The 288358-nt window shown below is 39.0% G+C and overlaps 2 protein-coding genes across 2 annotated transcripts; both read left to right on the top strand.

The window, feature by feature from the left end:
* Window positions 1-53801: 53801 nt before the first annotated feature.
* On the top strand, window positions 53802-226590 carry LOC149201412 (U2 small nuclear ribonucleoprotein A'-like). The gene is made up of 8 exons (XM_089402943.1): window positions 53802-54203; window positions 71406-71446; window positions 170269-170398; window positions 170528-170733; window positions 171607-171780; window positions 172572-172622; window positions 172883-173218; window positions 226081-226590. The coding sequence occupies exons 1-8, from the start codon at window positions 54122-54124 to the stop codon at window positions 226081-226083; spliced, it is 1023 nt and encodes a 340-aa protein (XP_089259069.1). The 5' UTR covers window positions 53802-54121; the 3' UTR covers window positions 226084-226590.
* On the top strand, window positions 185592-189137 carry LOC149201413 (uncharacterized). Its single transcript, XM_089399713.1, has 2 exons — window positions 185592-187308; window positions 187423-189137. Exons 1-2 carry the CDS (start codon window positions 186057-186059, stop codon window positions 187611-187613), a joined length of 1443 nt encoding a protein of 480 aa, XP_089255839.1. The 5' UTR covers window positions 185592-186056; the 3' UTR covers window positions 187614-189137.
* Window positions 226591-288358: the final 61768 nt, after the last annotated feature.

Below are 288358 nucleotides of genomic sequence, written 5' to 3'. Positions count from 1 at the left end.
ATGTAAATATTTACCCTCGAATTATTACCTTTCTTCTAGTAACTTCTAATTCATTTATTACATGATGTCCAATTCAAATAATTAGGCCAAATTCTAACGAGGGTAAATAATAATTTATTTCCCCCTTATAGACTTCATTTACCATAAACTTTATTATTCATTATTTATGTCGAAGTCAAACTATTCAAACCATTTTCCAAAACAAAATATTTATTTTGATATTTCTTTTCGGCTCCACCTTATGCGTAGTATGGGAAATTTCGTTACCTTCACACTTTTTCATCATTTAAATTGCACTCTAAGTTCCACACCCTCAAAATTGCACTACCCATATTTAGTTTAATTTAAATCATATTTAGTCTATTTCAAGACTTGCGCGAAAAACACCCTTCTTCTCTAGACATCATACTCTCATGCTCTCTTTTCATTTAGTTGATTTTTCCATTCTTCTCCATAAGATTTTCCATTCTTTTGTGGAATATTTTCCAACCCATTATCCCTACAATTCACTCTACCATAAAGACTTACTCTTTAGACTTTGTCAAATTTTCATATCAAAGAAACTTGTCGCACAAACTTATAAACACAAACACAGACACACAAAACACACATTTTTTGTTAATGATATTAATAATTCTTATTTCCAAGGAAGAAAAATTAAAAGTTTCCCGTGTAACTCTACCAAGTCAAAACAAGAAATGTAGACATATATTGCCTTATTTCACACAATTAATAACTCTAGCCTACCAAAAATCTAGGAGAAAAGGCAATATTTGCACCAAATGAGGAAGAATGTCCTTGTTGATGGTAAGTACCATTTAAAAATGTTTCCACGAGGAATACATCAAATTTAATACATTCTTTTAGTTAGATAATTAATGTGAATTTAAGCCTAATTATCTACTTTAGCCTCTAGATTTGTCTTGTATGTATTAAAGTGGCTTTTTTCTCTCCACTTAGCCAAGAAAGGAATTTATAGTGAGAGAAATCATATGACCATGGTAATTATTGATTCCTTATCATAACCATATCATATTATGCCTTAACTTCTCCCATTATTTTGACAGGTCTTCAGCCAACCCAATGATATTTTGGATTTTCATTTTTTTGGTTTATTTCTTGTAACTAGGTGGAGCCTAGGCCGGGGCCACCCACTATATTTGATGAAAGAACTATCTACCCACTAGTGCGGTGCTTAATAATACTAATACTAATAATTTGGATTTTATCTAGGTGAAAGAGAATACAAAATAAATCATTCAAGTTGTCGAAGGACATTTACATGCATATTACATGTTTGTAAACAATGGTTGCGGTGGGTATCTCTCTCTTTATGATGATAGCTCTGGTAGCTTCTATGGTGGTTTATATCGCCGTGGTAGCTTCTCTTTTCATTACTTCTCTCTTAGTTTATCCACGACATTGATTTGTACATTATGTATCGAGGTTACAAGCTCTTCCATCGGGCATCACATAAGGGGTATCTATAAGGCTAAGACTCGAGGACACGTTGGGAGGATCTATAGAACCTATACTAACTTGAAGGTCACTTTTAGGGAGTGTCTTGATCAAACCAAGCCTTGAAGAACAAACTCACTCTTCGGGCCATGTATTTAAAATAGGGAAAGTAAATACTATATATGATAATTCCCAAATTCATGAAAGCCTAAAAGGCTCTTAAACTTTATGACATATGAAAATCTATTTAAGCTTCCTAACTAGAACATGTGTTATGTTGCACAATTGTCCAATAATTATTCACCAAAATTCATATAACTTGCTCTAAAGGCCCTAATTTAATTTTATGATACAATATCATTTCATTAACAAAAGATAATTATACACTTGTTTGGTTCACAATAGCTTGATGCTCGAGAATTAAACACTTATTTGGTTCACAATAGCTTCATGGCTGAGGATTATACACTTATTTGGTCCACAATAGTTTGATTGACTTCACAATAGTGAATATGAAGGCCACTTTCCTTCACTTGAAATGTTTAGGAATCACACTTCAATGGCTTAGTTGGCCCTCTTACCACAACAAATTTGGCCATTCAAGACCAACACATCACAAAAGGGAGCCCTTCACTGATCGAACAGTCCTTTAGTGCTTCCCTTCCCTAGGTACTTACATGCCTCAATCAAACAATTATTATGAATTATTTTAGCCCCCTAAACTTAGGCGAAGGTTTCTCACTGATTCCATATCCAACTCACTTTAGAAATCTCCTTTACACCAAGTGGTCGTGACTCAAAAGGCTTCTAGTCACCTATTCAAAGTCACTTCTTTGTACTCGCTTGTGCAAAAGTTATGTTCCCCCCAAATTCACAATTCACAGGGTTTCTTTGGTATGAAATTTTCTCTAGTTCTCCTCTCTCATTCTATCTGCTTCCTCCTCTCCCCCCTTATTCCTCTTTTCTACTTATTCTTACCATATATATATATATGGCGATTTGGGGACCCTCCTTGGGTTGTGTGATCCCTTAAGATTTTCAAAATGGGTACTTGGTCCATACTCCTGAAGCAGCTTAGTACCACTCCAATTCCTCGTTGTAATTTCTTTGCAATTAGGTGGTTCAAATATAAAATCAGAGTTTAAAGTTCAGATCATTTAATCCAGATAAGGTAGGAAGCTTCATTAATCACCCTTACAACTTCCCCTTGGTGAATCTTCTCTACTAGGCATCAGGGTTAGTGTAGGTTGTCAACAATATTAGAGTTTAAATTTCGAAACATTTAATCCAGGTAAGGTAGGAAGCTTCATTAATGCCCCTTACAACTTTCCCCTTGGTGAATCTTCTCTCCCAAGCATCAGGGTTAGTGTAGGTTGTCAACTATACACACACACACACACACACACACATCCTAATCATCCAACATTAACAACCTTAATTACATTTACAAAAATCAAGGATTAAAAAATGATACCACATACTAATTGCGCTGAGAGGCACTCTCCAGCCCAGTATAGTAAAGATGTTGTAATGTTTAACATTTTGACTCAGTCAAGGTAAAATAAAATAAAATAACATTTTTGGTCTCCAACCCATGATTTTTCCCATGCTATTCTTGTCTAATGTGCTCGATTTAAAGGTTAATAATTAAACCAACTTAAATCCATCTTAACTGTGAATCTGCCAAGCATTGAGAGGAATCAAATCTCATTTCACTCTAAAATATGTTTACACCTCAACAAAGAGATTTGGTCCTGCTCAACTCTAGGTAGATCTAAAGTTAAAATGGATTTAGGCTCGTTATATGTTTTGAAATATCATGGTATTCTTTTCTAATGTGGTTTATTTAACAACTAATAATTAAACTAATCTAGATCCATCTTAATCATGAATCAACTAAGCGTCGAGAAGGATTAAATCTATTTTCACTCTAAAATATGTTTACACCTCAAGAAAGAGATTTGACCCCTCTCAACGCTTGGTAGATGCATAATTAAAATGGAAATAGGTTGGTTATATGTTTCGAAACATCATAGTTATGAATATGAGTCATTATTATTATTAAAGAAACAATTATGTATCGCATTAAAACATTGTGGTTTGAAGGTCGTAACCTTGTACATCATGAACCAAAATTTCTTCTACTGATGTATGAAAGCTCAAAAAATGGACACAATTTACACCTAAACTACAAACAATTCTTCTTAGCTGATTTTCTTCATACAATCTCCAAAACACATTTACAAACATTATATGTTTGCATAACATAACAAAAAAAGACTAACATATAATTAAACCACTACATATCCTTCATGGCAGAAGTGACCTAAACTTCATTTACTTTTGGATCGAGCTGAGAAGGAGCGGAGTCCTAGCCAACGATGAAGCCAAAGCCACTCTCTTCATGTTGCACTGAATTCCCATATTATTGCAACAAAATATCCTCAACTGCACTGTTACGAGCCTCATCAACATTGGTGTCCTCTACTTGAGCCAAATTATCCACATGAAAACTCAACATTTCAGTTGCAAGTTGCAGTTTGTCCAACTTAACCTCCAATATTCCCATTTTCTAGTTAAAAAGTTCAAAATGGACCCACGATTTAGAAAAAATCATCTCAACATGCTTAGAGACCAGAGCAATGAGGAATCTTAGGGCACCTGCCATTTTTACTAAGGAAATGTCGATCTCTTCCTTTCCAGCTCTAGGAATGTGCTCCATGAACTTGAACCTGCACCAGACCTGCTGATGAACTTAGCAAATTATGGCTCTAACTATGTACTTTATGTTTTCAAAGTCACTCCAACATTATATATATACCATTGAGCTAACTCTCCTTGATTTGAAACCTTTGTCTCCACCATTAATGCCTCCTCAATCCACAAGAACCAAACAAACAAGGAAACTAGAAGCTATAATGGAAGTATTGCAGTTTGAAGCAAAATCCAATAAGGGAAAGGTGTTGAAAAGTGTAACTAGGTTTGGTCTTCATAATTACATGTAATTATGACTTCATGTAATGAGATGTAAATAAATAAAATAAAATTATTATATTGACTTGCTTCATGGATTTCATGAGCAAGGTATTTTTGAATTAAGACTCCCATTGAGAGTCTTTAGGATTTATTTGTCATATGGTCATGATATGTTAGAGTCATTGTCATGTAAATGAAGTCATGTTAAACTTTGTAAAAGGTCATCTTGTCTATGTAAAAGTATCCTCCAAGAACTTGTCACCTAACCCCTTCAAGTCGGCCTACAAACGATGAAGGAACTCTCTAGATGATGTCAACCTAACTCCAGCTATCAAGTCGTCCTCAAGACCCAGTGAAGAGGTGTATAAATAGCCTAACTCGACCTCCATTTGAAGCAAGAAACTCAATTTGAATTCGGTCTGGAAAGAAGTGTGAAGAAAAGATGAAAAGAAGTGTGAAGAAGGAGGTGTGAAAGGGAAGTACGACATTTCTTCTGAGTATAATGAAGTTTCTTCAGGGCAGTGCGAAGTTAGGGCAGGGAAGTTTCTTATGGGAAGTGTGAAGTTAGGGCAACAAAGTTTCTTCTGGGAGGAGGTTTCTTCTAGGGTAGCAAGAGAAGGATTCTTCTGAGGGGTCAAAGTAAAGATCTAGAGACCCAGTTTCTCTATAGAATTCTAGTGAAGATCTAGAGACAGAGATTCTCTAGGAAAAGTCGAGAAGAAGCAGTAAGAAGAATAAAGAATGAGTTTCTTTAGAAGTGACTGAGGAGAGCAGTTCTAGATAAATAAGAAAGGCAAAGGAAGGAAGAGGAAGAGCATCAAGGTTAGTGACAAGATTCTTGGGAGGATACTAGAGTCAAGGGTCTGTGTCGTGGTCTTGGTACTTATCAATTGAAGATATAGAAGATGAATTTTGATCAGGTTTTCCTCTCAAGAGGTGAGAGGTTTTGGCCCTGGCTAAAGAAGCCTACATACTGTGTCACTTGTCTTTATTTATTTTTGTAATTGTCTTGTCGAAGAGAACACACTAATAAGCTAATGAACAAAATATCATAAGATAAGAAGTAAAAACATATCACAAGCAATTATCAAGTAGAGAAATTGTTATCTTTGAATGCCCTATATTTCTCAACATGGTATCAGAGCTTAGGTGTTGAAGATAAGAAGGGTAAATAAAAGCAAGATGACACACAAGAATCGATCTTCAAATAATATCTCAAAGCAAGTCGAAGGCGATCAACAAGATCAAGATCTACATCACAGAAACCCTAGAACAAAGAAGGCAGGAAGAAAAACCAAAACGCTAAAAGCACTTCAGATATCAAAGGAAGTGGAAGATCTTCAAATCTAAGAAAGATTGAATCAAAAGTCAATCCTTTCTTTATTGAAGCAGATATCTCATAGAAGGCAGTACTCCCTCACCAAAAGATTTGAAGTAAGAAACAACAAGTTTATCATCAAGTTGAAGATTTGATCTTCTCAAGTAAGTACCTCTTATTATAATACAATTTAGTAAAAATGACTTCATGTTTCAAGGAAGACCAAAAGTTGGTTGGGATATCAAACTTCCTTGTATGGAAAAGAAGGATAGACATTGTCCTCGAAGTAATGAAGTCATTGATCATGTCCATGGGAAGGTCTCCAATCCATCTGAAGAACACACATTTTTTGAATATATGGAAAGGGATTGCAAGGCTCAAAATATTCTTAAGGATTCCATCAAAGGTCCACTCATTTCCTATGTAGCCAAGCTGGAGCCATCTAAAGAAATATATGATAAGCTAGGAGAAATTTTCTCTAGAAGCACAATAGAAAATATCTTATCACTTAGATCTGATATTCATAAATTAAAGGTGTCAAAGGATGAAGGGATATCGTCATGTCTCTCTAAGGCACCTTAAAGAAAAGGTCAATTGAAAGATCTAGGAGAGATAATATCTAATAACAAAATAATATTTGCTATTCTAAATGCATTAATTGATGAACAAGGTAACCTCATTTCTACTAGGGAAGAGGAAGCCATCCCATTCATCATATTATGGTCCCTCTGCAAGGCAGAGGAAGATAGGATGGAGAATGAAAGTAATGAAAGATCAGATAAAAGGGAACAAATAGCGTCAAGACGAAAGCGAAATTTTGGGAAGTTTAGTAATCCAAAGAAGAAAAGGAAGAACATGGCTAAGGAAAGATGTTATGGTTGTCATAATCTTGGGCACTACATGAAAGATTATCCTAAATGTAAGAGGGACAGGGAAGAAGACTATTCTACTGATGAAGTAAAAGAACCAAAGACAAAGAATGAAGAAGTAAAAGATATCTACTATGATTGAGATGATATTATTCTCGAGAAGGTACTTTCCACTTGTAAATTATGTATAGAGTGTAGTTTAAATAAGAAAGGATGCGTCAGATTAGAAAATAACATGATAGAAGCATTAGAAGTAAGAGCTCGTGACATGGGAAGCAAAAAGTATGCCTCGTACAAATCCTACCAATTACAAAGAATAGGAAGCTCTTAGGAAACCTCATTGATACTTATAAAAGGAAGCAAAGGTCATCATCAACTGGGACCATCATAGAAGAAAACATCTGCCGGGTGTGGATATGAAACATCCTCAAGTTTCTCTGATGGAATCCTTATCAAAGGATTCACCAATTTAGAAAGAAAAGAATGGTTTTCATCAGGAATTCCAATTTGTGGGATTAAAGGGATGATAGTATGATGACATAACAGGAAAGCATGTATGAAAGATAAAGTCCTTTCAAATGAAACTGCTACAGGAAGTCTGGATGACCGAAAGTAAGATGAGGTATGTATGTTCACATAGATAATTATGAAAGTCATAATGTTGTAGATAATATGGATCACTATTTCCATTCTGTGAAATATGACCAAGAAAAGAAAGGATCTCCTCCTCCGAAGGATTGCAGCAAAAGCATAAGTCACACTAGATGAAATCAACATAATATGATCTCATATCAATCATGAGGAAGTTGAATACAATCAAGGAACTCTGATTGGAAGCTCCTGGGAATAAAATGTGTGATAAAAGAAAGAGAAGATATCATGATAATATGCAACGATGGTAGAGGGCATTCAACATCCGAAGTCTAAGAAGATGTGACTAGAATATCTCCCAAAAAGATGTGAAGACTTTGATGGCAGTCATAAAAAGATAGAGACCCTTGATAATGGACATTAATGGGAGATGTGTCAATCTGCATGCAGGATGTTGATACTTACAGGAAGTTGTCATGGTGAAAGATAATCACAAAGGTAATTTTGATTTGAAGTGTTAATTGATTATTTTTGAACTAACATCTGGTTGGGCTTATATAGGACTTTTAAAGGGAAGTGATCCGAATTGGATCCTTAAACTCTCTTAAAGTTTCCCGAACTCTGTAAAAACTCATGTCGAAGTTTCAAAGTCTTATGGATGTCAAGCTTATTAGAAATAACCTTTGAATGATGGTAATTTGTGGTTAGCACAAAGCAACGAGGACCCTCGGTCAAAGCGCGCAGACCATTGGCCCATGGTAACCGCGCGCTGGCACAAATTGACAAACGGGAGGTCAAATCCAGAAACAGAACTGGTTTCTGATACACAATTAGCACTAAAGTGCTAATTGCATATCGCATGGCATCCCCCTCAGTGAAGGAAATCCCCCAAGTGCTCGGTCACGAGGAAAGCATAAAACCGTACGGAAATCGTTGATTCCGTCAGAAGGCGGGTCTCGCGCTAAAACCAACAGGATATCGGAGGGGCTACAAGCGGTAAGCAGGTTCAACCGAGTCTCGCCCTATGCCATACACTGGGTGACACACGTTTAGTAGATGACAGAGAAAATCGCTCACGTCGGGCGGGTAAAGGTCATGCTACTTACCCACCCGATATGAACGGAGACCATAGGATTTGGAGGCTGCAGATCAACGACAGAGAAATGATCCGATGGATGACCGGATTCGACGGGGAAATAGACTGAGTCACATGAGATTTGAGGTCTGGTATGACCGATGAGTTGGCAGAGGAATCAGTTTCACGAGCATTCTTGGAGCAACGGAAATAACGACCGTTCAAAGAGAACTGACACTCAGTTTGTGAGGAAACAGGTGGCCACCTCTCTGTGAAGTTTTACACAAGCGATGATGACGCAAAGCAGGGGAATTCAAGCAGACAAAGGCAGGAGATCCACGAAGTCGAGAAGCGGAAACGAACAGTCAGGGAGCATATTGGCTTTAAGCCACGAACAGACAAAGAGTAAGAGAAGCAGGCAGAAAGAGAGAGAAGAAAATTGCAGAAGACAGAGAAGCCGAGCTGACCTGCAAACAAAGGCAGCATCGAGCAGACAGAGACAGAGAGAGTCTGAGAGTTTGTGAACTCTAGAGAAGGCTTGAGAGGTTCAAGCAACTATTCTGTGTATACTTGTCAAGTATTGAGTACCAGATTGGACTCATACCACTGAGACCAGTTGAGGTCGAGATTCAGTAAGGGGAGTTTGTGTACTCTAGAGACTTGGGGGATCCAAGTACAATCCTACTGATCATCATCTGTTCCGTGAGACTCAATTTGAGCTCACTATTCTAAAAACTCTGCTTTTAAGACACAATTGAAAGGCCACCACTGAAGGCTGGACCAGGAGACGTAGCCCAGGAGGATTGGGTGAACTCCTTATTAAGCTTGTTGTGTTTTATGTGTTTTGCTTATTGTGTTTCTCTTACTGTTTCAGTGTCTGTGTATTTCGCAATCTTATCGATCCGTTGCATAAAATAACATTGGCACACCCCAGCACATGAGTCTGTAATACCTTCATTAATTCACTGAGGTCATTTATGGGTGATTTCATATCAAATGGTATCAGAGCTCCTAGGTTAATAAGGTTAGACAAGCTTGTGCTGGATTTTGTTATTAAATGCTAACTAGATCAAAGCTTAAATTAGGAGAAGGAGAGTTGGTTGAAACTAACCCAGAAATTGGAAGAGTCTATTCCAAGAAGAAAATAACAAAAGAAAATCCCTTGGAATCAGATTCCCAGTTCATGGATAGTTTTATTGTAATAGCCCCGAAATAACAACACATAATTAATTAGATTAATCAAGCGATTTATAATCAATGAGCAATTTAACAACTAGTTAACATTAAATTTAAAAAGAAATGTGAGGAGAGACAACTTACCTGTGGAACGCTAGTTGAATGCTAGTTGAATTTTAGTACCTGCAACAAAGTCTTGGGGACGACTCTCCACCCAACTGTAGGCTCAGTTGCATAAAAATTTTCTACAACTGGCCACCCCCGAGCCCTCAATCAACGTACTATTGCCAGGGTATACTTTGTCGCACAACATTATTCTCCCAAGAGAATGGATGGTGGAATTATGGAATTATGGAATGCCTCTCATCTTCCTCACCATCTGAACCACATGCACACACTCCATGTGTCTACATGCAACTTTATTGCTTTCTTGTTTTATTTCTTTTGTTTTTACTTTTTTATAGCTTTACTGATTTTTACTGCTTTCTTGTTTTATTTCTTTTTATATTTATTTAGAGCTTTAGTATTGTTATTTATTATTTTATTATTATTTATTATTTTATTATTTATTTACTATTACTATTTTTTTAATTTATTGTTTATTATTTATTTTCTTGTATTTTAATATTATATTATATTATATGTTTTATTATTTGTTATTTATTATTAAGGGAAATTACATACTTCCCCACTTTAAGGAACTTCGTCCCGAAGTTAAGTTGAATTATTTAATATTTTATTTGTTAGTTATTTATTACTTCATGTTTGCCCTACACCCTCTGCTGAACTAGTATAACCAGCAGGCATCGAAAGTTTCACAACACCCAGGAAATCTCAAGGAATCTCTGTCATTTTTCCCACTTTCGGAACGAGGCATAAGCCTCCCCGGTCTATATCCTAGTCCAAGACTGGCCCCAAGGCTCGTGCCTGACTCAGACCTCATCTTCCCCAAGGCAGGCATCCGGTACGGTACTCAATGACTCTGGGCATCTCGCAAGGCTGGCCCACTTCCTCCACAACTACTAAGGCGCACAGCCCCAGGCATCGAAGTCCTTACACCCCCACTAGACTTCGACATCCCAATCCAATAACAGGCACCTAGCCTAGAACATCAGGCACTTTGCCTCCTCAAGATGGTCCCATAGCCCTTCAAGAGCTATCCATCAAGAGCTACATAAGACAAAGGAACCATTGGCATATGCAGTGTTGATTGAGTTTGTCCCCAACCCATATGGTGTTACTTATTCTCCCTCGTGCGTATGGGCTCGCACGAGATCATCAAATAAACCGGCCCTCTCGGCCCATTTATGGAGTCCTGTGAATCATCACACCTCAACATGCAACCAATGCATCAACTATACCATCATAGTATCATAGAAAATAATCCACATGGCAAGTCTTGCGTGTCATCATGTAACATTCTGCATTGTTAATCGCAACATTATGAATAATAACGAACTGCGTGCTCATGCATGTCATAAATTTGTACGCAACTATCACATGCTTCACCTCATGAAATACCATCGTAAGTGATAACATCAACATATTTGCATCAAATACATATCATGACTTCACACAATAAATGAACCACATGTCAATAAACCTCATATTATAGCATTATAATTCCTATGCCACGTTATGCATATCATAATCATCATAAGGATACATCATCAGTGTTGTAACAACTATATAAATATGAACCACATGTGCATGATCACCCTCATACCATCATAACATGAAACATGAGAATCATCTCAATACTTATCAAATATAGAATAATACTCTATAAGCATTCTTATCATGATTCATCAAAAAAATGAATTTCATTTACTTTACAAACATTCAACTATGAACTAATATTATTCAACATCCATCTAGAATCTATGTTATCTCATCAGTGTTATTAGTGTTATGTTTTCATCAAGATACCAATTAGCTTTTCAATAATCATTTCCACTTCTTTGAACTAGAAAGTTGACCATTTACACCATAGGTATAATCATATAAGTACATCGTTAAATTTCACATGAGCCTCATCATCTTGAGTCTTAATCTCTCATCATATATTCTTCCTTCCCCAAGGGAATTCTGGTGAAATTCATTGTTAAGATATTACTGGTTATACAATCATTATTTAAATCATCTATCTCAAAATTAAAATCCCTTGGTTTTACATCCATTTACCCTTTGGCTTACCGATTCCAATATCGCTATCTGCAATTGCATATAAATGTTAGGTCATCATGATTTAATTTTATATCGTGCTTAATTTACTTGCATGAGGGTTTGTTGATCCATGTTGACTTATACATACATCACTTAACAATTATCATTTTGATCCACAAAAAATATTTTCTTATCTCGTCAAGTTCCTATATCAATACCATTTGTTTGCTTTATCGTAAATTCACCCTTCTCCAATTTGGACAAGAGATTCTTGCTCATTAAATAGTATCTTTATTTTAGATTTTGAAATAGTTGGAAACACTACTACCATCATTGTCCATGAAAAATTTAAATGTGTGGTGTTCTATGGAAACAACCTCTTTTAACGCTATGGGAACAAAACTTGATAAGTTTCTCCATGTGAAGTCCTACTCATGAAACAATGAGTGCAAATGAAGTCCTACTCGTGAAACAATGAGTGCAAATCAGTGAAGTACAACCTCTATTAATTGACTCTCACTTCTTTTGTCAATATGTACACAATCCTTCTCAAGGTATCCTTATAAAATTTCTAGCAACATTTCTTTCCTATACTTCAACTATTATATATATATTTTTACCATTTAAACCTTTAAACATCTTCCTCGTTTATCATCACTAGTCATTATGAAAATTCTCAACTTCATATCTTCACACTTTTAAACTATGTAGATCATCACTATGACCATTACCAATCATGTTTCTTGGTCCACTCATCAATACCCTTAAAAGAACTTTCTTCTTGATAGAACATCCCTTCATTTCCTCCTACCCGATATTCATAGATATATTTTTATTTTTCTCCGAGTCTTAATTTCCTAATATTCCATGTCTACTAGCTTCAAAAATGGAAACTTCTTCACTTCATTCTATTTTATTAAATTGACTTTAATTTCTCACCTCCAGTCATTGTGGTTTCTTTTCCTCCTCTCTTAGAAGCATAGCATTGATACACTTTGGAAATGTTGTTACTATTCCCCAACTTGGGTAATACCCTATAAATAAATTCATTAAGATGGCTACCAAATGTAATCCACTTATCATTTCCTGTTTTAAGACATCAACATAATAAAATTGCCTGATCATACATCTTGTTATCCATAATTCATGCATGTAGTTAGTCACCTATGGAAAACTTTACAATGTGACCCTCCCATTAGAGGGAAAAACTATTATAGATGTTGTCATGCACACAACTTATCTCCTCCAATTAATCAATTTTATTACGTATTTACTTCTTTAATCTATGTCATCAAACTTTCGAGGTTCCTTCAAAATGACCTTCATTATTACCATGATTATTCAACTTCATTAGTTGATTGCCAATATTTTCTTCTTTATGTGCATCATCCTTAGATAGACCTTATAGTGATACCTTTAGAGTACCAAGTTATGATTATACCAAACTCTTCCATTATGTTCTAAAATAGGTTGCTCAGTGTACGATTTAGATGTATCATAAAGTTTAAACAATAAAATATGCTTTTAGATGCTCCATAAAAGTATCTGTCTTAGCTAAGTAAGCAATCAATCTACTCATTAAAATCCATCAATGGAAATTTTGGTAAATTTGATAAGAAATCATCATTTCGAACCTCAGAAATCATACTATTGCTGGACTATATACTTTCAGTGGTGTGTGCACTTTTAAATTTAATGCAAGGTGTATATCAGTTTTTCTCGAATATCTCTTTTATGTATGCTTAGTATTGTGCATGTTATTTTAATCATAATTTGGAAGAGAAACACCTACAATATATTGTCTACCAACTATTATAATACCACAATGAACCAACAAGTAAACTTAGATTTCTTTGTGGAAATTTCTAAGATATTCTAAGTGGGTATCTTTTGACTATGACTGATATAAATGAGTATTTTTGGGGCTGAACCATTTCTGGGCACAATATATGTTTCATGCTTGTGATTTAAATACTCTACGTTGTTCCTAAACTCTCATCTAAATAACTCGAGAAACAGGGATGCTTGCTCTAAAGAAGACTTTGCCCTTAATATTAAACCAATTATTCAACCAGAAAATGCAAGACTGAAATGCAATGAAAATGCTCTAATGAGACAATGTAGATCAAGAGTATTGAATAACCTGCTATCCAATTTGTGAAAGTAACACTTCAAATAAAAGATTACAAAAACCTCTTCCAATGAATCAATGAGTCACAACAAAAATATATACCTTTAATCATGTGACTCATTTAGAATTTCGCTTTGTTATATGGTTGTAATGGAATATAAAGTGTACAAGCACAAGTAGCTAGAGATAAACAAGCTGTCCACAGAGAACTATGTGAGCAACACCTTGAATTAATAAACTTTTAGATTAGTGAAGCACTGTCACACCTTTAACTGTTGTAGTTGATTATAACACTGTTCATTTTATGAAACAACGTTTAGAAAATGGTAAGAGGACACAAGCACAAACAACTCAAGAAAATGAGATTTCTATCAGTGGTTTTACCACGCAATGAGATTCTAATGAGAGCAGAGAACCACAGAGGAAAAGGTTGGTATCCAAACCAAAGAAGAAATAAGAAAGGAGGCTCATTCCAATACTAACGCAAATATCAATCTATTGTCTATAAAATGGCACAATGATGCATGAGAAAACCGATGAGGAACCAATGAATGCACCAAACTTTAAGTTATACCAACGTTAGTGTGCTGTCAAGAAATCCGATTGTTGTAGCTTATTGCCAAGAATATATCAGTCCTTAGATACCAAAATTCAATAACTAATTAAAGCAAAACTACAATGTGATGTGAGTCACTAGATGATCCAATCAGTCCAACAAATCACTTCTCAAATGATCACTAAATGCAAGATAAGGAGTACTAACGATCTAGATTCAAGCTTAGTGCCAAATGCAAAGGTAATATATCACTGTAATGTCAAGATCGGACCTATATCAGACCTCTGGAAAAAAATATCAAATTTCTAACAGCGAAATCAAGTCACCCGCATATGCATTCAATGATAGCCAAACACTTACAGTTGATCCTCCAAACCAAATGGTGATACCCCTGGAATTTCAGGTCTCACTTTCATAGTTTAATATCAGACTTTTGTAATGATTCTAAAGAAATAATCTGGTTGTAGCTAGTTTAACAAGTATATCAGTCTGCCAAAGCCAGATCAGTTATCAAAATGTGATGAGAAAGAAAGTTGATGAACTGTAAAAAAGAAAAGAAGGTTGATGTAGAGACCTTGTATGCTCAAAAAAAAAAACACCACTAGAATAATGCAACCAAACACTGTAATAATACTATTAGTCACTCAATATCAAGATTCATCACTAAAGAAGCATAAAATAAGAGCCAAGATACTTAGATTATTGTTGTGATAATTATGCAGTGAATTTTTAACCAGATATGTATTAACCATGCCAAATTTATTCAACAAAGTTTCAAGATTCTTGATTCATTTCAATCTATTGTTTTGTATATTTTTCCCCTATTGCACGGCATGCAATCAGACCATTGCAAAATTTGAAACTGTTTGTTTGATCATGCCAATTATCAATTCAGCAGTGTGATTTGACAATATTTATAGATTTCCCACTTTGGTCTTGTTATCTTCTTATCTTTTTGAGCTTGGACAGGATTTTTATTCACAATAATTCCTAGTCTCATTCAACCATGAGAAAAAAAATGAAAACAATCATGATTCCTTACTTCAAGACTCTAGAGTTAATTCACAAAACTGTAAGATGCTTCACAAGAATTATAGTGAGAATGTACACTTAATTGCATGACATAAATCCGTTCCAATATAACAACAGATTCTATCCAGACTTTGTGGAGCCAATCAAAGTGTGATATTGTACACGTGATGAATTACATACTACAAGACCTCATCAAAATAGATCTACTGATCCAAGCATAGTCCAACAAATTCATGGTTTCCAAACATGCTCTACATTGTTTAGCACCCATCCTCAATTTTTAGAGTATCGGTGTGTTGTTGATTTGCTTACTAGGGTCTGAAGTTCTTAAATAAAGTATAACATGTTGCTCATCTATCAGTGATGATAAAAAAAAAAAAAAAAAAAAAAAAACAAAGCAAACCTTGATTTCACAAAGACAAAAGAAGACACGAGACACGAATTATAGCAGACATACATAAAATTTTCCCTGAATTTTGTGCGAACTGTCTGATGCTCAAAATATTCTATTTAAATCGAGTCATTTTGTAGAGTTTAGTTGTTTGATGTTGAAAACATTCTATTCAAGAAACAAATTTGGGCGAAAAACACTCAAAACATGTCCAAAACTACAAAATTGTAGGCACTACACTGCCATTGTCGAGTTGAAAATAGAGGAACCGGATCGGTTTCATGGCAGAAAATTTGGCTTCCAGGGTGAATTTATCGAATTCTGTTAATTTAAAGAATTTTGTTACTGGCTTCCTTCCTATGGTGAATGATACATTAATTTACATTCTCCTGAATCATAAATTAGAAATGGGAAGCGGAAGCAGAATGCGAGAAAGAGAGTTTCGGAGATTAAAAAGCAGAACCTACCATTCGCTATATGAAATCGCCATTAGGCAAAAAAAATGAAAATGAAAACAGAGGAAGAGAGTATGTTACCTGTATTCTGTTACACATTGCCAATAGTAAGGATTGAAAATGGACACGATGGAAAAAATAGGTGGACCATCGATTGTAATGTAGAACAGCTCTTGACAATGGGGAATTCCCGGATCCCCTGAGTGATTTTTTTTTATCCTCAATTTGCGTGTTGCAAACATTACACTGCCTATGACTGTCCATAAAAGGGCAGGGTTCAATCAAAACAAATTACACAAACAGATCAATTTAAACTCTGTAATTCACTGGTGTAACTGTAATTAGGCGGAGATGGGGGAATTTGGAAATGGATAATCACTGTTAGCCAAGTCAAAATCCAACGAGGTGTATGGAATAACGGGGCCAATGACAAGCGTTTTTTACTTCACACATTTTTGTGATGAGGGGGAAGCATTGAGATTGAACTGCAGAAACAGAGGCTGGAGCATTAAGTGTGGATCTAATGAAACAATGCCACAATGAAGAACCAACCAAAGCCACATACACTCGATGAATAAAGTCACTCAAACTGAGTAAATATTAGTCGAGAGCCCAAATTACGTCTGTATACTGTAAATCTGACAGGAATTCGCGAAAACAAAACGCCATGGCTCTAGCAAAAGCAAATCAGCTATTCATCCAATAAGAATTAAGTCAAATATCCAAATATACACCTGGTCTGCAAAAAATTATAGAGATCACAAAGTAAAGCCACTAATCAACGACTGCAATGGCTCTTACAATACTACTCCATCAAAGATGTGTAAGTTGTGTAGTCTCCAACAACAAAGTCATGAGGCACAATAAAGAACCAACTATATTTGCACACTGTTGAGCCCTGAACTTGCATCTTTCCTATACACTTTCCTAGACTCTTTCCATTCACCTGGACCTCCTAAGCTATCAACATCATTGCATATTAATCATAAAAGATCATTTAAAGTGGTTTTTTTCACTATGTTTTGTGTCTGTTGTTTGAACTAGATTTTTGCTCATTGAGCTGTGGAATCCTATCACTTTCCACAGCTGCTTCAACTTTTTGCAGCTGTTTTTGTTAAAGTCTACATTGCAGGTGTCATCAGGCAAAGTGAGCCACATGGGCAAGTTGGAAATGACTTGGACATGGACCGAGTCCTATTGGCTCAGTCGGATTCATCAGGGGAGGCTGTGGTCAACGATGGTCAAACAGAAGAGTCCTACGGCAACAGGACTTCGTTTCCAAGCACGTAAAAGATTTTCGTGGCCGTTTCTAGATCTCTAGAGGCATGCTGACACCTGTAGGCTGCCCACGATGTGAATCCAGCAAGCCATTTTCAATAGATTGCATAATCTCGGAAGCCATGATGCTAAATCCATGGACGCTTTCGTTTACGTGTCCTCTGTCAGCATAGTTTACAGGAAAACAGTTATGTAACCTTTTGTGTAAATAATGCATTTCTATACGCATAGGAGTTAGTCTTTTGAATATAATTTTGCTGATAAAAAGCCCACTGTGCCGTGACACTAGTTTCATTGTTGTGGCTGCGTTTTGAAATATATGAGAAGACTCTGTTTCTACATGATTACGTGAAGTGTAATTCTTGATTGATAGTTGTTGCCCGAGGTTGTGTAGAGGGCCCCTGCACACGCCGAGGTTTCGTTTCTTATTGTTGTACAGTTTCAGGTTGTGTTTCATTATGTTTATTGCAAATATGCCATAGTTATTCACTTATGTATATTTCATTTACTATGGTACTAACACTTCATTCTTGTTCATAATTTTACATGCTTTGTACATTGCTGTTAACGTTGATCAGTGTGCATGTTCCAGATTACAGTAGGCCTAGGCATCTTCATACATTTCCTTTTGCAAAAACTAGTGACATGGAATCAGTCTTTCTGCTGACTTGCTTTTCTTAGCTTTTAATTCCAGTTCTGTTTTGTTGATTTCAGTTTAGTTCATTTGCTTCATTAGACAATTTAGATATCAGATTGCTCAAGTTGATGATGATTACCTCTGAAAGCCATAGCTTAGACTACCTGGCGAGGGGTCAGACTATGAATTGATGTGATTTGATTTTAGTTTACTTTTCTGCAATTAGATATCAGATTGCTCAAGTTGTTGATGATTACCTCCGAAAGCCATAGCTGGACTAACTGGCGAGGGGTCAGACTATGAATTGATGTGATTTGATTTTAGTTTTACTTTTCTGCAATTAAATATCAGATTGCTCAAGTTGTTGATGATTACCTCCGAAAGCCATAGCTGGACTAACTGGCGAGGGGTCAGACTATGAATTGATGTAATTTGATTTTAGTTTTACTTTACTTGCAATTTTTGGATTTCTTTGAGTGCAGTAGCTTAATTCATTTCTTTTGTATTTAGACAGCAGCAGGGATAATGGTTTCATGATCAATAGTTCACTGTTTGTTTGATTAGAATAGTGGCACATTTTCATTTTCTTTTAGGAATTAATTTCATCATTAGTGTGTTCTAAGACCCTTTGAAGTTTGAAGTTTTGGAAATCATTATAAAGGACATAATTGCCTTGAAAATTTATATCCATACTTGTCTTTTAGAGTAATCTTAAAACTCAAGGATAGAATTCCATTTCACATTGGGAGATAAACGAAGATAAAAACCCCCAAAACAAAATAAAAAATCAAAAACGACAAAAAAGTAAGAAATAGGTTATCTTGCACATATAGTGCGCCACACTTCAATAGTTTACGACTCCCAGATTGAAAATTAATATAGCAATTTAGGACACTCTAAATTGACCAAACACACACCCTTAGTGAAGAAGGTTAGATTTCAAACCCTCATTGCCAATCGACTGTTCCAACTACATATCTAACAGAAAAAATTGCTTTACAACCAAAAATAGCCCAACCTGTAAAGAAAACGGTCTTATGCATCTAGACATTGTGAATTGAGTGAAATTTAGAGGGAACTCTGTCGTATGTTCCAATTTTGAGTGAAATTTAGAGGGATTGCAACAGTACACTGCAATTGAGTCCATATTTTCTCAGCTGGGCTAAAAGTCTACGTGACTTCCTACATAGCAAAATCCCTATAGGCCCTCAGAGTTGAACCTATGCTCTGATATTCTCCCAAGAGAATGGATGGTGGAACCATGGAATGATGGAATGCCTCTCATCTTCCTCACCATCTATTAAATAGAGAAAACATTGGAAGGGGAACCACACGCACACTCTCCATGTGTCCTCATGTAATTTTATTGCTTTCTTGTTTTATTTCTTTTGTTTTTACTTTTTGATAGCTTCACTGATTTTTATTGCTTTTTTTTCTTTTCTTTTCTTTTCTTTTTTTTAGAGCTTTAGTATTGTTATTTATTATTTTATTATTATTTATTTACTATTACTATTTTTTATTTATTGTTTATTATTATTATTATTATTATTATTATTTATTATTATTAAGGGACATTACATTTATGACCCTGAAGTCAATGGTGGAGGAAATGTATAGGGACTTTAGGAAACATAAAGATGAAGATTCATCAAGCTCCAAACAAGACAAAGGAGTAGAAGAATCTCTCGTCCATGACAACTCTAAAGGTAAAGGGAAAGAAGAAAAATTTCTCACATCTCCTAATAGCCCTGAAAGTAAAAAAGAAGACATCTTTGATTAAATTAGATGTTAAATTTGATTTACCGATATATGATGGAGAGTTGAACGCAGAGAAGCTGGATAATTGGATCAGACAAATTGATGTTTATTGCAGAGTGCAAAGCATTGACTCAGACAAAAGTAAGATTCAACTGGCCAGCCTACGCCTTGGAGGCACTGCCTTGGTATGGTGGGAAGGCAGGACGCAAGCTGACATGAAGAAACATGGTAAGATTCTTTCTGTCTAGAGTGAATTTGTTTCTGCAATCAAAAAGCAGTTCTATCCACTAGCTTACATGCAGCAGGCCATGATGAGCTGGCAAACTCTTCGCCAATTGAAAGGGCAAAGTGTACAAGGTTACACCAAAGAATTTAGGAAACAAGCTTTGATAATAGGAATTTCATTAGACTCACCTAAGACTCTGTTGAATTACATAGGTGGTCTACACAGCTACATGAGGCACACTATCCTCATGTTTAATCCCACTAGTATAGATGAGGTGTCAGTTCAGGCTACACATCTAGAAGCTAGAGGTAAGAATGGGAACCTAGAAGTTGGGGAATCATCCCAACCCACTGCAAGTAAAAACAAGGAGAAAAGAAGAAATAAATGGAAAGAGAGGAAGACAAACACTGCACAGAAAAAGCAAGTCTTCATGCACTTACTGTAAGAAGGATGGGCATGATGATGAGCACTGCTGGATTCTGCATCCGGAGCTGAGACCTAAGAAGTTTGAGGGCAAGAAGAAGAAGATTGTTGTAGCTATTCAAAAGGATTTGGGGTCAGACTCAGGAGATGAAGCAACAATCGCAACCACAGGTATAAAAGGTAAAAATTCTGAAGAATCTACTAGTAATTCTGCACAATCTAATAATAATGAAGAAAATGAGAGAAAAATACGTGAGCTTTTTCATATTTGAGTTATTTCCAAGCATCAAAAGATTGATACTTTGTTATATAGTGCCTCACAAGTAAATTTAATTTCTGAAGCAACTGTAAAGAAGTTGGGATTACTGACTACACCTCACAAGAAGCCATACCCATTAGGTTGGTTATGTGATAAAGCACAACTATAAGTGACTAGACAATGTAAACTTAAATTTCCTTTTGGGTCTGCATTTGTAGATGAGGTTGAGTTAGATATAGTTCCTTTGGATATATGTGGAATTGTTTTATGAAGTCATTACTTGTATGATAGAAAATTTATTTTCTATAGAGCTGAGAACAAGTATCTACTCGTTAAAGATGGAATCAAATATATTGTAAGGGCTCATAAGCTCAAGAATAATTATACTCTCATAAACTCGGGGCAGATGAAATGAATTGTAAATTCATGCAAACAATTTTCACTGATGGTTGTAAAGGAAAACAAACCTGATAAAACCAATGTATTTGAGCATTGTGATGCTAAACGACAAGCTGATTTAGAAAAAGTTGTTTCAGAATATGATATCTTATTTTAAGAACCTAAAGGTCTGCCACCCAAAAATGAAATAGTGCATGATATTAATTTGCAACAAGATGCTCCATTGCCTAACATTGGAATGTACAGGTTGTCCGCTTTAGAGAATGCAGAAATCAAGAAGTAGGTGCAGGAGTTGCTCGAGAAGGGGTTCATCAGACCTCGCACATCACCATGTGGGTCTCCAATTGTCTTAGTGAGAAAGAAAGATGGCTCGTGGAGAATGTGCATTGATTACCGAGCACTGAATAAGATAATGATAAAAAATCGTTATCCCCTTCCTCGTATAGATGATCTATTAGATCAATTAAAAGAAGTTGTTTATTTTTCCAAGTTAGACTTTCATAGTGGATATTATCAGGTCAGAGTTGCAGAGCAAGATGCATGGAAGACTGCTTTCAAAACAAAGCAAGGATTGTATGAGTGGCTGGTTATGCCTTTTGGCTTAACTAATGCTCCTGCTACTTTCATGAGAGTAATGGATGATGTACTTAGACCTTTTCTTGATGATTTTGTTATTGTATATTTGGATGACATTCTTATATTCAGCAAAACGTGGGAAGAACATTTAAAGCATGTTAAGCAGACCCTAGATGTAAACAACAGAAAGCCTTCAACACCTTGAAAGAAAATATTAGTATAGCACCAGTACTAGCACTACCCGATCTTCAAAGACCATTTGAGATTCAAACGGATGCCAGTCACTATGCCATGGGAGCAGTGTTAATACAGCACGATAAACCCATATGTTATCATTCTAAGACATTTAATTCCGCAATAGTTAACTATCCCACATAAGATAAATAATTGTATGCATTAGTACAGAGTGTGAAAAAGTGGAAACATTATTTAATGGGCAAAGAGACAGTTATACATATTGATCATCAACCACTTCAATATCTACACTCCCAAACTAAGTTGCAGCAATCAAGACATTATAGATGGATGGGTTTTCTACAACAGTTTCATTTAGTCATCAGATATAAAAAGGGCATACACAATAAAGTCGCAGACATGTTGTCTAGACCAATTATAAATGCATGTACTATACTTAAGCATAATTCAGTATTGCATGAGAGCTACATTGAATAATATGCTCAAGATATAGATTTTAAAGATGTATATGCAACTTTAAGTCAAGGCAAACGAGTAGAAGAATTGGATTATCATGTTAAGGACCGACTCTTGTATCATTTTGGGAAACTATGCATTCCTCAAACTGAAAGAGTAAAGATAATTCGAGAAGCACACACTTCTCTAATATCAGGTCACTTTGGTGTAAGTAAAACGGTTGCACAGCTGCAAAGATTTTGTTATTGGCCAAAAATGAATGAGACAGTTTTTAGATATGTAAGAGGATGTACCATGTGTGCTAAAAGAAAGCCTAGCAAGAGAAAACTAGGCTTGTACACTCCACTACCAGTTCCTTCGCATCCTTGGGAAAGTGTTTCCATGGATTTTGTTGGAGGACTGCCTAAATCTAGAAAAGGTCATGACTATTTATATGTTGTTGTGGATAGGTTCAACAAAATATGTATTTTGATCCCTTGTAACAAACAGATTACAGTTGAACAAACTACAAAGTTGTTCTTCTAGCATGTATGGGTTCATTTCGGATTACCCGCTTCCATTATATCTGATCGAGACACCCGATTTGTTGGGAAATTTTGGTCGAGTCTCTAGGAACTGATGGACACCAAACTAAAGAAGAGCACAACCTTTCATCCACAGACAGATGGCCAAACAAAAGTGGTCAACAGGACAGTGATCCAGTTGCTCAGAGGCTATTGTAGCAAGCATCCCCAACTTTGGGATGAACATTTATGTTATGTGCAGCATGCTTACAACCGAGCTAAACATTCTTCTACACAGAGATCTCCTTTTGAGACCTGTTTTGGTTTCACACCAAGGTCTCCCTTGGATTTTGTCTTTGGTAAGGACATAGCAGTTGATGGATGTTGAGCCTCAAACCTGCACCTTCCTATACACCATCTCAGCCTTCCTTTTCCACTTATTTCATCCACCCAGCTGTTAAATCATTGCATTGTAGTTTAAAAAGAGTTTTTTACATGGTTTTCTGACTATGCTTATGACTGTTGTTTGGTTTAGTTTTTTTGTTCATGCAGCTGCGGAAACTGACACAGGATTCCGCAGCTATTTTGTTAAAAGTTGTGCTACAGGTGTCCTATGAAGAAACGAGCCACATGGGCAAGCTCCAGGTGACGGATACATGGAACGTGTCCCTTCAAATCAGCCAAATCATCCATGGAAGGTCACGGTCAACAAGGGTCAAAGGAAAAGCCAACTAAGGAGTTCAGCGGTGGCACGTCTTTGTTTTGGGCATGTGAGCATTTACGTGGCACAGTCCTCAGCTCACGAAGACACTGGCACACCTGGAGATCATTCCCGTAACCTGAATCCAACAGCTACCACTTCGGAGATTTAATAGACATGATGACAGTTACGCTAGATCTCGGCTGAAGGGATCTACGCGTCTTTGGCAACGTAGTTAATAGTGTAGGATTCAGTTAGTTAGTTCAGCACTTTTTCATTATAAATAACGCGTCGATGAACGTTGTAGAGAAGCTTTTTGGATATGTAATTTCTGAACTGTTGTTGTTATCACCCCACTGTTTTATATATGTTGCTGCTTTAATACATGAGAAGACTTTTCTGAGTTCATTCATGTGATTACTCGTTGACTGGCTGAAGTGGCAGAGGGCCCCTGCACGCTGAAGCCTTGTAAAGTTTCCATTTGGTTTTTATTATGTTTCTGCTTTCATAATCTTTGGCTTGTACATAACATGCTGTTTTAATGTTTCTTAACTCACTGCTGTTTATATTTTCACCTCTATTTTCTTATAGCTGTCAGCTGATCAGTGCTTTTCTGCAGGTTTTCTTAGGCAACCCGGGCAAATTTTCATCTTTTTGATAACTATTGACACATGAGATCATCTTGTCCTTCCTGCTAACTTTCATTTTCTGAAGTTTAATTTCAGTACTGTCTTTTTCAAGTTGTGATTTGCTTATTTTTATTTTTTTTTGTTATTTAGATATCATATTGCTCATCAATTTATGGTTTCTTTCTATAGTGAAGTGACTCTATTAGCAAGAAATCAGAATATTACTAACTGTAGTGTGATTTAGTTATCATATTGCTTAAACTTATTCATGATTGCTTCCCACAAGGTAGATTGAGCTGAAGGGTGAAGGATCTGAAGAGTGGAAGTAGTGTGATTAGTTTCCTTTCTGCAATTTAATTTCTTGCAATTTAGTTATCATATTGCTTAAACTTATTCATGGTTGCTTCCCACAAGGTAGATTGAGCTGAAGGGTAAAGGACCAGAAGAGTTAAAGTAGTGTGACTAGTTTCTTTTATGCAATTTAATTTCTTGCCATTTAGATAGCATATTGCTTGACTTATTCATGATTGCTTCCCACAAGGTAGATTGAGCTGAAGGGTAAAGGATCTGAAGAGTTTAAGTAGTGTGAATTAGTTGCTTTGTTTTTGGTTTGAGTTGCTTTAAGTTCAGTTTTTACTTTCTTTTCATTCAGCAGCAAGGATACTGGGCCATTGTCATTAGTTCATTGTTTGATGCATTTATTTCTTCTTAAGAATTGATTTTAGTTTAGTTGTTTTAAAGCTTTCTTCTTGAGCACTTTCAAATTTGAGAAAATCACTATAGAAACCACCATCACCATCCATACTTCATACTTCACTTTCATTTTCACCATCACACATTAGGGAAAGATAAATCCAAAAATAAACTAAAAACGACAAAAGATTAAGGAAATGGTTATCTCGTACATATAGTACACTTCACTTCGTCAGCTTACGAATCTCGGATTGACATTTTAAATAGCAATTTAGATCACACTAAATTGATCAAACATTTTGGCGTCGTCGCTGGGGAAGTGAAACTAGGTAGCCAATTTCTTAAAAAAAAAACAACAAGAAAATTTCAAGGAAGGAAAATTGATAACCTCTCAAGTATGCTCTCCTCTTGCACTTAGTGTGATCTGGAGGACCAGAAAAGAGAAATTTATTGGTTTAATAGTTCTTGAGTATGCTCTCTTCTTGCACCTAGAGTGACCTGGAAGATCAGAAAGAGAATTATTAGCCCGACTTGAAGAAAAATAAAAAAAATGACATGCATAGAGCAAGAGATTCTAGGGGAAGGTTTTTAGCTAGATCCAAGAATTCGATTTTTACAACTCCATCTACTTCAAGGAATAGACAAGAGACACCTCCATCATCTCCAACCTACACTCCTAGCCCTAGGATCCCTGGAATTCAAGAGGCAGTAGTTGACTCTCCCACACCATCCATCGAATCTGAATTAGGAAGAGATCCTTTCCTTCCTTCTACAGGGAGAAAAATTGTAATTGAAGAAGTAGAATCACCTGAGGAAGAAGAGGGAGAAATTCCTCCTCATTTTCCATTAGTAGAAGAACCAGAGGACTCTGAAGTCTCCGGGAAAACTACCATGACAGAAGAAGGAGCAAATGGATTTGGTAGAGGTAGAGGAGGAGGAGGAGGAAATAATGGAGGAGGTAGAGGTGACATTGGGGGAAATAGGGATGGAGATAATTCATTCGGATTTCCTATAGTCGATGAGGACTCTCGAGCCACAATGAAGAACATCTCACCATCTGTCCTCCCAAACTTTCATGGGTTAAGAAATGAGGACCCTGAAACATTTCTATTTGAGTTTGAGGTCGTGTGTCGAACTTATGATTATCTGGAAGACTATCAAAAACTCAAACTGTTTCCTTCAACATTGAAAGGAGCATCTTTGAAATGGTTCATGGGGTTACTCACTCAATCCATTAGGACTTGGAATGATATGAAACAAACATTTTTGGATAGGTACCTGGACTATTGTATGCCCACCAATCATAAGGATGAGGTATTCAAAATGGTACAAAAAGAAGATGAAAACTTGGAAGATTTACTTGAAAGATTCCAATATTATCTGAAAAGAGCAAAAATGAGTAACTTAGATGAGGAGACCTTGAAAGCCCTTCTATTAAAAGCCATTAGAGATGAATGGATAGATATTTTGAACATGATGGGGAAAGGAGACATATCTCAACTTCCACTTCATGATATAGCAGAACTGTGTGTCCATCTCTCAAGGGGGAAATCTAAAACTCAAAAAGGGCCTAGAGATCCTTCTCTCATCAGAGCAAACAAATCTGCAACTGGATCAGTAAGTAGGGATGAGATTGGCAACATGCTTGATGAATTCAAGACTGACATCTTAGGGAGTCTTAGTGAGCAAATAGACACTCTTAAGATTCACAATAAGCAGAAAGCAGAAGCTGAGGCTTTGGCCATCTTTTGCCCAAACTGTAGAAAGAAACATGCTCTAAGGGAATGTCCCTTGGATACAAAAGTTGTAGAAACATGTGTAATTTGTTCAGAGAATCATGAGACCAAGGATTGTCCTTCAATTCGTAGGCTCAAAGCTGTCTTTCAAGAAGATCCAAATACAATCGAGTCTCTCTGTTTTGTTGCAAGGAGACCTTGGCAGGGGCAACAAAATCAAGGGTTTAACAACTCTATGAATTTTCAACCCCCACCAAATTGGAATCCTTGGCAACAACCTTGGTCCCAACCTCAAAATCCTTTTCAATCATGGGTACAAGGTATGCAAAATCCTTATGGGAGTTTGCTCAATTTTATCAATATCCTCCATCTTTTCAAAATCAACAAGCTCCACAACTTCCAAATCAAAATCCACAACTATCATTGCCATTTCAACAACAACAACCTTCTCAACCATTGCCAAACCCCAATAATAAAAACCCTCAAAATGCTTACATGATAGAAGGTCAACAATTTCCTGCCTATATGATTGTTCCTCTCAATGATGTACAACTTAGATCTGGTAGAGTTTTAGATAAACCTTCTATAGATGTCCAAAATCAAAGCATTTCTGAGGAATAATCTCTTGAAGCCAATAAGGGTTCTGAAGTATCTCTTCAAAACCCAAACACTCAGAAAGAAAAAGAAAAAGAGTTAACCCCCACAACTCCTATAGTTGAGCAACCTGCATCTTCATCCACACCTCCTTTTCCTGAAAGATTACAAATTGACAAAGGAGTGGAAAAACAAATCTTGTTACCTGACTATGATTTTCTAGATGAATTGAAGAATGTCTGTATCAAGATTCCCTTGTTACAAGCCATTAAAGAGATTCCTATTCTAGCGAAAACAATAAAGGAGTTGAGTCTTAAAAGACCAGGAAGGAAACCAAGAGATACAAGAAGAATCCACCTGGTAGGAAAAATTGCAGATATCATGATGGGAAAAATTACTATGCAGAAGTATGTAGATCCCGGTAGTCCAATTGTCAAAACACATATCAATGGGGTAGAAATTCCAAATACTTTGATTGATTTGGGGGCTGCTATCAACATCATGAGTAGACAGACTATGGAACAACTGAAACTTCCTAACCTTCTCTTTACACCTACTTTACTGCAACTTGCAGATCGATCAATTATCAAACCAGATGGTGTATTAGAAGACATTTCAGTCTCCTTAGAATCTTGGGAATATCCAGTGGATTTCATGATTTTAACTCCCAAGAGTAATCTAGGAGGACATCCTCTCATCTTAGGAAGACCTTGGCTAGCCACAGCTGATGCTTTTATCAGTTGTAGGTCTGGGGATATGTATATTTCTGATGGTAATTCGACAAAGAAATTCAATCTGTATCCTCCAGCAAAAGCAATTACAGAAATAGGAGATAATGAGTGGATTGATGATGAAGATACTATACAACCTGTCTTTACCATTTCTGAGATCAATGAAGATAGTCAAATTCTGAACACATTAGAAAACTTTGAAATATCTTCAGAATATGACCACCCACAATTTCAGTTGGATTCTGACATTGAGTATCTATCATCTAGACAAATGTCTCTTTTCTCTATGGAAGAGTTCGGTAGTTCCGCCATTGAGATCTTTCCAGGAAAAACATTGAATATCAACAAAAACTTGGAAAGATCACAACAGGAAGAGCTAACCAAAATCTTGCAAAAACATTCTACTGCATTTGCATGGGAGTATACCGATATGAAAGTTATTGACCCTAAGACTTGCATTCACCACATCTACATTGAGGAAAACAGTAGACCAATCAGACAACCTCAAAGAAGGATGAATCCAAACCTTAGGGAGATAGTGAAAGAAGAGCTCCAAAAGTTACTTAAAGTGAACTTCATTTATCCAATTTCAGATAGCCGATGGGTTTCTCCTTTGGTTATAGTACCTAAAAAGAATGGTAAATGGAGGGTTTGCATTGATTATAGGGAATTGAACAAAGCAACCTTGAAGGATCACTTTCCTTTACCCTTTATCGATCAGGTATTAGATACTTTAGCAGGCAAAAAGTATTTTTCATTTTTGGATGGTTTTAGTGGTTACAATCAGATTCAGGTAGCACCTGAAGATCAGGACAAGACCACATTTACCTGTCCATGGGGAACTTTTGCTTACCGAGTACTTCCTTTTGGATTATGTAATGCACCCGCAACATTTCAAAGGGCACTACTAGGAATCTTTTCCGATCTAATCCATGATTGTGTAGAGGTTTATATGGATGATTTTACAGTTTATGGTAATTCGTTTGAAGAGGCATTAGAGAATTTGGAAAAAGTCCTTATTAGATGTAAAGAAACAAACCTATCATTAAGTCATGAAAAGTGCTTTATGATGTTTACTGAAGGGATTGTTTTAGGACATCATATTTCAGGGGATGGGATTAAAGTTGATAGATCAAAAGTTGAAGTCATCTCCAAGTTGCCTATTCCAAATTGTCAAAAAGATGTTAGAAGTTTTCTTGGATTTACTGGATATTATAGAAGATTTATTGAAAACTTCACCAAAATAGCATCTCCACTCTTCAAATTACTTACAAAAAGACTGTGAATTCAAATGGGATCCTGATTGTCAATCTGCATTTGAAACTTTGAAAACAAGAATATCTGAAGCACCCATTTTGAGAGGACCAAATTGGAAACTTCCTTTCCATATTTCTACAGATGCTTCATATACAGCTCTAGGAGCTGTGTTGGGTCAAAAGGATTTAGTTCCTTTTGCCATTTACTACACCGGTAAAAATTTGACTCCCACTGAGTTAAACTATACTGTGACTGAGAAAGAGTTCTTAGCTGTTGTTCATGCAATCAACAAGTTTAGACATGATATAACAGGCTATGAAACTTTTGTCCATACTGATCATTCTGCAATTAGATATCTCATGAACAAACATGTTACTAATGGCAGAGTTACAAGATGGCTTTTACTTTTACAAGAATTCAATATTATTGTGTTAGATAGGCCAGGGAAACAAAATATAGTAGCTGATTTCTTGTCTAGAATCCAAAATACTAACGAAGATTCTCCTGTAGAGGATAAGTTTCCAGATGAATATTTGTTTGCAGTAACTACTAAGACTCATTGGTATGCAGATATTGCTAACTATTTGGTTACAGGGAAGCTACCTCCACACTTATTTCCTAATTAGAAAAGGAACTTTATTCAGGAGAGTTCAAATTATTCATGGATTTCTAATGAATTGTTTAAAACAGGGCTAGATTGTGTGATCAGAAGATGTGTTCGGGAAGATGAAATGCTTGACATCCTCAAGGCATGTCATGATGAACCATGCGGTGGGCACTTTGCTGACAAAAGGACGGCCTATAAAATCCTTTCTTTAGGATATTATTGGCCTTCTCTCTTCAAAGATGCAAAACAATATGTCAGAAGGTGTGACAGCTGTCAAAGAGTTGGGAGACCGACTCTCTCAAATGAAATGCCATTACAACCACAGGTACTCATCGAACCCTTTGAAAAATGGGCTTTAGATTTCATTGGACCCATTAATCCACCATCTAGACAAAAGAAGTATATATTGGTTTGTACTGATTATGTCACTAAATGGGTAGAAGCCAAAGCATTGCCTTCTGCCACTGAAAATTCAGTTATTCAATTTCTTTTTGAGGATATTTTTACTCGTTTTGGTGTCCCAAGAGAAATTGTGACAGATCAGGGAAGTCAATTTACATCTAAATTGATGGAGAAGCTGATGGAAGTATACAAAATCAAGCATAGAAAATCTACTCCTTACCATCCGCAAGCAAATGGCCAAGTGGAATCTACAAACAAAGTTCTTGAGAGCATCATCACCAAAACTGTTCATCTCCACAGAAGAGATTGGGCAGAAAGGCTCCCTGAAGCCTTATGGGCCTACAGAACTACATGGAGGAACACAATAGGACATTCTCCCTATGAACTTGTTTATGGGAAAGAAGTCCTGCTCCCCATTGAGTTTCAAGTCAAAACTTTCAAGATGGCAGTTCTGTTGGGGATGAATCTATCAGAAGCCCAAAAGCACAGAATGGAGCAGCTGAATGAGCTAGATGAGATCAGACAAGATGCAATTTTAAGGATTGATCTAGTTCAACATCAAAGAGCTAAGTGGCATGACAGATATATCAAAGAAAGAAAGTTTCAAGAGGGAGATTGGGCTTTACTGTTTGATTCCAAGTTTAAAGACTTCAAAGGGAAGTTTCAAACTCATTGGCTTGGGCCATATGAGATTGATAAAGTCTTTAACAATGGAGCGGTAAGAATCAAGACCATTGATGAATTTCAGACTCCTCTTATTGTAAATGGCCACCGATTGAAAATTTATCTTAAACCACTCTCAAAAGAGGAATTTGTCAAAATGTTTCAAGAGAATTCTGCAATAAGGCTGGTGGAGAAGAATTCTTCTCCCCCATCAACCTAATCTTTGTTTCCTTCAGTTTATAAAAAAAAAAAAATGTTTATAAGCCTGAAAACCAATCACAGATTGGCGGTCTTATGCAGAAAATGTAGAGTGAAAATCAGGGACACCTGACACTCTATATTTTCCAAAAATAAAAAATAAAAAAAATCTCCTCTCCTTCTCTTTCCATCTTCACTTCATCTCACTTTTCATTTCACTTCACCTCCATCTCATTTCCATTTTACTTCACTCCACTTCACTCCCACTTCATTTCACTCATTCCATTCCACTCCATCAATAAAAGTCCCCTTCATGACTATTTTCATTCAGTTGGTTTTCCTCTAACTACCTTTGTGCAGTTAAGGGGGTGTTGTCTCAGTTTCCGCAGCTGGGAACCGTTTCCGCAGCCAGAAGCAGTTTCCGCAGCCAGAAACGATTTCCGCAGCCAACATCACTCTGTTTTCAAAATTTACAGTCAATTTTTAGTGCAATCATCATGAAATGCAGGTGTAATTGAGATAAAGACATGGGGCATCTCCAAGATAACAAAGAATAGCAATTGGTTAGAAGCCTTGAGCAAGAAATGACAAAGGTATGATCAAAAATCTTTATCAAATAACAATTCAAGTCATAATTACGCATAGTCATTAAACCATAACAAGTTCTACTATGAGCAATGATTTGATACGATAGCTCCACTACCACTCTTATTCCACTAATCCTCGTTAATGGCTTGTTAATCCACACACCTCGCATTCATTGCCCTAACGGTCTCATGATTATCCCGAGTTTAAACTCAAGACTGACTGCACTTCCATTTATTACCCGTACTCTTGAGACGTGACCTATTGTGTTACGACTCTTCTTAGCCGTAATTTCCGCAGCCGTCTGTTGAGACGTGTAAAATTTCATATGCAGTCATTTGATTCGAAAGAGTTCCGCCGTTACTCCACTTACACTCCACTTATACCATACTCCTCGCATGCATCCGCATTTCATTTCATGAACTCGTTTACTACTACTCACCCACTGTTCCTCCTGTAATTCAGGTATTTCCATTCATTGTTCTCCATTTCTAACTGCAGCCACTACAGTTCGTTCTAAACCCTGACTGCAGTCACTACAGTCTATCCTAAACCCTATACCAGAGTTATTTTTTTCCCTTAAACCCTCACACACAGAAGAACTCTCAGTGGAATTTAAAACAGAGGATGGGAAAATTACTGAGAGCTGAGCCGGAATGACCGAAATACTTGGAGGGTTATCCTCAAGTTAAGGAATTGCTGAAGAAAGTCAGATGGCTACGATTTATCCAGAAGTTTAAAGGCTATAACAAGGAGGTGACCAAAGATTTTACACGGTCTTTTAATGGACAAACAGTGGAGGTTGGAGATTTAAAATTCACAGTGACTGAGGCCACAGTAGCAGCTGCCACGGGCCTACCTCAAGAAGGTGAAAGGTGGTTTAAAAATAGAAGTGTGGACGATCAAATATGGAGAACCATGCTACAAAACCAAGGTATGGATACCACCGTATTTACAAGAGGCATCCCTGTTTATGTACTAAAAGAGGAATGGTCTAGTCTACTGTTAGTCATCCTGAAATTTATCACGTGTGAAGGTCGTTTTGGCTCTATGTACATGTATCATGTTAGATTGATGATGAATTTCATAGACGGCCACACTCTTAATTTGCCTCATTTTCTGCTATCAAGTTTGAAAAAGATGAGTTTTACAGTTCAAAAACACGTAGGCAACATTGAACCTCATCTCTACCATCATGGGCTCATAAAAATTCTTATTGAGGATCAGTTGAAGAAAACTAAGGATACTTGGGAGCAATTCTTGACAAGAAACTACTTCCAAGAGCCGTCTGAGGCCTCTGGAAGCAGTCCACCAAAGATTCCAAGGAAAAGTAGGAGGAAAGAAAAGAACATTACAATCCAAGACTCCCCTACAATAGAAATTCAAGAAACAGTCCAAAAAGAAGAAGAAGATAGAGCTAAAAGTAAGAAACAGAGAAAAGAAAAAGGCAAAAGAACCATCCAAGAAGTTTATCCATCCCCTGAGCAATCCATAGAAGAGGATTATCAACCTCTGTCAGAAAGATTAATAGATCTTCAAGCTACTGCCATAGCCAAGAAAAAGAAAAAAGGAAAACAGAGTGCACCAGAGAAGAGTACTAGTTCATACTTAAGAAGGAGCACTAGGCTAAAAGGGAAGGGGAATAAAACCAAAGAAAAACAGTCTCACTTTATTGATTTAGATGAAGAGACACTTGAGAAATCTCCAACTCAGCCAAGCATTGAGTCAAGTCCTCCACGTGAGGAAAGCCCTTTTCGGCCGGAAAGAGAGAGCAGTCTTCCTCCTCCACCAGATTTCGAGCCTAGTCCGAGAAAGACACCTGAGGTAGATCCTAATCAGCAAGAGGCATACAATTACCTGGAAACCTTAGAACAATCAGTTGCAGGACCAAATACCTCTCTGCCACTTGATGCACAAGTTCAGTCTTTGAAACAGGAAATATTTGAGTTAGAAGTCCTAAATAGACATATCATACAGGAAAATGAAGCACTCAAAGAGCAGAGTAAAGTAGACAAGATTGTCCATGATAACACTATGCTCCATTTAGGACTGTGGCAAAAGAAAAACAGAAAACTGAAGAAGAAGTGCAAAAAGTTAAGCAGAGCATTGATTAACCTCAAGTTCAAATGTCTAGTCAGGAAGCCAAGGATGATGTTAGCATCAAAGAAGAAGAAAAGAGGGCTAGATGTCCTTGCAGAAGCCTCAGAACATGTGGATTAGAGGGAAATAACTCAATTTTGGTTGCATGAGAACATGCAACACCTTCACAGTGGGGGTATGTTGAGCCTCAAACCTGCACCTTCCTATACACCCTCTCAGCCTTCCTTTTCCACTTATTTCATCCACCCAGCTGTTAAATCATTGCATTGTAGTTTAAAAAGAGCTTTTTACATGGTTTTCTGACTATGCTTATGACTGTTGTTTGGTTTAGTTTTTTTGTTCATGCAGCTGCGGAAACTTGTCAGTTTCCGCAGCCAGCACAGGATTCCGCAGCTATTTTGTTAAAAGTTGTGCTACAGGTGTCCTATGAAGAAACGAGCCACATGGGCAAGCTCCAGGTGACGGATACATGGAACATGTCCCTTCAAATCAGCCAAATCATCCTTGGAAGGTCACGGCCAACGAGGGTCAAAGGCAAAGCCAACTAAGGAGTTCAGCGGTGGCACGTCTCTGTTTTGAGCATGTGAGCGTTTACGTGGCACAGTCCTCAGCTCACGAAGACACCGACACACCTGGAGATCATTCCCGTAACCTGAATCCAACAGCTACCACTCCGGAGATTTAATAGACATGATGACAGTTACGCTAGATCTCGGTTGAAGGGATCTACGCGTCTTTGGCAACATAGTTAATAGCGTAGGATTCATTAGTTAGTTCAACACTTTTTCATTATAAATAACACGTCGATGAACGTTGTAGAGAAGCTTTTTGGATATGTAATTTCTAAACTGTTGTTGTTATCACCCCACTGTTTTATATATGTTGCTGCTTTAATACATGAGAAGACTTTTCTGAGTTCATTCGTGTGATTACTCGTTGACTGGCTGAAGTGGCAGAGGGCCCCTGCACGCTGAAGCCTTGTAAAGTTTCCATTTGGTTTTTATTATGTTTCTGCTTTCATAATCTTTGGCTTGTACATAACATGTTGTTTTAATGTTTCTTAACTCACTGCTGTTTATATTTTCACCTCTGTTTTCTTATAGCTGTCAGCTGATCAGCGCTTTTCTGCAGGTTTTCTTAGACAGCCCGGGCAAATTTTCATCTTTTTGATAACTATTGACACATGAGATCATCTTGTCCTTCCTGCTAACTTTCATTTTCTGAAGTTTAATTTCAGTACTGTCTTTTTCAAGTTGTGATTTGCTTATTTTATTTTTTTTTGTTATTTAGATATCATACTGCTCATCAATTTATGGTTTCTTTCTATAGTGAAGTGACTCTATTAGCAAGAAATCAGAATATTACTAACTGTAGTGTGATTTAGTTATCATATTGCTTAAACTTATTCATGATTGCTTCCCACAATGTAGATTGAGCTGAAGGGTAAAGGATCTGAAGAGTTGAAGTAGTGTGATTAGTTTCCTTTCTGCAATTTAATTTCTTGCAATTTAGTTATCATATTGCTTAAACTTATTCATGGTTGCTTCCCACAAGGTAGATTGAGCTGAAGGGTAAAGGACCAGAAGAGTTAAAGTAGTGTGACTAGTTTCTTTTATGCAATTTAATTTCTTGCCATTTAGATAGCATATTGCTTGACTTATTCATGATTGCTTCCCACAAGGTAGATTGAGCTGAAGGGTAAAGGATCTGAAGAGTTTAAGTAGTGTGAATTAGTTGCTTTGTTTTTTGTTTGAGTTGCTTTAAGTTCAGTTTTTACTTTCTTTTCATTCAGCAGCAAGGATACTGGGCCATTGTCATTAGTTCACTGTTTGATGCATTTATTTCTTCTTAAGAATTGATTTCAGTTTAGTTGTTTTAAAGCTTTCTTCTTGAGCACTTTCAAGTTTGAGAAAATCACTGTAGAAACCACCATCACCATCCATACTTCATACTTCACTTTCATTTTCACCATCACACATTAGGGAAAGATAAATCCAAAAATAAACTAAAAACTCAAAAACGACAAAAGATTAAGGAAATGGTTATCTAGTACATATAGTACACTTCACTTCGTCAGCTTACGAATCCCGGATTGACATTTTAAATACCCATTTAGATCACACTAAATTGACCAAACAATGGACACAATGATGTGGACAAGGCAACCAAGTTCATTGAACAAATCCAAGAGATTCACCAGGCAGTATAGGAACAACTGAAAAAGAGCTAAGCCAAATACAAAGCAAGGCATGACAAGCATCGGATGGAGCATAGTTTCCAAGTTGGTAATCAAGTCTGGCTGTATATTAGCGAAGACAGAATGCAAGGTGAAGATAAAAAGCTAAAGCCAATAAGGTATGGACCTTTCAAGATACTTGAGAAAATTTGTGAGAAAGATTTTCGCCTTGATTACATGCACATCTACTCAGTCGTTAATGCAGACAACTTGAGACTATTTGAACCTTCATTAATTGAAGATCTCGAAGAGCAGATTCAGTTTCCTTCTATCAATGATCTGTTACCTGAATATCTCAATGAATTGCAGGAAGACACAGTTCTGGACAGGAAGGTGATGACGACGCGCAGGGGAGATGTTGAGTACCTCAGGATTGGACTCAAGGGTTTAAAGCCAAGCAGTGCAAAGTGGATAGAGATTGGACAAGTGAGACAACTATACCCTCACTTAGTTGATGCTTGAAAACCAACTTTTGGTGGTCCAAAAGCTTTTTCAGTGGGAAGGCCGTGATCTGAATTGGATCCTTAAACTCTCTTAAAGTTTCCCGAACTCTGCAAAAACTCATGCCAAAGTTTCAAAGTTTATGGATGTCAAACTTATCAAAAATAACCTCTAAACAATGGCAATTTAGGGTCAGCTCAGAGCAACGAGGACCCTCAGTCAAAGCGCGCAGACCGTTGGCCCATGGTAATTGCGCGTTGACACAAATTGACAAACGAGAGGTCAAATCCAGAAACAAAGGTGGTTTCTGATATGCAATTAGTGCATCGTAGGGCGTCCCCTCAGTGAAGGAAAGCCCCCAAGCACTCGGTCACGAGGAAAGCATAAAACTGTACGGAAATCGCCGATTCCGTCAGAAGGCGGGTCCCGCGCTAAAATCGACAAGATATCAGAAGCGCTACAAGCGGTAAGCGGGTTCGACCGAGTCCCGCCCTATGCCATACACTGGGTGACACGTGTCCGACGGATGAGAGAGAAAACCTCTCACATCGGACGGGTAAAGGTCATGCTACTTACCCGCCTGATATAAACGGAGACTATAGGATCTGGAGGCTCCAGATCAACGACGGAGAAATGATCTGATGGATGACTGGATTCGACGAGGAAATAGAGTGAGTCACATGAGATTTTAGGTCTGGTATGACCGATGAGTTGGAAGAGAATCAGTTTCGCGGGCAATCTTGGAGAAATGGAAATAACGACTGTACAAAGAGAACTGACACTCAGTTCGTGAGGAAACAGGTGGCCACCTCTCTGTGAAGCGTTACACAAGCAATGATGACGCAGAGCAGGGGAATTCAAGCGGACAGAGGTAGGAGATCCAGGGAGCTGGAAAGCGGAAACGAACAGTCAGGGAGCAGATTGGCTTTAAGCCATGAACAGATAGAGAGTAAGATAAGCAAGTAGAAAGAGAGAGAAGTAAATTGCAGAGGACAGAGAAGCCGAGCTGACCTTCAGAGAAAGGCAACATCGAGAAAACAGAGACAGAGCGAGTCCAAGAGTATGTGAACTCCAGAGAAGGCTTGAGAGATTCAAGCAACTCTTCTGTGTATACCTATCAGGTATTGAGTACCAGATTGGACTCATACCAATGAGACCAGTTGAGGTCGAGATTTAGTAAGGGGAGTCTGTGTACTCTAGAGACTTGGGGGATCCAAGTAAAATCCTACTAATCATCATTTGTTCCATGAGACTCAATTTGACCTCACTATTGTAAAAACTCTGTTTTTAAGACACAATTGAAAGGCCACCACTGAAGGTTGGACCAAGAGACGTAGCCCAGGAGGATTGGGTGAACTCCTTATTAAGCTTGTTGTGTTTTATGTGTTTTGCTTACTCTGTTTCTCTTACTGTTTCAGTGTCTGTGTATTTCGCAATCTTATCGATTCGTTGCATAAAATAACATAGGCACGCCCCAGCACATGAGTCTGTAATACCTTCATTAATTCACTGAGGTCATTTACAGGTGATTTCAGATCAGGAAGATCTGTGAATTACTTCCAAGCATACCATATAGAAGGATGTAATGTCCTTCCGAAAATATGGCATGAAGGCAGAATAACATGAAGCAAAGCCAGATGGAAAATATGAGGGATCACTTTTTGATGAGTTGAGGACATGACTGACTCATGAACAAAAGTGATGGATGATCCGTACCCTATATAGAGGTTCCCAAAGTTGAAGACTCCTTAGCAAAGAAGAAATTAATGACATCGAAAGAAGGAGCTCTTCAAGCAGTTGTAGTTACATGATCTCCATATGAAGGAGCTGCGATAGGTCCCTAGTTAAGAGGGAACCTGAGAAGAAGTTTCTTACTTGGAAGAAACTTGGGAAATTCCTAAGTAGGAAGATTAGGTACATCCCTCTGTGATAGGAATGAGTACATTCCTTTAATGGAATATAACCTCCTAGTTTGCAAAGGAGAGATAGACACGTCGTTTTGTTCTTCACCTGGGAAAACAGAATGGAGGGTTGTGTAATCATTTGGCATCCGATGCTCTTTGAGGATGAGATAGGGCATCCAACAGCAAGAGTAGTCGCGGAGGACTGATATTCTTTGTGGGATCGGGGAGTCCAAGAAAAGAATAGTCCTTATGGATCATATCTTGAGTGAACCTGAGTGGGGTATGTTCCTAAAGAGACAATTGTTAATTTTAGGTATGTTCTATGCTAGAGCAATTTATTTCAATTTTCACAGTTAGCTCATTATCTTTTCCATATTAGCAATCACATTAGCATTAAAGTAAATTGCAGATAGAACATAAATATAAATCGCAGAAGACAAGCCAAGACAAGAGGACAAAAGATGTGGCGCTAGCCAGGGACAAACCCCACAATGTGGGGAAACCCTTGATCAATTCTTCTTTTATGTTCTCCAAAGTTCAGTAGAGAAAGTGAGAGAGATAGTACATTTACAATAGAAGTCAATGATTTGACTTTTGATATCTACAGAGATGAGTTGAAGACATATGCTTCAACTGATTCTCTAAGGTGACTTCTTCACCTATCATAGTGCTGCATCTCGTCCATTTGCTACACCTTACCGTGTAGCACCATCATGCTGCATCGTGCATCATCATGCTGCTCATGATCTAATCACTGTGCTGCCCATACATCATGCTGCTCATGATCTCATCACTATGTTTCCCATACATCATATTGCTCATGATCTCATCACTATGCTGCCCATACATCATGCTACCCATGATCTACATCATGTTGCTCATGATCTCATCACTATGCTGCTCATACATCACGCTGCCCATGATCTACATCATGATGTTGCCCATGCCATATATGTTGTCTACCATATTATACATAGTGTGTCTTCCATGCCATGCCATGCCATGTCAATGAATATGCTGACTCAATTCCACTGAAGATTGTTACAATCATACCATTGACTATTATATGCATCAACATTACTACCCATCAAGTCTTCAAGGTCATTAGTCTTGACCGAGACTTGATTGTCCTGATTGCAATTGCGGTTTGTCATGACTGTGGCACCCTTATATTGACTGCGGCTCCTACTGCGGGTTTCACTCTTGACTGTGGCTCCCTTAACTAAGTGAACATATCTCCAAGAGTCCCTTATACCAGCGTATAAGTGTCTCTACAACTGTGTTATATATTACATCGTGTATATCATTAACAACGTGTATATATCATGCTGCATTCTTGCTGCGTTGTATTGGCTGTATGTATCATGGCCTGTATATATATTGCTGCGTTGGTGAGCAGTCTATTTCAGCATATATACATATCTCTTTTATAGCGGGTAGGGTTTCTCCATTTGCCTGCGTATGTATGTCATGGTCTGCATTTAAATGTCTTCGTACATATCCTCATCATGAACTATAACCAATGTAATATGTTCAATGTATAAACACTGTATCACTTCCATTATGAACTGCGTATTGATTTATTGTGGTTCCATATGCTTTGACAACGGTTCCTTTTCATGACTGCGTATAGCTGCATCCAGGCCATCACATTGAAGTGCGTATAGTTGCTTCCCATTGCTAACAGATTAGGGCATCGTATGGTAGCTAGGGCACCATACTCTTTAGTATCTCTCTTTCTCCAAAAACCCAAGACGTGGAGAGGAGATCACCTAAAGACTGTGTGTTAAAATGACTTCAATTCCTTGCTAATTTTTACTAAAACGTAGATGATGAATAGGCATGTCTATTGGGCTTCTGAGACTACTCAAATTGCTGATTGGCTTGATAATAATTCCATAATAAAAATAAATTCATGTCTCCATAAATACTTATCGGAATCGGATGATCTTTAGATCAATCCTACACCTCTCAACGAGAGGGATCCAATAAAAATATCAACTGCCATAAATAAGCTGACCCACATGGACTTTGGCCCTAGCTGCCAATTTTAACACTCCCTCTCAACTAGGGAGAACTCCATCCGCTGATCCATATGTCCAACTGTATTATCTCTGCCATTAGTGCCCTGCACTGCTCTGCTCAGCTCTACTCAGCTCTGCCCAGCTCTGCTAAGCTCTGCCTAACTCTGCTCTGCTCAGCTCTGCTGGCTCTACTATGCTCTGCTAGCTTTGGTCTACTTTGCTCAACTTAGCTCTGCTGAACCATGAAGAAGAAGAATTGATCGAGAATATCTCATACCATTCTCCACTGACCCGAAGTCAGTCTCAAAGTGCGTACCAGTGGTCCCAGACCAGTCTCAACCGACCAAAAGTCAGCGTCATAGTGGGTACCACTCCTACTACTGGTCCCAGACCAGTATCATCAGTCTCAGAGAGTGTACCATTGGTCCTAGACCAGTCTCAACTGACCCAAAGTCAGCGTCATAGCATGTACCACTCTCATTGGTCCCAGACCAGTCTTCTAATGACCCTAAGTCAGTCTCGGAGTATGTATCACTGGTCCCAGACTAGTCTCAACCGACCCGAAGTCAGTGTCATAGTAGGTACAACTCCTACCACTGGTCCCAGATCAGTATCATTGATCCCAGATCAATGAAGGTCATCCTAGCATAGGGAGTACGGTAGATACAATGGTGCGTCCATCGATACTACTATGGTCCCTATCCTCATTTCCCTGCTCATTGATCAGATGAGAGGTACTTCCCATGAGTCCCAAACTGCATGGGTAGGATGCCTCGACAGGAGAACTTAATAAATCCTATCCTCACAAAAGAACTTATCATCCTACTGCACAATCGCCATGGAGAACACATCATCTAGGCCTCACAGGAGAGCTAATCATCTTGCTACATAATTGTCATGGAGAACACATCGTCCATACCTCACAGGAGAACTAATCATCCTGCTACATAAACTTCATGGAGAACACATCATCCAGACCTCACAGGAGAACTAATCATCCTGCTACACAAGAGAGCGAATCATCCTGTCCCACAAGAAAGCGAATCACCTTGTCCCACAAGAGAGCGAATCATCTTGTTCCATAAGAGAGTGAATCATCTTGTTCCAGTGCACACCACCAGGGGAGGGTGAGTCACCCTATGGTCGTATGTTGCTCCAGTAAGAACTGCAGGCCCCCAGAGCTCCTAGAGCTCAATGTATGCAACATGTAGGACCCTTTTACAAGGGTCACTCGACGACTCCAAGTCATTCGGTAAAATCACAAATTTGATCTTTCCCCGGGGCTCTGACAAAGTGTAGCGACCTGTACATCATCTTAGTGCGATGGATCCTCCTTGCTCATCGACTTACCGTATCCCAGATAAGGCAGTATCTGATGTTTATCTGCTGGAGCAATCATTGAATACGGGATTCCTCAATAATCGAATCCCACCTCTGGTTGTCACAGAGAATCACAGTGGTATTCATCATGTGTACTCACTGAAGATTTTCCACAACTAGGCAACTTCATATGAGTTCATACTCGTAGTTATGTATCTGGTCTCAGCAGTACTTATAACAACCGACTTCTGCTTCCTGCTCATCCATGATATCGAAGCAGAATCCAAAGAGAACTAGCACTGAAAAGTGCTCTAGTGATCCTCCACATTGCCTGCCCAGTCAGCATTCAAATAATCATGCGGTTTTCATATTTCTAGTAGTGTATCTCAATCCATGAGAGATTGTGCCCCGAAGATATCTCAGAAGATTCTTAGCACCAATCCAGTGAGGCTCAACCAAATATGAGCTCACCATGCTAACTGAAAAACATATGTCCGGAATCCAACTCCCGCTTACTTCTGCAAATGAGAGGGTCTGCACCAGTCAGAAATAGTTCGTCCGCATAAGGTGCCGGTATGAGAGGTCTATCATCCACAACCTTCAGGTAGTGGTTTGGATTGGTTTCACTCCTAGTTAATCTCAACTTCATCAGATAGTTATCAATCCTCTCATATCTCAAACTGCACATGCTGTTCCAACCCTGTGGACCTGTTATATGAGAGGAATGGTCCCCTTGAGACATTTTCCTTCGATACATCTCAGACATGTACCTTCATGCTCCTTTTGAATTCAGGCATCCCGGACACCATCTGACTCATAGACCTCCAGTGCTGAGTCAATGGTCATGGTCCCCAGTAGACTTAATATGACCCTAAACTCAAAGATATCTTTGAAAAAATCTATTTTCAAACACGTACCTTTGCATCGATGAGTGCCACCCTGAAACCTTTGACTTCCATTTCCGAGATGGACACTAGGTTCTCCTTGCGATCAGGTACATAAAAGAGATTATGGGGTTCCTTGCTCTCTTTGAAGAGTCGACCATTTCTCCTTGATGAACTATATTACCTGTCATTCCCTTAACCCTGGAATGATTTGTTTATCTTCATCAAGAGAAGTGTCTCTGCCATTCAGACACTCCTTCACATAATGACCGAACTTATTGTAACCAAGGCATCTGTCTTTCCTTCCCTCCTTAGATCCGGACTTCCCAATGAAGTGATCTTTAGGTAGGCCATCAGAAATTTCTGCTACGCCATTCTGATAATACTCTCTGCTTCGACTTCACCCTGGGTGAATTATGAGGAACCCATTGATCCTTTTGTCCCTATTGTCTTTGGTGGTTGCTCTTTCACTCTTTCTTGAGCATTGTCTTCACCTCACTCTGATTCCATGTTAATTTTAGGTATGTTCTACGCTAGAGCAATTTATTTCAATTTTCACAGTTAGCTCATTCTCTTTTCCAGATTAGCAATCACATCAGCATTAAAGTAAACTGCAGATAGAACATAAATATAAATCATAGAAGACAAGCCAAGACAAGAGGACACAAGATGTGGCGCTAGCCAGGGACAAACCCCACAATGTGGGGAAACCCTTGATCAATTCTTCTTTTATGTTCTTCAAAGTTCAACAGAGAAAGTGAGAGAGATAGTACATTTACAATAGAAGTCAATGCTTTGACTTTTGATATCTACAGAGATGAGTTGAAGACATATGCTTCAACTGATTCTCTAAGGTGACTTCTTCACCTATCATAGTGTTGCATCTCGTCCGTTTGCTGCACCTTACGGTGTAGCACTATCATGCTTCTCATGATCTCATCACTATGTTGCCCATACATCATGTTGCCCATGATCTACATCATGTTGCTCATGATCTCATCACTATGCTGCCCATACATCATGTTGCTCATGATCTCATCACTATGCTGGCCATACATCATGCTTCCCATGATCTACATCATGTTGCTGCCCATGCCATATATGTTGTCTACCATATTATACATAGTGTGTCTTCCATGCCATGCCATGCCATGTCAATGAATATGCTGACTCAATTCCACTGAAGATTGTTACAGTCATACCATTGACTGTTATATGCATCAACATTACTACCTGTCAAGTCTTCAAGGTCATTAGTCTTGATCGAGACTTGATTGTCTTGATTGCAATTGCAGTTTGTCATGATTGTGGCACCCTTATATTGACTGCGGCTCCTACTGCGGATTTCACCCTTGACTGTGGCTCCCTTAACTACGTGAACATATCTCCAAGAGTCCCTTATACTAGCGTATAAATGTCTCTACAACTACATTATATATTACAACGTGTATATCATTAACAGCATGTATATATCATGCTGTGTTCTTGCTGCGTTGTAATGCTTGTATGTATCATGGCCTGTATATATCTTGCTATGTTGGTGAGCAGTCTATTTCAGCGTATATACATATCTCTTTTACAACGGGTAGGGTTTCTCCATTTGCATGCGTATGTGTGTCATGGCTTGCATTTAAATGTCTTTGTATATATCCTCATAATGAACTATGAACAACGTAATATGTCCAACATATAAACATTGTATCACTTCCATTATGAACTGCGTATTGATTTACTATGGTTCCATATGCTTTGATAGCGGTTCCTTTTCATGACTGCATATAACTGCATCTAGGGCATCACATTGCTGTGCGTATAGTTGCTTCCCATTGCTAACGGATTAGGGCATCGTATGGTAGCTATGGCATCATACTCTTTAGTATCTCTCCTTCTCAAAAAACCCAAGACGTGGAGAGGAGATCACCTAAAGAGTGTGTGTTAAAATAACTTCAAGTCCTTGCCAATTTATACTAAAACGTAGATGATGAATAGGCATGTCTATTCGGCTTCTGAGCCTACTCAAATTGCTAGTCGACTTGATAATAATTCCATAATCAAAATAAATTCATATCTCCATAAATACTTATCGGAATTGGATGATCTTTAGATCAATCCTACACCTTTCGACGAGAGGGATCCAATAAAAATATCAACTGCCATAAATAAGCTGACCCACATGGAGTTTGGCCCTAGTTGCCAATTTTAACAACAATGATGAGTATGTCTATAAATCATTGGTCTCGCTAGCATTGTGTTGAAATTTGGTACCGGAGGACAGGTGGTTCCCTTAGGCTTTGATCTTTAGCCTAGGGAAAAGTGTCCAAAAGAATTTAATTTTTCTCCTAAAGTAACTTTATAATTTTTATAAAGTTAAATCTAATTTAAAAGTGACTTTAAGTGATAAAGTTACTAAGTCTAATTTTAAAGTGACTTTTATAAAGTCAATGAAAAATTAGAAAGGAAAAGTGACTTTGGAAATAAATGACTAAGTGGGTCTTTATTTAAGTGGGGTGAATTAAAAAATAAAAAGTGAGATTTAAATGAGCATTTAATCTCAGCCTTAGATCTCAATCTGTTTCAGCCATTGGATTTAGGGATCACCCAAAGGTCACTTGGATCACCCAAAAGTCACTTAGGGTTAGATTAAAGGAGGAAAAGGTCATTCAATTCTTTCATGAGCAGATTGAGAGAAGAAGAGCAAGGGAGATTTCTGGACAGTGAGCTGCGGAGTTTCAGCTGCGGAGTTTCAGCAGAGCGGAGTATCAGCAGCGGAGTTTCAGTAGCGGAGTATCAGCAACGGAGTTTCAGCAGGGCGGAGTTTCAGCAAGTCTGTACAGCGGAGTTTCAGCAAGGCGGAGTTTCAGCAAGGCTTAGTTTCAGCAAGGCTGAGATAAGTTGTAAAAGTTTGCTTGCTGATTTTTGCTGAATATTTCTCTTATTGTAAAAAGGCATTTTCCAGAAATAAAGAAGAGCTCTCAAACTGGTTTTCCCCAAGAGTTGTAGGGGGTTTTTCCAGGGTCACATTGACCAAAAATCTCAGTGTTTAAATGTGTTTTAATGGCTGTTTATTACTGCTGATTTTTATTTCTACAATTTCCAACATTCTGTAAAATTTACAGAATTTGTGTTTTCAGCAAATTTATTTTTTCCAGCTTGTTAAATGTATGGTTATGAGAAAGGGCATTTAACTATATGGGAGAAACAAGGAGAAACTGAAAACTGGGGTGGGAAATGATAAATTTCTACATGGTATCAGAGCTTGAGTGCTGAAGGACAGTTTGGGACAACAAAAGGAAAAATTACAGCTGCTGATTTTTCACTCAGAAAATTCCAGCAAGCTGATTTTTTCATAAACAACAATTTTATCTTTACTACAGCAGTGTTATTTTTCAGTTTTAGGACAGCAGGATGTCATTTGGATTGATGGTGGAGGATAGGCTGGATGGGCATACAAATTACAACGTTTGGAAGGAGAGAATGCAGAGTATCTTTGAGGAGGCAGAAGTCTGGGATATCATGGTGCATACCACACAGAACTCTGTTGTTGTGCCTACTGATGCTACTTAGTTGACAGCTTATAATAAAAAGAACAACAAGGGTAAGAAGCTGATTCTAGACGGAATCAAAGACCATTGCATTCCTCATGTGAGAGGAAAGAACAATGCCCATGAGATGTGGAAAACATTGTACAATCTCTACCAGAGTACCAATGAGAACCAGAAGATGGTCCTAAAGGAGAAGTTGAAGAACATTAAGATGGGTAATGATAGTGCAGCTGTATATCTCACAAAGATTACTAATGTGAGAGATGAGTTGGCAGCGATTGGAGAGGCCATTCCACCCACTGAGTTGGTGCGGATTGCAGTGAATGGCCTCCCCCGTTCATGGTTGAACTTTGCTGATGGGGTTTGTGCACGTGAGACCCTTCCCACATGGGAGAGGTTTTGGGATGATTGCATTCAAAAGGAGATCAGGAAAGGTCAGCTTGGGGCAGCCAAGCCAGTTGAGCAGGATGAGGATGTAGCACTGGTGGTAGGAGGAAAGAAAGGCAAAGGGAAGAAGCAGGCTTCCACAAGCAGTGGTGGGGGCAAAGGCAAAGGTAAACAGGGGAACACACAAAAGGACTATTCCAAGGTGAAGTGTTGGAATTGTCAAAAGATGGGACACTATGCAGTTGTGTGTCCGGAGAAGAAGAAGAAGAAGGGGAAGAACCAGGACGTGGCAGCTTCAGCAGAGATTGAGGACTTTGCAGGTCGTTTTGACCGGGAGTTTACGTTCACTACGTGTGAGTCCTCTAGTGCAAGATCACCTGCCACACAGGTTCAGAGGGAGCATGCTTTTCCCTCGATTAGCGGAGCATCTTCAAGTATCTCGTATGTGGACATTGGGGCTTCACGTCACATGACATGAGTCTATGAGTACTTCTCAGAGCTTTCAGAGAGTGGCACTGATATAGAGGTAGTACTCGGTGATGATAGAGTTGTTAGAGCAGTCGGGGTGGGGACACTGACATTTCAGAGGGAGTCCAAACCTCCCTTGAAAGTGTCAGATGTTCTTTATGTGCCAGGGATGAGGAAGAACCTCATATCCATCTCAGCCTTGGAGGACAGAGGATATGAGGTACTGTTCAGGGGAGGACAGGTGTTGATGTATCCTAGGGGCACTCCAGTTGATTCAGCTAGAGTGATAGGTGTACGCCATGCAAAGGTGTACAAGTTTGCATTCCAACCCCTTTTGGCATTGAGCAGTAGTACCGACAGCAGAGCTAGCAGTTCTGAGCTGTGTGAGATTTGGCACCGCAGGATGGGACATATGTATCATGGAGCCTTGAGGACATTGCGGGAGATCACTACAGGTGTGCCAGATTTCAGTACTGATCAATTTGATACTTGCAGAGGTTGTGCAATGGGCAAGTTTGCCAAATCCCCTTTTCCCAGCAGTGACAGCAGAGCGACTGGGATACTTGATTTGATTCATTCCGATGTGAGCGGTCGGATGTCTCATGTTTCCTTGAGTGGATATGAGTACTATGTTTTATTCATTGATGATCACTCCAGGAGGATCTGGATTTATTTTTTGAAGACCAAGAGTGAGGTCTTCAAGCGGTTTCAGGAGTTCAGAGTTCTTGTGGAGACACAGACAAGTCGAAAGATCAAGTCCCTGAGGTCGGACAATGGAGGAGAGTATACCCTTGGATAGTTTGTTGACTATTGTGCGGAGGCAAGCATTAGGAGGGAGTTCACTGTTCCTTACAACCCCCAACAGAACAGGGTTGTAGAGAGGAAGAATAGATCCATCATAGGGGCTGCCAAAGCCATGTTACATGATCAGGGGTTGCCATTGTTCTTGTGGGCAGAGGCCTGCAACACAGTTGTTTACTTGCAAAACATGAGTCCGCATCGTGCCTTGGGGCACATGACTCCGGAGGAGGCTTTCTCTGGGAAGAAGCCTGATATTGGTCATCTTCACATCTTTGGATGCATTACATACTCCTATATACCCAAGGAGAAGAGGACCAAACTAGAGCCCACCGCAGAGAAGGGTATCTTTGTGGGCTACAGTGAGACCTCAAAGGCCTTTCGGATTTACATTCCTGCACAGAGGAGAGTTGTTGTCAGACGGGATGTGAAGTTCGAGGAGGACAGGGCCTTTAGGAGGTCAGGGAGTTAAGAGTATCTGGATCAGCCAGACCCTCAGCAACAGTTGAGTCAGTCGCAGGGATCCAGTGGGCAGGGATCAAGAGGTACATCTATGAGGATGTCAGGTCCGTCAGTGAGCAGTGGCTCAACGAGCCAGAGGGGTGGTGCTCCGGGCAGCATGCAGAGCAGTTCACATAGCAGTTCACTAGGGAGTCCACTGATGGACAGTTCACACGGTACCTTAGCTTCTACAGGTTCAGGTGCAGGCAGGAGGACAACAGACAGACAGTCAGGAGTTCAAGCTCATGATGATGATGAGGAGGAGTAGTTTCATTCTCCGGTGGGAGAAGTACGCTCAGGGAAGAGGAAGCCCAAGTGGCTTCAGGACACCTTGAGAGATGCCTCATCTGTTGTTGAGCCGAAGAGGCCGATCAGAGAGAGTAGACCACCTGAGAGTTTTTGTAGCTATATGGCGATGGTTACGACTCTGAGCCTTCTAGCTATGAGGAGGCAGCTAGCCAGCAGGTTTGGAGAGAGGCCATGCAGGAGGAGTATTCTTCTATCATGAAGAATGATGTTTGGGAGGTGGTGCCGAGGCCTGAGGGCAAATCCGTGGTTACTTCCAAATGGTTTTACAAAGTAAAGCATGTTGCAGATGGCAGCATTGAGAAATTCAAAGCAAGGTTTGTGGCTAGAGGGTTCTCCCAGGTAGAGGGAGTTGATTATGAGGATACCTTCGCTCTCGTGGCTCGATATACTTCGATCCGCTCCATTATATCGATAGCAACAAAGATGGGTTGGAAGATCCACCAGATGGATGTGAAGACTGCATTTCTCAATGGCTTCATACAGGAGGAGGTGTACATTGAGCAGCCACAGGGCTTTGAGGTGCATGGGAAGGAGTCCCATGTGTGTAGACTGAAGAAGGCCCTTTATGGCCTGAAGCAAGCTCCCAAAGCTTGGTACTCCAGGATAGATACATATTTGCAAGGGATGGGTTTCACAAAGAGTGAGGCAAACCCGAACCTTTACTTTATTGTGATTGGTGAGGAGCCTCTCATTTTGGTGCTGTATGTGGATGACTTGGTCATTACAGGTGCAGAGAGACTCATAGAGCACTACAAGAGAGATCTTGTGACAGAGTTTGAGATGAAGGACATCGACTTGTTGCATTACTTTTTGGGCTTGGAGGTGTGGTAGGAGGAGGGGCATTTCTTCCTGGGGCAGGGGAAGTATACATCCTTAGTAGATTCCACATGGAGGATTGTAGACCCATGTCAACACCGATGATCACCAACTGGAAGAAGCTTCATGTTTCGGATTCCGAGTTGGTGGATCCCACATTGTACAGGTAGCTGATTGGTTCCTTGATGTATTTGGTCAACACTAGACCAGATATCTGTTTTGCAGTCAACACGATGAGTCAGTTTATGTGTGAGCCTAGGAAGGTTCACTGGGTGGCTGCAAAACACATTTTGCGGTACTTGCAGGGGACAGTGGATTATGGTCTGGACTACAAGCAGGGAGATGGAGTGAGATTGGCAGGATACATTGATTCTGATTGGGCAGGTTGTGCTTCTGATAGGAAGAGCACTTCAGGGTGCTGTTTTGGGTTGGGTTCAGCAGTAGTGTCATGGTTCAGCCGAAAGCAGCAGTCAGTAGCACTGAGTTCAGCGGAAGCAGAGTATATGGCAACCAGTCTAGCTAGTTGTGAGGCTATCTAGCTTCGCAAGATGTTGTTTGGCTTATTTGGTCAACTGTTGAGACCTTCAGTGATTTACTGTGATAATCAGAGTTGCATTAAACTCACGGAGAATCTAGAATTTCATGACAGGTCAAAGCATATCGGGATCAGATATCATTTCATCAGAGACTATGTTCAGAAGGGAGCTGTGAAGCTTGAGTATATTTCCACTGATGAGCAGGTTGCAGATATTCTTACCAAAGCCTTACCACGGGGCAAGCATGTCTACTTCAGAGACAAGATGGGTGTGGTGAGGAACACCTTCCTCGGTAAGAGGGAGTGTTGAAATTTGGTACCGGAGGACAGGTGGTTCCCTTAGGCTTTGATCTTTGGCCTAGGGAAAAGTGTCCAAAAGAATTTAATTTTTCTCCTAAAGTAACTTTATAATTTTTATAAAGTTAAATCTAATTTAAAAGTGACTTTAAGTGATAAAGTTACTAAGTCTAATTTTAAAGTGACTTTTATAAAGTCAATGAAAAATTAGAAAGGAAAAGTGACTTTGGAAATAAATGACTAAGTGGGTCTTCATTAAAGTGGGGTGAATTAAAAAATAAAAAGTGAGATTTAAATGAGCATTTAATCTCAGCCTTAGATCTCAATCTATTTCAGCAATTGGATTTAAGGATCACCCAAAAGTCACTTGGGGTTAGATTAAAGGAGGAAAAGGAGGAAAAGGTCATTCAATTCTTTCATGAGCAGATTGAGAGAAGGAGAGCAAGAGAACAAGAGAGATTTCTGGACAGTGAGCTGCGGAGTTTCAACAACGGAGTTTCAGCAGAGCGGAGTATCAGCAACGGAGTTTCAGCAGCGGAGTATCAGCGGCGGAGTTTCAGCAGCGGAGTATCAGCAACGGAGTTTCAGCAGCGGAGTATCAGCAGCGGAGTATTAGCAGCGGAGTATCAACAGCGGAGTTTCAATAACGGAGTTTCAACAGGGCGGAGTTTCAACAAGTCTGTACAGCGGAGTTTCAGCAGGGCGGAGTTTTAGCAAGGCGGAGTTTCAACAAGGCTGAGTTTCAGCAAGGCTGAGATAAGTTGTAAAAGTTTGCTTGCTGATTTTTGCTGAATATTTCTCTTACTGTAAAAAGGCATTTTCCATAAATAAAGAAGAGCTCTCAAACTGGTTTTCCCCAAGAGTTGTAGGGGGTTTTTCCAGGGTCACATTGACAAAAAATCTCAGTGTTTAAATGTGTTTTAATGGCTGTTTATTACTGTTGATTTTTATTTCTACAATTTCCAGCATTCTGTAAAATTTCCAGAATTTGTGTTTTCAGCAAATTTATTTTTTCCAGCTTGTTAAATGTATGGTTATGGGAAAGGGCATTTAACTATATGGGAGAAATAAGGAGAAACTGAAAACCGGGGTGGGAAATGAGAAATTTCTACACATTGTTCTATGATCTTGTGGAGAGATAGAGCTTTTAGTCAAGGCCTTGCTATATAACAATGTTGGTTGATATGATGCTATACAAATGAGTTACAAATCCAAATTCTTCTTATGAGAGATTCTTCGGATTGAGAAAGTCCAAGTAGCATTATGAATACCTCCCTAGTTAAGAGGGAGTGTTGAAAAGTGTAACTAGGTTCGATCTCGATAATGACATGTAATTATGATTTTATGTAATGAGATGTAAATAAATAAAATAAAATTATTATATTGACTTGCTTCATGGGTTTCATGAGCAAGGGATTTTTGAGTCAAGACTCCCATTGAGAGTCTTTAGGATTTATTTGTCATCTAGTCATAAAATGTTAGAGTCATTGTCATGTAAATGAAGTCATGTTACACTTTGTAAAAGGTCATATTGTCTATGTAAAAGTATCCTCCAAGAACTTGTCACCTAACCCCTTCAAGTCAGCGTACAAACGATGAAGGAACTCTCTATATGATGTCGGCCTAACTCCAACTATCAAGTCGGCCTCAAGACCTAGTTAAGAGGTGTATAAATAACCTAAATCAACCTCCATTTGAAGCGAGAAACTCGATCTAAATTCAGTCTAGAAAGAAGTGTGAAGAAAAGATGAATTTTCTTCTAGGAGGACGTTTCTTTTGGGGAAACAAGAGAAGGATTGTTCTGAGGGTCGAAGTAAAGATCTAGACACAAAGTTTCTCTAGAGAAATCTAGTGAAGACCTAGAGATTGAGATTCTCTAGGAAAAGCCGAGAAGAAGCAGTAAGAAGAATAGAGACTGGGTTTCTCTAGAAGGGATCGAGGAGAGTAGTTCTATACCAAGAAGAAAGGCAAAGGAAGGAAGAGAAAGAGCATCAAGGTTAGTGACAAGATTCTTGGGAGGATACTAGAGTCAAGGGTCTGTGTCATGGTCTTGATACTTATCAATTGAAGATCTAGAAGAAGAATTTTGATCAGGTTTTCCTCTCAAAAGGTGAGAGGTTTTGGCCCTGGCTAAAGAAGCCTACATACTATGTCACTTGTATTTATTTATTTTCGTAATTGTCTTGATGAAGAGAACACACTAATAAGCTAACGAAGAAAATATCATAAACTAAGAATTAAAAACATATCACAAGCAATTATCAAGTAGAGAAATTGTTATCTTTGAATGCCCTAGATTTCTCAACAAAAGGTTCTCACACATGCAATCTGCATCTTGAATGTAGGAATAAAGGCCTCCCACAATCTAACGAATTTATTGACCACTAATTCGCTTCTCCATCTGTCCTTTAGTCAACGAAACATAACGAACACTGCCCAGGTGGCCGCACGAACTCGTCGCTCCATGTTAGATAATGGCTGCCATAGAGATGAGGGATTTATAACAATTAATATCGGTTCGAAATAATACGTGACCGAGAGATTTGATGAGACCCATTGCCTTATCCCAAATTTAATTTCGAAGAATGTCTGAGGCAAAAAAATTCCAAATCTATTCCTCATGGAATTGCCTTATTAAGCGAATCCCCTTCATCAATCTTTAATGCACCTTGTTCTAATAGAGCTCCTTGGTTGGCCAAAGAGTCTGCAACCGTCTTGAGGTTCCTCTTGACATGGAAGAGCTCAATCAATTTAAATTGATCCAATAATAACTTAATTCGATGCAAAAATAGGAGCTAAGATTTGTTCAATGATCTCTTTTACTTTATTCAATCGCTGAATCACAATCGTTGAATCGCAAAAGACCATCAATTTAAGAATTCCTTTAGAGTAAGGTAGATACTGCCTTGTCACAAAGCTAGATATTCAATATGTTTATTTGTAGAAATCTCTAAACCCTAGGAAATTGAATCTCCCTTTCTTTGTGAAGGCGAAAAATGACTCCCCACACTTGCCTCCCTAATTATTTAAATTTATTTTAATATGATGTATATTATGTATTATTTTAAAACAAAATTATAATTCTATTAATAAAATTAAAATATAATATAATTTTTTGATCTGTTATTATTATTTTTTTTAATTGAGTTTACTTTATATTTTATTATTATCATTTTTAATTTAATGTTTCATCTAAAATATTGGTGTGACATGAATAACATTATAAATATATTAGTCAATAAAATGTTTTGATTTTAAGAAATTTAATTCTAAATAAAATACAACATTTATATAAAAAATTAAAATAAATTTATAATTAGATTATTAAATCAAATTCTAAATAAAATGCAACAATTGTAATTTAATTTTAAATAAAATATTTGCATTTTGAGAAATTTAGTTCCTCTATACACGATGTAAAGAATTAAAATAAATTTAGAATTAGATTATTCATATTAAATCCTTCGAAAAAAAGACATTTTCTTCCTCCATGTGGGGTCTTCCTCCTAGACTAAACCGTCCATTAAAATTAGCAAATTAAAGGACCCCAAACAAAATAGTTAGGGTTGGGCTTCACACAAAGAATTACCGTGGATGGACTGATTATCGTTAACCTAGAGGACATCTAGAATTTTTAATAATAATAACACACTGGTTTGGCTGTTATTTTTGCTGTTGGGCTTGAAGTTGCCATTTCTACTGAAAATCCGCAGCTGTTGAATGTTTTTTTTCTCTTCTGGTGGCAAAGGCCATGTACGGTTATTTTCAGTGGATTGGCTGAGAATGGGCCATTAATGAAGTCGCAGTGCTGGTAAAATTAGTTCGAAGGTTTTTCGTGGACAGTAAGGGAGTAGGAAAGGATGGTGAGGATAACGGCAGACTTAATTTATCGCTGTCCGCAATATTTCAATCCAGTACGCGAGCGGGAGCTTGACCTTCGTGGTACGTTCTTTTTTAATTTGTTTGAAAGCATGAGTAGGAAAATACGGAGCAATTTCAGAGTGTGCTAAAGAGAAAAGGCATTTGAACAGAGGAGCTGCTATGCAGAACATGGTCTCTAGACCACATTTTAGGGCTCTTTATAGAATAAATTAGGGCACCATTTATTGTCTAACTGACGACAAAATGCCACTTTTAGCGTTTGTTTTTTTCTTCTTTCGTTGGAATAAAATAAATACTTATTTATCTTATAAAACCTTTCATTTCGAGAGTTACAGGCACATTACATGTATTGCATCTGCAAACCAAACCAGGGCCTGTACAAATTGCCCTACTTATACGGATATTGCCATTCTTATTCACACCGTTATATTTAACGAAGTCAGGGCACGTGCGGTACTCCCTTTCCATCATAATTACAATAGCATAAACCAGAATTTGAATTAGTATCCCCTAAATATCACTGTATTTTAAACTGATATTTGAAACAGTATCCCCTTAACAAGGACACAGAACCAGACTCAACAGAAACCCAGAACCAGCAAAGACACATTTCAGAAATTTAAAACAGAGGATAGCTGGCATAAAATGATGCACCATGGTGGTGCCTTCTTGATCTTGTTGGGCCTTGTTCTTCCCCCGTGTAAGCTGGTGATTGCTGCTTTGCAGTAAAGTCTGTCAGGTACTCCAGTCTGTGAGAGATGTCTTGCTTGGAGAGCTTCTCCTCTTGTTTCTCTTCTTCCATAACAGGGTACAGAGCAACCAGCTTCTCCAGCAACCTGTCCTTTGTCAGCTAGTCTTGGGTTTACTCTAGATGCATTGTCACAGTCAATGTTCAATTTATCCATCTATGCTGTAGTGGAGCATAGTTTTGAAAACCAGCCAGTCTGAACTGGTAATTGGTTGAAGTGGTTGGTCAGATTTCACAAGTGTGGGGGGAGTACACGACCCATGATGGCAGTTTTTCAGCTGGTTTTGGAAGTGTTAAGTTATGGTATGTTCTATGCTTATAACAGTTTACTTCTTTTTCTTATTATATTCCACCGATTAGCAATCACATGTACATAAAGTAAAGTGCAGATAGAACATTAAACGATCAACAGAAAACAAGCCAAGACAAGAGACACAAGATGTGGCGGCTAGCCAGGGACAAACCCCACAATGTGTGGGGAAACCCTTTGATCAAATCTTCTTTTATCTTCAATAATTCAGCAGAGAGAAATAGTACAATAAATCTGATTCATATCAGCAGTAGCAAACCCTAGATCAGTAGCATCAGCATTAGCGGCTTCATTATCAAACTAGGGCAGACCATATCTCACAAACCGACAGTTGGATTGACTTCATTCCACCACCAAAAGTTTCAGCTTCCAGAGGAGGTTCAGATGAACCTACAGCGCAGTTCAGATGAGGAGATCTTCTAGGCCACACAAGTCAATCTTTACTTCTGCAGTTGCAGCTTCAAATTCAACAGCTTCTGGCTTCACATGTGTGAGAGAGAGAGACCCATTTCAGCGTAGTAGAGAAGAGACTCATATCTGCGCAATAGAGAGAGAGAGATGTGATGAGATGAGTGAGTCCAAATGAGGAAAAGTCCTCTTATATTTATACACAATGTTGGTGGGTGAATAGATGTGACTGTTGGGCTTCTGAGCCTACATGAGTTGTAGGTCGGCTTGATAATAATTCCATAATCAAAATAAATTCATATCTCCATGAATACTTATCGGAATTGGATGATCTTTATATCAATCCTACACCTCTCGACGAGAGGAATCTAATAAAAATATTATTAGCCATGAATAAGATGACCCACATGAAGTTTTGACCTGGTTGCCAATTTTAACAGGAAGAAACCAGGGGCTATTTCCCTCCCAAAACAACCCCCCATTGGCTATAAAACTAACCTCCCCCCTCCTAAACTCTGAACATAAAAAAGAAACCTAACTCAACCATATAAATGTTGGCAATCAATGGTAATGTTAAAGTATTTAAACAACAATTGACATTTCCTTTAGATGTTTGAAAGTGGTTCCAACCTTACTGGACTTATATGGAGGAAGACAAAATCCATATCTCACTCAAAATTCAGTAGGCTTAGTAGTTTTCAAGATTGTGGGATTGGTAGGATTGCAACATTTTCATTGAATATCATTTATTCTTTTTCCTTAGAAAAAAACCCGTAATTTTATTCATCCAAATAGAGAACATAATTACATTTTGTATGTGCATATAGTGTTCATAAAAAACCGCCTTTGTGACATCAAGCGCTGGGACAAAAACAACCTAGGATCACCCTTAGGGAAACCCCAAAACCAAACATACTAACAAAAAACAGGGCTGAAACTTGCAAGAGGACTGGCCAAGAACAGTCTCGATACATGTAAACAATAAACAGGGCGCAGTGGCCCACTGCCAAAACCCAGAGGGTTACAAATAATTCAAGGGTTGAAAGACCTTGAAAAGGATAGTAGAGCCCATGAAACCAGCTAGACAAATGCAGGGGAAAATAAGGCCCTCGGAGCTAGGAGCGACACCACACTAGAATCCATTGAGGCCAACAAAACTGCGACGAACTAGGGGTGGTGATAGAAGGAAGAGGAAAGTAGGGAAGACGACGCCAGAGAAGCCCAGGCAAGAGGATAGAAGCCACCCCAAGCATCGACACTAGAGCACACAAAGAAAATTGTCGATGAGAACAACACCAACGAAGAAAGTGGCACCGACAGCAACAAAGCCTGTGTTCATACGCCACACATAATGCCAAATGAAGCCACCAACAGATAATGTTCGACGACCACATAAAACTAAAACTCAGAGGATGAATGAAGGCGACACGAACCAAAGGGCACACGAACCAAAGGGCACCAATGACTAGGGTTCCAGTCACCGAGTCCTCTGCTCCTTGAATGCTCCTTCACTGAATATATCATTTATGAGTGTAAGGGATTGACATTTATTCAAGAGCATGAAACCCTTTATGTACCTTGATGTTCATTGTATTGATTGTTGAACTCGCTTGCCACAACTTTAAAAAAATGTAACCTTCACTCAAACCAAAATAATATGTTAAGCTTTTTCTACCATATTATAAGGTCGAGGAGATGAGCCGTTCACTCAAACCAAAATCATTGGTTAGGCATGTTAAGATTTTTCACTTTCTACCACATTATAAGGTTGAGGAATCTGAGTTTTTAAGACTTTGAGCTAGATGTGTTGAATTTTCCATAGTCCTCTTGTTAAATTTGGCAACTAGGGCCAAACATCACTTTAGAGTCTAGACAACTCTTATGAGGCAGCTGATATTTTTCTTGGATTCCTCTTTCCGAAAGGTGTAGGATTGATCTAAATATCATCCCATTCTGACATGTACAAATGAAGTTATGAATTTATTTTGATTATGGACAAATTGTCAAGGTCGACCAACCATCAAATTAGCCTCCTCCAGCCTTCAACGTTGCATATAAATACAAGGTGCCTCCTCCTCATTTTGGCATCTCATCTCATTCATCTTTCTCTCTCTCTTTGATTGGGTACAAATTTCTAGGCCTCTCTCTCTCCACACGTGCGAAAGGAACACTGCCTTTTTGTAAAGTTTTGTAGATGTTCTATGCTAAGAGCAATTTCACTTTTCTCACAGCAATCATATAAGCAAAATGCAGATAGAACATATAAGCAGATCTTACAGAAGACAAATCTGAAACAAGAAAAATGTATGTGTTCGTTTTGGCGGTCAACAGGATGCTTCAACCAGCAAAGTCTCCTTTGGTCAGCCAGCCCAGCATATGTCACAACAACCCTCCAACCAGTAGATGAGTCAACCCAAGTCAGTTCTACAAAAGTCAACGCTGTCCTGAAAAGTCAACGCAGGAGCAGCAAGCTAAAAGTCAACGCAGCAGCAAAATGGTCAACCCTTTGACCTCGATTTTTGTGCCAGATAGTACGGCCTTCAAAAATCGAACCTCCCACAAGTTTTCAGCTTGTTTGGACCAAGCGTTGACCAAAGTCAACGCTGGTCAAACTTCTGCGAAACCCTAGCAGCAGAAACCCTAACAGCAGAAAAATCCTCTTCGTCCTTCCCACGTGTGGCTGAAATTCGTCCTCCAGGTAGCTCGTACTTTAGGATGAGAGAGGAAGATGTGAGTTTTTTTTGTTGTGTTTAAATTCTCTCCAACTTTTCCTGTATATATATCCATCAATGAGGGTGTGTGACACATCTGTTGGGCATGAGAGCCTACATTACAAAACTGGCTGACCTTGCACATATAATTTATTAAGAATAATAAATTCAAAATATAAGTTCTGCTCATCGGATTAAGACTATTTTTATATGGATTTTACACCTCTCAGAAAGAGGAATCCAACAAAAATATTAGCCTCTTAATCTGAGCATCAGAACATGGAGTTTGGACCTAGTTGTCCAAATTTAACACTTTTCTAGCTGCTGCGTTGACTAGATTTAATCGAAATTTCAGGAGGCTGATTTTGACCGGCGTTGAACCTGTTTGACTTTGTTTTTGTGAGGGAGACTTCTGTTTGGGCAGGCCACTATCTTGGGCACAAAAATCGAGGCAGTTTGACCCTTGCATTAACCAGTGTTGACTGCCCTAATTCAAGTTGCTGCGTTGACTTTTGTTGACCAGATTTGACTGGTTATTTTTGGACTGTTTTGGGCTGCATTATCTTGTTGTTGGAGGCCGAGTTGACCAAGGTTGACCGAGCTGTTTTGGAGGTCAATTTTAGGCATGTTGACCGAGCTGTTTTGGAGGTCAATTTTAGGCCTGTTGACCAACGTTGACTTTCTGGTTAGTTCTTTCAAATTCTGCGGTTTTGACTAATCCAATTTTTGCAAGTGAATATTGTAAATTGTACTCTCTCACTACTGAACTTTTGAATAATTGATCAAGGGTTTCCCCACATTGGGGTTTGTCCATGGCTAGTGCCATATCTTGTGTCCTCTTGTGTTGGCTTGTCTTCTATTGTTATTGTTTATGTTCGATCTGCATTTTACTATCATGTTGATGTGATTGCTATACTGGATATGATATTGGGCTAATAAAGAAAATTGAAGTAAAATTGCTCTAAGCATAGAACGTACCATTGTTATCCTAAAATTCACATGGTATCAGAGCTGAGGTGAAGACAAAGCCCAAGCAAGAGTGAAGAGCAATCACTAAGAGGAGCAATCACTGATCAAGAACAAGTCTCAATGGCCTCCACATCCTACTTCAAGTCTGATGATAAGCTTCATGAGAAGTCTGATTATCATGCATGGAAGATGTCTCTTGATTTGACTTTAAAAGAGCAAAATGTAATGGATTATGTGCAGGGAAAGATTTTGGAACCTCCTTCGAATGCACCGGCTGCTGCTAAGACAAAGTACAAGAAAGGTGAAGTCAAAGCCAAGAAGATCATCAGGGATTTTATTCATAAGCACTTAGTTGCTTATATCTCTGATTTGAATACATCAAAGGAGATATATGACAGGTTGGTTGGCATGTTCAAATCTAGCAATGCAAATCAAATTCTTTTCCTCAAGAACAAGTTGAAGGATATAATGAAGGGAAAAGGTGAGGATATTCAATCCTACTTCATGAGGATTCCCGAGATAAAATATGATCTTCTTTCGATTGGTGAAGCTATTGTTGATAGGGAGCTCACTCTCATTGCCTTTGGAGGTCTTCCTCTCGAATGGCATGTGTTCAACACTACTATTCTCAATAACAACAGAATTCTAGGTTCTGAAGAATTGCTGACTAGATGTTCTCAAGAAGAAACAAGGATGATGGAATTAGAGATGCCTTCGAATAGGAATAATCCTACCGCATTCTCCGCTCGTGCCAAGAGGAAGAACAATGCAGGTTCAAAGAAGCACAGTCAAGGAAGATCAGGATTCAAAAATGGAAGGAAAGGAAGATGCTTCGTTTGCAACAAGTTTGGTCACTATGCCAAGAAGTGTCCAAATAGAAGGGACACATCTCATGATGATGATCACAATCATTCCAGGGGCAACAACAACAATCAAAGGAATGGCAGGTTCAATAACAAAGGGAAAAGGAATGCTTCCGCTACTCAACTTGGAAATGATCGAGTTTCTAGAAGAACAAGAAACTCCAGGTATGATGAGTCTAATGTTGTAAATTCTAAGCAAAAGGAATTTTATCTTATATCTACCCTCTCTACTGCCTCTCCTCTGGATACTTTGGGAAATTGGTTGATTGATAGTGGTGCCTCAAGGCACTTCACCAGGTACAAGGAAGATCTTTCAAATCTGATAGAGAAGGATACAAATTTGGAAATTATCCTTGGAGACAATGGAACCTATCCCGTGAAGGGAGTTGGGAATGTTACCATTCAATTGAATCAAGGTAACACCGTTCATCTTCAAGAAGTACTATATGTACCTGATCTAAAGAAGAATCTAGTGTCTATCTCGGCGATGGAAGACAAAGGATTCAAGGTGGCATTCATCGATGGAAAGGTACGTGTGTGGAAAAGAAATTTCAAAGAAGCATTTACTCTTGGATTCATGGTTGACAATTTATATCAAGCTAGAGGAAGTCCATTGGGAGCCATGTCTTGCGACACATCTCTTCAATTCGAACTATGGCACCAAAGGTTTGCTCATCTTCACTATAAGGCTCTACCTGATGCAAGGAAGATGGTTACAGGTATGCCCGAATTCAAAATAGAGCATGAAGGTGTGTGTCAGGGGTGTGCCGAGGGAAAACATACAAGGGGACCATTCCTCTCAAGTGATAGCAAGACCACAAACATTTTGCAATTGGTTCATTCTGATCTATTTGGTATGTTGCCTGTGACATCATTAGGAGGATATTTATATTATGTTGTCTTTGTGGATGACTTCTCTCGCAAAACTTGGATATATTTCTTGAAGAAGAAGGACGAAATATTCTCATGGTTCCATGCCTTCAAAGCCTTGGTGGAAAATCAAATAGAGAAGAAGATCAAGATATTGAGGACCAATAATGGATCCGAGTATGAGTCAAATGAATTCAATGACTATTGTAGGGAAGCTGGCATTAAGAGGGAGACTACTGCATATACTCCTGAGCAAAATGGTGTTGCTGAAAGGAAGAATTGTTCCATTATAGAAGCCACTTGTGCCATGCTTCATGATCAAAGACTTCCAAAGTTCTTATGGGGAGAAGCTGCCAACACTGCTGTGTACGTTCAAAATCGATGCCCTCATCAAGCATTGGACTCCAAAACTCCCGAAGAAGTTTTCATTGGTAAGAAACCTGATGTTTCTCATTTTAGAATTTTTGGTAGTCCCATATACTTTCATGTGCCGAAAGAAAAGAGAAGTAAATTGGAGGCATTTGGGAAGAAAGGAACTTTTGTGGGCTACAATGAAACTTCTAAGGCATATAGAATCTATGTGCCTGGTCAAAGAGAAGTAGAGTTGAGTCATGCTATCTCCTTCAATGAGGATGTTGCCTTAAGGAAGATTAGCAACCTTCTTATTCCAAGGAAGGACAAAGAAGCAAATGCAGGAAATTAGGGAGATTTGCAGGATGAGCCGATGCCCGATGTTGAAGAACTAATGGATCCCATTGATCCTCCTCCTCCAAAAGGAGACCCTCATGGTTGAGGGAAACTCTCGAAGATGTCGAGAGACATGTTGCACCGAGGGGGACATTTCGTGAAAGCAAGAAGCCTAATAGGTACCAAGGGTACTTAACTGCTATGAGCACCATTATTCAGTCTGAACCTTGCTCATTCGAAGAAGCTGTGAAGCAACAAGTATGGAAGGATGCTATGAACGAAGAGTACGAGTCAATTATGAAGAATGATGTTTGGGATGTGGTCCCTAGACCCTAGGACAAATCTGTTGTCACCTCTAAATGGCTCTACAAGATCAAGCATGGTGCTGATGGAAGTGTTGAGAAGTTCAAGGCCAGATTTGTTGCTCGAGGCTTCTCTCAAAAGGAAGGTGTAGATTATGATGAGATATTTGCACCCATTGCTCGCTACACCACCATCCGTTCGATTATAGCCCTTGTTGCCTCGCAAGGATGGAATCTACACCAGATGGATGTCAAGACTGCCTTCTTGCATGGTTCACTTAAGGAGGAAGTCTATGTGGAACAACCTGAGGGGTTTGAAGTTCAAGATCGTCAGACACATGTATGCAGGTTGAAGAAAGCCCTCTATGGGTTGAAGCAAGCACCCCGGGCTTGGTATGAGAGGATTGATAGCTATCTGATGAAGCTGGGATTTACAAGAAGTGAAGCTGATTCGAACCTTTACTTTAAGGTTGAGAATGATAGACCTCTCATCTTGGTACTCTATGTGGATGATCTCTTTCTGGCAGGTTCAGGCCCTCTTATTCATTAATGTAAGAGAGTGTTGGCTTCTGAATTTGATATGAAGGACCTAGGACTGATGCATTTACTTCCTAGGGTTGGAGGTTTGGCAAAAGCTAGGGGAGATTTTTCTTTCTCAAGGAAAATATGTTGTGAAGCTACTTGAAATATTTGGGATGGTGGACTGCAAGTCCGTGACTGCTCCGATGGAACTTAACTTCAAGAAGTTATGCAGAAGTGCTGCTGGGCCTGATTTGGGAAATCTTTCTGGGTATCACCAACTCATAGGGCCCTTGATGAACTCCCGTCTGGACATATGTTTTGCAGTGAACACATTGAGTCAGTTTATGGTCGAGCCTCATCATATACATTGGATTGTTGCCAAGAATCTCTTGAGATATCTCTGGGGCACAATCACTTATGAATTGAGATACATTACCGGGAATGTGAGGCTCCATGGCTACTGTGATGCTGACTGGGCTAGGAGTGTGGTGGTTTGCAAAAGCACATCAAGATGTTGCTTCTCTCTAGGTTATGCTTCAATATCATGGATGAGCAGGAAGAAGAATTCGATTGCTTTAAGCACCACTGGGGCTGAATACATTGCTGCTAGTTTGGCCTCTTGTGAAGATGTGTGGTTGAGTAAGCTCTTTAGTGAGTTGCTTGGACATGTGCTGGATACCATCGTGATCTTCTGTGACAACCAGAGTGGGATTTGTCTTTCTGAGAATCCCATGTTTCATGATCGCTCCAAGCATATTGACATCAGGTACCACTTTATCTGGGATATGGTACAACAGATGAGCAGGTCATCGATATTCTTACGAAGTCCCTTGGGAAGGTCAAATTTTTTAACCTTCCATGAACGATTTAGAGTCTTGGAGTGACCCTCTTATGAGGGTCTTGTATGAGATGGATAGTGAGCTCTGGGAACTTCGGGGGGCTTGGCGTACTTCTTGGAGCGATGAGCGACCGTAGGGTGCCTCACCCTCCCCTAGTGCTGCATTGTGTACAGGGTGAATGGCTCACTTTGACCTGTGATACCCCATGGTGGCATATGCATAGGCTAAGTGGTTCACCCTCCCCTATGGCATATGAGCAGGATGAATGGTTCACCTTCTCCTGCCGACACATCCTACATATGAAGTCCAAGACTCATGGGAAGTACCTCTAATCTGGCCAATGAGTAGGGAAATGACGATAGGGACCATAGTACCACTATTGGACGCATCGTGTACTACTGTACTCCCTATGCTAGGATGTTGATATTGATCCTGGATCAATGGAAACTGATTACGGGTATGTTCTTTTCGCGGTACATATTCAACCTGTCGAAATACGTTAGGGCAACGTATTCTACCAACCAAATATGCGTATTCGAAATTTAGGACACGACGGAAAACGTAGAATACGTATTCAAGTTTTCATGACACGTTGAAAATCGTATTCGACACGTATTAGGGCCGTTTTCATGTCCAATACGTAAAATACGGGACACGGGACCCTGGGGGACGTGTCCTGTGACTTAGGTGGAAACCCTTCCACAAGAAAAACCATCGAACACTTTTCTAATATTTTGTGAGTACAAAAATGCTTCTACTCCAACTAAAAAGGAAGCCCCAACTCCCTAGTACTCTAGAAAAACATTCAAGCTTATCAGGTAGCTCCATGTCTTGAAAGGACGATCTTGCACCCTGGTTTTATCAGGTCCAAATGGAAAGATGCTCCATCGCCCTGGTTTTATCAATTGCAACTGATAGGATGCTTCAACACCCTGCAAGCTCCAACTTGCCCTAGCACGAACTTGCCAACCTGAAGTAGTTTCAGGCTACAACCTAAAGGCGACTTCACTCTCCTGCCTTGCAACACGCAAACACCCTGAAAATATATATAAAAATAGAGAAACTATTTGTTGGCTCTTGTACTAGGGACAATGTCCCACTTACAAAGTTATTCAATGAAACCCTTTCTGCTAATGTGCGCTTCAAATCAGACTTTTCAAACTTTAGAATTGCTTCTTGTCTTTTACTTCAATAGCAATTTCAACATAGCCAAACTCAAAACTTCTGACAAATACCTTAGATGAACAATCAACTATAGAATTGCCTTTTGCATATTGTCAAGATAATACATAAATAAGCTGAAGCATAAAATCTCACTGGTGTACCTGTTGATGTCTACTTCTAATTTATGTCAAGGATATGCTTGAAGATTTCTGCTTTTGATTTGACCTTGTTCTCAGATGTTTGCAAATTGATGCCAAGATGCCTTTTGAACAAAACCAAAAGAGAGACTGATTCACTGACAGACCAATCCTTAAATGCATAATGTCCTGCATAGATTTTTCCCTAGGGTTTACTTATAACTAGGGTTTCAATAAACTTCGTTCTTCTTGTATAGGAAATAACACAAATAACTTGCTCAAGAAATGATATAGGACTTCAGTAAACAATACTATCTTTTCAATATCACAATACCCAAACAATGCAGTGTTGCCAACTAGTTAATCCAAGTAAATTTGTTTAGTCAAACTCAATAGTTGCAAACAATCTTGAATGAATGAATTGATTGACCAGCTACAACATGAAACCAAACTCAACTAGGATTTACCAATTGTAAAGTTATGCTAACCTTCTATAACAGAAGTGTGGATTGTCCCACTGTCTTGTGTTGAGCTATAGATAGGGAAATAATTTTAATAAATTGGGTTACTTCCCTGAAGATTTCCGTAGAGATAGATGGACTTTGGATCGTGAGTAGGCTGTCTTATGATGATTCACGAATGGGAAAAGAAATGCCAATAAGACCGATTGTTCTCTAGTAGATACGTGTAGCTTATTATGCATCTTTGGTTTGATTGAATCAATCTGCCAAGGATCTATGCTCCTGTAGGCACTCGAGCATCTTCATGGGTTGACTCTGTCCCAAAAGGAGGACGAAGACTAGTCTGTTGTGTTCAATAGTTACAATACTGGGAAGGGTTTGACTTGAGTGGTTCGCATTTATGCATATCAGGGAATGTGAGGGCTTAGAAAACCCAATCATATCTACCAAAGTGGCTGATCTAGGTTTAATTGTTGAAAATTGATAGCTAAGGGATGAATTTCCTTGCATAAAATCTCGTTTCTAACAATTCGAGAGTGACTTTCCGAAAGTAGAAAGTCATGTATATCATTTCAACCATGACTTTCCAAATATAGTAACTTACCTTGCTTCTATTAGTAATCATGTATAGATGATGGAAAATCACTTAACTTATCGTTGATCAATCTATATTGTTTAATTTTTAACTTGATCATCAATATTATTAAAATTATTATTATTGCACGTATGATACAATAATATTATCTAAAGCGGAATTACATGTCACTTCTCCTGCTTGGCACTCGATCATGCCACCTCACATCTCTCTCCTTGATGGCAAATCAAACTCTCTCATTCAATGATACATTACTCTCTCCCTCTCTCTCTTTAATGCTTTTACACACCTCTTACACTTCTTACGCACTTGAATGACCCGTCATAAAGATTCCTCTTACACCTCTTTAATGGATATGTTACACTTCTCCTTAATGGTGGCTTGAATTACTAGGACATGTGTTCTCCTCTTTTATGGAAGAAGTCACTAAGGCATGCATACTCCCTCTTGATTGCATGAGTTACTAAGGCAAGCATACCTCCTTTATGGCACAAGTTACACTCCTATTTTGGCTTATGTAACTTTTCCTCAAGGCATGGGAGTTACTCCTTCTTGAATTCGACCTCCTTGCTCTTCCTTTATATTGGTGCGTCACATTTCCTCTACAACTCACTTATGGATTGTCAAAGGAGAGTATGAACTTGAGAGAGAGAGAACTAGAGAGATTAGAGAAGAATTGAGAGAGAGAGAGTCTTGAAGAGTAAGAGCCGACTTGGTGAGCAAAAGTAATTCGATGTTAGTTACTGCTCTTTCTCTCATTGTATTTTGTATCTTTGCTGAAGTTTGAACATTTGATTTCTAATAGAAGAAAAATTGATTGGGTTTTCCCTTTGGGGGTTTCCCCCCGTTCTTTGGACCTAAACTCACTGTGTCTTATTGAGTTCTTGGCCGTTTTCTATTATGTATATGGTTTGTGTTCTATCTACAATTGCTTAACTAATATTGCATATTAAAAAGTTATTGGATCAAATAACTGTTACGACATAGAACTTTAGAATTTCAACATGGTATCAGAGCTTTGGTGAAGACAAACTCAAGAAGGCAAGTGTTGTTCCAACCCATTTTCTGCTAAAATATCTCTTGCTGTCCACTTTATTTACAATCCATTTTCTGTTAAATATCAAGTGTTGTCCACTCCATTTGCAGCCCATTTTTTCTGCTAAAATATCTGTTGCTGTCCACTCTATTTACAACCCATTTTTAGCTGAAATATCAAGTGTTGTCCACTCTATTTGAAACCCAATTTTTGCTGAAATATCACACGCTGCTCATTTTCTGCTTAAATATTTATTCATTTCACTTATTGCTGAAATATCTCTTGCCATCCCTTTCTATTTGCTGCTGAAATTTTGAGCAGATCAAGATGTCTTCCTCTTACTTTAAGAATGAAGAGAAGCTGGTTGATGCTTCAAACTTTTTCCCTTGGAAGGGCAAATTGGATATTACTCTTGAAGAACATGATGTTCTTGAGTATTTTGAAGGAGAGGTAGCAGAACCAGCTGAAAACTCCAATGTTGCTATCAAGGCCAAATACAAGAAAGGAGAAGTCAAGGTTAAAAGGATTATCTTTGATTCTATGGGAGACCACCTCATCACTTTTGCCTCCAACTTGAAGAAAGCCAAAAAAAAATGTATGACAAGCTGATTGGAATGTATCAAGTGGACAACTTGAGTCAAATATTTACTCTGAAGAGTCAGCTCAAGGATATTAAGATGAACAAAGGAGTGACAATTCAAGCATACTTCATGAGAATGTCAAAAATCAAAGTTCAACTGTCAAATTTTGGTGCTGAAGTTATTTATGATAAAGAGCTGATGCTGATTACGCTTAGAGATCTTTTTTCTTCTTGGGAAACTTTTATTACTATCATCAATAATAATGACAAGTTTCTTACATTTGATGAGCTCCTGGGAAAGTGTAGTCAAGAAGAGGCTAGAATGATTTCCAAAGGAAGAATTCCCAAACATGAGGGAGAACTTACTGCCTTTGCTGTCCAAGGCAAGAAGAAGAAAGGAAGAAGAGGCCATTGCTATTCGAAAAAGCCTGCTTGCAACAGTTCCTCTAAATGGAAGAAAGACTTATCAAAAGTCCAATGCTACAACTGCCATAAGAATGGCCACTATGCCCATGATTGTCCAGAAAACAAAAGAGCACCAAGATCCAACTTCAACAATCGTTCCAACAAATCTGATTATAGAAGACGAAGAGAAGCTCCTTCTACTCATAAAGAGAGCTTATGTTCTCAAAGAACCCAATTTATGATAACAATGCAACTGAAACCCAATTATAATACTTTTTTGTTTTTGCTCTTTCTAGTTCCTTTCCTGCAGATTCTTGTGATCGCTGGTCGGTTGATAGTGGTGCCTCAAGGCACTTTACTGGCTATAAAGAAGTGCTCTCTAATCTGGTTGAGAGGGATACCAATTTGAAAATCATTCTTGGAGACAACACTACATATCCTCAGTTGCTATACTTAGGGCTTCCAGATCTGCTGTCTAAAACATTATGAACAGACCTTCACATTCCACTTTACGACAGCTCCTTCATATCAGCCCTAAAAACACATCACTGTCCATAGTAGGTGACAATCTTCAGTTCTTTATTTAGGGTCACAAGTACAATTCTCCAATCATCTCAAAAATCAGGACTGAATGTCACATGATTTTTTTAAGGCAGAACATAGGTGACTGTCTATATACTGAAGTAGCCCTAAACTATGGCATATAAGGACACCTACTAGCAGCCTCCTTGCTCCTGCAACCTTTTTTATTCCTCTTGTCCTCGGCCTCTGTGCCTCTTTTTTTGCTGCTAGGCTTTCCCCACAGTCCTTCTACATGCTTCATCCCTTCACTGTCTTCAGAAGCTCTTTCCTCACTACTGTATGCACTTCTGGCCAGCCCAAAAATACTGCTACAGGAGTTTGGATCTTCTTCCACAGGGATAGAGATATTTTGACCTGCAATACAGAGATTTAGCCTTCACAATGTGCCACGGATCTGCCCAGATTTCTTCGTCATGGCCTGGCGCAATTTCTTCTTTGGATTTCAGCCCAGGTTAGGGCTTGCTAATAGACCACGTCAGCCCTACCAGCGCTGGCCTAAGTCACCTCAGAAAGCTTCGCTTTCTTCTCTTGTAGGCTCCTCCCTGTCCTTGGCCATTGTGCAAACTCTGAGATCTGGTCAGGGTTACCTCAGACCTCCTAAACAACTCAATGACCTGTGTTCTTGGCTCTTTTCAGACCTTCTAATCCTGCGCTGTCCTCCTCTAAGATTGCGGCCTAGATTAAGATGCTTCCTAGGCCTTTCGTCCCTATCCAAAAGAGAAACAACCTGACTGCAATATCACAGTACTCCTCAAATCTGTGCACAGAACCAACCCAATTCATCTTCACAATCCGTGGCCTGCTTCACCAAGGAAACTAAAAACAGTCCCAAGTAGATGTAAAGACACCTCTTCCTTGACTTTGTCTAGGCTGCTTCAGATCTGTGCTATTTCAGAGAGAAACCTTGTGATGTTTCCACACTTGGATGTATAACTTTTCTTGTAGCCTCACTAGGCCTATTAGTCTGCCATAAGGCCTACACTTTTTCTTTGATCAAAATGATAACTTTTCCTCACTTAGCTGCTTCATTGTAAGAACAAATCCTCCATGAGCATAGCTAGATTTCAAAATCCGGCTTACTCTTTGAGAACTTGCTCCTTTATGACTAAAGTTTTTGTAAAAAAGTTGCATTTGACATTGTCACTGCAGATGTGTTGATGCTTCGTATGATTATTGTAATATGTCTTTGCAGACCTTGACCTAATATAAGTCTGGAATGGTCTGGACTGTTTTTTGGATAGCATATATATCTCAGCCTTATAATGATCAGAGAATGACATTTAGACTTCAAGATATAAAACTTAGTTTCATTCTCTAGGTATTGGCCTAGATTCACCTTCTAGACTTCAGTCCCTTTGTAATATATATATATATATATATCCCGGATTTTAGTAGACTTGTTGAATTCGTCAGACTTTCAGACCCTTCAGACTTGAGATCCTTTTGTGAAAAACACAGACCTCGGACCTCAGATTCCTTTCGGACCCCTGTAATGACTCACAAACTTTGGCTCTTTAGAAGTTTGGATGACAGATTTTCTTTCTTGGACGTAATAGATCTACAAGTTTCTTGGATAGCAGACGTTTGATTTTAAATAGAAAAGGAAGAATTACTTGCTTGATTGATGCCACAAACTTAGGAATAGAGATCTTATATTAGCTCACAGTCAGACTTGTATTAGAATCCTTTTCTTCTCTTCTCATAATGCCAACAACTTTGTGAACTTCTAGCCTCTTTTTGTCAACCTTGGCTCTGATACCATGTTGGCAAAGGAGATGTAGAGTATTGAGATTTTGCTTAGCTTGATAATTACTTGTGAACATTGTGGGTTTCTTATTAATTATTTTTGTGTTCTCTTTCATCAAGCAATTATCAAAATGTAAATATGAAGATCACAAGATACAATAGACACAAGATATAGGCTCCATGCCAGGGCAAAACCCCACAACTTGGGGAAAACCCAAACAATCCACTTCTTATAGAATCAGATCCAAAATGAGACTTCCAAGACCCAAAGACCTAGACCTAGACCTTCGTCAATCATCAAGTCAGCCCTTCCAAAATTATCTTCAATCAAGTTCAAGTCAAAGATGGTCAATCTGCTACAAGCCAATATTTCAGTCCTGCAATCATAGGTCTGAATTTCATTCTTCAATCTTTGGCCCTGCAACTACAAGTCTGCAACTCGTTTTCCATCTTTGGCCCTGCAATTATTTCAGTAACCCTAACCATTTCATCATGTGTGAGCAAATGAATTCAGGTCTCTTTCTTTTCCTCAAGTTTCACTTCCCGTCTAGTTCTTCGCTGTCTTTTCTTGTAATATCCCAGATCAAACTTGCTTGACTTCTCTCACAAATGAGGACGAAATCTGTCCTATATATAGTCATCCATGAAACATGCCCCAATGGAGCCGACTTATGGCGGAGCCGACTTGGTGATTGGAGGACACGATGACACAAAATTAAATTCTTTTGTATGGTACAATATACTCAAATGGGTCTTATACATAATAACACAGACCTTGACTTATGACAAAAACCTAGAAGCACTCAATGGGTGCTTTGACCTATTGACAAAAATCTTTGAGCATGAAACCCATGCTTAATAAATATTTTTCTTTTCTTCTTTTGACAAATACATAAGAATGACATGAGTACAAAGACAAATATGAAGACCAAACCTACTTACTTTTCCAACAGCCCCAACCAATTGGTACATAACATGTTTACTCTATGCCATAGAGATGTAAATTGTTAGTATTTTGATTTAACCTTGAGGTTTCATGAGACATTTTGATTCCTTTGTTCCATATTTTATGATAATTATTTTGTTGACTATTTGGGGTTTAATGTAGACTGATCTATTTAAATAAATAATATAATTAATGTGCTGATGGAACTCTATTAGGCATCTATTATACTATGGTGATTTAATATTTATAAATATTTTGTAAGCAACGCAAGTTGGTGTAAAGAATTCCTTTGAGGAGACCTTTATATCATTTATTATTGCATTGAACAAATGTCTGTCTTACAAATATTTTCTTACATATGCTCGCTATATAAATTTACAGGCAATAAAATTGCAGTTATCGAGAACATGGGAGCAACAGAGGTATGTTGTCTTGTTCTTTGCTTGATACTTGTACAATAAGAATGTGTAGATATCTATTTTTCTTGTATATTAAATTCTCTTTATTTGTCTTGAAGATTAGTTCCTTATGGTGCATAAGTGCATATCCTGTGTTGAAATCTAGCTATCAAGATATTTATATGAGTCATGTAGTATCGTGTTGTAGTCATGGCTGTCTCTCATGTAATTTTTTTGTCAGAATGACTAAGTTCTAAGAGATATCCCAATTTTTCATGCAATTTTATTGTCAGAATGACTAAGTTCTAAGAAATCTCTAAATTTTTATTTAAACTCTTTGCGCAAGGAACCTCCTAAGCAACAAAGCCTAGAGGCATACCAAAATAATGTGGTATAGATATCTATTTTTCTTGTATATTAAATTCTCTTTATTTGTCTTGAAGATTAGTTCCTTATGGTGCATAAGTGCATATCCTGTGTTGAAATCTAGCTATCAAGATATTTATATGAGTCATGTAGTATCGTGTTGTAGTCATGGCTGTCTCTCATGTAATTTTTTTGTCAGAATGACTAAGTTCTAAGAGATATCCCAATTTTTCATGCAATTTTATTGTCAGAATGACTAAGTTCTAAGAAATCTCTAAATTTTTATTTAAACTCTTTGCGCAAGGAACCTCCTAAGCAACAAAGCCTAGAGGCATACCAAAATAATGTGGAGGGTTGCATGATTGTTGAAGCCTTTCTCATGAATTTCTAGGAAAACATGGTTTCAGTCTTTTGGTGATGTGGATATCGATATAGCTTGATGTTGATGGGGTCTGATCCTGCGTTTACTTCTATTGTATGCTCAATTTCCCTGTTAGGAGGCATTTTCATAGGCAGGTCTTGAAATACCTTTTCATGCTTCTGAATTAGATCTTGTACTTCTGGTGACTCTTCGCTGATCATGTTTGCATATAACATTTCTAATTGGTGACATTGTACTACATAAGCTAGTGCTCCTTTTCGAATCATCTTCATCATCGGAGATGACGATACAATTTGATTCTTTGGTGCTAGGAATTCGTATAATTTGTACCTCTGCCCTCCCCAGTTAAATCTTATGAACTGTACTTGATGGTTGGCAGCATAAGTGCCTAGAGTTCGTAGCCATTGGATACCTAAGACCACATCTACTCCTCCTAATGGTACAGTGAAGAACAGGGATTCTAAATTAAAATCTTGTATCTGCAATTTAACCTTATGGCATTTCCCTACATTTTCAATATTCTTATCGTCAGCTACCATCACCTTCATGTTCAGTAAGGGAAATGAGAAAATGTTGAGTCTCTTTGCTACGGTTGCATCTAAAAAATTGTGGGTGCTACCAGAGTCGATGAGAACCACGTTGTTCTTCTTTATATGTCCTTTCAATTTTAGAGTCTGAGGTTGTGATATAACTGTCGTAGCTGATAGTGACACTTGTGGAATACTTCCGTCATCTAATTCTGGAGAGAATTCTTGGGCATCTTCTGTTTCTTCTATGTCGGAATCATCACTGTTTGAATCATTAGTTGCTTCACAGTTGTATAAGTTCTTTGATTCTTTTCCTTTTGCACACCTATACTTAGGGTCCCACTTCTCGCCATAGCATTTGCATTTGCCTTCTTTTATCCTTTGTATTTCCACATTAGATTTATCACCTTCATGACGATGTGGTGGAACATATCTTGTATTATTTGAATCCATAGACTGGGGCATTCTTCGTCTCGAATATACTTTTTTCTGGTTTTGACCACAATATCTGTTCAAATTTCTTTTCAACAATTTTTGCTTTTCGTCTTGCTACTTCTATTGACGTAATGTCATGAAGCTCAAGTACTACTTGTATATGAGTTTTTAAGTCCGGAGATGTATGATTGAATTAGACAAGATTTTGATAACCCAGGTACTCGTGTTACTAAGGTCTCCCATTTTTGAGTATACTCATCCACACTTCCTTTTTGTCGTAATCTAATGAGTGTTGAAAAGAACTCTTCTTCCCTTACACCTTGGAATCTTTTAAAGAATTATTCCTTAAATTTTCTCCAACTGATGGCGATTGTCGTCTTCTCCCACCACATATACCAATTATATGCTTCTCCTTCCATTTTCATGGAAGCGTGCCTAATCTTTTCGTCATCATTGTCGATGTCGTAAATCTCGAAGTATTCTTCTGCTTTATTCAACCACGCAACACTGCATTTTTCGTTCCCATAAAATTTGAGCATCTCGATTTTTGCCTTAAGTTGATACGTTGCTAACGGTGGAGCGAAAAGAGGGTATTGATTGGTGAATGTATCCCAGAGTTGCTTATTTGAAAAATTCGCGTTACTATTTCCTTGATGGGGCGTGGCTGATTTTTTTGGAGATTCCGCTTTTTTGTGAGAATCTGATGAATTTGTTGAATTTGATGAATTGTGCTGTTGATTACCTCCCTCATCTTGGAGTATTTGTTCGGGTGTAACCTTCGGCTTTCCACACAAGTTGTTCAACAATGCTGATGTCTAATTATGATTCATTTCAGATTGGATCTGGTTCTGCCCAAGCTATAGTTCTATCCCATTTATCGTATCCTGAAGCTTCTTGATATCGTCAGAATGCCTGATAAAATTACTCTCAAGATCGACTAATTTTTTGTTGAAATTATCGGAGTGGCTACTAATCCTATTCTCCAAGTCAATCAATCTTTCGCTGAAATTGGCCATTGACATTGACGACATTGAACGAGTGTGATGCTTCCAACTTCGGTATAGGTGTAGTGCAAGGTTGCACGAAACGGGGAAACGGGTACGAGTTTCCGAAACGGGAAGCGATACGAAACGCGACCTCCCCAAATTTTGGAAACGGGGAAACGCGAATATCTATATATATATATATATATATATATATATATATATATATATATATTAGGAATTTAAGAAATATGTGCAATCATAAAGCATATATGATACATTCTAATTTATTACATTATGATAAAATTGTCAATTGTCAATGCATAGACTATAAGTATCTAAATTTACATCACATTTACTCATGAATAATCACATAATGAAAATAGAAATATCCAAAATCAGCCACGAGAAATTTCTAATTTTTTGTCTCGTGGTTGATTGGGAGTCTCCTCCTACATAGTCGAATGACCTTAGTGCTCTTGATTAAATACAAGTTTCATACCCTAGTACCCTACATTCTCTTGATTATTGGGAGTCTCCCCTGCATAGAGGGCTTTGTTCTCTCGATTAAATACAAGTTCCATACCCTAGTACATGATAAAATCCAATGGAAACATTGAAATCCCCCCAATCCTGAAATCTTGAAAAACAGATAAGTCTGCTGGATTTTGAGTAAGATCTAAAATTCTACTTTCTCCATATGAAATCCAATGACGGCGAAACCACTCTCAAACATCCTGAGTCATTTCATGGTAATGTTAAAAATTTAAGTAAAAGGATGAAAATGAAAAATAAAGGAGAATATCACTTTTACTTTAAGAATTTAACATTACCATGAACTGCATATCAACACTAGGGCAAACAAATGTAAGAGATCTACATTAGAAAAAAAAAATTAAAAAACAAATGTTTTTTTGGGGGAAACGTGGCCCGTACGGCCTGGAAACGCGTTTCCGGCCGTACGGCCACGTTTCCGTTTCGGGAAACGTGGCCGTACGGCCGGAAACGCGTTTCGTTTCGTTTCCCCTGGCGAAACGCCCCCTAGGGCCACGTTTCCTGCAACTTAGGTGTAGTGTTAATGCAAGAAGGGCATCCAATAGCTTTTGAAAGTAGGAAATTCAATAAAAGAGAACGTCTCAAGTCCACATACAACAAATAAATGCTCGCTATTATGCACACACTGGCTAAGTGGAGACAATATCTTTTGGGAAGTAAGTTCTCCATTCGAACGGACCATAACAGTGTCCAACAACTCCTTCAACAAAAAGCACTTTCTGAAGAACAACAAAAATGTATTGAAAAAATTGTTGCCTTTGACATGGAGATACTACATAAAAGGGGAAAAGACAATGTAGTAGTAGATGCCCTATCTAGGAAGGGCGAAGAGCCAGCATTACTTGCAGTCTCAGTTGTGGATCCAAAAATAACTGCGATAATCAATAACCTTCCAAACAACTCAAAATTTGAATGGAAGAATGATATTCTATGGTACAAAGGAAGAATCTATCTGAATGCAAACTCCAAATTTAAATCCAAGATACTCAAGGAGTCACATGATTCACTGTCAGCCGGACATGTAGGATTCGTTAAACTTACTACAATGCACATCAATCATTCTTTTGGAAGGGGATGAGTCGCGATATTCAGAAGTATGTAGCAGAATGTGGCACATGTCAAAGAAATAAAAGTGAAAATATTATGACACCTAGGTTACTTCACCCCTTAAACATTCCGAATCAGAAATGGGAAGAAATATCAATGGACTTTATTGAGGGATTACCTGTATCTGAAAGTAAGGACAAGATTTTGTAGTGGTTGACAGACTCACCAAATGTGCTCAATTTTTGGCAATAAAGAAATCAAACTCACCTAAACAAATCGCTGAAATATTTTGCAAAAATATATATAAATTACACGGTTTTCTGAAAGTCATTCTGAGTGATAGAGATGCCAGATTCAAGAGTAATTTCTGGAAGGAATTGTTCAACCACATAGGAACCTATCTAAATATGAGTTTCGCTTATCACCCTCAAACAAATGGACAAACATAGGTTGTCAATAAATGTTTGGAAGCCTACCTACGTTGCTATGCTACAAAAAAACAAAATAAGCGGGCTCAATGGTTGCATCTCGCTGAGTGGTGGTATAATTCTACTTATCATATGTTAGCAAGAATGACGCCATTCCAAGCTTTGTATGGATATGAACCCCCAAAATGGAAGGATCTAGCTACTGTCCAGACAAATCTACATGCTATTAAAAACCAACTAGAAGAAACCCAAAAAATCATCCAAACCCTAAAAGAAAACTTGAATAATGCAAGGAACTGTATGAAGCAACAAGCAGACCGAAACAAAACTGAAAGAGAATTTGAAGTAGGAGAATGGGTATTTGTCAAGCTCCAGCCACAAACAATTGTCTTTGAAACAAAAAGGAAAAAATAATTTGGCACCGAAGTTCTATGGACCATATCAGATCAATAAAAAGATCAGCCAAGTTGCATATAGTTTAAGCCTTCCAGAGAAAAGTCGCGTTCACAACGTCTTCCATGTCTCCTACCTAAAAAGGGCACTGGGCGACCATCAATCAACGCAAACAACGCTTCCATCCCTAGATGATGAAGGAAGGGTCATTTTAGAACCAGGACGTATCTTATCTACTAGAGAAAGGAAGCTTCGATCTTGTACAATCAAGGAATAGTTAATCAAGTGGAAGGACTTACTAGAAGAAGAAGCATCTTGGGAAACTGAAGCATTTTGCCAGCAACATCCGTTGTTATGTATGCTTTGAGAACAAAGCATTCTTTTGAGAGGAAGGCAATGTTATGTAAAAAATTAGTTAGTTATAGTTTATTAGGCAAAGGGCATGATCTTTGATCATGCCCGTTCACCAAGAGGCACATAAGGCGGTATATAGCTAGGGCCTCTCACAAAAATGTAATCATCATCTATCAATTATTAATAAAATATTTTATCTTGGCTGTTATTAGTTAAATTGGTGCGCTTCATATTTTTTAACGACTTATGTGATTGGCCTCTTATAGCTTTAACAACAAGAAAGAGTTCTCTAAACATGTTTATTCACACAGAATGGTTTAAAAAGCAGGAGCTGGAAAGCTGAGTTAGGGTATTTGTCTTCTCGACTTTTCGATCACTATCACGGGATCATATTTAGGAGTCAAATTCAATAAAGGAAATGGGCAGCCTCATGCATGTATAAATAATCATGTTTTTGGGGTGAAATTTATTAAAGAAAGATTAGCTAGAAGCCAACCTCTCCTATAATTAGGATTAATGAGGAAACTGAAATAGACATTAACTCAACCCAACAAATGTGTTAAAATAGTAATTTACACATGGTCATTGTTGCCGAGCACATATATAACAGGTTGCAAAGTGCATCTGAGCTTAAAGCAATCCTCTCTATTGATATTGTTAGCTCTCAGACATTCCCTAAAGGAAAAGTCATAATCTTCCAAATAGGAATGCCTAAGGCAACTAGTAAGCAAGCCACCACCTGTGACCTAAGTGGCTTACCTTTCATTTTTGGATTCGCACAACCAAATGAAAGGGGGAATCCTTGACTTTTCCTGAATTCTGTTGTAGAGGTAATTGGTCTTGGACTAGGGTGCTAACTCAGAGGGAGATCTGTTGACCCACTGATTATCCAATGAGACAAATGATGCAGTAGAGAAAGAAATGGCATGGAGAAGGGAACCAAGATTTAAAATGTTCTAAGATCTTATTTGGTTGATTTATGGTTTGAGTGGTGCTTGTTGGGAAAATTATTACATATGATGTATTAATTGCTTTAAAATCTGATGTGGAGCATTAAAACATTGGGTGCTTGAAAGCATAAAAGTAGGAAATTGTAGTTTGTTGCCCCAAACTTAATGAAAGATAAAATATAAAAATGTGATTGCTGTCCAAGTACTTCCTAAGCCATGAATCAGATTTGCTGCTGATTGTAAAATGTTTAATAAAATTGGGTTGATAAACTAATAATTCTGAGCCAACATCTACTTGTTCCACTACGCAATATATGATTCTAGAATAAAAATGATTTTCTTCAATAACCCAGATTTAGAAAAAAATTATCTTGCTCCTATAGTCATTCTTTAGAGATGATTTAACAATTATTAAAAGTGTTTGACTATAGATGTTAAAATTGGCAACTAGGGCCAAACTCCATATGGGTCACCTTATTTGGAGCAGCTGATATTTTTCTTGGATTCCTCTCTTCGAGAGGTGTAGGATTGATCTAAAGATCATCCAATTCCGACATGTCTATATGGAGATATGAATTTATTTATATTTTTGATAATTTGTCAAGGTCGGCCAGCAAGCAAATTAGTTATTTTTCACCCCAAACTTAACCTCAAAAGTTGCTATAAAAGGAGGAGACCTTATGGCTTCATTTCACCATCTCATCTCATCCTTCTCTCTCTTGTTTTGGGTGCGCATTCACGTGTGGAAGGCCGAATCTGATTTTCTGCTAGGGCAGCGTTGACTAAGGTTGACCAAAGTTGCAGAAGGGTTTTGACTGCGTTTTTGGACAGCGTCTTCTCTCCTTGAGTGCGGATTGGGTTAGGCTGCCTCTCCTAGGCAGGCCGCAGTTCTGGGCAGCCTTCTGGACCCCTCCTTGACCCTGTGTTGACCAGCATTGACTGTGCTAGGGCTGGCCGCAGGGCTGACTGCAGTTGACTGAAGTTTGACAGTGATTTTCGGACTGTTTTGGGCTGCTTCTCCTTGCTGTTGGAGGCCGAGTTGTTTGGGTTGATGACCGCACTGATTGGAGGTCAAATCTGACCTGTTTGACCAGCTTTGACTTTGTTGGTTAGGGTTTGCTGTTGCTGTCATAAAATATCAGAATTGTATATTTGTACTATCTCTCTCTCTCTCTGTTGAATTATTGAAGAATATAAGAAGAATTGATCAAGGGTTCCCCACATTGGGGTTTGTCCTTCGCTGGTGCCACATCTTGTGTCCTCTTGTCTTGGCTTGTCTTCCACTGATTATGTTTATGTTCTATCTGCATTTTACTATCATGCTGATGTGATTGCTAATCTGGAAATTGATATTGGGCTAATAAGAAATTTGAAGTAAATTGCTCTTAAGCATAAAACATACCAAAATTTAACATTGTATCAGAGCTGAGGAGAAGACAAAGTCCAAGCAAGAGTGAAAGAGCAATCACTGAAGACAGTTGGAAAGGACAAAAGGCTCAATGGGTTCCTCATCCCACTTCCCGGCTGAAGACAAGCTCTGTGAAAAGCCTGACTATCACAGATGGAAGATGTCTTTTGATCTGACATTGGAAGAACAAGAAGTGTTGGACTATGTAAAGGTAAAATCCCTGAATCTCCATCAAATGCACCGACTGCTACAAGAACAAGTACACTAAGGGTGAAGTCAAAGCGAAGAAGATTATCAAAGATTCCATTGACAAGCGTCCGGTGGCTTACATCTCCGATTTGAACACCTCCAAGGAGATCTACGATAGATTGGTAAGCATGTTTCAGATTAGTGATGCAAATCAAGTTTTGTTTCTCAAAAATAAGTTGAAGGATATTATGAATGGCAAGGACGAAGATATTCAATCCTACTTTTTAAGGATCACTGAAATCAAGAATGATCTTCTATCGATTGGAGAAGTCACTCATGACAGGGAACTTACTATCATTACACTTGGAGTGCTCCCATCCGAGTGGTATATATTTAGAACCACTCTTCTCAATAATGATCGAATTCTGGGGTTTGAAGAAGTGATGTCGAGATGCATTCAAGAAGAGACAAGAATGGTGGAGCAAGAAATGCTTTCAAATAGAGCCAATCCCATTGCTTTCCCTCTCATGCCAAAAGGAGAAATAATTCTGGGTCTAAAGGTCATTTCAAAGGTAAAGCCCGGATCTAAGGGTGGAAGGAAGGGCAAATGCTTTGTTTGCAATAAATTTGGCCACTATGCGAGTGCGTGTCCAAATAGAAAGGGCACATCACATGATGATGATCACAATCACTCTAGGGGCAACTTCAACAACAACAATCAAAGGAATGGCAGATCCAATGGCAAAGGAAAAAGGAATGCGGGAAATCATGGAAATGGTCAAACCTCCAAGAAAACAAGGAACTCCAGGTATGAAGAATCAAATGTTGTTGACAATAAGCGAAATGAGTATTATCTTATATCGGCCCTCTCCTCTACCTCTCCTTCAGGCACTTTGGGAAATTGGCTTATTGATAGTGGTGCCTCAAGGCACTTCACTGGATACAAGGAAGCTCTCCCTAATTTGATAGAGAAGGAGACAAACTTGGAGATTATTCTTAGAGACAATGCCACCTATCCTATAAAGGGTGTAGGGAATGACACCCTTCAATTGAATCAGGGTAACACTATTCATTTACAAGAAGTTCTATATGTATCTGATCTCAAGAAGAACCTGGTGTCCATTTCGGCAATGGAAGACAAATGCTACAGGGTGGCATTCATCGATGGAAAAGGTACGTGTTTGGAAAAAGAAAATTAAAGATGCTTTTACTCTTGGGTTGCGGGTTGAATCTTTATATCAAGTTGGAAGAAGTCCATTGGGGGCAATGTCTTGCGACACATCTCTACAATCTGAACTATGGCACCAGAGGTTTGCCCACCTTCATTATAAAGCCCTACTCGATGTGAGACAAATGGTGACAGGGATGCTCAAGTTCAAAGTAGAGCATGAAGGTATATGTCTGAGATGTGCTGAAGGAAAACTCAAAAGGGGACCATTCCCCTCAAGTAATAGCAAGACCTCAGATATATTGCAGTTGGTCCACTCTGACATATCTAGTATGATGCCTGTAAACTCCTTCGGAGGATATCTATATTATCTCACTTTTACAGATGATTATTCTTGCAAGACTTGGATCTACTTCTTGAAAAAGAAGGATGAAGTGTTCACCTGGTTCCATCACTTCAAAGCCATGATCGAAAATCAATCTGAGAAGAGAATCAAGATATTGAGGATTGATAATGGGACCGAGAATGAATCCAATGAATTCCATGACTATTTCAAAGAAGCTAACATTAAGAGGGAGACTGCTATGCCATACACTCCTGAGTAGAATGGTGTGGCTGAAAGGAAGAACCAGACTATTAAGTTGTTCGTGCAATATTTCATGATCAAAGGCCTTCGAATTTTCTATGGGCCGAAGCTGCGAATACCACCGTGTATGTTCAAAATCGATGCCTTCATCAAACATTGGACTCCAAGACTCCCAAAGAAATGTTCACAGGTAAGAAACCCGATGTCTCTCATTTTAGAATTTTTGGAAGTCCCGTATACTTTCATCTTCTGAAAGAGAAAAGAAGCAAATTGGGTGCATTTGGAAAGAAAGGAATCTTTGTGGGCTATAGTGAAAATTCTAAGGGCTATAGAATTTATGTGGCTGGTCAAAGGGAAGTTGAGATAAGTCATGATGTCACATTTGATGAAGATATGGCTCTTAGCAAGGTTGACAATCTTCCTATACCAACGAAGGATAAAGAAGCTAACACCAGAAAGCTGGATGAAAGAGAAGATGAAACGATGCCAGATGTAGATGAACCTATGGATCCTATTGATCCCCCTCCTCAAGAGCCTTCCCCCTCTAAGAAGAGGCCCTTATGGCTTAGGGAGACTCTTGAAGATGCCGAGAGACATATTGCACCAAGGGGTCTTTCCGTGAAAGCAAGAAGCTGACCAGGTATCAGGGATTCTCGACCATTATGAGCACTATCATTCAAAATGAGCCTACATCATTCGAAGAAGCTGTGAAGCATCAAGTATGGAAGGATGTTATGAATGAAGAATACAAGTCCATTATGAAGAATGATGTCTGGGATGTGGTCCCTAGATCCCAGGACAAATCAATTGTCACCTCTAAATGGATTTACAAGATCAAGCATGGAGCTGATGGGAGTGCAGGAAAGTAGAAGGCTCGCTTTGTTGCTCGAGGCTTCTCTCAAGAGGAAGGTGTGGATTACGATGAGATATTTGCACCTGTTGCTCGATACACCACCATCTGCTCGATCATAGCCCTTGCTGCTTCGCAAGGATGGAACCTACATCAGATGGATGTCAAGGCCACTTTCTTGCATGGTTCGATTAAAGAGGAAGTCTATGTGGAACAACCCGAGGGGTTTGAGATTCATGATCGGGAATCTCATGTATGTAGGTTGAAGAAAGCTCTCTATGGGTTGAAGCAAGCACCCCGAGCTTGGTATGAGAGGATCGATAGCTATTTGATGAAGTTGGGATTCACTAGGAGTGAAGCTGATCCGAACCTTTAAGGTTGAAGATGATAGACCTCTCATACTGGTGCTTTATGTGGATGACCTCTTTCTGACTGGTGTAGACTCTCTCATTCAAAAATGTAAGAGGGAGTTGGCTTCTGAATTTGAGATGAAGGACCTAGGATTGATGCACTACTTCCTAGGGTTGGAGGTCTGGCAAAAGCCAGGAGAAATTTTCCTATCTCAAGGAAAATATGTGTTGAAGATATTGGAAAGATTTGGGATGGTGGACTGCAAGCCCGTGACTACCCTGATGGAGCTTAACTTTAAGAAGTTATGTGGTAGTGCTGCCGGACTTGAATTGGGAAATGCTTTCGAGTATCGTCAACTCATAAGAGTACTAATGTTCTTGGTGAACTCTCATCCGGATATATGTTTTGCAACACGTTGAGCCAATATATGGTTGAGCCTCATCACTCCCATTGGATTGGTGCCAAGAATCTTCTGAGATATCTTCGGGGCACAATCACTCATGGACTGAGATACACTGCCGGAGATTGTGAGGGTGCATGGTTATTCCGATGCTGATTGGGCAGACAGGGTGGTGGATCGCAAAAGTACTCCTGGGTTTTGTTTCTCTTTGGGTTTTGCCTTGATATCCTGGATGAGTAGGAAGCAGAAGTCAGTTGCTTTGAGCACTGCCGAGTCCAAATACATAGCTGCGAGTATGGCCTCTTGTGAAGCTGTCTAGTTGAGGAAGCTCTTCAGTGAGATGTTTGGACATGTGCTGGATACCACCATGATCCTTTGCGACAACCTGAGTGGGATCCGATTATTAGAGAATCTTGTATTTCATGATTGCTCCAAGCACATCGATATCAGGTACCACTTTATCCGGGATATGGTACGAGGAGCAATTAAGGCTCCATCACGTTGGGACTGATGAACAGGTCGCCGACATTCTGACGAAGCCCCTGGGAAATATCAAATTCTTGACTTTCTGAGATCGACTAGGAGTCATGGAGAGACCCTCTTATGAGGGTCCTGTATGATATGGACATTGAGATCTGGGAGCTCCGGGGGGCTTGGGGTACTTCTTGGAGCGATGAGCAAACATAGGGTGAGTGGTTTAGCCTTCCCCTAGTGGTTTTTAGTGTACAGGGTGAGTGGTTTAGCCTTCCCTTGTGTTACCCCGTGGCGACATGTAGGCAGGATGAGTGGCTCATCCTTTTCCTGCTGAGACATCCTACCCATGCAGTTTGGAACTCATGGGAAGTACCTCTCATCTAGGAAATGAGTAGGGAAATGAGGATAGGGACCATAGTACTACTGATGTATGCATCTTGTATTACCGTACTTCCTATGCTAGGATGATATGTTGATTTGGGGTAGCATCAGATGTGCTCAAGCCATGAAAATTGGTGGAGAGGCTAAAGCACATGAGATTTCCAATACATAGAAATGGTTTGGGCAGAATCAAACCAGTTTGGGAGATATTAAAATAATTCATATTTTTAATGAAGTCCCCAAGTCTAAACTTAGGGAAAATAAAATATTAATGTGAATTAATATAAAATTGAGTTAGAATGGTCCAAAAGTCATGGATCAAGCCAGATCTAATCTTAGCCGTTGATTAGGGACTTAATCTCGACCGTTGAATTGTCAACGAGAAAAGTATAAGAGGCTTGAGGGTCACTTGGAGAATACATCGAGTTGATCAAGAATTCGATTTTCTGGGGTAGGGCTTACTGAGGAAATCGAAGGAGTGATTAGAGTTGCAGCTGAGGGGCAGTGAATGTAGTAGCAGAGAGGTAGAGATAGTACCAGGAGCATCAGCGCAGAACCCGGGAGAGGGTTGATGCAGAGCCAGCTAGAGGCCACGTAGAGGCAACCAAGAGTTGTGTAAAGCCCGAGGAGGGCTAGCGTGGTTGACGTAGAGGCTCCAAAGGTTGACGCAAAGCCCCGAGAGGCTGGCACTGGGCCAGAAAGGCTGATGCTGGGCCAGAGAAGCTGACGCAGACCCTAGAGGTTGACGCTAGGAGATTTAGTGGGGTGGATTGGGGCTGATATCTTGTCTCTGACTGAGAGGTATTACTGTCGAGGGCATTCTCTGTTGGGTGAGCCATTTTTGGCACCCAGATTGTATTCTGAAACTTCTTAATAATAAAACTCTCAGATAGCTGTATCGATTTTCCCGCATTAGGTTTTTCCGGGGACATTAGTCCAAAAATAACGGTGTCACTTATGTGCTTGTTTTTCCTTCAGTTGATGATCTGTATGTGTTGAGACTGTACTTGTATTTATTTTCAATATTTACATGGTAAATAACTTGTTAATTAACAGAACAAGTAGGAAGAAATAAATCAGAAAGTACAGGAAGGATTTCTAACGGGTTAGAATTAGAAAGTCCAACATGGTATCAAAGCGTGGTTGCAGATCACAGGATAACTGAGGGCATCAGCCGAGCAGAGCAACAACAACATAAACAACTATCCCGAGTGACAGAAGCTGTTCTTAGCGGAAAAGCATCAAGGGGTGACGCAGTGCCTACGTCATCAATTCGAGTCGAGAAGAGAAGCAACGTAGTGGCAAAGAGGAGCAGACCTGACCTACGCAGTGCCCGATCATTTTTCTCAGTCAGGAAGGATTGACACCCATGGCCAGGAGGTGCGGATTTTGCTGGTGTCGGGATTGCGCAGAGCTTAGAGGGTCTAACCTTCAGTTTGCTGGGGCATAGGAGGCTGTGCGTAGGTTGCAGAGTGAAGCTGGTGGGGTACTGTGGTCAGAACAATACCTAACAGGACAAGACCAAGGAGGAGGGAGTTGTTGCCGAGGATTTCTAGCCAAGAAATCTGGATCAGTGGTGTAGCTGCACTAAAGATCGGAGTGAGGGCATCTTGACATTGGCAGAGGGGTTTCCAAGAGGAAAATCGAGGCTTAGAGGGAGTCACACCGAGAACTTCCAGGAGGGAAGTAGAGAGACTCAGAAGAGTCGAAAGAGGAGCAGCGAAATGGCAGTGAATGGAGTAAGAGATCATGACAGACTGGACGGAGCCTCAAACTTCGTAGTTTGGAAGGCTAGGATCTTGTCTGTTCTAGACAGGAATCGTCTCAAGCACTTCGCCTTGAACACGATAGTGATCCTAGTTGACCCGAGTGAGAACGAAAAGTACGAGGAGGCAATGGCGAGGGCTAAGAGGATCATCGTTGATGGGGTCAAGGACCATGTAGTACCACATATTGCCGAAAATGACACGACAAATTTGATGTGGGAGGCCCTGATGAAATTGTATTAGCATACATCTGTGTAGAGGAAGATGCTACTAGAAAATCAGCTGCGGTCATACCAGATGCAAAAGAGAGAACAGATAAACACCTTCCTCGGTCGATTGAAGGAGATCTGAGTTCAGCTGACTTCCATAGGGGCCACGCCAGATGAGGAGATGTTGGTGAGGACCGCATTGAACACAGTCTCAGAGGATTGGGAGGTATTTTCCCAGAGCATATTGGGCAGGTCGACCCTTCCAGATTGGGAGGAACTGTGGGTGGCTCTTCGTCAAGAAAAGATCAGAAGGCTAACCAAGGCGGGAAGCAACGACAAGGGGGTTAGAATCAAGAAGGAGGAAGAGGAGGATGCTGCCCTAACATCTGAGGGAAAGGAGGAGAAACAGAAGAAGAAGGACCTCTCCAAGGTCAAATGCTTCCATTGTGGGGAACTGGGTCACTATGCGAGCCAGTGTCTGAGGAAGAAGAGCAAGGGAGAGGCTTCTAAGACCAAGGCTGTGCCAGCAAGGGCGGAGAAAGAAGTGGAGACAAATGATGACAGTGCCATGAGTGCTCATGCGCCACTTGAGAGGAAGTGGGGAGACATCGAGCTATAGTTAGATAGACTACAGGCGATGAGGGGCAAGATCCTTGAGGTACCCAACTTCTTGGATTATACCTTGCTACGAGAGCCCCGAAGAGGAGTAGCAGCAGTGGCGGATGTCGGTAGAGACGGATGTGGATGGAGTGACAGAGGGAGCTACAGTGCAGGAGTCCCAGTACAATGTGAGGCAGCAGTGCGAGATGCATAGAGTTGTTGCAGCAGCGCAGAAATCAGAGAGGAAGCACTTGTCAGTGACAGAGGGAGCTTCAACATCGGGAGTGTTTGTAGCTTGACGGAGATGTCAGAGTTGGGAGATCAATTACTTACTTCTCAGTAACTGAGTTGTAGTGCAATAGTTAATAGTGGCAGTGCTATGGGCAACACGATGCAACATGATGAGAGGGGTTGCAGTGCAGATGCGACAGTGGCAGTGGCAGGGCCATGGGCAGCAACACAGATGTAGAGGGAGCTGTCGTACAACTGCAGCAGTGGCAAGGCCATGGGTAGTAGTACATGATGCAACAGTGCAGAAGATGTTGGGTAGCAGGCCTAGCATCAGCACAGGGACCGATGCTGGATGATCAGGTTGATGCTTAGTGAGGAGTATTACTAGAGCACAGTCCTCGCTAAGAGGGAATGTTGATGGGGTAGCATTGGATGTGCTCTAGCCATGAAAATTGGTGGAGAGGCTAAAGCACATGAGATCTCCAATACCCAGAAATGGTTTGGGCAGAATCTAACCCGTTTGGGAGATATTAAAATAATTAATATTTTTAATGAAGTCCCTAAGTCTAAACTTAGGGAAAATAAAATATTAATGTGAATTAATATAAAACTGAGTTAGAATGGTCCAAAAGTCATGGATCAAGCCAGATCTAATCTTACCCGTTGATTAGGGACTTAATCTCTGCCGTTGAATTGTCAATGGGAAAAATATAAGAGGAGGTTTGAGGGTTACTTGGAGAATACACCGAGTTGATCAAGAATTCGATTTTTTGGGGCAGGGCTTGCTAAGGAAATCGAAGGGGTGATCAGAGTTGCAACTAAGGGGCAGTGAATGCAGTAGCAGAGAGGGTAGAGATAGTACCGGGAGCATCAACGCAGAAGCCGGGAGAGGGTTGATGCAGAGCCAGCTAGAGGCCACGCAAAAGCAGCCAAAGGCCACACAGAGGTAGCCAGGAGTTGCACAAAGCCTGAGGAGGGCTAGCGTGGTTGATGCAGAGGCTCCAGACGTTGACGTAGAGCCCTGAGAGGCTGATGCTAGGCCAGAAAGGCTGACACTAGGCCAGAAAGGCTGACACTAGGCCAGAAAGGCTAACGCTGGGTTGACGTTGGGCTAGACAGGCTGATGCAGACCCTAAAGGTTGATGCTGCGAGATTTCGTGGAGCAAATTGGGGCTAATATCTGTCTCTGACTGAGAGGTACTACTGTCGAGGGCATTCTTTGTTGGGTGAGCCATTTTTGGTACCCAGATTGTATTCTGAAACTGCTTAATAATAAAACCCTCAGATAGTTGCACCGGTTTCCCGCATTGGGTTTTTCCGGGGACATTTATTCAAAATTAACGATGTCACTTGTGTGCTTGTTTTTCCTTCAGTTGATGATTTGTATGTGTTCAGACTGTACTTGTATCTATTTTCAGTATTTACATGGTAAATAACTTGTTAATTTTTTTGTATACATTGGAATCGGCAACAGGGGCAGCCTCGCAATTCGCGTTACACGGGGTCGATTCTGACCGCTACCTCTATAACCACTGGAAGCTGCGCCCGCCCCTCTCCACAGCGCCGGGTTAGTCCGTGGGAATTGAACTCGTGACCTTCAGTACGAAGCCCGCCTTTCTAATGAACTTCACCGCAGTGTGATTACCAACTCATCTACCCCCATGGGGTTGGTAAATAACTTGTTAATCAACAGAACAAGTAGGAAGAAATAAATCAGAAAGTACAGGAAGGATTTCTAACGGGTTAGAATTAGAAATTCCAACATGATATTGATTTGGGATCAATTGGAACTGACTTCGTGTCAGTAAGAGTGGTATGACACACTCTCTTTATTGGAACTGACTTCGGGTCAGTAAGAGTGGTATGAGACTCTCTTTTATCTGGGACTGACTTTGGGTCAGTAGAGAATGGTATGATACATTCTCGATCACTTCTTATTCTTCTTCACAGTTCAGCAGAGCAGTGCAGATTAGTGCATTGATGGCAGAGATAGTACCAACTGACAGATGGATTAGCAGATGGAGTTCTCCCTAGTTGAGAGGGAGTGTTAAAATTGGCAACTAGGGCCAAACTTCATATGGGTCACCTTATTTGGAGCAGCTAATATTTTTCTTGGATTCCTCTCTTTGAGAGGTGTGGGTTTGATCTAAAGATCATCCGATTCCGACATGTATACATGGAGATATGAATTTATTTATATTTTTGACAATTTGTCAAGGTCGGCCAACAAGCAAATTAGTTATTTTTCACCCCCTAATTAACCTCAACGTTGCCATAAAAGGAGAACTTATGGCTTCATTTCACCATCTCGTCTCATCCTTTTCTCTCTTGTTTTGGGTGCGCATTTATGGATGTCTCTCTCACATGTGTGGAAGGCCGAATCTGATTTTCTGTTAGGGCAGCGTTGACTATGGTTGACCGAAGTTGCAGAAGGGTTTTGATTGCGTTTTGGGACAATGTCTTCTCTCCTTAAGTGCGGATTGGGTTAGGTTGCCTCTCCTAGGCAGGCCACAGTTCTGGGCAGCCTTCTGGACCCCTCCTTGACCTTGCCTTGACCAGCGTTGACTGTGCTAGGGTTGGCCTCAGGGCTAACTGCAGTCGACTAAAGTTTGACAATGTTTTTGGGATTATTTTGGGCTGCTTCTCCTTGCTGTTGGAGGCCGAGTTGTTTGGGTTGATGACCGAGCTGATTGGAGGTCAAATTTGACCTATTTGACCATCTTTGCTTTGCTAGTTAGGGTTTGCTGTTGGTGTCATAAAATATCAAAATTGTATATTTGTACTATCTCTCTCTCTCTCTCTTGAATTATTGAAGAATATAAGCAGAATTGATCAAGGGTTTCCCCACATTGGGGTTTGTCCCTGGCTAGTGCCACAGCTTGTGTCCTCTTGTCTTGGCTTGTTTTCCACTGTTTATGTTTTCCTATCTGCATTTTACTATCATGCAGATGTGATTGCTAAGCTGGAAATTGATATTGGGCTAATAAGAAATTTGAAGTAAATTGCTCTTAAGCATAGAACATACCAAAATTTAACAATAGAGAAATTAATACCACAAAAATCTTCCTTTTTTAAATTTTCAAAGTCAAAAGCCTTAGCATAATAAAACCCAAGCGTGAACCTTAGATTAAATTTTTTTAATGTTTTCCTTAGGCAATTTGTTTTTATATGCTAATTTTTATGAGAGAATGTGGCAAATGTTTAATTTCAATTTTTAATGTGACCAAAGATAAAAATCAAAAGACCTTAATTAAATTTAAAATTTTAATGGGCCATAGGCCACATAAAAATTTAATTTTTTAAATGTGGAAGCTTAGATCTTCTTTTGATTTATTTCATTGGCAATTTCAAAGTCACAAAAATGATTTTTTTTTTTTTTTTGGAATTTTTTAGTTTTTTAAATGTTTTAAGCAAAACCAAAATAAAATAAAAGAAATGAAATCGAAACAAAAAAATCAAAATCATAAGTTAAGATAAAAAATGCAAAACAAAACTATTAAAATTAAATCAAAATAAAACAAATTGAAAAGTCAACCAAAACAAAAACAAAATCAAATTAATGTGAAGCCTAACCCTAATACATACCATAAAACAAATGAAACACAAAAATAAAAAAAGGTCGAGTTTGTGAGTGATGTGTAGGTTTGGCAGGGATCGACGACGGCAGGAGGAGCTCGACGGTAGTGAAGGGATGGTAACAATTAGGTATGGAAGGCGCTAGGGCAACGACCTGGAGACAGAGAAGACGCCAAAATGGAGGAGAAGAAAGGATGTGGTTTGAAGAGAGAAGGAGAGGGTGCAGATCGAGCGAGGAGGAGTTGCGGGTTTGTAGGTTGAGAGAAGAGGCGACGTAGGTACTGAAGACCGCAGGAGGAGCTACGGGTAAGGGAGATGGAGATAAAGAGCTATGTCAGGGAAACAAATAACTATGCAAGGATGAAGAGGAAAGGGGGCAGCAGGTCGAGCAACAAGGATATGGCAGTGTGGGAGAAATATAAAAAAACCCAAGCAAGAAAATGGATTTCAAAATTTTTCCAAAGTAAAAACGCAACAAAAAAGATGGAAACATGCAGCAAGAGACAACAACAGAATTTCAAGAGGATTCCAGGCAGAAAAATGGTAGCCCAAAAACAAAAAAAAACCTATAAAAATTTAAATTTCGAACCAATATATTTCTGCGTAAAAATTTTCTCCCAGAAGACCTTAGATCTGAATTTAAAACCCTTAGACTGAAAATAATGTCCCTACAAAATGATATTGAGGCTAAATCTTACCCTCCAGGGCCTAGATCTGGGTTCAAATAAATTTTTCCTTTCAGATTTGCACCTGCAATGACAAAAAAAAACACCCAAACGATATATACAATGATGAATTTAAAAAAACCTCCAAAAAAAACCAGTTAAATTACAATAATTGCAAGTTGAAGGCTTTAAGTTGCCAGATCTATCATTCTGCCGCACATAAATTAAAAAAAACTAAATTTTAAAAGGAGGTGCTAACTTGAAAATTTTCGTGCATCACAAAACAAAAATCTTATGATAAGCCCAGAGCTATTTAGCTGGGCTCTTCAGGAAACACAGATCGGGAGTTGGTTGGTCCAACTGAAAACTTCCCCTAACGCCCGAGGATCTGAATCAAGATTTTCCTGCAAAATTCGATCCAACCATTAAAAATAGAGCGAGAAAGTAATAATATAATTCAGACAAATAGAGATACCCACTATTACGTTCAAAATTTAGATTATTATTCAAACCCCAGCAACTGAGCAAGATACCTGTACTCAAATCACTCTTCAGAAGCTGTCATCAATGGCCTTAGAAAAGACTATGCATGAAAATAACACATATTACAGTATTCCCATGAAGAGTAACACCAGCATAATTTAACCCCAAAGTCTTTCTTTATTATCCAGAAAAGGATTACACAAGAGCTTCTTGCTAAGCACACGACTCAAAGATCGGATGGATCGATTGACAAATGACCTATTTAAAGATAAATCCTTCAACAACTAGTTCGAGTGATCCTCGTCAAAGTTATCTTGACCGTTGATGAAGATCAATTTTTTTTAATCTCATCCATCGAAATATTTAATTTTTGAGTTAATTTCCTCAAAATTTTGACTTTGACTTAACCCCAGGGATCAAAGGTTTAAAATTTATCAAAATAATTAATTTACTCTAGGCCCGGAACTTTTTAAAATTTATTTTTTTAGTACCGACGAAATTTGACTTTGGAGAATTTAAATTTACCTAGGATCTAGAATTAATTAAATTTCTGGTTTAAGATTTTAATTATTTTTTGGCCAGAAAATTTAATTAATTAACCTATGAGAGGATAAATTATTTTTCCAACCCTCATGACACTTTGAATCATGATTTTCATATTCTTTACATCATAAGGGGGAAAACCCATTTGTAATAGACCTTCACAGATTACCCATTTCCGCGACACAAATATAATCCAATAGACCAAGTGATTTTAAGAAAATAATCTAACCAAATACTTAGGATTATTCCCAAATTACTTTTACATAGACTCGATCTAGAACACTAAGACTCGCCTAAGATCCTAGCGGCAAATCCATTCCAACTTTTTTGGGGTAAGACTGGAGGTAAAAACTCTGCTGATTATTCGAAAATGAATCGGTGAGACAAAGAACCTCATAGAATGGAGATCGTCATTAGAAAGGTAGGTTTACCTAGGTCGTTACATACATGACACGGGTCTGTTGAGATTATTTACCTTATACACATGCATAATGGGTTTACATAACATCTTGGAAGTCAGGCTGATGATGGTAGCTGGACGACACAGACACATCGATTAGGCGCTATCCCTTTTGCGAAAAAAGGGGGTGTACTGCTATGGGTCGTTGACACGTAGTGGTCAGCACAATGGATGTGCCACCTAAAATCACGAAAATTGAGCCAATTTTCTCCTGCAAAACCCACCAATATTCAGTCCAAAAATGTAAGTGACCATCCAGAGATGGAGAAGAGGGAAACTAGGGCCAAGAGAGGCTAACGCTAGGCCTAATAGGGTTAGCATTGGGGTGGAAGAGGCCTAGAAGGCCTAGCGGCTGGGGAAAGATACCAAAGAGGCTGACATAGGGGCAAATGGAGGCTGAAACGAAGGGGCAAAGGGAGGAGGAGGCAACAAAGGTCTAGACGGAGGAGGTTGAGAGGGTAAAAGGGCTAGAAAATCCCACGCCAAGCCCTTAGGGATGTCGTCTAGGGTTTAGAAGGGAGGCTGAAGCCCTCTAGGCTTACAGACAAGCCAAAAATGGCCTTAAAAGCCCACGACAAGGGCTAGAGAGGAGGCTGAGGCCCTTAAGGGCTTATAACTAGTCTTTGAAAGGGATGAGGGAGGTGACGCATGGCCTCAAAGCGGTGACGCTGGGCCTGGAGGACGCTGGGCTAGGAGCCCTAAAAATTTGCAAACCCTCACTTGAGAAATTTACTTTGCTTCAGATTTTCAGTTTTTGCAAAATTTCTTCAGTAGCTGGTCTTTCAAAATTTTTTAAAGGCTAGATTTTACCCTCAAGGGCCTTGATTTAGCTCTAATCTAGTTATTTTCATTTGATCTCACCTTCACAAATGAATATACAATAGCCCCAAACCCCAATATATACAAAAATTAAAAATTTCAAAACCCTAAAAAACCCCAGCTGCAAAACAATGATCCAAAATGGATTTTGGATAGACTCCTAAGTCTAAGTGTTCCTCACAGAGGAAAATGAAAGTCCAAGGAAGTTACTGGACATAGCCCCATTGTAAAGATCTTTTCATTCTGAATCTACTGCAACTTGAATGGGCAAAAAAGGACTTAGGATGCAAAGTTATCACAGAAAGAAGATGCCCTATGTTCTGTAGAAAAAGAGGAAAAATCCTCTAAAATGGGCAAAAAAACCCTTATAAAGGGAAATCGCATCGGACCAGGGCAAAAGCGCAGACTTAAGCGGAAAGGGGAGGAAACCCCCGATCGTCGATTCCCAACATATTGGATTGGAGGCAGACACATATGTGATATTGGGACCCTGGATCTGGCGATTGCGATACGTCGATCGCCGATGATCGGATCGGCAAATCAGCATCGACAATGCATAGAACCCGGGCCGAGCGACACTGCGATTGCCGAAATCATCGATTGGTGATCGACGACCCCTGATGCCGATAAAAAGGTCGGACCCGATAAGTTTTCAAAGCCCGATTGTATAAAATTTTAGGTCTAGGAATTCAGATTTTCAGGTATTTCTCGTGTATTTGGGATTTTACCCAAAATACATATGCGATGCGATAAGCGATGAATCCGGACCCGAAAGGGTTTAAAAATGCAAATATATATTATTTGAAGTCCTCCATAAAGCCATTTGATGGTATTTTCAGTGTTTTAATATATTTTTATCAAGGAAATGCGAATGGGGGGATATAACGGACCCAAAAGGGTTTTATATGCAGCAAGATGTGTTTTGAGTTCCGTAAAGGCGGATTTCGGGCGGGCCTCAAGCGGAAAATGGTTTTGGGCTGGCTTTGCTTGATCCCACACAGTGAACGACGCGTGGCCTGGCGGAGGAACAGGAAAGCCGCCTTTTCGGGCGGGTAACCCCCGTACTCCTAAGCCGCCCGAAACTGCATGGTGACCGTTGGATCAGGGATCTCGTAGATCGATGGTGGAGAGCACGATAGCGGCCAAAGGCGGACCCTATGCAATATGAGGGTGGATACGATATAATTTGAAGCTCGATAGGCTGCATTTCGGTGGATTTTCCCGTGATTTATGGTGTTTCTCTGTGTAAACGAGGAACGACTGTTTTTGGGGGATTTCAAGTGCCGATGGTTCCTTCCGTTATAGAACAGGTGGCCACCATCCCTGAAGGTGTTTAGCAATGATTGGAAGAGGATTTGATCGGACAGAGGTCGGGAGCCAGAGAGCCTGAGAAGAGGAAATGAACAGACATTGCTGATTGGCTTTAAAGCAACAGAATGACAGAGACAGAGGGGGTTGTTGCTAAAACAGAGAATAAGTAGGCAGCGCAGAAGCAAAAAAAAAGAGCTAGAGAGAGCGAAAGCTAATGCACAAAGCAGCTAAGGGAGTCTTTGGAATCACTTGGAGGTCAACTGAAAAGCTAGAGAGCTGATGGCTGCAGAAAAGCAAGAGCCAGAGCGAAAATCCAGAAAGCCGAGAGCTTCAAGAGCCAGGGAGAGATGGTGTTCTGAGCCCATTGTTCCTGTGTAAAACAGTGGAGTGGAGCCAAAGAGCTTGTAAAAGGACTTTTCCATAATCCCAGAGAGCCTAGTCGAGTTGACTAGAGCTCAAGGAGATGTAGCCTAAGAGTTTCGGGTGAACTCCATATTAAGTTGCTGTCCTATGTGTTTATTATTTGCTACATTGTTACATGTATTCACATATCAGCACGAACAATAGATTTTAAAGCACATAAACAGTTAAAATAACCATAGGCATACACATTATTTTCAAGCACATATCTAATTTCGCATTGGTTAATCATAAAGACTTGGGAATATTTGAAGCTTTGGAAGTGGGAGAGGTTCTAGAAAGTTAGACAAGAAGCCTATGCGCCCCTTTTTCAGATAAGGTGGTATTAGAGCCTGAGATTGGTTAACCTCACCTTCAAAGAAGGTTATATCAGAATGCTTGATTGAAAGAGCAAAGATTTCTTGTCTGCAAGGTGTTTGGGTAGTCAAGGATTGATTTTCTAATTGGTTGTATGCTTGTTGCAGACTGACTATTTTCTGAGTTTGCAGAGGAAAAGGGAAAGCTGTTGATAGCTCAGTCCAGGAAGGACAAATAGGAAGAAGGGCTGAAGGCATTCTTCTATCCCAAAGGACCTCAAAGCAATCCCTGAATCACAAGAGGTTTGTTGCAAAAGATTGCTTAAATAAGCTCTTTATTAGTCTTGTTTGAAATTCTTGGTTCATTGGCATAATGACAACTTCTTCAAGTGTATCCTCAAATTCCTTCTTCATCACAAGACTCTTTGATGGAGACATGAAGCAAGACTTGTTCATCATGATGGACAAGGTGAGAGAAATGTATGAGGATGAAAGAAAGAGCAACATACTTAGAGAGCAGTTGAATTCCATGAAGGAAGAGAAGCAGTTGCTTTCTGACAGACTACAAGAAATGGAGAGGCAACTTCATATTGCAAATATGAACCCGAAGAGGATGCATGAGTTGGAGTCACAACTATTTGTTGCCAAAGAAGCCTTAGTCAAGTATCAACTTGAAAAAGAGGTAAACCATTCCAGTTTGTCTTCAAATTCTTATGAGAATGCTTATATTGGTTCTTTTGAAAAACATACTAGAGGCATAGGTTCCAAGCTAATGTCCAAGATGGGCTATGAAGGAAAGGGCTTGGGAAAGCATGCACAAGGTATTGTTGAACCAATAATGGTTGAGGAAAGGCCTAAGTATTTGGGTCTTGGTTATGGATAGTCTTATGGAGAGAGTTCCAAAGATGCCATGAAGGCAATTGAAAATTTGAAATAGCTCCAAGAAGGAGTTGCATTGCAGAGTGTGAAGATTGTGTTCAGGAGGAATGCAATAGCTTGAAACATCACTTGCAGGATGCAGGTGTTCAGGAATCAGAAGCACACACTTGAACCAGAGAGTTGTGGAAACTCTGAAAACATTGAAGAGATTGAGGTTGTTCGAAAGGGAGCCACTTCTTCAGTTGCTTCACCTCCTCATGAAGGCAATAAAGGTGAAAGAGGCAAGTATAAATCTGGTTCTAAATGTATTCCTTTTGATTTTGCAAAGCATGGTAAGATTCCACATAGATATGGGAAAAGAATTGCATGTTCCTTTTGTGGTTTGGATAACCATAATGTTTCTAGATGTTGGAAGAGAATGGCCACATACAAGTAACTTTTGAAGGAAAAGAAGCAAAAAGCCAAAGGTCCATTGGACAAGGCAAATCATGCTGTCAAGAGGATGCACATGTGTTGCACTTATTGCCATAAGCAAGGGCATCTTGTTGAAAGGCGTTGGATTTGAATTCAACAATGCTTCCACAAAAGCTGAAGAAAGTGGAAAGAGAAGATGGCAGAAATGGAAAGGAAGTTTCCATGAATGATGTGTCTTAGGATGATTCACATGTTGATGGTGATATGCAGACAAAGGAAAGACCTTTGAATTGGATTGGTAAGAAATGGTTAGAGTTTTTTTCCAATTAAGGATTGCATGCCTATTGATGCATCTATTTGCATTTCTTTGTTGATAAGATGCAAGTTGTAGGTTTCTACCAAGAAGGTGAATGGAAAAAGGGTTGAGTAGGAGACTCACTTTGTTTCTGCAACATTATATGTCATTGCAGTTTTGAAAGTACAGTGTACTTAAGTGAAAGTTGAAGGATGAAATGCATGCATGAGCATGATGTGCATGGACACAGGGATGTTGATGTTTTCCTTGTTTTGAACATGTATGTGTAATTAACTTGTAGGGTGATTGCTTTGACATGCATGTGATGCATTGTTGGCTTGGGGGAACTTAACTTGGTCTCTAAGATGGAGATAATAATGAAGTGTTTCATCTTTTGAAAAGAGTCCTAATGGTCTTTTTCTACATGCTTGACTTGAAGAGTCATTTGTTTAAAGGCATGTTTTGTGGGCTTGTTATCTAGTCCATCATTTGTATGCAGATGTAAGACATGGAGGTGTTCACAAGCTGTGAAATTTGTTTCTTTTGTTGAAGCAGGAGTTTAGGTCATCCAGTTGTTGTCTGTATTTATGTTGTTGTTAACAGTGATTGTTGACAGTTTGTCAGACAGATACAAATGAAAGTTTTGCGGAGCAGATGAACTTTACATTTGTTTGAGCCACCTTGGATCAATGATCAAGGCAAGGAAGTTCAAACCACCTTCTATGACCATTTCAGCAGAAGTTCTGTAGGAAGGCAAGGAGGAACACAATTCTTCCCAGGAAGACCAACCCATCCAGGAAGGGAAGTGGTTAGAGACTTTGGTTCAGAGGCACTATGCAAGGCAAGTGTATGGAGGGTGAAAGAAGAGGTTGCTGTTACTATCATTTACTATTCAGATTAATGTATCAGTCTTTTGGAGACCAAAAGTTCTTTTAGTGGGAAGGCGTGATCCAAAATGGATTTTGGATAGACTCCTAAGTCTAAGTGTTCCTCACAGAGGAAAATGAAAGTCCAAGGAAGTTCCTGGACATAGCCCCATTGCAGAGATCTTTTCATTTTGAATCTACTGCAACTTGAATGGGCAAAAATGGACTTAGGATGCAGAAGTTATCGCAGAAAGAAGATGCCCTATGTTTTTTAGAAAAAGAGGAAAAACCCTCTAAAATGGGCAGAAAAACCTTTATAAAGGGAAATCACATCGAACCAGGGCAAAAGAGCGGACTTAAGCGGAAAGGGGAGGAAACCCCTGCTCACCGATCCTCGACATATCGGATCGGAGGCAGACACATATGCGATATCAGGACCCTGGATCTGGTGATTGCGATCATGCGATACGTCGATTGCCGATGATCGGATCGGCGAATCGGCATTGGTGATGCATAGAACCCCGGGCCAAGCGACACTGCGATCGCCAAAATTGGCGATCAACGATCGACGAAATCAGCGATCGATGATCGACGACCCCCAATGCCAATAAAAACGCTGGACCTGATAAGTTTTCAAAGCCCAATTGTATAAAATTTCAGGTCCGGGAATTCATAATTTTACGTATTTTTCATGTATTTGGGATTTTACCCAAAACACATATGCAATGCGATAAGCGATGAATACGGACCTGAAAGGGTTTAAAAATGAAAATGTGTATTATTTGAAGTCCGCCATAAAGCCATTCGACGATATTTTCAGTGTTTTAATGTATTTTTATAAATACAAAGGAAATGGGAATGGGGCAATATAACAGACCCAAAAGGGTTTTATACGCAGCAATATTTGTTTTGAGTTCCGTAAAGGTGGATTTCGGGCGGGCCTCAAGCGGAAAATGGTTTTGGGCTGGCTCCGCCTGATCCCACACAGTGAACGACGCGTGGCCTGGCAGAGGAATAGGGAAACCGCTTTTTCGGGCGGGTAACCCCCGTACTCCTAAGCCGCCTGAAACTGCATGGTGACCATTGGATCAGGGATCCCGTAGATCGACGGTGGAGAGCACGATAGCGGCCAAAGGCGGACCCGATGCAATATTAGGGTGGATGCAATATAATTTGAAGTCCGATAGGCTGGGTTTCGACGGATTTTCCCGTGTTTTACAATGTTTCTCTGTGTGAACAGGGAACGACTGTTTCTGGGAGATTTCAAGCACCAATGGTTCCTTTCGTTATAGAACAGGTGGCCACCATCCCTAAAGGTGTTTAGCAATGATTTCTAACGCTTAGAGGGGGATTCGAACGGATAGAGGTCGGGAGCCAGAGAGCCCGAGAAGAGGAAATGAACAGACAATTCTGATTGGCTTTAAAGCCACAGAATGACAGAGACAAAGGGGGTTGTTGCTAAAACAGAGAATAAGCAGGCAGCGCAGAAGCAAAAGAAAGAGCCAGAGAGAGCGAAAGCTAATGCGCAGAGCAGTTGAAGGAGTCTTTGGAATCACTTGGAGGTCAAGTGAAAAGCTAGAAAGCTAAAGGTTGCAGAAAAGCAAGAGCCAGAGCCAAGAGCCAGAGCTGAAAGCCAGAAAGCCGAGAGCTTCAAGAGCCAGGGAGAGATGGTGTTCTGAGCCCATTGTTCCTGTGTAAAATAGTGGAGTGGAGCCAAAGTGCTTGTAAAAGGACTTTGCCATAATCCCACAGAGCCTAGTCGAGTTGACTAGAGCTCAAGGAGATATAGCCCAAGAGTTTTGGCTGAACTCCATACTAAGTTGCTGTCTTATGTGTTTATTGTTTACTACACTGTTTGCACTGTTACATGTATTTACATATCAACATAAACAATAGATTTTAAAGCACATAAACAGTTAAAATAACCATAAGCATACACCTTATTTTCAAGCACATATTTAATTCCGCATTGGTTAATCATAAAGACTTGGGAATATTTGAAGCTTTGGAAGTGGGAGAGGTTCTTGAAAGTTAGACAAGAAGCCTAAGCGCCCCATTTTCAGATCAAACAAGGATTAGAAAAATAAAATAATTTACAAGTATATTATACAAACTATATTTACAAAATATACATGTGTACAATGCTTGAAAGAATTTTGAGAAATTAATTTTTGTAAATCTTTGATAATGGCTAAATATATTTCGAAAGATAAATGAAAAAACCATAACCATAGCGAAGTTAGAAAATCATAAAAATATTTTAGGCTCCAAACATAGTCAGCCTTTGTCCACAGTTTATGAACTTGTAGTCCAAGGGCTAGGGAACCTGCAAACACTATATATTTTTTCTCAAAGATAAATCGTTAGAACACAAAGTGAATCTGATCGCCTAAGATAATTCCATGGCTTACCAATAGAATGCTCTTATAACCTACAATGAAATAACGATTAATATAAACTTTAAAGCACAATATATTAATGCAGGTACCCTACACATACCACAAATCAATAGATCAGAGACACCATGATCTGCACCCCAAAATCTTTATTATGATTATTCAAAACGTTCCCAGTGGGATAGTAGTGTTATATAGACTTTTGAGAGTTACGTTAGCCAAACGTCAGATACCTTTTGACACAAATGACTTCTAATTTATAGATAAATCCTCCAAGTGGAAAATAACTGCTAATTGGATTGACCCTTGTCAAAATAATCTTGGCCGTCAATAGACTTTTGATCAACTTTTAATCTCTTCCGTCGAAAAAATTTATTTTTGTGAAATTTTCGAATTTCTCATTAAACCCATTTTTTTTATTAGCTAAAAAATAATTAGTTTGAGCTAATTTCCTCAAAAAATTGACTTTGATTTAACCACCAAGGTGCTATGGTCCGATTTTTCTTGAAATTTTCAATATTCTTTTGGTGGGTGACCTCCGAAAATTAATTTCTTTGATACCCATGAATTTTTCCACTTGGAGAATTTAATTTCTTTAGCAATTTACTTTCGACTCTAATTAATTAATTTTCTGGCTTAGGATTAAATTTATTTTTAGTAGAAAAATTATTTTCAATTGACTTATGAGGGGATTAATTATTTTTTCCACGGTTTAATATTTTAGCCATGGTATCTAAGTATGAGGGACCATGCACTAAAATATTTTTTTTACATTAGATTTACAAATTCAACCCTTAAAGGGGAACACCTGTTTGTTATAGACCCTCAAATAACTTACCCAATTCTGCGACACAATATGATCTAGTAGACCAAGTGAATTGTAATAAAATAATTTAGCTAATTAGCTGAAATTATTCCCAAATCACCTTATAGAAGACTCAACTAAAACACGAGGACTCACCTAAGACTGTGACGAAAAATTCCACCCTAGCTTTGGGGTGAGGTTGGAGGGAAAATCTTTGCCGACCATCCGTGTTTAGAAACACAGATGAATTGGTGAGACGAAAAACCTTCTAGGATGAAATTCTCGCCAAAATAATAGGCTTACCTAGGTTGTTACATATATACACGATCTTAGTATCATCATTTACATTACAAATTTTGCAAAATGGATTTACAATGAATCAAAAGGCTGATGGCTGATGATGTTGATCTTCTGAAAAGTTTTGGTCCAACTCCTTCCTTGGAATTTTGACAAATTGAGTGCAACACATCCCTTTATTTAAATTTTTAACATTACCATGAGATGACTCAAGATGTTTGAGAGTGGTTCTGACCTTGTTGGATTTCATATGGAGAAACTAAAATTTTAGTTCTCACTCAAAATCTGGCGAACTTAATAATTTTCAGGATTTTAGGATTTAGATAATTGCAATGTTTCCATTTGATTTTGTTACGTGTGAGGGTATGGGATTGGCATTTAATCAAAAGTATGAAGCCCTTTATGTAACTTGATGTTGGTGGTATTTATTGTTGATCTTCGTTGATGTTGGTGGTATTGAATGTTGAACTCCTCTACCGTGGCCTTAACGAAAATTGTACCCTTCACTCAAAGCAAAATAATTGGTTAGGCATGCTAAGCTTTTTGGAGATGAACCCTTCTCTCAAACCAAAATCATTGGTTAATCAGGTTAAACTTTTACAATTTCTACCATATTATAAAGTTGAGCAATTCAAGTCTAAAGACTTTGAGCCAGGTGATGTTTATGTGTTGAGGATTGCATTTCAAGTAGTGGTGAATCAATGATGAGTTTGATGAGTGATCACGTTGATCACTAATTTATAGTAGGTTAGTGGCCTAATAACTTGTAGCATTATTTTTGGATTTTAGAGGCCACTTAGAGTCTCATTGATTATGTATTTTGTTCTTGATATGTATTGCACTCTATGCCATTTTGATATATTCACTCTTACATGGTTCATAGATGAACAAACTTTGGATATTTTGTCTCTAATGGGCTGGAATCTAAAAAAAAAATTATATTTTTGATTAAAAGTTAATTATTTTATGTATTTTTTTTAATATTCAGTTCATTGAATTTGGGTTGATTCGGTTTTAGTTTGAATCTTGGTTAGGTAGGTGGCTGGTTCAAAACCTGGTTCCAATTTTTAAAACTATGCTCCAATGGTACACATGCCAAGCTCCAAGGTGATGTCATCACATGCCAAGCTCCAAGGTGATGTCATCCATAAGCAAGTCTCCAAATATAAGGGCACTCTAGCTTGCAATGTCTCCAATAACTTTGCTATGCAATGTACACCAGTTGGTCTACTCCCCTCCCCCGCTTCCCACCAAAAAAGAAAAGAAATCCACATGAACATTGTCCTAACCTAGCCATTCTAGCCAACTCCAAGCCTCCATGGTAGTATCCAAGCTACACTCTGACTTCCTCTTGGTGCCCTAGTATGTGAGCTCTAGGAAGGAGGAGGTGATCATCTTTGTAGTGTTTGGAGGTGTGGGTGGTCTGAGCACTAACGATCAAAACAAGAAGATGGAGAGGGATACGTTGCTATGATATGATAATGAGGCCATTTCTAGTCTCCATGAATTGCTCCACATAAAAGGCCATCTTGGGCTTGAGCCTATGGGGTGTAGCTTCCTAGGTGACTTGAATATATTGTCTATAAATGTCTCATGCTAAGTTGCACGAAACGCCGAAACGTTTCGGAGTTTCCGAAACGGGTACGTTTAGAAACGTCACCTCCTAAAAGTGGAAACGTTGGCCGAAATGTCATATATATATATATATATAAGTGAATAACACATTATCTTGCAAGAAAAAAGGGAATAAGACCCATAGATGACAATTTAAAAGGAAAAGCAAGTTTATATTAACTCTTAATAGATGATTACGTGATGGTCGAGTTTCAGTCGAGTTTCGACCAAGTTTCGGAGTTTCGGGTATGGGTATGGCCCGAAACGTCGGGTTCTTTGAAGTTTCGTGCAACATAGGTCTCATGTAATGATCTTGTTTAGCTCTTGTTTATTTAATAGAAGATGGCTAGGTGCATTTAGGGAGTATCTAAAGTGGGGGGAGCTTGTCGATAGAGATGCTTCTTCTTTATAATTTGCATAACCTTAAGAAAGCAACAATGGAATTTTTGGGAGGACTTAGTAGAGGTAGAGGCCATGGTCTCTAAGGAGAAATTTGCCAACTAAGGGCACTGATCTCTACTGACAATTGAATTGGAAAATATTTTATCTCGCTAAAGTAGGTTAGTCAATGCGAAGATGACCTTGACCTAGAAAGGGTGCAATGCAAGCTCAACCTCAATGATGTGCTAGGGAACGATCCTTTAACGATTGATGATGCAGTGGAGCAATAGAATTGAATCCCCCCTCTTTCTCTCTCGACCTAGTCCTCCTCTAATAGAGTCAATCCCCATACCTCAAAGCTATATAGAATCATGGGTCTGATTATGCTGTCAAAAAGCCCCATCTTGCATTGAATGTCCTAAAAGTGGTGTTGAAAATAGTTGCTCCAAAAGGGATAATGAATCATACCCCATGTTGATCGAAGGATGGAGATACGATCTTAAACTAATTGGAGGCTCATAAAATTAAACATCCAAATACGTGTAATCTATGATGATTTCAATCTCCTCACCCTGAAGGTAGGAATGGAAATCAAAGATGACACTCCTTGGGCTAGATTCTATCTCCTTCCAATTTGTTTTCTGCTTTCATATAGGAACCCAATGTCATAGACAAGTAAATAGATCGTCGCTGAGGTCTTCTTCAATGCTCTTCCCTTTACCAAAGTTTTCCAAGACCAATAATCTCAATGCCCTATTCTTCACCAAAGCTTAGATACCATGTTGACTTTTCAAGTGCAATAAATACAAGCGCTAATTTTTGGAATACGGATAATTACTTCAAATGATATAGATCTTCTTAATAATTCCAGTTTATCATTAAGCAATTATACTTCATAAATTCAACCATAAAACCAAAAGGACAATATAGATCGCAATGCACAAATAGAACACAAGATTTGCCTTGCGAAAACCCACTTGGGGGAAAGCCCAACAACCTTTTTCTTTGAGAAATTATTCAATTCAACAAGAGATACATCTAATGTAGCTAGTCAACTATGACATCCAACAAGCTATGGTCAAACCTAGTCAAGCAACCCTCTAGTCAATCTTCAACCCTTCAAACTTTGGCCCTCTTAGATCTGGCCAAAATTTTGGCTTGCCCAGAATATGCTGCCCAAAAATTGCCTAGAATTTCGCCCTGTCCAGAAGATGCCCAAAATTTTGGCCTATCCAAAAATTGCTACCCAGAAAATGTAGATGATCTTCATCCTCCTTTTCATCCTTCTTGTCCTCCTTTTCCTTTGCTTGGATGCCCAAAAACTGTCTTTCTTGTGTGTGGTCGGATAAGGTTTTGTGGAGGAGGTTGAATGGATTTATATAAGGACCTGCCTGTCCAGAATGGGTGTGTCTCTTCATTGGGCCGACTTGACATAAGAGGGCTGATTTTTGGAGCCAAAAATTCAAATTTCAAATTGTGATTTTTTTTTAAAATTTTAAATCCAACATGGAGAACATGTCTTATATAAATTATTTATGCATTACGAGGGCTAAAATATAAATTATGAAGACCGAGCATAGCTACAAAATTCAACATGGGCCACACGCACTATGATGATTGTGTTGTATTTTTTTGCATTAAAAAGTGCTCATTGTTGAAAAGTGTAGCTAGGTTTGGTCTTCTTAATGACATGTAATTGTGATTTTATATGAAGAGATGTAAAGATGAAAAATAAAATTATTGTAATGCATCATGGGTTTCATGAGCAAGAGATTTTATTTTGAGTCAAGGCTCCCATTGAGAGCCTTTAGGAATTGCTATCTAGTCATAAAAGTATAAAAGAGTATTCTCGCACAGAATGTTTAGGCACTCCGACAATGACTCAGATCGGGGGCTATCATCTTGATCCCCAATCTCTCCATTTAAGCTGTCTCCCAATAACAGACTGGGGGCTAGACCCTACAAAAATGGAATGAAGGAGAAATAGTTGGGAACCAACCAGTTTGGGAGACACAGATAAGCAATCAAGTACTTGTTTTAGATTGAGCAAGACTTATAGGATTCGATTAGATTTAGACGATTGATACTAGTGCTTTATGGAGTCAACTATCTTGCTAGGAAATTCAAGACCAAGTAATTGATGAGTAACTGTTGCTTGGATGAATAACTATCTTATATGAAATGGAGATTTTAAAACTAATTTGAGATGCAGGAATCTTGGTTAATTTTAGTTAAATCCCTATCTAAGTTTTAACCCTTCGTTCCTTTCTATATCGAGTCTGATTTCGTAGTAAGTGGTAGAGATAAGATAAGGTGAAGCACACTAAGGTGTGATTAACGATACCTCTCCTGAAAATCTAACATACTTGGTGCCTCCGTGCTGCAAAGAGCTGTGGCTCTAATGACTGCAAGGTCACCGTTTTAAGTATTATTAAAACCAGACTTCTCAAGCAAAGATGGATGGGTACCTATCTTTCTATTGACCAAGCTTATGCTTGGAAGTAAATTTTGATTATGCAAGGCCAAATGCACTGGATGATTAGAAGATGGAACAAGATGAAGCTAGATCAAGGATTGAAAATGCTTATGTCACAATTTATTTATGAGTTATATGATAAAGCCCAATTTCAACTTGCAGAGATAAACATTCACTTTTATAATCAATATTGAAAGGGAAACTTCAGCTCAACAAGTATTCAGAAATATGCTTGGAACAGAAAGCTTGAGAAAATCACAATACAATGTAAATGAACCACAAATTTATCAATTCAGTTTATCCAGATTCTTTCCAATACAATTATCGCTCAAAGAGAACAAAAACTTCACAGCTATATCTAGATCTTTTAATGAAAAACAAGGCAGCTAGTTTAGAGAAAAATTCTGAAATGAAAAATCAATAGCACTTGCCAAAATGTAATTTTCAGATCATCAAATCAGCGTTATTATGAGAGAGATAAACCATAAAATTCCTGAATATCAGTCCTAGTGTTATCTTCAGTTTTATCAGTGATTTAAATAGTGAGGACAACAGAGTTTTAAACTTAAATCAGAACCTTTAAACTTCAGAAAAGTACTTTGAAACAACAGTGATTCCAATGCCTAAATAATGAAAGGTATTTATGAGTTAAGTTTCAAATCCAAGACGTATTCAGTGTTTGTTAAATTTATAGTTTACACCCAATGAAATTAATTAATATCACTGTTTAGGATTTAAGATTTCGTGTGATGAAATAGAGGGTTAGAGGTAGAACCTGAAGGCTTAAAGCCTTGAAGACAACTGCTGGAAATCACCTTCAAATTTTAATGCCCAAAAATCCTTCAAACTCAGAAAATTTCTTTCACAAAATTTTCTATGACAGTGACTGAAACTGATCCCAAGAATCCCTGCCTTTGACTGTTTGTGATGTCTCTTTTTGTTCTTTCCAAAATTTTTATCGAAGAACCAAAATTTGGAGACAAAACACTTGGACTGAAAATTTTCTGTAAATACTTTGTCCCTGTAAAATTTTATTGAGGCCAGATCTTGCCCTCTAGGGGCTAGATAATTCTTCAGATCAGTACTTCCACAAATAGAAAACAAAATACCCAAAACCGAATATGTACAAAATATAAATGAAACCCCAAGACCCAAATATTAATAATTTCAGATCTACAAAAACTAATTATAGATCTATACAAATAAGTTACAGATCTATACAAATGAGTTATAGATTTATCAGATCTAAGGAGTATGAGTCCAACTACGTTTCCAGATCTGTAGATCTATAAGGCTCTTCCTAGCCATATCTATCAATTTTGCACGAGTTATAAAATATATTTAAATTTTTTAATGAGGTACAATCCTAGAAACACCCTGCAGAAAAATAGATCATTAGATAAATCCTGAGGATTCGATCAAGTAGACTCTTAAAAAATTATGCTTTGAGAGTCGGCTGGTCCAACCGAGGACTATGCCCAAATGCTGAACTAAAATTCGAATGATCTTTTGCAAGCACTAGATCCAACTGTCAGATCAAATAGAGAAATAAAATAACAATATAATTTTCAAGAATTAGGGATACTTGTTAATTCAATCAAATTAAAATTGATACCCCAGATCCAATAAAATGAAGAAGATACCTGTGCATAGATTATTACATGAGAGCTATTGATTGACAATTTTCAAATAATATTTAGCAGAAAAATTTAAAACAATATTACCATAAATTCGAGAAGAGGAACACCACCATCAATCGAAACCCAATAGAATTTGCATTATATTTCAGAAATATTACGAGAGAGCTTCGAGAGCTTAGTACACGATTCAAAGATCAGATAGAATAGATTGACACCGACGTTTAATTTATAGATAAATTTTCTACCGACTAGTTCGCTTGATCCCTGTCAAAGTAATCTCGACTGTTAAAAAAGATTTAATTATTTTTTAATCTCTTCCATCAAAATTATTTTATTTTTTGAGGATTTCGAATTTTTCATCTAATTCCTTTTTAACTAACTAAAAAATAATTATTTTGAGTTAGTTTCCCTAAAAAATTGACTTTGACTTAATTACCAAGGCCTAAGTGTCCAAAATCTCTTGAAATTTTTAATACTCCTTTGGCCTGGAATCTCCCAAAATTAATTTCTTTAAAACCCACAAATTTTACCTTTGGAGAAATTAATTCGACTTAAAACACAAAATTAATTAAATTTTTGGTTTAGGATTTTAATTTAATTTTGTCAGAAAATTTAATTAATTGACTTATGAGGGTATAAGTTTTTTAATTAATTGACTTATGAGGGGATTAATAATTTTTTTAATTAATTGACTTATGAGGGGATTAATAAATTTTCCAACCCTCTAATATTTAGCCATGATGTCTAATTATGAGGGACCATTCACTAAATATTTTTTGCATGAAGATTTTACATTTTAATACATGAAGGGGGAAACCCGTTTTTTATATACCCTTAACATTTACTTATTTCTGCGGCACAAAACATATAATCTGGTAGACCAAGTGACTTGTAATAAAATAATTTAGCCAATTAGCTAAAATTATTCCCAAATCACTTCTATAAAGACTCAATCTAAAACACTAGGACTTGCCTAAGATCTTGACGACAAAATCCACCCTAGCTTTGGGGTGAGGGTGGAGGGAAAATCTTTGTCGATCATTTGTGTCTAGAGACACAGATGAATCAGTAAGACAAAAAACCTTCTAGAATGGAAATCGTCACCAAAACAATAGGTGTACCCAAGCTGTTACATACAAACGTGGTCATACTATGACTACATACATTATACATATGCAGGATGGGTTGACATCTTTACAAAACTGCCAACTGATGATGAATCTGAAAGGCGTGAACACTCGAATATGGTAGATTCCCTTTTGCGCAAAAAGGGGTGTATTGCTATCGGGTCGTTGACACAGAGTGGTTGACAGATTCATTGTCATGTAATGAAGACGTTACACATTGTAAAGAGTCATACTTGTCTATGTAAAGTCGTCCTCCAAGACCTTGTCACTAGCCCTCATCATGTCGGCCTACAACAAAGAGATGTATCTAGAAGATGACGTCGACTTCCCTCCAAGAGGTCATGTTAGCCTAGAGGTCATGAACAAACTTGTATATATATATCCATACTCGGCCTCAGACAACGAATTTGGTGAAGCAAGTCGAGAAAGAAGTGTGAAGTATACACCGGAAGAAGCCTCCATACTGTTGAAGAATCTGTGGCAGATTGAATTAATGAGATTCTTCTTATCATGATAACGACAATTTTTTGCTTATTATCATTAGTGTGTGTATTTCTTACTTCAACAAATAGCTATCAAAGCAAAGAGACAAGAGCACAAGACATGGCATTCTGCCAGGGCCAAAACCTCTCCCTCTTGGAGAGGAAAACCTGAACAAAATTCTTCTTATAGGGATTCTTATTGACAAACACCAAGACCACGACCACGAACCTTGACTTCCTAAGCCACTCCAAGACCAAGACACCAATCCTCTGCTTTGTCATTGTAGAGATCGTCATTGCTGCTATACTGCTGTTCCTTCAGTGAGATCTTTATAATGTCAGCTAATTCATTGTTGTTGCTCTATTGCCGAGATTCTCCTTATCTTCTTCAGAATCATGAAAATCATAATTGTAAGTGCAACAAAGATTTATTATAACTTCGTTTAGTGTGATTGCATTGAGTACAAGACTGCATTTTGTATGCCAAGGATATATCTCACATGACTGTGTTTGTATTCACAAGATTGTGTTTTGTATGTTATACAGCTACCCGAGACTATATTACGTGATCCTTCTTCGTCATAGGTGTGCAGAGAGTATGATACTTAGATGGTTGCCATTGAGACAAAGTATCCACCGAAACAGAGCATCCACTGAGATGGTGATGACAGGAGTGCCGAGGTAGTGTTTGCGTGGAGATTGTATAGGGATGCTGAGACAGAGTGTCCTTCTCTGTCACCAAAACAGAGTACCCTCCGAGGTCATATACCGAAATTCTGTCACTTGTTTTGTATCACCGAGATCATATGTCAAGTATGTCATTGTTTTGTATCACCGAGATCATATCCCGAAGTTTCAGAGTGATCCAAGGTTCCGTGTCTTCGTTGATCATTCTTAGCTGCGTATACATATAGTTATTTGACCATGTATGCAAGCCGACATGAGCCAGTGTACTGTTGCGTCCTTTTGTTGAGCCAACATGTCATCTATATATACATTGAAGCTGACTTGACTATCTTTCTCATCGTTTTCGCTGGCAGACTTCTTCTTTGGAGAATGGTGCTTGTCTTGGAGGGCTGCTTGACACTAGGTTGACCCATGTGCATTACATAAATGCTCAAGAAGAGCTCTTTAACATGATTTTGACTCTTTGACTTTCCTAGACCTATGGGATGTGCAAAAAACTCATTCATATAATTTACAAAGATAATATTTCTTTTTCTTGGCAAGTACAAAGATCAAAATTACATTTCTACAAATACTGAACCTAGTTACACTTTTCTTCAACACATATCAGCGTAGCAAAGAGGAAGGATAGTGAAGATAGTCAAGCATTGTTTTGGGTTAGTTTGTCCTCCCATGTGCGAAGGTGGTAGAACCAAAGGTATCTAGAAGAAGTCAAAGGAACTGCTATCACTTTGAGGTGATTATTGTTTGGGTATAGAGCCTCACTAGAAGAAGCAGAGTCAAGGTGCAAGGAGTCTCTCTCTTGTAGAGACTATAATGGAAGCAAAGATAATCTAGGGTTTCTGTGGTAGGGTGGCAAGCCTATAAGAAGAGACAGAGAATCAAAGGGAGCCGAGAACAAGAAGAGAAAGGAAGTCGAGAACAAGAATAGGAAAAACATCGTTGAAGAAAAGGTTAGTGACTTGGTCTTTGGAGGACACTAGAGTCAAGAGTCTTTGTCATGGTTTTGGTATTCGTCAATTGAAGATCTATAAGAAGAATTTATGATTGGCTTTTCCTCTCAAGGAGTGAGTGGTTTTGGCCCTGGCTAACAAGCCTGCATATTGGGTCTCTTGTCTTCTATTGTTTATTTAGTAATTGTCTTGATGAAAGAACACAATAATAAAATAACGGAGAGAAGATCATAATCCAAAAAGTAAAAGCATATCACAAGCAATTATCAAGAGGAATCAACATTTCTCAACATGGAATCAGAGCTTAGGTGCCGAAGTCAAGAAGGGGCATCTAATCAAGAAGAGACACGAGAATCGAGCTTCAAAGAAGGATCAAAGCAAGTCAAAGGACACCAAGCAAGAGATCAAGATCTTCATCATACCAAAACCCTAGATCGAAGAAACATACTCTAGCAAGAGTCTTGAAATCGTATTCAAGAAGGAAGCAGGAAGAAAGACCAAAACCCTAGAAGCATTTCCAAGATCATCATCTAAGGAAGGCCAGAACATTCAAGAAGGATCGTGAATCAAGCTCTCCCTCAATCTTTCAAGGAATAATCTTCTATCAACATCAAGATTAAGGAGGAAGCAAGCAACAAATACTTAAGTAAGTTTATGACTTCATTTGATACTATCAAAATGTCTTTTTGCAAGGAAAGAGAGAAATTGGTTAGGGCTTCAAATTTTCTTGCATGGAAGAAAAGAGCAGACCTAAATCTCATTGAGAATGAAGTCATGGACCACATCAAAGAGTCAATAACTCAACCTCCCAAAGAAGGTACTCAAGCACATGCTAGATTTATGAAGGGGAGAAGTGAGACCCCAGAGGATTCTCATAAAGTCCATCAAAGACTCTCTCATCCCATATATATCAAAATTAGACACTACGAAAGCTATATATGACAAATTGGTATAGTTTTTTTCCGTAAGTACTGTTGGAGAAGGAATCTCTCTGAGGCAAGAACTCTAGAAATTAAAGATCTCAAGGGTAGAAGGAATAGCCTCATATTTTATGAGGATTTCTAAAATAAGAGATGAACTTCAAGATTTGGGTGAAATAATGTGTAAAAAAGAAATGACCACTCTAGTTCTGAATGCACTAGTGGAGGAATGGGGCAACTTCACTTCAAGTATCTATGGGAAGAAAGAAGCTACTCCTTTTCAAGATCTATGGTCATTGTGTAAGATCGAAGAAACCAACCTGAAGGCAAAGTCTGATGTAGGAACAAATGAGCAGAATGAAGCATATGTTGCTATGTCAAGAAGAAAAGGAAAGTTTGGAAAATTTGGTCCTCAAAAGAAGAAGAACATGGCTAAAGTACAATGCTATGGATGTCAAGAATATGGGCACTATCGAAGAGATTGTCCTAAGCTTAAAAGGGACAATAACAAGAGGAGTAAGGAAGAAGCCCATATTACTGAAGAAGAAGAAGAGCCTGAGACAAGAAGCCTAAGAAGGAGGAAGTGAAAGATCTCTACTATGACTAAGAGAATCTCCTTCACTAAAAGGTGCTCTTCTGTTGTGTAAATAATAGATAGGAAGCATTGAAAATTAGATAGGATGCATCATATTAGAGAATGGCATCATGGTAGAAGCATTAGAAGTAAGAGTTCGTGACATATGTAACATGATGGATGTCTGGAACAAAACCTATGGAAGTCAATTACATAGGATATAGCTCTTGGAAACCTCATTTAAAGCTCAAGTGATACTTACGAAAAAGGAAGAAGTCATCTAGAACAAGGGTTATCATACATCTGTCAAAAGGTAACATCTGCATGATAGGATATGCAAGATCCTCAAGATTCTCTGATGGAATCTTCATTGTAAGATTGACCGATCAAGAGGAAAAGCAAGTGTTTCTTCAAGAGTTCCAATCTTGTGGAATTCATAGGATGATGATATGATGACATAACAATGAAGCAGATCAAGGGAATGAAGCTCCTTTATTCAAATAAAGCTGCTGCAGGAAGTCTGGATGACCCAAAAGAAAGAAGAAGTATGTATGTTCACACTTGATATCATGGAAGTCATGTCATATGGTTGCAAACAACATGGATCACTACTCTATCTTAAGAAGCATGATCAAAGAAAGAATCTCCTCCATCAAAAGAGATGCAAAAATGCATGAGTCACATATTTATTAGATGAAATCAACACAATATGTCCTCATATGGAATATGAGATGGTTGACTACAACTAAGGAACTCTGAAGCTCATGGGAATGAACTTTGTGAAGAAAGGAAGGAAGAGATCATGGGAATATGCAACAATGGTAAAGGCACTCAACATCTGAAAGACTAGTAAGATTTGACTCTGATGGAAGTCTGGAAAAAGATGGAGACCCTTGACAATACATATCTTTAGGAGATGTGCCAACATATATGCAGGATGTTGATACCTACAGGAAGATGTCATGATGAAAGACCATCAAGTAATTATGATTTAAGTGTTTATTATTTATGAAGTAGTATTTGGATGGGCGCAAGGATACCAAAGGGAAGAACTATGAATATCTTCCATGAAAAACCATATAAGAGGATGCAAGAACCTTCCGGGAAAGAAAGCATGATGAAAGTAGTATAACATGAAGCAATGCTAGATGAAGATTGATGGATCACTTTTTGATAAAAGGAATGATGGCATGATTGACTCATGAATGAAAGTGATGGATGGTCAGTGCCCTATGAAGAGGTACCAAAAGATGAAGACTCCATTTCGAAAGAAAAATTCATGACATCGAAGGAAGGAGTTCTTGAAGCAGCTAGTTGTCCCATCATCTCCACTTGAGGAGCTGCTGTAGGTCCCTATTTTTAGAGGGAACCTAGAAAGTTTCTTACTTGGAAGAAACTTGAAAATTCCTAAGCCAGAGGGAGCTTAGGTACATTCCTTGTGTAGGAATGAGTAAATTCCTTTACTGGAATAGATATGTCCTCCCTAATTGAGAGGAAGAGATAGGCACATCATTGTAGTCTTCACTTGGGAAGACAGAATGAGAGGATTGGGTAATGATTTGGCATTCAATACTCTTTGAGGATGAGATAGGGCATTGAAGATAACAGGAGTCGTGGAGGACCGATATTCTTTGAGGATTAGGAATCCAAGATGAGAATAGTCCTAATAGAGCACACCCTGAGAACCTAGGTGAGGTATGTTCCGAGAGAGACAATGATGAGAGTGTCTATAAATCATTGGTCTTGCCAGCATTGAGCTCAGATCTTGTGGAGAGATAGAGCTATTAGTCAAGGCCTTGCTATGTGTCAATGCTGGTTGATGTGATGCTAAACAAATCGGTTACCAATCCGATTCTTCTTATAAGAAATTTTTCAGATTGAGAATGACTGAGTACCATTATGAATACCTCCCTAGTTAAGGGGAAGTGTTGAAAGTGTAACTAGGTTTGGTCTTCATAATGACATGTAATTATGATTTTATGTAAAGAGATATAAAGAAGAAAAATAAAATTATTGTGATGCTTGCATCATGGGTTTCATTAGCAAGAGATTTTATTTTGACTCAAGGCTCCTATTAAGAGCCTTTAGGAATCTTGTCATCTAGTCATAAAAGTATAAAAGAGTCATTGTCATGTAATGAAGACATGTTAGACATTGTAAAGAGTCGTACTTGTCTATGTAAAGTCATCTTCCAAGACCTTGTCACTAGCCCTCATCATGTCGGCCTACAACAAAGGGATGTATCTAGAAGATGAAGTTGACTTCCCTCCAACAAATCATGTCGGCCTAGAGGTCATGAACAAACTTGTATATATACCCATACTCGGCCTCATTTGGAGATAGCGAATTTGGTGAAGCAAGTCGAGAAAGAAGTGTGAAGTATACACCAGAAGAAGCCTCCATATTAGCGATGCAAAGAGGAAGGATAGAGAAGATAGTCAAGCATTGTTTTGGGTTAGTTTGTCCTCCCACATGTGAAGGTAGCAAAACCGAAGATATCCAGAAGAAGTCAAAGGAGCTGCTATCACTTTGAGGTGATTATTGTTTGGGTATAGAGCCTCGCTAGGAGAAGCCGAGTCAAGGTGCAAGAAGTCTCTCTCTTGTAGAGACTATAAAGGAAGCGAAGATAATCTAGGGTTTTTGTGGTAGGGTGGCAAGCCTACAAGAAGAGACCGAGAATCAAAGGGAGCCGAGATCAAGAAGGGAAGAAGTTGAGAACAAGAAGAGAAAGGAAGCTGAGAACAATAAGAGGAAAAGCATCGTTAAAGAAGAGGTTAGTGACTTGGTCTTGGGAGGACACTAGAGTTAAGGGTCTTTGTCATGGTCTTGGTATTCGTCAATTGAAGATCTATAAGAAGAATTTCTGATTGGGTTTTCCTTTCAAAGAGTGAGAGGTTTTGGCCCTAGCTGACAAGCCTACATACTGTGTCTCTCATCTTCTATTGTTTATTTGGTAATTGTCTTGATGAAAAGAACACAATAATAACATAATGAAGAGAAGGTTAGAATCCAAGAAGTAAAAGTATATCAGAAGCAATTATCAAGAAGAGAAATCTCCTAATTTCTCAACACTCTCATATGGCTGATCCGTCCACCATTCTTGTCCCATCATTATCAAGGGAAAGGCTTGATAGTGGTCGCTGGTTACTTCTTCCCTCATTCTAGAAGCTAAGCACATGTTTCATATTTATAGATGCGCAGGTAGAAAGTTGGAGACATGTCAAGACAAGTCGATCTCATAAATGTCAAATCAAAGTGCCGTGTTTGATTGCAATGATACAAAAGAAATAGTAAAAGAAAAAAATGTCATTGACACTGTTTAGGAATGTCATCACGCTCTATCATTGAATTATTTTGTGCATTAATCCTTAATTAAACTTCCTCAAACTCTAAATTGATCATTGAATATTAGCCTAGTGGATTTGAGCTCATCACCAAATGTTCAAACATGCCGATAGACTTGTACGGATCGGGTTCCACTAAAACACTACAAGTCGGCTTCAAGTTGAGATTTATAGGTTGGCTCCATAATTTTTTTTAGGTCAACTCTCAATAATTATATACCTGTAGGTGTATAAATACGATGAGGGACTCGCCATTTCAACTCAGTCAAGATACTAGAGAAAGAATTTGGGTCCGAGGAAGGAAGAGAAAAGGTTCATATCTTATGAACTTAGAAGGCAATTGAAAGAATACTTGAAGAATATTTTTGTTTTCGATTAACGTTTTTTGGAAGGTTGCTTGATAAGATTTTGCAGTATCTTTGGAAGTTGTCTATTGTTTAGAATTTGACCTCTTAATGACACATATTTTAGCGCTCATCTAAAGCAAAAACTCGACCTTTCTATAGAGATAGACCTTGGCCTTGTGGAGCAGACATTGTCCCTGTGGAGTAGACATTGTCCCTGTAAAGGAGCAAGACTTGGACCCGTGGAGTGTAATACTTGACCCCTTGTGGCAAACTTTCGTCTTGTAACGACGAGCAAAGTTGCGCTCCCACCCTCTTGTGGAGAATTATTTAGCCTTGATTTGGAAGCAGACCTTGGACTAGTATTAACTTTGATTTCAACCTTCTATGACATAGAACTCAGCTCTGAGGCGACATAGAACTCAACTCTGAGGTGAGATAGAATTCAACCCCTTATGGGTAATTCAAACTTGTGAAAAAGGTAAGATTCGACCCTGTGGTGAGACAAAGCTCGACCCCTCCTAAAGACAAAACTCAGGCCTGTTCTTGGAGCATAACTTGGACTTGCAGTGACATTGTTCTCAACCTCTTATTGGCTTAGATTTTGGTCTGATGGGTAATTATTTTTGAGCTTGATTTGATCGAATTTGATGGAGATCTTAAGAACAATCTTTGGAGCAATCTTGAAGATATTTTGAAGCTCTCTTTGGAATAGACCTTGAAGCAGTCCTGGAAGTGATTTTGGAGCTGTTGGGTGTGGAGCCTGATTATCTTCTTTATTTAGAGGTATCGCCTCATTGGACCCCAGTTCGTAATGTGGCGGCAATGCCGCCCGTAAAATATATGCTGCAAGGGGGGTCCAGAGGGGGCAACTGCCCTCGAAGCGAAAAATAGATGTAAAATTGCCTTGTAAAATGTTGTAATTTCATAGTCAATCCGGGTCGTTCATTAGGTGGAGATCTGACGGTAGAAGTTATGTTTAATTTGGAGTTTTTTGCCCTAGAAGGCAACCCCTCGCTATATATGAGGGAATTGTATTTCATCTATGTAGATCTGTATTCTGAGTGAGAAAGAGTGAGGAGATTGTGTGGGAGCAAAGAGGGAATTACAACGGATCTGCTGTAGGTTGTATCTCTTCAGTTTGCTAGATAATATAAAAGGAAGGACTGACTGTTTCCCGTAGACGTAGCCCAAACTAGATGAACCACGTATATTTGTGTCTCTCTTGTTTTATGTGTTTATATTTCTGCAATATATTTTATGTGTTCCATTGCTCTGTAATATATAATTTTCTAATAGGAGCAACTTTTGAAGAAATTTTGAAGTAGCCTCTTGAAGCCATCTTGAAGCAATTCTTGGAAATACTTTGGAGAATTGTCTAATTAGTGGATTTGAAGTGTTTTGTAAAGATTGGAGCCTAAGAGGATTGGTGTCCTCATAAAGACAATGTTGGTGCCTGGATTGCATTAAGAAGATTGGTGTCCTCATATAGACCAGGTTGGAGCTTGGATTTTCTTGAAAGGATTGGTGTCCTTGTATAAGGTTGGTGCATTGTAGAATTAAAATATTTGAAAAGGGTTGGAGCCTAAATTTGTAAAAGAGGACTGGAGTCCTCACTATTGTTTTCAATAATAAAATTTATTTTTTGTTTTGATATAACTTGTGGTTCTAATTAAGATAAATCTTAACTGGCTAATAAACAATTGATAGAAATACTGATTCACCCTCCTCTCATTATTTCCAACAATTTGATAGTTTTTAATGGAGGACATTGGCATATAGCTTGGAGAAATGTGGCCCACCATGATAGGCCGATAGTTATTTGGATTAGTATTGGAGTCTGATTTGTGCATTAGGTTGGATAATATGGTGGGATCATGCATATGGAACTCTAGATAAGATAATACAAATGTATTAATGTTTGAGAAATGACCATCGAAGGAGGTCAATGGGGCTATTAGGTAGAATGATGTGTGTGCAAGAAAGAGCATTAAAGCGGCTCCTATATAAAACATGTAATAGAAAATATACAACTTGAGTGTGTCACAAATCTATGGCACCAGTGGTAGGAGGCCTCATCCTCTAGAACCATCTTTCCTATTTCTTGAGGCCGGATAAAGGAAACTCGAAATAGATGTATGAGTGACCCACATGGTTGAATAGATTAGTGATGTGAGGGACTAATGGTTGAATTCCATGCTTGAAAAACTTTCTTTGTAAACCTTCCTCATCTGTTGCTCTGCTGTGGCTCATGTCTCATATCTCTTCTCAAATATATGAGTCTAAGAACATGTGACAGGGAGTATGGGGGGAAGGTCACCTTGATGTTAGAAAATCAGAAAGGCAGAAATATTTTCTTATGTTGATAATTACTTGTGATATTCTTGTATTCTTATTAAATTTCTTTATGTTATTTTATCTTCTTCTCATCAAGCAACCATTAAATAAAAAACATGAAGATCAATGACACGAGATATAGGCATTTAGCCAAGGCCAAAACCCCTAAGTAGGGGAAGACCCAATCAAACTCTTCCACTAGTAGATTCAAATCAAATTGAGACAATCCAAGATCTTAAACTAGACCAAAAAACTTTTCTCTCTCCACCATGTCAGCCTTCCAAATTGATTAACCAAACTTCAGTAGTCACTTCTAGCCAAACAACTTCAACCCTACTGCAACTCAGAATTTGAGCCCTCCAACTTCTAGAATTTTGGCCCTACTGCAGATCTATGATTTCGGCCCCTCCTGTAGCAAACCATAAACTTACACGTGTGGCAGAAAAGAGAGAATTTCAGCTTCTTCTTGCTTGACAATTGTCTCATTCTTTGCCATGGTTTTCTCCTCCTTCCTTAGGTATTTTGCTCCCTTTTTCTTCTCTAGCAACTGCAGATCAAGCTTTCTTGAGTGAGTGTCCAAACGAGGTTGAGTAGCTGCTAATATATAGTGTTTTTTGGCTCCTTTTTAGGCCGACTTGTCCTGAATGAGGTTGACTTGTATTCTTTGAAGCCAACTTGGTGGCGACGGCCTACTTGACTCAATTTACATCAAAATAATTTTCTTTCTTGATATACAAAGCGCAAGAAGGGTCTATTAAATGATGACAAGGACTAGGACTTAAGACACAAACTCTAGAAGCCTACAATGGAGGTTTTGACTTCAAAATAAAATAATAAGAGCATAAAACCCATGCTAATAAATCACTTTTCTTTTATAATAAAAGTTCTTTTTCTTTCTTTTTGACAAACACATTACATCATGACTCAAATATAATTATGAAGACCGGCACTAGTTACATTTTTCAACACTCCCTCTTAACCTGGGAGGTATTCATAATGTTTTATATATATATATATATAGGTACAAGGATGAACTCAAAATGATATGTTCTATGAAGAGTCATAACGCACACAATGCTACAGATTAGATACTTAACTAAGGTATCTAACCGGGTGGGACTAAGGTGTGTTCCAAGCTTTAGTCACTATAGGTAACATCAAACTTTAACTCTAACACCAACTCAAGGATATAGGTATTGTATCCAAGGTCGAAGCTCCACAAGACCAACGATACCCTCCTTACTTCGAGATCTAGACACCATCACAGGCCGTCCAACTATCCTCCCATCTTGTCGCCCCAAGATGCTTTAGATCTCCCTATAAACTAAATTAGATATATCCACTTGTCCAAGCATGCTTCTAAGATGTTCAACTTTCTTATGGAGAGATCCTACACAATCACTACAATTAGTAATAAACTTTCAATATATATATATATATATATATATATAGCCCAAACCTTCGGTCTCCTCAATTATTCTGATGTTGTTTAGATCATCACCATATTATACAAACACATTTTCTCAGAAGCTTCTTTCTTCAATTTTCCAGTAACACCAAACTCAGCCATGGCACTTCTTCCAGATCACCTAAATCTTGTTTATAACTTCATTAATCATGAACAACCATCTGTAGAGATTTAGGTATTCTTTGATCACATTCTTTCTTCAAAGTCTTATAGTTGTCACTATATGCCTTCTCTCTTAACTGAAGAGATGTACCCTTTCTTTATCCAAACTTTTTATTTATAACAAGAACTTTTTACTTCCAGCGACACAGGTTCTTTTATTTGTATCATCATCATTCTTACAACAACCTCTTGCCATCATGCTCATGATTATTATCAAGTTATCTTTAATTATGAGGTAGGTGAACATCTTCAACATCTTGAAGATCATGTACCTGCAAGTCTTCAACAACAAGTACAATCGAGTGCAAATATACAAGAGCATGATGTTAATTTTAAAATAGAGTTAGCATGCTATTATAATAAAAACAATCAAGCTTTAGATATCAAAAACAATGTTGTAGGAAACGTCCCCCCCCCGCGGGATCTAACCCCCGAAACGCGGCCTGTACGGATGCGTGGGGGAAGTGCCTCCCGAAACGCGCTTCGGAAAAACCGAAACGCGTTTTGGACTGATAATGGCGCTTCCTAGAAATTCCGGAAGCATCCTTCCGAAGTGCGTTTCGTACAGTGCTTCGACCATACGAAGCACGACGCTTCGGAGATCGAATCGTACGGGTTGCGTACGATTCTGTAAAGTGCGCCATGCGGCCTAAAAAATCAGTTTTTATTTTTATTTTTTAATTTTTAATTTTTTAATTTTTTTGTGAGTTTGCTTGTTGGGGTTGGGTCCACCTTGGGTTAGGGTGAGGAATGAAGGGAATAAAGCCCCCATTCATCCCTCATTTACTCACTTTGAGTTTATGAGAGTTGGAGAAGAGAAGAGAGGAGAGGAGGAGAGAAGAAACGAGAGGAGAGGAGAAGAGAGGAGAGCTTGGAGGAGTAAAGGAGGAGGAGCTCGGAGGAGGAGGAGGAGCTTGGAGTAGGAGCTTGGAGGACTTCATCTACAAGAGCTAAAGAGGTAAGTGCAAACCCCAAACTCCCTTATTTTTTTGACATTTTTTTTTGTATTTTTCTCCTCCCTCTCCTACTCTTTCCCATTGTTTCTACTTGCTCCTTTACTTGCAGGTTGTCCACCACCTATATCCATATTCCATGATGGTGTTCTTTTGGCTTCTATGTATCATATTCATTCCACTTTTGGTTTTAATGATGGCAAGGGGGAGTAGGAATAGAAGGGAAGAAGCACAAGAGGACAGTGGTCCCAATATGCGTGACCCAATGTATGATGAGAAGGAAGGGTTTGAAAAGGAAGGGGATGAAGTTGAACCGGAAGGGGAAACTGAAACACTAGAGGGGAAAGCTGCATTAACACCCTTGTGGAACTATGCGACCAAACTTGAAGGGGGAAAGGGTGGTGGAAGCTACAAATTTTTGTGCCCTCATGGTTATCATGGAGGAAAACCATTTAGTGGTTCATATACCCGTGTGAGGAGGCATCTTTGTGGGGTGCTGGACAGTGATGATAAAAAGGGTCCTGTGGGGATACAAATTTGCCCAAACATTTCATCTGAACAAAGAAGAAAATACATCCAAATAGAGGAGGCTGCACAAAAAAAGCAAGAAACAAGAAACTCATTCTGAATCAAGTGCAACCTCTAGATTTGGTAGCTCATCTCCTCATGGTACTTCTGCAAGCTCTGGAGGTAAAAGAACAACAGGGGATTTCCTTAATGTTGCTGGGAGGGATGATGTGGATGGAAACATAGTCCGATTTCTTCGTGCTTGCGGTGTACCATTCAATGTGCTTCGCTCTCCCTATTAGCATGAAATGGTAAAGGCCATCAATGAAGCCCCAAAAGGATACAAGGCCCCCAACTATGAGAAAGCTAGAGCAGTGTTATTAGAAAGAGAAAAAGCTAAGGTTCAAAGAGCTTTGACATGTTTTACAAATGAGTGGGTAGATTCTGGGGTATCCATTGTATTAGATGGGTGGACAAATATTAGAAACCAACATTTGATAAATGTTCTTGGTGTTTCTGCTAGTGGTGCAGTATTTATTAGATGTCATGACTCCTCCATCAGTGCATCTGCACAAAACATTGCAAATCTCCTATTGCAATCAATCAAAGATGTTGGTCCGACTAATGTGGTTCAAGTGATCATAGATAATGCAGCAAATTGTAAGGCATCATGAAAAATTATTGAGTGTACTTATCCACACATATTTTGATCTGGGTGCCTGGTTCACACATTGAACCTTTTGATGCATGGTATTGTGAAGCATGAAGAATGTGGGTGGATTACTGAGCTTTATAGGAGAGGGAAGCAACTCATTAAATTTATCACAGGGCATACAAGGGTGAACTAGTTCTATGGCACTTACTCCAAGTTGCAGTTGCTTAAAATTGCAAAGACAAGATTTGTCAGTTATTACCTCACCTTTAGGCGGCTAGTGAAGGTGAGACAAGTTTAACTAATTTGGTGTGTGCTGAAACATGGGATGAAATTAACACTGATAGAGATGGTGCTAATGCAGCCAAGGACACTATTCTTGACATGTACTTTTGGTCACAGGTTAAATATGTTTTGCAATTCACCAAACCTATTTATTACATGATCAAGTTTGGAGATTCAGATCGACCAATAATTGGGGAGGTGTATGAGCAAATGGATAGCATGTTGGGGCAGATTAAAGACATTGTTGAGCCTAGAGATATCACCTTGTGCAATTATATTCCTGCAGAGGTGGAAAACTGATGGGAAATGCTAAATGTTCCATTGCATGCATTAGCATATGTTTTGACACTTAAATACTATCATCCATCATGGCTTTCAACACCGGCACCTGGGGGGGAAGCAGGAGAAAGCCACACCAAGATCAAGAGGTTCACAAAAAATATATGATTGCATTGAGTAAATTAATCCCTGATGAGGAGGAGGCTGCCATGGTACGGAGATAGTTGAGCAACTATACACTTAACACTGGTCCATTTGGGAGCATGCATGCAATTAGAGATCGAGAGACTTTTTCTTCTCTTGAGTGGTGGAACATGCATGGAGGGGCTACTCTACTTCTACAGACTTTGGCATTGCGGGTGCTATCACAGGTGGTAAACACTTTTTCTGCAGAGAGGTGTTGGAGCTCTTATTCTTTCATCCACAGTGTTAAAAGGAACAGGTTGAGTTTAGACTGGGCAGAGAGCTTGGTTTATGTTCATTACAACTTGCGATTGTTGTCCCATTACTGTGATGATGCAAAGACTAATAAAGTCCTGTTGATTTGGGACAAGAATCTAGAGGAGCCCAATTTGGAGGATGGAGTGTTGCGATTAGAGCAATTAGAGGATGCTCTTATCCAGGTATGTCCATTGTGGTATGAATTTTCCTTATAAATCATTTCTCTAATTCATGTTTTCAATTTTTTTGTTAACTAGTGTTTTTTTTGGCATGAATTTTTTGAGCGATTCCAGGATGATGATGATCGTGTTGAGATGCCACCCCCATTTGGTCCCTTGGTTCTTAGGTTCCATGGTTCAACACCAACAATAGGGGGTTCGTCTTCATCAGTTTCAGTTCCACTGCCACAACTTCCACAGGCATCATATTCTTCATTGCCACCACGTGGAGGCCCGCCGCCACGTTCTCTTCGTGTTGGAAGGAGCAGAGATTAGTAGATATATTCACAATTTACTACTTTTGTCATAGATTAATCATTAGACTTGTAGGCTTGTGAATTTGAACCTTTTTTGCCTTGGCGGTGACCAAGTGACATGTTTTGTAAACATTATTACTTGAATTTTGGACATGACAAATGTTGACAGTTGCTCACTTGCTAGATAAATCATAATATGCTCTATGTTTTATGATATGCTTAAACGTTTTATGTTTTATAATATGCTTAAAAATTTGATGTATGTTTGTAATTGCTAGAATATAGATGGTTGATGTACATACTAGTAACTACAATGGAATCATGGATGCCATATCTATCTTGATTTATGCAAAAATATGCATGTTTTCATGTCTTCTACAACTAATTTGGTGTTTGGGATGTTTGTTTTGAGTATAAATGCAAAAAAATATAAACCTAAACCTAGTTAGGTTCACAAATGAGTTACAACTCTTATATCCTAGACAACAACTTTGCTAGGGTTTTGTCACACACCCTAGATTCCATCATTGAGACTTAAAGCCTTAGATATTGTTGATTTTTAGTAGCATCAGATGTGCTCTAGCCATGAAAATTGGTCGAGAGATTAAGGCGCATGAGATCTCCAAGACCTAGAAATCATTTGGGGAAATTCCACCCGGATGGAGAGATATTAAAATAATTAATATTTTTAGTGGGGTTCCTAAGTATAAACTTAGGAAAATTAAAATATTAATGCGTATTAATATACTATGGGTGAGAAAGTTCTAAATGACGAGGATCAAGCCAGATCTAATTATAGTCCTTGATTAGGGACTTAATCTCGGCCATTGAATCGTCAACAGGAAAAGTATAAGAGGAGGCTTGAGGGTTAGTTGGAGATACACCAAGAGAGATCAGTTAGTTGGAGATACACCAAGAGAGATCGGTTAGTTCGATTTTCTGGGGCAAGATTTGCTCAAAAAATCGAGCAAGTGATCTGTTGCAGCGAGGGACGTTTCGGCAGGAGGCTGAGAATACATAGCAAAGAAGCAGTGAAAATGCTAGAGAGACAACGCAGTCCCTAGAGGGTGACACAGTTCTAGAAGATAGCTTGGAGCAACTTTCGCTGTCCAACTAAGGAACAATTGAAGTTACTGTTGGGCCAATCATTCGGCTGCTGATTAGCCGGAATATCTGTCTCCGGAGGGAGGTACTATTGTCGATGATAATCTTTGAAGAGTGAGCCATTTCTGGCACCCTAGTTGTATTTAAAAATCTGCATAATAATAAAACCCTCATATCTGTTGGGCCGGTTTTCCCGCATTGGGTTTTTCTGGGGACGATTGTCCAAAAATAACAGTGTCCCTTGTGTTGTCTCAGTTTATTTCAGTTGCTGATCTGTATGTTTTTGAACGCTGCAATTGTGCTTATTTAGATGTTTGTATTATTAAATAACTTGTTAATGTAAATAACAAGTAGGAGATAATAAACCAAATATTTCAGTAGGGGTTTATGATGTGTTAGATTCAAAATCCATTTTCACAAATATCAACTATATCAAGTTACTAATTAACCATGGCATTTTCAATATTATGCCCTAGAATTTCATGTCAAACTCTACTAGGGTTTTGTCACCAACCCTAGATTTCATTGATAAAACTAAATCATGGATATCAACAATCAAGATACCATTCTAGCATTTCATATCTAGGGTTTCATTATTATTTTCTTATATCTTACTAAGGGTTTTATCGTAAACCTTAGATACATACATCAAACTCCAAAAATAGATATACAACAATCAGGCTAGGGTTTGAATCATACAGAAACACGTACACCTAGGGTTTCATTCCTAGGACCTTACATCAATTATTACAAGGGTTTTGTTCATAAACCCTAATTCATCAAACCCTAAAGATCTAGGGTTTTATCATATAACGTAGACATTAGCAACAAACCCTAAAAGGTTAGGGTTCTATAGCATCAACAAACTCTAATCATCAATAGAGAAGGATTTAATTATATGTTTTAGACTTTTATTCACAAACCCTAAGTAGACTTAGGGCTTCATTGTTAATATCAATAAAAAAGCTAGGGTTTTACAGTGAATCCTAAAGGTTAGGTTTTCACCAAAATGAACAAATGGTAAGAGATAGTATGACAAGGGTAGATTCAATCTAGTGATCAATTACCCTAACGAGAATCTTTTTGATTCAAAACCCTAAGACATAAGAGAGTTAGTAATACAAAGCAAATTTTAAATGAAGAATAATCATACCTTCTTATAAGAAGATTTGCGCCAAATCAAACATACCTTGAGTTTCTTTTTGTTAAATTATGGTATGTTCTATGCTTAGAGCAATTTACTTATTTTTCTTCGTATTACCCACAGATTAGCAATCACATATGCATTAAGTAAAGTGCAGATAGAACATTAAATGATCAACAGAAAACAAGCCAAGACAAGAGACACAAGATGTGGCGGCTAGCCAGGGACAAACCCCAATGTAGGGAAATCCTTTGATCAAATCTTCTTTTATCTTCAATAGTTCAATAGATAGAAATTGTACAAAATCTGAATTTTGTAATTTTATATCAGCAGCAACAAACCCTAGATCAACAAAGTCAAACTTGGTCAAACTAGCTGAAATTGACCTCTAAAATGCTTGGTCAATTTCTGGTCAACTTGTCCTCGAACAGCCTGAAGAAACATCCCTTGAACAACCCCAAAAGTATAGTCAATTTGCATATTTCTGAAGTCAGCTTGCAGCCCTAAACTAGGGCAGTCAACACCGGTCAAACCAGAGGTTAGATCACCTCGATTTTCGTGCCAAAAATTGCTGCTTGCCTAGGAGAGGCAACCACACCCAATCCGCACTTCTGAATGGTCAACGCTGGTCAAAGAGATGACCCGTTGCCCTAGCGTCATATCTCGAATATAGTGGTACCTGATATCGATATGCTTGGAGCGATCATGAAACACGAGATTCTCTGAGAGACGGATCCCGCTTTGGTTGTCACACAGGATCACGGTGGTATCCAATGTAAATCCAAATAGCTTACTGAAGAGCTTTCGCAACCAGACTGGCTCACAGGAGGCCATGCTAGCAGCAATGTAATCTACCTCGACGGTGCTCAAAGCCACCGACTTCTGCTTCTTGCTCATCCAGGATATTGAGGCAGATCCCAAAGAGAAATAGCACCCAAAAGTGCTCTTTCGGTCCACCACACTGCCTGCCCAATCAGGATCAGTACACCCAAGTAGTCTCACATCTCTGACAGTGTATCTCAACCCATGAGTGATTGTGCCATGAAGATATCTCAACAGATTCTTGGCAGCAATCCAATGCGAGTGGTGAGGCTCAACCATATGTTGACTCAATGTGTTGATTGCAAAGCATATATCCGGACAGGAGTTCACTAAGAACATTAATGCTTCGACAAGTTGATGATACTCGGTAGCATTTCGTAAAACAGGTCCGACAGCACTACTGCTTAACTTCTTGAAGTCAAGCTCCATCGGGGTAGTTACGGGCTTGCAGTCCACCATGCCGAATCTCTCCAATATCTTCACCACATTTTTTCCTTGAGATAGAAAAATCTCCCCTGGTTTCTGCGAGACTTCCAGTCCTAGGAAATAGTGCATAAGTCCTAGGTATTTCATCTTGAACTTAGAAGCCAACTCCCTCTTACATTCATGAATGAGAGGGTCTGCACCTGTTAGAAAGAGGTCATCAACATATAGGACTAGTGTGAGAGGCTTTTCATCTATAACCTTAAAGTAAAGGTTAGGGTCGGCTTCACTCCTAGTGAATCCCAGCTTCATCAAGTAGTTATTGATCCTCTCATACCATGCTCGGGGTACTTGCTTTAGCCCATAGAGGGCCTTCTTCAACCTGCACACATGAGATTCTCGATCATAAATCTCAAATCCTTCGGGTTGCTCCACATAGACCTCCTCTTTGATCGAACCATGTAAGAATGCAGTCTTGACATTCATCTGATGTAGGTTCCATCCTTGCGAAGCAACAATGGCTATGATTGAGCAGATGGTGGTATGTCAGGCAACAGGTGCAAATATCTCGTCATAGTCTATACCTTCCTTTTGGGAGAAGCCACGAGCGACAAAACGAGCCTTATACTTTTCTGCACTTCCATCAACTGCATGCTTTATCTTGTAAAGCCATTTTGAAGTGACAATTGCTTTGTCCTGGGGTCTGGGGACCACATCCCAAACATCATTTTTCATAATGGACTCATATTCCTCGGTCATGGCATCCTTCCATACTTGATGCTTGACAACATCTGTGAATGACGAAGGCTCATTTTGGATGATTGTGCTCATGATCGTCAGGTATCCCTGATACCTATTCGGCTTCTTACTTTCACGGAAGGTTCCTCGGGGTGCAATGTGTCCTAGAAGAGGAAGGCTCTTGCAGAGGAGGATCAATAGGATCCATAGGTTCTTCCACATCGGGCATCGTCTCATCTTCCTTTTCCTTCGGTTCCCCGGTGTTAGCTTCTTTAGATCCCCTTAAAGTAGGAAGATTGTCTACCTTTCTAAGAGCCATATCTTCGTCAAAGGTGACATCATGACTAATCTCGACTTCCCTTTGATCAGCTAAATAGATTCTATAGCCCTTTGTATTTTCGTTATAGCCCACGAAGATTCCTTTCTTTCTAGATGCACCCAATTTATTCCTTTTTTCTTTAGGCACATGAAAATGTACAGGGCTTCCAAAAATTCTAAAATGAGATATGTCAGGTTTCTCACCGGTGAACATTTCTTCGGGAGTCTTGGAACCCAATGCTTGATGAGGGCATCCGTTTTGTACATATACGACAATACTTGCAGCTTCGGCCCATAGAAACTTTGGAAGTCTTTGATCATGGAGCATAGCACGGACAACTTCCAGAATCGTACGATTCTTCCTTTCCGCCGCACCATTTTGCTCAGGAGTATATGGTGTAGTAGTCTCCCTCTTAATGCCAGCCTCTTTGCAAAAGTCATCAAACTCATTGGATTCATATTCAGCCCCATTATCAGTCCTTAAGGTCTTGATCTTCTTTTCGGTTTGATTCTCGATAAAGGCTTTGAAGTTGCTGAAACCAGGAGAACACTTCATCCTTCTTTTTCAAGAAGTATATCCAAGTCTTGCGAGAATAATCATTTGTAAAAGTGAGGTAATATAAATATCATCCCAAGGAGTTCACAGGCATCATACCGGATTTGTCTGATTGAACCAACTACAATATATCGGAGGTCTTGCTTTGGCTTGAGGGGAATGGCCCCCTTTTGAGCTTTCCTTCGGCACATCCTGGACATTCACCTTCTTGCTCTAATTTGAACTCGAGCATCTCGGTCACCATTTCTCTTACATTGGGTAGAGATTTATAATGAAGGTGAGCAAACCTCCATGCCATAGTACACCCAGTGGACTTCCTTCGACCTGATATAATGAATCAACTCAAAACCCAAGATTTTTCCATACACGTACCTTCCCATCACTGAAGGCCTTTGTCTTCCATTGCCAAAATGGACACCAGGTTCTTTTTGAGATCAGGTACATATAATACATCTTGTAAGTGGATGGTATTACCCTGATTCAATTGAAGAGTGACATTTCCTATGCCTTTCATGGGATATTTTGAATTATCTCCAAGAACAATTTCCAGGTTGGTTTCCTTCTCTATTAGATTATAGAGAGCTTCTTTGTAACCAGTGAAATGCCTTGAGGCACCACTATCAATAAGCCAATTTCCCAGCGAGTCCAGGGGAGTAGTAGTAGATAGAGCTGCTGGTAGATAATATTCATCTTGCTTATTGTTAACAGTGTTAGATTCATACCTGGAATTTCTTTCCTTCTTGAATGGTTGCCCTCTTCCTTGATCACTGACACTTCTTTTGCCTCTACTATTTGACCTGCCATTCCTTTGATTGCCTTGAGAGGGATTTTGATCATCGTCCCACTGTGATTCCCTTTTATCAGGGCACTCCCTTGCATAGTGACGCATTTTATTGCAATTGTAACATCGTCCTTTTCTTCCACCCTTTGGTCCAGCCTTCCCTTTGAATTTAGCCCCGAAATTGTTTCTTCTTTTAGTATGAGAAGAAAAGGCAGAGGGATGACCTTTAAGTATGGGCATTTCTTGCTCTTCCATCCTCGTTTCTTCTTGAACGCATCTGGCCATTAATTCCTCAAATCCAGGAATTACGTTATTGTTGAGAAGAGTAGTCCTGAATATATACCATTCAGATGGCAGTCCTCCAAGAGTTGTGAGTGTCATTTCCCTGTTAGGAATAACTTCCCCACTAGATAAGAGATCGTTCTTGATCTCGGTGATCCTTAAGAAATATGCTTGCATACTCTCATCTTTGCCCTTCTTAATTTCCTTCAGCGTATTTCTAAGAAACAAGACTTGATTTGCATCATTAACTTAAATAAACTCACCAGTCTATCGTAGATTTCCTTGGAGGTGTTCAGCTTGGAAACATAGGCCACCAAGCGCTTGTTGATAGAGTCCCGGATGATCTTCCTTGCTTTGACTTCTCCCTTGGTCCATTTGCTCCTAGCAGCAGCAGATGGATTTGATGGAGGCTCAACAATTCCACCTCTCACATGGTCCAACACTTCTTGTTCTTCTAATGTTAGATCGAGAGACATCTTCCATCTGTGATAGTCAGACTTCTCACCGAGTTTGTCTTCAACAAGGAAGTGTGTTGAGGACCCCATGATTTCTTTAAGATAGCCTTGCCAACCTTCTCTTCGGTGATTGCTCTTGCTCTTGCTTGGGCTTTGTCTTCACCTCAACTCTGTTACTATGTTAAATTATGGTATGTTCTATGCTTAGAGCAGTTTACTTATTTTTCTTCTTACTACCCACAGATTAGCAATCACTTATACATTAAGTAAAGTGCAGATAGAACATTAAATGATCAACAGAAAACAAGCCAAGACAAGAGACACAAGATGTGGCAGTTAGCCAAGGACTAACCCCAATGCGGGGAAACCCTTCGATCAAATCTTCTTTTATCTTCAATAGTTCAACAAAGAGAAATAGTACAAAATCTGAATTCTGTAATTTTATATCAGCAGCAACAAACCCTAGATCAGCAAAGTCAAACTTGGTCAAACTCGTTGAAATGGACCTCTAAAATACTTGGTCAATTTCCGGTCAACTTGTCCTCCAATAGCTTGAAGAAACAACCCTTGAATAGCCCCAAAAGTACAATCAATTTACAGATTTTTGAAGTCAACTTGCAGCTCTAAACTAGGGCAGTCAACATCGGTCAAACCAGAGGTCAGATCACCTCGGTTTTCGTGCCAAAAATTGCGGCCTGCCTAGGAAAGGCAACCACACCCATTCCGCACTTTTGAATGGTCAACGCTTGGTCAACGCTGGTCAAAGAGATGACCTGCTGCCCTAGCGTCCTTCTTTCTGCGTCTTCCTTACGCTAGGACGTCTTCCTTTTAGTCACACGTGTGAGAGAGAGAGGCTCCTTTTATGCGTAGGGGAGAGAGAGAGAAGATGAGTGAATGAATTGTCCAAATGAGGAGAATGATCCTTGTATTTATATGCAAACTTTGAAGATGAATAGACATGATTGTTGGGCTTTTGAGCCTACATAAGTTTGCTGGCCGACCTTGACAATTTGTCCATAATCAAAATAAATTCATATTTCCATAAACACTTATCGGAATCGGATGATCTTTAGATCAATCCTACACCTCTCGATGAGAGGAATCTAGGAAAAATATCAGAAGCCATAAATTGATCCACATGGAGTTTGGCCCTAATTGCCAATTTTAACACTTTTTAAAAAACCTTGTAGAGTAAGCTTATTTAAGACATTTCTTTTGATGTCTCCCTCTGAGTCTAGCCATAATCCTTATGTATATTTGCAACCTTTCCTACCAAGGCAAATATAGAGAATGATTTATAAGTATGCAATACAAACAAAGCTAGATGTATGGAGGAACTCAATCATGAAAGAGAAAATAAATAACAAGATCCTTATCTTTTGTAAAATGGTGGAGGTTCCCTCGTAATCTTTCATCAATTCAATCCTTTTGAAGGATGCCTATACCTTATCAAAACAACTCAAGAATTTCTTACACGACATAATAGGTCTATAAACTCTAGAAATAAAAAAAATAAACACTAAAAAGGAAAAAACTTTCTAAAACAATAGTCTATGATATAAGTAGGAGGATATGTAAGAGACTTAATAATAAAGTCTTTGACTTCAGATTCTTAAGTCTTGTTCTTTGGTGGAGCTTCATCTGCCGCTGTAGCATGTTCTCTCTCTCTTATTACTCTTGGGATTTTTAGGACATTGATTCTTGTAGTGTCCCATCTTATGACAATGAAAGCATTCTATTTTGGATAGGTCAATCTTCTTCTTTGGTCCTGTAAACTTCTTGTTTCCTCCCTTTTTCTTGTAGCGAGCATAATATGAATTGGATGTGACATTCTCTTCATCTTACTTTTATTACTTGCTAATGAGATGGGAGCTTCTTCTTGACTGCATGCATTCCACATTTCTTCAAATGATGGAGTTCTTTCCAACTACTAATACTTGCCGCAAAGGCACTCCATGATTTAGGTAGACCTAGTAGTGCAACAATCACAAGTTCTTTATCTAGTATGACTTCATCAATCACTTGGAGCTCATCTCTTATTATGGAGATTCTTACAAAATAAGAAGACACAGTGTCATCTTTTGTCATCTTCAATGTTCTTAGTTCATTCTTTAGACTAGCAACTTGTCCAATGTTCTTGATAGTGAATAGTTTGGACAGAGCTTCATACATTCCTTTTGCAATATCTATATTGGATATGTAGTGGATTAAGTTATCTGTAACTCCATCTACAATTAGATTCATGGCTAAGATATCTGTCTCCTTGTATTTTTCCTTTCCCACATCATCGGTGGGTTCCTTAACCTTTCCAAGTACAAAATCCAACACTTTGTGCTTTGCGAGGATAAGATCTATCCTTCTATTCCATGCACTCTAGTTGGTAGCTCCTTCTAGTTTATTTTCTGACTTCATTGATGTGGCCATAGATTTAAGCCTTCCTTGCTAGATATAAATCCTTTTCTTTAATAGACCTTCTTCTTCAAGTCTTCTTAAGTGGAGTCTTTAGAAAAAGGTACTTCCCTTCTCCTTGTGAATTTTCTTTGATTGATCCAGGTGGATCTCGGTGGCCACCTGCCAAGTCCACCTGGACCCCCACCATTGTTTCTCTCAACATTTTCAGTTTCCTTAATTGTAGCACAACTTACTATTTTTAGCAGTTTTTCGGGTCCTGAACTTTCAGAGCCATTTTGAGGCCTTAAACGACGTTTTTTGGGAAATCTGGGGGCAACATGGGTCCATGGACCGATGTTGCCCTTCCCAAAGTGGTAGTGCTAGGATAGATCTTTCTAACGAGCTATTGTACGCGTCAAACGGAGATCGTATGCCAAAGTTACGACCTCGGGAAGTTGATGTACCAATTTACCCAAACGGGGCCCACAGTTTGGCGTTTCATCTTCTAGGGTTAGGTTTTGGAATGTTAAGGGTTTTCCATTGTTTCTCAATAATAAATAGGCCTTCGAGCCTCATTGTAACACAGTTCAGAGGCATGTAGCCACCACATCTCTTCTCAGAGATAAGCTACCATCACCCTAGCTGGTTTATTTCCATTACTATTTATAAGCATATTTCAGTATTTTACATTAATGAAATGAAGTATTATTTCCGCTGCATATCTGTGTTTATGGTTATCTCTGTAATTTGTTGCGTTCTTGTTTAAGTCCGGATCAGTGGTATCAGAGCGTTCTGCTTTTTTTCTTTGTTTTTCTTTGCATGTCCCCAACGAGGTCGGGGAGTTAGGGCTTGAACTGGTCAAACCTTTGCAAGACCAGCCTCGCAAATCCCGACAGCTTCCCATGGCGGATGAGAAGAAAGACGAGGGGGCAGGAGATCCTATCAAAATCTTGCTCGAAGAAGCCCTCGAGCGACAATGGAATGCGATGATGGACAGCTTTGCCCAGATCCTTCAGCGGCTACCCAGAGGCGATGCATCGGCTTCTAGCAGCTACTTTGGAAACGCCATGCCCTTTAAGGTACAAGTTAATTTTGAAATCCCCATATTCAATGGTCAGATAGACGTAGATGCCATATATAAATGGTTAAATCTGTTAGAGGGTTATTTTTCTATTCATGAATTTTCGAGTTGGGAAAAGATTGTTTTCGCTCTTCTCAAAGCAGCCCCCACGTCAAGGACTGGTGGGAAACCTACTGCGAGCAAAAGGATGAAAGTACCGACTCACTATTTTCAGCCGCACCCACCTGGAATTCATTCCGGGATGCCATCAAGGAGCAGTACTACCTTGTCGGAAGCTATGAGGATGAATACATAAAGTGGAGCATGTTGCGGCAGGGAAGGGACCAAGACGTGCCGAAGTTCACCAATATTTTCCATACCTTTCGCACAAAGTTGGGTATCAAGGATACGGAGCAGCATTTGATACTCAAATACCGCGGTTGCCTGCATAAGTACATCCAGGAAGAAATAGAATTCCTGAACATTTCCTCGCTCGGCACAACATACAGATATGCCGTCAATGTCGAGCAGAAGTTTAAACAAAAGAAGCGGGACTTTGGATCTGCGAATCTAATGCAAGGGAAAGGTGCCCCTAAACCACAGAACAAAGGACAAAGCCAAGGCGGTGTAGCCCAAAAAACTTGCCAAAGCTGCAAGCAAAGAACAGCGCCGCGAAGCCGAAAAAGGACACGAGAAAATGGTGTGAGTTCCATAAGAGCTCCACTCACAACACAAGTAAGTGTCGGGCCATGTAGTCACTGATGGCTGAGCTAAAGGTTTCAGAATCAGATGCATGTTTCGACTTTGAGTGAGAACCCGACAAGGGGAATGACAAAGGGAAGCAGATCATTGATGCAGATCCCAACGCCACTGTTGTTATCGCCAAGATCCAGAAAAATGAACCTAAAGATCTAGAGGAGGAGGAGCATCTCTTCCACTCTCAAATGTGGGTAAAGGGCTCCCCACTACAGTTCATTATCGATAGTGGGAGCCAAAAGAACCTCATTTCGGCAGAGGTCGTGAAGCGGTTGGGTTACCAACCACAGCACATACACAACTGCACACCATTGGGTGGCTTCACCAAGGACAGGGTCTTCGCGTGAGCCAGTTGTGTCGCCTTCCATACAACATCAAGCCCTTCACGGATGAGGTATTGTGTGACATTGCTCCCCTTGAACTTTGTGATGTATTATTAGGACAACCATACTTGTGGAAGCGACATGCTGTGTATGAATCAAGGCCCCGTGCTGTTATTATTACATTGGGAAATAAGCTGTACAAGATACCAGAGGTAGCACCGCCTACCGTCATCTCTTTTGTTACTACAAAACAATGCAGTAAGCTCATTTCCAAAATCGGGAAATTTGTTTTCCTGATGATACGCCTTTAAGGAAAGAAGAAGACGGTGGCCACGACCTTTAGCAGGGCTCCTCCGCACGACAACTACAGATGGACAAGGTCGTGGAGGAGTACGAGGACATCTTCACCTCCCTCGCAGGGGTTCCTCTGCACTGTCAGGTCAAGCACTCCATCGATCTGACCCCAGGTGCCCCGCTACCCAATGGACCAATTTATTGGCGCTCCGTTCTAGACAACGATGAAATCAAGAGGCAGATTCAGGAGCTACTGCAGAAAGGTCACATCCGTTCGAGTTCATCGCCTTGTGGGAGCCCGATCGTGTTGGTACAGAAGAAGGATGGGACTTGGAGACTCTGTATTGACTATCGGGCGCTGAGCAAGATCACTGTCCGTAATAGGTACCCGATCCCGCGGATCGATGACCTCTTGGACCAACTAAAGGGGGCGAAATATTTTAGCAAGATCGATCTGAAGTCAGGATATCACCAGGTACCAATTGAACCCTCTGATGTGTGGAAGACTGCCTTTAAAGCCAAGGAGGGCCTTTTCGAATGGTTGGTTATGCCTTTCGGATTGACGAATGCTCCTGCAACCTTCATGAGGCTAATGGATGACATCTTGCGGCCATTCACCAACTCATTTGTAGTGTTATACTTGGATGACATTGTGATCTTCAGCCAGAGTTGGGAAGAGCACTTCCACCACATCCGACAGGTTCTCCAAACACTGAGGCAACACAAGCTATGTGCCAATTTGGAGAAATGCACTTTCGTCATGACCCAGGTTCAGTATCTGGGATACATTATTGATGAACAGGGGGTGCATGTGGATCCAGCCAAGATCCAAGTCATTCGGGATTGGTCATCTCCAACCACTCTGATAGAGCTCCGCAGCTTTCTACGTCTTACCAACTTCTACCGCAGGTTCGTATTGGGGTTTTCTCATATCACTTGGCCCTTTAGTCAAGTCACCAAGGGAGGAGCGAAAGAAAAATTCTTTTGGCCTGAATCTCAACAGAAGGCATTCATAGAGTTGAAAGATCGCCTCTACATGGCACCAGTGCTCGCGTTACCAGATTTACAACAACCATTTGAGGTCGAGACAGATGCCTATGACTATGCTATTGGGGCAGTCCTTACTCAACACGGGCATCCAGTGGCATGTCACAGTGAAACACTTTCAGACACAGTCCAGAAGTATCCCACTTATGATAAAGAGATGTATTCCATTGTGCAGGCCTGTCGACAATGGAAGCATTACATTTTGGGGAAGGAAATGGTCATCCACACAGATCACCGACCCCTGCCGTTCATACAGACCCAAGGGAAATTGCAGAATGATCGCCATCAGAAGTGGTCAACATACCTACAACAGTTCCATTTGAATATCAAGTATAAGAAGGGCAGCACCAATAATGTTGCAGATTGCCTCAGTCGACCACTGATCTGTGGGCACGAGACTTCTGATTGGCCACTTCTCTACAAAAGCGACCCAAAATTTGGCCACACATACCAGACACTCTTGGAGGGTCGCCATGTTCAAGATTTTCACCTCCAGGATGCCCTATTATGCCACCTAGGTCACCTTTGTGTTCCTTCAAGCGAGCGTGCTAAGATGATTTGGAAAGCACACTACAGTCGGGCTGCTGGGCATTTCGGGGTCGAGAAAACGGTGGCAGTACTGCAAAATTATTTCTATTGGCTGAATCTTTGACAGGATGTTGGGAAGTATATCAGATCATGTATTGCCTGTGCCATTGCCAAACCGACCATCAAGAAGCAAGGCCTCTATGCCCCGCTACCTACCCCTAGTCGACCTTGGGAATCCATCTCCATGGATTACATGTTAGGCCTTCCTTCCAATAAGCATGGAAATCACTGTGTTTTTGTGGTCGTCGACAGGTTCTCGAAGATGGCCATTATGGCGGCTTGCAAAAAGAATATCACAGCAGAAGCCACTGCTAAACTCTTCTTTGAACGAGTGTGGGTGCACTTTGGGATCCCATAGTCTATCATCTCAGATCGGGACAGTCGGTTCCTTAGTACGTTTTGGTCCAGTGTCTGGTCAATGCTGGACACCAAACTCACTAAGTCCACAGCCTTTCATCCTCAAACTGATGGCCAGACAGAGGTTGTCAATAGGATGATTGTGCACATTTTGTGCATGTACAACTCAAAGCATCCACACACATGGGACGAGTGCCTCCCCTATGTTCAACACAACTACAACCCAACTCTTCACAGCTCGACTGGCCACATCCCTTTTTAGGTGGGCTTGGGATTCTAGCCACTATGCCCCATTGATGTGGCCATGCCACTTGCAGCTACTCACATAGATTCGGCTCATGTTCAGTCCGAAACAAACAAGGCAACCAACTTCATTGAGCACATCCAACATATTCGCCAGCAGGTCCATGACATTCTGGAGAAATCAAATGCCAAGTACAAGCAACGACATGATCAACATCGGGTGCCACACAAGTTTCAGGTGGGCGACAAAGTCTGGTTGCATTTGCAAAAGGAACGCCTTACTGGAGCCTATCGGAAACTGAGACCACTCCGATATGGTCCTTACACCATTACTAAGGCTATGGGAGACAATGCATTTGAGCTCAGCGTTCCCCCATTCCTTGACCTGCACCTAGTGTTCAATGTGGACCACTTTCGGCCATACTCTCCACCATTGCTAGACACATCCGACATTGCAGAACAGCTCACACCCATAGAATTAAATCGAGATTGCATGGAACAAGCTGCAACTGATCGGATCATGGACACACAGATCAAGAACACTCGCCAACAGAATATCCAACTGTATCGAGTTGTCAAAGCAGACCAACTCCTTCACCAGGGCAAGTGGCTCACCAGGGACCAAGTTCAGCAAAAGTTTCCTCATCTCATGGAGGAACTCAACGCAATGTGGACCATTGCTTCCTAAGGGGGGAGGAATTATCCAGGTGGATCTTGGTGGACACCTGCCAAGTCCACCTGGACCCCCACCATTGTTTCTCTCAACATTTTCAGTTTCCTTAATTGTAGCACAACTTACTATTTTTAGCAGTTTTTCGGGTCCTGAACTTCCAGAGCCATTTTGAGGCCCTAAACGATGTTTTTTGGGAAATTTGGGGGCAACATGGGTCCATGGACCGATGTTGCCCTTCCCAAAGTGGTAGTGCTCGGATAGATCTTTCTAACGAGCTATTGTACGTGTCAAACGAAGATCGTATGCCAAAGTTACGACCCCGGGAAGTTGATGTACCAATTTACCCAAACGGGGCCCACAATTTGGCGTTTCATCTTCTAGGGTTAGGTTTTGGAATGTTAAGGGTTTTCCATTGTTTCTCAACAATAAATAGGCCTTCGAGCCTCATTGTAACACAGTTCAGAGGCATGTAGCCACCACATCTTTTCCCAGAGATAAGCTACCATTGCCCTAGCTGGTTTATTTCCATCACTGTTTGTAAGCATATTTCAATGTTTTACATTAATGAAATGAAGTATTATTTCCGCTGCATATCTGTGTTTATGGTTATCTCTGTAATTTGTTGCGTTCCTGTTTAAGTCCGGATCATTGATCCTTACTTCTTAGATCCTTTCTTCAATAGATCTTTGAGTTGCCTTTTCCTTCTTATCCTTCACCTTAGCTTTGAAACCATGTTAGAAAATTAAAAAGGTAAAAAGATTCTATTATGTTGATAATTACTTGTGATATTCTCATATTCTTATTAAATTTCTTTATGTTCTTCTTTTATGTTCTTCTCATCAAGCAATCATCAAATCAAAAGCATGAAGATTAATGACACCAGAGGTACTCACCAGGGTTAAAACCCCTATGTAGGGGAAAACCCATCAAACTCTTCCACTAGTAGATTCAAATCAAATTGAGACAATCCAACACCTTAGGCCAGACAAAAATACCTTTCTCTCTCCAATAAATCAGCCTGCCAAATTGATTAACCAAACTTCAGAAGTCACTTTTAGTTAAACAACTTCAACCCTGCTACAACTTAGAATTTCGACCCTACAACTTTCAAATTTTTTTGGCCCTATTGCAGATCTGTGATTTCAGCCCTCTTGTAGCAACCCAGAAACTCACACGTGTGGCAGAAAAGAGAGAATTTCGGCTTCTTCTTGCTTGACAATTGTCTCCTTCTTCTCTAGGGTTTTCTCCTTCTTCCTTAGGTATTTTGCTCCCTTTTTCTTGTCTAGCAACTGCAGATTGAACTTTCTTGAGTGAATGTCCAAATGAGGTTGAGTAGCTGCCAATATATAGTGGTTTTTTGCTCCCTTTGAGGCTGACTTATCCTTAATGAGGCCGACTTGTCTTCTTTGAAGCTGACTTGGTGGAGGAGGCCTACTTGATTGAATTTACATCAAAATAATTTTCTTTCTTGATATACAAAGCCCAAGAAGGGTCTATTAAATGATGACAAGGACTAGGACTCATGACACAAACCCTAGAAGCCTACAATGGAGGCTTTGACCTAGAAATAAAATAATAAGAGCATGAAACCCATGCTAATAAATATTTTGTCTTTTATAATAATTTTTTTTTTCTTTCTTTCTTTCAAATACATTACATCATGACTCAAATATAATTATGAAAACCATCACTAGTTACGTTCTTTAACACTTGACAAGGGGCCATCTCGGGACATAGTAAAGGGTGGTTGTCAAGGCTGTCTGATACATTGCTTCTAGCATTAAGATTGGATATTGTGCATTTTTGTGGCATCTTGACTAGATAGTAGGTTGGTGGTTGTTTTGGCTCTTGTTCCTTGCCCTCTTGGCGTCTAAATCTTGTTAATTATAGACTGATATGCATTAGCTACAATAGATTGATTTCTCCTTGACAATGGTATTTTTGAAGTCTGGTGCATCTTTTAAAGTTGATATTGTGGCATTGGACAACTAGGAGGGCAATATATTGGCACTGTTGTTTTGGTTCTTTCTCCTGTGATCTTGTTAAGAACAACTTTTTTGGTCAGTAATCATTTCCGTTTCCTCTCTTGGCTAATTGCATGTCATTATTGTATTGCATAGTTGCTTCTCTTGTTAGCTAAGTTGCATTGCATGGTTTAGATTTTTTTGCATCCTCTCATTTAAAATCACTATTAGCATTCTCTTGTCTTTTAGTTAATTGTGTTGATATTATTTGAGTTTCACTTGTTCCTAGCCTCTATATCTCATAAAGTGAAAAACACTAATAAAATCTATAACTAAAGGCACTTGATATTGTCATTGTCTCTATCATTGTTTCATTGAGAATTTTAAGCTTGCTTCATTGATTTGATATTGGAATCTTGTAGCCTTCTGTTCTAATTAGATATCTCAATAAAGCTTGGTTATAAGTGGTTTACATCTTTACATTGAAGCACATTGTCAATATCTCATCTCTTGGAAACTATCTAATTTTGTCATCATCTTGCATTAGCGTCCTAATTTAGCTTGCATATCTAAAATTAACCTCCAAGCATAAGCTTGGTTGAATAGAAAGTTAGGCACACTTTCTCCATCATTCAATTTGAGAAGTTAGATCCCCATTCATAGTTATCACAGGTGACCTTGCAGTTCTCTTGTGGGCAATCCCTTGTAGGAACGGAGGCACTTGGGTGGTTAGAGGTCCTGGGGAGGTATCATTAATGAGACTGTAGCCTCCTTCCCTAACACTTCTCTCTACAACTTTGTTTGTGACTAGCTTCAAAACAATTGAGGAGAAGGTTTCATTTGGATTAAACATTTAATTAAAAATAACCAAGATCTTGCATTTCACATTAGTTTAGATCCTACATTCATTCCTTATTGATCTTTAATAATTGGAATTGTGAGCTTAATTTAATGCAAGTTTATTTTATTTGGAATAACATCTTTTCTCTTTCTTGCAATTGTCTTTCCTTAAAGTTTGCTGCTCATAACTCTGATTGTCTTGGTCTTTTTCTTGTGCTAACATTTCCTTGCAACATTGCTTACCTTATAGCTTGACGTATCCTTCATTATTGTGCATGTTCTTTAATTTATTTGGGCATTTGTTATTAAGGCATTGGTCTCTTATTGTTTCATCTAAAGTGCCTTTTTGATCTAATCGAACACGTTTATCTTGCATTGCTCAATTTAAAGCTTAGCTTGCCATCAAATATTAATTCAAGCTATTTAGGGAAGTGATTTCCTTGCCTCTTGATCTCCTAGACGTGTTGTTCCAACAAGTTTTATTAGATTTTTACCCTTAGGGACTATCCACCTTGACTTAGCTAGGAGAGAGTCTAGACTCTAAATCGAGTGAGTAGGGATCAGAGTGATAAGCCCTCCTTTGAGCATTGCACCTTAGGTGTACACTTTGGGTGACTACAAGTCCTCTACTTCGGACCTGAAATTTAGACCTACAACTTCACCCTCCTGTAATTGCAGAAACCCTAGATAAACTCGCACGTGTGAGTTGAAATAGGTAGAAAAGTCAAATTTTCTTTTTCTTGTTGATTTGCATCTTCTTTCTTGATTTTTGTTGAAATTCTGACGTTCTATGCTTTAACAGTCACTTATTACAAAACTTATTTATGCTACAATATTAGATAAACAATTGTACATAAAACATAAATCAAATGCACAATAAAAGATAGTCAAGAAAAGAACGAGACACAAAGAATTTAGGTTCAGTGACCAAGGCAAAACCCACAATGGGAAAACCCAACCAGATTGTTCTTCTATTAGAAACCAATTGTTCAGCAAAGATACAAACTACAATGAGAGATCAAGAGAATGAGTAAGTTCACCCAAATTTGAACAAGTTGTAGCATGAAGATTGCTGTTAGCAACAACAGATGCAAACACTGAATCAACCTTCCCTTCAACTGAAACACTTAATCAAACTTGGCTCACCATACTCTCCAAGTCTCTCTCTCACAATATTCTTCAACTCAATCCTAACTCTTTCTCAAGTTTGAATTCTTCTTTCACAATGCACAAGTAGTGAGGGGAGAAAGAATGAGGCACACATATATAGGAGCAATGAATCCATGTCATAAAGAAGAAGTAACTCACATGCCAAGAGGAGAGTAACTCATGCCCATTTAGGAAATGTAACTCATGCGAGGTATGCATGCCTTTGTAACTTATGCTTTTAAGAGAGAGTGTAACATATGCATTAAAGAGTGCATAAGAGAAATCTTTTATGACATGATTTTATTGAGTGTAAGAGAATCTTTTATGACGTGTTTTAATGAGTGTAAGAGAACCTTTTTTGACGTGCTTTAATGAGTGTAAGAGAGTGTAAGAGCATTAATGAGAGTAAGACGAATATGCCATGCCAATAATGAGAGTGTAAGAGAACATTATTGAGAGCCGTGATTGAGTGACTTTAATTTCTTTTTAATAGTAATATAATAGTATCATAAGAATAATAACATAATGTTAATGATAATATTGATGATTAAGTCGAAATTGAACTATTAGGATCAATTGATGATCATAAGAGATTTTCCATCAACAATACTTGATTACCAATTGATGCAAGGTGATTTAATTTTTGTGAAAGTCATACTTGAAACTTTCTATTTTTAGAAATTCTATTTAGAAATTCATCCTTGAGCTACCAAATTTTTAATACTCCCTCCTAGTCAGGGAGGAATTTCTTTTTGCAACAAAAGATCTTTGCTTTCTCTGCTCATCTTTGCTCTGTATCATCTAGAATAATGATGTCTCACTCTAATGAAAAAGAATCATCATAGGGGAGATTCATCCATCACCCTATATTCACTTGGGGGGATTGCTACTTGCAAACATATGATAAGGATCTCGCACAACCAAGTCACATCTCTGCTTGGGGAGATCCACTTGTCAACATATCACAAGGATCTCGCACAAGCAAGTCTCATCTTTGCTTGGGGGATCCACTTGTCAACACATGACAAGGATCTCACACATCCAAGTCTCATCTTTGCTTGGGGGGATCCACTTGTCAACAAATGACAAGGATCTCGCACAACCAAGTCTCATCTCTGCTTTGGGGGTTCCACTTGTTAACACATGACAAGGATCTTAAACATCCAAGGCTCATCTTTGCTTGGGGGGATCCACTTGTCAACACATGACAAGGATCTCGAACATCCAGGCTCATCACTGCTTGGGGGGATCCACTTGTCAACACATGACAAGGATCATACACATTCAAGTCTCATCTCTGCGTGGGGGGATCCACTTGTCAACACATGACAAGGATCTCGCACATCCAAGGTCATCACTACTTGGGGGGATCCATTTGTCAATACATGACAAGGATATCACACGTCCAAGGCTCATCACTGCTTGGGGGAGATCCACTTGTCAACACATGACAAGGATCTCACACATCCAAGTCTCATCTTTTCTTGGGGGGATCCACTTGTCAACACATGACAAGGATCTCACACATCCAAGGCTCATCATCCATGGCCACCCTCTCTAGGAAGGTTCACATATGTCAGTCCAAGCTGCTCTCTGAAATCCAAAAACTTAACTTTTGGTAAAGGCTTGGTAAGAATATCAGTGATCTGGTCATTAGTCGCTATATGGTGGAGTCTTACTGCTCCTCTCTACACCATATCCCAGATATAGTAATATTTGATCTCAATATACTTGGACTTCTCATGGAACACATAATTTTCTGCAAGTCGAATCCCATTCTTTTATCGCAATAAATTACTGTCGTATCTAGCACATGCTCAAACAACTCTCCAAAGAGATTCCTCAACGATATTGCGTCACAACTAGCCATGCTAGCAACAATGGACTCGACTTCAGTTGTGCTAAGGGCTACAAAATTTTGTTTTCAGCTCTTCCAAGATATCATGGCAAATCCCAGGCTAAAGCAACATCCAAATGTGCTTTTTCTATCAACAAAATTACCAACCTAATTAGCATCAGAGTACCCATTAGCCTTACATCTTCGGTAGTATATTTCAATCCAAGATTGATGGTCCCATGTAGGTATCTCAGCACATGCTTTGTAGTAATATAGTGTGCATGAGATGGTTTAATCAGATATTGGCTCATAGTATTGACCACAAAAGATACGTCTGGTCTAGTTGTTCACTAAGAACATCAATACCCCAATTAGTTGACAATACTCAGAAGCATTTTCGAAATCAGTACCTGTAGCTTCACCACATAGCTTCTTGAAGTTCATCTCCATTGGAGTATTCATGGATTTACATTTTGTCATACCAAATCTTTCAAGCAGCTTGACAACATATTTTCCTTGAGAAAGGAAAATCTCACTAGAATTTTTTTTTTCCATACTTCAAGACGCAAAAACTAGTGCATTAAGTGAAGATTTTTCATTTCAAATTCAGAAGCTAACTTACACTGGAGGATAAGAGGTTCACCACCGGTTAGAAATAAATCATCAACATATAATACCAAAATCAAAGGCATACCTTGGACTGTCTCAAAGTAATGATTTGGATTAACATTATTTTTGGTAAAACCAAACTTCATCAAGAAGTTATTAATGCGGGCATACCAAGCTCTTGGATCTTGCTTTAAACCATAGAGGGCTTTGTTCAATCTGCACACGAGTTTTCCGGTCATGTATTTCAAAGCCTTGTGGTTGCTCCACAAATGCTTCTTTCTTGAGGAAGCCATGCAAGAAAGCAGTCTTCACATCCATTTGGTGAAGGGACCATCCTTGCCTAGCATCTAGAGCCACAATACATCAGATGGTTGTATAATGGTTAACAAGTGCAAAGATTTCATCATAATCTATTTCCTCTTTATAAGAGAACACTCTGGTCACTAATCTAGCTTTATATCTTTCAATACTGCCATCAACATCATGTTTAATTTTATACAACCATTTAGAAGACAGAACAAATTTGCGTTGTGGTCTTGGAACTACTTCTCATACATCATTATGAATGATGGATTCATATTCTTTAGCCATGGTATCTTTCCACACTTGAGCCTTCAGAAATTTTTCAAAAGTGCATGGTTAAGCTTGAATAATGTTGCTCATGGCTACAATATATCCTCGGAACCGGCATGGTTTCTTGCTTTCTCTGAAGGTTCCTTGGGGAGCAACATGTTTATCAACATCTTGAAGGGTGTCACGAAGCCATAAAGGTCTCCTTTTAGCACATGGAGAATGATCCAGGGAGTCCATGGTTTCCATGGGTTCATCAACAAGATCAAGCTTAAGCTTGAGACCTTCTTGTGCATCCAAGGCATCATCCTGCCTTTCAACATTAGTAGGAGGAGTTTCTATGGCTATTCAAAGAGCTTTCTTACCTAAAGCTTCTAGCTTGGTACTCGTTTCGTTTGGCACATGAAAGTAGGCAGGGCAGTCAAAGATCCTTAACCGCCCAATATGACTTGGGTTATATGGTACGATGGTCTCTTTCTTGATTCCAACTTCCTTATAGAAGTCTTGAGCTCTTGTCCACTTCATGTCCACTCAAGTCATGGGATGACTCAACATCTTCCTCAATCTCGATATACAAAGGACTTGGTTCTCACATTTATCAAATGTACCCGTTGATCTCAAAATAAGAGCAAGAGCAATAGTAGCAAGGTAAATAAACACAATGAAAGTATACTTGGTGATGAGGCAGGGCTTTCTTTCTTTTCTAGATGTGAGAGTGACTCCTTCATTAACCTTGCAGTAACTTCCTCTTGGAATTTACTCTTCCTGCAATATTTTGCACCTTAATGATCTTCAAGATTTGCTTTTCTTGATCGCATCCTCATCAAGAAGTTAGTGAAAGAATCATTCAAATACTCATGCAGTAAGAATAACCAATGATCTATAAAGATAAATCTAAACAAGTGCAATGACACCAGGTAACAACATAAAACTTGAAAATACTTTTTTTTTAGTAGGGATTAAAGGAAGTTGTTAGCTCCCTTTTGATTCAGCTTCTATAAGTTACCCCTGTCCATAAGTCATATGTCATTGACAAAAGAAATGCACTTCTTGATCACCACTTGGAAAACTCCATCATGATCCACTCTAATCTCAGGCATTTAGGAAACCATCTTTCTCACATGCGGTAATGTTTTGTAGTGAAGATGAGTGAAATTTTGGTGCCACAATTTATATTGATGATTACTTATTATGAATCAATGCATGGATAGGTCTTCTATTGATTTGATAAAAATCTTCAAATTTTGGTCTGAGAGTGAAGACATGTAATAATAATTATACATATTGACTACATTGTCTGCAATGATATAAGTTATAATTCATCTTTGATCTTGATCGCTGCAAAAGATGTTAGTTTAGAAAACTATCATTCCATATTTTGCACAAGTCATGATTCTTACCTACAACTACTAAGTTAGTAAACTCTAATATCAAAATTACCAATACCCATAAAATTGTGACCTTTCTCATTTAATGTGAGAGTCAAAATCCCCTTGTCTTCAACATTCAATTTCTATCAATTATTTTTTCATAACCTTCTATGCATTATACTTCTTTTCAAGACAACACTTTCTTGCACATGCATAAACATAAGTAAAACTATCCTTTATTTTTGCATGCATCAACAAGTACCAAAACCACAACTATTGAACACATGCAACACCTTAATTACTATCTGCAAAATTATTATCATATCTTGTGTTCCTTAAATCTTGCAGTAAATTTCAGCAGCAAAATTTCAGCAATAAAATTTTAGCAGTAAATTCTAGTAGTAAATTTTAGTAGTAGATTTTTAGTTGTAAATTTCAACAACAAAATAGGAGATATTTCAGTAGAAAATGAACATCTAGTAGAAGGAACCAATGTAGCGAAATTCACGATTTCATTGCAATAATATCAAAAAATCATGATTTTTTCATTTTCCTGATAATATCGCATGATTAATTTAGTGATTTTTTCATTTTGAAAAAATCAGGACTTCTTGAAAAAATCACGATTTTTTGGGAAAATATCTTTTTTTTTTGGCCGATTTTTACCGATTTTATCCCGATTTTTCCCCTCGCCGATTTACTCTTGATAACGATTTTCGCAACATTAGAAGGAACAACAAGAGATATTTCAGCAGAAAGAGAGCTGAAAATGGAGCGGATAGCAAGAGATATTTCATTTGAAAAAATGCTGCAAATGGAGCAGACAACAAGAGATATTCCAGTAGAGAGAACGCTGCAAATGGGGTGGACAGTTAGAGATATTTCAACAGAAAGAGAGCTACAAATGGAGCTTGCCTTCTTAAGCTTGTCTTCACCAAAGCTCTGATACCATGTTGAAATTCTGGTGTTCTATGTTGTAACAATCACTTATTACAAAATTTATTTATGTTGCAATATTAGATAAGCAATTGTACAGAAAACATAAATCAAATGCACAATAAAACACAGTCAAGAATAGAATGAGACACAAATAATTTAGGTCCAATGACCAAGGAAAAACCCACAAGGGGAAAACCCAACCAGATTATTCATCTATTAGAAAGCAATTGTTTAGCAAAGATACAAAGTACAATGAGAGATCAAGAGAATGAGTAAGTTCACCCAAATCTGAACATGCTGTAGCATGAAGATCACTAGTAGCGACAGATGCACACATTGAATCAACCTTCCCTTCAACTGAATCAACACTGAAACACTAAATCAACCTTGGCTCTCCAAGTTCTGTTTTTACTCTCCAAGTCTCTCTTTCACAATCTTCTGCAACTCTCTCCTAACTCTCTCTCAAGTTTGAATTCTTCTTTCACAATGCACAAGTAGTGAGGGGAGAAAGAATGAGGCACATATCTATATATATATATAGGAGCAATGAATCCATGTCATAAAGTGATCCGAATTGGATCCTTAAAATCTTATGAATAATGAGTTTATCAGAGATGACCTCTAGATAATGGCAATTTGTGGCCAACACGGAACAACGAGGACCCTCGATCAAAGCGCTGATCCAGGTGGATATTGGTGGCCACCTGCCAAGTCCACCTGGACCCCCACCATTATTCCTCTCAACATTTTCAGTTTCCTTAATTATAGCGTAGTTTACTATTTTTAGCAGTTTTTCGGGTCCTAAACTTCCGGAGCCGTTTTGAGGCCCTAAACGACGTTTTTTTGGAAATCTTGCTCGCGATTTTTCAGGCAAAAAATCGTCTTTTCCGTTGTAGTCCTCATAGAGATCTTTCCAACGGGCTATCATGCGCGTAAAATGGAGATCGTATGCCAAAGTTACGACCCCGGGAAGTTGATGTACCAACTTACACAAAAACGGGGCCCACAATTTGGCGTTTCATCTTCTAGGGTTAGGTTTTGGAATGTGAAGGGTTTTCCATTGTTTCTCAACAATAAATAGGCCCTCGAGCCTCATTGTAATACAGTTCGAAATAGTTCAGAGGCATGTAGCCGACACATCTCTTCTCAGAGATAAGCTACCATCGCCCTAGCTGGGTTATTTCTATTTGTAAGCATATTTCAGTATTCTCCATTAATGAAATGAAGTATTATTTCCGCTGCATCTCTGTTTTTATGGTTATCGCATCTCTCTATTTATGGTTATCTCTGTAATCTATTGCGTTCCTGCTTAAATCCGGATCAGTGGTATCAGAGTGGTATGCTTTTTCTCTGTTTTTCTTTGCATGTCCCCAACGAGGTCGGGATATAAGGAGTTAGGGCTTGAATTGGTCGAACCTTTGCAAGACCAGCCTCGCAAATCTCGACGACCTCCCATGGCGGATGAGAAGAAAGACGAGGGGGCAGGAGATCCTATCAGAATCTTGCTCGAAGAAGCCCTCGAGCGGCAAAGGAACGCGATGATGGATAGCTTTGCGCAGATCCTTCAGCGGCTACCCAGAGGCGACGCATCGGCTTCCAACAGCTACTCTGGAAACGCCACACCATTTAAGGTACAAGTTAATTTCGAAATCCCCATCTTCGAGGGTCAAATAGACGCAGATGCCGTAGATAAATGGTTAAATCTGCTAGATGGGTATTTTTTTGTTCATGAATTTTCAAGTCGGGAAAAGATTGTTTTCGCTCTTCTCAAAGCAGCCCCCCACGTCAAGGACTGGTGGGAAACATACTGCGAGCAGAAGGATGAAAGTACATGCTCACTGTTTTCAGCCGCACCCACTTGGAATGACTTCCGGGATGCCATCAAGGAGCAGTACTACCGTGTCAAAAGCTATGAGGACAAATACATCAAATGGACCACACTGCGGCAGGGACGAGACCAAGATGTACCAGAGTTCACAAATATTTTTCATACCCTTCGCACACAGTTGGGTATCAAAGATTCTGAGCTGCATCTGGTACTCAAATACCGCGGCTGCCTACACAGATACATCCAGGAAGAGATGGAGTTCTTGAACATCTCCTCACTCGGCACAACATACCGATACGCTGTCAAAATCGAGCAAAAGTTCAAACAGAAGAAGCGAGACTTTGGATCTGCAAATCCGAAGCCCAAAGGACAAAGCCAAGGCGGGGTGACCCAAGACAACCCCTCTAAGCTGCAAGAAAAGAACAACACCATGAAGCCGAAGAAGGACACAGGAAAGTGGTGTGAGTTCCACAAGAGTCCCACTCATAACACAAGTGAGTGTCGGACCAAGCAGTCGCTGGTGGCCGAGTTGAAGGCTTCCGAATCAGATGCATGTTCCGACTCTGAGTCAGAACCCGACAAGGGGAATGACAAAGGGAAGCAGATCATTGATGCGGATCCCAGCGCCACTGTTGCTACTGCCAAGATCCAGAAAAATGAGCCCGAAGATCCAGAGGAGGGGGAATGTCTTTTCCACTCACAGATGTGGGTGAAGGGTTCGCCGCTGCAATTCATTGTCGACAGTGGCAGCCAAAAGAACCTCATTTCAGTAGAGGTCGTGAAGCGGTTGGGCGTACCAACTACACCACACCCACAGCCGTACAATATCGGTTGGCTTCACGAAGGACGAGATCTCAAAGTTCGCCAGCAGTGCTGCCTTCCCTACAGCATCAAGCCCTTCACAGACGAGGTATTGTGTGATGTTACACCTCTGGATGTTTGTGATGTACTATTAGGCCAGCCATACTTGTGGAGGCGACATGCTGTGTATGAGTCAAGGCCTCGCGCCGTCATCATTTCTTTGGATAATTCATTATACAGGATACCGGAGGTAGCCCCACCTACCGCCACCTCTTTGATCACTGCTAAGAAAGGCAGCAAGCTCATCTCACAGACTAGGAAATTTATTTTCTGTCTGGTTCGCTCCCAAAGTAAGGGGAAGATCGTTGCTACATCCATAACCCCCGCGAAGGGTTCCTCCACACAGCAGCAGCAACAGAGGGATATAGTCGTGACAGAACACATGAACAACTTCTCCTTACCCGGAGGGGTACCACACAAGTTTCAGGTGGGCGACAAAGTTTGGTTACATTTGCAGAGGGAGCGCCTTACCAGAACCCATCAGAAACTCAGACCACTTCGACATGGTCCTTACACCAGTAACAAGGCTACGGGAAACAATGCTTTGAAGCACAACATTCTGCCATTCCTTCGCTTGCACCGAGTGTTCAATGTGGACCGTCTCCGACCATGCTCCCCACCATTTCTGGACACATCAGAGATTGCAGAACAGCTCACCAGAGACCCAGCTCAGCAGAAGCTTCCTCATCTCAGGGAGGAACTCAACGCAATGGGGACCATTGCTTCCTAAGGGGGGAGGAATGATCCAGGTGGATATTGGTGGCCACCTGCCAAGTCCACCTGGACCCCCACCATTATTCCTCTCAACATTTTCAGTTTCCTTAATTATAGCGTAGTTTACTATTTTTAGCAGTTTTTCGGGTCCTAAACTTCCGGAGCCGTTTTGAGGCCCTAAACGACGTTTTTTGGGAAATCTTGCTCCACGATTTTTTAAATAAAAAATCGTCTTTTCCGTTGTAGTCCTCATAGAGATCTTTCCAACGGGCTATCATGCGCGTAAAACGGAGATCGTATGCCAAAGTTACGACCCCGGGAAGTTGATGTACCAACTTACCCAAAAACGGGGCCCACAATTTGGCGTTTCATCTTCTAGGGTTAGGTTTTGGAATGTGAAGGGTTTTCCATTGTTTCTCAACAATAAATAGGCCCTCGAGCCTCATTGTAATACAGTTCGAAATAGTTCAGAGGCATGTAGCCGACACATCTCTTCTCAGAGATAAGCTACCATCGCCCTAGCTGGGTTATTTCTATTTGTAAGCATATTTCAGTATTCTCCATTAATGAAATGAAGTATTATTTCCGCTGCATCTCTGTTTTTATGGTTATCGCATCTCTCTATTTATGGTTATCTCTGTAATCTATTGCGTTCCTGCTTAAATCCGGATCAAGCGCGCTGACTGTTGGCCCATGGAGACCACTCATGGACGCAAATTGGCAATTGGAAGCCCAGATCCAAAAACATAGGCAGTTTCTGATACACGATTAGCGTTAATTGTGTATCGCAGGGCGTCCCTCTTAGTGAAGGAAAGCCCCGAGCGCTCGGTCACGAGGAAAACAGGAAACTGTGTGGAAAACCGTCAAAAGGCGGGTCCCGCGCCCAAAACTGACAGCATATCGCGTGCACTTCGAACGGTAAGCGGGTTTGGCCGAGTTCAACACGATGCCACACATCGGACGACACACGTCCAGCGGATGAGAGAGAAAACTGCTTACATTGTGTGAGTAATGGTTGAGCGAGCAACTTACCTGCGTGATATAGACGGAGACCGTAGGATTTGGAGGCTCCAGATCAACGACGGAGAATCAACCCGATGGATGACTGGATTTGACGGGGAAATAGACTGAGGTACATGAGATTTGAGGTCTGGCATGACCGCTGAGCTGGCAGAAGAATCAGTTTTGCGGGCAACCTTGGAGTAACAGAAATAACGACTGTTCAAAGAGAATTGACACTTAGTTCATGAGGAAACAGATGGCCACCTCTCTGTGAAGCGTTACGTAGCGATGATGTGTTATGAAACCAGCTCACAAAAAGATAGAAAAGAGAGATCCACGCCTTAGAATTCAGCCTCTTCGAGGGGGCAACCTCCTTTACATTACATAAATGAACAATTCTTGGATGATACAAATGAAAAACCTCCTTTCTATATATAGGAGTCTAAGGGTCACAATATAATCAGAGCCTACATAACAATAATAATATAAAGCACAAAAATAACAATAGAGGGATTCTATGGGGCACAATAATAACAATATGGGCACTAATGGGCACAACAATATAAATAAGGGGTATAACTACAATAGTAATGGGGTAATCACTAGTATTATAGGGACCCAACATGCCCCTCTCCTTCAAAAAAGTGTTGTCCTCAACGCTTGAGTAGTTCTGGATACTTCTGCATAAAATTCTCATCCTCCCATGTGGAATCTTCAGCGGATAAGTTCTTCCACTTGATAAGATACTCTGAAATTGATCGATTTCGTAGCTGTCGAGTTCTTGTTTCTGTGACTGCTTCCGGTTCCAATATAATTTTTCCTTCCTCGTCAAGTTCTGGCAATATTGTTTGAACTGGGAGCTTGTCGCCTATAACCTTCTTTAAACATGAAACATGGAAAACTGGGTGCAATCGAGAAGCTGCAGGAAGCTCCAATTTGTATGCCATAGTACCAATCTTTTGCAACACCTTGTACGGACCATAATACTTTGGTGATAATTTATTATCCTTCTTAGCTTGCTTGAGGGACATTTGCTTATATGGTTGTAGCCGTAGGAATACCCAATCACCTACATCAAAACTTCTTTCACTGCGATGTTGATCTGCCTGTTGTTTCATTCTATTTTGTGCCAACACGAGGTTATCCTTTAAGAGTTGGAGGACTTGTTGTTGATGTTCGATGTGATGTTCCACTGCCTGAACCTTAGAATTTTCTCTTAAATATGATGTGATGGATGGTGGTTGATACCCATAAAGTGCCATAAATGGGGTCATTTTTGTTGCTGTATGGAAGGAAGTGTTATACCACCATTCAGCCAGAGGCAACCATTTGACCCATTGTGTCTGTTTATCAGATACAAAGCAACGAAGATATCCTTCCAAACATTTGTTTACTATCTCAGTTTGCCCATCAGATTGAGGATGATAAGATGAGCTATGAGCTAACTGAGTACCAAGACAAGAAAATAATTCTGTCCAAAAATTTCCAGTGAAAATGGGATCTCTGTCACTTACAATAATCTTTGGGTTTCCATGTAGCTTTTGAACTGTTTCCATAAATGCAGTAGAAACTGTACTGGCTTTAAATGGATGTGATAATGCACAAAAGTGTGCATACTTGGTAAGTCTGTCAACTACCACCATGATGACACTCTTTCCCTCAGACTTGGGTAAACCTGTGATAAAATCCATTGAAACCTCCTCCCAACGTTGGCTTGGAATGGATAAAGGTTGTAATAGACCCGGTGTCTTAATTGTTTCAACTTTATTTTGCTGGCAAACCAAACATTCCGCCACAAACTTTTGAATATCTGATTTAAGGCCATCCCAAAAAAATTCCTTCTTAACCCTGTGGTAAGTTTTTAAAAATCCTGAGTGCCCTCCTAAGGGAGAAGTGTGCAATTCCATAAGAATCTTTTGTTTTAGCTGGGAATTCTTACAGAGGTATAAGCGATCTTTGTACCATAACGAATCATTTTTCCAGCTAAATGTATCAGAAGTACTGGAATCTTGTTGTAGCTTTCGAATAAGTGCCCACACTTCTTCGTCATTCTTCCATTCCTCCCTTGCTTCGTTTATCCAATCTGGTTGGATAATAGAAATGGCACACAACAATGCTTCCACATCCTCATCCTTTCTTGAGAGTGCATCTGCCACCACATTTTGCTTCCCTTTTTTGTAGATGATTTCAAAGTCATAACCCAACATCTTTGTGACCCACTTTTGTTGCTCTTCAGAGGATAATCTTTGTTCTAAAAAGTATTTAAGGCTATCATGATCCGTTTTTACCTTGAAGTGTCTTCCCATTAGGTAGGGTCGCCATTTCTTAAGTGCATGGAGTATTGCCAACATTTCCTTCTCATAAATAGCTTTGCTTAAAAACTTTCCCTTGATTGGACGACTTTCAAAAGCAATGGGTCTTTCATCTTGCATTAGAACAGCACCAATTCCATTTCCTGAAGCATCACATTCCACAATAAAGGTTTTTGTGAAGTCCGGTGTAGCTAAGACCGGTGCTTGGCACATTGCCTCTTTAAGATGTTCAAAGGCCTTTGTTGCTTCCGAGTCCATGAAAATGAATCTTTCTTCAATAATGTTGTTAGAGGTGCTGCTATTCTCCCATAATTCTTAACAAACTTGCGATAATACCCTGTCAACCCAAGAAATCCTCGCAGATGCTTTATGGATGTGGGGATTTTCCATTCCTTAATGGCTTTAATTTTGCTAGGGTCTACCTTAACTCCTTCATGAGATACAATATGACCCAAATATTCCACCTCCTGGACTCCAAAGAAACATTTGGATCTTTTTGCATATAATTGTTTCTCCTCCAATAGTTGTAGCACCCTGTCAACATGTTCAACATGATCCTTCCAAGACTTGCTGTAGATTAGTATATCATCAAAAAATACTAACACAAATTTTCTAAGGAATGGTTTGAAAATTGAATTCATCAAACCTTGAAATGTTGAAGGTGCATTGGTAAGGCCAAAAGGCATGACCAAAAATTCATAATGACCCTCATGAGTTCTAAATGCTGTTTTCGGAATGTCTTCAATCTTCATTCTGATTTGATGATATCCCGAACGAAGATCCAACTTGGTGAAGTAAATTGATCCATGCAATTCATCCAGTAATTCATCAATAACAGGAATGGGGAACTTATCTTTAATAGTGAGCTTGTTGAGCTCCCTATAATCTGGACACATGCGCCATGATCCATCCTTCTTGTGCACCAATACTACTGGAGCTGAGAAAGAACTTTGACTCGGTTGAATTATACCAGCCTCTAGCATTTCTGCAACCATACGTTCAATTTCACTTTTTTGGACATATGGATATCTGTACGGCCTGATGTTTGGAGGAACACTTCCTGGAATCAGATGAATAGCATGATCATGATCACGCATAGGTGGGAGACCTTTGGGAGTCTCAAATACCTTGGAATGATTGTCCAGGACTTTTTGGAGATCTGGAGAAATAGATGATTCCAATGTGGAAACATCTAGCGAACATAATTGTGCAATTACACCTCTTTGCTCCTTTTTTAGAAGCTTTGTCATTCCATTAGAGCTGATTATCTTTCCTGGTTTCCCTGCAATACCCCTTAATTCAACTTCCTTTCCTTCCACAGAAAATTTCATGAAAAGTTCTTGAAAATTAAAAGCTATTGTACCCAAGGATTGTAGCCATTGGACTCCTAGTACAACATCAGCACCTCCCATTGGAATGGAAAGCATTGGGCTAGTCAATACATATTCTCCCATGGATAGCTTGATATTATGGCACTTTCCAGAACAATTTATTGTTCCTCCATTTGCAATCATCACTTGACACTCTGGTGCTGGATATAGGAAGCAATTCAATTCTTTTGCTACCCTACAATGAATAAAATTGTGGGTGCTTCCTGAATCAATCAACACTATTACCTTTTTCTTCTTGATTTGTCCTTCTATCTTGATGGTTTGAGGAGTGGTAATTCCCGCCAATGCATTACAAGATATGGTCGGATTTATTTGTTCTTCATCTAGGCTTTGTTCCTGGAATATATCCTCTTCTTTTGACCTTTCTTGCTCCTTTTCTTCTTCCTCTTCACAATCTATGTAGAATAATTTCTTCTCAGCACACTTATGACCTTTTGTGTATTTGCTATCACAATTGTAACAAAGCCCTTTTGCTCTTTTTTCTTCCAATTGTTGTGGTGTCAACCTTGTAGGTTGTGGAAGACTATGGGCAACAACACTTCCGTCTTTATAGTTGTGAATGGTATGCTTCCTAGTTGCCATAATTTTGCTTTCCATTTTTCTTGCTAACCTGAATGCCTTCTCTAATGAATCAGGTTCCCAAAGGCGCACATCATGTTGGATATTATCCTTTAAAGACCCTATGAACACATCAATCCTATGCTCCTCTGGAATATCTTTTACCCTTATGTTCAATTTTTGGAACTCCTCAATGTGCTCCATTATTGAACCCTTTTGTTTGAGACTTATCAATTGGCTAAAAAAAGTGTTGCTTTTTGTATCCTCATAATGTGCTATCAATTCTTCCGTAAAAATTGCCCAAGTGATAAATTGTTTACGAGAACAAAGCCATTGATACCATACAAACTGATTTGGTTCCAAATATAAAGTTGCCATACGTACCTTTTGTGTGTTTTGCACATTATTGAGATCGAAGAATTGCTCCATCTGTAATATCCATGTGGCGGGATCCTTGCCATCAAACTTCCTCATATCGATTTTTGGAACATGGTGAGTCTTCGATCCAACATTAGCATCTATGGTATCATGATTAACATTTCTTTTGTTCTCATCATGAGTTTCCTTTACTACCTTTTCACCATTAGTGACCCTTTCTTGTAGCAACTTCTTCAATTCATCCATCTTATCATCCATGCCATCAAATTTAGCATCAATCTTAGCTTCCATGCCATCCATCTTAGCTTCCATGCCATTTACCTTAGATTCCACGCCACTTATCTTAGCTTCTGTTAGCTTTTGTGAGCGTGACATTTGTTGCACTTGTTCTTGTAATTTTGATATATCATGTAGCATTTCTTCCTCTTCTTCATGAGTCATGCTAGAGCTTTCAGGTTCCTTACTAGGTGTTTGCATTTTCTTTCCTCGGGGCATCAGTTACCGATAATAATGTTTTACTATGCCCTTTGAATTCCGTTAAACCAAGCTTACACAAAAATTTAAAAAAAACTACACACCTTTTTTCACTTTATAGAAGCCTGATATTGAATCTGATGTATCTCTGTAATTTCAGATCATCCAATTCTAAAATTGCTACCTGTAGTAGCCTTCTGCGTCCTCTTTCCAATGCCACAAGTCTGAGCCAAATTGGATTCTCCAAGGAAGAGTTATGTGAAATCTCCCACAGTGACTTGCTTTTAGACTGGTTCAGTAGAGCGAACTTGTACGACGTGCCACGAGTCACTGTTTCCACCTTTGAATCTAAAACACACGCACAAGAAACTACAGTCCGTCCTCTTTCTGTACCTTTTTACGAAATTTCAATCCGATCCTCAGAGAGAGAGTTATGACGATTTTCCCCAGGTCACCTGTTTTGAATGTAATTCAGGAGTCTGCCAAAAGACCAACTTCCTCAGATCATATCTCCGAAAATGTCACGAGAAAAGCTCTGAAATTCGGACCCAAGGTTCAGCGCCAATTCTTCTCAAATGGGTTTTTTTTTTGACTTCTGAAACGTCACAGAAAAAAAGTTATAGCGAAAATGCCACGATGACCTGTTTGGAGCAGCGAAACCCTAGAATCCAAAGCTCTGATACCAAATGTTATGAAACCAGCTCACAAAAAGATAGAAAAGAGAGATCCACGCCTTAGAATTCAGCCTCTTCGAGGGGGCAACCTCCTTTACATTACATAAATGAACAATTCTTGGATGATACAAATGAAAATACCTCCTTTCTATATATAGGAGTCTAAGTGGTCCCAATACAATCAGAGCCTACATAACAATAATATTGTAGGGCACAACAATAACAATAGTGGGCTTCTATGTGGCACAATAGTAACAATATGGGCACTACATGGGTACATCAATATAAATAAGGGGTATAACTACAATAGTAATGGGGTAATCACTAGTATTATAGGGACCCAACATGATGACGCAGAGCAGGGGAATCCCAGCAGACAGAGACAAGCGATCCAGAGAGGTGGGAAGCGGAAACGAACAATCAGGGAGCAGATTGGCTTTAAGCCATGAATAGAGAAATTGCAGGGGGGGCAGAAGTAGAGAAGCAGTAAAAGAAAGCAAAAAACAAAGAAGCCGAGCTGACCTGCAGAGCAAAGGCAGCATCGAGTAGATAAAGACAGAGAGAGTCCGAGAGCCTGTGAACTTTAGAGAAAGCTTGAGAGGTTTTCAAGCAACTTCTCTGTGTATACTTGTCCGGTATTGAGTACCAAATTGGACTCATACCATTGAGACCAGTTGAGGTCGAGATTCGGTAAGGGGGAGCCTATATACTCTAGAGGCTTGGGGGATCCAAGTACCACCCTACTGATCATCGTCTGTTAAAGTGAGACTCTAATTGAGCTCCTTATTGTCAAAACTCTGCTTTAAGACACAATAGAAAAGGCCACCACTGAAGGCTGGACCAGGGGACGTAGCCCAGGAGGATTGGGTGAACTCCTTATTAAATTTGTTGTGTTTTGTATTTGCTTACTGTGATTCTCTTACTATTTCAAGTGTGTGTATTTCGCAATCTTATCGATCCGTTGCTTAAAATAACATAGGCACACCCCAGCACATGAGTCTGTAATACCTTCATTAATTTCCTGAGGTCATCTAAGGGTGATTTCAGATCAAGTGGTATCAGAGCTTAAGGTTGTTTAAGGTTAGACAAGCTTGTGCTGGATTTTGTTGTTGAATGCTAACTAGATCAAAGCTTAAATTAGGAGAAGGAGAGTTAGTCGAAACTAACCCAAAAATTAGAAGAGTCTATCCTCAGAAGAAAATGTCAGAAGAAAGTTCCTTGGGACCAGATCCCCAATTTATGGATAGTTTCTTGGCCATGAGGTCCATGGTAGAGGAAATGTATAGGGACTTCAGGAAACATAAAGATGAAGATTCATCAGGCTCCAAACAAGATAAAGGAGAAGAAGAGTCTCTCCCCCACGACGACTCAAAATGCAAAGGGAAAGAAGAAAACTTTCTCACACCTCCTAATAGCCCTGAACATAAAAGGAAGACATCTTTGATTAAATTAGATGTTAAATTTGATTTACCAATATATGATGGAGAGCTGAATGCAGAGAAGCTAGATAATTGGATCAGACAAATTGATGTTTATTGCAGAGTGCAGAGTATCGACTCAGACAAGAGTAAGATTCAGCTGGCCAACCTACGCCTCGGAGGCACAACCTTGGTATGGTGGGAAGGTAGGACCCAAGCTAACATGCAAAAACATGGTAAGATTCTTTCTGTCTGGAGTGAATTTGTTTCTGCAATAAAAAAACAGTTCTATCCACTAGCTTACATGCAGCAAGCCATGATGAGCTGGCAAACTCTTCACCAATTGAAAGGGCAAAGTGTACAGGGTTACACCCAAGAATTTAGGAAAAGAGCTCTAATTCTAAGAATTTCATTATACTCACTTGAGATTCTGTTGAAGTACATAGGTGGTCTACACAACTACATGAGGCACACTATCCTCATGTTTAATCCCACTAGTATAGATGAGGTATCTGTTCAAGCTACGGATCTAGAAGCTAGAGGAAAGAATGGGAACCAGAAGTTGGGGGATCATCCAAACCCATTGCAAGCAAGAATAAAGAGAAAAGAAAACAAAAATGGAAAGAGAGGAAGGCCAACACTGCATAGAAAAGCAAGTCTTCATGCACTCACTGTAAGAGGGATGGGCATGATGATGAGCACTATTGGATTCTGCATCCGGAGCTGAGACCTAAAGAAGTTCGAGGGCAAGAAGAAGAAGACTGCTGCGGCTATTCAAAGAGATTTGGGGTTAGACTCAGGAGATGAAACAACCATTGCAGCCACAGGTATAAAAGGTTGTCCACTTTAGAGAATGCAGAAATCAAGAAGCAAGTGTAGGAGTTGCTCGAGAAGGGGTTCATCAGACCTAGCACATCGCCATGTGGGTCGCCAATCATTTTGGTGAAAAAAAAGATGGCTCGTGGAGAATGTACATTGATTACTAAGCACTAAATAAGATAACAATAAAAAATCGTTATCCCCTTCCTCGCATAGATGATCTGTTAGATCAGTTAAAGGAAGTTGTTTATTTTTCCAAGTTAGACTTGCATAGTGGATATCATCAGGTCAGAGTTGCAAAACAAGATGCACGGAAGACTGCTTTCAAAACAAAGCAGGGATTGTATGAGTGGCTGGTTATGCCTTTTGGCTTAACTAATGCTCTGCTACTTTCATGAGAATAATGAATGATGTACTTAGACCTTTTCTTGATGATTTTGTTATTGTATATCTGGATGACATTCTTATATTTAGCAAAATGTGGGAAGAACATTTAAAGCATGTTAAGCAGACACTAGATGTTTTGAAAAGAGAAAAACTTCATGTTAAACTCTCAAAATATGAATTTGGCAAAACATCTTTGAATTATTTGGGACACATAGTAGGGGGTGGTGAATTGAAGATAGATCCCTCTAAGGTGGCAGTGATTGTAAATTGGCCTAAACCCAAATCTGCTATAGAAGTTAGAAGCTTATTAGGAGCAGCACAATATTGGAGAAAGTTCATTTCTAATTTTTCCTTAATTGCAACTCCCTTGCATGCTTTAACAGGATTGAACAAGGTGTTTCAGTGGGGAGGCAAACAGTAGAAAGCCTTCGACACCTTGAAAGAAAAGATTAGTACCGCACCAGTACTAGCACTGCCCGATCTTCAAAGACCATTTGAGATCCAAAGGGATGCCAGTGACTATGCCATGGGAGTAGTGTTGATACAACACGGTAAACCCATATGTTATCATTCTGAGACATTTAATTCTGCAGTAGTTAACTATCCCATATATGATAAAGAATTGTATGCATTAGTACAATGTGTGAAAAAGTGGAAACATTACTTAATGGGCAAAGAGACAGTTATACATACTGATCATCAACCACTTCAATATCTACACTCCCAAACGAGGTTGCAGCAATCAGGACACTATAGATGGATGGGTTTTCTACAACAGTTTCATTTAGTCATCAGATGCAAAAAGGGCATACACAATAAAGTTGTAGATATGTTATCTAGACCAATTATAAATGCATCTACTATACTTAAGCATAATTCAGTATTGCATGAGAGCTACATTGAACAATATGCTCAAGATATAGATTTTAAGGATGTATATGCAACTTTAAGTCAAGGCAAACGAGTAGAAGAATTGGATTATAACATTAAGAACCAACTCTTGTATCATTATGGGAAGCTATGCATTCCACAAACGAAAAGAGTAAAGATAATTCGAGAAGCACACACTTCTCTAATATCAGGTCACTTCGGGGTAAGTAAAATGGTTACACAACTGCAAAGATTTTGTTATTGGCAAAAAATGAATGAGACAGTTTCTAGATATGTAAGAGGGTGTACCATGTGTGCTAAAAGCAAGCCCAACAATAGAAAACTAGGCTTGTACACTCCATTGCCAGTTCCTTCTCATCCTTGGGAAAGTGTTTCTATGGACTTTGTTGGAGGACTGCCTAAATCTAGGAAAGGTCATGACTACTCATATGTTGTTGTGGATAGGTTCAACGAAATGTGCATTTTGATACCTTGTAACAAACACAGTACAGCTGAATAAACTGCAAAGTTGTTCTTTCAACATGTATGGGTTCATTTTGGATTACCCACTTCCATTGTATCTGATCGAGACACCCAATTTGTTGGGAAGTTTTGGTCAAGTCTGTGGGAACCGATGGGCACTAAACTGGAGAAAATCACAACTTTTCATCCACAAACAGATGGCCAGACCGAAGTAGTTAACATGATAGTGATCCAGTTGCTCAGAGGCTATTGCAGCAAGCATCCCAAACTTTGGGATGAACATTTGTGTTATGTGTAGCATGCTTACAATCGAGCAAAACATTCTTCTACGCAGAGATCTCCTTTTGAGACCTGTTTTGGTTTCACACCAAGGTCTCCCTTGGATTTTGTCTTTGGAAAAGACATCGCAATTGATGGACACAATGATGTGGGCAAGGCAACCAAGTTCGTTGAGAAAATCCAAGAGATTCACCAGGCAGTACAGATATAGCTGGAAAAGAGCCAAGCCAAATACAAGGCAAGACATGACAAGCATCGGATGGAGCATAGTTTCCAAGTTGGTGATCAAGTCTGACTGTGTATCAGCAAGGACAGAATGCAAGGTGAAGGTAGAAAGCTAAAGCCAATAAGGTATGGACCTTTCAAAATACTTGAGAAGATTGGTGAGAATGCTTTTCGCCTTGATTTACCAGCTTACATGCACATCTACTCAGTCGTTAATGCAAACAACTTGAGGCTATTTGAACCTTCATTAATTGAAGATCTCGAAGAGCAAAGTCAATTGCCTTCTATTGATGATCTGTTACCTGAATATCTCAATGAATTGCAGGAAGACACAGTTCTAGATAGGAAGGTGAGGACGACGCGCAGGGGAGATGTTGAGTACCTCAGGATTGGACTCAAGGGTTCAAAGCCAAGCAGTGCAAAATGGATGGAGATTGAAGAAGTGAGACAACTATACCCTCACTTAGTTGATGCTTGAAAACGAACTTTTGGTGGTCCAAAAGCTTTTTCAGTGGGAAGGCTGTGATCCGAATTGGATCCTTAAACATTTCCATGACTGTTTCAAATTATGTCAGGCTTCAAAATCTTATGAATAATGAGCTTATCAGAGATGACCTCTAGACAATGGCAATTTGTGGCCAGCATGGAACAACGAGGACCCTCGGTCAAAGCGCGTTGATCGTTGGCCCATGGAGACCGCGCATGGACGCAAATTGGCAATCAGAAGCCCAAATCCAAAAACAGAGGCAGTTTCTGATGGCTAAAGCGCTAATTGCGTATCACAGGACGTCCCTCTCAGTGAAGGAAAGTCCCGAGCGCTCGGTCACAAGGAAAACAAGAAACCGTGTGGAAAACCGTTAGAAGGCGGGTCCCGTGCCCAAAACCGGCAGGATATCGCGTGCACTTCGAGCGGTAAGCGGGTTTGGATGAGTTTAGCGTGATGCCGCACATCAGGTGACACACATCCAACGAATGAGAGAAAACCGCTTACATCGCGAGTAACGGTCGAGCAACTTACTCGCGCGATATTGACGGAGACCAGGATCTGGAGGCTCCAGATCAACGACGGAGAATCAACCCGATGGATGACTAGATTTGATGGGGAAATAGACTGAGGTACATGAGATTTGAGGTTTGGCATGACTGCTGAGCGGTAGAAGAATCAGTTTCGCAAGCAACCTTGGAGTAAGGGAAATAACGACCGTTCAAAGAGGACTGACACTCAGTTCGTGAGGAAATAAGCGGCCACCTCTCTGTGAAGCATTACACAACGATGATGACGCAGAGCAGGGGAATCCCAGCAGACAGAGGTAGGAGATCCAGAGAGTCGGGAAGCAGAAATGAATAGTCAGGGAGCAGATTGGCTTTAAGCCACGAATAGACAAATTGCAGGGGGGGACAGAAGTAGAGAAGCAGTAAAAGAAAGCAGAAAATAGAGAAGCCGAGAGCAAAGGCATCATTGAGCAGATAGAGACAGAGAGAGTCCAAGAGCCTATGAACTTTAGAGAACGCTTGAGAGGTTTTCAAGCAACTCCTCTATGTATACCTGTCCGATATTAAGTACCAAATTGAACTCATACCATTGAGACTAGTTGAGGTCGAGATTCAGTAAGGGGGAGTCTGTGTACTCTAGAGGCTTGGGGGATCCAAGTACCACCCTACTGATCATCATTTGTTAAAGTGAGACTCAAATTGAGCTCCTTATTGTAAAAACTCTGCTTTAAGACACAATAGAAAAGGCCACCACTGAAGGCTGGACTAGGAGACATAGCCTAGGAGGATTGGGTGAACTCCTTATTAAATTTGTTGTGTTTTGTATTTGCTTACTGTGTTTCTCTTTTTGTTTCAAGTGTCTGTGTATTTTGCAATATGATTGATCCATTGCTTAAAATAACGTAGGCACACCCCAGCACATGAGTCTGTAATACCTTCATTAATTTCCTGAGGTCATCTAAGGGTGATTTCAGATCATAAGTAACTCACATGCCAAGAGAAGAGTAAATCATGCCCATTTAGGAAATATAACTAATGCCATTAAGGAGGTATGCATGCCTTTGTAACTTATGCTTTTAAGAGAGAGTGTAACATATGCATTAAAGAGTGCGTAAGAGGAATCTTTTATGACATGATTTTATTGAGTGTAAAAGAGTGTAAGAGAATCTATTATGACGTGCTTTAATGAGTGTAAGAGGAATATGCCATGCCAATAATGAGTGTAAGAGGAATATGCCATGCCAATAATGAGAGTGCAGGAGAACATTATTGAGAGCCATGATTGAGTGAATTTGATTTTTTTTAATTATAATATAATAATATCATAAGAATAATAATATAATATTAATAATAATATTGATGATTAAGTTGAAATTGAACTATTAGGATTGATTGTCAAAAGGGATTTTCCATCAACAATACTTGATTACCAATTGATGTAAGGTGATTTACTATTTTTGGAAAGTCGTACTTGAGACTTTATATTTTTATACTTTCTATTTTTTGAAATTCTATTTTTAGACTTTCTATTTCTAGGAATTCTGTTTTTTGACTTTCTATTTTTAGAAATTCATCCCTGACCTGCCAAATTTTCAACAACCTTCACTATCATTTTCTTCTTCTTTTGGTGTAGATCAAATGAGTGATGAGTGCCAAATAGGTCGAAGTCTCTTCCAATATGTACTCTTCTTGAGGGGTTGAATATGCCTCTTCTAGGCCGACTTCTTTTGGTAGGGCTGACTTGGTCTTGGAGGTTTCAAATGACTTTCTAAATACAAAAATAATGTCTTTTTCAGATAACAATTTACCCAAATGGGTCTTATACAAATGATAATGACTCTCTTGACTAATGAAAAATATTCTTTTGACTTGACAAACCCTAGGAGCATGAAATGCATGCTTGACCTAGATGACCATTTAAATGGAGCATGAAACCCATGCTTGAAAATAATAATTTTCTTTCTTCTTTTGATTGTTAGATAAGATGCACTTAATGACACGAGTACAATGACAATTTTGAAGACCGAAACTAGCTACATTTTCCAACAAATGTTACGTATTTTTTTTTAAATAATAGTTAGAAAGATCGAAGAAGAAGATATTGTAATAATTATGTTGAAAGGCTTACCTTATTCAAATCAAAACTTTATTGAAACCATAAATATAACCTCTGGAGATGTTGATTTGACATTTGTGTATGTGAATAATAAGTTTTTATAGGAGGATAAGTGAAAAAAGTAGTTTGGTAGCAATATCGTCAATGGAGAACCAAAAGCTGCCCTAAAAAACATAGTGCAAGAGCAAGGGTAGCATGAAGATCACAACTAGCATGTTGATTTGGATACTCAAAGGCCTAGGAATGGTATAAAGTGTTTTTATTGTGGCAAGCTATGACACAAGGCCAAGTTCAACAGACAAATACATGGGATGAAAAATGCTAAGGGTGTTCTTCTGAAGACGAGTGTGAGAAGAAACAAGCCATTGTAGCTGAATGCAAAGAGAGGAGTTTATGTTTTTGTGATTAATAATAATCAGAAATATTGGTATGTTGATTTTGTTGAGGACATATCCAACTTTGGCTCTGTTGTTTTGACTTTTGAGTGGTGCGAAAGATTACAGAGTTGAAGGCAAGGAAAGTGCACAACTTTAGATTAAAGGTAAGAGGTTGCTATCTGGGGATGTCTAATATATCCTTTTATTATAGAAGAATATACTTTCATTATTTGGATTGCGAAGCATAACCCACAATTAGATGTTTTCCTCAGTGGTTATAGATGTTTTATTGTTGACAAAAAGAGAAAAGATGATTGGTGCTAGTGCTGGAGAACAAGGCTTGTTTCCATTGGTTGATTATGGACAAAAATTGAGGGTTACAAGATAGAAGTTTGAGAAATGAGAAGATAAGAAACCTATCCATTATGCCTTTTTTGTGTCATGAAGAGAGAAAGACCCTTTGGGAGTGTGAGGATGTAGTAAAACGAGAAGGTGCTTCCTCATAGAAGCAAAAAAAACCTTTAATATGTTGAACCAATAGGATGTTGAGGGGAGTTTGAGCCAAGTTCCATGCAAGTGGTGGAAATATTGACTATTCAACCAACATTGGCTCTCATGTGGCTGGTGAGTCAATAGCAATGTTATCAAAACCGAACCGGTGATCGAACTGAAAAACCTTGTGGACCTGGAATCGGTCGGAACTGGTACAAAAACCAGACCAAAAACTCGTTTGACCAAAACCACATAAAATATTCAAATTTTAAAGAAAAACATATATATACATGTGCATCCATATGAATCCATATTGTACATTGAATGTCTAATAAAGTCTAAGTTAGTGTCCTTATAATAAAGTGATGCAATCATTAGTTAAATAATGTAGTCATTAAAAGATTAGGTATTCGTTGAGTTATTTAACTGCTCCCTTCTCTTTAAGTAACATTGCACGACTCAATATGGAACCAATCCATTCTCTCATCTTATGGGCATCTTTGTGTGTAAAAACAGACACTACTGACACTAAGAAACCAGATTCGCCCCCCAGGCCCTACATGTCCCGAATCCGGCGAATCGGACACGATTCGGGCATATTCAAGTCCGAAAATTGGGGCACGTTGTGTCTAATCAGGACACGATTGAATCTGGATCGTGTCCCGATTTTCGGATTTGAATATGAAAATTAGGAACCCGCGTGACGTTATAAAGTGAATTTTCTCCATTCTTTTTTCACATTCAGTTGTTTAGTTTGTTGTGGGTGTTTGGGATCAAGGAGCAAAGGAAGGGGAAGAATGTCCCAATTGGAGATGCCCCTCCTCTCCCAATTTCATCAGTCTGCTGCAAGTGTTCCCTCTATTGCAAGTAATGTTGAGGGAAGACTTCCTCTTCAAGGTAACAAATATCCCTTGAGGAAATATGTCACAAGAGAGCAAGGGCCACCCAGCAAGGTGAAGGGAGGAGGCAATGTGAGTTGGAAATGCAACTATTGCCACAATACTTTTACGAGCACATATTTCTATGTGAAAGGTCATTTGTTGGCTTTACTAGGTTGTGGAATTGGAGCTTGTACAAAGGTGCCTTTACCAAAGAGGAAAGAAATGGAAAGAGAGTTCAATGTCGGTATGGAAAATGTGGCTGCAAAATAAAAAAAAAAAAACAAGAATGGTGACCCCTTCCATTCTTGGGGAAAAGCAGCAACAAATTCCCATTTGAGAGTTCTGGTGGGGGACAAGCAACAAAAAGAAAGGCAATTTCACTTGGTCCAATGGGCAAGATTTCTCAGAAGGAGAAACGGGAAGAGCTATCTCACCATCACTTTTTTTTTCTATCAAAACTTCATATCCTTTAATGTTGCACGCTCACCTCTATTTATTGAGATGTGCCGAGCTCTAACTCAAGGGGCTTCATTAGGGTATATGCCTCCTGTGTCAGAGAAGGCAAAAAAAGAGGTGGAAATAATGCTTGAGCCTATTAAAGCATCATGGCCAACATATGGGGCTAGCATTGTTTCTGATGGATGGATAGATCTAGCACGACACCCACTCATCAACTTCATGGTGTCTTCCTTGAATGGTCCAGTTTTCTTGAAAGTAGTGATGCACTTGAATAATACAAGGATGCACAATATATGATTGAGTTGTTTATTAAAGTTATTGAAGATGTAGGTGTTGATTCTTGTGTGCAAATCATTATAGATAATGCACCTGTTTGCAAGGCTACTGGCATGATTGTGGAAGCTAAATATCCACAAGTGTTTTGGACACCTTGCATTGTCCATTCATTGAACTTAACACTGAAATCTATTGCTTCTAATGTGCTTTGGATTGGTAACATTATTGAGGATGCACGACATATCTGTAACTTTGTACAAAATCATACAAATGCCCTTACTATCTACAAGGAGTACAACAATCTATCATTGTTGAAGATTGCAGATACATGGTTTGCCTCTTCATTCATCATGTTGAAGAGGTCGAGGGAGGTCAAGACTGCTCTTGGGGCCATGGTTATTTTAGAGTTTTGGTTTTTTTGTAGAAAGACAGATCAAGTAGCCTCTAAAAGAGTGAAGGACACAGTGTTAAATGATGCTTGGTGGAAGAGGGTATATCTACTTATTTAGATCATGGACCCTATCATTTCTTTGCTTCGATTTGCAGATACAGACCAACCCATCCTAGGAGAGCTTTATGAGGGATGGGATTCCATGATTGAGTCTGTGAGGAGTATTATTTTACAAAGTGAGTGCCCCGAGTATGAGACATCATCAGAGGCCTTCTTCACCACTATACAGGTTATTCTTGTTAGTAGATGGGACAAGAATTGCACACCTTTACATTGTTTGGCTCACTCATTGCACCCAAAATACTACAACCATGAGTGGCTGAATGGTGGACCTTCCCGCAGATTCCCTCCTCACATGGATGGCGAAATCTCACATGGGAGGAAAGATGTATTCAAGCGGCTTTTTCAGGATCGAGCATCCCTTGATGAGGTGGAGGATGCCTTTGTAGAGTTTTCCATTGGCATTGGTAGATTTGCAAGATATGATCTGATTAGAGATAGGGGGGCTAAGAAGCCCTATTCTTGGTGGGCAAATCATGGGGCAACAAGCCCTCCTCTACAACAATTAGCGTTGAGGTTCCTCTCTTAGGTGACTTCATCCTTTTGTTGCGAGAGGAATTGGAGCACATATGGGAATTTGTATAGTGTCAAGAAGAGCAGGCTTGAGTAGTCTAGGGCAGAGACAATGGTGTATGTGCACACCAACCTTCGTCTTATTTACAGGTAGAGGGATGAGTGGTTGAAGGGAAAGACAAAGATGTGGGATGTCTTTCTTGATGATATGGGTCTGGACAACAGTGTTGAGTTGGCATTGGCCAACTTGGATCTCAATGATCCAGTGCTAGAGCCTGTCACATTTGATGATGGTGATACTGTAGAGGGGTCATCCTCCACACCAGCAGATGCAGAGATGACTTTGGATACAAGGGAGGAGGATGCAACAAAGGAGAGCAGTGGTGACCATGATGATGAGGACAGTGATGCTGATTTTGATGATGACTATGAGGATTGATGACTCACGAGTCATAAGCTACCTACTGCCTTGAGGCTTGTATACTTGTAGTTGTAGTTGTTTTGTATTTGCTATTTCTATTTGCCATTGACATTGCACTACCTATGTAAACAGTAACACATTTTGATTTTGATGACTTAATGAGAAAACTATAGTATCTTTATATTACTATATTGTCTTTCTCCTATTGGATCATTGATGAATTGAATATGTATTATAATTTATGATTTATCATTTATGTCACAATTGTATTTGTATGCATAATGTTACTTTGTAAAACTTACATCTAGATGAAGATCTATGTTTGAATCAATGAATTTGTATCATGAATGAGAATTTGTGTAAGAAATATCTAATTTTTAATATATATATATATTTTAATAAAATAATATATAACATATCCGAACATGCCCTGTTTCGGGGGTCAATGTGTCCGTATCGTGAGTCCCCGTATCCGCCGAATCCCGAATCCCCGTGTCAGGTGACTTAGTACTGACATAATGCTTGATTGGCTGTGGGATGAATATTTGTCGTTGCTAGGCCTCCCCATCCTCTGTGGGAAGTGTTCAATGGGGGTGTTTGTGTATGTGGGGTAATAAATGATGAATAGTAAACAGTGAAATACTAAACATTTATCATCTTGGAATGGTTTCTATGACTTTAAAATCTCCACTCCTCACCCTTTGTTGACACTAAGTCCTTTCTGGGTGGTTTCATCACGATACTTATGTCCAACCTTACTGATTCATGCAGTGATGCTGAATCTTTTTGTTACACTTGGATACAGTGGGATGTCCATTGGCCTAACCAGTGATGTCTCTGCTTAATTAATATCTGTTGGTGTTAATTCAGCATTGACTCCTTCAGTGTCTACAAACTGATGAGGCTTAGACAGATGAGAAATGCTTCATTGTGGTCATCAGCAGCTTTAGATGGTTCTTCAATTTGTTCAAGTTGATTTTCCTTTTCTTTTCCATTGTTCATCCCATCTTGTGCCACATTCTGACATTTCTCGGTCATCATTCCCAGTGGATGTTTAGAATTTGACTGAGTTGGTGTTGGGAATCCTGTTTCTTGATGACCTGCAGAACCTTCAGATATTTCACATCTTGATCATTCTTAGTTATCTCCAACATACTTTCCAGTGGAAAATCGTTCTGAAAGGATTGTCTCTATGTTCATATAAATTTGAAATTCGCATGTCATACTCTGTTTGCAGGACAACTTCTGATTCCTCTGTATTCCATGTGTAATCACACATGTATTTGCATACTTGATAAACAAGTACTAATAATAGTAATCAAGTTCTTGTCAATTTTTATTGTTTATTTATTCCAACATGATTTCTACCAGTGCTGCCAATGAGCTATAGTAAGCCCATTGGGGAATATTGCCAGATGTAATGTGAATGCTATACTAAAACAGACCTGGATATATTAAAAAAAGTAGGTTATTTGAAGCAATTAGTTTTAGAACCATTCTAACAGTAAATACTCAGTCAACATACACTGGTGGATCTGCCTTCTGCACAACCACATTTGCGTAAGGCACTGGGAATATGTTTGTACAAGTTACCTAAAGTTGTGGCAGATAATGCCAACAGTTAGTTTCACTTAATCATTTGCATTACATTTTATTAAATCCTTATCGGAAAATTTGTTTAGTCCTCTCTGATTGTGCAGTTTTAAGTTCTGTGTCTGCATATTAATACTGGAGAGACATATTTGTGATTCTTTTAATTTGGATCATTTAATTAAAAAAATGTGTTTTTTGTTGTTAATATTTTCTGGCTTCTCAGTTGACCGTCGTTGTTATCCATTTCAGGACCAATTTGACAGTATAGATCTTTCAGACAATGAAATTGTTAAGCTGGAAAACTTTCCTTATCTGAAGCGTCTGACGACATTGTTAATAAATAACAATCGTATTGCCCGCATCAACCCCAATCTTGGAGGTGGTGTATTGTTTATGTTGTACTGATATAATTTTCATTGCATTTATATTAGCAACCTGGATCTTAGTGAAGTTTTGAATTTCTCTTTAACAAATTTTTTGAATTGATCTACATTGGTGTTATGTGCAGAATTTTTGCCAAAACTCCAGACACTAGTTCTTACAAATAACCGCCTTGTGAACTTGGTGGATCTTGATCCACTCGCAGCTCTTGTGAATTTGCAGACACTTAGCTTGCTGGATAATATAGTTACAAAGAAACCAAACTATCGCCTGTATGTAATTAACAAGTTGAAGAAGCTGAGGTTGCTTGACTTCAGAAAAGTAAAGAAGAAGGTGAGTTAAAACAAAGCCTTCTGATTGAGGGATTTTGCTCTGACATTCAGTGGCAAGTGTTATCTCATTTCATTCTTCAGTTTTGAGGCTTGCATGAAATTAATGGGCATTTGGATTAATTGTTATGAATAAATTAGCTAGAATGCTAAGGATTTAGAATATTGGGTTTCATTGTTTTGCTTGTTTGCACCTGATGATGAATTTCGGATGTGAATTTTGTGACCAGTGTATGCCATAATGGCATATGGATATCTTCTTGGTGCAAGTCAATAATCAAGTATAACCCTATATATGACATTCAATTTGCAATATCAAATACTCTATCGGTTCCTGTCGCTTGGTATAGCGATTAGGATCCTTTTCAGTTAATCACTGAAAATGGTGAAGTTCAAATGTAAACGTTTTCAGTGTCAATTACAGATAGGAATATTCTGTGGCAGCCATGTGAAAAATAAAACAGGGATGTTTATAAGCTATAAAGTTGAGATAAGTTGCATTGTAGAGATTTAATCTTGTTGGTTCTTTCTCCTTTCAGTAATTGAGTCAAACTAGTTCTCTATTGTCCTCACCATGATTAACGGATGTCTGGCTACTTTTTTGGAACTAAATTAATGGAAGCCTGAGTCAAACAAGGATAGATTTATCGTGAGAGATATGTGAGATAGATTGATTGCAGCTACAAATGGGATCATTTGCAGGCATTACGCTATTGCAAGATGTTTTCAACTTTGGGACTGGTGGAGCATTTGGCATGTGCAAGAATGGGCCGTTATGTATCGATGGCCAACATTTACTCTTTTTTGAACCAAAAAGCTATACTATTGTTATTTTCGTTAACTTCATTTGCTGACATTGAGGGTTTGTTGAGAGCAGGAGAGGTTGGAAGCAGAAAAGCTGTTTGCATCAAAGGAAGCTGAAGAGGAGGCTAGGAAGGAACCTGCACAAACATTCACTCCTGGTGAGGTTCCGACAGTGGTAGAGACACCTGTTGAAGATCAGGCACCAAAAGCTGTCGCTCCCACACCGGAGCAAATATTAGCCATCAAGGTGCATTCCTTGCCCTTGACTTTATCTTGTACTGTTGTCATATTTTGTTCTCTAGTTTCTTTATTGTTTTCAGATAGGGTTTTAATTGGACATGATTTTATTGGAGTTTTCTTCATGCTGCCACACTGGAAAGGCCATTTCTAGGGTGGTGGGCTATGCTTATTGTGATGGCCAATTTTTCTTTGAGAAGGAATTGCAATTCTACTGATCAAATTTTACTTATGCATCAAGGTCTCCAAGTTTGATTGTGCAAGTTGTTACTCGAAAAATTATTGGTTTCATGTCTGAGTTTTCTCTAGTGACGTTTAAAATTGATTGAATATCTTAGTGGTTGTCATGCTTTCGAATTCACGTGGAAATTGTTACTGCTGTATCTGCCATAGTTTTCTTTCAATTTTGTATTTGTATCTGCCATGGTTTTATTTCAATTTTGTATTTGTATCTGCCATAGTTTTCTTTCAATTTGGTTTTCTTCTGAATCTCCTGGACTGTGGAAATGGTGAGATAAGTTTTAGTTTACTCTAATTAAGCTTAGAATTTTTGAATTCAGACTTCTGTGATCCATAATATTTATGACAGCATCTTTCGGTAAAAATCACATAGGAGACAATCTTGTCAATCACATAGCTTAGAATATTGATTTATTCGATAAAATGTTTATTTTTTAATAATTTATAGTGTACTTTAGTCAAGTTGGGATTGCAATAGTGTGTTATACTGTGTTTTTGAATAGAAGTGAAAATTTCCAAATAAAATAAGGTGGTTCAGGTTATTGATGAGTGTATTTGCAGGCTGCAATTGCCAACTCTCAAACTCTTGAAGAAGTTGCCAGACTTGAAAAGGTACTTATTTCACATCCTGCTTTTGGAATTATCTAGGTTTTCTTAAGAGCAACACGAACAATATTTATGTATTTAGTGGTAGCTTTGTTGGGAGTTTACTATCGTTGCAGAATAATTGTTTTGCACAGTCTATATGTGAGATTCAATATATACTATAAGTATTGTATGACATCTCATTTTCCTTTTTGATACAAGTATTTGCATGTTTCATTCCTATTTTTGCACTTGTTTCTTTATTACACGGCATCTGTCATGTACAGGCTTTAAAGTCTGGTCAGCTACCTGCGGATCTGAAGATCCCTGGGGATGATGTGAAAATGGATCCTGCCAAAGATGAACTTGATGAGGAAATGATTACAGAGAACCAGAATAATATTTCTGAGAAGATAACTGAAGATAACGAGAATCTGGTTGATGCTACTGAGAAAGCAGTTGAAAATGCTGAGAATCAAATGGAGATCACTGAAAATGCAACAGAGATCACTGAAAATTCAATGGAGATCACTGAAAATCCAGTGGAAAGTGCTAAGAACCCAGTGGAAGGTGCTGAGAATCCAGTGGAGGAGACTGGGGTTACCTCAATGGAAGAGGAAAAGGTATAGCCAATAAGCCTTTCTTGGCTTTCTTTTTCTTCTTTGCCTTATATGGATGTATGTATATTAAACTCCTGAGTGATTTATCATTAAAAGGGATTGTTGATCAGTTCAATATTGGATACTTTACAGAGTGATTCTTTCTCATTTATTCTTAAAGGTCTGTCCATTTTTGTTGGTAAGTAGAGTAGACACATGTAACTAGATCATGGTTATGATGTTAGGCTTCAGGAGCGATGATGTGTGATTGAGAGTAATTTTTTTCTTAAAGTTTGTTTAAAGAGGAAAGTAAAACTTCCTACTAGTACACAGGAATAGCTAGGGTGTTTCGATCATTTTTTGTCAATTCCATAATTCAACCATTTACATATTCAACAATTTATTACCAACTTGCTAACATTAGGCAACTAATAATTTATACTAATTTATACTAATAATTTAGTTTGGCTCTGCTTGAAGGATTCTGGAACTATAGCTTAGCTGCTTTGCTAGGCTGCAAGCCATGGCAAGCAACTAAGGCTGATATACATATGGCAGTATAATGAAGCAACTGAAGTATAGCAACAGCATGATGTAGCAACAAGGTATTGCAGCATGATGAAGTATAGCAGCAGCATGATGTAGCAACAAGGTGTTGCATCATGATGAAGTATAGCAGCAACATGATGTAGCAACAAGGCATTGGTATTGAGTATGTCTTGTATGATTGGGTGAAAACACGGTGACAAGTGCAACTGATAATCAAGTATAGCATAGCAGGGTTTGAATGCAACATTAGATGTAGATCCGTGATAAGAACAGCTCAATGAGTGGAGCAGCAAAGTGACAAGAGCATGTACATGAAGTGCAGCATGGTGCAGCACAACGAGGTGCAACATGTAGATAAGATGCAACACTATGATAGGTGAAGGAGTCACCTTGGAGAATCAGTTGAAGCAGCATGTCTTCAACTGATCTCATGTAGATATAATAAGTCAAAGTGTTGACTTCCGTTGTAAATGTACTATCTCTGTCTCTCTCTATCTGCTGAATTATTGAATAACATAAAGGAAGAATTGGTCAAGGGTTTCCCCACATTGGGGTTTGTCCCTGGCTAGCGCCACATTTTGTGTCCTCTTGTCTTCTGCTATTTATGCTTATGTTCTATTTGCTGTTTACTTTAATGCTGATGTGATTGCTAATCTGGAAAAGATATGGAGCTAACTGTGAAAATTGAAATAAATTGCTCTAAGCATAAAACATACCTAAAATTAACATGGTATTAGAGTTGAGGTGAAGACAATGCCCAAGCAAGAGTGAAAGAGCAATCATCGAAGACAGTTGGAAAAGGACAAAAGGATCAATGGGTTCCTCATCCCTTTTCAAATTCACCAAGGGTGAAGTCGAAGCAGAGAATATTATCAGAATGGCGCAACAGAATACGACCTACCTAAAGATCACTTCATTGGATGACCGGATCTCAGGGTGGAAGGAAAGGCAGATAACTGGTTCGGCCATTATGCGAAGGAGTGTCCAAATGGAAGGGACACATCACTTGATGATGATAACAGGAGGGACATCTTCAATGATCACAAGAATGACAGGTAATGCAGGTCATCAAGGAAATGGCCGACTCTTCATAGAAAGCAAGGAACCCAGGTATGAAGAATCAAATGTTGTTTCTGATAAGATAAAGAAGCGTTATCTTGTATTGGTCCTCTCCTTCAGATTCTTTGGGAATCTAGCTTATAGATTGTAGTGCGTCAAGGCACTTCATTGGATAGATGGGTGCACTGTCTAATTTGGTAGAGATGGGAACAATCGTGGGATTATACTTGAAGCCGATGCCACCTATCCTGGAAAGGGTGTAGGAAATGTTAACTCTCAATTGAATAAGGGTAACTAGATTCATTTACAGAATCTTTTTTATGTACCTGATCGCAAGAAGAACCTGGTGTCCATTTCAGCAATGAAAGTCGAAGGTTACAGGGTGGCACTCATCGATGGAAAGGTACATGTTTGAAAATAGAATTTTCAAAGATGTTTGTGAGTTCAGGGTTGTATCAAGTTGCAGGAAGTCCAATGGGGACCATGTCCATTGACACATAGCATCAGAGGTCTGCGAGTCAGATGGTGATAGGGATGCCTGAATTCAAAAAGAGCATGAAGGTACATGTCTAAGATGTATCAAAGGCTAAGTTGCAGGAAACGCAGGTACAGGGTCCGTTTCCGTACGGAAACGAAACGGAAACGCATTTCCGCGTACCGTACGGCCTGGAAACGCGTTTACGACCGTACGGGCACGTTTCCCGAAATGGAAACGTGCCCGTACGACCGGAAATGCGTTTCCAGGTCGTACGGGCCCCGTTTCCCCAAAAAAATTACTTGTTTTTTTAATTTTTTTTTTTTTTTTCTAATTAGTTTTTAAATTTTTTTAGGGTTTCTAAGCTGTTCTAGAAACCATTTCTAAAGTTATAAAAGAGCAGTGCCTCTCATTCTCTCATCACACTATTCAGCAAGGAGTTTCTCTTGGAGATTGGCAGTTGTTTCAGTAGCTGGTGTTTTGAGCAGTGAGTAAAGTAGATTTCAGCAGCGGGAGAAAGAGATTTCAGCAGCAAGAGAAGGAGATTTCAGCAGGAGATTTCTGTAGCAGCAGATTTGGCTCAGCTACAGCCATATTTCTCTTCTCTTTTCTGGCATTTCCGGGTAGTTTCAACCACAGAAAATTAATTTGGGTAAGCCACATTCATTTTGTTAGTTTTTTCTTACTATTTCTTCAATTTTTCTAGGGTTTATGCAGCTAAATTGCTGAAAAACGTTTTTTATTTATAGATTTGTTTTTTAAATTTATTTTTGCAGCAGATTTGGCTAAGCTACAGCCATATTTCTCCTCTTTTATGGCATTTTAGGGTAGATTCAGCCACAGATAATTAATTTGGGTAAGCCACATTCATTTCTTAGTTTTTTTCTTACTATTTCTTTAATTTTTCCAGGGTTTATACAACCAAAAATATGAAAAACGTTTTTATTATTTACAGATTTGTTTTTTTAATTTATTTTTGCAGCAATGGCTTCCAGCCAAAGTGTAGCTGCAACTTCAAGCCCTAGGGCCAACCCAAGGGCTGAATATTATCCTCTTTGGAGGCATGTGACGAAGCTTCAAAAATGTGGAGGTGGTGGCTCATGGGAATGACGATGCACTCTTTGCAATAATACGTACAAGGGCTCCTACCCAAGAGTGAAGGCGCATCTGTTGCATGGAGGAGGACAGGGGATTCTGGGTTGCACAAAAACATCAGATCCGTTGGTAAGGAGGGCATATCAAAGAGAGCAAGATGAGGCGGATGGTACTAAGAGAAGGCATGATGAGCATACTCAGGCTACATCTAACATTGAGCCAAGGATTGTAGTTGAAGCAAGAAAGAGGAGAGCTGGTCACACTCAAGAACATGAACAAGCAGCACCCAAACATACCAGAGGCTTAGGGGCATCCCAATCAGTTCAGGATAGCAGAATTGCTAGATTGGTGAATGTGCAAGCAAGAGAAGAAGCTGATTCCAGAGTGGCCAGGTGCATTTATGCATGTGGTATCCCATTCAATGTTGTTCGCTCTCCTTACTGGCAAGATATGCTAAGGGCAGTTAACAAAGCTCCTCAAGGGTACAAGGGGCCCAACTATGAGAAAGTCAGAACCCAGCTTCTCAAAAATGAGAAGGAACTTGTGGAGGACGTTTTAGTTCCAATTCGTTCTTCCTGGAGTAGCTCTGGGGTTACCATAGTCTCAGATGGTTGGACAGATATGAGGCGCAGACCATTGATAAATATCATTGCCACTTCCCCCAAAGGAGCAATGTTTATCAAGGCAGAAGACTGCTCAGGAGAGGTGAAAGATGCACAGTTCATTGCTGATGTTATTATAAAAGCTATTGAACAAATAGGGGCTAACAGGGTGGTGCAAGTTATCACGGATAATGCACCAGTTTGCAAAGCTGCAGGTTTAATTATTGAGGGGAGGTATGACCACATCTTTTGGACACCATGCATTGTCCATAATCTGAATCTGATCTTAGAGGAGATCGACAACAAAGTTTCCTGGATAAAGGAAGTCACAGGGGAAGCAAGGGAGATTATCAAATTCATCACCAACCACCACCAGTCTCAGGCCATATTTCGAGAGTACTCCAAATTGGAGTTGTTAAAAGTTGCTGAGACAAGATATGCCTCAAACTTCGTGATGTTGCGCCGCCTTGTTGAGGTTAAGCATGCATTAGTTTCTATGGTGGTGAGTCAACTTTGGATTGAGTGGAGACAAGCAGATTCAGAGCGGGGATCTATGGTGCGTAGATTGTGCGTTGATGAGGATTGGTGGAGCAAGGTAGTTTTCTTGCTAAAGTTCACAACCCCTGCATTTGAGCTTCTCCGGAGTGCTGACACTGACCAACCTTTCTTGGGAGTGGTATATGATGGCATGGATTCCATGGTTGAGAAAACTATGGAAACCATTTCGCAGGAGTCTCCACAACTTCTGTTTGTTGATGATCATTTTGCTGGTTTGATCAAGAAAATCATTGTTGACAGGTGGAACAATTTCAATACACCATTGCACACTTTAGCACATGCTTTGAACCCCAAATTTTATGATGAGGAGCTTATTGCTAAAAGCAATGGGAAGAGGAAGGCACCCCATAAGGATAGAGAGGTGGCTACTGGGGTGAAAAAAGCACTAATGAGAATGTTTCCTTCTCATCTACATAGGGAGGTAAAGGAGGAATTTGCCAGTTTTGCTGCAGGAATAGATGATTATGCAGATATATCAGCTTTGGAGGAGAGAAGCACCATGAATCCAGTTAGGTGGTGGATTTGTCATGGAGCAAATGGTGTACATTTGCAAAGCCTTGCCATTCGTATTCTTTCACAAGTGGCAAGCTCTTCATCAGCAGAAAGGAATTGGAGCACTTATGGTTTTATTCGTTCTGTGAAGCGCAATAGGTTGGGCTCACAGAAAGCAGAGGATCTTGTTTATGTGCACTCCAACCTTCGCCTTGCATCTCGTAGGGGTCCAGAATACAACAATGGTCCTTCTAAAGAATGGGATGTGGATGCAGAAAATCCTGATTTGGATCTCTCTCTTGCTGCCCTGAATATTGAGGAGGATTCTGGAAGTGGAATTGGTGCATCATCTTCTTCAGCACCACCATCCACTGTTGAGCATTCTGCTGCTTCTATTTTTGATGAGGATTGTTATGATGAGGATTAGTCTTTTGTGACTTGTCTCTATAGTTCTTGCAGCCTTATAGTCTTTATTGTACTTGCAGCCTTATAGTCTTTATTGTACTTGCAGCCTCATATACTAATATAAATAAAGGCTGATTTTGGATTTTCCAGTTCCTATATTTTTATTTTCATTATGTGATGACTCATGAGTAAATGTGATCATTGTGATGTAAATTTAATCTTAATGTTAAAATGTTTAAGTAAATGTATCATTAATGCTTTATGATTGCACATATATATATTAATAATTTTTAAATGTTTTTAATATATATATATATATATATATATATATATATATATATATATATTATCTAGGAAACCGGATTCGTCCTAAACCCCCTGCGAATCCCGAATCCGGCGAATCCGACACGATTCGGTCTGGATTCGTGTCCAAATCACAGGACACGTCGTGTCCGAGGGCGTGTCGCGATTTTCAGGGGTGTGTCGCGATTTTATGACACGTGTCTGGTTTCCAGGACTTGCTAACCTCAGCGCGGGTATGAAAAGGGCGTGTTTGCTCATTAATATTTTCATTTGGTAAGTGATTTGTGCTGTTGCAGCAAGGAGTAGAGCATTTTGGCAACTTCATAATCAAGTCTAGGCCCTAGTATTGATATGCTATTCATGGTAATGTTAAATTCTTAAAGTAAAAGTGACATTCTCCTTAATCTTCATTTTCATCCTTTTACTTAAATTTTTAACATTACCATGAAATGACTCAGGATGTTTGAGAGTGGTTCCGGCCTCATTGGATTTCATATGGAGAAAGTAGAATTTTAGATTTCATTCAAAATCCAGCAGACTTATTAGTTTTTCAGGATTTTAGGATTGGGGGATTGCAATGTTTCCATTGAATTTTTTCATGTATTAGGGTATGGAACTCGTATTTAATCGAGAGCACCAAACCAAGAGCTTCTGAATATGTCGCTCCCGCTCCCGTTTTCGCTCCCGCTCCCCGCTTTCGCTCCCGCTCCCAAGTAACACTGTTCCTGATGATATGGGTCTGGACACCATTGTTGAGTTGGCATTGGCCAACATGGATCTCAATGATCCAGTGCTAGAGCCTGTTAGATTTGATGACTTAGAGGGGTCAGCCTCCATACCAGCAGATGCAAAGGCGACTATGGATACAAGGGAGGAGGAGGATGTAGAGGAGAGCAGTGGGGACCATGATGATGGGGACAGTGATGCTGATTCTGATGCTGATTGATGCCTTGAGGCTTGTATACCTGTAGTTGTTTTATATTTTCTATTTCTATTTGCCATTGGCATTGCACCAACACTACCTATGTAACACATTTTGATTTGATGACTTAATGAGAAAACTACAGTTGTCAGTGTGTTTATCTTACTATCTTGTAGTTGTAAGTTGTCTTTCAGTTATGAATTATGAATCATGATTTAAATTTTTAATAGATTTATCATTTATGTGACCAGTACCACTGACATTTATTTGAATTTTGTATGTATTATGCATGCTAATAGCTATAGATGAAGATCTATGTTTGAAATCAATAAATTTGTATCATTAATTAAAATTTGTGTAAGAAATATGATAATATCTAATTTTTAATAATATATATATATATATATATTTAAATATATTATATATATATATATATTTTTAAATATATATATATATATATATATATATATATATTTTTTAAAATAATATATAACGTGTCCTAACGTGTCCTGTTCCGGGGGGTCAGCGTGTCCCGAATCCGACACCACGAATCCCGAATCCTACGTGTCCCGAATCCCCATGTCAGGTGACTTAGATTATTATATATATTCGCGTTTCCCCGTTTCCAAAATTTGGGGAGGTCGCGTTTCGTTTCGCTTCCGCGTTTCATTTCGCTTCCCCGTTTCCCCGTTTCGTGCAACTTAGATCAAAGGAAAATCTTATAAGGGGACCATTCTCCTCATGCAGCAGGTCCACAGGTTTGGAACAACCCGAGGAGTTTGAGATTCATAATCAGGAATCTCATGTATACAGGTGGAAGAAAGCCCTCTATGGCTTGAAGCAAAACACCTCGGGCGTAGCATGAGAGGATTGATAGCTGTCTGATGAAGCTGAGATTCACTAGGAGTGAAACCGATCCAAACCATTACCCAAAGGTTGTGGATTATAGACCTCTCATACTAGCACCTTATGAGGATGACCTATTTTTGACAGGTGCAGACCCTCTCATTTGCAGAAGTAAGAGGGAGTTGGATTCCAGATGTGGAATGATAAACTGCAAGCCTATGACTACCTCGAGGATCTTAACTTTCAGAAGTTATATGGTAGTGATGTTGGACCAGATTTGGGAAATGCCTCTGAGTTTCATTCGCGCTGATGTTCTTGGTGAACTTCTGTCTGGATATATGTTTTGCAGTTAGCATGGTGAGCTCATATTTGGTTGAGCCTCACTAGATTGGGGCCAAGAATCTTTTGAGATATCTTCGGGGCATAATCTCTCATGGATTGAGATACACTGTCGAAAATATGAAACTGCATGATTGTTCGAATGCTGACTAAGCAGGCAGTGTGGAGGATCACTAGAGCACTTCTTAGTGCTGGTTCTCTTTGGATTCTACTTCGATATCATGGATAAGCAGGAAGCAGAAGTCGGTTGCTATAAGCACTCTCGAGACTGAATACACAGCTATGAGTATGATCTTGTGTGAAGCTGCATGGTTGCAGAAGCTCTTAAGTGAGCTGTTTGAATACATGATGAATACCACTGTGATTCTTTGTGACAACTAGAGGTGGGATTTGATTATTGAAGAATCCCGTACTCGATGATTGCTCCAGCAGATAGACATCAGATACTGCCTTATCTGGGATATGGTAAGTCGATGAGCAAGGAGGCTCCATCGTTTGAGACTGATGTACAGTTCGCAAACATTTTTGACAAAGCCCCTGGGAAAGGTCAAATTCATGAATTTCCGAGAACGACTTGGTGTCGTTCAGAAACCCTCTTATAAGGGTCAAGTATGATGTATTGAGCTCTAGGAGCTCTAGGGGGCACTGGGTACTTACTAGAGCAACATATGACCATAGGGCGACTCACCCTCCCCTGGCGGTGCACTATGTACAGGATGACAGGTTCAACCTTCCCCTGTGATACCCTGTGGCGACTATGGAACAGGATGATTAGTTCTCTTGTGGGCTAGGATGATTCGTTCTCCATGGTGACTGTGGAACAGGATGATTCGTTCTCCTGTAGGCCAGGATGATTAGTTCTCCATGGCATCCATTGGACAGGATGATTCGTTCTCCTGTGGATAGGATGATTAGTTCCCTTGTTGAGGCATCCTACCCATGAAGTCTGGGACTCATGGGAAGTACCTCTCATCTGATCAATGAGCAGGGAAATGAGGATAGGGACCATAGTAGTCCTATCGATGGACGCATCATTGTATCTACCGTACTCCCTATGCTAGGATGACCTCCATTGACCTGGGATCAATGATACTGGTCTGGGATCAGTGAGAGTGGTACACACTCTGAGACTGACTTCGGGTCAGTAGAGGACTGGTCTGGGACCAGTGAAAGTGGTACACACTCTAAGATTGACTTCGGGTCAGTGGAGGATGGTATGATACATCCTCAATCAATTCTTCTTCTTCATAGTTCAAGCAGAGCAGAGCAGAGCTCAGCAGATCAGAGAAAGAGATAGTATAGTCAGACATATGGATCAACGGATGGAGTTCTCCCTAGTTGAGAGGGAGTGTTAAAATTTGCAACTAGGGACAAACTCCATGTGGGTCATCTTATTTATGGCAGCTGATATTTTTCTTGAATCCCTCTCATCGAGAGGTGTAGGATTGATTTAAAGATCATCTGATTCCGATAAGTATTTATGAAGATATGAATTTATTTTGATTATAGACAAATTGTTAAGTCGGCCAGCAACTTATGGAGGCTCAGAAGCCCAACAGTCATGTCTATTCAACCTCTACATTTTAGTATAAATAAAAGAGGACTTGAAGTCGTTTGTCACACACTCTTTATGTGATCTCCTCCTGTCCACGTCTTTGGGTTTTGGTGAAGGAGAAACACTAAGAGTATACGCTGGACTAAGTAAGATGATGCCCTAGCCGTAGTAAGAATGATGCCCTAGCCGTAGTAAGAATGATGCCCTAGCCGCAGTAAGGATGATGCCCTAGCCGCAGTAAGGATGGTGCCCTTGACCGTAGTTAATGATGATCTGAGTGAGCAAAGGGAGACATCTAACCGCAACTCTAGAAAGGAGACCTAGCTGCTGTCATAATGATGTCTAGCCGCAGTCAAAGGGAGAGCTCAAGTTGCAAATTGAAGGGAGATCTATCTTCTGTCTTGAGGAGCTCCAATACGTAGTCTAAAGAAGCCCTAATCCATTGACTAAAGGAGGCTCTAACTGCAGTTGAGAAGAGGCCTAATCCACAGCAAGGAGGAGGGCCTAATATGCAGTCAAGGGAGACATCTAACCGCAGCTCTAGAGAGGAGACCTAGCCGCTGTCATAATGAAGCCGTAGCTGCAGATTATGAAGCCATAGCCGCATCAAGATGAGGAGAGACCTAGCCGCAACAAGAGGTGACCTAGCTGCAGCAGAAGGAGCCCTATAACATCGTGAAGGAGTCTAGAAAAATCAGCGTGGGAATTATGTGATAAAGCCACATTGCTGTAGGTTACAACGTGGTCTATTTCAGGGCTGTTTGGGCATGATAGGGCTGTTCTTGAGCTCGGTTTGCAAGGAAGCTGAGCTGCAATATAAAGAGGTCAGAAAGGACAGTGTATAAATTCAGATTGCTGTAGGTGACAGCATGACAAAAGAAGGATTGTTTAGTTTGGGTCTTCTTAAAGGATTCTGGAACTATAGCCTCGCTGCTTTGCTAGGTTGCAAGCCATGGCAAGCAGCTAAGGCTGATATACATATGGCAGTATAATGAAGCAACTGAAGTATAGCAGCAGCATGATGCAGCAACAAGGTTTTGCAGCATGATGAAGTATAACAGCAGCATGATGAAGTATAACAGCAGCATGATGTAGCAACAAGGCATTGGCATTGAGTATGTCTTGTATGATTGGGTGAAAACACTGTGACAAGTGCAACTGATAATCAAGTATAGCATAACAGGGTTTGAATGCAACATTAGATGCAGATCCGTGATAAGAACAGCTCAATGAGTGGAGCAGCAAAGTGACAAGAGCATCTACATGAAGTGCAGCATGGTGCAGCACAACGAGGTGTAGCATGTAGACAAGATGCAACACTATAATAGGTGAAGGAGTTACCTTGGAGAATCAGTTGAAGCAGCATGTCTTCAACTGATCTCATGTAGATATAATAAGCAGTGTTGATAATATCGCCGAAATATCGGCGATATTTGCAAATATCGCGATATTTTCGGCGAGCCGAAATATCGCCCCCGAAAAATCGCGATATTTGCCTGTTTTTAATTTCGCGCGAGAATTCCGATATATCGGCGATATTTTCTAAAATATCGCGAGACGACAGCAAATATCGCCGGCGGCCTGTATAAAACGGTTTATGAGTTTTTAAAGACGCGTCATTTCGTTTTTGTGGTCGAGCTGGAGACGGAACCGGTCGAGGGTTTGGCTGCGGAGGGTTTGGCTGCCGAGAACAGGTATCTATCCACCCAAACCACAGATTTATCCACTTATCACTGTTACAAACTTACATCCATCCGAAAATCTCATAGGTATAACCGTATATCTGAATTTTTGACGGTGTAAATGCTGTCTATTAATTTTTAAATATTTGAGGTGAGCTGACATGAGTTCTTCTCGTTGTTTAGAGGCTGACTTCAGTGTTAACCACTATTTCTTCTAGTTCTAGGCTATAACAATACGTGCCAAGGTCTAACATTTGTCATGATAAACAATGAACATTGTTCAATGTTTACACTGTATAGTGTACACACTGCTGGTATATATGGTGATCTAAACCATTCTAAGACAGAGCTTAAGGTTGTCTAATGGTAATCAACAGTGCTTTTCACCACATACAAAGAAGATCTGTCTCAGCACTGTAGATGGTCCTTCCGCCAGATCTTTTGGTGACACGGTATTGACTAGATGTGTTATTGCTGTAAGTTTCAAAAGCTTTTAAATATTTCCCTTTACTCAAGTTTCAAAAACACCAGAATTTGAAGTCTTCTTGTACACCTGTTCCAGAGGACAATGACTAAGCCATGATACAATATGTTGCCTGCAATGATCATTTAATGTTGCAACATTTAACTTGAGGGATTTGCCAATACAAAGTAATCCCCAAAAAATCATTGGAGAAGAATTGAAGGACAGTTTCCAACTTTCTTTCTGTTGTTACTCTCTTCTAGAACTTCAAGAAAAGATGGACCCCTCCCAGGAGGTCTCATCACTATTCTGCATATTATAGAGTTAAGTGAGAATAGTATGCCACTGCTCTAGATTCAAAATTGCTTGTAATCTAATACTGAGACCAAGGGCTTTAAACAAGTTACCATTCAATGGTTTTAAACTTTTAATTTTTAAATGAGTTGGATCTGATCTAAATATCCAGTTTGAGATTACAGACATTTCTTTCATTGAATTTCACGGTTTCCTTTATCTTGGAATGTAACAACCCCTTACTATTTTCATGTGAAATGAGGTTGCTGTCCTAAGGAATGATATCTAAAGCACTTGATCTGGTTAATCATTAAAACTTGAACATAATAAACAGCATAATAACCTATGATACAGATATATTGTTTAATGATCAGTCTTGCACATCTAGAACAGCCATTGGTGATTGATTTATGGTCTGATTTGGAACAGCGATTGGAACTCTGCATAATGATGAATGGTTTATAATTTGAATTTCCTTCTATTATTCCAGTTGGGAGTTATTATCTGTTGTCTACTCTTGTCTCAATATAACACAGAGATATCTCAGATTCTCAAATGCACCTATAGAACTTTGTTAAAGTTTAGTCCATTTGTCTTTGAAGAATGAGGATTTGATATTGAGACCTGCACCCATGGAATTTCGTAAATTCGTATTACTTATTAAGTTATTAAGTTGCTAATTCCAAATTTTTTTTGGTGCTGTAGGTTTCCTTTTGAGTTAGCCCACTACAAAATACAAATATGCCAAAAAACTTGGACCCATTTTGGGAGTATGGGATCCTTGATGGTGGGACAAATCGTGCATATCTTTCATGCAAATTGTGTGGGGACAAGAGGACAGGTGGGGTTACACGACTGAAATACCATCTTGCTAGACTCACTGGACATGATGTTGGCATTTGTCAAGTTTCTAGTCCAGAGCTTATACGAAAAGCTCTTGAGGCAATTGAAGAAAAGGACAGAAAGAAGGAAGAGGCGGAAAGAAACAAAGCTGAACGTGCAGGTAGATCTTTTGGGATATCTTCTCCTGATTTTGATGTTCAGGGTAGTGGCCCTACTGGCCCTAGTGGGAGGGGCTCCACAACTGGCACACCATCACATGCTAGCGCTACTGCTAGTGTGAATGCGAGGTCATCATTTTTGTTCAACGAACAGGAGCTGGAGCACAACCTGACATAAAATCGCTTTATAAAAAAAAGGAGAAGGAAGAAGCAGATAGAGTCATGGGGAGGTGTATTTTTTGGAGCGACTTACCTCTCAGCATCACAAAAACCAATCCATTTTGGCAACCAATGTGTGATGCTATTGCTGTTGTGGGCCCAGGGTACAAAAGTGCCACATATGAGGAGTTGCGGGGGCCAATTCTTCAAGCAGAAAAACAGGACATCAACTCTAGATTGGCGGAGTTGAAACAGACATGGGAAGTCACTGGATGCACAGTGATGTCTGATGGTTGGACAGATAGGAAGGGTAGGACCCTTCTAAATTTCTTGGTACATTGTCCTAAAGGTACCATGTTTATTAAATCATTGGATGCATCAGAACATATCAAAGATGCAGCAACGATATGTGAGTTGTTAGATGGGTTCATTCAGGAGATTGGTGTGCAGAATGTGGTGCAAGTCGTAACAGACAATGCAGCTAATTATGTGTCTGCCGGCAGAATGCTTATGGAGAGGCATCCCACATTGTTCTGGACTCCATGTGCAGCGCATTGTCTTGATTTGTTGCTTGAGGATATGGGGAAACTCTCCTTCATCAAGGAGGCAGTTGATATGGCTAGGAGCATCCCCAAGTTTATTTATAACCATGCTTTTGTTCTTAGCCTTATGAGGAGGTTCACTAGAAACAAGGAGTTGCGGCGTCCTGCCATCACACGTTTTGCCACAACCTTTATTACTCTTCAGTCTTTGCTTCGATGTCAGTTCGAGTTGAAGCAAATGTTTGTGTCTGATGATTGGCGTGCTTGTAGATACAGCAGGAGACCTGATGGGAGAGCCATTGAAAAAATGGTGTACTCTGATACATTTTGGCGTGGAGTACAAGAAGCATGTGCAGTTAGCGAACCTATAGTAAAGGTTCTTAGATTGGTGGATGGAGAGAAGCTTGTAATGCCTTATTTGTATGAGGGCATGGATAGGGCCAAGGAGGCCATTCGTTCCTATTATGCAGACAAGGGTTCTGCTGGCCTTAATAGGCAGATGATGTTATGGGATGTGATCGATAGTCGGTGGACAGGGATGCTTCATCGACCCATTCATGCAGCAGCACTCTTCCTCAACCCTGCATTTGCATACAAATGCAAATTTCGTTTTGATGGCGAGGTGATGGAAGGGCTCCATTCCTGTATTCAGAGGATGGTACCTGATTCTGAGCTTCGTAGCAAAATCAAGCGCGAGATACAAAGTTATCAGGATTGTGTTGGCCTATTTGGCTTTGATGATGCCATTAAGGAAAGGGCCCTCTTCATGCCACGTAAGTGACAAGTCATCACTCATTAGAAATTAGAAATTTGAATTTAATTATGTTTTAACTCTTAACTTTTAACTTTTAAGTTTTTGAATTTTTTATTTCATTATTTTGTTGTAGATCTTTGGTGGCGAAGCTATGGTGCAAGGGTACCAAATTTGCAAAATTTGGCTATACGAATCTTGAGTCAAACATGTAGCTCTTCAGGGTGTGAGCGCAATTGGAGTGTATTTGAGAAAATACACGCCAAAAAGCGCAACAGGTATAACTTTGAACTCAAGCCTTCAGTTGAGCAATTACACTTATTGTAATTTTTAATTTTTAATTTATGACCTTCAAGTGTCAAGAGTCAAGAGTCAAGACTCATTACTTTTTTTGACACTCTTACAGGTTGGAGTTCGCACGCCTCAACGATTTGGTGTATGTGCATTACAACATCCGACTTTGAGTGAGGCAAATAGAATCACCAGTGGATCCAGATGCCATTTCCTTAGACAATATTGATGTATTGTCTCTGTGGAGGGTGGAGTCTCAGGAGCCCATATTGGAGGAGTCACCTTCATGGTTAGAGCCAGTGGCAGATGATCCATTAGAGCAGGGGCAGCAAGAGGAGGACTCGGAGTCAGAGGAGCAGCAACACTTAGAGGAGGAGCAGGAGGAGGAGGACACTGCGGGAGCATCAGCATCAACACCATCTGCTATAGATATAGGAGAGCATAGCTCCATGCCTATCACTCATTATTTGACATTAGGTGCAGAGGCAGTGTCAGGGCCTTCTACTACTAGGGGCAGGCCTGGCAAACAGCCCATCATGTTTTCCTGTAAAAGGGGGAGAGGGCAGTAGATAGATAGCTGCTAGTTTTATTTGTTATGCTACATGTAACTCATGATGATGAGATACTTTTATTATTATATGTGATGTTATTTTGTATTGGTTCTCCACATTTGAGTCCTTGAATGGACAATTATCAGGGATTAGCACGATTTGGTATCGCCTTTGATATATCATTTCTATTTGACATCATATATATCAGTGTTTTCTTCATATTTATGTGCCAATGTGTTTATTTCATGTTGTTATTGCTTTATATGTTTAAAAATCTGAAAAAAATGAATATATTATGCATTTTTTATGCTTGCTTTTGTTGTTTAAATTCTGAACATGAAGATGTTGCTTTAAAAATTAAAATAGTTTCTTGAGTGTTTGCTGGGCACTGTATAGTTATACTCATTTAATGCCAATTTTTTGTTTTTTTTGTGCCCTAGGTTTGAATTAGTTCACTACAAATGTCAAATATGCCAAAAGCCTTGGACCCATTTTGGGAGTATGGGGAGGCTGTTGGTGGGGCAAATCAGGCATATATATCATGCAACTTGTGTGGGACCAAGATGTTAGGAGGGATTACACGATTGAAATACCATCTGGCTAAACTCTCTGCATATGATGCAGATGTGATGCCTTGTATGGTTTCTAGTGCAGAGGTTATACAAAAAGCTCGTGAAGCAATTGCTGAACAAGACAGAAAGAAAGCTGCTAGGGAGAGGCCAATGGTCTCAGATAGATAGCTGCTAGTTTTATTTGTTTTGCAACTTTTGCTACATATAAGTTTATAACTCATGATGATGAAATACTTTTAAAGTTTTATATATGTGATGTTGTTTTGTTTGAGTCCTTGATTGGACAATTATCACTATCAGGGATCAGCAGGATATGTGATGTTATTTTGTTTGAGTCCTTGATTGGACAATTATCAGGGATCAGCAGGATTTGGTATCGCCTTTGAAGTTTGATGTATCATTTCTATTTGACATCATATATATCAATGCCTTCTTCATATTTATGTGCCAATGTGTTTAGTTCATGTTGTTATTGCTTTATGTGTTTAGAAATCTGAAAAAAATGAATATATTATGCATTTTTTATGCTTGCCGATATTTGCTGATATTTTGCCGATATTTTCGCCGATATTTCCGATAAGATATTTTCCAGACCCTCGCCGATATTTTCCCGATACCGATATTATCAACACTGATAATAAGTCAAAGTGTTGAATTCCGTTGTAAATGTACTATCTCTATCTCTCTCTATCTACTGAATTATTGAAGAACATAAAGGAAGAATTGATCAAGGGTTTCCCCACATTGGGGTTTGTCCCTGGCTAGCGCCACATCTTGTGTCCTCTTGTCTTGGCTTGTCTTCTGCGATTTATGTTTATGTTCTATTTGCAATTTACTTTAATGCTGATGTGATTGCTAATCTGGAAAAGATATGGAGCTAACTATGAAAATTGAAATAAATTGCTCTAAGCATAGAACATACCTAAAATTAACAACAAGACAACACAAAATTTAATCTAGGAAAACCCACTTTGGGAAAAAACCCAACAACCTTTTCTTCAGAGAAATTATTCAATAATAGAGATACATCTAATTCTTCAAGTCAAACATAAAGTCAAATTGACTAGCAACACAACCTTGGCCACACCTTGTCAAATTGTCCTCTTGACAAGTCGATCTGCTGCCCAATAAATTAGTCCTGGTTTGATCTACTAGGGCCGAAATTCGGCCTACTTCTGCATGCAGAAATATAGGTTCTCATGCTCTGATATGCCTAGAAAACTCGGCCTTCCTGACACACGTGCGAGGTCAAAGAAGAGAGAAATCGTAGGTGCAAGGTCAAACAGATAGAGAGAGAAGTTGTTGGTTTGCTTGATCAACTTTGTCCTTTCTTTGTCTTCTTCGTGTAGGTGAACAAAGGATATCTTGTCTTGGGCGAGATCTGAATGGTGCCAAGAGGAGGGAGTCAACTGCCTTTATATAGTGATCTTGGGAGGCCGAATAGGTGTGACAAGGGGCAAGCCAACTTGGAGGGTTGACTTGACTTCTTTGGAGCCAAAAATTCAAATTGAAAATTGAAATTTTTTCTCTTTGGAAACCAATATGAAAAACATGTCTTGTATTTATTATTACATATATTTGAAGAGCTAAAATATTAATTATGAAGACTGTCCATAGCTACAACATTCAACACTAATACTAGCCCAAATTTATTTTCTCGCAATAGTTGTTTTTTTGGATGTGGTTCATGGACTTTGGAGATCGGTGACCGCTCTGTCCATGGAGACATTTTCCAAGCAGATCCACTAGAAGGGATCACTTCTTGCTAGCTCAGTAACGAAGTCTAACCCCGAGGGTGTCAAGGAGAACTGACCTCGTGACCTCCTAATAGCGAGGTGCTTTAACGACGAGAACTCGACCAGTTGAGCTAACCCTCGGGGCTCGTAATATTTATTTATTCCCTATAATTTATTTTATTAACCAAATGAATTGTAAATTATTGAAAAACAAAATCAGTAATATTTTAACTCCTGAATATTTATATACAACTGAAATGAAACTAGAGAGAGATCAATCACACATTACAACAAATAAACACCCACAACAATTCTCCTTCTTTAATTAATCTCAAGAAAATCAGGGTTTTGACCCACCGAGAAATTACATGGAAATATGCATTAATTGGAACTTGCAACTCCGCCCCACTAGATGAATTTGGCCCTAGGAATTTTGGCCCACTAGAAATCAGGTTCTAATGATATTTGGCTTGGAGAACTCGTCCCACCTCTTCACCAACAACTAGGCCATGCACATTCCCCTCGCATAACCTTTTTGCCTTAGGAGATTTGGCCCTAGCAAATTAGCCTCTCCAACAAATCGACCTCCTTTTCACTTTAGCAATTTGGTCTCCTGTAAATTTTCTCGAACCGACCTCCACTCTTCCTCCTTTGCATTATAATTTGGCTGAGCCTCCCACTCTAGAGAAAAATGACTCTCTCCCTTGAGTGTCTTAACCTCTCCTTTAGGCTTATTTTATAATCTTCATCAAGACCAAATCCCTAACCCTAATATCCCTTCTAGAAGATCTAAGAGATCAATGATTGAGATCATTTCTAAGTCACTTAAATAATTTCATTATTTATCCTTGGAATTTGAGTTAATATTCCACACTAATTAGTTGACTTTAATTATTGCACTTTTCTTAACTTTAACTTAGGAAACAAGACATAAATCACTTACTCCTCCAAGCAATCACCTAAAGGGGCAATAAATCATCATCTACATGCTAAGACACTAAGCTTATGTAGAAGAAGCTTCAACCCAAAACTGAGTACGAAGATACTATGTGATAAGTTGATGACATGTAAAAGGGGATATATTAGAAATGACAGTTCCCACCTTTACTATTACTCCGTATTCAAATCAAAGTAGAATGATGAGTGAAGAAAACAAGGGAATTCGATATCTTTCTTACATAACTTTAATATCATGAAGAACAATAGTTAATATGCTTACGAAGTCGTAATACATAATTGCTTTGTGTGACTAATATAGTTTCAATTTTGATTGCAATAAAGCAAGGCAATAATTGCTGTGTAACTAATATTGGAGAGGAAACGTTTTCCATTGTTCACTACATATAGTTGATATGTTGATGGTTTAAAAGTGGAACCACAACACAAATGTGTAAATGTCCAAGCTATTTTTACACAATTGGAAACTCTAATCTTCACAATAGGTTCTAGGAGTCCACAATTTGGAGTCTAGATGTAGTCTTGTTTATGAAGTCATGTTCTAATTATATGGTAATTTAGTAATATGCAATGGGAAAAATTTCCTTATGGAATTCCCCTTCTAACAAATGCCATTGTATAGAGCACATTACGGGTTTGGTAAACATGTGTAAGTGCTTTTTTTACGGGCTTATTTAATGACATTCATTCGTTATAGGTTAAAGTTGAAATGTCAAGAATTTGTTTTCATTTTTCAACCATTTAGGAGAAGGTTGCTATGTCCACTATTATTGGAGGCCTTTTATTAGCTTCCTCATAGACACTAAAATTGTAAGGTGACAACTTAGGAGCTGCATGAAAGTCACCCAACTTCCTTTCCATTATTATATCTTTAGATCATAACATGAATTAAATAGTAGCTGGTTTTTTTTTGTTTCCCACTAATCACTTAAACAACTAATTCACATTTTTAACCTCATTTTAGTGTTCTAGGTACATTGTAGTTCACGTAAAGTTTTTATAGTAATCTATCTTTGAAAAATTATCATAGTAATAACAAGTGTTGATAATATTGGTATCGGCAAAATATCGGTGAGGGACTTGAAAACATTTTTTTGGAAATATCGGTGAAAATATTGGCAAACATAAAAAATACATAATATACTCATTTTTTTTGTTTTTATCAGATTTTTGAACATATAAAGCAATAACAACATGAAATTAACACATTGGCACATAAATATGAAGAAAGCATTGATATATATGATGTAGTGCGTGTAAAGTAAAAATGATACATTAGAGGCAATACAAAATCCTACTGATCCCTGATAATTGTCCAATCAATGATTTGTTGAGAAATCTATAGGGCAATAGTTAGAATGATTTCTCTTTTCTTGATAACTGCTTGTGATCTCTTTTTACTTTTTCTTATTATGTTTGTATATCATCAAACAACTACCAAAAACAAGAAGAACAATAGTAAGAACACTAAATGTAGGTTGCAAGCTAGGGCCAAAACCTCTCCACTTGAGAGGAAAACCCGCAAATTTCTTCTCTTCTTATAGATTCTTCAATTGACGAATTCCAAGACCTCTATATCAATACCAATACCCTCCAAGACTAAGTCCAACCCTTTCAGATGATGTGCTTCCTTTGTCCAAGTCAAACTCAGTCAAGTCTCTTTCCAGCAGCACAACTTTGACTCCCAGCTTTTGAATTTCGGCCTCTGCTGCAGGTCTGAAATATTCGGTCCTCCCAACAATAGTTGTCACCACACATTTGAGCTTATTTTGGCCTCCCAATGCTTCTTCAAACCTTCATTTAGCTTTCTCCTTCTTCTGGTGCTTGAGGATGACCTAATGTGACCTTTGCTGACCTTCTTTCTCTACTTCCATTAAGATTGAATTTGCAAAAGAAAAACCATAGCCTTCCTTTGCATGTGTGATAGAGAAATAGCCCAGAAACAAGTCTTCTACATCCTCTACCTTCTTCGCCGCCTTCTTGCTCTTCTTCTTCACTTGAATGAATTTCTTCCAAGGAGGTTGACTTCCCTCCTTTATATAGGCCTCTAAAGGTGGATGTGCCTCCTCAAAATAGGCCGACTTCCTAGTTGCTAGGCCGACTTGGTCTTGAAGGGTATTTTGACACATTTAATGACAAAATTAATTTTCTTTACAAGTTACAATGTGCTCGATGGGGTCTTCAACTTATGGCAATGACTCTTTTGACTTCTTGACCTAGGACTAATCCTAGAAGCACTCAATGGGTGCTTGACCTCTACAATAAACGACCTTGAGCATGAAACCCATGCTCCAAAAATAATAATAATATTTTTTCTTTCATTTTACAATATACACGAATCAAAAGTACTTTTCATATTTATGAAGACCAAACCTAGTTACACATTTTTCAACACTCCCTCTTAACTACAAAGGTATTCATAAATGGTACATGGACATTCTCAATCTAAAGAGATCTCATAGGAAGAGTCAAATTGGTAACCCATTTGTCTAGCATCATAACAACCAACATTGTCATATAGCAAAGCCTTGATTAAGAACTCTATCTCTCCATAAGATTAGAGCACAATGCTGGTGAGACCAATGATTTATAGACTCCATCATCATTGTCTCTCATGGTACATACCCCACTCGGGTGTTCACAGAGTATGTCCTTACGTGGACTGTTCTTATCTTGGATAGCTAGTCCTCAAAGAATATTGGTGCTAGACTTCTCTTATCTTGGATGCCCTATCTCATCCTCAAAGAGTATTGGATGGCAGATACTTACCTAATCCTCCATTTTGTCTTCCCAAGTGAGGACAAGAATGATGTGCCTATCTCTCCCTCTCAACAAGGGAGGATATATCAACCCAACCAAGCTTGTCTCTCAAATACACAAGCTTCTTATTAGGAAGAGATTTTGTTAATATGTCAACTACCTGCTCATTGGTGGAGATATACTATAGCTGCAACATGCCATCTTGTACTAGCTTCCGAATGTAGTGATACTTGTTGTTTATATGCTTTGTCTTTCCATGAAACACTGGGTCTTCAGACAATCTTATACAACTAGTGTTATCACAATGTATCACTGTAGGGCCCATTAGTCCTTCAAATAAGTTGGCAACAACTTCCTTAACCAGACATTTTCTTTGCCCACTTCATAGGCTGCAATATATTCAATCTCATCACTACTCAAAGCAACTGTATCTTGCTTTTTGCTCATCCATGAGATCATGGAAGATCCCAAACTAAAACATCCTCTTGTGGTGCTACTTCCATCCTGCTCACTACCTCCCCAGTCAGAATCTCTATATCTAGTCAAGTGGACATCATTCCTCCTATCATATTTCAGGTAGTAGTGGATTGTTCCTTGCAAATATCTCAGTATGTGCTTGGCTGCTATCCGATGATCATGCTTTGGCTTCACTTGGAACTGACTGAGAACATTCACTTGGAACTGAACGAGAACAATTTGTTCTCATATTTCTAGTCGAGTATTCACCAAGTACATCAGTGAGCCAATCAGTTGTCTATACTTGGTAGAATCTGAGAAATCCATCATGTCAAACCTCTTCAACATCTCGATCACATACTTCCCTTGACCTAGGTAGATCTCATCAGGTACCTTCTAGACTTGTAGTCCCAAATAATAGAGCATCAACCCAAGATCCTTCATATCGAATTCTGCTACCAACTACTTCTTGCATTCTTCAATTCGAACTTCCACCCTTGTCAAGAGAAGATCATCCACATACAGGAGAATGATTTCTGACTCACCTTTTACAAACTTGAAGTATAAGTTCAGATCAACAAACCTTTTTGTGAAGCCCAATCTTTGAAGGTATGCATCACATGCCCTTGGTGCCTGCTTAAGGCCATATAATGCCTTCTTCAACCTGCAAACATATGCCTCTCTATCTTTGACTTCAAATTCCAAGGGTTGCTCTATATAGACTTCCTCATCAATCGTGCCATTCAGGAATGCAGTCTTAACATCCATTTGATGTATATTCCATCCCATCGATGCTGCCAAAGAGACCAATGATCGATGCCTTCTTGTTGAGAGAAGCCCCTAGCCACAAATCTTGCCTTATACTTGTCAATGCTTCCATTTGCCGCATGCTTTATCTTGTAAAGCCATTTGGAAGTTACCACATACTTGTCTTTAGGCCTAGGTACAATCTCCCATACCCCATTCATCATTGTCGATTAATATTCTTCGTTCATAGCATCTTTCCATTATTGAAAATTGTCAACTTCTTCAAAAGCGGATGGGTTTGCTTCTATTAACTTTGTCATATATGTTGCATACCAAAAATATTTTTTGGGTTTCTTGCTTTCCCTAAATGTGCCTTTAGTCGCTCCATGTCCCTCTGCATCTAATAAGGTAGATTTCAACCAATTAGGACTCTTTCTAGTCTCGAGAATTAACATAGGTTGTATATGTTCACTAGGACCTTCATCTTCATGATTTGATACTTCTTCCTCCCTAATAACTTCCTCTTCAAATACTAGAAGTTCTTCATCATTAGAGTCCATAGGGAGATCCTTTGATTTCTTGAATGCAATAATTTCGTCAAATATCACATCTCCACTAACTTCTATTCGATGTCCTTATTTTATGTAGATCTTATAGGCCTTTGAGGAATTATCGTAGCCAACAAATTTTCCCTTCGTGCCAGATGGATCTAACTTCTTTCTCTTGTTCTTTTGTATATGAATATAAACAAAGCAACAAAAAAATTGGAGATGAACCACACTTGGTTTCTTCCCAGTGAATACTTTTTCAGGAGTCAAGTTATCTAGTGACCTGTGGGGACTTCGATTTTGTATGTATATAATTGTCTTTGTTGCTTCACCCCACAGAAATTTCGACAAATCTTTATCATGTAGTATTGCTTTTACACTTTCTTCAATGGATCAATTTTTTCATTTTGCAACTCCATTTGTTCGGGATGATATGGAACTATCAACTCCCTCTTAATCCCAGACTTCTTATAGAAATTATAAGTTCTTTTGAAGTATATTCTTCCCCATTATCAAATCTCAATATCTTGATTCTCCTTTCTGTAAGGTTCTCTACTTCAGAGTTGAATTCTTGAAATTTGGTAAAGACTTCATCCTTGGATTTCATTAAGTAAACCCAAGTTTTCCTGGAGTGGTCATATATAAATGTGACATAATATGGATGACATCCAAGTGACTTTGGTGTCATAGGACCCCAAACATCGGAATAAATAAGATCCAAGATTTCTTTTGACCTTGAAGCACTGCTTCCAAATGGTCTCTTGGTGTTCTTACCCAATGCACATCCCTTGCAAACTCCTTCATGATCTTCCTTCAGTTCGGGGATGCCATTTACTATGGTATTTAGGGTTGATAAGATTTTGTATTGGAGATGATCAAATCTTCCATGTCAAAGTTCACATGGGCTAACTTCAATGTGAACTAAAGCTTGAGCGAGGGAAGTTATCAATCTATAAAGTCTTCCTTCACGTATCCCAATCATTCTAGCATCTTCTATGCTTGAGTTTTTAGTTTTACCCCATACTACAACCTTTCCGTCAATGAATGCAACTTGGTCACCCTTGTCTTCTAAGCATGAAATGGAAAGTAAATTCTTGTGCAAACCTGGAACAAACAAGATATTGTTGACATGAATGCTTCCTTCATTTTCTAGCTCAATCGAGGTTGATCCAATTCCTCTCACAGGGTAGCTTTTAATTATCACCAAGTTCTACGGAGTAAGAGGACTTCCCTTTTGATAATGTCTTCAATTTCTTATGTTGACCACTCATATGCCTTGATGCTCCACTATCGATCACCCAAATGTTCTCATCTTGAAATGTGCCATTGAGTGCACAGAGTAATCCTTCGTTCTTTGTAGATGTCTTGGTCACTTCCTTAGAAGAAAATAGGAGATCCCATACTTCTTTGATGCCTGTCTTGAGATGACTTGCCACCTTTGTACACTTTAGAAACTTCTTCAATGTAGAGGAGATCTTCATTATGCAATTAGCCAAACCTTAACTCTGAAACCATGTTGAGAAATCTATAGGGCAATAGTTAGAATGATTTCTCTTTTCTTGAATGACTGCTTGTGATCTCTTTTTACTTTTTTCTTACTTATTAGCTTCTCCACTTATTATTATGTTTGTATATCATCAAACAACTACCAAAACAAGAACAATAACACACAAGAACACAAAATGTAGGTCGCAAGCCAGGGCCAAAACCTCTCTACTTGAGAGGAAAGCCCACAAATCTCTTCTCTTCTTATAGATTCTTCAATTGATGATGTGCTTCCTTTGTCCAAGTCAAACCTACTCAAATCTCTTGCAGCCACACAACTTGGATCCCTAGATTTAGAATTTAGGCCTTCATTGTAGGTCTCAAATTTTCGGCCCTCCCAGCAACAACTGTTGACACATGTGTGAGCTTATTTGGCCTCCCAACTCTTCTTCAGACCTTCGCTTATTTTTCTCCTTCTGGTGCTTGAGGATGACCTAATGTGACCTTCACTGACCTTCTTTCTCTTCTTCTTTCAAGATCAAACTTGCAGAAGAAAAACCCTAGTTTAGTTGTAGAAACCCTAGCCTTCCTTCGCACATGTGAGGGAGAAATAGCCCAGAAACAAGACTTCTTCATCCTCTTCCTCTTCCGTGCCTTGTTTCTCTTCTTCATCACTTGAATGAATGAGTGAATGAATTGCTTCCAAGGAGGTTGAGTTCCCTCCTTTATATAGGCCTCTAAAGGTGGACGTGGCTCCTCAAAATAGGCCAACTTAGCATTTGCTAGACCGACTTGGTCTTGAAAGGTATTTTGACAATTTTAATGACAAAAATAATTTTCTTTACAAGTTACAATGTGCCCGATGGGGTCTTCAACTTATGACAATGACTCTTTTGACTTCTTGACCCAGGACTAATCCTAGAAGCACTCAATGGATGCTTAATCTCTAAAATAAAAGATTTGAGCATGAAACCCATGCTCCAAAAATAATAATAATATTTTTTCTTTCATTTTTACAATATACAAGAATCAAAAGAACTTTTCATATTTATGAAGAATGAACCTAGTTACACATTTCTCAACAATACTCAAATTTGGAGAACCAATACAAAACAAGGTCACATGTATAAAAGTATCTCATCATCATGAGTTATATGTAGAAAAACAAATAAAACTAGCAGCTAGCTATCTGAGATCAATGGCCTCTCCCCCTTTTACATGAAAATATGATGGGCTGTTTGCCAGGCTTGCCCTTAGCAGTAGAGGCCCTGACCCTGCACCTAATGTCAAATAATGACTGCTGGGTATGGAGCTATGCTCTCCTATATCTGTAGCAGATGGTGTTGACGCCCCACAGTCCCCTCTTCCTCCTCCTCTTCCTCTTGCTCCTTATCCTCCTCGTGTTGCTCCTCCCCTGAGTCGTTCTCCTCTTGCTGCCCCTGTACTAATGGTTCCTCTAACCATGTAGGTGACTCCTCCAAGATGGGCACCTCAGACTACACCCTCCACTGAGATAATACATCAATATTATTTAAGGAAATGGCATGTGGATCCATTGGTTTCTCTATTTGCTTCACTTGAAGCCAGAGATTGTAATGCACATACACTAAATCATTGAGGCATGAAAACTCAGTTGGGTGTGGAGCATGATTATTTAAAGGTCTTTGTTTTAGCCGGATGTATACCCCAGGAAGTTTGTACACCCTTCCACAAGGGGGGGACTTGTTTCCCCCCGCGGGGGTACGGGGGGGCCGATCCCCCCTGGCTGGGGGGTCTGGGGGCCAGCGGTCCCGCGACGAGGGTTTTGGGGGTAGCGCCCCCGAAGCTAAAAACAGATGTAAAATTGCTTTGTAAAAGTATATTAATTTCTAGTCAATCTGGGCCGTTCATTAGGCGGATGATCTGACGGTAGAACTTATGTTTAGTTTAGGGTTTTTTGCCCTAGAAGGCAACCCCTCTTTTTGTATGAGGGCATTGTATTGAGGCTGTGTAATAGATGAGTATTCTCCGAGCGAGAAACAGAGAGGTGAGACTGTGAGAGAAAACAGAGGATATTACAGCGGATCTGCTGTAGGTTGTGTCTCTTCATTTTGTTGGATAATAGAAAGGAAGGACTGACTGTTCAGGGTGTACGTAGCCCAAACTGGGTGAACCATGTATATCTGTGTCTCTCTTGTTTTATGTGTTTTCTGTGTTTATATTTCTGCAATATTTTATGTGTTCCATTGCTCTGTAATATTTAATTTTCTAACAACTGGTATCAGAGCCAAAGGTCTATTTGGCTGATAAACTCGCAGGAGAGAAGGGTTCCTGGTTCGAGTGGGAGCAATGGCGGAAGATGGTAAGTTTAGGGTCGAGAAATTGAATGGCCAAAACTTCTCGCTGTGGAAAATGCAGATGGAAGATTATCTGTATCAGAAAGATCTGTACCTACCATTGGGTGGAAAAACAAAGATGCCGACGGGTATGACAGATGAAGAATGGAACCTTCTCGATAGAAAGGCACTCGGAACAGTACAGTTGTGCCTCGCAGCGTTGGTCGCCTTCAACATTTCGAAGGAAACAACGACAGAGGGTTTGATTAAGGCGTTGGCGAAACTATATGAAAAACCCTCGGCCTCAAACAAGGTATTTCTTATGAAACGGTTATTTAATATGAAGATGTCGGAAGGTGGATCTGTTGCAGACCATTTAAATGATTTTAATACTGTTACAAGTCAGTTAAGTTCTGTAGGGGTAAACTTTGAAGATGAAGTTAGAGCTCTGTTATTCTTGTGCTCAATGCCAGAAAGTTAGAATGGTTTAGTAATGGCCATTAGTAACTCTGTTTCTGGATTTAGTACTTTAAAGTTTGATGATGTTGTTGGTGCTATCCTTAGCGAGGAAATGCGACGGAAAAGCTCTGGTGAGACATCAGGTAATGCTTTGAGTGCAGAGTCTAGGAGAAGAAAAATGGAAAGAGGAAAGAGCTCAGGATATCGCAGTAAATCAAGGAATGGCAGATCCAAGTCCAGATTGGGGATAGTGTGCTGGAAATGCGGAAAGAAAGGACACCTAAAGGAAGATTGTAGATCTCAGAAGGGAAAAGAAGGAGATGCACAACAAGAAGACAATCATGAAGCAAATGTGACAGGAGAGGTGTTACAAGATGCTTTGATTCTTCCTTTCGAAAATATTACTGATTCCTGGGTGGTAGATTCAGGGGCCTCATTCCATGCCACACCTGATAAGAAATATTTTCATGACTATGTTCAAGGAGATTTTGGACAAGTGCGTTTGGGTGGTGATAAACCCTGTAAAATTGGTGGAATGGGTAAGGTTCTTGTAAAACAACAGAATGGAAACCAATGGCTACTAAAGGAGGTAAGGCATGTTCTAGATCTGAAGAAAAATCTGATTTCAACAGGGCAGTTAGGCGATGAAGGTTGTGTGACAACTTTCACAGATAAAGCTTGGAAGGTCACCAAAGGAGCCTTGGTAATAGCAAAAGGCGAAAAAGTTGGTACATTGTATTTTATGCAATGGTATTTCTAACTCTGTTAATGCTTTAACTTCCAAAGGAGCAGATGCAGTGTTATGGCATCATAGGCTCGGATACATGAGTGAGAAGGGGATGAAGATTCTTCACTCAAGGAATTTGTTGCCGGGTTTGAAGAATGTTGATTTGGACTTCTGTGAGAATTTCATTTATGGAAAACAGAAGAGAGTCAGATTTCTTAGAGTTGGGAAAGAAAAGAAGAGCGAAAAATTAGAGCTTGTGCATACAGATGTATGGGGACCTGCTCAGGTATCATCTCTTGGTGGCTCTTGTTATTATGTTACTTTTATTGATGATGCAACTAGAAAAACTTGGATTTATTGTATTAAGAATAAATTTGATGTATTTGATACTTTCAAGAAATAGAAAACTTTGGTTGAGATTGAGACAGGAAAGAAATTGAAGTGTCTCAGATTAGACAGTGGAGGTGAATATTGCAGCAAAGAGTTTGATAGGTGCTGTTCAGAGCATGGAATTCGCAGAGAGAAGACAGTTCTAAGAACACCACAAGAAAATAGTGTGTCAGAAAGGATGAACAGAACAATCATGGAGCGTGCAAGGTGCATGAGATTGCATGCAGGATTGCCTTTACAGTTTTGGGTAGAAGCTGTAGATACTGCTGTTTATCTAATAAACAGAGGGCCTTCAAGTTCCTTGGATGGTGGTGTTCTAGAGCAAGCATGGACAGGTAAAAAGGTAAACTACTCTTTTTTAAAGCCTTTTGGTTGTGAGGCTTTTGTCCATATTAATAAAGAAAATAGAACAAAGCTTGAGGCAAAATCAAAGAAATGTACCTTTATTGGATATGGTGTTAATGATTTTGGTTATCACTTATATGATTATGAAAATCACAAAATCATTAGGAGCAGAGATGTAATATTCAATGAAAAGGTCTTGTATAAGAATCAATGGCAGGAAAAGAAACAGGAAAAAGAAAACAAGGAATACACAGTTCTTGATGAGATCACTGAAAAAGTAAAGGTGCTTGAAAATAATAATAATCAACAACTACAACAACAACAACCACCACAACAGCAACAGGCACCCCAAACCCTGAAAGTGGTGTTAGAAGATCTACGAGGATAAGTATACCCCCTGAACGATACTCTCCTTCATTATATTATTTATTGTTGACTGATTTTGGTGAACCCGAATTTATGAAGAAGCAATGCAGGTTGAAAGCAGGAAGAAGTGGGAGCTAGCCATGGAAGAAGAGATGGACTCCTTAATGCATAATTAGACTTGGGACTTAGTCAGGTTGCCTACAGGAAAAACTACATTGAAGAATAAATGGGTTTACAAGCTGAAGGAAGAAGATGGAGGAAAACAAAGGTACAAAGTTAGACTTGTGGAGAAGGGGTTTGCACAGAAGAAAGGTATTGATTTTGATGAAATATTTTCTCCTGTTGTTAAAATGACTTCAATCAGAACTATTTTAAGTCTAGTAGCAGTTGAAGATTTGCATCTTGGGCAGTTAGATGTAAAAACAACCTTTCTCCATGGGGATTTGGAGGAAGAGATATATATGCAGCAGCCACAAGGATATGAGGTGAAAGGGAAGGAGAAACTAGTGTGTAGGTTAAAGAAGAGCTTGTATGGCTTAAAACAGGCTCCAAGGCAGTGGTATTTAAAATTTGACAAGTTTATGTCTGAACAAGGTTATACTAGATGTCACTCTGATCATTGTGTTTATCTGAAAAGCAAAATGATGACAGCTATATTATATTGTTATTGTATGTAGATGACATGCTTGTTGCAGGGTCTAACATGCAGGAAATAAATGTGCTCAAAAGAAAATTGGCAAATTCTTTTGCAATGAAGGATTTTGGAGCTGCAAAACAAATCCTTGGTATGAGAATAACTAGAGACAGGAAAAATTGCAAATTAACATTGTCTCCGAATGAGTACATACAAAAGGTGTTGAAAATATTTAATATGCACAATGCAAAACTAGTTAGTACACCTTTTGCTAGCCATTTCAAACTTAGTAAGGAAATGTGCCCAAAGACCCAAGAAGACATGGATTATATGTCTAAAGTTCCATACATATTAGTAGTTGGAAGCTTAATGTATGCAATGGTCTGCACACAGCCTGATATTGCACATGCAGTGGGAGTTGTAAGCACGTACATGAACAGTCCAGGAAAGGAACATTGGATGGCAGTGAAATGGATTCTCAGATATTTGAAAGGTACCACAAATCAAGCATTATGCTTTGGTGGTTCAAACATTTCTCTACAGGGATATGTTGATGTAGATATGGCAGGTGACAGAGATAACAGGAGGAGCAATACAGGATATGTATTTACTGTAGGTGGACCAACTATCAGTTGGGTTTCAAAAATTCGAAGTGTTGTTTCACTTTCAACAACAAAGAGGCTAGTAAAGAAATGATTTGGTTACAAAGGTTTATGGGTGAATTGGGTAAGAAGCATGATATGGGCACATTATATAGTGATAGCCAAAGTGCCATTCATCTTGCAAAGAACTCAGCATTTCATTCCAGGACTAAACACATACAACTTAAGTACCATTTCATACGATCAGTGTCGGAAGATGGAAAGTTGAAGCTGGAAAAGATACACACTAGCCAGAACCCTGTAGATATGCTAACAAAAGTTGTAACCAGGGAGAAACTGAGAATATGCTCAGTTTCAATTGGTCTTCAAGGATGATGATGAAGATGAGAAACAACCAGGTCCAAAGAGGAGTCATTGTCCAGCAAATGAAGCAGCGGTGGAGTTGTTACAATCATTCTCCAAGTGGGAGATTGTTGGGTGTGGAACATGAATATTTAGTGGTATTTGTTTCGGTCGGATGTATACCACAGAAAGTTTGTACACCCCTCCACGCGGGGGGGGGGCTTGTCCCCCCCGCGGGGGTTCAGGGGGGCCGATCCCCCCCCGCTGGGGGGTCCGACGGCCAGCGGTTCAAAAATAGATGTAAAATTGCCTTGTAAAAGTATATTAATTTCTAGTCAATCTGGGCCATTCATTAGGTGGATGATCTGATGGTAGAACTTATGTTTAGTTTAGGGTTTTTTCCCTAGAAGGCAACCCCTCTCTTTGTATGAGGGCATTGTATTGAGGCTGTATAATAGATGTGTATTCTTCGAGCGAGAAACAGAGAGGTGAAACTGTGAGAGAAAACAAAGGATATTACAGGGGAGCTGCTGTAGGTTGTGTCTCTTCATTTTGTTGGATAATAGAAAGGAAGGACTGGCTGTTCGGGATGGACGTAGCCCAAACTGGGTGAACCACGTATATCTGTGTCTCTCTTGTTTTATGTGTTTTCGGTGTCTATATTTCTGCAATATTTTATGTGTTCCATTGTTCTGTAATATATAATTTTTTAACAAACTCCAACCTGTAAGAGTGTCAAAAGATCTGATGAGTCTTGACTCTTGACACTTGAGGGTCACAAATTAAAATTGCAATAAATGTAATTGCTCAACTGAAGACTGAGGCTCAAAGTTATACTTGTTGTGCTTTTTTGAGTGTATTTTCTCAAATACACTCCAATCGTGCTCACACCCTGAAGAGATACAAGTTTGACTTAAGATTCTTATGGCCAATTTTTGCAAATTTGGTGCCTTTGCACCATAGCTTCACCACCAAATATCTACAACAAAAACAAAAAAAGAAAAATGTTATAATCTTAAAACATAATTAAACATTCAAATAAAACATATTTGAATTTAAAAAATCTAGAATTATAAATCAGTAAATTCTAAATTGAAAATTTTAATGAGTCATCACTTGTCAATTACGTGACATGAAGAGGGTCCTTTCCCGAATAGCATCATCAAAGCCAAATAGGCCAACACAATCTCGATAAAACTGTATCTTATGATTTATTTTGCTACGAAACTCAAGATCAGGTAACATCTTATGAATACAGGAATGGGGCCCTTCCATCACCTTACCATCAAAATCAAAGCAACATTCGTATGAAAATGTGGGGTTGAGGAAGAGTGTTGCTGCATGAATGGGTCGATGAAGCACCCCTATCCAATGACTATCAATTGCATCCCATAACATCATCTGTCTATTAAGCCCAACAAAACCCTTGTCTGCATAATAAGCACGAATGACCTCGTGGGCCCTATCCATGGCCTCGTACAAATCATGCATTACAGGTTTCTCCCCATATACCAATCTTAGAACCTTTACTATAGGTTCACTAACTGAGCACACTTCTACTCCTTGCCAAAATGTGTTAGTGTACACCATTTTTGCAATGGCTCTCTCATCTTGTCTCATGTTGTATCTACAATCACGCCACTCATCAAAAACAAACACTTGACTCCATGTCCGATTCGTGTAACAAAAAGGGGTGACCTCCCACTCCTAGTAACATCAACATATGACGCTGTGGAGCCTCTTCCACTACCCTTAGTCTCAAACTCGAAAGAAGATGTCTTGAAAGATCTATCCGCACATTCAACCTTGTTTCTTTCTACCTCTTCTTTCTTTCTGTCTTTTTCATCAATTGCTTCAAGAGCTTTTTGTATAAGCTCTGCACTAGATTCCGTACAAAGCCCAACATCATGTACAAGGAGTCTAGCTTGATGGTATTTCAATCGTGTAATCCCTCCTGTCATCTTGTCCCCACACATTTTGCATGTTAGATATGCTTGATTTGTCCCACCATCAGGTTTCCCATACTCCCAAAATGGGTCCAAGAGCTTTGGCATATTTGTAGTGGATTAATTCAAACCTAGGGCACCCAAAAAACAAAAAATTGGCATTAAACCTCCATACACAAAAAATAACACCCACCTCATTTTAAAATATAAATTTTTTACTACATTATTTGCAATGAAAAATGGCAATAAGAGGGACCATAAGAAATAAAAAAAAAAAATGAAGGTTGCTGTTCAAATATGGAGAAAACCCTTACATTGGCTCATGGGCATGAATATCATAGCAAATGGAAAAAAAACGAAGCAACAAAATGTTGGTAGGCAAAGAGGCAAGCAAGCATAGCTGTAAATATATGAAAGAAATCATTAACATAGGTGTTTTTAAGAACATACTTCTTAATGGAAGAAATGAAGTTTGTCTCAGTGTTCCTAAATCTTTGATCCACAAAAAATATTTGGTTGGTGATGATAATGGTTGTTTGATCCTCAATCCCTTCTTTAAAACCACCACAAAGTTCTTCCCCTTCCTTCTCCAAGACCAACAAAGCAAAATGAGCAATTAAAAGGTCAAAAAGTCATTTTGTAGCCGCGACCCAGCGCTCTCGGGGAGAAATAATGTTGTCGTGCGATATTTAATTGAAGATATAGCGTTTTGCTGAAATAGTGTGATATTTACGATATTTCAGTGATATTATCAACACTGGTAATAACTAATAACCTAATCCAATTGGATAACTTTAGTGATAATCATGGTGTTCAGACCATCAACAGATCTATATATGTTGACTGCATAGTTTTAACTTTTTACATACCAATGCCTATGGCAAGTGTTGAGAAATCTAGGGCATTCAGAATTAAAATATTTCTCTGCTTGATAATTGCTTGTGATGTACTCTTACTTCTTAGCTTATAGTCTTTTCTTCGTTATGTTATTATTGTGTTCTCTTCATCAAGACTATTACCAATATGCACAATAAAAGACAGGGGACATAGTGTGTAGGCTTCTCAGCCAGGGCCAAAATCTCTCACCTCTTGAGAGGAAAACCCGATCAAAATTCTTCTTCTAGATCTTCAATTGATAAGTACCAAGACCAAGACCATGACACAGAGCCTTGACTCTAGTATCGTTCCAAGTACCTTGTCACTAACTTTGATGCTCTGCCTCTTCCCTTTGCTCGATCTCAAACTGCTCTCTTCGGCTCCTTCTAGAGAAACTCTATCTCTATACTTCACACTGCTTCTTTTTATCTTCCTCTAGAGAAACTCGGTCTCTATGATATCACTGGCTTCTTTTAGAGAATCTTGGTCTCTAGATCTCTATCTCTGTCTCTTAGAAGAATCCTTCCTTCGCTGCCCCAGAAGAAATTTCTCCTTCGCTGCCCCAGAAGAAGCCTCCTCTTCCCTGCCCCAGAAGAATCTCTTCATCGCTGCCTAGAAGAAACCTCCTCCGCTTGCCCAAAAGAATCTCTGCTGCCCCAGAAGAAACCCCTATTCATTGATCCCAGAAGAAACCTAATTCGTAATACCCAAAAGAATCTCCTTCGCTATACCTTCTTCGCACTTTTCTTCTCCTCCTTCACATTTCTGCTTCACTGAATTCAAGTTGAGTTGCTTGTCGAATGTGTGTCTTCAAGTGAGGCGAGTTAGGCTATATATACACTTCTTTCGATGTCCTCTAGGCTGACATGAACACAAGTAGTTAGGCCGACTTCTTTTAGTAGTTTCTCCCATCGTTGTAAGCCGACTTGAAGAGGATAAGTGACAAGGTCTTAGAGGATACTTTAAGCTGACTTGAAGAGGATAAGTGACAAGGTCTTAAAGGATACTTTACATAGACAATATTGACCTTTTAGAAAGTGTAACATGAATTCATTACATGACAATGTCTCTTATCATTTTTTGATTGGATGACAAATAATACCTAGACTCTCAATGGAAGCCTTGACTCAAAAACAAAATCTCTTGCTCATGAAATTCATGAAGCTAGTTAATATAATAATTTTATTTTTCCTCTTTACATCTCATTACATAAAAACATAATTACATGTCATTATGAAGACCGAACCTAGTTACACTTTTCAACAACAAGCATGTATTGGAAGTATGATTATGAGGCATAGAATTGATGGGTTGTTATAAAAGAAGGTAGAAATCTCGTACTAAGTTGGCATATGATTTCTGGTTTGATAACCAAGGTAACTAAAGCAAAGTTGTCATTCCTTAAAATTACAATTTTTCTTTCTATAATGTTTCACAAATGCAAATAGATAATATTTTGTATAAACAATTGCTTTTTGATTGAAATAAATATGCAAAAACAATACTAAATATCAACACCAGTTTAGTTTGGGAGTGTTAGTTTTTGGTAGCAGCGGACAGGTGTTTTAGTCTCTATGGTATCTATTAGACTATGGAACACAAGATCTCTAAAACCCAGAAAAGGTTTTGCAAGAAATGCCTTAGAAACACCTCAATTAGATTAATTGACCAATAATTGAATATTTCACAAGTCTAACTTAGAAAAACTGGGTAATTAAATCATATCAATTGAGGAAAATCGATTTGGCTCTAGAGACTTCTGGAAAAAGTCACTTGATAGCGTCAAGATGACTTTAGCCATCGATTGTGATTTGATCATGGCCGTTGATTGGTCAACGAGAGATTATAAGAGAAAGCCGATGGGGTTTGGAGAAGACACACAAAGATATTTGAGCAGTTCAACTTACCCATTGTTAAAATTGGTAACTAGGGCCAAACTCCATGTCGATCATCTTATTTATGGCAACTGATATTTTTCCTTGATTTGTCTCGTCGAGAGGTGTAGGATTGATCTAACGATCATCCAATTCGACAAGTATTTATGGAGATATGAATGTGTGGCACTCATGCCTAGCACATCATATAAGTACAAGTGAGGTTGAGTCATTATCAACTCATCTCATCTCAACTCATCTTCTCTCTCCTCATCTCATTGGGCCAGTGAAGGAGCAACTTCTCTCACACGTGCAAGAAGGACTCATTTTCTGTTTAGGGCAGCGTTGACTTTCTGGGCAGCGTTGACTTTTCTAGGGCTGCATCGACCAAGTGCAGGGCTGTTTTGTGAAGCATTGACCAAGGGCCGATCAACGCATGTTGTTTGGGTGCTGCGTTGACCAATGTTGACCAGAACGTTGACCAACATTGACTGGTTAGGGTTGATTGTAGACTGTTGATCTTTGATTGCTGTTTTGACCATTGACCAAGGGCTGTTTTGGGTTGCCGAAGTTTGCTGTTGAAGACTGGGTTCTTCAAAGTTGACTAGAGATTAATTTGGGGTTGTTTGACTAAGTTTGACTTTGCTGATTTAGGGTTTGCTACTGCTGTTATAAAATTACAGTTTTATGAATTGTACTATTTCTCTTTGCTGAACTATTGAAGATTAAAGAAGAATTGATCAAAGGGTTTCCCCACATTAGGGTTTGTCCCTGGCTAGCCACCACATCTTGTGTCTCTTGTCTTGGCTTCTTTTCTGTTGATCTATTAATGTTCTATCAACATTTTACTTTATGTTTGTATGATTGCTAAACAGTGGCTAATAAGAAGAATTGAAGTAAACTGCTCTAAGCATAGAACATACCATAAATTAACATGGTATCAGAGTTGAGGTGAAGACAAAGCCCAAGCAAGAGCAATCACCGAAGGTTGTTGAAGCAATCTCAAAGACTTCATGGGGTCCTTATCACACTTCCTAGCTGAAGACAAGCTCCATGAGAAGTCTGACTATCATGGATGGAAGACGTCTCTCGATGTGACATTAGAAGAGCAAGAAGTGTTGGACCATGTGAGAGGCAGAATCGTTGAGCCTCCATCAAATGCATCTGCTGCTACTAGGAACAAGTGGACCAAGGGAGAGGTCAAAGTAAAGAAGATCATTCGAGACTCTATTGACAAGCACCCGATGGCCTATGTTTCTGAGCTGACCACCTCTAAGGAAATCTACGATAGATTGGTAAGCTTATTTAAAGTTAATGATGCAAATCAAGTTTTGTTCCTTAGAAATAAGTTGAAGGAAATTAAGAAAGGCAAAGATGAGAGTATGCAAGCATACTTCTTAAGGATCACCGAGATCAAGAATGATCTCCTATCAATTGGGTAAGTCGTACCTGACAGGGAAATGACTATCACAACCTTTGGAGGGCTCTCATTTGAATGGTATATATTCAGAACCACTCTTCTCAACAATAATGTAATCCCAGGATTTGAGGAACTGATGGCAAGATGCATTCAAGAAGAAACAAGGAAGGAAGAGTAGGAAATCCCTGCACTTAGAGGAAATCCCGCTGCATTCTCTTCTCATGCTAAAAGGAGAAACAATTTCGGGGCTAAATCTAAAGGAGAGGCGGACCGAAGGGTGGAAGAAAAGGAAGATGTTACAATTGCAACAAAATGGGCCACTATGCAAGGGAGTGCCCTGTTAAAAAGGACTCACATCATGACGATGATCAAAATCACTCATGAGGCAATCAAAGGAATGCTAGGTTCAATGGCAAAAGGAATGCCAAAAATCAAGGAAGTGGTCAACCCTCCAAGAAGGCAAGAAACTCCAGGTATGAATCTAACGTTGTTAACAATAAGCAAGATGAATATTATCTCCCAACAACCCTCTGTACTACTGCTCCCCTAGACTTGCTGGGAAATTGACTTATTGATAGTGGTGCCTCAAGGCACTTCACTGGTTACAAAGAAGCTCTCTCTAATCTGATAGAGAAGAAGACCAACTTGGAAATTGTTCTTGGGGACAACTCAAAATATCCCGTGAAAGGTGTAGGGAATGTCACTCTTCAATTGAATCAGGGTAATACAATTCATTTGCAAGAAGTCCTATATGTACCTGATCTCAAAAAGAACCTGGTGTCCATTTTGGCAATGGAAGACAAAGGCTACAAGGTGGCCTTCATCGATGGCAAGGTATGTGTATGGAAAAAGAATTTTAAAGATGCTTTCACTCTTGGGTTTCGAGTTGATTCATTATACAGGTTGGAGCAAGTCCACTGGGTGTCATGTCTTGTGAGTCGTGACACATCTCTTCAGTTCGGACTATGGCATCAAAGGTTTGCTCAGCTTCATTATAAAGCTCTACTTGATGTAAGACAAATCGTGACAGGGATGCCCGAGTTCAAAGTAGAGCAAGAAGGTGTATGTCCGGGATGTGCTGAAGGAAAGCTCAAAAGGGGACCATTCCCCTCAAGCCATAGCAAGACCTCCAATATATTGCAGTTGGTTCACTCAGACATATTTGGTATGATGCCTGTGAACTCCTTGGGAGGATATTTATATTACCTCACTTTTATAGATGATTATTGTCGCAAGACTTGGATATACTTCTTGAAAAAGAAGGATGAAGTGTTCTCCTGGTTTCGTCACTTGAAAGCCTTGATCGAGAATCAAACCGAAAAGAAGATCAAGATCTTAAGGATTGATAATGGGATTGAGTATGAATCCAGTGAGTTCCATGACTTTTGCAAAGAGGCTGGCATTAAGAGGGAGACTACAACACCATATACTCCTGAGCAGAATGGTGTGGCGGAAAGGAAGAATCGTACGATTGTGGAAGTTGTCCGTGCTATGCTCAAGGATCAAAGGCTTACGAAGTTTCTATGGGTTGAAGTTGTGAATACCGCCGTATATGTTCAAAACCGATGCCCTCATCAAGCATTGGGTTCCAAGACTCCTGAAGAGATGTTCACTGGTAAGAAACCTAACATATCTCTTTTTAGAATTTTTGGAAGTCCTGTATATTTTCATGTGCCGAAAGAGAAAAGGTATAAATTGGGTGCATTTGGAAAGAAAGGAATCCTCGTGGGCTATAGAATCTATGTGGCTGGTCAAAGGGATGTCGAGATTAGCCATGATGTCACCTTTGACGAAGATATGGCTCTTAGCAAAGTCGACAATCTTCGTACTTTAAGGGAATCTAAAGACGCTGACACCAAGAAACTAGAGGAAAGGGAAGATGAGACGATGCCCAATGTGGAAGAACCTATGGATCCTATTGGTTTCCCTTCGCAAGAGCCGTCCTCTTCTAGGGAGAGGCCTTCATGGCTCAGGGGCACACTTGATTATGCCGAAAGACACATTGCACCTAGAGGGACTTTTCGTGAAAGTAAGAAGCCGACCAAGCATCAGGGATACTTGACCATCATGAGCATGATCATTCAAAATGAGCCTTCATCGTTCGCAGAAGTTGTCTAGCATCAAGTATGGAAGGATGCTATCACTGAGGAATATGAGTCCATCATGAAGAACGATGTCTGGGATGTGTTCCCCAGAGCCCAGGGCAAAGAAGTTGTCACTTCGAAATGGATTTACAAGATAAAGCATGGAGCCGATGGAAGTGCTGAAAAGTATAAGGCTCGTTTTGTCGCTTGTGGCTTCTCTCAGAAGGAAGGCATAGACTATGACGAGATATTTGCACCTGTTGCCCGATACACCACCATCTGCTCAATCATAGCCCTTGCTGCTTCGCAAGGATGAACCTGCATCAGATGGATGTCAAGATTGCATTCTTGCATGGTTCGATCAAAGAGGAAGTCTATATGGAACAATCCGAAGGTTTTGAGATTCATGATCGAGAATCTCATGTGTGCAGGTTGAAGAAAGCCCTCTATGGGCTGAAGTAAGCACCCCGAGCGTAGTATGAGAGGATCGATAGCTACTTGATGAAGCTGGGATTCACTAGGAGTGAAGCTAACCCTAACCTTTACTTTAAGGTTGAAGATGACAAACCTCTCATGCTGGTGCTATACGTTGACAACCTCTTTTTGACAGGTGTATACCCTCTCATTCAGAAATGTAAGAGGGAGTTGGCTTCTGAGTTTGAGATGAAGGACCTAGGACTGATGCACTATTTCCTAGCACTGGAAGTCTAGCAGAAGCCAGGGGAGATTTTTCTATCTCAAGTAAAATATGTGGTGAAGATATTGGAGAGATTCGGTATGGTGGACTACAAGCTCATGACTACCCCGATGGAGCTTGACTTCAAGAAGTTAAGTGGTAGTGCTGCCGGACCTGTTTTACAAAATGCTACCAAGTATTGTCAACTCATTGGAGCATTGATGTTCTTAGTGAACTCTTGTCCGAATATATGTTTTGCAGTCAACATATGGTTGAGCCTCACCACACACATTAGATTGGTGCCAAGAATTTGTTGAGATACCTTCGTGGCACAATCACTCATGGGTTGAGATACATTGTCGAAGATGCGAGATTACATGGATATACCAATGCTGATTGGGCAGGCAATGTGGTGGACAGAAAGAGCACTTCCGGGTGCTGTTTCTCTTTGGGATCTGCCTCGATATCTTGGATGAGCAGGATGCAGAAGTTAGTGGCTTTGAGCACTGCTGAGGCAAAGTACATTGTTGCGAGTATGACGTCTTGTGAGGCGGTCTGGTTGTGGAAGCTCTTCAGTGAGCTGTTTGGATTTACATTGGATACTACCGTGATCCTATGTGACAATTAGAGCAAGATTCGTTTATCAAAGAATCCCGTACTTCATGATTGCTCCAAGCATATTAATATCAGGTACCACTATATCCGGGATATGGTGCAACGGGGAGCAATAAGGTCCAACATATTGGTACAAATGAGCAGGTCGCTGACATTTTGACGAAGCCCCTGGGAAAGGCCAAATTCTTGAATTTCCAAGAACGACTTGGTGTCATTGAGAGACCCTCTTATGAGGGTTGTGTATGATGCATACATTGAGCTCTGGGAGCTTCGGTGGGCTTGGGGTACTTCTTGGAGCGACATGCGACCACAGGGCAATTCACCCTCCGCTAGTGGTTGCGCTTTGTATAGGGTGAAAGGTTCAACCTTCTCCTGTGATACCCCGTGGTGACTTTGGGACAAGATGATTATTTCTCTTGTCGAGGCATCCTACCCATGTAGTCTGGGACTCATGGGAAGTACCTCTCATCTGATCAATGAGTAGGGAAATGGGGTTAGGAACCATTAGTAGTACTATCGATGGACACATCATTGTATCTACCGTACTCCCTATGCTAGGATGACCTCCATTGATTTGGGATCAATGATACTGATCTGGGTTCAGTGAGAGTGGTATGACACACTCTGAGACTGACTTCGGGTCAGTGGAGGATGGTATGATGCATCCTCGATCATTTCTTCTTTTTCATAGTTTAGCAGAGCAGAGCAGAGCCGAGCAGTGCAGGGCAGTGCATTTGATGGCAGCGATAGTACCAATGGTTAGACAGAGTAGCAGATGGAGTTCTCCCTAGTTGAGAGGGAGTGTTAAAACTGGCAACTATGGCCAAACTCCATGTGGGTCATCTTATTTATGGCAGTTGATATTTTTCCTTGATTCCTCTCGTTGAGGTGTAGGATTGATCTAATGATCATCCGATTCCGACAAGTATTTATGGAGATATGAATTATTTGTATTTACTTGATAAATTGTCAAGGTCGGCCAATAACTAAATGTGTGGCACACATCCCCAACACATCATATAAGTACAAGTGAGGTTGAGTCATTATCAACTCATCTCATCTCAACTCATCTTCTCTCTCCTCATCTCATTGGGCCAGGAAAGGAGCAGCTTCTCTCACATGTGCATGTTTAGGGCAATGTTGACTTTTCTAGGGCTGCATTGACCAAGTGCTGCGCTATTTTGTGGAGCATTGACCAATTTTTGACCAAGCGCTGATCCGCGCATGCTGTTTGGGTGTTGCGTTGACCAAAACGTTGACCAGCGTTGACTGGTTAGGGCTGACCACAGACTACTGATCTTTGATTACTTTTTTGACCATTGACCAAGGGCTGTTTTGGGTTGTTGAAGTTTGTTGTGGAAGACCGAGTTCTTCAAGGTTGACTAGAGGTCAATCCGGGGTTGTTTGACTAAGTTTGACTTTGCTGATTTAGGGTTTGTTGCTGCTGTTATAGAATTACAAATTTCTGAATTGTACTATTTCTCTCTGCTGAATTATTGAAGATTAAAGAAGAATTGATCAAAGGGTTTCCCTGCATTGGGGTTTGTCCCTGGCTAGCCGCCACATCTTGTGTCTCTTGTCTTGGCTTGTTTTCTATCGATCTATTAATGTTCTATCAACATTTTACTTTATGTTTATGTGATTGATAAACAATGGCTAATAAGAATAATTGAAGTAAATTGCTCTAAGCATAGAACATACCATAAATTAACACCCATTTGCAGTGATTCATCAAGGGCGTAGTTGAAGCAGAGGGAGACACAGACAATGGGGTTTCAACAGAGATTTGGGTTCGAGATGATTTTAGCCATCGATTGTGATTTGACCATTGATTGGTCAATGAGAGATTATAAGAGAAAGCTGATGGGGTTTGGAGAAGACATACAAAGATATTTGAGCAGTTCAACTTACCCATTTGCAGTGATTTAGAAAGGGTGTAGTTGAAGTAGAGGGAGACACCGACAATGGGGTTTCAACAGAGATTTGGGGTCAAGATGATTTTAGCCATTGATTGTGATTTGATCATGGCCGTTGATTGGTCAATGAGAGATTATAAGAGAAATCTGATGGGGTTTAGAGAAGACACACAAAGATATTTGTGCAGTTCAACTTACCCATTTGCAGTGATTCAGCAAGGGCATAGTTGGAGCAGAGGGAGACATCGACAATGGGGTTTCAATAGAGATTTGGGAGGAGAATTCTAGAGAGTATTTCCACAGTTTTTCTAGCTTCTCAGTGACAAGAAGGGAGGCCGATATTAGCAGTGCCAGTTAGTCAGGTAGCGAGTGCGAGTTGCTTGTTTTAGTTTTTTAGTGCTAGATCTATCACTCGAAGACAGAGTGAGTGGGTCAGATAAGTTTCTGGAGGCAAAACGACTTGCAAGGAAGTGATCTCGGAGGTTGTGTGAATTTTCCTCAGCCACCAATGCGCATTTTTGGGTATGAGTGTGAGTGCGAGTGCCAGGAGAAGTGCGAGTTGGATAGGAGGCCAAGTTGGTTTGCAGATGATAATTTGTATCTCCTAATCATTTTGATAGTGGCGATAATAATTTGCCGAAGCTTTGCCTGTATCAGGCAAGTAGATCGTTGTACTTTCAAATTGCTGAAGATTAATTATAATAAAACCATCATTTGCTGCACTACTTTTCCCCACGTTGAGGTTTTTCCAGGGATGATTGTCCAAAAATATTGGTGTCCAATTTTGTGTGCGCATTATTTTCTCAGTTCCAGTATTTAATTCTATGAAGAATTACTGTAGCGAATTTATTGTTATTTTCCATGATATTTTTGAAGACAAATAAATTGCATAGGAGATAAATATCCAATCGCTGCATATGTGGAAATTTCATAGGTAGTTTTACAAATTCCAAAAACTAGAGTAGTATTGTTCTTGATATTCCATTTGATGCTCCTCTTAATCTTCCTGTAGTCCACTTGTTATATGATCATCCAATTAACCATCAAGAGAAGTTGGGCTAGTAAAAACATTAGGATGATATGCTATATGATTTTTCTTTGACAGTCACTGGCATGCTCTTCATGACCGATAACTTTTGGGATAGGCTCAATTGTGTAGAAAAAGTAGATGTAATGAACATAATTAGATCATTGGCCATGATAGTTATTATGAACTAGATCATAAGGACTCTTCTTGACTGCCTTTCAATCATCTCTGTATGCTTCATAGATATTATACTGATTCTTTGGACATTATATGATGGATTCTTGTCTCGTTTTATGTGATGGCTTAGTGAATGACTTGTTTGGTTCATCATAGTGGAGTGTCAGGTTACTTAGATGCCAACATGTGAGAATATACAACTAGTATAGTAAGGTCGTGGTTTTCGAGCAAATTGCCTTGACATATTGATTGGATTGGAGTCAAGCTAAAATTATGATATTGGGTTAGAGTAATTAGAGGAAAAGGTACCATTGCAGTGCAAAGCTCATGAGAACAACTACTGCTATAATTAGTTGCATTGATCAAGGATGTCACCACTTTTGTCCACCATATATCAGGATATGCTAATATGACAAATCCAACCTTCTCAAGTCAAAATTAGAAGAGCTAAAATAAACCTTTGTACGTCAACTCAACTTGTATTTCCTTGCAAGGAGGCACAATGGTCAAAAGGTATTTTATTGAGGGACTCAATGTTATCAAACCAAAAACTGGAAAATAAAATTATCAAATGGTTATATATATTAAATATATATATGATATATAAGTTATAAGGTGAAAAAGAAAAAGCAAAGGTTGTTTTAAAAATTAAAAATTAGCCAATTTTCAATCAAAGTGAAGGACATTGCCTTAAGTGATAAATGACCTTGTTACCTAGTAAAAATGAAGAAAAGTGAAGAAGTGAACAGAGAAAAGAAAACTAATCAAGGTTTTTTAAAACAATCATACATCTGTGAATGACAAGCATGCATAAATATTTTTATTCATCTCTTGCTTTATTGAATGTGCATGAAATTACTTCCTTAAAATAGTTCACATACTCAAAAATGGTAGTCAATAAAGGGTTTGCCAGAAGCCACTTGGAACATATCAATAAATAGCACGTTACCAAAAACTATTTCTAGAAAGGTTCCTTATACAATCTTTCCTTTACAATATTTTGCAAGGATTCAGGAGGGATTTATCCACTTGCTCTACAAAATAGATATCAATACCGCTCATGGTGACTTTTTCCAAGGTGATGTAAAATATAACAAGTGTTGTGTAGCAAGGCATTAAGATGATTCTCTATGGTACCATGCTTCCAATAGATTCTCAACAAATGGCAATGGTTGGCAACAAAGTTTATGATTGTTTTACCTTTATGAATTACTTCTTTCACCAATGGCAACTTTCTTAGATCATGAACTGTAAGTCCATGGTATGAATTTTGAACTACTCAAGAGGTCCGGGGAAATCATTTTAAACTGTCCATTGTGAAGCATTGGTTGTAGTAACTTGGAAAACAATATTTTATGTGACATTAAGTATTTTTTCCTTTGAAATATTGAAAATATTCTATGAATTCTTGACACAATTCATTGTGTCCATCACCTTTAAAAAAATACATAGAACAAACTAACATTAATAAGAGACCAATGTGACATTTGACCAACTATTCCCTAGGATTTTGCAACTTGTATGTTTGTGGGACACTCTAATTGTAGCTATTTGTTTTTGTCTCTTTCCTCTTTAATATAGCTACATTAAATGTAATATCATTTGTGTAAAAAACCTATTCATTCTTTACTAGGTCAAAATAGAGTTCATTGAACAAACAATCAAGTTTTTGGACGTTTTGATGCTTAAGCATTACTAGATTTGGATCTATTAATCTCCCTTACAAACCATTGCTTCATGGCGCTTTGAATTTCCTTTTGAGCTCTGGATTTTTGCATTGCACTTATCAATGCATCCTGTTTACTATGGTCACATTGGGCATCCATGAATCCCTCTACGACTCAGGTTAATAGAAATATGGCGATCCCTTGCCTTATTAAAGTTGCTATGAATCTATGCTCATGTAAAATTGCATTTGAGCTTATTTGGAATATCTGAAGTTATGTTTCCTCTCTACCTCAGACTTGTTGAAGAATCTAGGGCAAATAAGTGTACTGTGATTCTTCTTTACTTGATAACAATTTGTGGAGTCTTTTTACTTTTTCTTGCTAGCTTAATCTTCTTCTTCTTCTTATTAATGCATGTGTGTGTACTTCATCAAACTGCTACCAAAATATAAGAACAAGAACACAAGATGTTGGCTCTCTGTAAGAGCCAAAAGCTCTCTTCTCTTGAGAGGAAAATCCTTCCATGAATTTCCCTTATTGAAGTTTCTATTGATCAATGTCAAACCCTAGATCCCTGACTGGGATATGCTCCAAGCACAAGTCAAGTCCTTCCTCTGTTCTGCTCTTTGTTTTTGGCACATAGACTTCCTCCTTCCGGCACTTTGCTTCCCAGCACTTCGTCCTCCTTCTTCGATCTTTGTCTAGAGATAGTTCTTGCTCATGTGAGCTTCTTGATGTGATATGATTCCTCTTTACTTAGAGATGATCTTCACTCATGCAGACACTCTTTCGTTGATCCAACGAGGTTCTTCTTGAGATAGGCCTGCAAACTGGTGTAACTGAACAACAACTCTAGTTTAGTTGTGTGTGGTAGGAACCCTAGAGAATTAGGGCCCTTTTTCCTTCTCTATAGATAGAGACTCCTTCGCTTGACTTGGGAGGCTTTGTAGACTTGATCTTTCACCCAAACAAAGCTAATTCATGAACTACTCTCTAGCTGCTATTATGCCGTTGATTTGCCACACTTCATCCTAGGACTCTCCTTCTTCGCTGCACTAGAGGGTCCTTCTACTTTGTCTTTCTTTACCCTATTTCGGTCATCCTTGCTCGCTGATTTCAGAGGTAAGTTCTGACGTTGTGATGGAGTGGACAACCTCTATATATAGAGGTCTGTCCCTCCTTTTAGGCTGACTTGAAGATTGTAGGTCGACTTGACTTATTTGCTTCGGTTGGCTTCTTTTGATGGTGTGACATGCTTGGAGAAGACTTGCACTTGTCTTGGAGGTATTCCTTTGACCTTTATACTATTTTATACATAGTGTAACATGCCCTTAAGGTCTTCAATATTTTTCTTTTGACTATTTGACTCACCTATAGCACTTAACATGTGCTAAACCTATTTCAATGAGCAAGAAACTCATTGTCATATATTATAGAAATAATATTTCTTTTCTTGAATAAGTACAAATATCAAAATTACATTTATGAAGACCGAACCTAGTTACATTTCCTTCAACACTCCCTCTTAACTAGGGAGCTATTCATACAATATTACAAGGTGTTTGGCTATTATCAATTTCTGAAGAATTCACATAAGAGAAACCGGATTTGCATTCCATTTGTTATAGCATCATATCAATCAAAATTGTCATAGTGCAAGGCCTTGAATAATAACTCCCTCTCTTCATGAGATCATGAGCTACAATGCTGGCGATACCAATGATTTATAGACACCTTCATCATTGTCTCTCAAGGTACATACCCACTTGGGTGTTCTCTGAGTATGACCTTCTAGGACTGTTCTTAACTTGGGTTCCTAGCCCTCAAAGAATATCGGTCTTCTTGCCTACTCTTGTCTTGGATGCCCTAGACATCCTCAAAGAGTATCAGATGCCTAATCCTCCCATTCTTTCTTCCCAAGTGAAAACATGAATGTTGTGTCTATATTTCCATTCATGGCCTTCATCTAGACTTATGGCTATTAGTCTTGGTCTAGTGCATGACCCATGAAATGGAAAAACACAATTGTTACTCCTTTGTAATCATGGGTGATCCAAAACTCCCTCTTGATCAGGGACTTGTCAGAGCTCCCTCTTAACTATGGACTCTTTCATTCATCAACAACTTCTTCTTCATGGGTCCTTTAGTTGCTTGATCTCCTTCATTTCTTTGATGTCATGAAGTCTTTGTTCGAGCTTCTTCTAGGTAGGGCACCACCCATTGATCACTTTCCTTCCTGGTTTATCATGTCATTGCTTCCTTCGTGGAAAGTGGATTTCTTGTCATACATCAAGTTCTCTTGTCATCTGGCTACTGTACTCCTTTGTCATCTGTCCATGCTTCAAAATACACTTCTCATGGATACAATGTTGTACTTGCTTGTTTACATGCTTCTACCTAGTATCCCATCATGACTTCATCTTGATATTGCCTCAACATTAAATGGTGCTTTTGCTGGATGGCTTCTTCATCATGACATTTTCGTAGAGTAGAATCAATTATTTGCATCTTTCATATCTCCAAGGCCTTCATAGATGTCAAGGGTTCTTCATTCCTTTGTCAGAGCTGTCCCAACTTCTTTCGAGAGATATCTTCAATGGTTCTTTGTTCTTTCGGGAGATATCTTCAATGGTTTTATGTCGGATAGTGATTCTTTGTGGCCATGGTGTTCTTCACATGCTTGATCTCTTTCTTCATTTGCTTCTTCTTGGATAGATAGGTCAACCATCTTATGCTTTTTGTGAGAGAACTTCTTCATTGCTTGCTTCCTGGACTAGTCAGCATTTCTTCTTGCTTCTTAATCAACAATCTTATACTTCCTTATGTGAGCATATTCTTTTGTTGACCTTCATTGCATTGTAGTATATGCCTTCGAGCACGTCCTTGGTGAAAGAGATTCTTTCATACTTGATCATGTTATAGAACTATTCCCATGACTCAATAATATACAAATGATAACATGACTAAACTTTGATGCATACATGCCTCATCTTGATTCTCCTTTGATCATCTTATCTTCATTTGGTTGTCCTTGGTGTGGTCCTTCTTGCTTCATCTTAGCTTGCCTACATATCATCCTTTTCTTGAATCCCATGAATGGGATTTCCAATGAGACATTTTCTTTGGTTCATGAACCTTCTTTTGAAGATTCCATCATAGTCTCTTAAAGGCCCTTACCCTGCAAATGTTTCTTTCCTTTTGATGATGGAGGTCTTCTAAGATTCTTATTCATGATCAATTTTTTTTCATAGTGGATGAGGTCCTATTCTAGGTATGCTCCTCTACATGAATATCTTGAGCTATACCTATCATGCTCCTATATTCTAGAATATATTTGTAACCATGAATTTGTTCTCTTTATAAATGCTACTTCTTCATGAGTATCTAAAACTCTATGTACTTCATGCTTCTAGATTATAGAAGATGTTTCTAGCCATGCAATTTTATTTTATTCCTACATGCTCCTATCCTACTCAAAACTTTGAAAGAAGACTTGAAGTAAAGAGTTTGACTTAGTCATAGTAGAGATCCAGAGGATCTTCCTTATTTTCTTCTTCTTTCACCTCGAGTCATGTGAGCTTCTTCCCTCTTTCTTTTGTTGTTGTTGTCCTTCTTAAGCTTAAGACAATTCCTTTTGTAGTGTCCATATTCTTGACATCCATAGCATTGGATTTTGGACATGTCTTTGTTGTTTGTTCTTCGCGGTCCAAATTTGCCAAATTTTCCCTTTCTCTTGGCCATGGTAGCAAATGCTTGCTCCTTTGATCCCACATCTTCCTTTGCCTTAAGTCTTGTTTCCTCTGTTCTGCATAGAGACCACATTTCACTGAGTGTGGTTGCTTCCTTCTTGGCATATATGCTACATGTGAAGTTGCCCCAATCCTCAAGTAGAGCATTGAGTACTACAATAGTCATTTCTTTGTTAGACATGACTTCCCCAAGCTCTTGAAGTTGATCTCTTATCTCAGAGATCTTCAATGAAGTAGGGAGCTATTCCTTTCTTTGATATCTTCATCTTGTACAATTCATTCCTTAGAGATATCACTTCTCCAATTGTGGATACCAAGAATAGCTCTACTAGCTTATCATAAATTTCTTTTGATGTCTCAAATTTAGAGACATAAGGAATGAGAGTCTTTGTTGGATTCTATTAGAATCCTTTGAGCTCTTGTCTCATCCTTATTATACTTGGCTAAGGCTTGAGTTTGTTCCTTAGCAGGGATAGTGATATTCCCTTTGACATGTTCTAGAAGTTCATTCTCCTTGAGAAGTAAATCAGTCCTCTTCTTGCATGCAAGAAAGTTATTGGTACCTACCAATTTGTTGCTTTCCTTGCAAAAAGACATTGATGTATATTCAAAAGGGGAGATATGCTTACTTGATAGATTTTGAGATGTAGTGGATTTGCTTTCTCCTTGAAGACTTGATGGCTTGCCTTTCTAGGATCTTGATGTTCTTCAAGTTGCCTTATCCAAGTGGATTTGCTTCAAGTAGACTTGATTGATGGCTTGGCTTGCGGTGTAGGTCCCTTCTTGATCTTCTCTTCTTTGTAGGTGCCTTTATGTAAGGTTCTTCTTCTTGCTATGTAGTCTTCCTTGATGAATGATGGATGGTAGGCCTTCTTTTCCTTGAGTAGATTTGGCTTGATGCTTCAACCTTATAGATGCCTTTCCTTGATGAGTGTTCTTTGAGTTGCCCTTTCCTTGATGTGTCACCTTAGCTCCGACACCATGTTGAAGAATCTAGGGCAAATAAGTGTAGTGTGATTCTTCGTTACTTGATAACAATTTGTGGAGTCTGTTTACTTTTTCTTGTTAGCTTAATCTTCTTCTTCTTCTTATTAATGCATGTATGTGTACTTCATCAAACTGCTACCAAAACATAAGAACAAGAACACAAGATGTTGGCTCTCTGCCAGGGCCAAAACCTCTCTTCTCTTTAGAGAAAAACCCTTTCGTGAATTTCTCTTATTGAAGCTTCTACTGATCAATGCCAAACCCTAGACCCCTGACTAGGATATCCTCCGAGCACAAGTCAAGTCCGTCCTCCGTTCTGCTCTTTGTTCCCGACACATAGACTTCCTCCTTTCGGCACTTTGCTTCCCAGCACTTTGTCCTCCTTCTTCGATATTTGTCAAGAGATAGCTCTTGCTCATGTGAGCTTCTTGATGTGATATGATTCCTCTTTACTTAGAGATGATCTTCACTCATGAAGACACCCTTTCTTTGATCCAACAAGGTTCTTCTTGAGATAGGTCTGCAAACTGGTGTAACTGAACAACAGTCCTAGTTTAGCTGTGTAGTAGGAACCCTAGAGAATTAGGGCTCTTTTTCCTTCGCTATAGATGGAGACTCCTTCGCTTGACTTGGGAGGATTTGTAGACTTGATCTTTCACTCAAACAAAGATAATTCATGAATTTCTCTCTAGCTGCTGTTATGCCATAGATTTGCCTTACTGTTCCTTGCACGCGTGACTGTTTCTAGCTCTAGAAACAGTCCCTTACACTTCATCCTAGGTCTCTCCTGCTTTGCTGCACTAGTGACATGGCCATTAAAGCAGATTCATGAGCCTGTAATTTATTTCTTGAAATTTTTCCAAAATTAACTAACAGAATTAATGAAGGTACTTACCTGTGCACTTGCGGTTGCTGATGTCTCCAGCTACTCTGCTTCGGTTACCAAAAGACCGAATCCACCCAGCCAAACTGAGCAGATCCTCGCTACTCAGTCCAGTAAGCTTCTTAGTTGAAGCAGACTGTTCCCTCGTGCCCAAAAACCTCAGAACAATCCGCGCTCTTCCTGTGGATAATTTCAATTTATGATGTTCTTCCTCCTTCAGTTTTCCTTTCCTCCGTTCTTTTCCTTCCTTCCCCGGCTCCCTCTAAAATTCTGCTCGGTGGTTTTTATCTGGTTTCTTGGCGGTGGCCGCTCTTCCACCAACAGCCCACCGCTTAGCCTTCTGGTGACACCTTCCATGTCACGTATCATATATATCTCTGTTATGGTCATGTATATATTTATTTCATTTATAATTTAATTAATTATATTTCTTTATGATTTATTAAAGTACTTCTTTAATATTAAGATTATAACATTATACTAAGTACCCTTTTAATTAATTTCTTATATATATTTTTATCATTTTATTAATTTATTAATATAATTTTTATTAATAATTTGAAATATATAATTTATATAGCCCTCTTTTAGTATTTACCCATTAATCATGATACATTAAGCAATATGGGTGTTGATGGATGAGTAGAACCTCTATTCGTAGAAGTGTCATGATGTTTAATACTTATAGTTAATTTAGTATATAAATACTAGTGCGGTGTATGCGACACATGCATATGTAGCTATCATATGCATGCATTGTATGCCTGCTATTATTCTTGCATTCTCTATATTTATAGATAGGTCGTTACAACTAGAGGGTCCTACTTCGTCTTTCTTTACCCTTTTTTGGTCTTCCTTGCTCACTGATTTCGGATGTAAGTTCTGACGTTATGATGGAGTGGACAACCTCTATATATAGAGGTCTGTCCCTCCTTTTAGGCTGACTTGAAGATTGTAGGCCGACTTGACTTATTTGCTTCGGTTGGCTTCCTTTGATGGTGTCACATGCTAGGAGGAGACTTGCACTTGTCTTGGAGGTATTCCTTTGACCTTTTTACTATTTTATACATAGTGTAAAACGCCCTTAAGGTCTTCAATATTTTTCTTTTGACTATTTGATTCATCTATAGCACTTAACATGTGCTAGAACTATTTCAATGAGCAAGAAACTCATTGTCATATATTATAAAAATAATATTTCTTTTCTTGAATAAGTACAAATATCAAAAGTACAGTTATGAAGACCGAACCTAGTTACATTTCCTTAAACAAGACTTTGGGAGTGCCATTTCTGAAGTGAAATGAAATTTACTTTTAGGGATAAACTGTTTTAAGGTCTTTGTAGAGTTTGAATGAGTCTTTCTTGTATCCATAGCTAAGTTACCAGAAACGTCCCTCCAAAACCCCAGAAACACCATTCAACGTTTCGAAAATGGAAATGGGTATGAAATGGCATGAAATTGACACTGAAAGGTTTTAGTTTTCTTGGAAATGTAGGATCCTATTTCGGAAACGTTTATTTTTGCAAATGCGGGATCCTATTTTTGAAATGTTTCTGGCATTTTTAAGGGTTTTGGATCTGTTTCCAGAGTTTCCTGACTTGGATATTACGTTGAATGCCATGTCTCATATGCCTTTGTTTGATGAGGAGGCACCAATAATTGCATCTTCAAGTGGACATGGCAGCAATGCTCCCACTAATGGAGAGGATCCAAATGTTGATGTGGATATTAATTACATGGATGAAGACATATTTGATGATATGTAAATGTAATTTTTATGATGTTTTAAACTTTTTAACAATGAACATTGATTAACATAATATGTCATATGATAGTAGACTGCTGTCATAGTTCATTTTGTAATTTCTACTATGTAGTGTTCATTTATCATTATTAATTTTGGTGATGATGTTAATGATTGAAATTGGAAACAGAAACTTGATGATATGTTTAATGTGATAATAAACATTAATGATGATGACTATGTTTAAACTTTATGCTGAATTGATGATGATGATTTGTTTATGTTGAATTCATGATGATGATTATGTATTTTTAAATATAGAATCTGGATTCTAAAAAATGAATGGTAAGATGCAAATTTTATTTTGTCATTTTATTTTATGCTGTTTCCTTGCTGTATCGTATCCGTATTTTTAGAAAATTTGCCGTATCCGTTTCAAACCCCATTTCTGTATCTGTTTCAGTGCCACTTATATCCATAGGACTATCATACAATAATTTTCAAAACTTTTTGTGACTAGTGTTGGTGTCCCATTAGCTTTTTATTTTCATTCTACCTGATTTCTGTATATGCTTTTTTGGATGCTTGATTTTGGGTTGTGCACGATCTGGCTTTAACTTTATTGCCAGTTTTATTTGTTTCTTTTATGTAGATAATTGACAGAAGCACTTGCACATATTTAGTTTCATTTTCTTTTATCAATAGAAAAGGGCAAGCAAGGTTTTGAGTGCCTTCTGTTTGATTGCAGTTCAATTACATGCTGTGTAGCTGTGTTTCCCCAATATTAAGAACTCAGGCATCAAAGATAACATAATGCATGTGTATATTTGTATTTTATATTAATGTTTTCTATTGTACTCTGATGCAGTGATATCTTGGTACAGTGAAAGGATATTTGGTACAGTAAAGGGCTATCGAATCACCTACTGAAAAGGTCATCTGGTTGTTGTGCTGTCTGATTGTCAACTTGAGTTTATTTGTCTTTATTCTACATCTTGAGGAGATATGATAAAGTCTCTAATTGAAGGTATCAGGTAATTTGAATGCATGTATGAGAAGGGCCTTTAGTGCAATCCATGTGGTGTTCAGTCATGTTACCATGGTATAAGTAATTTCATTCTAAAATCTTGAATTTATAGATTCAGATATTGTATTGTCTAGGATAAACGTACTGATTATGGCCTATGTTTAACGGCAAAAAAGTAATGACAAATTTTGACAATGGCACACCTTTCAATTCGGCAAACAGGTGGTTCTTTGAGCTGTAGACAGTTAATGTTTCCTCCTTATTGACCATTAATGAGTGCCGGGGTCTTGAACAATTTAAAGTCATTGACAGTTTTATTATCTAAATGCCTTGGCAGTGAATTTTTTTTTATCGACTTATCTGTTTATTCCGATTGTACTCCTAAGCTATCGAGATAACAAAGTTTTACTAGTCTTTAACTACATGCAAGTATATTCCTTAGCTACTAAATACTAATGTTTGTTATTTTCACAAGAAAAACCTCGTGTAAAACACAAGGGATGCTTCCCCACATTCATGGATGGATGATATCTCTAATAAACCAGTTGGCATAGATCAGTGTCCCTCAGCCTGGGGGATTTGAAATGAGCACCTGCTGACATGGAACTAGCCAATTGCTCAGCAACATTGGCGACAATTGAGTGGACTGAGTGAACTAATCCCTTGACCTAATGTTCGTTTGTTATGACTGCCAGGCTGACATTTATATAACCTGCTCTTTTATCTGGGTTAGATAGACTTGTGCTAAGGATTTTCTTGTTTACAAAGTTCCAATATTAAGGAATCATTTTAATATTTTTTCTATATTACTCTCATGCCTCTATTTCTGCCAGTCACTGCAACTAGATTTAACTTCTATAAGCATAGACAACCCAAGATATTAAAATTAGTTTAAGGTATGATCTCTGTTAGGGAAAATCAATGCTGGGCTTAGATATCAGTATATATGTTGTAGTTCAAGTTGCAGGAAACGTAACACCCCTATGTTGCTGGGTTGGGAATGCATGGAACTGCAGAAGCTGGTCTTGCAATGTCTTGAATACAGATAAACATCTGGAAATGTGTTTTGGAACATGGAAATATTTTGGAGAAATTTTCAAATATGGAAACACGTCTTGAAGCACCAGGTCGACTTTCTGAAATGTTTCAGCTCAAATAAGGTGCATTTCTGGCCAATAAAAGCACTTCAAAGGTGCGTGTGACCTGCACTAAGTACACAAATGTTTACTGACAGGAAAACAATGACAAATTAAGTCTAAAATCATTAATTTTCTTGATCATTTTATTCATATTTTCATGATAATAACCTATTTTTGAATTCTTTTTTTCATACTTGTGAAATACCACATTTGTGTTTTGCGCAACTTGGGTTCTAATGTATCAAACACGCTATAAAAAGATGAATATGACCATAATTACTAAATCTGTGTATCCATCGTCAGTCTATACTTTACATTGGGTGGCATTTACCAAGTCATGGTCAAAAGCACCTTAGTCGTTTATTTACCAAATGACAATTAACCTGGATACTTTACATTGGGTGGCATTGACCAAGTCATGGTCAAAAGCACTTTAGTCGTATATTTACCAAATGACAATTAACCTGGATTTCGCATGGTCAAATGCTATTTACTAGTGAAATACACAAACTGATTCTCATCCTTGAATTGCTGACTGTAGCCAAGTTTGGAGAATATAGTTGCTTAGCAAGCTCATTTACCATGCCTTTTCTCTTGTAGATACATACAATCTTGATAAGGTTATAACATATACAATAAAGTTTGTCATGAATTCCATATCATTTTATATTGTCATGTTCAATTCGAAGCTTTCGAGTTTCTGCATTAAATTACTGTAAACTTCATTAATTAGGCATTAGTTTGTCATGTTAAGGTTTGAAGGTTTTGCAAGAAATTGAAAGGCTGGATTTACATTACAACTAGTGGAATTGTATGTAAGTGTTTCATAACTGTTGAACTTCTTTATATTAACCAAAATTGCTTCCATGCAAACATATGTGGCTTAGTCAATTTGATTAACATTAAGGTATGGGTTGTTGAAAAATGTAACTAGGTTTGGTCTTCATAATGACGTGTAAATTGTGATTTTATGTAATTGATGAAAAGAAGAAAATAAAATTATTTTTGTAGTACTTGAATAATGAGTTTCATGATCAAGGAATTTTATTTTAGTTAAGGTTCCCATTGTGAACTTTTAGGTTTTGTCATCTAGGGATAAATGTCAATTTGAGTCAATGTCATATATGAAGAACGCTTCTTGGGCATGTTACATTTGTGTATGAGTCATTAAATGTATAAGAAGGCCCTCCAAGCCCAAGTGAAGGCACCTCCTACAAGTCGGCTACAAGATGGAATAAAAGATCTTCACCAAATGACATGTTGGATTACCCTCTAACAAGTCGGCCTAATTGATGGGGAAGCAACTATAGATAGGGTAGCTTGGCCTCATTTCAAAGCAATAATTTCGGTCATCATCAAGTGTGAAACAAGAAGTGCGAAAAGGTCAAGAAAGATAGTCCTATAGCCAGCGAAGTAAAGCAAAGGAAGAGCGAAGTCTTTAAGAGTGTTTTTGGGTCATACCTGCGAAGAAGAAAGAGGTCATTTGCTGCATAGGAAGTCGAGATGAATTGCAATCCTCCTAGGTAGCCGAATTGGAAGAGGGGCAAGTCAAAGGAGAAGTCGAGACAAGCTAGAAGGAGACTCTATCGTAAGCGAAGGTATCAATGACATTTTTCTAGGAGAAACTAAGATTTCTAAATTAGGGTTGAAGATTGCTCAAGGATGCCGAAATAAGGAGCAAATTTGAAGCAGAGCGAAGCCGAAGTTGAAGGATAACCGAGAAGAAGGAAGGAACAAAAGTTTGACAGGATCTCAAGAAGGAGGATTCGTGTCTTGGTCTTGGAGTGGCCAATAGGTCAAAGGTCTTTGTCTTGGTATTCGTCAATTGAGGTCTCTATAAGAAGAATTTGGTCGGGTTTTCCTCTCAAGTGGGAGAGGTTTTGGCCCTGGTTGATAGCCTATATTATGTGTCTCTTGTCTCTTTATGGTTTATGCATTGGTCGCTGATTGATGAAGAATAACACTATAATAAGATAAGTACAAGATGATCATAATCTAAGAAGTAAAAATCATTCACAAGCAGTTATCAATAGATGAGAAATCGCTTAATCTCGATGCCCTAGATTTCTCAAGATGGTTTCAGAGCTAAGGTGACTAAATCAAGGAAGGGCATCTTATCAAGGGACACTCAAGGGTCAAGGAAGGCATCAAAGCGAAGATCATCTTGAAGTCAAGATCTATAAAGGAAGCATTATAACCCTAGATCAAAGAAGAAGTCTACAAAGAAGTTTTGGAACCCTCAAGCCATCTCAAGAGACCTCAAAGACTCTAATCAAGTTAAAGGACTTATACATCAAGCAAGACCAAGAACGTTGTCATCAATATTCTAAGGCGATCTCTCTCTCATTGAAGCAAGATCCTTACCATTGAAGACATCATCAAGAAGTCATCATTGATCTTCATCAAGAAAAACACCACCATCAAAGGATCCAAAGGCATCTCCCTCTCTGTGTGATCTAGGATCATTATTGAAGAAAGTTATCTTCATCAAGGAGAAGTTTTACATTCTCTATATCATTATCAACATCAAGGAAGCAACAAGGAGAAGGAGCATCCTATCAAGGTAGTATATTTATGTCCACATATGAATATGTAAAAATGTCTTTTTGCAAGGAAAGCAACACATTATTTGGGGCTTCAAACTATCCTGCATGGAAGAAAATGATAGATATGAACCTTATTGAAAATGAAGTTATAGAACATGTCAAAGGATCAATCACCAAACTAGCAAAGGAAGATGCTCAAGCACTTGCAAAGTATATGAAAGGGGGAGTTAGGGCTCAGATGATTCTCATAGAATCCATCAAGAATCCCCTCATCCCATATGTATCAAAACTCGAAACTTCAAAATAAATCTATGACAAATTGGTAGAGTTATATTTCGTAAGCACTATTGGAGAAGTCATCTCATTAAGGCAAGAACTCTATAAGCTAACAATGTCAAAGGAAGATGGAATAACCTCATATTTTATGAGGATATCTGAAATCAAGGATCAACTTCAAAATCTGGGAGAAGTCATGTTTGATAGAGAAATGACTACAATTATAGTAAATGCACTACCGGAGGAGTGGGGTAACTTTACTTCAAGTATTTATGGGAAGAAAGAAGCTACTCCATTCCATGATCTATGGTCACTATGCAAGATTAAAGAATCTAGACTAAAGGCCAAATTTGATGTGGGAGCAGGTGAGCAAAGTCAAGCTTATGATACAATGACAAGAAGAAAGGGAAAATTGGGAAAGTCTGGTTCTCGTAAAAAGAAAAGGGACATGGCTAAGATTTAATGTTATGGGTGTCAATAATATAGACACTACAAAAGAGATTGTCCTACAATCAACGACAATAACAAAAGAGGAAGAGAAGAAGCCCATATCACCGAAGAAGTGGAGGAAGTTGATAAGAAGAAGTCCAAGAAAGAGGAAGTAAGAGATCTCTACTATGGCGAAGATTATCTTCCTCACCTAAGTTCTTTTCAAGTTCCTAAGTCTTATGTTGTAAGATATGACTATCACGATTCACTAAGAAAAATGATGGAATGCACCATGGCATCATAGAAGCAGTAAAAGCAAGAGCTTGAGACATCATTATAGAGAAGCATGAAAGATGGTTGAAATTGAAATTTATGGTAGTCAACTATGAAGGACATAACTCTTAGGAACCTCATTGGAAACATCAGTAGCACTTATGGAAAAGAAAAATTCATCCAGGACAAATCTCCTCATACATCAATCAAAAGGAAACATCCACTGGATGGGGATACTCTAGATCCTCAAGATTCTCTGATGGAATATTCATCAAAAGATTCACCAATCAAGAGGGGAAGAAAGTGTTTAATCAAGAATTCCAAACTTGCGAAATTCATGAGATGATGGTATGATGACATAAGAGGTGAAACAAATCATGGGATTGAAGCTCTTTTTTATCAAGGACGTTGCTGAAGGAAGTCTAGATGACATAAAGGAAAATGAGATATGTATGCTTACATTCGATATTGTAGAAGTCATGTCATATGGTTATGTGTAACATGGATCAATGCTCTATCTTGAGAGCATAATCATTAGGAAGGATCTCCTTCTTCGAAGGGATGTAGGAATGCATGAGTCACACATTCCCAAGATGAAATCAACATAATATGTCCTCATATGTAATATGAGGTGGTTGACAAGAATTGAAGGAACTTTAATTCGAAGATTTTGGGAATGAAATGTGTAAAAGAAAGGAAGTAAGAGATGGTGGAATATGCAACCATGGAAAAAGCAATCAACATCTGAAAACCAGAGAAATCTGACCAAGATATCTTTAAGAAAGATATGTAGACTTTGATGAAGTCTAAAAGAGAGAGAGACCCTTGACAATATATATCTTTGGGAGATGTGTCGACATGTATGCAGGATGTTGATGCACTCTAGAAGATGCCATGATGAAAGATCACCACAAAGGTAATTTTGATTTAAGTGTTCATTTCTTATTTTGAACAAATATCTAGATGGGCTTATGCAGGGTTGTTGAAGGAAGATCTACGGATATCTTCCACCACTGATGACCATATAGAAGGATCAAATTTCCTTAAGGAAACTTGGCATGAAGGAAGGCCATATATGAATTGATGGATCACTTTCTGATGATGACATGACTGACTCATGGATGAAAGTGATGGATGGTTTGTGCCTTATGAAGAAGTCCCAAACATGAAGAGTCCTAGATAACGAAAAGAAGTTCGTGACATCGTGAGGAGGAGTTCTTCAAGCACTGGTTGTCCCATCATTTCCACTTGAGGAGTTGGTGTAGGTCCTTAATTAAGAGGTAGCCTGGAAACAAGTTTTTTACTTGAAAGAAACATGGAAGTAAAATTCCTAAGCCAAGAGGGAGATTAGATACATTCCCTACGTAGGAATGAATACATTCCTTTATTGGAACAGGTACGTCCTCCCTAATTAAGAGGGAGAGATAAACACATCATTCTTGTCTTCAATTAGGAAGATAGAATGGAGGATTAGGTAAACATCTGTCATCTGATGCTCTTTGAGGATGAGTTAGGGCATCCATTATAAAAGTAGTCATAGAGGATCGATATTCTTTGAGGATTGGGAATCCAAGATAAGAATCGTCCTGGTGGAACACACCCTCAGAACCCGGGTGGAGTATGTTCCAAGAGAGACAATGAGGGTGTCTATACATCATTGGTCTTGGAAACATTGAGCTCAAACCTTGTGGAGAGATAGAGCTGTTAGTCAAGGGCTTACTATGCGACAACGCTGGTTGATATGATGCTAAACATATGGGTTATCAATCCAACTCTTGTTATGAGAATTCTTCAAATTGAGAATGACCAAATACCATTATGAATACCTCCCTAGTTAAGAGGAAGTGTTGAAAAATGTAACCAGGTTCGGTCTTCATAATGACGTGTAAATTGTGATTTATGTAATTGATGAAAAGAAGAAAATAAAATTATTTTTATAGTACTTAAATTATGGGTTTCATGATCAAATAATTTTATTTTAGTTAAGTTTCTGATTGTGAACCTTTAGGTTTTGTCATCTAGTGATAAAAGTTAATTTGAGTCAATGTCATGTATGAAGGACCCTTCTTGGGCATGTTACATTTGTGTATGAGTCATTAAATGTATAAGAAGGCCCTCCAAGACCAAGCAAAGGCACCTCTTACAAGTTGACTACAATATGGAATAAAAGATATTCACCAAATGACATGTCAGATCACCCTCTAACAAGTTGGCCTAATTGATGGGGAAACAACTATAAATAGGGCAACTGAGCGTCGTTTCAAAGCAGGAATTTCAGGGATCATAAGTTTGAAACAAGAAGTGCGAAAAGGTCAAGGAAGATAATCCTATAGCCATCAAAGTAAAGCAAAGGAGAGAAGTCTTTTTGAGTGTTTTTTGGTCACATGTGCGAAAAAGAAAGAGGTCATTTGTTGCAAAAGAAACTGAGAGGAATTGCAGTCCTCCTAGGTAGCCAAATTGGAAGAGGGGAAAGTCAAAGGAGAAGTTGAGACAAGCTAGAAGAAGACTTTATCCTAAGCGAAGGTATCAAGGACATTTTTATAGGAGAACCTAGGATTTCTGAATTAGGGTTGAAGATCGCTCAAGGAGGCCGAAATAAGGAGCAGATTTGACACAGAACGAAGCCGAAGTTGAAGGATAGCCGGGAAGAAGGAAGGAACAAAAGTTTGATAGGATCTCAAGAAGGAAGATATGTGTCTTAGTCTTGGAGTGGAAAATAGGTCAAGGGTCTTGGTCTTGGTATTCATCAATTGAGGTCTCTATAAGAAGAAGAATTTGGTCGAGTTTTCCTCTCAAGCGGGAGAGGTTTTGGCCCTGGCTGATAGCCTATATTTTGTCTCTTGTCTCTTTATGGTTTATGCATTGGTAGCTGATTGATGAAGAATAATACTATAATAACCATTAGGAGAGTTTTAAGGTCTAAAATGGGCCTCCTAAGGAAATTATAAAATAATAATGGAAATAATAAAATAAGATTAGATTACATCATCAAATTTTAGAGGGAAAAAACATTTTTTTTTTCAACTTATCTCCGTATAAGTTTACTCAAACTTTGACCGGAAACACTTGTTGGATGCAAAATTTGATTCTAAATCCAAGGAGTACCCATGTTGCATACTTTTGATGGACATTACTATATGAAAAATGAAAAATACATGAAATAATGTGATTGCAATCACGTTTTTCATGTATTTCTCATTTTTCGTGTAGTAGCATCCATCAAAAGTATGCAACATGAGTACTCCTCGGATGAGGAATTAAATTTTGCATCTAACGAGTACTCCCGCTTGAAATTTGAGTAAAACCTTAGGGAGATAAGTTGAAAATATGAGTTGAAAAAATAGTTTTATTATTTAATTATTTTTTAATCTTTTTATTTTTTTACTCAAAAAATGGTGAATCATCACCCATGGTTGACATCATCATCTTGAATCCTATTGGTTCTTATAAAGTTTATTTTGGTTGTATATTTTTCTTAGGAGGCCCATTTTAGACCTCAAAATTCCCTTAATGATAAGTAAAAGATGATCCTAATTTAAGAAGTAAAAAAATTCCCAAGCAGTTATCAATAAACGAGAAATCACTTAATTTCGATGCCCTAGATTTCTTAACATGGTTCCAGCGCTAAGGTGACTAAATCAAGGAAGGGCACCTTATCAAGGGACACTTAAAGGTCAAGGAAGACATCAAAGTGAAGATCATCTTGAAGTTAAGATCTACAAAGGAAACATCATAACCCTAGATCAACGAAGAAGTCTACAAAGAAGTTTTGGAACCCTCAAGCCATCTCAAGAGACCTCAAAGACCCTAATCAAGTTAAAGGACTTATACATCAAGCAAGACCAAGAACGTTGTCATCAAGATTATAAGGCGATCTCTCTCATTGAAGCAAGATCCTTACCATTAGAGACATCATCAAGAAGTCATCATTGATCTTCATCAACAAAAACACCACCATCAAAGGATCCAAAGGGAACTCACACTTTGTGTGATCAAGGATCATTATTGAAGAAAACTATCTTCATCAAGGAGAAGTTTTCTATTCCCTATATCATCATCAACATCAAGGAAGCAACAAGGAGAATGAGCATCCTATCAAGTATATTTATGTCCACACATGAATATGTCAAAATGTCTTTTTGCAAGGAAAACAACAAATTGGTTGGGGCTTCAAACTATCTTGCATGGAAGAAAAGGACATATATGAACCTCATTGAAAATGAAGTTATGGAACATGTCAAAGGATCAATCACCAAACTAGCAAAGAAAGATGATCAAGCACTTGCAAAGTATATGAGAGGGGAAGTTAGGGCTCAAAGGATTCTCATAGAATCCATCAAGAATCCCCTCATCCCATATGTATTAAAATTCGAAACTTCAAAAGAAATCTATGACAAATTAGTAGATTTATATTTCGTAAGAACTATTGGAGAAGTCATCTCATTAAGGAAAGAACTCTACAAGCTAACAAGGTCAAGGGACGATGGAATAGCCTCGTATTTTATGAGGATACCTAAAATCAAGGATCAACTTCAAGATTTGGGAGAAGTCATGTCTAATAGAGTAATGACTACAATTGTACTAAATGCACTACCAGAGGAGTGGGGTAACTTCAAGTATTTATGGGAAGAAAGAAGCTACTCCATTCCAGGATCTATGGTCACTATGCAAGATTAAAGAATCTAGACTAAAGGTCAAATTTGATGTGGGAATAGGTGAGCAAAATCAAGCTTATGCTCCAATGACAAGAAGAAAGATAAAATTTGGAAAGCCTGGTTATCGGAAAAAGAAAAGGGACATGACTAAGATTTAATGCTATGGGTGTTAATAATATGGGAACTACAAAAAAGATTGTCCTATGATCAAGGACAATAACAAAAGAGGAAGAGAAGAGGCTCATATCACCGAAGAAGTGGAGGAAGCTGATAAGAAGAAGTTCAAGAAAGAGGAAGTAAGAGATCTCTACTATGACAAAGATAATCTTCCTCACTTAAGTTATTTTCAAGTTCCTAAGTCTTTTGTTGTAAGATATGGCTATCATGATTCACTAAGAAAAATGATGGAATGCATCATGGCATCATAGAAGCATTAAAGGCAAGAGCTTGAGACGTCATTATAGAAAAGCATGAAAGATGGTTGAAATTGAAATCTATGGTAGTGAAATATGAATGATGTAGCTCTTGGGAACCTCATTGGAATAGGTATGTCCTCCCTAATTAGGAGGGAGAGATAAACACATCATTCTTGCCTTCACTTGGGAAGTGTTGACGGTTTTGGACCCGCCAACATGTCAAGGGGATCTCCCGGGTAAGAAGTCCCAATTAGACCTCATACTGTTTGGTGTAGGAGTCCCGACAGTGGGTCGTAAGGTAATGCCTTGACCGCGATGTCACACAGAGGCAAGTAAGATAGCTTTGTCAGTAGCAAGGGTGTGACTGATGCAGAGATTCAAGGAATGTGTATGAGAGGTTCCAACACTTCGAAGGGAGAGGAAGGTGAAGGTGAGTTCCAGGTTGAAAGGGATCAGTCCCAACTTGGCTAGGAACAAACCACATAAAGGACATGCTTAGCTTTTGGCGCAACATTCCACTCGGATGCGTCAGCCACAAGATACAAGGTAAGATAACATGAACAACACATGGATCAGTCCAAGACGAGTGTGACGGTTGATATAGCAAGGTTCATGTGAAAGGTCTATCTGATGTCTGACAAAGATCTGCCTGATGTCTGACAGAGCAGTCGACATAGACGGTGACAACATTAACAACATATGCAACACATTAACAACAAGATTCATATAATTGCATACAAATCAGTTCATATACGAGTACGTAATTTAAACAACATATGCATGAAAATGTGTTGGCTCTTATTATTAAAGAAGTGTAAGTCACAATCATACAATGCACCATGTAAACCTACTAGCCCCAACAGTGGAACGTTACAGCGACATCCACCTGCTCCTCCAAAGAGATGTACTAGCTATGTGCAGTGGAGAAGCCAATGTGCGTTACAATACAGTCCAAGCCTTCTTCAAGATAGTCTTCGTAAAAGCTTGGCTCACCAAAAAAAAACCTATACAATGAGTTATGAGGGACTATTTATATCAAAGGGTGGGGTGACCCTTGGCTTTTCCCTTTGTGACCATTGAACTACCCTCATGACTCTTCACCTACTCTATGACTGTTACATTCACTCTTGACACTTGACTTACACTTAACATGACTCAACATTACAATGCACATGTACCCATGTGAACAACGACTTGAACAAGCCAAACTAGACACCACTATGACTTACACAACTATAGAAGTCCAACTGCTCGACATCCTCAAGCTGATCAATAGTAACATACTGGTGCCAAGATTGGTAGTCTCTGATAATGTCTGAGTGTTCTGCCATGACATCCATCTGGAACCTGAAACTTGCCTCCATGGCATCCGGGTACGCTGCTCGGGCTCCTCTATCCAACTCATCTGAAAGAATCCGCATCATTGTCCTCAATGCGGCCAAACCAACAACATACTTGTGCATGATGTCTGCACTGATAGGCAAGTATGGATTGGTGGCAACACACATCAACTTGTCGGAGTACGAGCCAAGCCCCTGTTGGACATGCTTCTTGGTCTTCGCTTGGGTGAGAGTCCCAAGTGATGGAATCGCATGTGTGTGCACCACAACTTCCATGCTCCTGAATACTCATGCATGGGAAGCCTGTATGCCAGTGATGAGTTGCGATAGGTCCTCATAGTTTCGGATTTGACTCTGGATATGTGCTTGTAGCTCAATTGCATTAGCCCTCATCATCTTGGGCAAATGAAGTGGGGCTCCCTTGTACTTCATCGTCCATGCCTGCATGTTGTCAACGACAACATGTATGTTCTTCAGGGTGCGAGCTCTTCTCACACTTCAATGTTGCCATCCGTGAAGATGAATGAATGCTTGATGCACAATACCAAACTTGGAGTACAATGCTCACATGACTGTGTCCAAGGACAATACTTCATCTAGTATTGCCTTCTTCAGTTCAGCTCGGGCGGAGATTGTCACCAAGTCTCCTCCCTGCTTGGCCACCTGTAGTTCCTTCGTTATTTGCTCATTCTCAACTATGAGGAAGCGAACACTGGAGCTAGTGGCTTCAGCATACAATCTAGTTGCATCGGCCAAAGCAGTTGGGTCCTTGTGCACATTGGTCAAAATCACTTGTTCTTTAACTTGCGTAGGGGATTTTTAGTCCTTCGGAGTTGGTACTCTGTCAGGATGCACAACTCTATGTTGAGATTCATCAAAGGAGCTGTTGCGCATCTCTGCTTCCGGCTGACCACCAAGGATCTCGGTGCCTTGGTCATTCGAGATTTGCTCATCGTCTGGATGCATTGAAGTGGGCGAGTCAACCTCTCTGTGGTGAGGCATGAGGTCAGTGTCCTATTCCAACTCCGGCTACTCCATGTTTGCATCCAACTGTTTAAGAGCCTGTTCTATCTCATGAGCAAAGTCTTGCCCCTCCGAGGTTTCACCTGTTCGCCTGATGCCAGCTGTTCAGAAGAATCAACTACTTGTACGGGCGCTGCTTCATCTGTTTTCACGTGATGCGCCTCTTGCTTTTTCTGGAGTTGCTCCCTCAGCTCATGCAACTCCCTCTATGCTTCTTCCATTCTCTTCTTATCTCTCTGCGTTTGTGCGATTTTCTTGTAGCATTGCTGCCTCTTTTGTTGAATTTCCATAACTGCTTGTTCTACAATTGGATCTACTTGAAACTTGCAGCTTTGTTCTTCCTCCATGCAGTCGACAATCTTTCTCTTCCCTTTGTCGTGCACAGGTATGCTTGGCTTTGCTGCCTCTGTTGTTGCTGCTACTGTTGGTTTTCTCCGTGGTGCTTCTTCATGCTGCCGTGCTAACCATTCTATGGTGAAACCAACCTGTTCATTGGGTCTGGAGTAATGGTAACAATACCTCTATGAGTTTTCCTCGGCCCAATGAAATGTCCCATGGATTCATCTGAACTAAACTCTCATGCAGTGATCCTTCACAATGTAATGTGGGTCATATGGGTTGAAGCTTCAGAGGTCGAGTGGGTACTTCCTCATTCGTTCAGCGTCGACATCTGCTTGCTTGAAACTCCTGATCTCGTATAATCGAATTCGCAACAGAAGCATGGGCCAAGGTGCCTTCTTCTTCCGCTGCAGCCTCGCTGTTAATCCTGCTGAGAAATGATACGCTACTTCCTGCATGACAAGCACTTCCAAAGCAATATTTGGCAGAACATGCGGAGGCTTCTTCGCACTGAACGCTCGGATGAACGTGTCGTTCGGTGAGGCATACCAATCTGCAATGCCTAACAATGCCCTCATTGCTTCTTCTGACATGCAGGGTGGATCTTATTCGAATATCAACCTGTACACTGGGGTGAAAAGATGGTTGGACAATTGTTTGATCACTCCTCTGAAGCTGCGCTCGAAGAATAGCTTGAAGTATGTGCTCACAACAGTGTCCGTTGGTGACCATGCTCACTCTAAGCTCGGGAACTCATGTCGGGCACATATTGCATCTAGAATGTAGGCGGACATATAAATGTTCGCATGCATGCCTTCGGGTGACTATTGAGCCTTCGTGACTTGCTCCTTCAGCTGATGAGCCAGTATGCTGGACTAGTTTCACGGTCTTCCTTCTCTAGCTAGATGGTCCAGCACGACCACCCAACTCTGAGGGAAGGTTTCAGTGCTCGCTTGGCCACCTAGTGGACACACAAATATGACCAAGTATTGGTATGCCTTCCTCAATATCTTCGTCTTATAGATCCGATTAGGGGTCATGTTGAAATGAGCTGGCTCCTTTACCCAATCCTTCAGAATATCTTTGGAGTGGCCTCTGCTGTTGGGTAAGCTGAACGGAGGGGTCATGAAAATCATGGGCTCATCCATATGATACATCTCATTGTAATTTTGTGCCCAAAAGGTTGCAATATTCTTCCCACTGACACTGCTCAAGGTCATCGTCTTGGGGTTGGTGTGAAAGATGATCCAGTGAATCATGCCCGCACATGGCAACGCGGGGTATCTGCATGCAATCCAGTACAAGCAAGACTTATGAATGTTCGTGTACTCCTGACGGTCTTCAAGGTCTTCCCCAAAAGTACATGCGAATGTTTCATTCACCTCTTGCCTCTTCAGTTTGATGTCCTTGTCTAGATATAACTTCATATCTTCGTAGATCGGCAAACCAGAGGACACCTGCTCAATTGCTTCTCTAGCTGCCATAACATTAGTGTCTTGAGATCTTGTTCTCTTGGAAGCCATTGAGACAAATGAACAACTGAAAGATCTGGAAATAAGAAGCATGTATGGAAAGAAATATGTCAGTGAAAACAAAGCAAATCCGAGGAAGGACACAACACATCATTGGGGAATGGATGAGCAAGATTCCACAAATTTCACTGGAACGCTGAGTGACTGGCTGCCAAGACTGCGCAAAAGGTAGTCTGCACTGCCTGGGAGGTTGGACTGGCTATTGGATCTGCGAAATGCGCAATCCAGTTGGGCAGTTGGTTGCTAGGATTGCGCAATGCGCGATTCCAGCTGAGAAACACCGCTGGACCAGGGACAAATTTGCGCAATTTTTTGGGCAAAATAGCCACTGACCTCCAGAAATGCGTAATTCAGTCTAGGAGTCCAGTGCTAAGCCAGAATGCGCAAATCTGGAGAGGAAGGTGAGCCTTCCTTCTCCAGATTGTGCAATGTAGCCTTGGTGAAGGCAGAGACCGGGCTAAGGTTGGCCCGACTCGTCGACGATCAACTGAAAGCAAGTCGATGAAATGCATGGTGACACTAAGTGATAGTAGAAGTGATAAACAATGCATGCAAAACATGAATGGAATATTGAGAAAACATATCAACAAGAATGTGGATGAGGCCATTCGCTGGTTGGTCGAACGTCTGTGCAAAACAGTTTCATGCATGTGACAACAGTGAGATAGCAACGTAAATTGAAACAGAGCTAGGACAAGCTAGAATATATGTAAATGATGCAGGAGCATCTGGACTTAGCCATCAATGTGAAGGTTTGTTCACATGTGGCTAAACGAGTTGAATTTCATTGACCTGAGTGGTCAAAAGTCAGTTTTGGTCGAGAGGGTTGGATCTCTCGAAAATGATCTGTAATTCATTATTGTAATAGTTAGGAAATTGTCTTCTTTTAGACTAAGGGATAAAGTTGTTAGTATAGGTGTGTAATGGAGCTTGAAAATAGCGATTTCACTGTTAGATTAATTAAAAATAGAGATCGAGTTGTTCGTTCAGTTAGAATGGGATTTGATTCATAAAAGGAAGAAAATGTAATGAAGAAGGATTAACTGAGAGGGTTGAGGATTGAGCGAGAGGCGAGAGTTGAGTGGGAGAGAGGGTTTTGAGATTGAAGCAGAGGTTTGTTAATTTGTTGTAATTGAGCCTAGAGGGCCAAGACTATGTAATTATTATTGTATTGAAGGAATTTGATTTAGTGTGCCTCTATGTGTTAATTCTGGTTAAAACTCTCATTTACTTCTGTGGATCTGCGTTCTGAAGCGCATCCTGGTATTTTCCCTGTTTTCATATTTTAATTGTTAATCCCAGTATTTAAGTGTTAATCGCAGTCATTAGTATTAAAGACGGGGGTAGAAGAGCGCATAAAGGCTCGATCGTGATTTAAGGCCCGTACTCTATCCTAACCATTGATCTGAATTTCAATTGCTTACGTCATAATCAACTATGGGGTGAGGATTGTTTGATAATCTGTGTTAGTTGAAGAGCCGCTAGCCGTAGGATTGATGGATTCTGTTATCCACTGGATTTCGGGTTTTAAGATGTTCAGAGTTTAAGTCTAAACTCAGACCCGAACTTTTATAGATCAAGGTTTATATATCATATCGGCTCTGTGAGGCGGGTAAGTTTTGCGCAAGTTCCCTGTGCGATATCGCATCAACCGTTGGATCACTGTTAATGCTGATTGTTGGATTATATCGCATCACATCGTTCATAAGTGAATGAACCTTGGCCGGGAGAAATTGCGATGTGCGATGATCGGGTGATTATCGATCGTTAGATTTGGAGAGAGGAAATCAATGACGTAGAATGAAGCACCTAGAAAAGGAAAAGTCAACGCGGAACCAGCTATTGTTCAATTGTTATTCAGTCGCTGTTCAATTGCTGTTCAGTCGCTGTTCAATTGCTGTTCAGTTGCTATTCAATTGCCACTCAGTTATTGTTCAATTGCTGTTCAATTAGCCTCCTGCGTCATTTTTGGTATCAGAGCACAAAGATTGAGTTTGACTGTAGTAAACATGCTGCAAAGGAGAGGAGCTGACATAGGTCAAGGAAGACCTGAAGCAAATGTAGTTCTGCTGGAGTTTTCTTACAAGGATGGACACAATGGAGACTGCGCAGAGGAGAGTAGTTGATGAAGGAGTTGAGAGTGCTGCAGAAGAATCTTCTGAGGAAGAAGAAGAGGAGGAAAACGAAACTACTAGAGTTATCAAGATGTTGGCTAAAGTAGGTGGAAAACCAAAGGCGGAAATTCTTGTGTATGAAGGGAGTCTCAATGAAGAAGAGTTAATGGATTGGATTAGTTCACTGGACAAATATTTTGACTATGAAGAGGTTGATGACAGAAAGAAGGTGAAGTTTGCAGTCATCAGATTGAAGGGTCATGCAACTATTTAGTGGGATGAACTACAAACATCTAGAACGAAAAAAAGAAAGTCCAAGATCAAGCAATGGAATAAAATGGTGAGTAAAATGAAAGCTAAATTTATGCCAAAAGATTATCAGTTAAATGTTTTCAAACAGTTATAGAATTTAAGGCAAAAATGAATGTCTGTTAAAGAATACACAGAAGAGTTTTATAGATTGAGTATTAGAGCAGGACATGCAGAGGATGATATGGAGAAGGTATCCAGATATATCAATGGCTTAAGATATGACATACATGATGAGATCAACTTGTTGAGTTTGAAGACCATTGAAGACACCTATCAAGCAGGTTTGAAGGCAGAAGAGAAGATATTGAGAAATCAAAATCAAAGGAATAGAGGGAAAAGTTTAGTAAGGGGTAGAGGAACTAATAGACCAAGGGTTTAGAAACATCAGCACGAAGTAGGAAGTTCAAGTAGCAGACCACCACAGAGGAGAGATTTTAATAGAGGAAGATTAACACGCAGCGGAAGAGGTCGAGGAAGAGATATTTGGTGTTACACGTGTGGAGAATGGGGACATGTATCATGGCACTGTCCTCATAATAGAATAGAAAGTCAGAGGAATGTGAATGTGGCTGAAGCAAAGCAAGAAACACCTCGAATTATAGAAAAGGAAGAATCCCCTGAAGTAGGAGAATCCCTGTTGTTGAAAAGGGCATTGCTTAAAGCAGAGAAAGAGACTGAAGAGCCAACGCATACGAAGAGTATATTCAGAACTACGTGCAAATCCAAAAGGTAAATGTTGTAAAGTGATAATTGACAGTGGAAGTACTGATAACCTTGTTTCCACAGAGATGGTGGACAAGCTGGGATTAGTGAAGACAATACACCCTACTCCTTACAAAGTGTCGTGGTTGCAGAAAGGACATCAGATTATTGTGACAGAACAATGCAAGGTAGAGATACAGATTGGTACGTATAAAGACGTGATATTGTGTGATGTAATGCCAATGGATGTATGCCATGTATTGCTGGGAAGACCGTGGCAATTTGATCGGAAAGCTATTCATGATGGAAGGAAAAATACTTATACTCTGGAGAAGAATGGAAATAAACATACACTATTGCCATTAAAGGATGATGCTGACAAAAGAGCACCTAGAAACATTGTTATGCTGATGAGTGTAAAGGAACTGTTGCAAGAGGTTGGAAAAGGTGAAGAAATGCATTTTGCTGTCGTAGGGAGACCTAAGGTAATTTTAACTTCCACAAACATAGATTATTTACCTGAAGAAATCAAAACTATGTTAAATGATTTTGCTGATATTATTGTGGATTAGTTCCCAAATGCATTGCCACCAATCAGGAGTATTAGTCATCATATTGATCTAATACCGGGAGAAAGTTTGCCAAACAAAGCATCGTACAGATTAACTCCTCAAGAGAATGTACAAGTTGGAAGCCAAGTGCAAGAACTGATGGATAAGGGACTAATCAGAGAGAGTCTTAGTTCGTGTGCTGTACCGACAGTACTCAGTCCAAAGAAAGGAGGTGAATGGCGTATGTGTACAGATTCTAGAGCCATACACAAGATCACTATTAGGTATAGATTTCATTTGCCACCCATGGATGATTTGATGGATTGTTTGAGTGGGTAAAAGTATTTTACTAAAATAGATTTGAAGAGTGGATATCATCAAATAAGAATTAAAGAAGGAGATGAATGGAAGACTGCATTTAAAACAAAAAGTGGGTTGTATGAGTGGTTACTGATGCCTTTTGGACTCACTAATGCACCTAGCACGTTCATGAGATTGATGAATGAATTCTTGAAGGAATATGCAGGCAAGTTTGTTATTGTTTATCTTGATGATATACTAGTTTTTAGTAGAAGTAAAGAAGAACATCAGGAGCATCTTAACTTGGTTTTAAGAACTATGCAGGAAGAGAAACTACTGATAAATCTGAAGAAATGTAGTTTCATGAAAGAAGAATTAATTTACTAGGGATTTGTAGTTTCTAAAGAAGGGTTGAAAATGGATCCAGAGAAAGTCCAAGCAATTTGGAACTGGCCTATTCCAAGGAATATATTTTAGGTAAGAAGTTTTCATGGTCTTGCAAGTTTTTATAGGAAATTTATCAGAGGTTTTAGTCAGATTTGTGCACCAATTTTTGAAACAATCAAGGCGACTAATCAGCCGTTCAAGTGGATACAAGCAGCAGACAAGAATTTTAAGTCGTTGAAGAGGAAAATCACAGAGAAACCAGTTTTAGCTTTATCTGATTTTGGAAAAGTATTCCAAGTTGAAACATATGCTAGTGGAGTTGCAATTGGAGCAGTTTTGAGTCAGGAACAGAGACCAATAGCGTACTTCAGTGAGAAATTAAATGAAGCGAAGAAGAAGTATTTTTCTTAAGATAAATAATTTTATGCTAATGTATAAGCCTTAAAAAAATGGAGACATTATTTGTTGCCAAAGGAGTTTGTACTGTATTCTGACAATTATGCATTACAGTTCATAAAAAAACAGCGGAAATTGAACCAGAAACATGCCAAGTGGGTAGAGTTTTTGCAGAGCTTTACTTTTGTGATAAAGCACACAAGTGGTAAGTTGAGCAAAGTCGCTGATGCTTTAAGCAGGGTAAATTTCATTGTGCAAGAATTAAAAGTTGGTGTTGTAGGATTTGAAGAAATGGTTGAAATGTGTAAAGACGATGCAGATTTCAAGGATATTTACATGGCAGTACAAAATCTAATAGTTCATAACAGAAGTCAGTGGTTAGATTATCTTATCCAAGGAGGTTTATTTTTTAAAGGAAACAAATTGTGCATTCCCAAATGTTCTATAAGGGAAAACATAATAAAGGAGAAACATAGTGGAGGATTATCTGGTCACTTTGGACAAGGCAAAACCTTTGCTCAGGTAAATGATTTTTATTATTTGCCAGAGATGCAAACTGATGTTAAGAGATTTGTTGAGAAGTGCAGGATATGTTAACACGCTAAAGGGAGAACCCAGAATACAGGATTGTACCAACCATTGCCAATACTAGACCGACCATGGGATGTAGTTAGCATGGATTTCGTTTTGGGGTTACTGCAAACTCAAAGGGGGAATGATTCCGTTTCTGTTGTGGTAGATAGATTTTCCAAGATGGCACATTTCATTGCATGTAAAAAGACTAGTGATGCAACACATATTGCTAATCTATTATTTTCAGAAATTGTAAGATTACATGGATTTCCTGTAAGTATTGTGTTTGATAGAGATACAAAGTTTGTAGGGCATTTCTAGAGAACCCTTTAGAAGAAACTAGGAGCTAACCTCAGTTTCAGTTTAGCATACCATCCTCAAATAGATGGACAGACTGAAGTAGTAAACAAAAGCTTGGGAAACATATTGAGAAGTTTAGTGTATCAAAATCCTAAGCAGTGGGATTTAACACTAGCTCAGGTTGAGTTTTCTTATAATGACACTCCAAACCAAAGTACTGGAATGCGTCCATTTCAGATTGTTTTTGGGATGAATCGAAGAGGTGTGTATGAGCTAAGAAATTTGGGTAAACAAGAGACAAGAAGTGCAAAAGATGAAGAGTTTGCAGAGCAGATGTAGAGACTACAAGAAGATGTCAAAGGCATATTGCAGGAAAGCAGTGGAAAATACAAACAGAGAGTAGATATGAAAAGAAGAGAGAAAGAATTCCAAGTGGGAGATTTAGTGATAGTGTATTTGAGAAAAGAAAGATTTCCTGCTAAGACTTACAATAAACTGAAAATGAAAAAGATAGGACCATGTAGAATTGTAAGAAAGTTTTCAACTAATGCTTATGGAATTAAATTGCCAGAAGGATTGGAATATCACCTATCTTTAATGTTGCAGATTTGTATCCATACAAAGAGACAAAGGTAGAGACAAAGGTAGAGGAGGAAACTACTGAATATGAAGTTCAAACTTTGAACTGGGAAGAACAAATGCCAAAAACAATTATGAAAGAGGTGGAAGCTGTTTTGGAGAAAAGAGTATCCAAAAGAACCAGAGGATATGTTTATTATCAATATCTAGTCAAATGGAAAAGACAGCTAGTGGAGGATGCTAGTTGTTTGACAACAACAAAGTTGTAGAAGTATGGAGTAAACCCTGAAAGTCTGAGGGATGATTCTTTTCTTCCCCGGGAGTTTGATGCAGGAGCATCTGGACTTAGCCAACAATGTGAAGGTTTGTTCACATGTTGTGGCTAAATGAGTTGAATTTCATTGACCCGAGTGGTCAAAAGTCAGTTTTGGTCGAGAGGGTTGGATCTCTTGAAAATGATCTGTAATTCATTATTGTAATAGTTAGGAAATTGTCTTCTTTTAGACTAAGGGATAAAGTTGTTAGCATAGGTGTGTAATGGAGCTTGAAAATAGCGATTTGACCATTAGATTAATTAAAAATAGAGATCAAGTTGTTCGTTTAGTTAGAATAGGATTTGATTCATAAAAAGAAGAAAATGTAATGAAGAAGGATTAGCTGAGAGGATTGAGTGAGAGGCGAGAGTTGAGTGAGAGAGAGGGTTTTGAGATTGAAACAGAGGCCTGTTAATTTGTTGTAATTGAGCCAAGAGGGCCAAGACTCTGTAATTATTATTGTATTGAAGGAATTTGATTTAGTGTGCATATGTGTGTTAATTCTGTGGTTAAAACTCTCGTTTACTTCTGTGGATTTGCGTTTTGAAGTGCATCCTGGTATTTTCCCTATTTTCATATTTTAATTGTTAATCTCAGTATTCAGGTGTTAATCACAGTCATTAGTATTAATGACGGGGGTAGAAGAGCACATAAAGGCTCGATCATGATTGAAGGCCCGTACTCTATCCTAACCATTGATCTGTATTTCAACTGCTTACGTCATAATCAACTATGGGGTTAGGCCTGTTTGATAATCTGTGTGTTAGTTGAAGAGCCACTAGTCGTAGGATTGATGGATTCCGTTATCCAATGGATTTTGGGTTTTAAGATGATCGGAGTTTAAGTCTAAACCCAAACCTGAACTTTTATAGATCAAGATTTATAAATCATATCGGCTTCGTGAGGTGAGTAAGTGTCGTGCAAGTTCCCTGTGCGATATCACGTCAACCGTTGAATCACTGCTAATGCTGACCATTGGATTATATCGCATCGTATCGTTCATAAGTGAATGAACCTTGGCGGGGAGAAATTGCGATGTGCGATGATCGGGTGATTATTGACTGTCAGATCTGGAGAGTGGAAATCAACGGTGTAGAGTGAAGCGCCTAGAAAAGGAAAAGTCAACGCGGAACCGACTGCTGTTCAATTGCTATTTAGTTGTTGTTCAATTGCTGTTTAGTTGCTGTTCAATTGATATTCAGTTGTTGTTCAATTGCCGTTCAGTTGCTGTTCAATTGTTGTTCAGTTGATGTTCAATTGGTCTCCTGCGTCAGTAAACAACAAAATGCGTTCAAAGAAATCAAGCAAACAACACTCACACAAATGAATACACAGAAAGTGACAAAAATGTTGAAAAAGACAAGTTGAGGCCACTTACCCTTGAATAGCTGAGCCAGATGTGTCGAAGAGTCTTGGATGTGTTGTGGGATGTAAGAGCTCCAAGATCAATGTGAATGAATGAGCTTTGATGCTTCGAATAAATAAGTCTGGTCTCAAGACGCGCATGCCACAAATATAGGAAAAATTGACACTTGGAGGGAAACTTCTAAAACAACTTTGCATGTAACCTCAGGCTATTAAAAATAGCTCCCTAAATCATGGGATGCCTTTTTCATGTTGTCTCTTGTTATTCTGGGAAGATCAAGTCATGCATGCATGCAAGTCAAGCTTCCTCGGTCCTGGGTGAAACTAGTCAACCGTACTGTCCATGCATGCTAGTGCTCAACTGCTTGGGAAAAATGTACATTCTTGACTGTAAGCTGGGTTGAATTCCCTAGAGGATTGCACAATTTCTGGGCATAACAACTGACTGCTGCCCATATTTGAGCAAATCCTGGGTTGAACAACCTGCTGCTGGGAAACATTGCGCAATTCCTACTAGGAGGGTTGGCTGGCAGGATTGAGCATTCCTGCTACCCAACAGGATGTCAGTGAGGATTGTGCAATTCCTGGAGGGAAGGTTGGTTTCCCTCCAGGAATGCACAATTTTCAAGGGGAAGCTGATCAACTTGCAGTTGGACAAAGTCCGGGTAAGCAACCTGTGAGGGGAATGGATCGACTGTGATCGACAGGCTGCCTTTGTGCAAGAAAAACACTAAAGCTTGAGTACTTGATGAAGCAAGACAAAGTGCTATGTAAGGGTGGTAGAGGAGGCTCCAAAACAGGTTAAGGAAAAATTTTGGAGGGTGGTTGTAGCCGGTACAACACTTGGCGACACAGTGATAGAACTCCAGCTCTCTGAATGGACCTTGTTCATGAAAAATGAGTCTAACACCTCTGGAAGTATTGTTCAGTTCTTAGCTCATCTTGGCTTCACACTAGCTTGATGTAAGATGTAGAATCTACCAGAATCTTGGTCGATTGACACACATTCCAAGCCAAGGCAACACAATTATTTTGATTGGGGTTGAGGGCTATATAGGTCCACAAGCAGTATAGTCGTCAAAGTCTTAGTTTCATCTCTAGTGTTGCTCCACTGCTAGTAGGCTCGGACAATATCCCGATAGAGTCACATAGGAACACAAGCATGGATTCGCTGCCAGTGAGCCTGGTTAGTACCCCGACAGAGTTACTTGCATCACTTCCCTGCGCAGGAAGCCTTTATCTTGTTTCATCTTATTCATTTTTCATTTTGAATTTTTGACTTTTCATTTTTCATTTTCACTGTGCATAACACTTATTCATTTCAGAGGCGGAAGAGGGATTCTGACTTATTGAGAGCAGAGGAGGTTGTTCAAATAGAAAAGTAGTTTATTATATATGTGACGTGCATGTTAAGGTTTTCCCCCTCACCTTACTCTACTTGACTGAGCTGACAAGGGTTAACCCAAAAACAATCGACTAGAGAAGGTGACATTGGTTAGCACGCGAGCTTTGTGTTTACACCAAGGTTCACTTCGAAGAGTACATATTTTCCTTAGACGTATCATGGACTAAGAGTAACAAGTTCATCATACAGAGACAAGATGACAGATAACCAAGTAGCGATAGTTGTACAAACCCTCTTGTACTTTACCCAGCTCATTTCATGAGTCACACATGGTTTCATGCGAACTAAATCACGAACAAAACAAGGGAACAGAATAACAACAAAGCCAAGCAAAAGAGGAAGCAAAAATGAGAGCAAACCAAGCAAACACACAAGGAAACAAAGCATGAAATCAAACAAGCATGCAAGCAAACAACTGAAAGCAAACACTACTCCTAGTCCTACACTAATAGTGCATGGGCCTGATCACGTGAAGTGATACTTCCAGTGCAGCCAACGACGCATTGGTAGACCCATGTGGGTGAAGGCTTGGTCCGTGAGTAACCCAATTGTGCGGACCAGGATACAAGAAAGATATAACAATGAAGATAGCCACACTTCGTGTTTCAAAGTGCGCATGAGACATAAGTGAGTGCATGTGCATGACAGACAGTCCGTGGACTTATCATGGTGTTGTGTGACACTACGTACAACTTTGAAGCAAAAGCACACTCTTAACTAAGACATGCAAGAAAACGAAAGAAACAAAGACAACTTGCGTCGCAAACGAGTGCTTGCAATGTAAGACTCCTCTAAAGCATGAGCAATGGTATCGTGCAGTTCGAGTGGAGGAAGTGTGATCTGTGAGTGAGATGGATATTCAATGCATATAGATGAGCAATGAGAAGCCTTGGGTGATTGAACAGTTTCATGATCGGAAGTGAGGCTGACCCCAAGAGAGTGAGGGCCTGACATAAGCATTAGCTTAGGTTGAAGTGTCTTGATAGTCTTAGGTGTCTCAACTTCATCATCAGGTAGATCATCATAAAACGGTGGCTTCGAAAGATCAACTGCGATAGATTCATGATTGTGATAAAAAATGGAAGCAAATGGATCACAACCACCATGATCAGAAAAATCAATTAATTCTTCGGCATCCTCATGATCAGATGAATCAAACAGAGGGGTACATGAAAAGCGAATGAACTCATCCTCTGTGTTTTCGGAAAAGAAAGATGAAGGATCAAGTCGATATTCAATGAATAACCTATCCTTTCCATTGTTGAATGATGGACTAGCATCCGGTGAGTCCAGCGAATGATCAATAATGGGTGCATTCGTGGATGAAGACACATATGCAAAATCATGGATGATAGGTTCACCAAAGAAGCTAGGAAAGAATGAAGGGGGCTCGGACAAAAGGGAGTCATCCTTTGCTGAGTGTTGATGTTCAAGCTCCCACTCATACTCTTCATGAATGATAGTGCATGTAGGTTATGCAACACCAACTCCGTGAGTGGGCTGTTCCTTGCTTACAACAAGTGAAGCGTTTGGAATGAGCGAACACAAGATAACATCATTCGGAGGAACACCTGAGTGCGAACACAGAGGTCAAAGAAAAGACTGCATATGGGAACTTCAAGGACTCACAGCCAACTCTGCGTGAAAATTGAGTGGAGTGATGCTGGGAGGGTGTGAAGGATGAACAAATGTGTGAACATGATCCTCAACATCACTGGGTGATGGTGGAACTGTTGAATGAGAGGGAGGCAGACAGTTCGTTGAGATAGTGCCTACTCCCTCATGGGATTGCGTAGTTCCATCAACGAAGAAGGTTGAGTGAGGCTTGACATCAAGCTTCCTCTTGGGACGGGCAGATTTCTTAAGACAATACTCGAACCGGTCCCAGAGATAAGCGAACTTCATCTAGATCCTAGGAGCCTGAAACTACAAGTCACAGAAGCGCCGCCAAAAATCAATAACAGATTCATGCAGGGCCCTCCGTTGCTCTAACAGTTTCTGGTTAAGATGTTCTGGATCAAAATGATAGAACATGTCTTCAATAAGATCATATAAGTGCTTACATGAGTGCGCGATGTTAGCCGGTAGGTTAAGCACCCAACAAAATGGAGATTCACAAAGTGTGTATGCGAGCAAAAACCCAGTCTATTCGTTAATAAACTCATATTCCTCATAAATCATGGAAATAAAGTTATGTAAGTGCTTAGGCTAGGCCACTTCACCTTCACCATCATAAGTGTGAGTGGACAAGAGATCAAACAACTTCCCCGAGATGGAGACAACTTCACGATCCGAAAAACACCTTAGCGAAAGAAGAATGCAAGACTCCATGGATGATATGAAAAGGTTCAAAACTGGATGAGAGGACACTGCTTGTCATCAAACCTTCCTTCTAATGCCAGAAATGTTGATGGTGTTGGACCCACCAACATGTCAAGGGGATCTCCCCGGTAAGCAGTCCCAATTAGACCTCAGACCGTTTGGTGTAGGAGTCCCAACAATGGGTCGTAAGGTAATGCCTTGAACGTGATGTCGCACAGAGGCAAGTAAGATAACTCTTTCAATAGCAAAGGTGTGACTAATGCAGAGAGTCAAGGAATGTGCACGAGAGATTCCAACACTTCAAAGGGAGAGGAAGGTGAAGCTGAGTTCCAGGTTGAAAGGTATCAGTCCCAACTCGGCTGGGAACACACCACACAAAGGATATGCAGAAGTTCCTGTGGAGTAGTCCACTTGGATGCGGCAGTCACAAAATACAAGGTAATCTAACACGAACAATACTCACGGATTAGTCTGAGACGAGTGTGACAGTTGATATAGCAAGGTTCATGAGAAAGGTCTGTTTTGATGTTCGACAGAGCAGTCGACACGGACAGTGACAACATTAAAAACATATGCAACACATTAACAAAAGGATTCATATAATTGCATACAAATCAGTTCATATACGAGTACGTAATTTAAACAACATATATCATTAAGGCAACCAGAACAGTGCAACTACAATAACAACATATGCATGAAAATGTGTTGGATCTTATTATTAAATAAGTGTAAGTGACAATCATACAATACACCATGTAAACTTGCTAGCCCCAACAGTGGAATGTTACAATGATATCCGCTTGCTCCTCCAAAGAGATGTACTAGCTCCGTGCAGTGGAGAAGCCAAGGCGCGTTAGAATACTGTCCAAGCCTTCTTCAAGATAGTCTTAGTAGAAGCTTGGTTGACCAGAAAAAGCCTATATAATGAGTTATGAGGGACTATTTATAGTAAAGGGTGGGGTGACCGTTGGATTTCCCCTTTGTGACCATTCAACTACCCTCATGACTCTTCACCTACTTTATGACTATTACATTCACTCTTGACACTTGACTTATGCTTGACATGACTCAACATTACAATGCACATGTACCCATGTGAATAATGGCTTGAACAAGCCAAACTAGACACCACTCTAACTTAGACAACTATAGAAGTCCAACTGCTCGACATCCTCATGATGATCAACAGTAACATATTGGTGCCAAGATTGGTAGTCTATGATAGTGTCCGTGTGTTTCGCCGTGACATCTGTTTGGAACCTGAACCTTGCCTCCATGGAATCCGGGTACACTGCTTGGGCTCCTCTGTCCAACTCATCTAAAAGAATGTGCATCATTGTCCTCAATGTGGCCGGACCAACAACATACTTGTGCATGATGTCTGCACTGATAGGCAAGTCTGGACTGGTGGCGATTTGCATCAACTCGTTGGAGTATGAGTCAAGTTTCTGTTGGACCTACTTCTTGGTCTTTGCTTGGGTGAGAGTCCCAAGTGTTGGAATCAAATGTGTGTGCACCACAACCTTCATGCTCTTGAATACTCATGCATGTGAAGCCTGTATGCCAGTGATGAGTTGCAGTAGGTCCTCATTGTTCTGGATCTGACTCCGAATATGTGCTTGCAGCTCAACCGCATTGGCCCTCATCATCTTGGGCAAATGACACGAGGCTCCCTTGTACTTCATCGTCCATGCCTGCATGTTGTTAATGATAGCATGTATGTTCTTCAAGATGCGAGCTCTTCTCACACATCGATGCTGCCATCCATGAAGATGAACGACTTCTTGATGAATGGTACCGAACTTGGAGTACACTGCTCACATGACTATGTCCAAGGACAATACTTCAACCAGTATTGCCTTCTTCAGTTCAGCTTGGGCAAACATTGTCACCAAGTCTCCTCCCTGCTTTTCCACATGTAGTTCCTTCGCCATTCACTCATTCTCAGATATGAGGAAGCGAACACTGGAGCTAGTGGCTTCAGTAATCAATCTAGTTACATCGACCAAAGCAACTGGGTCCTTGTGCACATCAGTCACGATCACTTGTTCTTCAACTTGCGCAAGGGATGTTCGGTCCTCTGGAGTTGGCACTCTGTTAGGCTACACAACTCTATGTTGAGATTCATCAAAGGAGCTGTTGCACATCTTTGCTTCCAATTGACCACCAAGGATCTCAGTGCCTCCTTGGTCATTCGAGACTTGCTCATCATCTAGATGTATTAAAGCGGGTGAGTCGACCTCTTTATGGTGAGGCATGAGGTCAGGGTCCTGTTCCAACTCCAACTGCGCCATGTCTAAATCCAACTGTTCAAGAGCCTGTTTTATCTCATGAGCAGAGTCTTGCCCCTCCGAGGGTTCAGCCTATTCGCTTGATGCCAAATGTTCAAAAGAATCAACTACTTGTACGGGCGTTGCTTCATCTGTCTACACATGATGCGCCCCCTGCTGAATCTGCTGCTGCTGCGCCTCCTTCTCATGTTGGCGAAGCTCTTGTTCTTTCTGGAGTTTCTCCCTCAACTCATGCAACTCCCTCTCTGCTTCTTCCATTCTCTTCTTATCCCTCTACCTTTTCGCGATTCGCTTGTCGCGCTGTTGCCTCTTCTATTGAATAACCATAGCTACTTGTTTTACAAGTGGATCTGCTCGAAACTTGCTGCTTTGTTCTTCCTCCATGCGGTCGACAATCTTTCTCTTCCCTTTGTCGTGCACAAGTATGCTTGACTCTATTGCCTCTGCTATTGCTGCTACTGCTGGTGTTTTCCGTGGTGCTGCTTCATGCTGTCGTGCTAAACATTCTATGGTGAAATCGATTTGTTCATTGGGTTTGGAGTGATGCTAACAATACCTCTATGAGTCTTCCTCAGCCCAATGAAATTCCCCATGGATCGAATTGAATTGAACTCTCATGCAGTGATCCTTCACAATGTAATGTGGGTCATAAAGGTTGAAGCTTCAGAGGTCGAACGAGTACTTCCTCATTCGTTCAACTTCAACATTCGCTTGCTTGACGCTCCAAATCTTATATAACCCAATCCACAATGGAAGAGTGGGCCAAGGTGCCTTCTTCTTCTGTTGTAGCCTAGCTGTTAATCTTGTTTAGATATGATACGCTACTTCTTGCATGACAAGTACGTCCAAAGCAAACTTTGGCAGAACATGCGAAGGGTTTTACGCACTGAACACTCAGATGAACGTGTCGTCCGGTGAGGCATACCAATCTGCAATGCCTAACAATTCCCTCATTGCTTCTTCTAACATGCAAGGTGGATCTTGTTCGAATATCAACCTGTACACTGGGGTGACAAGATGGCTGGAAAACCGTTTGATCACTCCTCTAAAGTTGCACTCGGAGAATAGCTTGAAATATGTGCTCACAACAGTCTCCACCGGTGACCATGCCCACTCTAAGCCCGAGAACTAATGTTGAGGACAAATTGCATCTAGAATGTAGGTGGACATGTAAATATCTGCATGCATGACTTCGGGTGACTGTCGAGCCTTCGTGATTTGTTTCTTCAGCTGATGAGCCATTATGCCGGACCAATTGCACGGTTTTCCTTCTCTAGCCAGTTGGTCTAGCGCGACCACCCAACTCTAAGGGAAAGGTCTCAGTGCTCGCTTGGCCACTCAGTGGACATGCGAATATGACCAAGTATTGGTATGTCTTCCTCAATAGCTTTGTCTTATAGATCTAATTAGGGGTCATCTTGAAACGAGCTGGCTCCTTTTCCCAAACATTCTGAATATCTCTGGAGTGGCCTCTACTGTTGGGCAAGCTAAATGGAGGGGTCATGACAGTCATGGGCTCGTCCATATGATACATCTCATCATAATCTCGTGCCTAGAAGGTTGCAAGCTTCTTCCCACTGACACTGCTCAAGTTCATCGTCTCGGGGTCAGTGTGAGAGACAATCCAGTGAATCATGTTTGCGCATGGGAAAGCGGGGTATCTGTATGCAATCTGATACAAGCTGAACTTATGAAGGTTCATGTACACCTGACAGTCTTTAAGGTCTTCTCCAAAAGTAGTTGCGAATGTTTCATTCACCTCTTTCCACTTTAGTTTGTTCTCCTTGTCTAGATACAACTTCGTATCTTCGTAGATTGGCAAACCAGGGGACACCTGCTCAGCTGCTGCTCCAACTGTCATATGATCAGTGTCCTAAGATCCTATTCTCTTGGAAGCCATTGAGACAAATGAACACCTGAAAGATCTGGAAACAAGCAAAATGCATGGCTAGAAATATGTCAGTGAGAACAAAGAAAATCTGGGGAAGGACACAACACATACCCGGGGGACTGATGAGCAAGATTGTGAAAATTTCATTGGGAGGCTGAGTGACTGGCTGCCAGGGCTACGAAAAAGGTAGTCTGGACTGGCTGCTGGATCTGTGAAATGCGAAATCCAGTTGGGCAGTTGGTTGCTAGGATTGCGCAATGCACGATTCCAACTGGGAAAGGCTGCTGGCCCAGGGACAAATTTGCGCAATTTTTTGGGCCAAGTAGCCACTGACCTCCAGAAATGCTTATTTCAGTCCAGGAGGCTAGTGCTGTGCCAGAATGCGCAAATCTAGAGAGGAAGGTGAGCCTTCCTTCTCTAGATTGCGCAATACAGCCTTGGTAAAGGTAGAGACCGAGCCAAGGTTGGCCCAACTCACCGACGGGAAACTGAAAGCAAGTAAGTCGATGAAATGCATGGCGACACTAAGCGATAACAGAAGTGGTAAATAGTACATGCAAAACATGAATGGAAGATTGAAAAAAAACATCAACATGCATGTGGGTGAGGCCATTTGCCGGTTGGGCGAACGTCCGTGCAAAACAGTTTCATGCATGCGAAAACAGTGAGATACAAACAAAAATTGAAATAGAGCTAGGACAAGCTAGAATATATGTAAACGACATCAGGCATTCAAAGAAATCAAGGAAACAACACTCACACAAGCGAATACACAAAAATCGTCAGAAATGTTGAAAAAGACAAGTTGAGGCCACTTACCCGTGAATAGCTGAGTCGGATGTGTTGAAGAGTCCTGGATGTGCTGTGGGATGTCAGAGCTCCAAGATCGATGTGAATGAGTGAGCTTTGATGTGTCGAATAAATAATTTTAGTCTCAAGACACGCATGCCACAAATATAGGAAATAACAACACTTGGAGGGAAACTTCTAAAACAACTTTGCATGTAACCCTCGGCTACTAAAAATAGCTCCCTGAATCATGGGATGCCTTTTGCATGTTGTCTCTTGCTATTTTGGGAAGATCATGTCATGCATGCATGCAAGTCAAGTTTTCTTGTTCTCGGGTGGAACTAGTCAAGCAAATTGTCCATGCATGCCAGTGCTCAACTGCTTGGGAAAAATGTGCATTCCTGACAGTAAGCTGCGGTGACTGCCCAAGGGGATTGCACAATTTTTGGGTAGAGTAGCTGACTTCTGCCTAGATTTGCGCAAATCCTATGCTGAGCAACGTGCTGCTGGGAAACATTGCGCAACTCTCGCTGGGAGGGTTGGCTGGCAGGATTGCACAATCTTGGAGCCCAGTAGGCTATGAGAGAGGATTGCAAAATTCCTGGAGGGAAGGCTGGTTTCCCTCCAGGAATGCGCAATTTTCAAGGGGAAGCTGCTCAACCTGAAGTTGGACCAAGTCCGGGTAAGCAGCCTGTGAGGGGAATGGATCGACTGTGATTGATAGGCTGCCTTTGTGCGAGAAAAACACTGAAGCTTGCGTACTTGACGAAGCAAGACAAAGTGCTGTGTGAGGTTGGTAGGGGAGGCTCCAAAATAAGCTAAGGAAAAAATTTAGAGAGTGGTTGTAGCGCTACAACAGGAAGACAAAATGGAGGATTGGGTAAACATTTGGCATCCGATGCTCTTTGAGGATGAGTTAGGGCATCCAAGATAAGAGTAGTCGCAGGGGACCGATATTCTTTGAGGACAAAGAATCCAAGATAAGAATAGTCCTGGGAGAACACACCCTCAAAACCTAGGTGGGGTATGTTCCGAGAGAGACAATGAGGGTTTCTAAACATCATTGGTCTCGCCAACATTAAGCTCAAATATTGTGGAGAGATAGAGCTGTTATTCAAGGCCTTTCTATGCAAAAACACTGATTGATATGATGCTAAACATATGGGTTACCAATCTGACTCTTCTTACGAGAATTCTTTAAATTGAGAATGACCAAATACCATTATGAACACCTCCCTAGTTAAGAGGGAGTGTTGAAAAATGTAACTAGGTTCGGTCTTCATAATGACGTGTAAATTTTGATTTTATGTAATTGATGAAAAGAAGAAATAAAATTATTTGGGTTTCATGATCAGGGAATTTTATTTTAGTTAAAGTTCCCATTGTGAACATTTAGGTATTGTCATCTAGTGATAAAAGTTAATTTGAGTCAATGTCATGTATGAAGGAACCTTCTTGGGCATGTTACATTTGTGTATGAGTCATTAAATGTATAAGAAGGCCCTACAAGTCAACAACAAAATGGAATAAAAGATCTTCACCAAATGACATGTCGACTCATCCTCTAATAAATCAACCTAATTGATGGGGAAACAACTATAAATAGGGAAACTCTACCTCATTTCAAAGAAAGAATTTTGGTCATCATCAAGTTTGAAACAAGAAGTGCGAAAAGGTCAAGAAAGATAGTCCTATAGCCAATGAAGTAAAGTAAAGGAAGAGCGAAGTTTTTAGGAGAGTTTTTGGGTCACACGTGCAAAGAACAAAGATGTCATTTGCTACAGATGAAGCTGAGAGGAATTACAGTCCTCCTAGGTAGCCAATTTGGAAGAGGGGCAAGTCAAAGGAGAAGTTGAGACAAGATAGAAGGAGACTCTATCCTAAGCGAAGGTATCAAGGACATCTTTCTAGAAGGAGAAACTAGGATTTCTGAATTAGGGTCAAATATTGCCCAAGGAGGCCGAAATAAGGAGAAAATCTGAAGTAGAACGAAGCTAAAGTTGAAGAATAACTAAGAAGAAGGAAGGAATAAAAGTTTGAAAACATCTCATTAAGGAAGATATGTGTCTTGGTCTTAGAGTGACAAATAAATAAAAGGTCTTGGTCTTAGTACTCGTTAATTGAGGCCTCTATAAGAAGAAGAATTTGTTCGGGTTGTCCTCTCAAGTGGGATAGGTTTTGGCCCTGGGTGATAGCCTCTATTCAATGTCTCTTGTCTCTTTATGGTTTATGCAGTGGTGGATGATTGATGAAGAATAACACTATAATAACATAAATAAAAGACGATCCCAATCTAAGAAGTAAAACATATTCACACGCAGTTATCAATAGAAGAGAAATCACTTAATCTCGATGCCATATATTTCTCAACATGGGTAACGCATAAGATCCTACCTATGGCGTAGATCATAACATGCATAGATATTTGTGCTCACAACACAGATATTGAGGTTCCACCTAGTTTAATTGTATGCAAGTGTTGCATAACTGCCATACTTCTATATATTAACCAAAATTGCTTCCATGCAAACATATGTAGCATAGTCAGTTTGATTAACATTGAGGAATGAGTTGTTGGAAAATGTGACTAGGTTCGGTCTTCATAATTGCTATTATACTTATGTTATTGTATGTTTCATGTAAATATAAAAATAAGAAAAAGAAATATTATTTTATAAGCATGGGTTTCATGCTCAAGTTAATTGGTCATCTAGGTCAAGCATGTTTTTCATGTTTCTAGGGTTTATTGTGCTTAAAGAATATTTGTCATAAGTGGAAATATTATATTGGAATCAAGTCCCATTTGGACTTTGAAAATAAAGAGGAAAAATAAATTTACTTGAGTCAAAAATGTCATTTTTGTCATGACAAGACCAAGTCGGTCCCCTCTCAACAATTTGGCCCTAGAAGAGACAATTCAACCTCCTAGATGGTGTGTAAATAGGGGACAATTCGAACTTATTTGGAGAGAAGCAAGCAAGTTTTATTTATATGCCAAAAGGGAGAGAGAGTGAAGATTAAGGCAGAAAAAAAAATCAAAGTTTTTGCCCTAAATTTTTCCATAGATCTCTCACACGTGCAAGTTTCTGACGCTATTGTAGGGGCTAAAGTTGTAGATATATTGTAGGTCCAAAATTATATTGTTGGGGACGATAATATAATGTTTGTGCAAGTTTTGAAGGCTTTGACTACGGTTGACTTGAGTTGACTTTGAATTGTTGAAGGAGCTTGGAAGGAGGGCTGACTTGGGTCTTGTTGTTTGGGTATTGGATTTCTCATTTGATTTGATTATATAAGAAGAAAATAATTTTATGGGTTTTTCCCTTGGAGGGGTTTTGCCTTGACTTGGAGCCTACATTTTGTGTTATTTTTCTTTTTGTGATCTTCATGGTTTATGGTTTTGGTAATTGTTTGATGAAAAAACATAATAAAGTAACAAGAAGTCAACATAACTTCACAAGCAATTATCAAGTAAAGAGAAATCACGATAGCTGTTGTTCCTGTCGATTTCCTAACATGGTATCAGAGCCAAGTGAAGAGAAGGAAACTTGAAGATCAATCTTGCTGGTATAAAAGGAATACATTGGAAGAAATAATTTGCAGAAAAACATAAAGAAGGACATAAGGAAGGACACAAGGAAGAGGGCTCAAAAGTTAGAAGGAAAGCCACTAAAGACGACTCAAAATTTCATCTTGAAGGAAGGCCGCTAATTAAACTATCATCTCTCTCTCTCTCTCTCTCTCTCTCCATCATTGAAGGCTCTTTATTACACTTCATCATCTTGAAGGAAATCTATCTCTCTTGGAATCTCTTTAATCATCACTTATTTTGAAAAGCATCACAAAAGGAAACATCAAGAATCCTAGGAACATCATCTACACTCTTTGAAATAGCTTGAAGTCGCTATGGTTCTAAGAATCTTATAAGTCATCATTCTAGAACATCTTTGATGTCTATTGGAAGTCTTGGAAACATCAAAGGTATTTGAATACCTCTTGATCAAGTAAGTAGTACATTATTATCTATGGATCAATCTTCAAATCAAATGACCTCATTTTGTAAGGAAGGCAATAAGCTTAATGGGTCAACAAATTTTCAAGCATGGAAGAAAAGAATAGACTTGATACTCGTGGAAAATGAAGTCATGGAATATGTTCTACGCAAAGTTGTAGAACCATAGAAGGATAAGACTCAAGAATGGGCCAAGTACATGAAAGGAGATGTGAGGGCTCAAAGGATTCTCATTGAGTCCATCAAGGATCATCTCATTCAATTTCTTGCAGATTTGGGTATATCTAAAGAAATATGACAAGTTGGTGAAATTGTATTAAATTAGCACTATAGGTTAGAATATATCTCTAAGGAATAGAATTTACAAGACAAGGTTATCAAAGGATGAATACTTGGTCTCATATCTCTTAAAGGTCTCACAATTGAAGGATTAATTGCAAGGGCTTGGAGAAGTTGTTTCTGATTCTAAACTAATAACTTGTATACTCAATGCATTACCTCCCAAATGGAGTAGTTTTGTGACAAGTATATATTCAAGAAAGGAAAATTCGAACTTTGATGAGCTATGGTATTTGTGTGTGATAAAAGAAACAAGATTGAAGACAAAGGATAATACCAAACCAAATGAAAAGTGTTTTTGTTGCTAAAATAAAGAAGAAGAAATGAATTTTCGAAAGTTTGAACCTTGTCAGAGGAACAACCACAATCAACCACGAAGAAATAAAGATGTTTCCAAAGTGCAATGCTTTGGATGTAATGAATAGGGACACTTTAAGAGAGATTGTCCCTAAGATCCTCAAAATAGGAAGAACAATAAGATGAAGGAACAAAGTGGAGCTCAAACAACTTAAGGAAATGAAGAATCTAAAAAGAAGTCGAAGAGTGAAGACCCCAAGGATCTTTATTATTGAAGGAATCTCCCACTGAAAGGTTTGCTCAAAATTTGTTTTCTATTTTATTAGAAAATGGCAGTTAGAGTAGTATGTGTAGTTACATTTGTAGAAAAGTTTTGTTTTTGGAGCATGGCATCATGAAAAGAAGTATAAAGCACTGGAAGAATTAGAGTCTACACCATCAATTGCATCTTATTGATAGATTTCATCGAGCAAAGATAGAATATTTTGGACCTTCCAACACTCCATAGTTCATGCAACTACTTTTTGGCATCATGCTGTTATAAAAGCAGTCTTCTAGATAGAAAGGATCACAAGGATCCTCACTATGTGAAAGAATCTTTGTAACATGACAAAAAGTATATTTCCACTAAAACATTATGGAAGCAATCATAAAAGAAGTTCACATATATGAAGATAATCAAGCTGCAACATGAAGGCATAATTGAACACTTCTAATCTTAGAGAAGGAATCCCATCATAGACATCATCCTCAATGAAAGATGTAGCTTGTTAAAAAGGAAGAAGATTAGATGGCGGTATAAAGGAAGAGGTATGTATATCTTTAGAGCTCCTCATTAGGAAGAAGAATTTATGTCTTCAATAATATTGTGTAGGAAGAGCTTGTTGCAGAAATATGCTTGGTAGCACAAGCGTGGTATGTCTTGAATAAGATTGGATTGGACATAAATCTTCCTTTTGGTTCCTTGACACATAGAAGCATGATAGATAAGAAATAACTCTTCCATATGATTATTCAATATATAGAAGCATGATAGATGGTCAAAACACATGATGAAACTGAACAACATTCGCTATGATCTCCTGAAGCATGAAAGATGGAGAAATTAAAAAATAGCTACATAAACTTTGATGAATATGGTCGCGAAGCTTGTTGATTAGTTCACTCCATGAACACATTGATTGATGTTTGAAAGGAAAAAAACATGAAGAAGGATTCTAATATGAAGATAGAACATGCAAAGGGATGTTGACCTTAGAAGACGCTGGTAGCAAAACATGACATCTTGACAAGAAGACTATTATGAATCTAATATTAATGATTTGATATTGATGATACGTGTGAGATATCACTTAGCTACTTAGAATAACATGTTATAGAAATACAAACTGCAAAGAACAATTGAGATAATATATATACAACTGCTTGGTTTAAACTCAATTCTAGAACACATGGAATGAGTGGACAACATTGGTTTTGGCTTAGAAGTATTTATGACATAAATGTGCACACCATGAAAGCAGGAAATGTAGCAAATCACGAGATAGCCTATTGATCATGTTGGATCTAATGATATTCACTTTCCCAATGGACAGAGGGACCTATGGTTAGATCTACCTTGATTGGTTTGGCAAGATACTGTAAATGATGAAGATACTATAAATGATGATTGATGGAAAGTGCTGTAAAAGGTTGATGGCAAAAACCCTGTCATGAAGGAATACTAAGAAAGAATTTGGCTCCATAACATCTAGGAAGGTCAAAGATTAGGTATGATATGATGATGAGAAATAGGAGCCCTTGCAACTACTACTATGAACTCCACAAGAAGAACACGTAGTTGATGAATAAGACAAAGAATGAAGCATATGTTTGAAACTAACTAAGAACTTCGATGATGTCTCCCTAGTTGAGAGGGAGCTAGAATATACTCCCTATTCGAAAGGGAATGAAGATTACATCCCTAATTGAGAGGGAGTAATATGGGACACTGTTGGCTCCATGTGTCATCCACTAGGCCAAGACTAACCACCATATGTCTAGTGTATGGCACTAGGAGGGAATCCAAGATAGGAAGTGGTCTTGTGGACCGGCACTCTATAAGGAATGGAAAGGATATCCAAGATAAGTGTGGTGGAAGAGGATCAATATTCTTTGAGGATTGGGGATCCAAGATAAGAATAGTCGTGGAAGGACATATACTTGGTGAACATCCGGATGGGGAATGTGCCTTGAGAGGCTATGATGGTGCCAATATGTATGCCTCCCAACATTGTGCTCTAATCTTGTGGAGAGTTAGAGCTTGTCAAGCCAAGGCCTTGCTATGTTGTAATTTGAAAATGTTGGTTATGATGTTAAAAGTCTTATCAATCTGACTCTTATGAGAAAATCTCAATTTGAGAGTATCCTTGTACCTATTGTGGGATTATGAAGACCTCCCTAGGTAAGAGGGATTGTTAGAAAATGTAAGTAGGTTCGTTCTTCATAATTGCTATTGTAATTATGTTATTGTATATTTCATGTGAAGATCAAAAGAAGAAAAATAAATATTATTTTATAAGCATGGGTTTCATGCTCAAGTTAATTGGTCATTTAGGTCAAGTATTTTGTTCATGCATCTAGGGTTTATTATGTCAAAAGAATATTTGTCATAAGTCAAAATATTGTATTGGAATCAAGTCCCATTTGGACTTTGAAAAGAAAGTGGAAAAATAAATTGATTTAAGTCAAAAATGTCATTTTTGTCACCACAACACCAAGTTGGCGCTGCCTCAACAATTTGGCCGTAGAAGGGACAATTTGACCTCCTAGATGGTGTATAAATAGAGGACAATCTGACATCATTTGGAGAGAAGCAAGCAAGTCGATTTTTGTGCCAAGAAGAGTGAAGTACATGTGCATAAGAGCAAGAAGTCAAGGGAGAGAGAGCGAAGATCAAGGAGGAAGAAAAATTGAAGTTTTTCCGTAAATCTCTCACATGTGCGAGTTTCTGAAGCAATTGTAGGGGTTGAAGTTGCAGATCTACTGCAAATCCAAAATTCTATTGTGGGGGGCTGAAAATATGAATTTTGTGCAAGTTTTAAAGGCTTTGAATAACATTGACTTGAGTTGATTCTTACTTGTTGAAAGAGCTTGGAAGGAGGGTTGAATTGGCTCTTGTTGTTTTGGGTCATGGATTTTTCATTTGATCTGATTCAATAAGATTTTTTTTATGGGTTTTCTCCTTAGAGGGGTTTTTCCCTGACTTGGAGCCTACATCTTGTGTTCATTGTCTTTTTGTGATCTTCATGGTTTATGGTTTTGGTAATTGTTTGATGAACATAACATAATAAAGAAATAAGAAGTCAAACATAAGTTTAGCAACAATTATCAAATAAATAAAAATCACCCTAACTACTACTCCTATTGATTTCTCAACATGGTATCAGAGCTAAGGTGAAGACAAGGTAGCTTGAAGATCACTCGTGTTGAAATATAAAACTAGGTTTGGTATTCATAATGACATATGTAATCATGATTTTATGTATTTGATTTAAAGAGAAAAAACAAAAATTATTATTGTTATTCTTGAGGCATGGGTTTGATGCTTGAGGTTATTTGATTTATAGGTCAAGCACCTATTAAATGCCTCTAGGGATTGTAATTGAGTCAACAAGTCATAAGAGTCATTTTAATGTATGCAAGACCTTTTGGGCATGTTACATATTGTAAATAAAATTTATTTGAGTCAAAATTATAGTCAAAGACCTTACAAGACCTTGTCAATGGGAAAGCAACAAATTAGCCTACATGGAAGATCAAGTTGGCCTCATGGAGGCAAAGTGTACCCCTAGAAAGTCTATATATAAGAAGGAACTCGACCTCATTTGGATAGAAAACAAGCAAGTTCAATCTCCTCAAGAAAGAAGTTGGAAAATGGAAAAAATCAAGGATAAAAAGAAGAAGAGAAAAATCGAAGTTTTGGACCTTTCTCTCTCTCTTCTATGTTAGGGTTTCTACATTTATTGGGAAAGAGGAAATTATGGAGTTGCATCAAAGCTGTGAAGATGCAACCAAGATAAAATTCTGAAGCTGCATCGAAGTTGTGAAGATGCAACCAGGTCAAAATTATAAAGTTGCATTGAATATGTGAAGATGCAACTAAGTCGAAATTATGAAGTTGCATCGAAACTGTGAGCTGCAACTAGGTCAAAATTCTAAAGCTGCGAAGTTGCTTCTAGGTTGAAGTTGTGAAACTACATCAAGGTCAAAGATGTGAAGCTGTGTCTAGATCGAAGCTGTGACACTACATCAAGGTTGAAGTTGAAAAATTGTTGGGGTTCGAAGTTGTTGAAGAAGTTGCTGGAAGGTCGAAGTGTGTTGTAAGATGCAGTGTAAGGAAATCTCATCAAGAAGGAAAATAGACTTGGTCTTGGAGGGGTCTTGGTCAAGGGTCATAGGTCTTGGAATTTGTAAATTGAAGTTCTATAATAAGAGAAGAGTCCTTGTGGGTTTTCCTCTCAACAAGAGAGGTTTTGACCCTAGCTGATCGCCTACATCTTGTGTCCTCTTGCCTCATTGTTCTTTATTGTTTGGTAGCTTCTTAATGATAAGACCACAAATTATAATTAAGTAAAAGAAGAAGTTAATCAAGTTAAGTAAAATACTTCACAAGTAGTTATCAAAGGTAAGAGGAATCACCTAATCTAGCTACCCCTAGATTTTCAACATGGTATCAGAGCTAAGGTGACAAGACAAAGAAAGACAACTTGTAGAAGGACCATCACTGAGGAATATCAAGAAAGCTCAAGACATCAAAGAGGACATCAAACCATCAAGAAGGGATACATAAGGGCCGGAAAATCTAAGGAGCATCAAGGAAGGGTACCCATTTCATCTCAAGGATCATGCCATCTAGAAGCAACAACAATAAGAAGACCTCAGAGACTCTACTTTTAGGAAGAACCCTACCTCCACTCAAAGAAAATGGACTACACATTAGAATCAACATGAAGTCTCCACATTCTAAGGAAGCGAGAAGAAGTGTTTCCATCATCATCAAGGTGACATCCCTCTCACTGAAGCAAGGATCATATGTCAAGCATATTTGAAGAAAGACATATCTAGAAGAAGTATTGTCATCTTCAAATAAGCTATCATCATCAATCATCAAAATCAAAGAAAGCATCAAGTTGAAGATATCATCATCAAAGAAGAATCTTCACTTGGCAAGTAAGAACATTTATATCTATGTCTGAATCTACTATCAAAATGACTTCATTCTGTAAGGAGAGAAATAAATTGGTTGGGTCATCAAATTTACTTGCATGGAAGAAGATGACAAATTTGATCCCCATAGAGAATGAAGTCACTGGACATGATAAGGGTTCAATTGTCAAACCACCAAAATAAGAAGCTCAAACTCTAGAAAAATACATGAAAGGGGAAATGAGGGCTCAAAGAATCCTTATAGAATCAATCAAGGATACCATCATTCCTTATGTAGCAAAGCTAGAAGATTCAAAATAAATCTATGATAAGATGGTAGAATTGTTCTCTGTAAGCATTGTAGGAGACATTATATCTTTGAGAATTGAGCTATACAAGATGAAGGTATCAAAGGAAGAAGGGATAACCTCATATATTATGAAGGTGTCACAAATAAGAGACCAAATACAAGAGTTGGGGGAAATAATGTTCGATAAATAAGTGACCACCATTGTGCTCAATCCACCACCTGATGAATGGGGAAACTTTGTATCAAGCATCTATGGAAGAAGGAAGCCACCCCATTCAGTGAACTTTGGTCATCGTGTAAGATTGAAGAAACCAGGTTGAAGGCAAAAAGAAATGTAGGATAAAATGAACAAGTTCAAGCATTTGTTGCCATGGCTAGGAGAAAAGGAAAATTTGGGAAATTTGGTCCTCAAAAAAAGAAGAAGATCAATATGTCAATGATCCACTACTATGGTTGTCAAGAATATGGACATTTCAAGGGAGATTGTCTGAAACTCAAGAAGGACAACAAGAAAAGAAAAGAAAGGAATGATCACCGAAGAAGAGGAAGAACTTGAAAAGAAGAAATCAAAGGAGGAGGAAGTGAAAGACCTTTACTATGACTGAGATAATCTCCTTCACTTAGTTCTTTTTAGTTTTGTAGAAGATAGCTATCATGGTAGGAAGCATTGTAAGTATTATAGGTGGCATCATATTAGATGCATAAAGTAAGATCTCATGACATCATTATAGAATCTTGAAAGATAGTTGAAGTAGAATTCGACATGGTTGTAGCAGTCATTATGATGCAAAAGAGGTAGCTCATGATATCCTCATTGCAAGCATGTAAAGACAACCAAAAAAAGTAGTATATATGGTTGGAAGAAATTCATCTAGCATGAAAGAAGATCGAAAGGAATCATCATACATCATCATCATCAGAAAGGAGCATTTGGAGGATGAGTATAATCAAGATCCTCCATTGGAATCTTCATTAGAAGGTTCACCTCTACTTGGAAGCAACAAGTGTCTCGTTGATAATTCCACGTTGTGTGGGATCCATTATTTAGAAGGATGATGGTATGGTGACAAAGGAGTGCAACCTGTCAAATTGTTTGAATAACTTTCAAGAAAGGAAAGGAAGTTGTCGAAGGAAGTCTAGATGACCAATAGGAGAAAAGAGGTATGCATATATTTGATATATTAAGTCATGTCATTATATAGTTGCAGAATAACATGGATGAATGCTCTATCTCATGAGCATGATTGAAGAAGAAGGATCTCCTCCTTAGAAAGACACGAAGGCATATGTATTGAACTAGTTCACATATTGATAGGGTGAAATCAACATAATATGACCTCTGTACGAAACCTAATCCTGAAGTAGAGGTTGGGCTGACTGACTGAACAATAACTTCTTCACAAGGGTTGAAGAATGCAATTTTAGTATAATTCTTATCAGGACAAGCAGAGCCTTCAGCTGGTATAAACTTGATCATATTGATATGAAAGTCTTGAGATGACTTTCCATGAGGGTTAGGGGGATCATTTGAAAACTGACAATATGTCTTGGAACAGTGAGGATGATCGCAAACTGAAGATAAGGCATTATGAGAAGAAGATGGATTGCTGAACAGATTTTTTAAAGCTTCAAAAACAGTAGGGTCAATGACAATCTGCTGAGGACTTTGTACAGAAAGAATGATATTTGAAGGATTTGTATTTACAGTAGGAATAGAAGTGACAACGGTGTCAGAAGGATTTGATCTGGGAAATATTGTGACAACTTTGTCATCCATCTCGGTTATTACGGATTGAGCAGCATGTACTGTCCTTTTTGCAGGTTTTTTCCAGTTAGTAACCCAATCATCTAGAGGACACAGACGTTTTCTTGAAACAGAAACTGGGGCAAATGGTTTACAAGATGAATCATACTGAATAAGAGTAACTTTTCCATCATCCTTGTCTGGAGTATGCAAAACTGCAGGAATAGTTGTATTGTAAAACCGAACACAAGTAATATAAAATATGGCTAGATTTTTGGATTTAGACTTAAAATTCTGATAGCCTTGTGTCTGTATACCAAGAGTCAAACACTGTAGAATATTTACATCATCAAGTGCAACAGAAAAATCTGGAAAAACATCATACCGTACAGGGCCATCGGACAAACTTGTTTCTATTCCACCTATCAAGGCTTGTGTAAAGGATGTCCATCTATTATCAAAGAGGGCTGAGAAGACATAGGCTTTTTGGCCTTTTCGATGGAGTGCATTCAGACCGACTCTCACCATCCCTAGATGGGCATACTGATAACCTGCCTTGTAGGCTGATTGTATATGGCAAATTTCAAACATGGGAATTGTCATCATAGTATTGAGATTTAACTCAATCTTTATCGATTTTTCTTTAATCTTTATTTGACTGTACGTGCAGAGATTAAAAGGAGTTAATCCGCGGTAAACCTCAGAAGGAGATACAAGAGGAAGTCTCCAATTGACAGAAGGGTTTGGTTCTTCTTTTTCTATGAGAGCAGAATTTGCAGGGGTTTCTTCTTCAGAACAAATATTTAAACCACTATGCAATTTGTCTTCATTTTGAATTTTTTCTAAATGCTTAGAACCAAATCGTCCCATAAATGCAGAGGAACTAGAACTTGCAGAATCCATTTAGGAATATAAAGAGAAATACCCGTAAAATAGTTTCACAAACACGAGTATTGCTTGCTGATTTCTGTGAAGAAATTGCGGCTTTCAATTACGAACAAATCGCGGCTTCCTCGACTCTAGCTCTACGCCGAATGCTACCCTTTAACACCTTCAGCGGCTCTGCACGGGCTTTACGCACTATTCACGGCCTCAACGAAACTAGTGATCCACTCAGACGATATGTTACCAATAATTTTCCACTCAGACAATATCTTCCCAACAAAATTTTTTAAAACAACAACTCAGGCTTTGATACCATTAAAAACAGGACCATTAACACCACAGATGCGGAAAGTAAATGAAGATAGCCAGAGGCTTTTTATTATCAGAAGTAGGACCATTAACAACACATATGTGGAAAGTAAATGAAGATAGCCAGAGGCTTTGATTTTTATTATCAGAAGTAGGATTCATATATTACAGAAGGATTATTTCTTTACAGAGATCGACTGTCATTGCTTTTACCAGACTCCATACTGTTCGCTGGGAACAAGTATTACCGGAGGCTACCTGGAGATGGACAAACTCTACCTCAGAAATCTTATAACAGACTTTCAGACATTTCCTATGGTTCAGCCACTTTAGGTTCTCACCAGTGCCGAGCACACTGATGCACAGGCTTCCAAACCAATACTATAAGACCAAAGTGAATTTTTCGTGATGCAAGCAGATCAGACACTATGGTCCGCAGATGCAGAGCAGGAAAATCACTCGACTCCAGACTCCCAAGACTCTAAACTCTTCAGACCCGAATTCCCTCTCCATCCTCAGGTCTCATCTATTTATAGGACTCAAGCATCTCATGAGTCATCAACAAGATTGACAGATAACAAGATGCTTCTGCTGACAATAGGATGTACAGACTGACAAAAGCAAGATGCTTTAAAAGGACCAAATCCGGGCATGAGCGGAATACTCATGTTATCTCATCCCTATTCCGATAAGGAAAGCCAGAGGAATATGGGGACCGGATTTACTTTATGTTTACACAGAGGAGATTCATACTAGAGAACCCTTGAAACACTGAAAAGATGAGATTTGCATATCTCATTATTTACACAGTAGATATTCTTGATCGGGGAATCTACGCAAGACCCGTCCAACTCCATTGTCGGTTAGAAAGACATTACATCATGGTGTAGTAATCTACTTGAGGCCAGCTGTAGTGTTGGAGATTCCGCCGTTCAATCAAGTAATTTGAATAGTACTGGACCCATATCTCTTTCTCTGTTTCCCAAATATTCGTGTCATGGGGATCTGGTAATTCCAAGTAGTTAAGATGAAGATAAGGGTTGTGTTCTAGACTTATCTGTTGATGAAAATCTTCATAATTGGAATTATTGCTGGTGTAAAGTATTCTTTCTTTGTAGTGATTCATTACGAACCAGCGTATATGGCCACATCTTCGTACTCCTTGTAGAAAATCAAGATCACTCAGATTTACAAGATCATTGATTGTTTTTCTTAGGACATCTGTCAGGCATGGTGTCTGCGGAGTGAAGTTAGGAATCTTTAATAAGGTGAAGGAATGTGGTTTTAAGATTAATGGAGATAATCCATAAATCTTCCACCAATCTAAGAACCACTCTGGAAGTGGATCTTCTTCTTCCATATCTTCGACTTTCATGTGCTCATACCAAAAGGAGAATTGTACAGAGTAAAATAAATTAGTTACAAAGTTTTTTAATCCCATACCTGTGTAGAATGCATGTTCTTGTCGTTCTTCATCAAAGTTGTCTCGATCCAGAATGTTGCAGAATATTCTTAGAGTAATGTGGCAACTAGTGATCTGTGTACTATCTTCTTCATCTCTTTCTAGCCTATAGGCTATGCTTCCAATATGTCTGAGATAATCAAGAGCCTCTAAAGCTTCTTCATTCATTTCATCTTGAAGTGGATCTGTCCATTTGTATGGTATACCAATTCTCTGTCTGACTTCTTTGATTGGGATCTAGTTATGCTCATGGTCAAACAGACTCTTCTGTAAATTGAAAGAAACCCATCCAGTGGATGTTTCAATCTCTACTTCTTCTTGATTTCTTCAGATAAAATTCAGGGATAAGGCATGCATTGAATGTTCTTCAAGAAATTCTCTACTGAGCATGTCAGCAAAGCTATTTTTATCTCCTTTGACAAACTCGATATCAAAAGAATATTGGCTGAGTTGCATTACCCAGCGCACCATGGCTGCGTCTTCAAACTCACACTTCTGAATAGCAAACTTCAGGGCTTGACAATCTATTCTTACTGTAAATGACAAAGTCTTTAAACTTGGAAATACCAAGGCATACTGCTCGCAGCTCCTTTTTAAGGCTAGACCAGTTCAACTGGTTCTTAGCCCAAAGACCAGAGGAGTATTGACAAACTTCTAGTGCCTTTTTATCTGTGGGGTTTTCCTGACATAAGACTGCACCCCAGCTGGCATGGCTTGCATCTGTCATTATGATATTTTTCCATTCTTCTCTTATAGGTGAAAGGGGCCGTATATTTCTCACTCTTTCTTTAATTCTTCGGACTGCTTCAGTGCAATCTTTATTCCAGGGAATAGGATCTTTCTGTAGACGTTTATTTAGCAACTTTCTTTCCTGAGCACAATGTTTCAGGAACTTTGAGATATAATTTAAACTGCCTAGGAATCTCTGTAACTGATTTTTATCAGTTATCTCATCAGGAAAATGATCAACAAAATTGAGACTCCTTTGCATCACACTGTAGGAACCATACTGAATATTGTATCCAAGAAAATCTATCATGGTTTTGAAAAGCTTCATCTTGGATGCAGAGACGACTATTCCCATTTCTTTCACTCTTTTATAGAAGATCTTTAGATGCTTGATATGTTCAGGAATGTTATCAGAATGAATCAGAAGATCATCTATATACTTCTTTAGAAATTCATCCATACCTTCAAAGGTTTCATCCATAATTCTTTGGAAGGCGGATGGAGCATTGATCAGGCCGAATGGCATAATGTTCCATTCAAAATGTCCTTCAGGAACAGAGAAAGCTGTCTTCCATTTGTCTTCTTCTTTGATCCCAACCTGCCAGAATCCACACTTCAAATCGAATTTAGAAAAGATTTTTGATTTGGAAATCTGTGCCAGAATGCTTGATGGTTTGGGCAATGGATAAGCATCATAATCCAAAATAGAATTCAGGGGCTTATAATTAACAACTAGTCTTGGTTTACCCCGGGCTTGTTCAGCATGATTATTTACATAAAATGCAAAGCAAACTATAGGGCTCTTGCTTTTCCTAATTAACCCCTTTTTAAAGAGATCTTTTATTTCTGCTTTGCATGTCTTTAGTTGCTCTTCATTCATAGCAATAGCTTTAGATCTTCTGAGCTTGCCATTAAAATCTTTCTTGAGTGGCAACTCTACTTCTTGCTGGTTGGCAAGATGGAGTTATGTATAGAAATTCTTGGGGAGTAATATGTGAAGAAAGGAAGAAGAGATCATGAAAAATGCAACTATAGTCATATAATATAAGTGATCAAAATTCAATAATTAATTTTCTATGACATCTCCATGGGGAAGGTATGATAAACTTGATAAAGTTTGTAAAATGAGACCCTTGATATTTAGAGTCTTGGAGATGTGTTTATGAATGTGCATGATGTTGATATTGCAAGAAAGAAAATGTTATGATGAAAGGCCATCATAAAATGTAATTTTGATTTTTGAGCTACATCTAGTTGGGTTGATACAGGGCTACCAAAAGGGAGTTGTAGATGTCACTTACAACTAGCTATCATGGAAATGGATGGAAGATCCTGAAAGAAACATGACTTGGAAGAGGTAGTTGTATGAAGGAAATTTAGATGTGGACACAAGTCTCTCGTGCATCTAGTTGAGAGGGAGAGATAGACACATCATTCTTGTATTCATGTTGTGAAGAAATAATGGAGGATTGGGTAAGCATATGATATTGATTTCGATACTCTTTAAGGATGTGGTAGGGCATCCAATATGTTAGAGTAGTCGAAGATGAAATTCCTTGAGGGTGTGTTATTCCAAGAGAGGAATTGTCCTAAACAAACATACCCTGTGAACAACCAGGTGGGGTATGTGCCTTGAAAGACAATGATGATGGTGTCTGTCAGTCATTGGTCTCGCCATCATTGTGCTATGATCTTATCTTATGCCAAATTTGTTAGCCAAGGCCTCACTATGTAACCATGCTGGTTGGTATGATGAGATGCTCTGGCATAAGATAAGGAAGTGGCTTATGAGATGGACTACCAATCTGACTCTTCTTATGAGAATTATTTAGTTTAAGAATGTCCAAGTACCTTGTATGGATTATGAATACCTCCCTAGTTAAGAGGGAGTGTTGAAATATGTAACTAGGTTCGGTCTTCATAATGAAATATGTAATCCTAATTTCATGTATTTGATGTAAAGAGAAAAATAAAAATTATTATTGCTATTCTTGAGGCATGGGTTTCATGATCAATTTTATTTGATTTATAAGTTAAGCACGCATTAAGTACTTCTAGGGCTTATATTTGATTCAACAAATTATAAGAGTCATTGTCATTTATGGAAGACCCTTTTGGACATGTTATATATTGTAAAGGAAACTTATTTGAGTCAAAATTAGAGTCAAAGGCCCTCCAAGACCTTGTCAACGGGCGAGCAATAAGTTGACCTACGTGGAAGATCAAGTCAGTCTCATGGAGGCAATTCATACCCCTAGAAAGCCTACACATAAGAAGGAACACGACCTCATTTAGAAACACACCAAGCAAGTTCGATCTCCTCAAGAAATAAGTTGGAAAAATGATGAAAATCAATGATAAAAATAAGAAGATCAAAATCGAATTTTTGGACCTCTCTCTCCCATGTTAGGGTTCCTGTAGTTACTGGGCAAGACAAAATTTTGAAGTTGCATCAAAGTTGTGAAGCTACAACCAAGACGAAATTTTGACGCTGCATCAAACTGTGAAGCTGCAACTAGGTCAAAATTTTGAAGCTGCATCGAAGTTGTGAAATTGTAACTAGTTTGAAATTGAGAAGCTGCATCAAAGCTGCAACTAGGTCAAAATTTTGACGCTGCATCAAGAAGCTATGAAGATGCTTCTACATCGAAGTTGCGAAGCTACATCAAGGTCGAAGTTTCAGAAATTGTTGGGGGTCGAAGTTGCTGGAAGGTCGAAGTGTGTTGCAGGAGGCAGCGTAAGGGAATATCATCAAGAAGGAAAGTTGACTTGGTATTGGAGGGGTCTTGGTCAAGGGTCATAGGTCTTGGAATTTGTCAATTGAAGTTCTATAAGAAGAGAATAATTCTTGTGGGTTTTCCTCTCAACAAGAGAGGTTTTGACCCTAGCTAATCGCCTACATTTTGTGTCCTCTTATCTCATTTTTATTTATTGTTTAGTAGTTGTTTTATGATAAGAACACTAATTATAATAAAGTAAAGGAAGTAGTTAATCATGTTCAGTAAAATACATCACAAGCAATTATCAAAAGTAAGAAAAATCAACTATCTAGGAACCCCTAGATTTCTTGAACATTTTGTTGGCATAAAAGGAAAACATTGGAAGACATCATTTGCAGAAGGACATAGGGAAGGACACAAGGAAGATGAATCAAAATTTCATCTTGAATGAAGGCCACCACATCAAACTATCATCTCTCTGTCTCCGTCATTGAGACTACACATCATCATCTTGAAGGACATCTGACTCTCTTGGAAGCTCTTTAATCATCACTTATTTTGAAAAGCATCACAAAAGGAAGCATCAAGAATATTGGGAACATCATATACACTCTTTAAAGCAACTTGAAGTCACTATAGTTCCACACATATTATAAGTCATCATTCTAGGACTTCTTTGAAGTCTCTTGGAAGACTTGGGAACATCAAAGTATTTGAAGACCTCTTCATCAAGCTAGACTCTCTTATATCAAGTAAGTAATACATTATTCCCTATGGATCAATATTTAAATCAAATGACCTCATTTTATAAGGAAGGCAATAAGCTTGATGGGTCAACAAACTTTCAAGCATGGAAGAAAAGTATAGTCTTGATACTCGTAGAAAATGAAGTCATGGACTACGTTTTTGTCAAAGTTGCAAAAGCATAGAAGGATAAGACTCAAGAATTGGCCAAGTAAATTAAAGGAGAAATGAGGGCTAAACGAATTCTCATTGATCCCATCAAGGATCATTTCATTTCGTTTGTTGCATATTTGGGCACATTTAAAGAAATATATGACAATTTGGTGAAATTGTATTTAGTTATCATTACAGGTCAAAACATATATCTAAGGAATAAGCTTTAAAAGACTAGGTTGTCAAAGGATAAGGTTGAGTTGAGTTGGCTTTGACTTGCTGAAAGAGCTTGGAAGGAGGATTGACTTGAGCCTTGTTGCTGAGAAATCAATGCATGTAGGAATTAGGGTTTGATTCCCATTTTATTGATAGTTACTTGTGGATTATGTTGGCTTCTTTTAATTATTTTTTATATTATATTTCATTAAGAAATTACCAAATAAAATGTATGAATATCACGAGAACAAGGGACACAAGATATAGAAACTCATCTAGGGAAAAACCTAGTTCAACTCTTCCACTAGTAGATTCAAATGAAAATGAGACAATCCAAGACCCTTTTGACCTAGACAAAGATCTCCTCCAATCACCAAGTCAACGCTTCCTTCACTTTGATGTATATGCCAAAGTATCCAAGTGTCAACTTCCCAGATGCAACTTCAATCCAAAATTTCACCCCCTTAGCTACAAATTTTCAGACCTGCAGCTACTTCAGAAATTTCAACCTCCAGTTAGTTGTCCATAAACCTTAAAAATATTTGCACGTGTAAGAGAGATGCCCAGAAACTTCGATTTTCTTCTTCCTTGAATTAAGTCTTCTTCTCCTGCACTTCACTCTCCTTTTCATGATTTTTCTCTTGTAGATCAAACTTGAGTGAGTTTTCTTCCAAATGAATCGAACTGCCTCTATTTATACTGCTTCCATAGGGTTGAATTACCTGTAATAGTGCTGACTTCTCTAGGACATGGCCGACTTGGTGAGGAGGGACAAAATGACTATTTGACTCAAAAATAAATTTCTTTACATCTTACAAAAGTCCAAGAAGTGCCTAATAAATATAACAATGACTCCCTTGACTCTTGACAAAACGTAGAAGCCTTCAATATAGGCTATGACCTAGAAAATCAATGAAAGAGCATGAAACCCATGCTTCAAAAATTGTTTTCCTTTACAATAAATTTTTTCTTTTGACAAATAGAATTATGAAGACCAACACTAGTTACATACTTCAACACTTAGGTCATGTTGGAGGTCTTGGTCTTATTGTTTGGGTCTTGGGATTTCTCATTTGATTTGATTTTACAAGAAGAGAAGAATTTTCTAGTTTCCCCCTTGGAAGGGTTTTCCCTAGCTTGGAGCCTACATCTTGTGTTCATTGTCTTTTTGTGATCTTCATGGTTGATGATTTTGGTAGTTGTTTGATGAAAAAAACATAATAAAGTAATAAGAAGTCAACATAACTTCTCAAGCAATTATCAAGTAAAGAGAAATCACCCTAACTGCTGCTCCTATTGATTTCTCAACATGAGTGAGGTATAAGATCCCTACCTATGGTGTGGATCATAGCATGCATAGATGGCTTCCAAAATTTTGTGTGGGTATGAAATAACTAGCTAGCATATGACATTCACCTTTCTCTCTACTCCTAAAGCACCATGTCACAAAAGCTGAAGTAGTTGAAGAGTGTTAATGAATATTATTTATTTCTTATGATACTTCACCAATAAAACATATTATGCTTGTTCCAAGGCATGCATTTTTTTTTTGAATTTTTATTTTCTATAGATATAATTCCATTCACCCTTCTACACTGAAGCATTCCGAATTAGGGCTGGTACCTTTCCAGTGCCCCATAGAATTTATCGCTCTTCCATTGGTTACCACATGGAGGGCGGTATAAATTGCCAAACACAGTAGCAACTGGTATCCATGTAGAACTTGGTGGGAGTGCATGTTGTGGCCCTCGAGGGCATTACACCTTAGTGGACCAATGTATACTAATTTTCACAAAGTTCAAACTTGTAGGATTATTCTTTTTAGGACATGGTAAAGAAAGTCAAGATTGCTTATTTCAATAATTTTATCTTCTAGGTGCACATATTGGATTTTTGTTAGAGACTTGAAAATGGTAGTCATGATTGATTTCAAAAGCATGAGACAAAATATAAGTAGTTTTTTTTCCTTGAGTCAAATAGTAGAATTGTTCCATTATGATTTACAAGGACAATATTTTCAAGTATTTAGTTTTAAACTAGATGCATGGTGCAAACAAGAAAGTCAAGGTTTATAGTTGATTGATCACAAACTAGGGAGCTCTAATTATAGTAGTACCTTAAACATATTGACAACCTATGTCACAATTTTTTCTGAACTTCGACCTTGAGGTTCAATATTAAAAAAAGAAGTGAAAACCTATTCTATAAGGTTTGCAAAAATTTAAGCTTGAGGTTCAAAAATCATCGAACCTATTCTGTTTTTGAGGTTTGAAAAATTTCATGGTTGTTGATAGAGTCCATGTCTCAGGCTCATAACCTCATGTCACAACTCAAGCTTGTAATCTATCGTTGTAGTTTCTAAGTCTACGATAACATTTTTCTATTTATTTGCATTGATTTCTTACTATTTTATGTTATATTTCAGTTTAAATTCCTATATATATATGACTTTAAACTGAAATATAAAATAAGATAGTAAGAAATCACTGACAATAAACAAAAAAATGTTAACATAGACTTGGAAACAACTTGGAAGGTGACGGGTGTTGAGAAATATAGGGCATTCAAAGTTAAAATATTTCTTTGCTTGATGTAGAAATTTACTGTAGATTCACAAGCTCATGCAATGTACTAAAGCACAAGAGAATAATCTACTTCTACTTTCAATTAGTGGAAGCTAATAGATCAATGAAAACAATATGAACAAGAAGAGGATAAATTAATGGCACATAACACAATATATATCTAGGGAAAGCCACTGCTTAAAACCCCACTATATGTATTGCATATATCAGAAATATGTGTGAAGATACAAAGCTTGCTATCACTATAACAATTCCACACAAGTATGCTCAACTCTCTAAGCTCACAAGCTAGCTCAAGCCAAATCCTTAGCCTATTCAGCAGCTCTCCAAGCCCCTAATCTCTCATGTAATTCCTAGGATGAATAACCCATATTTAAAGGGAATTCATGCTTCCAAAATTGCACAATCCAAACATAGGTTCTTTTATGATTGCATGCATGATATTTACAACTTAGTAAACCACAAAATTGATAGTACACTGTCCCTACACCCTAGTCTCAACTGGGTCTTTGTCAGAATCAACATGCATGAGTTTTCGACGAGGGAATTTTTAGTTAACTAGAGTGACACTTGTGGATGAACTAGTGCACCAACTAACTGCTAACTCTCTATTAGTTCCACAAACAATTTGGAACAAATTTAACTGAACATAACTCAGTAAACCGAGTTATCTAATTTACAACTCAATTTAAACTCATACTGCACCCCTAAAACTTAGGGATAACATATACATGACTTTAGAAAGACTTCCATTTCGATTTTAATTATCAGTTTAATTCAAGGACACATTAAACTGGAATTTCTTGTTGCCATTTCTCAACACTCCCTCTCAACAAGAAAGGGATTATCAACTACCCTAATCCTGTCACTGTGAAACTTGGATTTACATCTTGACAATGCCTTTGTCAAAATGTTAGCATCTTGCTCCTTCGTGGTAATGTACTCTAACAATATAATCCGCCTCAATACACAATCTCTCACATGATGATATCAGATATCAATATGTTTGGACCGATCATGAAAAACTGGATTTTCAAAGAGTTTGATACAACTATGATTATCGCAGTAAATCACTGTTGGATCCATCTGTTGACCAAACAAACCAACCAGGATCTTCCTCATCTAAGTGGCCTCACATGCTGCCTGAATCACTGCCATGTACTCTACTTGTGTCGAACTGAGTGAAATCGATCTCTATTTCCTGCTGTACCAAGAAACTACCACTAAACCAATACTGAAGATTCCTCCTGATGTGCTCTTTCGGTCGGATGGAATCCCTTCCCAATCTGCATCGGTGAGGCCTTGTAGCTTCACTCTCTCTGTCCGTATGTACCATAATCCATACTGAGAAGCACCCATGAGGTATCTCAACACATGCTTTTCCGCCTCCCAATACAGATTGGTAGGCCTAACCATCGCTTAACTAAGTTGGTTAACTGCATAACACATATCTAGTCATGTGTTCAATAGGTACATGAGTGAACCCACAAGCTGCCTGAAAATAGTAGCTTCCATTACTTCCCCTGAAGTAGCATCCTCCTTCCTCCAGTTACCTACTAGAGGAGTCTCCATGGGTTTGCTGTTCTCCATGTAAAATATTCAGAGTATCTTGTTGGCATACTTTCCCCGAGACACAAATAACTCCCCATCACCCTACCATACCTTCATGCCAAGAAAGTAATGCATGAGCCCTATGTCCTTGATCTCAAATTCTCTTGCAAGGTCCTCCTTGTAAGACTTGATCAGATGATCATCACTTGTCAGTATGAGATCATCAACATAAAGTACAATGATCAACAATTTACCTTCCTCCACTATGTGGTACAGGTTCACATCCGCTTCACTCTTCGTGAAGCCCAACCTGGTGAAGTAGCTATCTATCCTGGTGTAGCAAGCACAGGGTACTTACTTCAGTCCATACAACGCTGTCTTGAGTCGACACACATGTGACTCACGATCGAAGGTCTCAAAACCTTCAGGATTCTCTATGTACACCTCTTCCTCAATTGTTCCATTAAGGAAGGTTGTCTTTACATCCATCTGACGTATCTTCCAACCCATCTGTACTGATAGTGCCAATATAGATATGATTGACGAGTACCTTGCAACAAGAGCAAAGGTCTCATCATAGTCAATCCCCTCTACCCGTGAAAAGGCACAAGCCACAAATCTAGCCTTATGCTTCTCCACACTACCATATGCGGCTTACTTTACCTTGTAAAGCCAACGCGAGCTCACCACTGACTTTTCCTCTGGTCTCAGGACCACATCCTAAACACTGTTACAAACTATGGATTCATACTTCTCCACCATGGCATTAAACCAAACTGGTTGCTGCACTGCTTCCTTAAAGGAAGATGGATATGTCACAACACATTCACCCATAAGAGACATGTATCCAGTGTACCTATCAGGTGACCTCATTTGCATGTGCTGAGAAGTGGATGCTACCACATTATCCCATGCATCATCCAACAACCTGTTAGCCTCTTTGGTGCGCTTTCTTCCCTCTTTGGAAGACTCTACCTAAGTGGATGTCTCCACTCCCAGATCCTATGCATGTGGCTGATCCACATCAATCTGAGGCTCCTCAACCTTAGTAGCTAAAATCTCCTCATCCACATGTAGCTCAAGCTCCCTCTCAAGGGAAACTCGCACGGTCTTCTCCTCATCAAATCTGACATCCCTGCGAACCACTGTCATCCTGCTGGTCGGAAAGTACACCCGATAGTTGTGAGGTGTATAAATGTACCCCACAAATATCTCCAACTCTGCTCTCAGCTCATGCTTCTTCCGTGCTTCTTTGGTCACATGTAAATATATCGATGATCCAAAAATCCTAAAGTGACCAACATTTGGCCTCTTATCGGAATAAGCCTCCTCTGGTGTCTTCATCTCAAGTATCCAATGTGGGCTACGGTTCTGAACATAAACCGCTGTGTTGCATGCCTCAGCCCACAAGTGTAGTGGTAGGCCCTGATCATGCAACATCGCCCTTGCTTCCACTACTATGCTTCTGTTCTTCCTCTCAGCCACCCCATTATGTTGAGGGTTATGGGGTGTCGTCAACTCCTGTTTAATCTGTTTCTGATATGAAATGATCATATGCTAAAACTGAAGTAGAATTGATTATGCCAACAGTGAAATGAATGTTAACTTAAAGTGTTGAAATCGTGAGAACTGCTTGAGAAGAAAGACTTTACAATAGTTGATAAAACATAAGTAAAATGCAAAACATAAGTGAAAACAACAAATACAAAGTGATACCAGACAACAATATTGATTACGGAGTTCGTCCCTGATGGACTACGTCTCCTGGTCTGCTTTCAAGATGGGCGATTGCTTTATTGGGATTGAATCTGAGGAGGTTGCCAGAATGAATGTGCACATAGGCACTTTTGGTCAATGTCATAAGAAAGCTCTCTGAACCAATTTTCTAATGCCTGTCATGGTTCCCAATTCAGATTCCCGATGCTCCTGTTACACTGAAAACAAAATAGACTATATCCTCCAGAATCTGCATACAAAACTCAAAATCACTCCTCCTTCTTCATGAACAAAGAAAGGTGCTTTTAAAGGGTTGCAGATACATCCGAGGTATTCCCAGCCAAGATTGGCATGAACACTGAAAGTAGGAGCTGCAATTATGTTCATATGCTTGTGGTCTTGTCATTGTTTGACACCTAGGGATAACATACATGGAGGTTTAATTAAAATAGACAAAACTCATCGAAAAAACCCAAAAACAAACTTTAGGTTATAATTATCCCACTGACAATTAGGTAATGGTGCAGGAATGGTTGACTGTCTGCACGTGAACAGGTGGTTTTGCTGCGTTCTTGTCACAAGCTGCCACTTTGCAGGTTAAACCCGACGATTGTGGTCAATCAAACTACATGTGACATTATTCCTGACGCAGTTGTCTAGGAGGTATTCCACTTCGGCGGTTCCGGTCCGCTGATTGACGGCTTCCAAACCACAGTCTCCCTTTTCACATGATCACGGTTTGATACAATTCCCCACACAGTCAGACTTCAATGCTAACCTCGACGGCTAATCCTTACCACTGATCACATTGTCCACCGTGGTCATCTCCACTGTGGTTTAGGTCGGCAGTTAGGACTGTGATTTATAATTTGTATTGTTTTATAATGTTTATGATATGGTTTGAATATAACATGGTCCGAGAGGGTTAGGATTAGGTTTTTAATGTATTTTAAATGTGTTTTAACACATGACTTAGGTTTTAGGGTTAATGCCTTATAAACTGCTTTTGATTTGTAATGTTTGGTTTAGGTATAGGTTAGGGTTTAGCATAGGTTTTAGATTTTAGTCCTTAAATCACTTTGTTCTAAAAAAAACCCATTTACACCAAATTGTCACAAAGTGACATTTGTGACAAATGTCACATGATGGCGACAACGAAACTCTGAAAAGGTGGATGACCAACCCACATCGAAAACCATATCTTGGTGGAACTGACGACAACCAACATGTCGACAACCAAATCTTGGCAGAACTAATCTGACGAGATCCTCCTGGATCAATCCTCTCCACTTGGAAGCTTTTGGGCCACAAAATTTTGACTAGACATATAGTAGATGAGGGTAGAGCTCCCTCACTTTCCACCTTGCCTTGATGATGTATTAATACATTCGATCAACCACCTAAAAGTGATGACCTCGATGATGCTGATCATGGCACACTTTGAATCTATGAACTCTTCCATCCATCTGTAGTATGAACAACTTGTGAAGACAGTCAAACAACCTGTTAAGAACACGAAAATTGATTTCTTTCCACGAAATACCCTGAATTAGTGATTCATACACATCTTTGAAAACAATCTTTACAGGATATTGTTCAATACTATTGACATGTATTAACAACCTATATTGAAGAATGATAGAGACAATCAAAGACATTTTTGACATCATACCAGCTACTTGACTTGAGATACTTTCCTGATCCCTGATTACTAAGTGAACTTGATGTAATAAACCCATCAAATTGTAAGGTGTAAATTGCTGCAACTTAGTTTGTCTTTGAAAGTATTTAAATGGTTTGTTTGAATCACTGTTTCTTCATTTATTAAATGATGTTTCCATTGATTAGCACCTTCCCCTAATGCGTAAGTTTCTCTTAGATGTTTTGGATACTTTGATAATGCTTTAGAAAAGGCTTTGATATGAAAACAAAGAGGCTTCCTCTCCACTTGAAAAGAGGCTTCCAAATTGTTTGAAGCATGAAACAGTGACACAATATAAGAGAAATTGAACACTGACTTTCCCCAATATTGAATTGCATCCCTGTAAACTTATAACTTCCAAGCTTGGAATGAATTGATTCATTCTAGCATTAGGAAGAGGAGCTTTAGGCACAAACTGTAATTCATGTTGTATTCCCTGCTTATGAGTAAGATGTTTGGTTCCTTTAAATGGAACTAGAAAAGTTTCTACCTCTTTGATCAGACTATCTTTAAGCTGAGACTCATAACTTGAGCAAACATCATGTTGATTCTTATGTTGTTCCTTTACACACATGATTACAAATCTCTTATTTTCACTTATTAATCGCTTCATCTGATTAGCAACAACTAAATTCAAGTGATTTTTGTTTTGATGTGCCCTGATAATAAATTCAACCCCATATTTCTTAAGGTGATATTTATGCTCTCTTCTATAAAATACTGCATCATGATCATAAAGATAAGGACTTCCTAAGAGAACTCCACATATGTCTAATGGAACCACATCTAATTCCACTTCATCAATGTAATTAGTTGTAATGGAAAACCTTAATCGACATTGTTTTGTGACTTTTATCTGAGTTGATTTATTTAGCCATCCTAATGGGTAAGGTCTTGGATGATTCTGTGTTTCCAAACCCAAATTCTTAACTAAATATTCAGATATTAAAATGGCCTGTGATCCACTGTCAAACATTGTATCTATTTTTGTGTGCTTAGAAGTTGTCCTTATGTTAAATAATTCAACTCTTTTATCCTCATTTGAAGAATTTATGTTTGATGAATATGTTATAGTATTCGAACTTGAACCAGTGTCAGAAGTTTTACTTGTCGAAACTATGGCAATTATCCTCATTTCATCACCTGAATCGGAACCTAGATCCTGCTGGACTGCTACAATTGCTTTCTTTTCATCCTTCTCTTTAAGGAAATTTTTGGGCTTAAGTTCTGGATGAAGTTTCCAATTCTTAGATTCATCATGACTGATTCTCTGGCAATGAGAACAAGTAGGTCTTTCCTTTTGAGCTGTCGCTAATTTCTTTCTCTTCAAATTGTTCTTCCCTTTACTGTCATTTGAATCTTTGATTTCCAACTCTTTGGATGATTGTTGTGAAAACTTGAATGGTCTGCCACCTGATTCAATATGTATGGCTTGAACACACACTTCATCAAAATGATCAGGATTAAACATCAATAATATATGTTTCAAATATGAATGTAGACTGCTGATGTATTTTAATAAAGTTTCACGTGTATCCAATGAAATACCAAGTGCCAATGCTTTCTTTCTGAATTCCTGAGTAAACTCCTAAACACTCTGCCCTTTACCTTGCCTCAAACGCTGCCAATCAATAACAAGTTACTGCATGTATCCCAAAGGATAGAATTGTTTCCTAAGAGCTTTGAAAAACTTAGACCATGAAGAGATGAATTTTCCTTTTCGCTTTACATCTATTTGAGTTTTACTTTCCCACCAGATTAAAGCTGTTCCCCCCATTCTAAGTGTAGCTAACTGAATTTTTGTTTTATCATCAGAGATGTTCTGAATATGACAATACACTTCTAACTTCTTAATCTAGCTATCTAACTTTTCAAGATTCATTTCACCATCATAAATAGGTAATTCAAATTTTACATCAAGTTTCAAAAGAGATGTTTTCTTAGATTTCTTTTTTGTTTCAGATTTTGCACTGGAAGAAGAAGAAGAAGAGGATGATGATGGAGATAATGGAGGTGAAGGAGGATTATCAGCCTTGCCTTTACCTTTATCCTTATTCGATGTCTTTGAAGAAGAAGCTGCATCTCACCTTCTTGTCTTCATAGAGTTCTCCCAACATCTATTGCATATTCAAGAATGCTTGCTGAAACTGTTCATCACTCATCTTAGTTTCTGGATTTTCACTTGCATCATATCCTGTCATAGTCTACTTATGAATGACCCTTCGCTTTCCAATCTCTGGATTAATCTCCTCGAGGATTCCTTCTCCACATTACGACTTTGACCTGTTTAACATTCAGTGACAAATTCTACAAACTCACCCTGCTCTGATACCAAATTATATGATCTGAAATGATCATATGTTAAAATTGAACTAGAATTGATTATGCCAACAGTGAAATGATGTTAATTTAAAGTGTTGAAACCGTGAGAACTGCATGAGAAGAAAGAGTTTACGACAGTTGATAAAACATAAGTAAGATGAAAAATGGAAGTGAAAATAGAAAATAAACAGTGATACCAAACAACAATATTGATTACGGAGTTTGTCCCTGATGGACTACATCTCCGGGTCCACTTTCAAGATGGGAGACCGCTTTATTAGGATTGAATCTGAAGAGGTCGATTACACAGAATTGACCAAAATGAATATGCACATAGGCACTTCTGGTCACTGTCATAAGAATCTAAACCAGCTTTCCAATGCCTACCACGGTTCCCAATTCTAACTCCCAATGCTCCTGTTACATTGAAAACAAAACAGATTATATTCTCCAGAATTTGCATACAAAACTCAAAATCACTCCCTCCTTCTTCATGAACAAAAAAAGGTGCTTTTAAAGGGTTGCAGATACATCCAAGATCTTCTCAGCCAAGATTGGCATGAACACTGAAAGTAGGAGCTGCAATTATGTTCATTTTCCCTCGATATTGTCATTGTTTGACACCTAAGGATAACATACATGGAGGTTTAATTAAAATAGCCAAAACTCACTGAAAAAACCCAAAAACAAAATTTAAGTTATAATTAGCCTACTAACAGTTAGGTAATGACGTGGGAATAGTTGATTGTCCGCATGTGAATAGGTGGTTTTGCTGTGGTCTTGTCACAAGCTGCCACCTTGCATGTTAAGCCCAACGGTTGCGGTCAATCGAACTACATGTGACATTATTCCCGACGTGGTTATCTAGGTGGTAATCCACTCTTTCGGTTCCGATTTGCTGACTGTCGGCTTCCAAACCACAGTCTCCCTATTCACATGATCACAGTTTGATACAATTCCCCGCGCGGTCAAACTTCGATGCTAACCCTGACAGCTAATCCTTGTAGCTGATCACCTTGTCCACATGGTCATCTTCGCTGCGGTTTAGGCTAGTGGTTAGGATTGTGATTTATAATTTGTATTGTTTTATAATGTTTATTATATGGTTTGACTATAACATGGTCCGAGAGGGTTAGGTTTAGGTTTTTAATGTATTTTAAATGTTTTCTTAACACATGACTTAGGTTTTAGGGCTAATGCCTTCTAAAATTCTTTTTATTTGTAATGTTTGGTTTAGGTATCAGTTAGGGTTTAGCATAGGTTTTAGGTTTTAGTCCTTAAATCATTTTGTTCTAAAAAAACCCATTTACACCAAATTGTCACAAAGTGACATTTGCGACAAATGTCACATGATGACGATAACCAAACTCTGAAAAGGAGGATGACCAACCCATGTCGAACACCATATCTTGGTGGAACTGATGACAACCAACATGTCGACAACCAAATCCTTGCGGAACTGATCTGATGAGATCCTCTTAGATCAGTTCCATTGCATAGAAGTTCTTAAAATCGTTTGAGACATACTCACCACTATTATCACTCTGTAGAGATTTAACCTTCTTGCCCGAATCTTTCTCCACTAATGCAATCACAAAACATTTTGAAAGTTTGATCCTTTTTTTGCATGAAAAATATCCAACATTTTTGAGAAAAGTCATCAAAAAATATAACATAATACCTGTGTTTGGTCGTGGATGCTCTCGAGAATGGTACACAAACATCTGAATGGACTCACTCTATAATAGCCTCTGCTTGACTGTCTCTGTCATGAAAGGAAGACTTGGTGTATTTTCCAAAATTATACCCCTTGCATGCATCAACTTGCTTAAGCGTACCTTTGTGAAGACCGTTAGGGATTTGTTGCAATATCTTCAAAGCCCCATGATGCAAGTGGCCCAATCACGTGTTCCACAAATCGCAAACATCTCAACTCTGCACCCTTTCTACTTTTGTTCTCAAATTATAACACTCCTCTACCTCCAGCTTATAGAGATTACTCACCTGAATCCCTATCTTCTTTACTTGACCCCTGGCTATGTGTCAAAGGAACGAATTTCATTTCAAGAAGTTCACATCATAGCCTCTATCCTCAAACATGAAAATATATACCAAGTTCTTCTTCAGCCTGGGCACATACATAACATTTTTCAAGGTGAGTGGAGCCCCATGCTCCCTCTGAAAAGTAATCGTGCCCAATATAGTAACACTATACTTCCTACCGTCACCCATCTCGGTATGCATATGGAGATCTTTCTCCTCCAGGTCACTGAATAACTCTTTGTCGCCAATCATGTGGAATGAAGCTCCACTACCTAAGTACCATACACTTCCCATCATTAATAACACCATGCATGTAATGAGGGAAAAGTCCAATTCGAATTGAGAGGCCAAAGTCTCACCCGCCACTCCTCCCGAGGACTTCTTCTTGGACTTCTTGAGTGGAAAATTTGTAGCAAAATGGCCCAACTCATGACAATGAAAGCACTTAAATTTCATCATGTCTTTATTCTTACCTCCATGATAAGAATCCAATTTGGAATGGAAATCTTTCCCTTTCCCCTTCTTCACCTT

The sequence above is a fragment of the Pinus tabuliformis genome, chromosome 2_1 (genome assembly GCF_031772625.1).
Source record: "Pinus tabuliformis cultivar Carrire ecotype Pingquan chromosome 2_1, CPIR1, whole genome shotgun sequence".
NCBI lineage: Eukaryota > Viridiplantae > Streptophyta > Pinopsida > Pinales > Pinaceae > Pinus > Pinus tabuliformis.
Note: the sequence above shows the minus strand (reverse complement) of the source record. Positions and strands in the feature narration are given on the sequence as shown.

Bases quoted from the DNA above. Each gene is read 5' to 3' on its own strand.
- LOC149201412 (XM_089402943.1), top strand. From the start codon at position 54,122: ATGGTGAGGATAACGGCAGACTTAATTTATCGCTGTCCGCAATATTTC. The intron at 54,204-71,405 runs GTACGTTCTTTT...ATAAATTTACAG, and splicing joins GCGGGAGCTTGACCTTCGTG to GCAATAAAATTGCAGTTATC. The intron at 71,447-170,268 runs GTATGTTGTCTT...TATCCATTTCAG, and splicing joins AGAACATGGGAGCAACAGAG to GACCAATTTGACAGTATAGA.
- LOC149201413 (XM_089399713.1), top strand. From the start codon at position 186,057: ATGGGGAGGTGTATTTTTTGGAGCGACTTACCTCTCAGCATCACAAAA. The intron at 187,309-187,422 runs GTAAGTGACAAG...ATTTTGTTGTAG, and splicing joins AAGGGCCCTCTTCATGCCAC to ATCTTTGGTGGCGAAGCTAT.